General features: G+C 43.5%; 1 protein-coding gene, 1 non-coding gene and 1 pseudogene across 3 annotated transcripts; 2 read left to right on the top strand and 1 right to left on the bottom strand.

Annotated features, from left to right (window-relative positions):
* Positions 1–3,199: 3,199 nt before the first annotated feature.
* Positions 3,200–3,686, bottom strand: LOC128123969 (low molecular weight phosphotyrosine protein phosphatase-like; annotated as a pseudogene).
* Positions 3,687–77,362: 73,676 nt separating this feature from the next.
* Positions 77,363–249,735, top strand: Atp10a (ATPase phospholipid transporting 10A (putative)). 2 transcript variants are annotated; one of them, XM_052762947.1, is made up of 21 exons: positions 77,363–77,980; positions 164,326–164,530; positions 195,402–195,487; positions 205,514–205,620; positions 206,007–206,138; positions 207,268–207,398; positions 209,000–209,252; positions 212,610–212,827; positions 214,773–214,967; positions 217,964–218,561; positions 223,824–223,927; positions 224,491–224,617; positions 228,212–228,396; positions 234,089–234,413; positions 236,570–236,646; positions 239,808–239,933; positions 244,311–244,397; positions 247,409–247,489; positions 247,577–247,681; positions 248,098–248,285; positions 248,416–249,735. In XM_052762947.1, the coding sequence occupies exons 1-21, from the start codon at positions 77,517–77,519 to the stop codon at positions 249,032–249,034; spliced, it is 4,413 nt and encodes a 1,470-aa protein (XP_052618907.1). In that variant the 5' UTR covers positions 77,363–77,516; the 3' UTR covers positions 249,035–249,735. The 2 variants fall into 2 exon arrangements, with proteins under 2 accessions (XP_052618907.1, XP_052618906.1); XM_052762946.1 differs by having other exon boundaries at positions 244,197–244,397.
* Positions 138,736–138,840, top strand: LOC128095776 (U6 spliceosomal RNA). The gene has a single exon (XR_008213380.1). It is a non-coding gene; the product is annotated as a U6 spliceosomal RNA (small nuclear RNA).
* Positions 249,736–288,358: the final 38,623 nt, after the last annotated feature.

Raw genomic sequence — 288,358 nt, 5'->3', positions numbered from 1 at the left:
TTCTCAGCCCTAATGACCCCCATCCTACCATCTACTTCAGTCTGGTCAAACCCTCAGTGGGTGCTGCCCAGGCAGCTGCTGGCCCCAGGTGGTACTTAGAGGGTTCAGAGTAATAACATTCAAGGTTTACTCACCACCAACAAAAAAGTTTGAACCATTTTACCATCTTTTTTGACATGAATTGGAATATTACAGTCCAGGAAGTGCAAGCCAAGCAGCAAGCCACACTCCTCTGAAGCAACTTGGACAGAAACGTAATGCAAAACATCTGGGATTTAGTGGAGCTGCTCAAAGTTGATGCTGTAATTACAGAGAAATCACGAAGTCTGTAACTCCAGGGAGGACCAGCCCATGGGGATGCAGCCTCTCCTCCACTGGATTTGCTTAAAGAGCTTATGAGGTGCAGGTTCAACCCTCCCAGCAGGTTTGAGGTATATACACTAGGTCTGGGAGAAACTCCTGTAGAGTCCCAGTGAGCTCAGCCTTGGGAAGCCTTGTGGGCACTCTGCCCATTTCTTTCCAAAATGCAACTCAGATTTCCAAGTGTTCCAGATATCCACCACTGGTTCTATGAGATTCTCTAGCCAGATGCTTTTCTTCCAGCTGTGCCCTTGACCCCACTCTTTCCCATAGCTTGGCAGGCTATAGTTTTGGGAATATGAAGCTCAAATTGCAGATACCTCACCCTGGAAGGAAGTGAGAGTGTACAGCAATGTACAAATGTTCAAACAGTCCAAAGGCAGAGTTTCCCAAGTGTCCATGGGTGGCTGAGTCTAGATGATGGCCACAATGTAGCAAAATTCGGCTGGGCATTAGCAGATGTCATACAGAATCAACACACAGTGGGAATATTTGGAAAAACAACATCTGTGCCGACTACATACTGACCCTTTCTCTTGATATTATTTTCTAAATACAGTGTAGTAACTGTTTACATAGCATTTCTGTAATATTAAGTGTTAGACTTCATCTAGGAATGATTAAAGGCATATAGACATAAACACACAGTTTACACATAAACACTATTCCATTTAAAATGCAGACTTGAGCATCCTAAGCTCATTGTTCCCAAGGTCCTGGACCATTCCCTGAAGATACTGAGAAAGAGCTATGTACCTATAGTGTGGACTATTATTCCTTCTGAAGGAAGGAAGAGCATGACGTGGCAGTGCACTTCTGCAACCTCAGCAATCAGCAGGCTGAGACAGGAGGATCACAAGTTCAAGGCCATCCTGATCTACATAGTAAGACAGAACATATCTAAAAAGGCAAACTGCTATGTCTACTCTTGGTTGTCAACTAAAATTAACTAAAACCCAAGTGGCTGCATATGCCTATGAGGGATTTTTTTCTTAATTAAATCATTTGAAGTAAGAAGGCCCACTTTTAATGTGGATCTTTTGTGATGGAAAGATCCACCTTTAATCTGAGCCACATCTTCTGCTGGTAGCCTATATAAAGGACATAGAAGAAGGAAGCTTGCTCTCTTTGCCTGATTGTCCTTGCTCTCACTGGCAAGTTCATCCTGTCACTGGGATTCGAGATTCTGATGTATACTGGAGACCAGCTAAGGCATCCAGCCTCATGCACTGAGCAACTACTGAGCTCTTGTTCTTTCTGTTGATGATAGACAGTCATTTTGAACTAGCTGGACCACACTCTGTAGACTAGTCTGTTCCTCTAGAGAACCCTGACTAATAAAAAACTGAACAAAAAGTCATATACCCTTAGGAGGTGAGGTGTAGCCTGGAAGCAAGACTTCACTTCCCAGGTCTGAAGGCTTCATCCGACCCGGCCTGAACACACATGGATTCCCCACTTGAGAAGGGATTCAACCCCAGATCTCAGGGCCTTCATCCTATGCAAGGGAAAGTACCCGGGCCTAATCCTTAGAGTTCGGCTCTGAATGTTATCACACTACTTCCTGAGGAGGGTCTCTCAGCCTCAGTAGTTCTGTGCAGTAGCAGCTCTGATGCCGTCCCTCATCTTTGAAGAAAATCCTCCCTGTCCTGGCGAATGCCACCACCCACCATGCAGTGCATGGCTCAAATGCGAAGCCAGGCCTCTATTGTTTACTTTGTCAAGAAAGATGCTGCTAGAGCATAATCAGTGGGTGGTAATGTCAGAAGGAACTGAGGAGAAAGCAGATCTTAGGGTAGCTCATCCTGGGGACTGAGAAGTACCGAAGTACCGGGAGACCTTGGTAACAGCTGGGACGGATCCACAGCTGTGCAACTCCTCCAGGTCCCGCCCTTCCTGACCACACCCACACTGGAGCTCCATTCTCCTAGGACAAGAATGTTAGGAACCTTCTAGTCCCAATACTCTCCCAGAGAAAACAAAGAAGTGTGCTTAGCTTCCTTAGTACTACGAGAGGGAAGGCCACATAGGGGAGTGGCATAGGCTGTGCTCAGAATAATTCCTATGATAGTGGCTCTGGTTATATGTAAAAAAATCTTTTTCCAGATTTCTATTCCAGTTGTATTTGTTAAGTTCCCAGTTTAACTCACATTCTTTTTTGACATATAGACATATGAATTGGGGGTCACTTTTCTGAAAATGCACTAAAATTTAAGCACACTTTTTTAAAGAGGCAAAGTGGCTCAAATAGAAACAAAGCTCAAAAACACTAGACAAAAACCAAGTGAGAGTAAAAATGCTCATTTTATCAATCTGTTGCTCTCCTCTGCACCAGGATGGCCTGCTGGAATTTCGGGCCTGCGTTATCATATCCAGCTTCTCCTCTCTTTAAATATTAAATGCCCTCAGTGTGTCTGAGTTTAAACTCTTCCACTGTTAAATGGAAGGTTGATATGGATGGAGTTATTGTCATAGGAGTCTAGGATAGAAAGGTACAAGGCAAGCAAATGACATCACTGGATACTGGCCACACACATACTCTAGTTAGACCAGACTACCGGGCTGGCTGGACTCAGAGACTGACCTGACTTGTCGTTCATTCTTACGTATTGAGTTCTATTTTGTTCCATATTTTCTTGTTCCACTATTTTGTAATTAGGACAAGGTGAGAGGTTCAATTAGTCTAAGAATGCTTAGCCACACCTCAACCTGTCTTACTCCACTATTTTTATCCTTCTGAACATAAACCTAATTCCCACCTACAGTTATTTTAAAGATATACAGTAGTAAATCAGCTGAAAAGACATGTGGGGTATGGGGCTAAGGACTGCCACCACCCTTAGCCATGGCTCTGGTGAGTGAGTTGCTCAGTGGTGGTGGGCAGGACCATCTCATGAGCCTTGCAGTATCCAAGACATTTCGGGTACACCAGTTCAAAGTCAGAATCATTGCCATAATAGGGATCTTCAATAATGAGTTGTTTCTGTGGATCATAGCTCCCAAGTAGTTCAATTTTAGCTTTGCAGATTTTAACTTGATTTTTTTTTCTATTCAAATCTCTCAGATTGCTTTCATCCATACATGGTACATAATCGAATGTGGCAAAGTCTTCTCTTGTAATCTGCCGAGGAAAAATCCCATGTTTCCTCATTCAGCTCTGCCCACGATAGTCAGGGGGGTTCCCCACTTCATAGGTAGATGTTTATCCTCCAATTATCTGAAACATTTTTATCAGTTACCAATTCTGAAAACTGCTTCTACAATGGCTGACCGGCAAATGTTACTGAGACACATGAACAATATGACTTGGACCCAACCTCTACCATCTTTCAGTACAAACCCTGGTGCCCAAAGATGGCATCTACATCTAAAATTTTAATGGTGTCTCTGATTTTCAACATGACAATGTTTGGGAGTAAATACAACAAAAGTAATTAGGCTTGGGATTTTGAAGTAGAGTAGTGTATCACACACATAAACACACCACACATTCTCTCTCTCTCTCTCTCTCTCTCTCTCTCTCTCTCTCTCTCTCTCTCTCTCTCTCTCTCTGCCCCTACCCAAAGAGGGAAAAAAATCCTGAATACCGAAATAGTCTGCCACAGAAGGAAAGCACCATGCCATGTGTGGACAAGACATCTCTGCAGGAAGCAGGGTGGAAGAAGACAGGGTCCCAGCCCTCAGCCCCCCACCCCCTGCTCTGAGATGAGGCCCTTGAGGCTCCGGAGAAGAAGCAAGAGAGTTCTCCCTTAGCCCTTTCCATCCCTTAAATAACAAATTTCTTCTCCATTTCCATCACCCTCCCAGTCTGTCAGGACAGGCTCTCTCTAAACCAGTCACAGTAGAGGCTTGCTTAGCTGGTTGAGGCCTTGAGTACCATGCTCAGCACACACACACACACACACACACACACTCAAGTTTCTTGCAAATGCCATTGTTATTCAGGGGCTATAACATTTTGCAGTGGTATGTGAAAAAAAAACAGCAGAACCATGGATGGCCCAGCTCTGGTCCTCCTTCTGACCGGCTCTAAGGCCCTGCCAGATGAGGACATTGCTACAGTCATTCAAGTGCAAACTGCTCCCTCCCAAAGCCAGTTAGCTCAGACCCCTCTAGGACAACCCTTCTCAAGGCTCCCCAGTGGAAACCATGGCAACCATGAGTGACTCAATAACACCAATGAAGCCAGCAGCACATCTGGATCCTAAAGATGAGGCAGTCTTTCCGATTCCACTGGTGGTAGGGGTGGAGGGTAGTGGGGCTGCTATTGTTTCATTCAAATCATTTAGGTATACTGCAATACCAGTAAATTTATTGTCTTTTCCATCGACAGGAATCAGATGTGATGAATATAATAATTCACTTGTCCTAGAGCCACTAGAAAAATGGCTTGGGCTTCTGATGAGCAGAGAGGAAAACAATAGAAACTATTTCAGAAGTCTCGTTGTTAGTAGGACAGGAGTTTAAAGTGAGAAGCTAGAACATCAGGCAAGTGTTTCAGGTTTTACAGTAAGTATGTATCCCATGTATATAAATGTGCGCATGTGTGTGAGTATGCCTGTGTGTGTGTGTGTGCCTGTGTGTGAGTGTGCCTGTGTGTGTACCTGTGCATGAGTGTGAGTGAGTGTGCCTGTGTGTGAATATGTATGCCTAGACTGGTGTGTGAATGTGCCTTTGTATGAGTGTGCATGTGTGTGTACCTGTGCATGAGTGTGAGTGAGTATGCCTGTGTGTGAATATGTATGCCTAGACTGGTGTGTGAGTGTGCCTGTGTATGAGTGTGCATGTGTGTGTACCTGTGCATGTGTGTGAGTGTGCCTACGTGTGTGTACCTGTGCATGAGTGTGAGTGTGCCTGTGTGTGAATGTGTATACCTAGGCCTGTGTATGAGTGTGCATGTGTGTGACTGTGCATGTGTATGTACCTGTGCATGTGTGTGAATGTGCCTATGTATGTGTACCTGTGCATGAGTGTCAGTGTGCCTGTGTGTATGAGTGTGCCCTGTGTGAGTGTGTATACCTGTGCATGTGTGTGAGTATTCATGTGTGTGAGAGTATACATGTGCGTGTACATGAGTGTGTGAGTATGTGCACATTAATGGGCACCCTCCAGATGTGAAAAGCAGAACTATGCACATATGTGGGGAGCAGTCTATCCATTGGAGACCACCTGGGTTGTTCTTTCAATATCTTTAATTTTAAAACACATAAAAGGAAGGGAAACACTATTAACTTAATGATGTTTTATGACATTTTACATTTTTTATTAATCTGGAGAAGATTTGTGGACACTTGGGAAATCTTCTGTGAGGAAGAAAGGTCTTTACTATTGAAAACACTGTTGTGCTGACCCGAAGGCCCTCTCAGACTGGGCAGTGATGCCCCTGCTGAATGCTGCCAGCTCTGAGGACTGGGTGGCTGCAAGCCTCAGAACCCATTTTACTGGCTTTTCTATATCCAAGCCATTTCAAATAGAAATTCGTGGCCTTAAATAAAAATGAAGGATGAAAGACCAAGACCCTTTGGGAAATTAAAACTCTTTAAAAAGACAAAGGCTGAACACTTTATTGTTGAATTGCTAAGTGTTCTTAATCTCCAGGCAAACTTGACACAATATTCTCAATCTCTGTAAAATCCAGTGTTTGCCACTAAAATATAGTGCCAGTAAACTCACCTGAGTAAATACACATATCCTGATTCTGGCATTATTATAAAAACCACAAGGGGATCAGGAGATGGTGGGTTTTGATTTGTTTTGTTTTTGCATTAATAATTAAAGTCTAACCCTGTCTAACAGTATAGTTTATTTTTAAATTTCTATATGCTGGCTCCACCATATCAATATCAGTCACACACACACACACACACACACACACACACACACACACACACACTCATGCTCACACACACACTTCACGCATGCACCCTTCGAACGTATGTCCAATGCACACTCTCTTAGACCAGAGAGTGAGAGAAAGGTCTCCAGGACAGCTTCTCACTGTAGCACAGGGCATTGCATTATTCTTTCTGGAGGATGTCAAGTCATTTATTTTTATGATAACAAAACTGTTCATGGGAAATTCACAGGTATCAAGGGAAACCTTGCCATGAGGCATGTAAATTACACATTCAGGATGCCAGTGGCATTCTGTAGGAGCTGTGACAACTGGCTGGCCTCCTCCAGAATGCCTGGAGCTAGGACATAACTCTCAAGCCTCTTCCAAATCCAACAGCTCAGAGAACACTTCTTTGGCAGAAAATGTGTTGCTATAAGAAATATATGATTGCAACGGAAGGTAGGGTGCACACCTATAGTCTCAGGAGTCAAGAGGCTCATGAGCCGGAGGCCATCCTGGGCTGTATAAAAACCAGAGTCTGTAGCAAAATGAACAAATGGAAATAAGAAATTCATTTAAAAAAAATCTTTGTCTACTCTACCAGATATTCTATGTGACATTTAATTCATTTCTACATTCACATCAGAACTCTCTCAGAATCAAAGACTGGGAGTCCAGGGTGAGGAAACGTTCACAGGCCGAGTGCAAGTATTCAGACTGCTCCCATGAGGGCCTCGTTCCCTCTCTATGTGATTCTGAGACTGGGGTGCCAACACATTGCCGCTCATGCCCATGGTGCCTGGGATTCTCTGAAATCTTCTGAGCTCCAGTCTGCCCCCCTCCACCTCCTCCTTCTAAAACGGCCCGAGCTTTTTATGACAGTCTATTAGATTTAGGCAGATCATGTTCAGTTCTTATACTACCTTTCTACCAAATACAAAATTGGAATCCAGGTATGGCGAGGCATGCCTGTAATCACAACACTCAAGAAGCTGAAACAGGGGGATTTCAAATTCTAAACCAGCCTGAGTGATGCAACAAGACTGTTTCAGAGGCAGGGAGTATGCATTATGAGCAATTTCCCAACACAGTCAAGCAAAGTGTTCTGGTCCTGCTGCCATCTTGGCAGTAGCTGCTAGGGGATGGTTTCAGCTTAGAAAGGCGTGCTTTCCTCTTTTAGCGGTGACCCTTCTCAGGGAACATAGTAAAATGGAGCTAAATGGTTTTTTTTTTATTTTAAAAAAGTCACACTTTTATTTAAGGCTTAGGAAAGGAATCTAGGTGAAAAGCAAGACAGTGTCAGATTAAGCCATTTTAATTGCATGACCGACACCGACACACACCCACCGCCAAACCAGGTGGCTTCAGACAGGGTTCTGTCGTCAGTGCTGTGGGCTGCTCACCACTAGATGGAGCCATTGCCTACAGTGCGCACCCGGCCTCTGCACTTTTTGCCTTGGGGAAGAGCAAAGAAAAATCCCAGTTTACTTTAACATATAGCATCTTCTACTCAACATTAACAAGATCACAAATGCCTCTGAGCCGTGTCCTTCTTTGTCAGAGGCTTTCTCCTGAAATCAGGATCCTCTTCAGCCTTCCACAGGCTTGGAGGATGGTGGTGATTTAGTCTCCATCTTAAGGTAACACAGGCACCACCACACATGCAGAAGCCTGCATCTACTGCCGTTTGAAAGAAAAGGCTCAATCTGAAATTGTTCTGGAGAGAAGCAGGATTGAAATCAACAATGAGCTTGAGAGAAGTGCACTGCCCCTGAGGAACACATTTAGCTACAGGAGGAAGATCTCACGGTCTGGAGCCTGGGGAGTAGGTGGCTAGGGTGTAGGTGCCTTAGGCTGTCTGGAGGTGTGTCCTCCTTAGGCAATGATAATACTTTACCCTCTTCAAATGAGACAGTGACTTGAGGCATCTTCTACCCTGTAAAATAACAATGCTGGCTCTGTTTCCTGCAGTGAGCTTTATTTGCAATAAAGCTGGGACCTGGGGAGCAGTTGAGCAGGAACTGTGAGTAGGGATGAGTGCAGAGGGACAAAGAATAAATCACCCAGCTAGCATCACTGCAGAGGCAACCAAGATGCACGTCAGTGGAGGTGTCCGGCTGCACTGGTGCCTGTGATTTCTCACGTGTCTATTACTATGAAATGACTCAGAGAAATATTGACGTTACAGCTTTATTAGTGGATGCTGCAGATTGAGCCTAGGGCCTTATATATGCCAAGCACATATATTCTTCCACTCTACCACTGAACTGCAACCCCCAGTCCCAGCAGTGGCGGCTTTAAAGAGAATCTCAGAACACCTGAACTACTATGGGATAGTTCTTCCCTAGTGACGTGCCAAAGGGTAAAAGTGAGGGGGAAAGGTAAAGGAGGCTACCTTCTCTGAGACTCCCCAGTCACGTCAATTCTAGGATTTACGCGTCTACAGAGACAGCCCACAGACAGGGCCAGGGAGCCCATGAGCACTGGTCCACATCTATTTTCAAGCACTAGGATTTGCCACAGCTTGACAGTGAGAAATCTGGTACTTCATATATGTGACACCCCTGCTGTTGGCAGGGACAAATCCCTCTTTCAGATCAAGAAAGAAGAGGGTTCTATAACAGACCTTGAACACGTTCCTCTCGGGGGAGCAAAGCATGTGTCAGCTTGGCAGCCCATGTGGCAAAAGCACAGCCGCACCCTTCTGGAGACTAGAGACAGAAAGGCGACTGTGGGGGCCTCCTTCTCCTCCTTCCCTCTCTCCACAGCACTCAGGCACCACTGTGATCCAATGGGCAAGGCAAGTGTTATTTTAAGAACTAAAATTTCCCAGAACCCTGCAACACTCCAAGAACGTTCAAAGAAAGCTATTTTTGTCCTTCGAAGGTTAGGCTAATATTTAATCCTTCTCCTTGAACTGTCTAATTTATTGCAAAGATAAGCCCTTCTCCAGGTTCCCAAGAGAAAACTGCATCCACAGTGTGAAGCTTTTACTCTCTAGTGACAAGCAAGGACAGTGCTAAGGTGAGTCTTAGGAGCCTCCGAGGGACGATTTGGACCACACGTTTGCAGAAGGCCTAAGTCACTGCAGAGATGAGACTAGATCACTTCTTTGTGAATTTTCTCTCTGTCCCTAGATTTCAAGGCCACTAAGAAAGTTTCACATGAGTTATAGAAAGCAAGATATCACCTTTCTATGGGTCACATCCAAATTATGAAGTAAAAAAGGCAAAAGAGAATTCATTTGTATTTCTTTTATAAGATAACTGTGCACTTTTTCTGTTGCCTAGTGCAAATTTGCTTAATTACAGGAGATTTTTAATTTTTTAAATTAATCTTAAATACATGTCAACATTTTTTTTCTCCCAATCTAACCTTGGGCTACTGTAACTGGAGACTACCTGTCTTTCCAACGTGGCCCACACTGTCTCCCACTCTGGTCCCCTGTGTGAATGCTCACTTTGTACAAATGACATAGTGGAGAGAGGCGGATGCCCACATCGAGATTGTAGGACATACAGAGGCTGAAGGAAAGGGAATGGAAAAAGAGATTCCAAACACATGCGACTGTGACAGAACAGGGGTGACCATACATAGAGAAAACAGGCTCAAAATCAAAACCCTCACAGTGGACAAGACTTTATCTCAGGAAAGTCATTTCACCAAAAAAGCTATCCACACACCTGATGTCAAAGCACTTGAACATGCACGGTGATCATGGATAGATCTGGTAGATCTGTTGATAACCTAACATCAATAGTAAGAGGCTTCGGTGTCCAGTTTTCAAAAATGGACAGAGTATCCAGACAGAAAGTCAATAATGATAGACTTGATCCATGTTATAAACCAAATGGATCTGACAGACCTATATAGACATCCAGCAGCAGAATGCTCATCCCTCCTGAGTGCGTGCAGCACAGTCTCCAAGCAGATCAAATGCCAGGTTGAAAAACAAGTCATCAAATCCAACAAAACAAAAAGAAACTAATATCAAATTCCTCCTCTAACTATAATGAACAACTATAGAAATTAACACCGAAAGAAAATTGGACAATTAACAAATCAACAGGACAGAAACAACCCACCTTTGAAAAACCACTAGGCCTAAGAAGAAATCAAGACAGAAATTAGAAAATACCTTGAAATAAAGAAAAATAAAATGTACCAAATTCTACATACAGGTTCAGCAAAAGCAGCCCCAAGAGGGGCGTTTAAAGCAAGAAATATCTGAGTTAAAAAGCAATCTAAGACCAATAACCTGACTTCATACCTCAGGGAAATGAAGGAGGAGGAAGAAGAGAAGGAGATGGAGAAGGGGGGGAGGAAGGGGAAGGGGGGAGAAGAAAACACCTAGCTACGATGACAGAAGGGAGGAAATAGAAGAACAGAAATAAATGTAACAAAGAATAGAAACTTTACTTCAGGATTAACAAAATGTACAAGTTTTATTTTTAACTTAAAATTAATTAGCATACAAAATTTTAGATTATTTTAGATTATGTAAGAGCATCCCTGAACAGTATGTCCTAGTGCATCTACATCTTCCTCCTCCTCCATCAGCTGCAGCCCTGGCCACCCCCATGGTCTCCCTGAACCTCTTCCATTGTTTCAGTGCAACCACAGATTTCACTGAAAGGCTTCAGAGGAGGTAGCTCTAAAGATCTAGGTGGTTACCAATGTGGCTGCCATGATTGAGAAATTCCTGAGGTTAGTCTGATGATTCAAGGCTCTCTCCCCCAAAAGTGAAGTCCCATACCCACAACCCAAGATGGACGAATAGGACTGTCAGACAGGATTTCTGCACGCTCTTGTCAGCCATGGAGAAAAGGTCAACTAAGATCCAGGAAACAAACAACACAGGTCGCTTTACCAACTCAGTGTTCCTTTATGGTGATTTTGGTGAAGCCTAGAAGCACAGGTGCCACCAGGTATCTGGCTTCTGTTTCTTATGCAGCTGTTGATTTTTTTCCCCAAGCATCAACTCAGACAGCAAATCCAGTGAATGCCTTGGCTACAACATCAATCCCCATTTCTTGTGCGTTGTGCTACACTTGGACCACTTTGGATGGGTTTATGGCATCTGTATACCCACACTGGGTAAATTGCAGAAAAATGTAAAGTGTGTGGAGTGGGGGGTGTGAGGAGGGTGATCTTCTGAATCAGTTTTGTTGGATTTGTGGATCACACCTTCAGTTCATTTAGCAAAATAAAAATCTAACATTTGACCCATTTCAAACATAACATGGAAAGCCCCCAAAGAAACGTAGGATATAGCTATGCTCAGAAAGAACCTAACAGAAAGCTGACCATAAACTATGTCCCAAATTATCTGAAAGTGTCTCCTGGAAAGAAATGCAGGTGTGTGCTGTGATGCTCCCAAACCTGAAGCAGAAAAGTTACAAGTGGCATGACATGGCGCAGACTGGCACTCTCAGTGACAGCCTGTGACCTGAAACTAAGGAACACAGAGGAATAACAAAGAGGTCAAGAGGCAGGTCAGGCCAGCCAGGACACCTTTTGGTATATTTCATGATGGTCAGGTAGCCAGACATAACAGAGGGTCAGTCAGGAAGAGGGCAAGATGGCGGAAGAGGAAATGGGGACACGGGTATCAAGCAGGGGCCACTAACAGAGTTTGACTAAGTTTTGATAGTTTATCCTCCTGTGTGAGCTTGCCTGTTTCTGCTGATCATGTTCAATATCCACCCAAACTCAGGTCTCTGTGCAGCTCAGTGCCTACAACTTCCAAAGAAAGTGATGGTTAAAGTATTTAACAAGAACAGTTGTACGTAAAGCTACTTATCCCATTATAGTTTTGAATTAAAAATATGTTGTCACTTTTTGAGTAGAAAATAAAATGAAAGAACGTAAAAAAATATATATAGGTGAAGGAACCAAGTGGGCATTTCTCCAAAGAAGGCATCTAAACAGCTACTAGGTTATCGGAAGGGTGTTCAGCATCACTGGAAACTGGGGAAGTGTGAATCAAACCAGGATAAGATGGCTGTTGCTGGAACAAAGAGGAAGAAACAAGAGTTGGTACAGATGTGGAAAGAATGAGTCCTACGTCACTTGTAGGGATCAAAACTAGTCCCTATGAGAAACAATGGCAAGGCTCCTCCAAAAATTGAAAACCAAACAACTTATGTGGTCCAGCTAACTTCTGGTATACATACAGAATTAAAACCAGCCTGTCACCTGCACCACTGTTCACAATAGTGAAGACACGGAACAACCCATGGATGAGTAAAGAAATAACATGTGCATGAAATATTGCTCTGCTCTAAGGAAGGTGGTTCTTCCCTGTGTGGAAACACAGGTGAACATCAAAGGCATGATGATAAATAAAATAAGCCCTGCACCAAAAAGAAATGTTTCATGGTACCCCACCCGTGGCAGTCAGGTGTTCATTGGTGTGCAGATTCTGGGTTCCAACTGCTTTTGGATGAACGTGTCTTCCGGAAAATCTAGCTCATGCAGCTTTCAGCACAGGCAGATTCTCAGCAGAATCACTGTAGCCATGCCAACCACAGGAATGAAACAGATGCTCTCTCTGTCACTGGGCATGAGTCAGGGCACTCTGTAAATTTTCTTTGTCACATGTAAAGGGCATCAGTAAATCAGTATACATAGCAGATATCCAAGATTCTAAAAGCAGGCATCACCATGCCTTGGGAAAGAAGATGGAAGTGAGCCACACCCATGTGTGGGTGTGCGAACTTCATGGATACTGCAGGACCTAGAGCACTGTAAATGTCAGTAAATTTCAGGAGAAAATAGTTGAAGAGAACCTAACGGCTAGCTTCATTACAGTGGAAGAACTCTCAGAAAAACCAATTGTCACCAACAGATAACACTGGGGATTCAGCGTCATAATATATGACTCCAAGAGTCCATGCAGTATGTTAGTGGAACACCCCTGCCTTCGAAGATATCTGTCCAAAGGAATAGTGGCCATCTAAGGCAGAGGAAAGAACATCAGCTAATCAGTCAGCATCATCATTTCCAGTTTTACTTTATCAGATTGAGTGTGGAGACCCACAGAGGTTTCCTAATGAAAACTTACGCAGGGTCTGAGAATCTGAGCTTGCTTTCCCCAGCAGGGCTGCCTAAGGGGATTATTTGACCACGGGCGTGGTTACCAGGTGTTTGGAAGGGTCTATACTTGGCTGTATAGTATACTTTGATCTTGCAAGGGGGAGGTCTTTTGCCCTGCCCCTTGGCATTATTATAAAAAACCTTTTGAGTAAATGGAAGGGGTTGTTGGGTAGTGATCCAGTCCCTCCTGAAGGTATCCTGTATTTCTGTCTTTTTTCTCATCAACTAGGTCTCTCTTTCTAATATTTTCTTATCCCTCTCTCCTCCTCATAAGAACCCTTCAAAAAGATAGAAGCTCGCCTCCCACAACTGAGTATGCTTCTTTTCCTCCCTTAACTAGAATGTTGACTCTTCATCCAATTATGAAGGAATTGACTCCCTCCTGAGAACATTTAGATAACCATTTTAATATTTGGTATACTACCTCCTAAAATTTTTCTACATATACCAGCAGATTCCTACATTCAAGCCTAATACAAAGAACACTACGAGCCTCTCATCAACACATAAACTCCAGAATTAATTTTGAGTGTTTCCTAAACAATGATGTGTACAGAATGCATCCATAAATGTGTGACTGTGAGGAGCAGCCACTTCAGATCCTCAACTCCATGTTGATGAGTAAGAATGGCAGCTCTTACAACACAACATCATGGTTCATTTTCTTCCCTCTTTTATGAAATAATAAGGACATAAAGTAATAAAAAAATTCACATGATTGCTCAAACATTATGGGAGATGTCACAATTAATCCTGTGCCCAACCAGTAAGTAGTGCTACTGTGAAGGTCCTCAAAACTGTATTCAGCTGATGTCTATAGTGTTCAGTTGGCATGTCGAAGGTAGACCGAGAACAGAGGTCAAAGGAGAATCCAGGGGTTGGGGTTGCTTTGTTTCTCCCTTCTTGTTGTTGGCATTTCGTGGAGTGAAACGGATGGCAAACAGGAGTATAACATCATTCTAGGAATTTACCTCGATAGACACAACTGCTCTCTTCTCATTAATGCTTTGGGAGATTCTATTATGAGTAAAAGGTCCTGACAGTACTCTCCATAAAGGAAAAAAAAATCACTTTTCTCTAGGCAAAAGAGCTTAGACATAGAATCTGACCTAAAAGGATTAGCATCTGGATGACTGCTGAGCCTTTTTGCCAAAGTGCTCTTCCTAAATGTGGACCTTTCATGATGGGCAGCCACACAGTTAGAATACAAAGCCATCATCTCATCTCTCCTACAGTCTCTGCTGACCCCATTGTGTCTTTTTCCCTCTCTTACTCATTCATATTTTTTATTGCAGAACTAAAAGTTGTTTGTATTTATTAAGAGATCTATTTTGGGCCAGGGAGATGGTTCAGCAGGTAAAAGGACCTACTGCAAAGCTAACAACCCAAGTTAGATTCCCAGGACTTACCTAATAGAAGGAGAAAACCAACTCCCACTCCTGATCTCCACTCCTGTGGTTTGGCATGTGCAGGCAACACAGTAAATAAGTAAATATAGGAACATAAAAGAGATTATATTTCTCTTTTTTTTTCTGTTTTCCTCATTTTGTACCATCAACATTACAAATATTCAGCATTATCTCAGTGCTTTTTATGGATTTAATGTATGACATGTAGCATTCTCCCACCCTACCCCTAAGTACCCCACCAGGTGAGAAACCTGCTTAGAAGACAGTTGAGGTTCTGGTTCCTCATGGAGTCACATTTAATGACTAAGTAGGTAGGGATCTTGGCAGTCAGGTCCTGGAGAGCAGAAAGACAGAGCTGCAGGGCTCAGCACTGGAACAGGAGGCAACCACATCGTAAGTGTTGTAATGAGAAACCAGGGAAAATAAAGAGGAGTGACCTTCTCTTGAAAGGTAAACGGCGCTGTTTGAAGCACTGGTGGTGGCGCTGGTTACTGCGTGGAAAAGTCACAGTCACAACAGAACCCAGGGGTACTTTTTAGAGCTTTATTAGGAGGGAAAGGGGGAAGGGAAAGAGGGGAGCCGGGCCTGGGGAGAGGGAGCATAGCAGAGAACAGAGAGGAAACAGAGAGAGAACACAGAGAGAGGATGGGGGTCCACGTCTGACTTTTTAAGGTGGGTATACAGTCGCCAACGCCCGTATTCTAAGACACAAGACCCCGAGCTGCGCATGTGCCAGAATGAGGACAGGATCCTAACATCCCTGAAATGAGGAGGTTTCCAAAGTTCAGTTTGTCCCAGAACCACCAGATGCTTCTTAGAACAGCAGCCCAGGTCTAATTCCTGAATTTCTAACCAGGTGGAGGTGAGCTGACCACTGCTTTGGTAGTTAACACCCCAGACATTTGAGCTTCTCATTCCCTCTTGTCAGGAGCCTTTAAATGACCCCTGCGCAGGCAGCCTTCAAGTGCCTGCTCTGTGGCAGTGTCATGCTTATACTAGGCAAGCACCGTATCACTAACCTGCACCTGAGTCTAAGATGTCTTTGCATCTTTGAATGCTCTATGTTCCTCATGTTTCTGCCGAAGGCTCCAGAAAGACAATCATAGCAAGGTCTTTCAAAATACGGTCCTTCAAGAGCTGACTAAACATGGAGAACCTGCCTTACTGTGCTGATACTGTTGGCCCTGTCTCTAAGAGCCAGGATGGATGCATGTGCTGGGCTCATGGTAGTGGAAGTAATGGAACCTTTTATCAAGACCCATCCTACAAATTGTCAGAGACCAAAGCCGGGCAGTGGTGGCACACACCTTTAATCCTAGCACTTGGGAGGCAGAGGCAGGCGGATCTCTGTGAGTTCGAGGCCAGCCTGGTCTACCAAGTGAGTTCCAGGAAAGGCACAAAGCTACACAGAGAAACTCTGTCTCAAAAAACCAAAAAAAAGAAAAAAAAGAAAGAAAAAGAAAAAAAAAACTGTCAGAGACCAATGAACAAAAGTCTCAGACTGCAAGGAATTTCTTTCCTTTCTTCCTCTGAATTCATCAATAGAGATGTCATTAGGCAGAAAGCTTTCTCCAGTCAGCAGGAGTATGAGCACTGATGGGCAGATTCTTCGTGGTAGGCATACTCTGATAGGAACATCTTACGTGTTTCCTTTCAGATCTGACATATCACTTACTAAGAAAACAGGCCATGGAGTAATATCATGGAATCTTTATTCCAACCACACTTTCACCACTTGTATATGGCTTGATAAACTTTATTTATTTATTTACTTTTATTAGTACAAAATAAAAAGTGAGCTGGGGTTGTAGTGCATAGCAGAGTTCTTGCTCAGCAGCAGAAGGCCGAGGAAAGCAGAACAATAAAAGTAAAAAAAAAAGAATGAAATAAAAATAGTACTTTGAATATAAGACAAATGAAATTTTGGCCATAATTCTTTTTAATAATCTATTCTTTTTCTGATGTTCTAAAAAAAAAAAAAAAAGTAGTTCTTGGGTGGTGAGATGGCTCAGAGGGTAAAGGCAGCTTCATCCAAGACTGACTTCCTGAGTTTCATCCCTGAGACTGGTAAAATCAGAAAATGTAATAATACAAGTTTCTCTCTGACTTCTACATGAGCACTAAGCTCCTGTGTCCAGATCCATACACACAAACAAATAAGTAGATAGATAGATAGATAGATAGATAGATAAATAGATAGATAGATGATAGATAAAATTCAATTAAAACATGTATTTAATTATTCCTTAAGCCAAACCCTGAAGTTCAGTGTATGCTTGTCTGCCACATAGAAAAGGGACAGCACATCTTTTCTCTACTTCATTCATATTCACAGATGTGAGCACAGGTGCAAACAGAGAGCAATTCATTAATGTAAATGAATTGGTGTGGAGCAATGTTACCCTGTCAAAATGGTTGATAGAATTATATTTGTTAACATTATTTTAACTATTGTAGGGAGTCTTTGTTGATGTTATTTTTTTTAAGATTAGCAGCAAGGTATGATGCTACATGCCTGTAATCTCAGGATTCAGGAGGCTAAGGCAGGAGGGTATAACCATGAGTTTGAAGGGAGTCTGGCCTATATAACAAGACCTTGTCTAAAACAAACAAACAAAAGAGTCTATGGTTTTGCAATTTAAGCAATTTTCAAAATACGTGTGAATAAAAATCATGTCTACTTTTTTCCAAAAGAAAAAAACTAAGATGCTGCAGATAGTTTGACTTTTAGGTCAGTGTGGCAGAGATTTTTCCATAGATAGAGTTGTCTAAATCTGTAACATCAAAATTTTTGCCAACAGACTGCAAGTATGTGATAATGTGTTTTATCGATGAAACAGAGAGTCCCACGGTAGCATAAGCTTGCAGCTACTTCAAGAAGCTGAGTTGGGAGGAGTACTTAAATCCAGAAAGACCAACCTGGGCAGCATAGTGAGGACCTTATGTAAATAAATAAATAAATAAATAAATAAAAGGGGGGAGGCTGGAGAGAGGGCTCAGTGGTTAAGAGCACTGACTGCTCTTCCAGAGGACCCGGGTTCAATTCCCAGCACCTACATGGTAGCTCACAGCTATCTACAACTCCAGTACCAGGGGCCCCGACACCCATGGCAGAACATCAATGCACATTTTAAAAAAATGGGGGTAAGGACTGATCTCAACCCAGTAGAAAAAGCAGTTTATAATCACACACTAATAAAGGTTTTTTCCTTCTTGTTTTGAATCAGTGTCTCATTATGCAGCTCAGGTAGCCTGGAACTCATGGTCCTGCCTCAGCCTCCACAGTGCTGGGATTTTATGTGTTCATGACCACACCCAGTTCTTAGCAAAGTTACTTTTGATATTAATGATTCAGGTTTTTTTTTTTTTCAACCCCTTTGGTGCCTAAGGTTGAAGAAGAAACAGGAATAGTAACTGGGGGAAGCCTCGGTGCAAGAGTATGCTTGGTGGAGATCCAAGAGCACCCTGGTCGAACACAGCTGTGTCTTTGCTATTGATGATGTAGGTCACAACGGGGAAGTTGTCGATGACTGACAGTACAAAACACATCCTGCCAGTGCCCTCAGGATCCCTAACTTGCCGGAGAGGCTCTGCGGACTTCTTCCTGGTGGCTGAAAAGGCTGGACAGGCTCCATCTGCACGTTTCTGTGGATTTTTCTGATGCACCCGGCATTTGTCCTCAGACTCTCCTGTGTCTTACTGGTTCTTTCGCTGATGAGTTAAGTGACATAGTTAGCATACGCTTGCTTTACAACTGTATGAGAATTGCGACGTCGCCTTTTCCCCTTAATTTTGTCTTTTAATATTATTCATGATGAAATTTCTTTTTTGCATTCCTCTCAGAGATTGAAAAAAAAATAAATGACTTAAGTGAAACTCCATGGCAGCCCAATTTTGACTTTTAACAAAATTGAATCAAGCCAGTGATCAGACTGAAAACAATTTGTCAGGATGGATTATTTATGATTCGGGTTCTAGAACCCCTCCTCAAACACCCAAAGACCTGAATACTGTTATGCTAGCTAGAATCAACCCATTTACCTTAAGATGTTGAGCTCTGCTTCTATCTAGCGTCAGTCTGCGTCCATCACGGGCATATGAGTCACTTTGAAAACAGGCCCACTAACTCCGTAAATGCTGAACTGTCAATACTGTTCTAACAATTGTTTCAAAATGATTCTGTGCCTTTGGGTCAGTTGATATGCATTTTGTGGCAGAAATCTAGGATGACTAGTAATCAATAAAAAACATAAGTAAATATCTATTTTATTAGGGAAAAACTGTGTGGGAAAGTGAAAAAGAGTTAAACACATAAGGGGGGGAAAATATTCTAATTTACACCTGTTAAAATTTTTGTCTACCTTTTCTCTTTTGTTTCATATCTCTCTAATTTTAAGGGTGATGGTGCATTTTCAATGACTAGATGGTTACTATTAGAATATAAAAGGGCCAGCAGGATGGCATAGAGGATTGATGACTAAGGTGTTTGTTTTGACTTTATTGTTTGGTTAAAAGTAACATACTGCATGAAGCCCCAAGTTCCATCTCTAGTGTCAAAAAATAAAAATTAAAATGATTAAAATGACTATATGTACACTGTATATGTTTAATGTCAATGTTAATACTGTAACAAAAATGTAGCCTTTTCAAACAGAGAAACAGGACACGACAGACAGATGAAAGACATCTTCACAACCTGTGAACAGATGAGTGGTTCCCAGTGAACACTGAAATATGTGTGAAAAAACAGTTTCAGAGGCTACTACCCTGACCACAGATATGTAATTTGTGTGAGGTTGTTCTGTTGAAATGGAAATGTTTTCCTGTCAAAGAGAGAGAGGAGGGATTCTATGAGCAAGGGACATCAAGATCATGATGGGGAAACATACAGAGACGGCCAGGCCAAACTAGTGGAAACTCATGAATTGTGGACCAGTAGCTTTGGAGCCTCCATGGGACTGGACTAGACACCCTGGATAAGTGAGACAGTTGTTTAGCTTGAACTGTCTAGGGGGTTCTCTGGCATTGGGATCAGGATCCATCCACGGTGTATGAGCGGGCTTTTTGGAACCCAGTGCCTATGGTGGGACATCATGTGCAGCCTTGGTGCAGGGGGAGGGGCTTGGATCTGCCTCAGCTGAATGTGCCAGACTCTGCTGACTCCCCATGGGAGACCTTGCCTTGGAAGTGGTGGGAATGAGGAGTGTGTTTGGGGGGAAGGCTGGGGAGCAGGAGGAGGGAGGAGAAAAGGACCTGTGGTTGGTATGTAAAGTGAATAGAAATTTTCTTAATAAAAAACTTCTGTATGTATAAAAAAAAAGAAATGGAAATGGTTTTGCATAATTCCATTTCATGACCTTTCTCTGTGCAATTACCTTTACTTTCTTGGTACTTGGTTAGTCCTTCCTTGTTCCATTATATTGTATGCAGTTCCTAATAACTCACTGACAACATATTTAAAAAATCAATACCCTGGTGCCTCCCACTACTCTGTTTTCTAGAAATATCAGCATATGTTGTTACCACCCCAAGAGCACACCTTTCTGGTCTGGACTCTCTCCACCAGTATTTAAAAGTTTCCACTCTCACTCTCTGTGTGAATCAGATTGCTGTTTCTGTAACAAAAAACCTGGGGCAACTAACTTATGAAGATGAAAGGCTTATGTACCTCAAGGTCTGGAGTTCCAAGCTGATAGAGGCAGACCCCTTTGCTTTCAGCTTTGGGCAATGGCACAGAAGCACAGGCAGGAAGCACAGGGTCTCATAATCCCCTCCAAAGACACACTCACAGTGACCTAAGAACCTCTCACTAGGCTTTACCCTTTAATAGTGGCACCACCTTGCCATAGCACTACCAAAGAGACGAAGCCATATAGGGGGACATTTGCCATGCAAACTGCAGCACCTCTTAGAAAATTTTAAAGTTCACACTTAGCACATCTGAAGTAGTTGCAATAGACTTTCCAACATATGTTGACAACAAGCCAAATACCACCCATGTTTTAAAATGGTCAGAGGAACCCTTCCTTGAATTAACTTTGTTCTACCCCTTCAACTATATTTTCATTTCCTTCCCCAACAGAATTTAATTAAAATAATAACTTTTTTGTGTGCACTATTGAGTTTTCTGAGGTTTGTTGGGGGGGATGCTGTTTTTTTCTTTTCTTCAAATAGGGCCTCATTCTAAGCTCTTGGACTTCCTACTTCAGCCTTGCAAGTGTGCAGGTTATACAGCATACATCACCATATCTGGCTTTATATTATATTTAGTTCTGTCGCAGAAAACCTGATAGTGTGTGATAGCATGTGTCTACAATCCTAGCACTTCAGAGCTTGAGGCAGGGGGTCACAACTCAGGCAGACCTGACTCAAAAAAAAAAAAAAAAAAAAAAAAAAAAAGCAAATGAGCAAAATATATAGAAACCTTTTTTTAATGAAATTATTTATTTATTTTACAGCCCAGCCATGATTTCCCCTCCCTCTTCTCCTCCCAGTCCTTCCCCATCATCTCATCTCTGTTCCCACGCCCCCCAATCCACTCCTTCTCCTTTTTTGTTTGGGAAATGGCAAGTCTCTCATAAGTATCAACAAAACATGGTATATCAAGTTGCAGTAAGACTAAGCACCTCTCCATGTATTAAGGCTGGTCAAGGAGACCCAGTATGAGGAGTAGGGTCCCTGTAAAAGTCAGTAAAAGAATCAGAGACAGCCCCTGTTCCCATTGTTAAGAGTCCCACAAAAGGACCAAGCTACACAACTGTAACATATATGCAGAATGCCTAGGTCAGTCCCATGCAGGTTCCTTGATTGTCTGTTTAGTCTCTGTGAGCCCCTATGAGCATAGGTTAGTTGATTCTGTGAGTTTTCTTTTGGTGTCCTTGACCTCCCTGGCTCCTACAAGCCTTTCTCCCCCTCTTCTACAGGATTCCCTGAGCTCTGCCTAATGTTTGACTGCATCTGTTTCCATTAGATGCTGGATGATGCCTCTCTGATGACAATTGAGCTAGGTACCAATCTGGTCACAGGAGATGGCCAGTTCAAGCTATGCATCTGCTACTGCTAGGAGTCTTAGCTGGGGTCATCCTTGTAGATTCCTGGGAGATTCCCTTGTACCAGGTTTTTACCTAACCCTGAAATGCCCACCCCCTTTCCAGTAGTCTCTTTCAGCACTCCTCCCTCCATCCACCCACCCCAACATGATTACTCATATTCCCATCCCCATCCATCCTAAATGGATGAAGTCCACTCTTGTATTTCTCCTTCCCAGGGATCTCCAAGAGTTCCCCCATGAACCCTCCTTGTGACCTAGTCTCTCTGGATCTGTGGATTGTAACATAGCTATTCTTTATTTTAAAGGTAGTATCCACTTATGGGTGAATACATACCATGTTTGTCCTTATTGTTCTGGTAGACCTCACTAGTTCCATCCATTTGCCTGTAAATTTCCTGGTGTCCTTGTTTTTAACAGCCGAGTAACTCCATGTGTAAATACACCACGTTTTCTTTATCCATTCCTCAGCTGAGGGACATCTAGGTTGTTTCCAGGCTTTGTTTATTACAAATAAAGCTGTTGTGAACATAGTTGAGCAAGCATCCTTGTGGTATGATTGAGCATCCTTTGAGCATAACTCCAAAAGTAGTATAGCTGGGTCTTGTGGTAGATTGATTCCCAGTTTTTTGAGAAACCATCACACTGACTTCCAAAATGACTGTATAATTTTCCGCTTCCACTAGCAATGGAGGTGTGTTTCCCTTGCTCCACATCCTCTCCAGCATGAGCTGTCACTTGTGTTTTTGATCTTAGCCATTCTGACAGGTATAAGATAGAATCTGAGAGTCATTTTGATTTGCATTTCCCTGATGGCTAAGGACGTTGAATGTCTCCTTAAGTGTTTCTTGGCCATTTGAGATTCTTCTGTTGAGAATTCTCTGTTTAGGTCTGTACCCCATTTTCTAATTGGTTTAATTGGTTTTTTGATATCTAGTTTTTTGAGTTCTTTATATATTTTGGAAATCAACCCTCTGTCAGATGTGGGGTTGGTGAAGATCTTTTCCCAATCTGTAGACTATCCTTTTGTCCTATTGATGGTGTCCTTTGCCTTATAGAAACTTTTCAATTTCATGAGGACCCATTTATTAATTGTTGATCTTAGTGCTTGTGCTATTGGTGGTCTGTTCAAGAAGTTGTTTCCTGTGCCAAGGTGTTCAAAATTATTTCCCACTTTCTCTTCTATCAGGTTCAGCACATACAAATTTATCTTGAGGTCTTTAATCCACTTGGACTTGAGTTTTGTGCAGGGTGATAGACATGGATCTATTTGCATTCTTTTACATGCTAACAGCCAGTTAGACTAGCACCATTTATTGAAGATGCTTTCTTTTTTCCATTGTATAATTTTGGCTTCTTTGTCAAAAAACAAATGTCCATGGGTGTGTAGATTCACATCAGGATCTTCTATTCAATTCCATTGATCCATCTGTCTGTTTTTATGCCAATATCATGTAGTTTTTATTACTATAGCTCTGTAGTAGAGCTTGAAGTCAGGGATAGTAGTACATCTGGAAGTTCTTTTATTATACAGGATTGTTTTAACTATCCTGGAATTTTGTTTTTCTATATGAAGCTGAGTATTGCTCTTTTAAGGTCTATAAGAAATTATGTTGGGATTTTGATGGGGATTGAATTGAATCTGTAGATTGTTTTTGGTAAGATGGCCATTTTTACTGTGTTAATCTTACCTATCCATAAGCATGAGAGATATTCCATCTTCTGATATCTTCTTCAATTTCTTTCTTCAAAGACTTAAAGTTCTTATTATACAGGTCTTTCACTTGCTTGGTTAGAGTTACACCAAGATATTTTATATTATTTGAGACTATTATAAAGAGTGTTATTTCTCTGGATTATTTCTCAGTCCATTTATCATTTGTATGTAAGAAGGCCACTAATTATTTTTAGTTAATCTTGTATCCAGCCACTTGACTAAAGGTGTAGGAGTTCCCTGGTAGAGTTTTTGGGTTTGCTAATGCATACTATCATATCATCTGCAAATAATGATACTTTGACTTCTTCCTTTCCAATTTATATCCGTTTGATTTCCTTTTGTTGTCTTATTACTCTAGCTAGAACTTCAAGTACTATATTGAATAGGTCTAAAGAGAGTGAACAACCTTGTCTTATTTTAGTGAAAATTATTTGAGTTTCTCTCCATTTAATTTGGTGTTAGTAATTGACTTGCTGTACATTGCTTTTATTATGTTTAGGTATATCCCTTGTATCCCTAATCTCTCCAATACTTTTATCATGAAGGGGTATTAGATTTTGTCAACGGCTTCTTCAGTGTCTAATGAGATGATAATGTGTTTTTTTTCTTTCAATTTGAAACCTAAATTTTTAATCTTCTTACAAGTCTCTAAGTGTTAAATGATTTTGCCCAAATACTAGTAACACTCAATTCATTACAGCAACATACCACAGTGTAGCTTTTGACAAATAATTTAAAATGCTATGGAAATGCAGGTTGTTTTCTTTTATTTTAGAAATATTCCTTCTAATGAAATGAATGCCACCTAGACTTTTTCTACATTATGTATCCATAGATGTCCCGGCCAGTGGGATCTTCAGCAGAGACGCTAGAAGGGGGAATGGCTAATGAAAGGGACAAGAGACACAAAGAATTGACAGCAAGACAGTATTCTGATCAAGCTGCAAAATTTTATTTTTCTCAGGTGGGTTTTATAGTAAGCAGACAAGGAAACTTTCTTTGGGAACAAATCAGGGGACTGTTGAGTTGTCAAGCAACCCAACCAAGCAACCCAACCACAAAACATTGTTACTAATGGTCACTGCAGCAGAAAGATAAGGAAATGTTAAGTTATTTTCTAATAACTCAGGACTTGTCCAGGCATGTCAAAAGTTTCTGGTTAGTGGCTCAATACTGGACAACAGAAACTTAACTCAGGCAGGCAATATGGCATGGCTCTTAAAATTGTCCTTGGCACATAGAAGAGCATTCTGTCACATCAGCATAAAACAAAACTCTGGTTTTTGTTTGTTTGTCTGTTTTTACGTGTTAGGATGGAGTAAAGTTCACATAAATAAACAGGGTGTGTGGGGTTCATGAGAAGCATTGTTCTTCTAAGCAGTGTGCTGCCCCGCACTGGAGCCACAATGCAAGGATGAAGACCTATCTTGAATGATGTGACCTTGTCTTCCACACTAAGTAGACATTTTGTTTGTGTTCTCACAAACAAAGCTTGCCTGGAGATCAGAGTGGGGAGCTAGTCACTAGTGGCCAGGCAGGGGTGGTATACACCTTTAATCCCAACACTTGGGAGGAGGAAACAGGAAGTGATGTGGCTGAGTGGAAAGAGGAAGTGATAAGGTGGGGTGGAGACAGGAGTTTGGCCTTTTTAGTCTGAGGATTCCTGGAGGTAAGAAGTTTTTCTAATGGCTGGCTGCTCTGCTTCTCTGATCTTTCAGCATTCATCCCTTTATCTGACTCCGGGTTTTTATTGTTAAGACCAATTAGAATTTGTACTGCATAGACCCTCTAGCATACAGGAAGCAGAGCCCCAGAACATGTGCCTGAACCCACAACCCAGCCCTCAGCTATCAGCTTTCTCAACATTTTACTCATGCTATGAGCATTGTTTGGTCTGCTGAAGCATAGAGGCCTTTGCTCTGAGCAGATGCACCTTTGCTTTGGTTAGGGAAAGTGCTCTTGGGGGAGAACTGGGTGCTGGAAGGGGTAAGAACCACACTTCACCAGAGCCTGCCTTGGTGGAAGGCAAGGAGGAACTAGAACACAGTTCCCTTAAAACTGCCTCTGCCTGGGGCCAGCTACAGATGGCTTCCCAGCACAAATCCATGAATACCCCATAGCCTTCCTTCTGCTGAAGCCTGGGGGTAAAGGATCCCTGAGAGGCTTCTGGGCTTATGTGTCTTACCCCAAAGCCCAACAACTGGATGTGGTACAGGGAACTGGAGAGTGAGTCAACCGTGGGGAGCCCTAGAGCGGGGACACGGAATCTGTTCCATGGTGCCAGAATTGCACAGACTAGTGCATGCATCATGCACCTTTCTCTCTCTCTCTCTCTCTCTCTCTCTCTCTCTCTCTCTCTCTCTCTCTCTCTCTAAGATTTCTGGTAAGAAGCACTTTTACTGTCAAGAATGACTCTAATAAATGAAGATAATGCCATTAGGTGAAGCCACTTCATCCTCATTCTAGAAGGCCAGGGTCCAGTTCTTTAGTTAGAGCTGTAGCCTGAAGCCCAAAGGTCCCAAGGATGGCTGAGCAGAATGAAGTGTGTATCATGCTTCATAGGGCTCTTGCTCATGGGACAGTGTCAGCACTGAAAGCAAGTTAGAGGAGGGTGGTGTTCTCTGTGGATGTAAAGGTAGACAGGCTGAGAGCAAGACTTTGTTTTGTACTTCACTCCCTCTGTGTCACCCTTTTCCCTACATGCTGCAATCTTGGGCTCTGTGCTAACAAGGCCTATGAGACACAGAACTCACAGGATGTACTGGTAGGATTGAAAGGACCAAGCAGATGCCATAACAGGCTGCTCAGTCTTCTCTCAGAGATCAGGCCTCAATTTCAGTTTCCTGAGACTTGAGCAAGCAGTTTCTGGGAGGGCCATGAACAAAAGACTGCTCAAAGTTTAGCCAGATGTTTACTTTCTGGGGCCCCTCACCAACTTAGAGTTATGTGCAGTACGTGCTTGACCAGCCAGCCCCCATGGTGGCTCAAGGACAAAGCCTGGGACTTGTGCTGGACTGCCCCCAAAGTAATAAATTGTAACCACCAACCAGTAAATTCAAAGGTTACATACCCTCACCCAATTAAAAGAGAACAGAGATAAAGATAAACCAATCTGAGTTGCACCCGTGCAAAACTCCCCCAACCCCCCTGAAGGGCTTGTGGATTTTGCCTTTAAAAAGCTAGCCACACAAAGAAAAAGCAAGTTCCTCCTGGCCTCACGACTACAAGTGAGTGCTTTGGATCGAGCTTCCCTGTCCGCAGCTTGTAAACAAACAGAAATAAACCATGCTAACTGCATTCTGAACCTAAGGTCTGTGGTGGTTTGTCTTTGGGGTCCCAATCTGGGCATAACAGGATCTGTGGCCTTGGCCCAGCTCTCTTGACCAATCTCCATGCAGGTGTCTCTGAGCCTTATCCCTGAAGAGATCTGACCTGTCCAGACTGCCCCAGAGACTGGCGTGTAGCTCAGGGGTGAGCTGCTTGCTGAACATGCCCGAGACTTTTGATTCAATCTCCAATTCCAAAGGGCAAAAAAGGAAGGAAGCAAAGGAAGGAAGGGAGAGAGGGAGGGAGGGAGGAAAGAAGGAAGGAAGGGAGAGAAGGAGGAAGGAAGGGAGGAAGGAAAGACGGGCCAGTCTTCAACAATATTAATGTGGTCATGGCTTCTAATAGCTCATCCTCATTTTTTTTTTTTTTTTTATCTGTTTCTGCTCTGCAGCACAGGGTAACCTTAAAGCTTCCGTTCTTTGGCCTCAGCCCCCCCACCCCCACCCCCCGAGCACTGGATTTCTAAGTGTGTCCATCACCACAATCAACCTTCTTGATCATCCTTAAAATGACTGCTTGAGGAAAGTCCAAGTTACCAAATGAGTTGTTTGTCCAGCTGGAACCTGAGGATGGGGCCCTGACTCCCCACCTTTGGAGGAAGGCAGGAGCCTAGCTTCACTAAGATCCAGTTAGCAAAGGCAGTTGGGCCATGGGCCACTGATCACTCCCCTGGCTTTATTGAGCCTCCACCCACCTCTCTTCCTTCTCCCCCATTCTCCCTGATAACAGTAATTACTTCTTCGAGTATCAGCTCATGTCAGTCCCCTTCCCCACTCCTGTAGTTATTATTGATTCAATTCTGTCCTGGACACTCGGCACTTCTTTATTGGATTCTGGAGGGCCTGCTGTTCTCCTTCAGCATGCTTCTCAGTGGCTGCAGTCTCGTCTGCTGTCTGGGGCTTGTGAACAGCATGTTTTCTCTGTTAAGTGTGTTCTCCTAAGGGTAGTCTCCTCTGACAGACCCTGGCCTATGGTAGATAACAGAGGGGTCCACCTGCCAAGTGTGCCCAAGTCCCTGCCTCAGCCAAAGATCAGTCTTATCCCCCTGATTCAGTCTCCTATCCATGTGACTTTAGATATCTGTCCATCTTCTCCTGATTTTTTTTATGTTTTCTCTAAACATGTAGACTTGTAGTGGTATTTGCTCTGCCCATGACCTTGGGCTATATGACCCAAAGAAGGCAGAGCTTCCTGCCATTGTACAGTGACCTCTTATAAGGAAAAGGAGAGGGGTCACAAGGTCCATTCTTCCATTTATTTATTTGTTTGTTTGTTTATTTATTTTTTATCCTGGCGTGATCAGACTTGGGAAAAACTGGGAATTGAACCTGTCTCTTCTGGAACACCAGTCAGTGCACTTAACCACCAAGCCACCTCTCTCCTGACCGCTGAGATACCTCTTTCCTCCTAGCCATCTCTCCAGACCCCCCTCTCCTCCTTTTAAGAGCTCACGTACAATGGCAGGAAGCACCACCTCCTTTGGGCCATACAGCCCAAGGTCATGGACCAAGCAAATACCACTACAATGTAGACATATTCTTACATGATCATGCCATTCCATTTATCCATTTCTTCATGTCTAGGGTTATCACTAGATTAAATAATTTATTTCTAACAGTGTCTATGAGTCCCTGTTGACCCTACCTTCAAACTTAATGTTGGTTCTCACACAAGATATCCACAGTTCACTCTGCTCAGAGCCTAAGCTCTGTGAGATCAGCTGGGAAGGAAGGGTCCAGGAATATAGAAATATAAAATTATAAGTTTAAGAGATAAAAATGACAGTCATTAGCTCTAAAGGTTAACTGCTAACAATGACTCTCTGCTTTACAGCCAGATCCTCTGTCAACAGCCAGGAGTTAACTTTTAATCCCCTTGCCCCTTATAGCCAACAACTGCCTGGACCAAAGTTAAATTTTAATAGTTGTTTCTACACGTGACTCCTAGCATGCACGCACCCCATCCCTGATAGTATAAAAGGGGGCCAGTACTCACCTCTATTGCCACAGCCCCAGAATTCCAACATTAGTTGTGGTTTCAGCTAGCTGAAAAGCTTTTATACCCTGCGGTGTTTGGGGGTTTTGTTTGTTTGTTTGTTTTTGTTTTTGTTTTTGTTTTTTTCTGGAATAAAGTTTGTTTCAGGTTTAATAGACTTTGGTAGTCTGTCCCCCATTATTGCCAGACCCCAGACCCAACATGAATATCTAGAGACTAGACCCAATGTGCTCAAGTGAACCTTTGATACAGAGTAATTAACACCCTGGTTTAGACCATGTGGCCCTTTAATAAGCATATGACTGCTCCCTTCCCAAGTCAGTAGGAAGATGTCTGGTGATTTGTGGTGTCTCTTATAGACACACCTGACAGTCTGGCCACACAGGATAATCTCCCTTGTGATGGATTAGAAGTAAACTGGTTGGGAATCTCTACTGAATTTGCAAAGCTCTGGTATGCCACCATATACAACCTAGGCATGGTAACATACCAAATCCTCACAAGTTTAGCCCACACTCAAAGAAAAGCAACTATTTAGAGCATGAATATTAAGAATGGGGACTTTGGAACTGCTGGAGCATGTGAACCTACATATCAGAATCTCATGACACAGGACAACAACAGCGTATCCCACTGAAGGCCCATTATAGGTAGCAAAGCAGAAACCAGAGGCCTCAAGCCAGACCAAGGCCTCATGGTAATGGACACTTGCAAGTAAAGATGAACAGACTAAAGGGTAAACTGTGTCTCAACAGGCCACACTACAGCTTCCATGACAAGATTCTTCCTCTTTTTTTTTTTTTTTTTTTTTTTATGTTTTTGTTTGATTTGGTTTTGGTTTGGTGTTTCTTTAAATCTGGTTTTGCTTTGCTTTGGTAGGGAGACTGCAAGGGCAGAGGGTGGATGTGAGGAGACAGGAAGAAAAGTGGGAACGGAATGCATGATGTGAAAATCCACAAAGAATCAATAAAAGTAAAAAAAAAAAAAAAAAAGAAGGGGACTTTGAACAAGAACTCAGAATTCTTTCCACCACATATCCCATTGTTTTATTCTGAGCCAAATCTGATACAAGAATGTTTTATTCCATATCAAACCTACAGAAGAGTAAACTTGGCTCCCACTTGTAAGCAAGGACAGCCAAGAGAGTGTTCCCCACCATGGGATAACAGGGCTGTGCTGTCAACACAACTAACAAGGGACAGAGAGAAGCAAGTCAGACTCTTCCCTTACCCAATGTAGTCCCATTGTCATTCTTAGACTAACCTCTGACCCACTGAAAGCTTTATGGATTCTGAGTATATGTGGCTTGCTAGTGAGGGCTAGAGTTTGTCCAGGCAGATGGGCAGGTTGCTCAATACCTTGCCACCAACCATGTCACATGGATCCTCCTACACATGGAGCTCTGCAGTGGCTCAATGCCAGGCTCCCAGCCACTGGGGCAAAAGGAAGGAGGAACTTGTGAAACAAAGGAGACAATGAGAACATTCCTCAATTCAGAGGAATGTTCCTCTTGGATCATGGAGAATAAAAGAGAAAGCTGAACAGGGTTTAGGAGCTAGCATGTGGCTCAGTGGTAAGGTGCTTCCTTAGCATGCACAAGGCCAAAACTCAGCACCACAAAATGTTGACTCCTAACTTTCACTGTTAATAAGAATCTGTAAGTGTAATGCTATGTTTGGCTGAATAATCTTATTTGGTGTATCCCTGCCAACATCAGCATGGCATGCAACTTTTTCCTACTTTTATTGGTAAGGTGATATATAAATACCACTCCTAAGGGCCTACAATAGAAAATCAAACTTCTTTAAACCCGGTTGTGAAAATCATTGGCTGTATAGCCTAAAGATTCAGGTATTCTGGAGTTCCCATTTTTTATAGTGAGGGTATTAATGTTGTTGTTTGCTTTTTGATTTTTTTTGTAAAATTTTTTCATGCAATATATTTAGATTATGTTTTCCCCTCCCTCAATTCCTTCCAGATTGCCCCTTTCTCAAACCCACACAACTTTGTTTTTTTCTCTCCCTTTAAAAATAAAGAAACAAAAAACAATACAATACAATAAACACACACTCATAAAACCCAAAAACAAAAACCAAAATAAGCAAGCAAGAAACCAATTGCATTGAATCTGTAGATTGCTTCTGGTAGGATGGCCATTTTCACTGTATTGCTCCTACTGATCCAGGAGCATGGAAGTCTAATTTCTGGCGTCTTCTTCATTTTCTTTCTGCAGTGTCTTCAATATTTTATTGTTGAAGTCTTTCACTTGCTTGGGTAGAGTTATCCCAAGCTATTTTTTTTTAGACAAGTGTGAAAGGTACTGGTTTCTTTCTCAATCCATTTGTCATTTATATGTAGCAAGGCTATTGACTTTTGTGTGTTAATTTTGTACTCAGTTACTTTGCACAAAGTGTTTATCAGCTGTGAAAGTTTCCTGCTGGGATTTTAGGATGTTTTATGTATAAACTCATATCATCTGCAAATTGTGATACTTTGACTTCCTCCTTTCCTATTAGTATCCCCTTGATTTCCTTCAGCTGTCTTATTGTTCTAGCTAAGACTTCAAGTACTATATTAAATACGTATGGAGAGAGTGGGCAACATTGTCTTATTCCTGATTCTGTTGGAAATACTTGGAGGTTTTCTTCCCTTAAGTTGATGTTGGATGTGGGTTTGCTGTAAATTGTCTTTATTATGTTGAAGTAGCATCCCTTGTGTCCTTAATCTCTCCAGGACTTTTATCGTGAAGAGGTTTAGGATTTTGTCAAAGGCTTTTTTATTCTTCATCTAATGAGATGATCATGTGGTTTTTGTCATTCAGTCTGTTTACATGGTGGATTACATTTATCAGTGTACTTTAATGTTGAACCATCATCGGCATCTCTGAGATGAAGAATCCTTGATCATGGTATATGATATATTTTGTGTCCTTAGATTTGGTTTGCAAGTAATTTTTTCATATTTTTGCATTTATGTTCAAAAGGGATATTGGCCTATAATTTTTTTTATCTGTCTTTGTGTGGTTTTTTATATCAGGGTAATTGTGGTCTTGTAAAAGAAACTAGGAAATGTTCCTAGTTTGAGAAATATTGACATTAATTCTTCTTTGAAAGTCTGGTAGAATTCTACACTGAATCCATCTGGCCCAGGGTGGGAGAGTTATAATTATAGCTTCTTTAACTAGGGTTTATGGGTCTATTTAAATTGCCTATTTGATCTTGATTTAACTTTGGTGGCTTGTATACATCAATGCATTCACTTCTTTTAGGTTTTCTAGTTTGGTAGAGTACAGAATTAAAATAAGTCCTTATGAATGTCCTCGGTGTCTATTGTTATGTCCTCCTTTTCATCTCTACTTTTATTAATTTGGATCTTCTTTCTGTGTCTTTTAGTTAATTGACTAAGGGTTTGTCATTCATAATAATTTCTTCAAAGAACCAGCTCTTTTCTTTCATTGATTCTTTGTATTGTTTTGTTGTTGTTTCTATGTCATTGATTTGAACCCCTCACTTTGATTATTTCTTGCCATCTACTCTGTTGGGGTATTATTTCTTTTTGTTTCTCTAGATGTTTTAGGTGTATATATCCTGATGTTACTAATATGAGATCTCTCCAATTTTTTTTTATGTAAGCACTTAGTGCTATGAACTTGTATTTTAGAACCTCTTTCATTGTATCCCACAGCTTTGGGTATGCTGTGTTTTCATTTTCATTCAACTCTAAAAAATTTTTAATTTCCTTCTTGATTTCAATCTTGACCCATTTTTTAATCAAAAGTGAGTTGTTCAATTTTCATGTTTGTGTGCTTTCTGTTGTTGTTGACATCCAGCTTTAATAGATGGCTGTCAAATATGTTGTCACTGGGGGTCCCTGGTAGAGAGTGTTTCTGAGGATTGACAGCTGAGAAGGGACGGTTAAAAGGTTGAGGGTTGCAGGCGAATCTCTGTGAGTTCGAGGCCAGCCTGGTCTACAAAGTGAGTTCCAGGAAATGCACAAAGCTACACAGAGAAACCCTGTCTCGGAAAAAAAAAAAAAAAAAAGGTTGAGGGTTGGTGGGAAAGAGCTGAGCTGGGTCGTCCTGTGATGGTGAGTCTAAACTGTCAACTTGGCATAGCCTAGAAGCACCTGGGCATGTATCTCCCTTGAATGATTGCCTACATCAGATTGGCTGTTAACATGCCTGTGAGGGATGTTTCTTAATTGGGCTCATTGAGGTGAGACAACCCATCCTGAATATAGGTGACATCATCTCCTAAGCAGAACGTGAATGGTGTAAGAGTGGGACAAATGAGCTGGGTAATAAACATGCACTCATTCATCTCTGTTGTTGTGAAGTAACTAGCTGCTCTGACTTCCTGCCACCATGACTTCCCTGCTGTGTATGATGCACTGAAACCTGGAATTGTGAGCTAAAATAAGTCCTTTCTCCCCAAAGTTTCTTTTGGTAAGGGTATTTTACCACACCAACAGAAATGAAATTTAAACACTTTTAAGTCTTTACACCAACCCCCAGAAGACGTCACCAGCTTCACCTTTCAGATTTGTAGCTATTGCCGACTTCCTATCCTGCTTTATCTTCAGCAAATATTTCATTGACCCTGTTTCTTCAAAACACATTCAAGTCCTCTGAATCTTCTTTCACACACATACATCCCTTGTCATTTTTATCGCCTGTGTGTATGATACATACACTCAATAGTCATATCCAATTAAGTTTGCTAGTACTGTCTTCTGGATTCTCCTTCCTGGGTCAGTGTAGGCAGCTTGATCTTTCCCCCATGTCCGTAGTTTTACTCACTTGCTGGGCTTCTGGGCTTTTCTTTGCAGGGATGGATACAGAGGGGTTAAGGACAAGCAATAGTTGAATAAGTTGTTTCTCACTGGCAAGGAAGCCACACACAAACAATAGAGCACATCAAACAGGTAAGTGAGTTACTAGTGCCTTGTTCTCAGTGTGGTGAACTCTGTCCTCACCGAAAGCTCCGACAAAATGGGCATTAAAGCTTCAGCTGAGAACCTGATGCAGGCCTTTTCTGTAGTCAAAGGACAGACAAGAGCTCAACCTCTTCAGTGTGCTCACGCAGCTCATCATCAGATCTCCCACAGGACCTGCTCTTTGCACACCTTAAGCTTGTTTTCTGTGTCTTCCAAGGGAGAATCCTCCTTGCCTTCTGATAGTCAGATAACATATCTTTCCTCCTGTGTTATATCTCTCAAGAGTTCCTCATGTCCTTGGTCCACTAATGGTGCCACGCCTATGTTCCAGTCTTGGAGGTTTACATCTTTTCTGTCACTTGAATGCAAAGAAGAAAGAGTTTTATGCGCTACCACCGTCACCACCACTGTGGTCTATCCCCTACATGTTCCGCTGAGACCAGAGTTTGGGTGTTGACCAAAAGCAGGGTCCCCTCAGACCTTCAATAGTGAGATGCTGTACCACCCCAGAGATGTGGGCCCCAGCCTGCTGCTTCTCAGGATGACCATTACTTACGCTAAAATGCAAATCCAGATACTGTGATTCAAGAAACTTAAAATGGAACCTGGAACTAACCAGGACATGTGGCTATGGATCACATGACCCTGACCATTGAATGGCTGAGCTGCATGCTCTAGAGCCAACTGCTTAGGATGGGCCCTCTTCCGTCGTGTCTTGGCTGTGTGGCACCAAGGAATTTTTTTCCAAGTTGTCAAACAGTAGAAAGAGAATGAAGTGGTTTCTATCACATTGGTTTGAAGAGATCATTAAGGGTAAAATGTGGAAAACAGTATGGCATGTAGGAAGAAGGAAACAGATACCAGCTATTAAATTACCTCTCACACAATTGCCAGTACACCAGGTTCTCTGTGCTTGTGTGGTTTTTCTGAGATGGTTAAAACAGAGCCACTCAGGCCACACAGTACATGTTGTGCCCTCTCCATGATGTTTTAATGAGATGGTGGAGTCAGGGGAACATCACTTTATTCATAATGGGGCTGGCTCTTTGCCACTTGAATTCCCCTGGTGGCTTTGTAGGTGTGTTGACTCCTCCGTAAACTTCAATGTTTGCAGCAGGCAGAAGGTCTATCTCCTATGGACAGTTTGTGGTTCCTAAACCATTATTCCTAGGAAAACCAAATACCAAATGTTAGAATTGTGTCACACCCACCCTGAAAATTAGAGAAGGGTGACTGTTTAGTTGTATGTCTTGCCAGGTGGCCATGTCAGAGGATCAGTCCACCAGGAAACAAAACCCTAATGGGTGCATCTCGGATAGCCAAGGCCCCGAGAGCCTGAACCCCAGAATATTTCTTGCTACTGCTGTGTTTGTTGCTGCCATTTTTCCGTGATATCTGGCATGGTATGAATGGGCATGGGGAGATCCCCACTACCCTGAATGCACTATGATTATCTCTTGGAAATATCCCATTCTACTGGACATTTTTACCTGCGGATTCTTATGAAGATGATTTCCTCCTAAGCTATACTCCTTAACTGAAGCAATGGTTTTATACAATAATAGTGTTAGTTTAAATAATATTTTGATGATTGAGGGTTTTTAATAAATACGGTAAGGAATTCTGGTAGAGGTTAGTTTAGTGGAAAGTTAACATAGGTAAAGGTAGGATAAAATGTTGCCCCTGCCTCTGATAAAGCAGAGGCTGCAGAGGATAAAAAAGTAAAACAAGGAAGTGTCACACAGCTAGAACATATGAGTTTCCATTGAAGAGCTGGATATACTGTGGCTTAAGTTAATGATTAAGAAAAACAGTTGAGTTCCAGTAACCCAGCTAGCTTAAATTCTTTTAATCTTAATGTTGGGAGATGTGTTCACAGGTTTTGTAGTGCATCATAGCTGAAACAAAGCTTTGAAAATAACTTAAGGTTAGACTAACATGTTTTTGTCAAACAGCTTTGAGGTGAAAAACCCAAGAAGACAACTTAAAGTTTTAGAAAGGCACATAGCTGAGTGAGGGACTCATTAAGGTCAGGGAACAAAGTAAAATCAGCCCGCTTATTATTATCTGATGTGCCTTTCTTGCTAGGATGAGATGATAATTAATTCCTTGTGCCTATTTCTGCCCTCAGTTTCCTGTTATAAAAAAACTATTGATGAGTAGGTATGCACCCTGAGGATTTAAAGTAGAGCTGACTGATTGTTTTTCATATATAAAAGTTTAGATATGTGATTCTTATAAGATTTCTTATAAGATTACATTTTGAGATAAATAATAAAATGATTGGTCCCGTCTTTGTAACCGCAAAATGCAGCCTGCCCGTAAAAGAACTGACTGAGAAAAATACCTTGCTTGCTCACACTCTATCAATCTATAACAAGTTGCTTGGATATGAATGTATGTGGGTTCTTGGGACAACTTGTTTTTCACCTGTAAAATGTAAAATGTTTAATCATGTAAAAGATATGGAAAACATGCTGGTTTTTTTTTTCTTATATTCATTGTAATCATTCACTTGAAAAATAGAATGTAACTACTTCGTAATTTTTTTATTGTTTGAAAGATTTTGTTGGGGTATATAAACTGTAAGGGAAAAAGCAAAGTTAGTTAGAAGGAAAACATCAAGGATGAGAGAAGCAAAACACCAGGAAAGATGTAGAGGAAAAAATAAGGAACAGAAGATTAAAAAAGAAGGTAGAAGGAAATCAATGAAAGAGTGTGTCTTTTCCCTTATTCCCTCAGATAAAAGTCTTAGTTCACCAACTCCGTTGGGTCCCCAGCAAGCCCTGCGCTGCTAGAGACTGGTCCTTACAGCTGCCATAGTGTCTCAAGGAATGCCTGAGTGTACTCAATGGTACTGTGGTTGGAGTTCCTCACCCCACTAACATCTCTGTATCGTTCTTTTTTTTTTAGTGCTTTAACATGCTGATATGCTAGAGAAACCTCACTTCAGTTCAGTATGGAATAATTCTTGCTATATATCTGTTGGTAGGAAGTGGTAATAGATACTTTCCATTTTCTATAAGAAAAGAATATATAAAAGTCACACTTCCTACAACTACACCTGGAGCATGTACCTCCTCATGGGCAGAGGTAGAGAACAACTCCAAAGGCTTTAGAGGAACCTCTGACTTATGGAGCAACTACACCCACGAGAGAACAGAGATGACAGCCCAGAGCTGAGGTGAATGCCAAAATGAGCAACATATTGTTCCCCACTTTGAAAAGACAGGCAACATCACTGAGGGGCAAAGCAGGTGATTAAGATGGAGTGGAGCGTCACCCTTTCAGATCCAACATGCATGTGGATGGCTCTAGAAGAAAGCTGATTTGAAATATTAGAGGGGATGGGTCAGAGGTCATCTTGATAAGTTTCAAAGGAAAAGAACGACCTTGCTTTAAATTGTTGGTGCACAGTGCTTCAAAAGAAACAGGGGGCGTGGTGTTCAAAATAGGTCCTTTGTTCTTTGATCCTGCACTAGATCTGGAAGATGAAAACCTCATCATAACAAAATGGATGTCAATTTAAATAATGTCTGGTCTGGATAACAAGATCTCATCAAAGAAAGAAGAGATGGAGAAAGAAATGACGCTTCCAAAGAGCAAAGTGATTTGAATAACCAAGGAAATCATTTCCTTCTGGCACAAATGTAAAAGGTACAATGATAAAAACAATAATTACATGAGACAATTTGTTCCCAATTCATGTTTGCTGTTATCTCATTCCATATTCTGGGAAAAATTGAGTTTCCCATTTCTCTTTTTAGTGCCTCATGACCTCCAACCCATGAGTCTGTACAGAGTAAATGAGGTCTCTGGGTGTCTATCTAGAGTGCAGAGCCAGGGATATTTACAGAATTCAGTGACATTTGTGGTGCACAATGCCGTCTGGGGTGGGCTCCAGTTTTACAGGCTAAGAGTGCTCTAGCTAGACTTCTGTAGCCCATAGAACACTCTTCTCCCATCTGTGGACAGGTCAGATTGTGGCTCTTACTTGGCAGGGAGACCGGCAAAACATCGTGTCTGGAAAGGTGTGACTTTGGCTCAGATGCTGGAAGTTTTTCTAAAAAAAATTCGCTTCTCAGTGTTCTCTTACACAGAGAGGTTCTCTCTCTCTGTCCACACCGCAGGCTATTGATCTGAAATGAACTTCCTCCTGCTACTCCTTGCTTCACCTCCCACATGCTGGACTCAGCCTTCAGCTGTTACTAACGCACACACACGCCCTTGGCATCACTCACAAGAGCTTGTATGTAGTGTTTATCAGATATAATAAGAATAACAGTCCTTTGAACTAGAAATATTTGAACACTACATGCCAGAAGTCCTAGCTAACACAATGAGACAATAAACGGAATGAGAATATATTTGGATTGGTAAGGAGGAACAAAGCTTTGCATACAACGTGCAAAGGAGTGACCACAAAGTGCACCCTGCCTCCGTCCTGATCTCTGAGGAGAGGGCCTCTGACTGAGCATGGCAGTAGCAGCACGACCTGCAGACATTCTCTAGTGGCTGAGGTGATTCCCCTGTCCCAGGGCACTGGGAGCTTCCATCAGGAAAGGCTGCTGGATTTTGCTCTTTCTGTCATATTGTTATCATCAGGTAATTTTTTTCTTAATTGGTCGATGTGATGGATTACATTGACTTTCAATTATTAGAAACATCCGAAGAATCCTTCTTGGTTGTAGCATTTAAATATTTCTGACTCTCAAGCAGTAAAATTTGAAAGAACTGACAGGAATCCTCAGACACTTCAGAGATTACAATCACTGATCACTGATTGGGTAAAGGTTTTGGGACACAAGTAACCAAGAATGCTCCTTTATGGTCATTCTCCTTCCTTTGCAGTATTTGGACGAACATGCCCCTTCTCTTTGCTTTCCAGTTGTGCAGTTCCATCTTTCTGTGTCCCTCAGCAGCTCTCTAGCCATGTTGCATAAGCCAGAGCAAGCTTGAGAGTCAGAAGGCACAATAAAGGAGCAGGTCACCCCTGCTCTGCAAACCCACTCTTGTGGAAAGCAGTGTACCAGCCAACAGAAAAGTTAGGCAGCATTCACTGGACAGCACTAGTCTGGGCAGCAGTTACTGGTAAAGTGATGGTTTACTATGATTTTAAGTAAAAAATATACACAGGTAATTCTCAACTAACAGTGGGACTTTGTCCTGATAAAAACATGAATTGAAAATAATTGAAGTCAAAAATGTATATAAGGAGTCAGGGATGTAACTGTTGAAGAACTCTTGTCAACTTGTGAGGACATAAATTGATGCCCAGCAACACACACTCATATATGCACACATACACATGTACACATGTACACACACACACACATATACACCCATAAACACACACACACACACACACACACACACACACACACACACACACACACACACACTGGGCATGTAATACACTCAGCCTGCCAAACACTCTAGCTCAAATAAGAAAGCACTACAGAGTGGCAGCTGTTTCCCTAGGGATGCCTGGTGGCTGCAGATGCCCAGCATCACAAGAAAGGATCAGGCCTCACATCATCTGCCTGTGAAGACATCAAAATTCAAAGCATGAGGTATGGCTGCTATTGAATGCACTGCCATAAAACCAAAATATCACCAGTTGAGCCATCATAAGTCAGGGGACATATGTGCTTTTATGATCAATGAGTAGAAAAATCTGAAGATTGAGTCCAATAAAATCTCATAGCTTGAAGCATTGTATTTTCTTCTAGGAGGACAAGGAAATAAGGACTTTTTTTTTTCTTTAGTTGTGCAGAAATGAAAACTGGATTCCTTTAGGCAGGCAGAACTGAAAGATTTCAAGTATAAAAGATGATGTTACCATAAAAAAAAAAAAACACCACCTTCTACGACAAAATTTCTTTCCTTTCCTGTCTTTATTTTTGAAAAGTACTTTTTGATACAAGGTCTTTCTATATAACCCTGGCTGGCCAAAAATTCGAGGTAATCCTCCTGCCTCAGACTTTTGAATGTTGGGCCAAGAAATAAAGCAGCTCACAAATCCTGGAAGAGTCAGAGTTCTGTTCTCTGTATTGGTCTGTTGTTGTAAAGAATCAAATCACATTCACTGATTTAACATCTTTGTAAAGAGATTTGGCTGGGGCACCCTCTCCATCACCGCACTCCATTCACGGACTTCCCAAGTCGTCCTCCAGAGACTAGCCTGGTGAATACCCCATACCATTTGATACTCATTTTTCCACAACCTGTCAGATCTAGCCTGGGTGCCACAGCCAATGCCTTGGCTTAGTTTGGCTACCTGTTCCTGGGCAGAAGCCCGCCTCTAAGCTTCACAGGGTTCCATATCCCAGGTGGACCTAATTCCAATACCTCCTCCTGTGCCATAGCCAATCTCTAGGCTTCTGACAGGAAATACTCTACCTACAACCACCCACAGATCCCTCCTGAAGTGCCTCATCACCCCACTACATACTCAGAATTCCCACATCCTCCTTCCTCCAGGTTCTAGCCTGAGTCCCACATCCTACACTCCAGCTTAGCCTGACCAACCCTGACTGGGCTACCGGCAAGCTCTAGGCTGCCACCAGGATATGCCCTACCTGCAACCACCCATAGGTCTCTTTTGGACCACCTCTGACTTAATATCTTTGAGAAGAAATTCAGGTGGGGTGCCCCATCACTACTCCATTCTGTGCACAGACTTCCTGTGTTCTCCTCCATGCCTTTCCACAAATTACCTGATTTAAGCTGGGTCCCAGAGCCAGTGCACTAGCTTAGACTGGCCTGCACTGCAGAGGAACTCTAAGCTTGGACCAGGATCCCCTGTACCTATCCGCCAAACAGCAGGACTCTCATATGTCATATCCCACCTTTCCACTTATGCTCCCGGCTCAGAACAGGAAATACAACTTGTACACCAGTCCAGGCCCCTCTGTCCACCTGACTTCATCCCACCCAAGCCATTTCCATCCTCTACATCCATCCTGCCCCCACATCTTCTCTTTTTCCTTGACCTGCTCTATCCATAACAGACTTAGAATTAACAAAGGCAGTCCACATGCACAAGTCTCATTACAAGAGTAACAACAATATGAAATATAATGTCAGAATCTTCTCCCCTAACTCATCAGTCCTGTGGAAATGTTCACCGATGAGAATTACCTAGATGAACTCTGGAACACAGAATTAAAACAAAATCATAAACTGCAGCAAAGAATTCAAGGAGTTTAAGAAGACATAAAGAAATAGCTGAGTGAATTCAAGGAGGAAGAGTTGAAGGAGAATAAATCTGAGAAAGGCCCAAGAAAACACAAAGATAAGGCTGATGGAAATGATGAAGACCATCCAAAACTTGAGAATGGAATTTAACTGGTAGACAGAAACATTAAAGAGGACTCAAGCTGAGATGAAGATGGGATTGAAAAGCCCACTAGAAAACTATCCTCACTAGAAACCTGGAAGGAGAGCCTTACAAATAGAGTGAATCAAGCAGAAGAGGAAGCATCAGTTCTCAAAGATAAAACAGAGGATCTGGACCAAATAAGCAAGGAATATGAATAAACAAACAGAGAAGAGAAACACCTAGGAAGTGTGGGATACCATGAAGAAACAAATCTTTCTGATTGTAGGAATAGTTGGCAGAGAAGAATCCTAAGTCAGTCTGGCATAGACGAGATCTTCAACAAGAGCCCCAACCTAGGAAAGACATACCTATACAGATACAAGAACTTCCCAACACCAAATGAGCAAGACTAGAAAAGAAAATCCCCATGGCATATAATAACTAAAACACTAAGTGTACATAACAAAGAGAGTGCATTGAAAGCTGCAAGAGAAAAACCACAAGCCACATTGCTGTGGAATGTTCTGTATGGCAAATGTGTTGCTAATTAGTTAATAAATAAAACACTGATTGGCCATTGGCTAGGCAGGAAGTGTAGGCGGGACAAGGAGGAGAATAAAGCTGGGAAGTGGAAGGCTGAGTCAGAGAGACGCTGCCAGCCGCCACGATGAGAAACAGAATGTGAAGATACCGGTAAGCCACGAGCCATGTGGCAAGGTATAGATTAATGGAAATGGATTAATTTAAGCTGTAAGAACAGTTAGCAAGAAGCCTGCCACGGCCATACAGTTTGTAACCAGTATAAGTCTCTGTGTTTACTTGGTTGGGTCTGAGTGGCTGTGGGACTGGCGGGTGACAGAGATTTGTCCTGACTGTGGGCCAGGCAGGAAAACTCCAACTACAAATGGCGTCCAACGTGGGGCAAGAGTTTCCACCTAAAACCTGAGAAAAGATTCTAAAACGGAGCTAAAAACAGTTCCTAATTGTCTCTCTCAAATGAGCGGCAGCTGCTGGTTTGAGCTACTGGTGGGTTCCTAGTGTTCGTGCTCGACCTGCCTATGGCGGGAATGAGGCCTTTGCAAGTGGCACTTTGAGCTGCATGGTGGATTTAGCCTTTGCTGGTGCAGAGCAAAAGGGGAGGTTTCTGGGCTACACGCTGCTTGGCTAAAAGCATAGGACCCCCGATAGCTCCCAGAGCTGGCGGTAAACCATGGCCATGTTGGGAAGCTGAGGTGGGTGGAGCCAGCAGCCATAGCTGCTGCAGTTTAAGGCAATAGATTCACAATAAGACAGATTCAGATGTAATAGTTTACAATGTGTGTAAAAGATACGTAGGCTTGAAAGAGACAAAAAAGATGATATATAGAGTTATAGAAACAAATACATAGTTTTAAAAAATAAAGTCTTTAAAGAGACAGTAAAGGTAGTATAAAAAATAAGCCACGTAAAAATGGATATTACACAGAGAATCTGCATTGTGTTGTCTTTGGGACTTTTAACTGCAGAAAAACATTTGATTGTAAAAGCTGTTGAGTTATGCCAAAATGTATATTTTAAAGGTACCTTGACTTCAAAATTTGGATATAAGGATATGTTACTTTGGAAAGGAGACTCTGCTTTTGTTTCCACAGAAAGCCAGAGGCTATGGATTTGTTCCAGATTAAGATACATCAGGTTTGACCAGCCAAGACCCCCTGAAAGGTCTCCGATGACACCATGGCCCAGATGATCCAACATCCAGAACGGTTTGAAGGCATCTGGCTCAGACGATACAGCCTCATGGACTATTCCATAATCCTAAAATTTTCTTTGTATCCCCATAAGATACAGCGCCCCCCTCCAGCAGGAAGTAGTAAGAGAAGCTACGCCCAAATTCCCAAATTGTATGTAATTTTACTTTAAGGTTAAAACCTTCCTTTTGAAAAAAAAAGGGGGAAGTGCTGTGGAATGTTCTGTATGGCAAATGTGTTGCTAATTAGTTAATAAATAAAACACTGATTGGCCATTGGCTAGGCAGGAAGTGTAGGCGGGACAAGGAGGAGAATAAAGCTGGGAAGTGGAAGGCTGAGTCAGAGAGACGCTGCCAGCCGCCACGATGAGAAACAGAATGTGAAGATACCGGTAAGCCACGAGCCATGTGGCAAGGTATAGATTAATGGAAATGGATTAATTTAAGCTGTAAGAACAGTTAGCAAGAAGCCTGCCACGGCCATACAGTTTGTAACCAGTATAAGTCTCTGTGTTTACTTGGTCGGGTCTGAGTGGCTGTGGGACTGGCGGGTGACAGAGATTTGTCCTGACTGTGGGCCAGGCAGGAAAACTCCAACTACACCACATATCAAGGGAAACTCACAAATAGCAGCTGATTTCTTAGTGGAAACTAAAAGCCAGAAAAGCCTGGAGCAATTCATTCTAAGTCCAAAAGATTATGACAGCTCACCTAAAGTAATATAATATACTCAGTAAACTATCTGCCATGAATGAAGGCAAAACAAAAGCTTTCCATGACATCAACAGCTTTAAAAAATTATATCCAACAAACCAAAGCTAAGGAAAACATAGGACGCATTATTCCAAGCTGAAGAGAAGAATGAGCATAGCAGAGAGACTGTGGAAAGAATTATGAAGGCATACATACCACTGAGAACACCCACCACCAAAAATCAACAACACAATGACCCAAACTAACACACATATTTCAATAATAACTCAAATAATAATTTGAGAATGGCCTCAATTCTCTAATAAAAAGACACAGACTGACTGAATGGATCATTAAACAAAAATCCATCTATCTATTGTCTACAAGAAACCCATCTTAGTTTTAAAGATAGGCAGCACCTTATAGTAAAAGGATGGATAAAAGTACTCTAATCACAAGGGACCAGGAAGCAAGGAAGCAAGCAGGCATCACTATCCTAACATTTGATGAAACAGACTTTAAACTAACACTAATCAGAAGAAATAAAGAAGGACACTTCATTCTAACCAAGGAAACAGTTAACGAAGAGGACACTACTGTCTTAATCATATATGCACTAAATACTGGGGTGGCCAATTTCATAAAAAATTTACTACTAAATTTTAAGACACAGATTAACATTAATCCATTAATAGTAGGTGATTTCAATACCCCACTTATTATAATAGACAAAAAAATAAACAGAATGTATATAATATCAGAATTAATTGACATCATAAATCAAATAGACTTAATATATATGTACAGATTATTCTATCCAAATACCACAGAAAACGCATTCTACTCAGTGGTACATGGAAGCTTTTCTAAAATAAACCACACCTTGGGACACAAAACAAACCTTTATAAATTCAAAAAGATTGAAATCACTCCTTGTATCTTATCTGACTATAATGCAATAAAAGTGAAAACTGACATCATAAAACCCTTATAAATATGCAAACTCATGGATATTAAACAACTTATTACAAAATGATGAATGTGTCAAAGAAGAAACTAAGAAAGAAATAAAAATCTTCCTGGAATTAAAGGAAAATGAAAACACAACACAACAAAACCTGCTGGATACATTGCAAGCAGTCCTATGAGGGGAAATTATAGCTCTAGGAGCCTGCATTAAAAAATCAGCAGTAGCACAAATAGATGGCTTAATAACACTACCCAAAAAGTTGGGAAACAAGAATAATCCAAATCCGAACCCAGCTGATGGCAAGAAATAATAAAAATTAGACCAAAAAATCAATGAAATAGAAACAAAGAAGACAAAGCAAAGAATCAACAAATCTAAGTGTTGTTTCTTCAAGAAGATAAACAAAATTGACAGATCCTCAAACCAAAACTATAATGGTTTCTGGTCGACAGTAGATAGATGGACTTTGTTTCTGGATCCATTCAGTCAGGCTGTGTCTTTTTTTTTTTTTTTTTTTTTTTTTTTTGGTTTTTCGAGACAGGGTTTCTCTGTGTAGCTTTGCTCCTTTCCTGGAACTCGCTTTGGAGACCAGGCTGGCCTCGAACTCACAGAGATCCGCCTGGCTCTGCCTCCCGAGTGCTGGGATTAAAGGCGTGCGCCACCACCGCCCGGCGTGGGCTGTGTCTTTTTATTAGATAATTGAGGCCATTCTCAAATTATTGAGTTATTACTGAAATGTGTGTGTTAGTTTAGGTCATTGTGTTGTTGATTTTGGTGTCATTGTTTGCTTTCTCAGTGGTATATGTATGCCTTCATAATTCTTCCCACAGTCTCTTTGAGGCATATCCTCAACTAACCAAAAGAAAGAGAGGACCCAAATGAACATAATCATAAAACAACAGGGAAACATCGCAACAGGCATCAAATAAATTCAGAATATTATTTGGGAATATTTCTAAAACCTGGACTCCATTAAGCTGGAAAAACTGAAAGAACTAGATGATTTTGTAGATTCAATAAAACCATCAAAATTAATCTAAGAAGAAATCAACAACCTAAACAGAACCAAAACAAATGATGATATTGAAACAATAATAAAAGGTCTTCCATCTAAAAATAAAAAGATAAAAATTCCACGATCAGGTGAATTCACAACAGAATTTCACCATACATTCCAAGAAGATCTACAGCCAGTTCTTCTTATACTATTCAAAGCAATATAAACAGATGAAGCACTCCCACACTCCTTATCTGAGTCAGTAGCATTCTAATACCTAAACCCAATAAAGACAACAACAACAAAAAGAAAAGTACAGACCAAAAACCCTCATGAATATAGTCTCAAAAATGCTTTAAAAATTGCAAACAGAATACATCAAAAAGATTATACACTATGACTAAGTTTGCTTTATCACTAAAATGCAGGGATAGTGTATCATATGTAAGCCAATAAATATAATATACAGCATAGATGAACTTAAAGACAAATATCACATGGTCATCTCAATAGATGCAGAAAAGCCTTTGACGAAATCCAGCATACCTTCATGATAAAAGTCCTAGAGAATGTAAGGGTAGAGTGAACATACCTCAACACAACAAAGGCTGTATACAAGAAACCCAAAACCAACATCATCCTAAATGGAGAAAGTCTTGTAGCAACCCCACTAAACTCAGGAACTAGACAGGGATGTCCACTATCCCCAATCCTTCTCAACATTGTTCTAGAAGTGCTAACTGTAGTAATAAGGCAAGAGAAGGAAATTAAACGGATACAAATAGGGAAGGAAATAAAGTTATCCCTATTCATAGATGATATGGTATTATGCATTAGAGAGCTCTAAAATTCTACCAGAAAAGTTTTATAAGTGATGAAAAAGCTCAACAGTGTGTCAGAATGCAGAATCAACTTGCATACATCAATATTTTTTCTATACATCACTAACAAACTTTCAGAGAAGAAGACCACAGCACATTCCCATTCACAATAGACTCAAAGAAAATTTTAAATTCTGGTAATAAGCCTACAAAAGGAAGTGAAGGACCTCTACAATGTAAATTGTAAACTTCTGAAGAAAGAGATAAAGTAAGACACTAGATGGATTGATCTAATTAACATTGTGAAATGACCATTCTATAGAGAGCTATTTACAGATTCAGTACAACCCTGATCAAAATCCCCACCTCATTCTTTGTAGAAACAGAAATCGAAAAAACTATCCTAAGTTTTATATGGCACCACAAAACACTCTGGAAGGCCAAACAATGCTGAGCAAAAAGAATAGTGCTGAAAGGATTCCCATTCCAGAGCTTAAGATATATTAATTCCAGCACTCGGGAGGCAGAGCCAGGCGGATCTCTGTGAGTTCAAGTTCAAGGCCAACCTGGGCTACCAAGTGAGTTCCAGGAAAGGCGCAAAGCTACACAGAGAAACCCTGTGTCGAAAATATATATATTTCAGGCCTCTGTCTTTTGATAGATTACGGTGTCTTCCTTGTGTTATGAACATCTATAGCAGTGTTCTCTTAGGCTTGGCTCTCTGCTGGGTTCTGACCACTAGTAAAGGAGCCAGTGAAACATCAAGTTAGATCACATCTGCTCTCTGTACTTATGAAATCTGGACACCTGATTCCATACAACCATCTTGCAGAATGAGACCTGAGTACCCAAACTGGTCATACTGGTCATATAAAAAAATAGTAAGAAAGACCCTTGAGAAAATAGCCAATGTACCAGAGAGATGTCTCAGCAATTAAGGGCACAGGATACTCTTCCAGTGGACCAGGATTTCATTCCTAGTAACCTCATGGTGGTCCACAACCTCTGGCACTCCTGTTCAAGAGTATCCAATGTCCTTTTCTGGCCTTCATACATGGTGGACAAACATACATGCAGGCAACACATCCATACACATAAAACAAAAATAAATCTCAAAACAAAATTAAAGAAGAAAAATTAGCTGAAATACCCATTCCTTGACATCAATATTTTTATGAGGGGCTCAAGAGATGGCACAGTGGTTCAAAGCATTTACTATCCAATTACAAGTACCAGAGTTAAGATCCCAACACCATATGACAAGGTAGATATACAGCTCACTCTAGTGTCAGCTCCAAGGCAGGCAGAAATAGAGGGATCACCACAGCTCAGCTTGCTGGCTTCTTACCTCACTGAGTCCACATGAGCCTCAAGTTTAAATTCAAAGAGAGCCCCTGCCTCAAATGAATAGGCCGAGAGTGATAGAGGAGAATACTCATCACCTTCCTATGCTCCATGCGAATGCGTGTGTACATGCACACACTCACACAAGCAGACATAGATGCACACACAAGAACAAATCTTTTAAAATATATCAAGAACACAAACTACAATTTTTTTCTTAATCAGAGCAATATGGCATTTGAGCTAGTGTGGCAGGCACCTCCAAAATCCCAGCACTCAGGAAGTTAGGCAGAAAAATGTAGTTTTAGACTCTATCTCGAAACAACAATCATGGAAAATGTGATGTTAACAGCAGAAAAGACTACAGACCTATGAAGCATAGACTATATTCTGAAATATAACAAGTTACATATGTTGTGTGTGATAAAGATGTTAGGATCCTGCCCTCACTCCTCCGGGTCTGGTGTCAAAAGATGCTTCTCAAGTAGATGTTGGCATAGGTAGCTGTTTAGGAGAAAACTGAATGTAGAGCTCAGCTATATGGGAAAAATGTTTTCCCAGTAGCTGTTGGGGTTACTCAGAATGTGCTGCAGATATCAAAATTAACAATAGGCTCCTGTATGCTGGGCGGTGATGGCACATGCCTTTAATCCCAGCACTCGAGAGGCAGAGCCAGATGGATATCTGTGAGTTTGAGGCCAGCCTGGTCTACAGAGTGAGATCTAGAACAGGCACCAAAACTACACAAAGAAACCCTGTCTCGAACCCCCCCCCCCAAAAAAAAAGTAAGCTCCTGTATGAAAACAGTTTATTTGCACAGAGCCAAGCCCACCCAATCGTATATGTGACGTTATCTCCAGGTAATTTATAATATCTGCCATGGTATGGATCCCATGTGAGTGTTTCTTGCACCTCCTCATTTAGGAAATGACAGGGGAAAGTTCACACCTACTTAGCACTGAGGAAATGGTTTACACATATTTTCAATCTGTGACTGATTGGATCTGCAGAGATAAAATTGGCTGATACAAAGAACTGTGGGTTATAACCATAATAGAATTTTAAACATGAAAGACTGAAAGTAGCTCGCTTCTAAAAGAAAAATAATTAAATCTCCTTATCTTCCCAGCATAAGAAAAATTCCTTAAATTGGAATGAAATTTAACCTTTCTAAGGAGACTCAAAAATTGAAATTAGAAGCTCTAAAAGCAAATACTAACAGTAGAAAAATAATTAATGAGTATATGTGAGTATGTAAATAACTTCACAGGGAAAAATACACACATGGTTTTTAGTCATAGGAAAAGATTGTTCCATCTCACATAAATATTGACACGCAAATTCGTGAAGCGTTCCATATTTTTAATAAAATTTAAAAAAAGGAAACATAAATCAATACAATACTGATACAGCATTTCACATCTGCCCGGATGGCAAAAGGAAAAACTATTGATGAGAAGCCACACTGAGCCTAAGGAGCAGACACCCGCAGTACCGGCTCAGAGAACAATTTGACAAGACCAAGCAAAACCACACTGTTTACTCATGATCCTAAAATCACACTTCCAAGAATCTAGCTTAAAGATATACTTGTAAAAATATGAAAATATGTAGGTGGGGTGTTTATTCACTGCAGCAAAAGACCAAAAATAACCCACATGAAAACCGGCAGGAAACTGGTGGAACGCACCATGTGCACCCTGAACCGGTAAGAGCCGAAGGGAATCTGGGAGTGGTTGCTATTCTCCTGACTGTGTTTATTTAAAAAGTGTCGTAATAAAATGCTAAGTACTGCATATACTTCCTCCCCAGGGAGATCAACCTTAGGGAAAATTAGGTTCTTATTCATTGACACAAAGATCTGAGAGTTGCTTGAGCCCTTCTCCCCAGCTTGGGACAGCCCTCTCTGTTTAGAAAGAGTGTTTCTAAGTCTGAAAGTCATTGCGGTAAGACTTCTGCCTGGCCACTTTACAGAGAAATATTTTGTTGCCATCGCAATGCTTTCCCATTTTTCAAATGTCTGATTCTGGCCGCCCTTCAGACTTGGGTTGGCTGCATCCACCAGAGCTGGTGCGGTCCCTGGCTGCCTGCAGCTACTGCAGAGAAATGCCTGTGCTCTGATCTGAGTTCTCTCTCTTTTCGGGATTGCAGAACCCCAGGGTCGTTTGTTTGTTTGTTTGTTTGTTTGTTTGTTTGTTTGCTTGTTTGTTTGTCTGTCTGTCTGTTTGTGTTCCCCCTGCCCTGAACCTCTAGCTAGCACTGCTTGAGGAAAGTAAAGGCATCCCAAAAGCTGCTGGGTTTCTTTATTCAGCCCAAATATAGCTCCATCCCCCAGCACTGGAAAATAGTCATACAAATAAATGAATGAAAGCGTTTATTCACAGTATTATTCATGTGAGTGTGTACACTAACTGTGGTACATTCATGGAATGGAATATTATTCAGTTCTAAAAAGCAATGAGATATGAGAACATGAAAAGACATGGGGAAACTCAAATGTATGTCAGTGAGCAGAATAAGTCACTGTATCCTACATAATTTTAACAACATGGCATTCTGGAAAAGATAAAGCTGTGGAGACAAGAAAAAAACAGGGGCTGGGATGTGGCTTAGTCATAAGGCATTTGTCCAGCATCATATGAGATCCTGAACTCTATGCCTAACATCAGGGAAAAAAATGAAAAAAGAAAAGAGGAGAGATAGATAGAAGGAAGTAGGAAAGGGAAGGAGGGAAAAAGCTCAGTGAATGCCATGAGTTAATGGAAAGGAGGGTGAATTGGAGGATAGGGGGTCTAGGCAGAGAAAGATTGTTTGATACTGTAAGGATAAGTACTGCTCATCATTCACTAGTTTAAATCCATGGACTGCACATCAAGATTGGAACCTAAGCACACAGACTGTAAGTGATATGATAATGTGACAACATAGGCTCATTAGCTCTGACAAATTAGCTCTGATTGGGGTAGGGTGATGCACACAAGGGCAGAGCTTAAATAGGAGCATTGTACCTTCCTTTCAATTTTGATACGAATATAAACTTGCTCTAAAACGTTTTTTAAAAGAAGATTGCTCTGATAAGCAATAGTAGAGAAATTGAAAGTTATTAATAAATGGGAGGTTGAGTTCCATAAAAATTGTGTGTTATTTTTTCACCTCACAATCTCCAGGTCCTGCAAAGACTTTCTTGGCTCATGGCCTAGCCCACCACAACTAATAACAAATGCTTTGTTCTAGACCAGTACCTCCCCATTGTGCTTCCATTCACCTCCCGACCCCTGGTCTTAGGGTTCAAACCCAGAGCCTTTCATAGGCAGCCAAGTGCTCTACCGCTGACTATGTCTCCAGGCCTCACTTTACACTGTTTCCTTCTCAAACCCAAGAGAAGCAAAATGTGGCAGCACTTCCAGTATGCTGCAGGAATTTCTCTTCTACTCACAAATAAAATTGGCACTGTTTGATTCTGTCTGTACTGCTCCACATTAAAGATATGAAATCAGCCTCTCACAACATAATAAAATCTGCTTTCCTTCTACCCAAGAGTAGCATTCCCCACATTCAGATCTATATATAGGACAGCAGACTTCCTTATTGATCATTTTTCTGCTTTCTTCATTGATCCAAATTCCCCAGAGGTTGGCTGCCTCTAGGGATCAAGCTTCAGGTCTTCCTCATGCACCATCCTCTAAACCTCAATTCTGCACTAACTGGAAAATCTAGAAGAAATAAATGAATTTCTCTACATGAATATAACATGAGAAAATTAAACCAAGATTAACTAAATAATTTAAACATATCAGTAATCAGCAACAAGATTAAAACAGTAATTAAAAAGTCTCCCAATAATAAAAGCCCAGGACTGATGGATTCACTGCAGCATTTTACTAGCAGTTCAAAGAAGAACTAGCACCAATACTATTCAAAAGTAGAGAAGAAAAAGAGAAAGGTTTCTAAACTACTTTTATGAATTCAGTGTTACTCTGACACCAAAACCAGATAAGATACCACAAATAAAATGAATTACAAACTGATCTGTCCGATAAACACAGACACAAAACGTATCAGTTAGATGCAAACCTAGCTCAAGATCACATCAAAGAGATCACTCATCATGACCAAGTTAGTTTTATTCAAAGATGCTGTGGGATGGTCTGTATGTCAAATGTGTTGCTGATTGGTCAATAAATAAATCACTGATTGGCCATTGGCTAGGCAGGAAGTATAGGCGGGACAAGGAGGAGAATAGAGCTGGGAAGTGGAAGGCTGAGGAGGAGACACTGCCAGCCGCCATCAGGACAAGGAAGATGTAAAGTACCGGAAAGCCACAAGCCACGTGGCAAGGTATAGATTAATAGAAATGGATTAATTTAAGCTGTAAGAACAGTTAGCAAGAAGCCTGCCACGGCCATACAGTTTGTAACCAAAATAAGTCTCTGTGTTTACTTGATCGGGTTTGAGCGGCTTGGGACTGGCGGGTGAGAGAGATTTGCCCTGACTGTGGGCCAGGCAGAAAAACTCTAGCAACAAATGGCGTCCAACGTGGTGGCAGGAGTTTCCACCTAAAAACTGAGAAAAACGATTCTAAAACGGAGCTAAAAACAGCTTCCTAATTGTCTGTCTCAAATGAGCGGCAGCTGCCGGTTTGAGCTACTGACGGGTTCCTAGCCTGCGCGCTCGACCTGCCGAATGGCAGGAATGAGGCCTCTGCAAGTGGCACATTAAGCTACATTGTGGATTTAGCCTTTGCTAGTACAAAACAAAAAAAGAGGTTTCTGGGCTACATGCTGCTTGGATAAAAGCATAGACCCACTGGCGGTAAGCATACCGCCGCCATGTTGGGAAGCTGAGGTGGGCGGAGCCAGCAGCCACAGCAGCTGCAGCTTAAAGCAATAGATTCACAATAAGACAGATTCAGATGTAATAGTTTAAAATGTGTGTAAAATATACGTAGGCTTGAAAGAGAAAAAAAAGGTGATATATACAGTATAGAAACAAATACATGGTTTTAAAAAATAAAGTCTTTAAAGAGACAGTAAAATTAATATAAAAAATAAGCCACGTAGAGATGACTATTACACAGAGAGTCTGGATTGTGTTGTCTTTGGGATTCTTAACTACAGAGAGATGTTTGATTGTAAAGGAAGCTGAGTTAAACCAGTACGTATATTTTAAAGATACTTTGACTTCAAAATTTGGATGTAAGGATATGTTGCTTTGGAAAAGAGTCTCTTTTGTTTCCACAGAAAGCAAGAGGCTATGGATTTGTTCCAGAGTAAGATACATCAGGTTTGACCAGCCAAGACCCCCTGAAAGGTCTCCGATGACACCATGGCCCAGATGATCCAACATCCAGAACCATTTCAAGACAACTGGCTCAGATGATACAGCCTCACGGACTACTCCATGATCCTGAAATTTTCTTTGTTTCCCCAGAAGATACAGCACCCCCCTCCAGCAGGAAGTAGTAAGAGAAGCTACGCCCAAATTCCCAAATATACCAAGCTGACTTTGGAGATGTGTAAAGGTTAAAACCTTCCTTTTTAAGAAAAGAAAAGGGGAGGTGCTGTGGGATGGTCTGTATGTCAAATGTGTTGCTGATTGGTCAATAAATAAATCACTGATTGGCCATTGGCTAGGCAGGAAGTATAGGCGGGACAAGGAGGAGAATAGAGCTGGGAAGTGGAAGGCTGAGGAGGAGACACTGCCAGCCGCCATCAGGACAAGGAAGATGTAAAGTACCGGAAAGCCACAAGCCACGTGGCAAGGTATAGATTAATAGAAATGGATTAATTTAAGCTGTAAGAACAGTTAGCAAGAAGCCTGCCACGGCCATACAGTTTGTAACCAAAATAAGTCTCTGTGTTTACTTGATCGGGTTTGAGCGGCTTGGGACTGGCGGGTGAGAGAGATTTGCCCTGACTGTGGGCCAGGCAGAAAAACTCTAGCAACACAAAGATGCAGGAATGGTTCAACATGTATAATTCATCACATAAATGGACTCAAAGACAGGAATTACATCATTATCTAAACAGATACAGAAAAAGCCTTTGACCAAAGTTCCATACCCCTTCATGATAAAAGTCACAGAGAGACCAGGGACAGAGGAATCTACGTCAACAGAATAAAGGCTATATAAGACAAACAAACAGCCAGTATCATGATAGAAGAAAAACTCAAAACATCCCCAATAAAACGAGGATCAAGATGAAGATGCCCACAGTCTCTACTCATATTCAATAAAGTACTTGAAGTCCTAGCCTGAGCAAAGAGACAAAAGAAGCAAATAAAAGGCACACACATAGGAAAGGAAGCTGAAGTGACCCTATTGCACATTATATGGTCTATCTATAAAAGACATTAAGAATCCCAACAGAAAATTCTCCAAGTTGATAAATACTTTCAGCAAAATGGCAAAGAACAAAATGAACACACAAAAGTCAGTAGCTTTTCTACACACCTATTACAAACACACTGAACAATCAGGGAAACATGTCAATCCACAATAGCCAAATGAAGAAATAAAATATTTGGGAATAAACCTACCCAAGGAAATGAAAGATTTCTACAGCAAAAACTTGACAACATTGGAGAAAGAAATAGAAGAAGACACTAGAAGATGGAAAGATCACTCATATGCATGGATCAGAAGACTTAATCTAAAATTTCAGTGCAGCCCCAATCAAAATTTCAGGACCGTTATTCACTGGCATAGAAAAAGACAATCTCAAATGTATATGGAGGTACAGAAGTCCAAAGATAGCCAAAGCAATCCTTAACAAAAAGAATACTGTGTGAGATATCACTATATACTGATTTCAAATTGTGCTACAGAGATGGTAAAAAAAGTAACATGATAGTGGCATAAAAGAGATACATAGATCAATGGAATCTAATAGAGCACCTAGACATAAGTCCATACTCCTCCAGCCACCTGATATTTGAAAAAATGTTCAAAATATACTTTACAAAAAATGATTCTAGGAAACCTGGGTTGCACCACACAGAAAAATGAAAGTGATCTTTATCTCCCAACCTGCACAAAACTCGGCCCTAAATGAATCAAGTATGCAATGTACGACCTCATGCCCTGAAACATCTAGAGAAAAAGTAGGAGTACTCTTCACTACATAAGCACCTTCTGAATAAGGGTCTGGTAGTGCAGGAAATAAGGCCAACAACTGATAAGGAGAGTTTCATGAAACTGAAATGCTTCTTCACAGCAGAGGAAATCATCCATCAAGTGAAAAGCAGCCTAACGAATGGGAGAAAATCTCTGCCGGTTATCCATTCAACAGAGAATTGGTGGTTAAAATATCCAAAGAACTAAAACCGTGAAACATTGAGAAAACAAAAGACCCAATTTTAAAAGGTCCTATGGATATAGTTTGTTTTGTTTTGGCATGAAGAACATGGTGACCAAAAGCAACTTGGGGAGGAAAGGATTTACTTCTGCTGATAGATTAGAATCTATCATCAAGGGAAGGAATTCAAGACAGGAACTTGGAAGCAGGAACTGAAGCAGACAGAGACCACAGAGAAACAGAGAATCCTTCTTTACTGGTTTGTTCCTTATGGCTTGTTTCTTTATACAATCCAAGACCACCTGTCCAGGGATAACACCACCCACAATGGGCTGGATACTCCCACATCTATCATTAATCAAGAAAATGTCCACACAGTCATACTCACAGGCAGTCTGATAGAAGCAATCTCTCACTTGGGATTCCTTTGGGATTCCTTCTTCCCAAATGACTGTGGCTTGTGTCAAGTTGACAAAAACAACAACAGCAGCAACAGCAAAAGAAACAACAAGAACTTAACCGACACATGAATTGAACAGAAAATTCTCAAAAGAAGAAATAGGTAGGAAACACTTTTTAAAAAAGTGCTCAACATCCTTAACCTGCAAGGGGAAATGCAGATTAAAACTGCTTTAAGATTCCATCTTACCCCTGTCGTAGTGGCCATCACCAGGGATACAAATGACAACAAATTTGGGCATGGATGTGGAGAATGAGGAACCAATATACACTGTTGGTGGAAGTGTAAACCAGTGAAGTCACTTTAGAAATCAGTCTGGAGATTTTGTAAAGCAATCAAACCACTAAATGTAGAAATAGAACTACCATATGACCCAGCTAGAGCACTCCTGGGCACATACTCAGTGGATTCTGTATCCTACCACAGAGATACTTACACATCCACAATTACTACTGCTTTATTCACAAAAACTAAGAAACAAAATCAACCTAGATGTCCATTAACTGATAAATACACAAGAAAATGTGTTACATACACAATATAGAAGTTATTTGGCTGGGAAGAAAAAGGAAATCATGAAATTTGTAGGTAAATCGATGAAATGGGAAAAAATGAATGATATAACCCAGGCCTTCAAACAAATTCCATGTGCCCTCTTTTACATGTGAATCTTTGCTTTGAATCTTTGGGTTTTTTGTGTTTAACTTGGAGCATATATGGAGACTAGAAAGAGGTTACTGGAGGGTATGCATTTGGGGGGCGGAGATAGTAGAATATAGCTAAAAAGAAAGTAGAGAGGGAATCCTAGGGGCAGGAAGCTTTAAAGCAGGGAGAATGGGAATGAAGGACATGAAGGAGGGAGGTTAACTAAATTGAAGGGTTATGAAAAAGCCATATGGAAACCTACTGTCTTACAATCCAATTAAAATATATAGAACTGGAGGGAATAGTAGAACACATGTGTTATGAAGGAATAGGAGCAGAAATCTGTGTGTTAAAGGTTTAAGCAGAGATAGGGGTGAGAGGTGGGGATGAAGGCAGGGTAGGGAATGGTTTGACTAAAACTAAGGATGTATGTATGAACAAGTCAATCCAGATCCACCAGTTGTATGCTAATTACAAAATTGTTTTGTTCTTTTTAAAACTAGTTTAAAGGAGGTGCCTTGCATGGGTAGACAATAGACAATGATGAAAATGGTGGGTTTTGTTTGTTTGTTTGTTTTATTTTTTATTTTTTGGTTTTTCAAGACAGGGTTTCTCTGTATAGTTTTGGTGCCTTTCCTGGATCTCCGTTCTGTAGACCAGGCTGGCCTCAAACTCACAGAGATCCACCTGCCTATGCTTCCCTAGTGCTGGGAATTAAAGTTGTGAGCCACCACCGCCCAGCTGAAAATGGGTTATTAAATGAAAATCTCAGTGCCAGAACCTATGAATTCCTGTCAAGGATGCTACAAAGGTCTCCAAAATAATATAAGGTACTGCCATTGCTTTTGGTTGCATACCCTAACTAAAATTAGATGGGTGGATAGTAAATATGTTGTTTGAATATGGGGAGAACAGCTTACTCCATGCACTGATACAGACACATCCCATCACTGTACAGACACACTCCATGCACTACAAAGACACACCTCAGGCACTATACAGGCACCCTCCATGTACTAATATAGGCACACTCTATGGACTGATACAGGCACCCTCCATGAACTAATACAGGCACACTCTATGCACTGATACAGGCACACTCCATTCACGATAGTACATTTTGAATGGGCTCTGTATCTTTAAGTTACATTCTATTTCCTTTGAAAGATTGATAAAACAATTCTAAGAATTTTTTCTGTATATTTCCATAATCTTGTACAAAAATTTATATGTACAATGTTTGTGGTCACATTATTTATAATAGAGCAACTTATCTGTTGCTCAATATGGACATTGTCACGACAGTTTGGGGAGCTAAATTTATTGACATACATGACTAATCTTGCTGTTCAGAAGGCTAAGGAAAGATGATTGGTGTTTCATAGGTACCCTACACATTTTAATGACACTGCCTCAAAATAAAATATAAAATTTGGGGAATGTAGCTCAGTGTTGAGTACTAATCTCCCTAGTGTGCACAGAGCCCTGGGTTCAAGCCCCAACACCATAAAAAAAATAAATGTTCTATACTGAGGAAGGAAGGGGGCAGGGAAAAAGGGAGGAAGAAAGGGAGGAAGGAAAGAAATGCTCTTTATTTAAGAAAAGCAAAAACAAACTATAGTGAACTGAAGTTTAAAATTGTCAGGAAGTAGTAATACCAACCTACCACAGTGATTAACTGGGGAATTAGAATAGTCTCCATTAGGAAGCTTTAAACATAGACTGGAAGAAAATTAGAAAGAAAATCTGGTTAATGGCATTTTTAAAACGTCCCTAACTTGTGGAGGTAGCGTGACCCTGCCGTCCTCATTCCTCACGAGGATCACCTCAGTCCAGAAGTTAGAGGCCTTCCTGGGCAACAAACTTTGTCTCAAAATGAAAAGCCAAAAGGCATCTAAAAATTCTGTCACAGTGCATCTAGGAAGATGTTTACCAGGAGCTCATAATGGCAGAGCTGATGTATGAGAACAGCAGCCAAACTATCATTCAGGATGACCTAGGTTCCATCTCCAGCTGCCCTCTGAGAGGTCGAGGGGGAAGAGTCATCTGGGAGAATGTCCATGGTAATAAAAATGACAGGCTAAGCTAACAAGGCACAATATTATATCTAAGAAATTATCAGATATATCACGATAAACACCCCTGGTTCAAGAGTCTTCTCGGAATATTCCAGTGCCCTTTTCTCTATACCACAGAAACTTCTACAAACCAGGCCTGGGACACAATCTTGATATTGGGCAAGACTGGGTAGGAAGGAAGAGGCCCGGTCCAGAGGAGGGAGCATGGGGAACTGCGCTAGTGACACTGAACTTTCTCCTTAAGGGCTTGAGATTGTTCTTTAATACAAATTCTATGTCTCTCCCTCTGTGCTTTCTGCGTCCCTCTGTGCCCTTCTGTGTCCCCTCCATGCTCTCTGTATCTCCCCATGGCCTTTGTATTTATTCTAGGCCCCGTGTCCTTTCACATCCTCTGTGTCCCTCCATGTTCTCTATGTCTCTTCTATACCCTCAGAATTTTTGGCCTCACAGCCACTGATGTAGTGAAATACCTTGTTCATGTCAATGGAACCTTCTATCACATACAGCCTCTTCTGACCCTTCTGCTGTTTCCACATCCACCTGGCAAGTTCTGACTTAACAGCTTGTGAGTACTGAAACGCAGCTGGGGTCTTTGCATCTCAAACGACATTTCATTTCATTTTCTCCTGATAACTACACTTGGAACCCAGGGTTTGACGCATGAACTTTACTACCAAACCTTTGCTACTCTCAGGCCTTAAAACTAACTTTGGAAACTTCATGGCAGAGACAGCCAGATGAGCGAGACTGCTGGGAAATTCATTATTTGGGTGGAGTGGGGGAAAGCCATTTCTCCCACTCCACCCAAGGCTGGACAAACATGTCAAATGACAGGAGAGAGGAGGTAAACTGCAGTGCTAGACATGGGCACTGAGAGGCTGGACCAGGAGGGAAGGAGAGAGCAACTCCCGTATGTTCTCCGTATCACACATGTCTGCTCTGCTTCTTCCTACATACATTCCCCTCCCCTCATCTTTTTTTCCTTTAATAGAGATTGGGATGTCTCAAGCCAGGTATGATGGCATACATGTGTAATTCCAGCACTTGGGAGGTAGAAAAAAGAGGATCAAGAATTCAAGGCCATTAGGTACATAGAAAATTTGGGATCAGCTTGGATTAACCGAAACCCTATCAAAGAAAACCAAGAAGAGAATGTGTATATGTGTGTGTGTGTGTGTGTGTATTATATATGTATGTGTATTATATGTGTATATCTGTATGTATATGTATAGTTTGAGTATATTTGTGTGTGAATATATAGAGAGAGGGGACAGAGGTTGGGTTGTCTCTATGTTGGGCAGACAGGCCCTATACTTCTGGACTCAAGCAGTCCTCCTGTTTCTGCCTCCAGTATTTTTCACTGCTACAACCTACCTTCCTCAGTCCTCAGTATTTTTCTTTCTAAGTCTGTACACACACATGCTCCCAGCTTCCCGTTCCCCTTTGCTGTATCACTCATGCCTCTGGTGTTCACGGGCAGATGCTCTGGGAAAGTGAAAGCACCCCACCTGTGCTTCCCAGAAGGACTTTAGATCCAAACAGGGTGTAGGAGCCACAAAGACCCCACATACAATAACACCAGGTGACAGCCATGTCTTTGCAGATGAATAGCTCCTGGAGGGTGCCCAAAGAGAATGAGCAGAGGAAGAATGCTTCCTCCAGGAGCAGAAGGGGAGCCACAAAATGAGGAGAGTGGGTGCCAGGAGGCAGTGGGCTCCTTGTACAAGAAAGAGACAACACATGGGGTCAGAAAAAGATGGGGGCTTGTGAAGCATGTTTAGTTTACAGAGCCCAGAAAAGGTTATGAGGAGTTCACAGAGGACTTTGAACAGAGGAGGAACTTTGTCTAATACACGCATTCTGAAAGATCACCCTCTGGGCTGAGAGCAGGGTTCAGTGGTAGAGAGAGTATCCGCCTAAGTAGGTCTGAATTCTGCCACTACAGGAAATTGAAATAAAATGTCATAAGTGATAAATAAGTCACCCTTGCTACTGTGTAGGCAACAGAACACAGTGAGGATGTGTAAGGGGGGCACTGACAGCAGAAACAGGAAGACTGTTTTAAAGTCTCAGGAAAAGCCAGGCATGGTGGCACACATCGTCAATCTTAAGACTCAGGAGGCTGAGACAGGAGGATGCGAGGAGTTCAAGCAAGTCTGAACCACATAGTGAGTTCCAGGTCAGCCTGAGGCCTATGAGACCTTGTCAAAAACACCAACACACACTGCAGGAGGAAGACAGTAGCTACGTGGGCTGGGGTGAAGCAGTGTTTTTGGAGCCTGCATCCTGGTGTAGGCTGAAAGAGAAGACGAGCAGCTAGTCTTCGGTCTCTGTGAACTTGTCTCTGTTTCATTTCCTCTAGTTTTTTCCCTGGACCTTCTCCGTTTTTGTTGTTTTTAGCTTAACAGACTGCAGTGAGGATTTGAACTAATTTTTATGTATTTATTCAACTTATCAAAGAGGGTTTATGTATTCGTAGTGTTAAAGGGCCTCTTAAACATAACTTATTCAGAATTTGCAAGAAGGTGAGCTGGCTGATGCTCGGAGGTTTCTTTCCCTGAATGGCCAGGAGCCACATTGCTTCTCAGTGTCTCACTTCAACAGGCAGATATTAAAGAGATCTCATAGCTGCATTTTTTTTTTTCCAAGAGGGTTTCTCCGTGTAGTTTTGGTGCCTGTTCTGGATCTTGCTCTGTAGACCAGGCTGGCCTCGAACTCACAGAGATTCACCTGGCTCTGCCTCCCAAGTGCTGGGATTAAAGGCATGCGCCATCGTCGCCTGATTGATAGCTGCATTTTAAAGAAATATGCAGCCAGGCGGTGGCCATGCATGCCTTTAATCCCAGTACTCAGGAGGCAGAGACAGGTGGATCTCAGCCTGGTCTACAGAATGAGATCCAGAATAGACTCCAAAAGATACACCGAGAAACCCTGTCTCGAAAAACTAAAAACCAAAACCAAAACCAAAACAAAAATGTGCAGAAGCTGATTATTTACAGGTGTGGCATGAAATTTGTCATATTCAAGGCCAGTCTAGGCTACTCAGAACCTGTATCAAAATGAATGAATTTTTTAAAAAGGTCCAGAAGGCAATTTGAAGAGACACTCACTGGCAGTAACTGAACAACTGGAGCAATATGTGTTAATTACCACAGGCTACATGACAGTGAAGAGATTGTGTCAGTGAGAACACTCTGAACAAAACCAAAATTTTAAAACTGATGACCGTGGGAAGATGAGGATGCAGCCTAGTGTTCTGCAGACCAGTGAGCAAAGAGAAATAATACAGCGTTACAAAATGATAATTTTTTAAAAGCCCATGAAAAGTAGATTTAGTTCAGTGTGCTGACAGTGGGGATAGTTGTCCAGATGACCCACAGGATCCAGAGGGGGAATGCTTACAGACCTGCAGACAAGAGAATCAGCCAATGTGCCACCCATTGCAACAGCAATGACTTAAAGTCATGCATCATGGCCAGTGTCTTCCAGCAAGGAGTTCCTAGAGAGGCCTGCTGTCCTGTCTCCCTCTGGCATGGCTGTGTCAGAGCTGGGCCAGGTGGCTAGATGGGCATGTGTGGGGCGGGTGGAGCAGACCTGCTGAGCCAACTTAGATGAGGTACAGAGGATGGTAAAAAAAAAAAAAAGGGCAGGGGGCGGAGTGAACGGGAAGGAGCATGCTTTCTCCGTGTCATTTGGTTTCTCAGGGTGTTCATTTAATGAACCTAGAACAAGCCAGCCATTTCCACGTAGTCTGTAATTAAAAGAAACAATAACATGTTATTTCAAAAAGAACTGTGTAAGAAATTTACTTCATTAAGCCAATTAGACCATCTCCTCCCTGGGAAGGCCCCATGAAGAGACTTATGTAGATGTGGAAGGTGTGAAATCTATTAAGGCAATATTAAGTAGATTGATAAGAAGAAAATCTTCAAACTAGACTTTCACATTTACCCTCCACGCCTGCTGACTTCAAGCTCCCCCACCATCACAAAAGCATCCTTGGTAAAAAATAAATAATAAAAAAATAAATAAATAAATAAAGCAAAGGACAAGAGGCTGGGCCAAGAAAGCCCAGCCAGCACTTGGGATTCCATCTTAGGACACAAAACTTGCCCATAACAGTTAGAATGCATGAATAGCATCACCATGACCAGAGTTCCAACAGTTTAATTGGCCTTGGTCCTCATATTAGGTCTCTGCTCCTTGCCATCATATCTCCGAATCACATCATCCAATTTATTCCTAAAGTGCAGGACATTGAGGAATTTTCAGGAGAGTAATCACATGAAGAATGAACAGTTAAGGATTATCCTAAGTAAATGTTTTCATGTTGAGAAACAGAGTATTATCATGCCCAGAAACACCCGCTGTCCACTCATGCCCTCCTTCCAGAGGTTAGCAAGTCACAACGAGAAAAACGATAGCACACACTCTGTCCAGTGAAAGTACTTCCAGACCTCACAAATCAGCACCATGTCCACTCCACAGACGGCCACTATTCTTTTCCTAACCTAGAACTGAAAGAAAACAGAATCAAACATCCTGGATTTTTCACCCTGGGTTTCAACCTAACATTCTGAGATTTACCCATGTTTGTGAGTATATCTTTTAAAACTGTTAAATAGTATAAACATAGAAACATGCATAGACACACACACACACACACACACACACACACACACACACACACACACACACACACGTTCTGTGTTGGCTGCAGTGTGAGACCAGAGGAAGAACAGACAGACACTGGCTTCCCTGACACATTTGTTTTCCCATTCACTGGGTTCCCATTCACACTGAAAGTGCACTGCTGTCTGGATTCTAGGCATGATGTGAAAAGCTGCAGTTAACAAGCCTATTCTTATCAGTTTTACTTTTTGAGATAACAGTCTTACTATGTAGCCCAGGCTTGCCTGGAATTCACTATGTAGCACAGACTAGCCTCAAACTCATGACCACCATCCACTCTCAATGTCCTCAGTGCTGGGATTATAGGCATGTATTCCCATGGGGTCACTCACATATTGCCTTGGTACTGTGTTTCCCAAGTCCTGAGGTTTTAGGCTTGTGATACCAAACCTGACTAACTTGTATGTATATTAAATCATCTTTGTTTTGTCATTAAATTGGTTTTTACTTATGTATGATATTATTCTTATTCTTATGACAATGATGACGATGACACCAAGACAGGGACTCAATATAACTCTGGCTGACGATGACCTCGAACTCTTGATATTTCTGCCTCTACCTCCCAGGAGCTGGGATTAAAAGTGAGTGTCACCACTTGCCTATCTTCATTTTTGAGAGGTATTTTATACTGGCTATAGAATTATTGATTGACTTTGTTTGTTTTTTGAGACAGAGTTTCTCTGTGTAGTGTGGTGATATTTTATTTGTATTAAAATGTTATTTGTATGTTAATAAATAAAGTTGCCCGGGGGTCAGAGCTATTAGCAAGCCATAGGAAAGCAGGGCAGTGGTGGCGTACGCTTGTAATCCCAGCACTTGGTAGGTAGAGCTAGGTAAGTCTCTGTGTGTTCAGGGATACAGCCAGTATTGGATACACATGCCTTTAATCTCAATACCAATCATAGAAAACCTGGAGGTCTATACAGACAGGCCGTGATGAGGCAGGCCGTCATGTGGTTGGGTTTACAACCAATGAGAAGGCAGAACAGGAACTCTATATAAAGACTTTAACACAGGGGTAGCTCTGGTTCGGAGAGGTAGGACCACTGCAGGAGGAAGGGTAAGGTTTTAGCTCTTAGCTCTGACCTCTTGGCTTTCTTCTTTGCATTGGTTCTGTGTTTCTTATTTAATAAGAAGGTTGGTTACATCTACAGTGTAGCCCTGGCAGTCCCGAAACTTGCTCTGTAGACCAGGCTGGCCTCCAGCTCAGAGATCTGCCTGCCTCTGCCTCCCAAGTGCTGGGATTAAAGGCACCACTAATCACCCAGTGATTGACAAGGGGTATTTCTATCACCACTTTAAACATATCACTCCTTTCTCTTCTAGAAACTGCTCTCCCCTTTTTTTTTCAGTGAAAAGTAGCTAGATCTCTAGCCTTTGCCCCCATTCAGTGGGTCTGTTTTTCCTGTCTGCTTTCTAGGGTTTTTTTCCTTATTTTTTGACTTTCAGTAGTTGAACTTAAATGAGTCTATCTGTGTTTTCTTTTATCCATCCTGCCCAGAGTTTTCTGAGTTTCTTGAGAGTTTAGGGAAGCTTATGCTTTTACCATATGCTCCTGATTCCCTTCTAAGGCATGCATTTGTACCCTCCTGCTCACTCTACCCCCTCACACACATACATTAGACCATGGAATATTGTCTTACAAATGTTTTTCTCTCTGATATTCGGATTGAGTAATTTACATGCATACACACACATATACATATTTTGTATACATTTTTTGGCTTGCTTGTTTTTTGTGCTTTTATTTTTTTATTTTTTCTGATGGGAACAGGACACAGGGCCTCTATACATCCTATGCAAATGCTCTCCTGCTCAGTTATGTACCCAGTCCTGATAATATATATTCATCTCTTTGTTTACTGATAGTCTCTCATCATTTTTAATCTCCTGTTCAACCCACCCAAGTAACATTTTCATTTACTGCATAATTCTCTTCAGCTTTAAAAATCTCCATTTGCATTTTTTCATAGTTTCTATTTTCTTGCAGATATACTTTATTTTAAATTCACTGAGACCGTAGTTTTCTTTACATTTTAATATGTTTATAGTAGTTACTTAAAAATCCCCTGTCCTCTACATTTTAAACTTGAGTCATATAGGTTGACAACTTCCCCCTCCTATTCCTTCTCCTTCTCCTCTTTCTTCTTTTTCTCCTCTTTTCTTTGCTCTTTCTCTCCCTCTTCTGCTACCACACCTGGTTACAGAGGTTGGGTTCCAGTGTTTTGTCGTGTTTGGTTATGTCTTAACAGTACTTACCAGACTTTGTAGTGTCATATGATACTTTACTTGACATTGGTACGCAGAATCATCTTCTCTCTTTCTTTGAGACCTGTGTTTCACTCTGCAAGCACAGTTACTAAACTGTGGTTAGGACTGACTTGTTTTAGACTGACCGGACTACAATATTGTGGGTCTAGAATAGCCCCTCCTCTGATGGAGCTAGCTCTGCTTTTTGTCCATGCCCTACTTGGGATCTCTTTAGATTACTCAGGATGCTCAACCAGGGATTGAAGCTGCAACAGGTGAGTAGGAGGTACTGCATCTGTGGCACTCAGACCATTTCCAAGTCCCTGGAGTTTGTGTTTCCAGAGCAGCTTCGCAGCACCACATCTTGCACAGTGTCCACCTACGTGTGCTTGCTTACTTTGTAGCCAAAGACTTAGGGAGATGCTATGCAGAATTCTGAAGCTCCTTTGTGCAAGTTCTCTGTGTTTTCAGATTTTCCTGAAAGAGAGAATTTCAGAATACAGCTGCTTAAACAACTCTGAACTTCAAGCAATGCCTCTCTTAGAAGCAACCATGCTCCAAACGACCTGCTTCCAGTACCTCCAGCTACAGTTTGAAACAGCCTTCGGGTAGCAAACTGAGGCAGTCTGTTCTTGCTCCATCCATCCCTCCTCTGCCCAGAGTCTGAAGGTAATTCCTGTATATCTTTTCCCCTTGTTCATAATTATCTATGATAATGAGGCTGGCTAATCTGAAGAGAAGGCTTTCTCTGTCCTCACTGCAAAGACTTTCCTCCCCTAATTCGTACATCACTAAAAAGCAAATTTTCTATCTGTTTTGTATATCAAACAAGTCATTATTTATCCAAATGTGAATTCAGTGACTCTATAAGATAACATTGGATTGATGGGAGGGGCTACTAAGGACCAATCCCAGGACCTTGTACAGAGTAAGCACACACTCTACCAATGAGCTATATCCTCAGTCCATGTTCCTTCTTCCTCCTTTACTCTTATCCTTCTACACCCTGATCATAGCAAGCATTTACTCAACAAACCATTTAATTAACCTGCTGCTTCTTATTAGCTAAGTTTGTGCCCCTGAAGTCCTCCCTCTTAGTATCTCAGAATGTGACCTTATTTGGAAGTAGGTGTCTTGAAGATGAGTTTGGGTTACTTTTGCCGTGATAAAACACCATTCCCAAAAACAATTTGGGGAGGAAAGGCTTTATTTCAGCTTACAACTCCATCACTGAGGGAAGTCAGGACAGGCACTCACAGCATGATCAGAAGGCAAGAACTGAAGCAGAGGCCATGGAGAAGGGATGTTTACCAGCTTACACCTCATGGCTTGCTCAGTCTGCCTTTTTATACACCTCAGGACCACCTGCCCAGGGGTGGCATGACCTAACATGGGATGGTCCCACCACATAAACTATTAATCAAGAAAATGCCCCCCAGACCAACCTAGTGGAAGCATTTTCTCAGTGGAGGTTCTGTCTTCCAAAATGATTCTACCTTGTGTCAAGTTGACAAAAAACACCAGCCTGAACCCTGAAGAGATCCTGAATAGAAAGAATAACGTGGGAAGGATCATCATATCGGATTTCAAGTTATTCTACAGAGCAATACTAAACTGGCACAAAAGCAGACAACTATATCAAAGGGACAGGATAGAGGACCTGCATATAAATTTATAAAGCTATAGCCACCTAATCCTCAGTAAATGGTGCAAAGAAAACTGGATATTCATATGCAGAAGGATGAAACCAGATCCTTATCTTAAAAAAATCAGCTCTGCCATGCCAAGCAAGATGGACCCACTGGCGCAAGGGGGTAGGTAACTAGCTATTTTCTGATTGGATGTCTGTTACACGGGAGGGATTCAAGTCTGGTACTCGTCATAATGAAATGCCATAGTGAAACTCATTATTATGTATAAAGATGTGCTAATGCAAACACTAAAAAAATCAACTCTGAATGGACCAAAGATCTTAATGGAAGACCAGGAACTAAAACTGATAGAGGAAAAGCAGGGGAAATACTTTAAGAGATAAGCATAGGCAATGACTTTCTAAATAGGCCTCCTGGCATTTAAGAAACAAGGTCAATGATAGACAAAACTGTACCTCATAAAATTAAAAAGTCTTGGCCGGGCGGTGGTGGCGCATGCCTTTAATCCCAGCACTCGGGAGGCAGAGCCAGGCGGATCTCTGTGAGTTCGAGGCCAGCCTGGGCTACCAAGTGAGTCCCAGGAAAGGCGCAAAGCTGCACAGAGAAACCCTGTCTCGAAAAACCAAAAAAAAAAAAAAAAAAAAAAGAAATTAAAAAGTCTCTGTAGGGGAAAAGAAATAGTTAATGTCCAGTGGAGCGACAGTGTTCAGAGTGGGTTAAAAAAATCCTTGCTAGCTGTATATCTCACATCTAGATTATGCAAATCACTTGTTGTCTGGGGACCCTGCAAGTCCCCACTGGCAGGGAAACAATCCACTCGAGGTGAAGAATGAAACTCAAGTCAGCACCAATTTTGTAGGCGCTGTGTCAAAACTCCCAGAGTCTGACCGCAGGGTTTAGTCTTCTTACACATTTAAGCAGAGTAAACTTCAGAAAGAGGTTTCCATGTGACGATGATCACAACACAGCTTTAGGCATAGCTACATAGAAACTCCCCAGCAAAGTAGCAAAGCACGGATGACCTTTACAATGAGTTCTACTGACTGATAAGTAGTGCTCGGGGCAAGGTCTGAGGAGGAAGGATTTGTAATTAGCATAAGGATAGATTCTATCCATGGAGTATACAAAATACATTGGACCTCTTTCATAAAGAACGGATCCACTCACTGAGAGACAAAACTGGGGATTAGGGCCTAAACAATGCTCAGGATATTGAGGGATTCAGGAGGGCTGGCTTCACAGAGTAGTAAAAAGATCACTAGGTTGTTAGACAACATCCACTCCAGCCTTCCAGGTGACCAGGAGTCAGTCACTTCCTTCCTTTGAAGAAAAGAGGCCTGCTGTTTAACAAGCTGGGTTCCTCCCAGGCTTTCTGTGAGCTCTGACTTCTACAGTTTTAAAAGCTAAACAAGAAATCAAATAACCCAATAAATAAATGAGTTAATGAAATGAGCAGAAATGTCTCAACAGATGAAATAAAAATGGCCTATAAACATATGAACAATTTTCAACCCAACTAGCCAACAGAGAAATGCAAATCAAAACTATATCAAAATGCCTTCTCACCCCAGTCAGAATGACAGCCATTAAGGTAAAAAAAAAAAAAAGAAAAAATGTAACCAATACTGGCAAGGATGTGGACACAAGGGAACATTTACTCACTTGTGGGAATGTAAATTAGTCTGGTCACCATGGAAACCAGTATGGAGGTTTTTCAACAAACTATAGATAGATCTACCCTACAACGAAGCTATACCACTCTTAGGTATTTTCTTAAAGTTTCAAGTCAGGATCAGAGAGATTATGTGTCCATCAGTGTTTACTAGTGTTTGCTACTATTCACAATAACTGTGCTATGAAACCAAACAACAGAGAAATGGGTAAAGAAAAAATGGCTTATAAGAGAAGCTTTCAGCCATAAAGAAGGAAGACATTATGTCATTTGCAGCAAAATGGGTGCAACTGGAGACCATTACGTTAAGTGAATCATGCCAGTCTCAGAAAGACAAACATTCAGTGCTTTCTCTTGTTTGTGATTCTTACATGTTGTATAGATACATAAAATAAAGTCTGTATGTAGGAAAGTCAAAGTGAAGCTTCTAGGGAAAGAAAGGGAAGTTAGGAGGGGGCAGGGTGTCAGTAGCAAGCAATATATGCTTTATGAAAACACCTTTGTACCATGCAAGTGAGCATGAACAATGGTAAATTTTAAAATTACAAACTGAGATGGCATACATGTTCTTGATGCTTTTCATTTTAAAGAAAGTTGAATGTGGAAGAGGATTCTTGTAATCTACCGACATGGGATGCACAGGCAGAAACTGTCCTGAGTTGTTCCAGGTCAACCCTTTCTTATAAAAGGGGAGAGGGGAAGAGCAATGGCTCCCCAGTTAAGTGTTTGCTGCTCACAAAGAGGACAACGGAATTCAGTTCCCAGAAACTGTATCAGGCAGTTCACAGCTGCCAGTAACTCCAGCTCTAGGGGATCTGATTCTCTCTTCTAGTTTCCAAGGCTATTTCCACACATGTATACATATCCATACACAGACACACAGAAACACATAGACACACACACTGTCACACACAGAGACAGACATACACACACGTAACACACACATAAATAAAAAATAAAAATTTAAAAACTCACATTTCAATAACAAATACATCTGAAATGCAGAGTAATGATTTATTTACTTTCCTCTTGAAATGGTCAGTTTCCTAATGTCATAACCTATTATTTTTTTCCTTTTTAAAATTTATTCTTTAAGATCCAGAGATGTTCCTCAGGGAGATATGCTGTGGGATGGTCTGTATGTCAAATGTGTTGCTGATTGGTCAATAAATAAATCACTGATTGGCCCGTGGCCAGGCAGGAAGTATAGGCGGGACAAGGAGGAGAATAGAGCTGGGAAGTGGAAGGCTGAGGAGAGAGACACTGCCAGCCGCCATGATGAGAAACAGCATGTAAAGATGACGGTAAGCCATGAGCCATGTGGCAAGGTATAGATTAATGGAAATGGATTAATTTAAGATGTAAGAACAGTTAGCAAGAAGCCTGCCACGGCCATACAGTTTATAACCAATATAAGTCTCTGTGTTTACTTGATCGGGTTTGAGCAGCTTGGGACTGGCGGGTGAGAGAGATTTGTCCTGACTGTGGGCCAGGCAGGAAAACTCTAGCTACAGAGATATTCTTTCCTCTTTTACTTGGAACCACATTTAATGTAACTTCATTAAATGTAACTTTACACAATATTTATAAAATATATATATTTAAGTGATAACTAATGAAATCTATCAGCTTTATTTAGATGTCACCATTCACCCATATGTTTGTGTTTTGTAAATTTGTCATATACAGATTCCTGGAACGGCACCCCAGTTCTTACAATTAAATACAGAACAGCTCTATCACAAGGATGCTTTAAAGTAAGTATCTTTGTATAACCGCAGATGGGTCCATCCTACCCATCTCCGTAATCACTGGCAATCAGCATGTTACTCTAATCTTTATTCTTTGTTGTCTCAAGAATGAAATATTAATGAGATTACACAACGGGTTGCCTCTCGAGATGGGTTTTCTTCACTCAGTATCCTTCTCTTGAGACCCATCCAAGCTGTGTGCATCAATAGCTTGATTTTATAGCTGGCTAGTTAATTCCATGGCGTGCATACACTAGGATTTGCTGTCCATTAGCCCGCTGGAGGTATTTGATCTCTTCCTAGTTTCTGACTACCATGAATAGAACTATTATGCTTTATGTGTGTAAGTTTTCACTAATCTAGGATAAGTGCCCAAGAGTGCAGTGGTTCTATTCTACAGTAAGCACACTTTATAGGTCATGAGAAATGATCACATATGAATAAAAATATTCTTCTTAGTATTGCTAGCAATATCTGTGATCTCTATAACAGTAATGCCCTGCATGTAGGCTTTTGAGAATTGTTGTCATCTGATGCTGGGTTTCAAGATTCTTTCATGTTGCCGGGCGGTGGTGGCGCACGCCTTTAATCTCAGCACTTGGGAGGCAGAGGCAGGCGGATCTTTGTGAGTTCGAGGCCAGCCTGGTCTACAGAGCGAGATCCAGGAAAGGCACAAAGCTACACAGAGAAACCCTGTCTTGAAAAACCAAAAAAATAAAATAAAATAAAAAGATTCTTTCATGTTGTTGCCTGTAGTCCTAGTTAATTTTAGCTGTGCAGGTTTTTTTCTTTATTTTGTGAATACATTAACCACATCATTTTTATGAATAAAATGCACCACTTATGAATGTTTTATTTATGTGTAAAGTTCCTTTGTACATTTTCTTAGGAATGAGGATAATGAATTTTGAGAATTCAATTTTCAAATGAACTATATCAAATAGTAGCCAGGTAGTTCCAGCAATTTACACTCCCAGCAGCATTGTTTAAGAGTCCTTCTAACTCATATTCTCTCAAGCATTCAGTATCAGTTAGGTTCTTAGTTTTTGTCAATGAACTATAACGTTACTTTCCTGTTTCTAAATAATTGTTGCTCATTTACCCTTATTTGTCCTTTGTCTGCAGAGCTTTGCTTCCCTGGCTCCCTAGTTTGTGGATGAAGCATCATCATCTCAACCTCCAGAGTCCCGTTCTGGTTCCCTTCAGTCTTTTTTAATATCCTGATGTATTCTACTGGTTTTGTTTCTCTGGGGATTTTGGAAGGTTTTTCCATGTAATTGAGACCCGGTTTCTAACCCTATTCTCTTTTCTCTTCTTTTCTTTCTTTCTTCATTCCTTTCTTTTTTACTTGTTTTGAGTGGTTTTTGTTTGTTTGTTTTTCGAGACAGGGTTTCTCTGTGTAGTTTTGCGCCTTTCCTGGAACTCGCTTTGTAGACCAGGCTGGCCTTGAACTCACAGAGATCCGCCTGCCTCTGCCTCTCGAGTGCTGGGATTGTTTTGAGTGTGTAAAGATAGAGTCTCACAGTATAAGTCTTGAACTTGCTACAAATTGCCAATTAGCCCAAGCTGGCCTTGAACTGCTTGCTGGTTCTTCTATGTCCATTTAGTGCGGGGATTTCAGGCATGTACCACCATGCCTTCTCCTGCCCTCCAACTTGAAGTCCTGCTGCTGCCTCTCAAGTGCAGAGCTTATGGGTGTGTGACCTCTGTTCCTCACAGAAACGGTTCCTGAGGAACAGCAGTTGAAGGATGAGCTTCTCGAACTGTTTGGGGAGTTTCTACATTCACTCCCTAATCTATCAGAGGCAAAGATAGTAAGGCAGTGTTTCTCAAACTGTGGGTCTCAGTCCCTTTTTGAGGGGAGGCGGGGCTGAGTGACCCTTTCACAGGGTTTGCCTAAGACCATTGGAAAACACAAACATATTCACATTATGATTCATAACAGTAGCAAAATTACAGTTACGAAGTAACAACAAAAATAATTTTATGGTTGGGGTTTCCAAACATGAGAACTGTATTAAAGGGTCACAGGGTTACAAAGGTTGAGAACCACCATGCTAAGGACTCCATCACCAATTAATTATACAATAAGCATTGCTAGTTCATGTCATGAACTGTTTGCAGAGATAGAAAAACTATCTGCCCTGATACCAACTACTTATAAGAGGCAAGGAACTTAGTGACCCAGACACTTCCAAACATTTCTACTGCTCCTCATTTGTTCCTTTTCTTGTCAGCGTTGCTGACAAGGAGGAAAATCCCGCTTGCACGAATTTCTTCTATGCTGTCAGGTGTTCTTGAGAACCTGGTGATTTGACTGCAGTACAGGGTCATACTCACGACAGATAACAGAGCAGAAGTGACTAAACCTGGCAGGCAGCTCAAGACAATCACCCAAGACGTCTTTAAGAAACACGGCATTTGTGCCAGCAGGCTAGTGTGACAAATTGCTCTAGTAGTGAGCCTCAAAAGGTAATAGGGCAACAGTCGAAGCTCATTGGGTAACACTAATATGAAGCTGGTTTGGAGAGAAGCTACCTGTAATTCTCCAGCTTGGATACTGGCGATGCCTTTTCAGGATGCTGCAACTCAGTGGCCTCGTTATTTTCCCAGCTGCCCCAGAATAGCACAGGCCTACTTTCTCAAATTTTGAGCTTTCTCAAGGGACCGATTGGGAAAAAACAAAAAAACAAACCTGTGTGTATAAAAAGATCTCTGCTAACTTAACTCTATAATACATGGTCATCTTTCCCTATCTGTGGGATACTAGTTTTAGGATCTGTCCACCTTTATGCAGATACCAAAGCCACAGATACTCAAATCCCTCATATTCGAAATTGTCTAGTAGTTACTTAGAATCTATGCACACTCCCATATGCTAAATCATCCTTAGATTTTTTTCTAATACCCAATATAGTTGAAATGCTGTATAAATAGCTAGACTATATTGTTCAGAGAATAATAGCAAAGAAAAATACCTGTACATGTTCAATGCAAATGCACTTTCCCCCAAATAATTTCTAGCTGTGATTAGTTGAATCCTTGAATGTAAAAATCTGTTGACAGGGACAGGCTGGTATACTTCCAAACCAAATTGAAATTTATTGCCTTTCCCTGATCCCACTGTGCTTATATTCCATCCTATATCTATTAAAAGGAAAAATCAGGTCCTCTTGTCCCATCCTTCTGTCTTGGGGAATCCATGGCTCCTGTATGACTGCAGCAAATACAGAGATGGCTGCAGTTCTGTTACAACGGAAGCCTTGAATGCTGACAGCTCTGCCCTCTCTTACTCTTTCTTGGCTAACTGTCCTCCTTGACTTTGCCCTTCCTGTCCACTTCTGTTCCTGTGGCCTTGCCCTGTGGGAATGTGACAACCAGCCCTAACCCGATGGCACTGTGTTATTGCCTGGTCAGAAGTAAACTGCTCTATCCCAGTCATTAGGGACACTTCCCCCAGAGTGCTCAGCCTTGTGTAACCATTTATACATAATTCCCCGTGTGATGGCTAAAGAAACTTAATGTGGTACCTCAAGAGCCATTGGCCCTTGCCCTGGTGAGATCCTAGCAGTCTGCAGGAGAGAGAAGAATAGGATAATGGCCATCCTGCTGTGAGCTACTTAACCCTTTGTGTTTTGCTTTTGTAAACTCTCTTATTGCTGCAGGGCTGGGATGAAGTGACCTTTCCTGGCTATGTAACAGGAAAGAGAAACAATGGGGGAGTAAAACAATTGTCCTGCCTGGCTGTGGATTCCATAGATAATTGTAATGTGCACCTTTGATATCCACCTTTAGAAACTCTTCCTTTAACCCCCTTCCACACAGCATGTTTGGCCGTAAGGATGCCGTCCTTCTGCTAGCGGTAAAAATAAATTCATTTAGTCTAATTTGAATTGATTCTAAGTCTTTGGTCTTTCCCAGTGGATTCGAACACCACAATAGCCCCAACCTGCCACATCAGTGGATGGCAGCTCCATTTTCAGCTGTTTGGTCATATGCAGGTCTTTCCTTTATGTCCTAACTAATAGTAAATCCTCTGGCTCTAAGCAGCCCCCTTTCCCCTCTACATAACCACTTGCCTAAGCCACTGTCCCCTCTGTGCACTGCAGTGGCATCTTATATACACTGCCTCCCTTGCTTCTACTCTGGCCCTCGAGTCATACAGCAAACGGAAAATTTGAAAACCTAAGTCCAATTCCATGATTCCTCAGAGCTCAACACCTACACCAGGACCCCCTTGGCATTCAGTATAAAAGTCAAAACCTCATGTTTCTGCTCCCTCACTTAGCTCTAAACATGCAGGTCTCTATGCTGAACCTAGACTCTTGTGGCCCCCTAAACTTGATGTCTGCATGGCTCGTAGCCTCCTGACTTACATCTGCAGAGGTAGTAGCTGCACACTCACCTGCCCTGTGCTCTGTGCCCCAGCATGTCCATGTCATTTTTGCAGGGATCACTACACTGGGATACGGTCATGTCCCGGGAGTACTCTCACTGACTCTAGCACAGGCTGAGTGTTGGGGAAGGACAGCAGGCTTCTGAATGAATGACAGGTAGAGCCCTACCTGTTTAGAGCTTACTTCCAGAGCTGTTCTGCTTTGGGGCTTTTGTGGAGACCGGTCATCCTCTTCTGCTGGCTCTTCCACACATTTTGCCTCATCCAGGTTTAATCCCCTGTTGACCCCCCCCCCCCTCACCTCTTCTTTCCCCCTACAGGGTTCCACCTATGACTCTTGGGAGGTTCTCAGGATTTCCTGTTGATTGCCTTCTCTTTCTACTAGGATGTCAGTGGCTACAAGTGTGTTTGTTGACCTGGACAGATTTTCTTTTCCCTTCTGCCGCCTACAACAATGCAGGGAGACAATGCCAGTGTTGAAAAGAGGCTTGCCGAACAAGATGGTTCCAGTGATCTGCCCAGGCCCCAGCAGCCTGGTGTCATTAAAAGTTCAGCCATATGGGTGCAAGCACAGGCTGTATCACAGCCTTGCCCATGTTTAGGCAGGCTGGAATCTAAGCATTAGTCTAGTGGGCTACACCTAAACTCAAAAGTCCTACAAAACCCATGATCCTGTGTGTGTGTGTGTGTGTGTGTGTGTGTGTGTGTGTGTGTAGAACTTATGAGAGATGAGATGAGCTAAGCCCAACTGGAAATACTGAACTTGGATTGGTGAAGAGCATGGGAGAGAAGATTCCAGACTGGTGGGGCAGTATGACTCACAGAATCTTGGAACGTTAGCATGGAATGTAGACAGGAGGGACACGGTCTGTTCTGAGAAGGGTAAGGAGACCTCTCACCCTGGGGTGGGCAGGGACTAGAAGGGACAGAGTCAAACCAGCTGGTGCCAGTTCCCCCAGGGCCTCAAGGGACCTTTGTCTGAAGAGTTAGCATTTGACTTTGAAAGCAACAGGGGATTCCTAGGAGTTCCAGGGTAAGGACATGGGATGAAGAGCTCAAGTAACTGCTTTGACAGTGTGAATTGGGTGAAGCAAGGTCTTTGGGAAGTGGTAAACCATCCTGAAGGCTTTGGGGGCAGTTCTGGAATACCTGTAGAGACAAGAGACAGCCAAGGAATGGGGGCAACAGGCAGGCCTTGAAATACCACTGAGTTAGATGATGATGTTGAAAACAAAGTCATAGGATTAAGGACTGGAAACCAGATAAAGGTGTCTGCTCACTCATTTGCTGCTAATCCTTAGCTTAGAATGCTACTGGTCTACTGTAAGAGGTCTTTTTGGGAAATGCAGACACTTTAGCCCAATGTTTTTCTGATCTTTTCTTTTCACCCTTAAAGTTGAACCTCTTACCGGAAGTGGGGGTGGGAGTATTTGATGGCAGGGATTTTTTTGGGGGGGGGTATCTGTTGCTTTATTTTCCTTATGCTGGATTCTAGTGAATAGTGTAGGTTATGGTAAGGATGAGACCCTCCTACAGCTGAGGAGGATGTAAATCAGGGAGCACAAAGTGGGGATCTTCCAAAGAGAGGGATAGGAGAAGATCTGAGTAAAGCCAGGGCAGTGAAGGGTCAGCAGATATTCAGAGGAAGCACCCAAGGCCAGCAAATGCTGAGGTAGATGATACAATGGATCAATGCAGGGAGAGAAAGGAGGGGCTAGCCTGTCACAGGAAGAGGTTAAGGGCCTCAAAACTGGACACTGAGTGCCCCAAAGTTATTTTTCATTTAGTCCCCCAGCCATGCCCCTCCCCCTCCCTCCAGACCACAGTTATCCGTATTTCTCATCTCCGTATCTGCAAAGAGCCACATAGAGTGCAAGCTGTAGCTCCTTACTTCACGTTTAGGGTACTTCCCAACTCCTCTCAAAGTCAACTCCAATCTCCCAGTATTCACATATACAAACTCCTCTCCTCCATCAGTAGGAAAGGAGTCCTTTGCTCACATTTTCTCAGCTGCCCACCAGCCTCCCTCACTGCTCAGTCTCTTTCTAATTCTCTAGATCAAAGCACACACCTCAGAGTTGCCCTAGGGGATCTCAGACCTTGTCCACCAGGCAGGGAAACAATGACTCAAATGACTCTCTTCCTCTGTACATTATAATCTTCCCGTCTTCGAAGAAAAAAAGAAAATGATCCTTATTTGGGGAGTAAAGAAAGCTGATGGTGTTTCTAGAAAAAGAAAATGTTTGATTCACCAAAAAATTATATCCGAAAGTAGGTGCGGGCTGGATAGTAGGGTAGGGAATTTTGTAAAAGGGCAGAAATAGTGACTTCATGGAGAGCTTTTAGGCGCCAATGCTCTCTTCAAAATAGAATTTGAAAACTGGAAAATTGGTATGCCTGGGACTCCTCTGGAGTTTAACTCCAAGTCCCAGACTCGAGGAGGTGCCTAAACCAGCTCTCCAGACACAATTTCCTGGTCCAGAATCAAGTCTCCCTGCTCCAAGGCAGAGCGCGCGAGGAGGGGATGGGGCATCGTGTCTCTCAATCCAGAAGTCTCCCTCTCCTCTCAGCCTCAGAGTGCGTTAGCAAAACCTCTGGGAGTGAACTGATGCTTCAAGGGAAACGAAAGTAAAGCTTTCTAAAGTTTCCAGCGCGGGCTCTTTTTGTTTCCCGCTATCCGCCCAATCTGAATCTGGGCGCTGAGCTAGGGCGGGGCGCAGGAGCCACCTCGGCGGAAACCGCCCCAGGCCGCCCGGGTGGCGGGAGGGGACTGCGGGGGCCAGAGTGCCGGGCCCGCCCGCTCCCTCCCGCCCGGCTGGGACTGCAGACCTCGAAGCCTGGACGGGGCGCGCGGGCTGGGCGGGGCGCGCGGGCTGGGCGGGGCGCGGCACGCTGACCGTGGTCTCTGTGCGTCCCGCAGGAGGGGAGCCCGCGCCGCCGCGCCCGGGCGGCGGGCGATGATCACCTAGGAGGCTGGCGCGAGCGGCAGAGGAGCCGGGCGCGGCGACACGCGGCCATGGAGCGGGAGCCCGCGGCGGCCGAGGAGCACGCACCCCCGAGACGGCGGCGGCGTTCTCGACGAAGGCGCTGGGAGGACAGGACGCGCACGGTGCGCTCCAACTTGCTGCCGCCCCTGGGCACAGAGGACCCGGCGACTGGAGCCCCCAAGGGGGGGCGGCTGCTAATACGCGGCTGCACCCAGCACCTGGCCGACAACCGCCTCAAGACCACCAAGTACACGCTGCTGTCCTTCTTGCCCAAGAACCTCTTCGAGCAGTTCCACCGCCTGGCCAACGTGTACTTCGTCTTCATCGCTCTGCTCAACTTTGTGCCAGCGGTGAACGCCTTCCAGCCGGGCCTGGCACTGGCGCCTGTTCTCTTCATCCTGGCGGTCACAGCCATCAAGGACCTGTGGGAGGACTATAGCCGCCACCGCTCGGACCACGAAATCAACCACCTGGGCTGCCTTGTCTTCAGCAGGTGAGCCTCACCGGTCCGCTTGGGGTCAAGCGCCTCCGGGGCAATTGGTGCTGTGTGTAATGTGCACGAGGCCAGGGTGGCCCCAAGGAGCAGCCAGGGAGCCCTGTGAAGTCCTTCAATCTCAAAAGGTGCCTCAGCGCCCTAGATGCAGGGGGCCACGTGGTGGGCCCTGTCCCAAACTGGCACTCCAACTTAGTTTCTAAGCCAGAACAAACCCATGGTTGGCGTCTGGCAGTACCTGGGCAGCCTCATCCCCAAGTGTTCCTACTTTATGCCTAGACGTGATCGTCTGAAGTTCTGGCCACCATGGCATTTAACACACAGGAATAATAGCTCGGTCTTAGATAAGAGTTGTCTTGGGAAGAAAAGTTCTGATACACCCGGCACAGAGCAGACTGAAGGGCAAGGGCACAAACAACAGTCCATCCACTTATGTGAACTGTGATCCGGCCACAAACTGGGTACTTAGTCTCCCGGCTCCCTGAAATTGCCCCTCCGGCTCCCCTCCCTCCTCTCTCTTTTCCTTTCTTGTCTACCACCTCTCCTTTTCCCCAGTGTTTCTGAGATAGGTCTCCATGTAGCTTCGCCTTTTACTGAACTGGTGATGATCTTCCTACCTCAGTGCTGGGCTTAACAGCCATTGAGCCACCACATTGGTCAGTCTTCTTTCCCTGGAACTCTGTAGACCAGGCTGGCCTCTAACTCAGAGAGCCCCATGCCTCTGCCTCCTCAGGGCTGGGATTAAAAGCATGTGCCACCACCACCAGGCTGTGGCCAGTGATCTTAATAAGAATTTTGTTTCCAGATGAAAAGAGGCCTTGGGGAACTGAGATGCTTCCAGGCTGGTGACAGAGAGTTACCTTCCAACGGAAGTCTCCCACTTTTCTGCTCTCAGAACCCTAAGGCTGGGATGGAAGCCAGGGTTTCCTGGTGATCCTTCACCCTTTATCCCCCACCTGGAAGTCCACATAGAGTTAGATCTTCTTGGATCATTCTGCTCAGCAGCTGGGCAACCCTGAGGAACGTGAGGTCATAGCCTCCTTCTAAAGCTTAGTTCATCATTTTCCTCTGGGTCACCTTGTTGGACATGACCTCCTAGTTGGTTGACATTCTCTATGCTCTGCTTCTACCATGCCTGAAGGCACCCAAAGAAGCCCCTGCCTTTCAGTAGCAAATTGTGCCCCACACATATGGGTGATATTGTTGAACCTGTCTTTTGGGATAACTTAGAAGACAGAGAATCAGCTGGGCAGTGGTGGCGCACGCCTTTAATCCCAGCACTAGGGAGGCAGAGGCAGGCGGATCTCTGTGAGTTCAAGACCAGCCTGGTCTCCAAAGCGACTTCCAGGAAAGGTGCAAAGCTACGCAGAGAAACCCGGTGGAGAGGGGGGGGAGAAGAAGACAGGGAATCTTTTTCTTTACACTTGAGTTTTGATTTTTGGTTTTGATAAGGTTCTTGCTGTGTTTCCTAGGCTGACTTGAATCTTTTGACTGCCTGGGCAGTGGTTGCCGTTCAGAGAAGTTAAGTAACTTGCAGCTACTGCAGAGTGGTGCTGGGTGCAAACAGGTTTCTCATATTTCTATGCTTGTGCTTCTCAAACTCTTTATAAGAACCACTGGGGAGTTTGTTAAAGTATCAGATATCAAATGTGTTAGACTCAGCAGGTCTGGGAAGAGGCCCAGGAATGAGTGTGAAATAGCAAAAAGGTGACTCTTACATGATGGCCCACATTTGAGTAACACCCCTGGAGAGGTGCTCGTTGGCCAGTTACCAGACATGGTTTCGTGGGTGGCAAGGGCTGTGGAATTTCCTGAGTCCTGCTCACCAGAAGCTTTAGCAAGGGAGTGTGGAATCCTTTATACAAAAGCCCTCAGTGTCTCCAGCGCCAGGCAACCATGTGTCTGTCCTCTGCGCATATGAGTTGGGGCTCTAGCAAGTCTCTGAGTCTGTGAACATGGACTTCCCACTTCCACCCAGCCTTTATCATGCCAGTAGCTTCCTTTTTAGAACTTAAGCTTTAGGAAGTAGTTTATCTTTAGTTGACAAAGTGCTGCCCATTTGTCATTTGGACCTCGAAAGCAGCCCTGTCTGATGGACGGGGGGAAAAAAACTGAGGCAGGGATTTGACACTGCGAAACACATCCACCTTCGTTTTAGGGTTCCAGTTTGTTCCTGAGTGTCTAGTATAGCCTCCAGAGAGGCCTATGATGTTCCCAGTACTCCCTGTCTCTCTAAGTTAAATTCTTGAATAGTTTCCCTTGGAATGAATAACCCTTCCACAGGGAAGGCCTCTGGGTAGTTAGTGGGTTTGAGAAAGATGATGGTTGTGTGTGGGGGTCTCACCCCATCTCTCACCTCCCTCTCTGACCTTGTCATCATCCCAGTGCAGCCATTGCCAGCGTTTTTTTTTGTTTTTTTTTTTTTTTTTTTTTTTTTAATCAATTCCCAACTATGAGGAGGGCAGTTAACCTTATGCCTCACTTGCTACCTTGTTATGGGAAGACAGGTCAAATTCTTCCATTCTCAGAAGCCTGGGATTGGTGTTATCAGGCCCTTGGGGTGAAAGGAGGCTGAAGCTGGGTTCCATCCAGGGCTGCTGTTAAGCCCCCAAGAAAGGCCCAAGGCTGGGCTCCTGGCCCTGGTTTATAGAGTGGTTGCCAGGAGACACCTCTTAGAGAAGGCAGATAAGAGTTTGGGGTTGCTCAGCACTCAGGAGGCAGAGGCAGGCAGATTGCTGTTGAGTTCAAGGCCAGCCTGGTCTACAAGGCTGGTTCTAGGACAGCTAAGGCTACACAAAGGAATCCTGTCTCAAAACACACACACACACACACACACACACACACACACACACACACACACACACACACACACACACAGAGTTTAGGGTTGCCATGTAAGGACCAAAGGGATGTGACCAGAGAGGTGCAGTGAGGGTGGGTACTGCAGGTCAGGCATGGTGGAGATGGGGTACATATGCTGGCCAGGACATAGAGAGGTCAGGAATGAGTTATAAGGCATATGGGGTGAGGATGGACATGGGCTTTGGCTCGTGGGTCACTGCACTGGGAGAGGCCAGGAAGTGACCTGTCAGGTCAGTCTGGCTAGAGCCTTTGTGAGCATAGAAAATCACAGGTTACTGTGAAATGTGGCAGTCTGGCCTGTCTTGTGCCTATTCCAGGTGCCGTTGCTTCAGTTACAGCACAAAGGGAGGTATTTATTCAATCAGAGTAGCTTTGCTTGTTTGTTTGTTTGTTTGAGATGGACAGTCTCAGTCTGGTGCCTAGACTGGCCATGACTTCTGGCCTCAAGTCACCAAGTAGCTGAGTTCAAAGCATGAGGGACCCTGTCCTCAAAGATGAATTAATGACATGTGACTCTTTATATGGCCTTTTTGGGGTTTGCTTCCCAGTCACAGGCTCTTGAGTTCTGTGCTCTGAGGATCCTCTGTGGCGCTTGTCGTGAGTGCAGCTTCCCAGGCAAAGCATTTGAAGCAGCCATTATCTGCCTATGATCCGAATACCTTTTATCCTCCAGTGGACTGCAGACTCTATTTAGGAAGCTCCCCTGAGCCACACTCAGTAGCTGGAGAAATATCTGTCTCTAGGCCAGGGGTTGAGAGTCCTGAGCTGGATAGCACCATCGTTAAGAGTGTGTTCTGGTAGGAGTCCAGGACAAGGGTCCCAGCACTGTACAGCTGATGGTAACCTACAGTAGGAAGTGTACAGTGGGGGTTATGTGGGTACCAGTAACCAGGCATGAAGCAGTCCCTTATGTGAAGTGAGGAGTCATTTGCCCCAAACCCTCACACGTTCTCCTGGGTACTTTAAATCAACTCCAGGTGATTTGATACCTATTATTGGAAATACTGTTCTTTTGTATTGTTTAGGCAACAAGGACAAGAAAGGGATACACAGACATACTTTACTTTTAGTTCAGTGTTGGTTGAGGCCTTGGGTGTAGAATCTGCCGGTATGGGGGGCCTGGGTGTGTCGAAGTGAGATGTGGTAAGCCGCAGAAGGACGTACCCTTTCACTATTGTCTGGAAGGTGCTCAGTGTTAGTTTATTAAAAAGGGGCAGATGAAGAGAGAGACCACAGTCAGAAAGAGAGAGAGGCTTTGTCTGACCTTAGGTAGGACCATGCTTATTCACAGAGAATGGGGCATCTTGTCACCCATGTGTGCAGATGGCCAAAGTGCCTACAGGGGAAGATGGGAGGTGCCTCTTTCTTATGGGGCAGAAATAACTTCTGTAGTCTGAAAGGGAAGCTGGGAAGTGTAGTCCTTCAGCAGGAAATGATCATTCCTATGAGAGGATATAAAAAATGCAGGACAGGGGTGTTATAGCTGTTTTCTGATGAGGAGGGTCTTTGTTGGAGTGAGTAGTTCTGGGTCTATTAAGAGGGTGCCCTCTGGTCATGTTGTTGTGGGAGAGTCTTAGCTTGATCAGCTGTAATAGATCAGGTGATTGCGGTCCTGCATTCCTGATGAGACTTGGGAAATAATTATTAGAGGGCTATAGGCGGATGATTTGCTTACAGAGTAAAACAGATTCCCCAGGAAGGAGGGATAGGGAGGAACAGAGGTGGGAGAAAGTGGGCATAGAGTTGATTCAGGGTAACGGTGACTCGTCCCATGGCCAGGATCGTTGCACCGAAGTTAGCTAACAGAAGTAGCAGGGAGCTCTAGAGCACCAGGGAAGGGACCAGGACTAAACAGAGGACTAATATAAAGAATTGTATCTGGCCCAGGGTAATAGGGATGAAGGTCTCTTTTAGGCAGAGTTTCTCCACAGCATCTGAAAGGTCTTTCTGCAGATGTATCAGGAATAAATGGAGTTGCTGTAGGGTGAGAGCTACTGGGAGAGCTAACATGAAACATTTTGTTTGGTATAGTCACCCTATATAGTTCAGTAAGTAAAATATTTAAAAGGCAGGGTAAAAACTAGGTATGAGGATAAGAAGGAAGAAAACCTAGGGGGAGGAGCCAGTGTAGGAGGGAACCAGAGGAATTTTTTTTGGTCTGTGTCTCTAGGCCCCATTTCAAACCAGTTAAGATTTGTTGGCCTGGCAGCAGCATTGTTCGAGGAGGGCATAGATCCCATTCTTGGCAGCAGTCGGATCTAGTCCTTTTTAATTTTGGAGCGCTGAAGGCAGCAGTCACCAAGTCGAGCTGGTGCAGAAGGATGTTAAGATGGTCGGAGCTGGTGAGACAGAGAGGCCAACTGATGCAAAGGAAGTTTTGGTCCAGCTGCTTCAGCAGCAATGTCCATAGTGGCAAGAAGAGGGATGACTTGGATGGACCATACCTCACTAGGCCCCTTTTAGACATCATTCAAATTGCTTTTAGGGCCTTGAGGGCATCGATCTCTTGGGAACTGCTTCAAGGCTGACAGAAGGGCAATGAAGGGAGCAGCGGTGAGGAGGGGAGCAGCGGTGAGGAGGGGGGCAGCAGTAAGAAGGAGAGGAGCAGCGGTGAGGAGGGGAGCAGCGGTAAGGTGGGGAGCAGCGGTGAGGAGGGGAGCAGCGGTGAGGAGGGGAGCAGCGGTGAGGTGGGGAGCAGCGATAAGGAGGGGGGCAGGGGGCAGCGGTGAGGAGGAGGGGAGCCACCCCAGGGGTAATGATAAGACTCAACAGTTGTAGATACAGAACGTAAGTCAGGAGGTAATCACTGTACATCTTCCAGGAGAATACGAGGAAAACATGTACTTCAAAATTAACATAAGTTAATTCAGTTGTACATGGACCACCTGGACCAGAGCTCTGTAGAAGGATAAGGTAACTGTCCTTAGCTGTTTGTTTACACCAGACTCCTGTGTAAGGAACAAGCACCTGGAATCTTTGTAAAAGAAGTCAGCTAAAGTCAGCATCCAAGGAGTGAATCTGAACAGAAAGTGTCTAAGTTGTAGTCCTTGCTTTCACATATGATGAACTTTGTATATTTGCTTTAAATATTATCAAATAGTAACAATACCAGCTATTATTTAGTGAACAAAACCAGAAACAATTTGATAAGCTAATTTTTTTTTTTAAATTTGGGACTGTTACCTTAAATGACCATATCTAGTATTTGAAAACATGACAGTACATATAATACTAACATCAAATTGTTATACCTATATCCCAAAGCTATATAGTAAATATAGTTTATGTGTCAGGCTATGTAAAGAGACAATTTCGTTCTAAGTTATATTCCCCCAAAAGAAATGATTGTCAATGTCCAGTTTAAAAGTATTCTCCCAGAGATAGTGACTACCTTTCTTCCTCAAGTCTCTTTTCTAGAATACCCTAAGTTTCTACCTAAGTCAATAACTGCCATGTCAAAAGTAAATGATTTATTTTACAGTGTTTTCTAAAATTAACCCTACTAACAGAATCTTTTAAAAATCTCTACATTCCCATTCCATACACTCAGCCAACAGATGACAGATGAGAGCAGTCAGTCATGTCAAATCAGTAATAAATAATTTACACTGTAGACTGAATTAACAGGGAAGGCCAAAGCCAACTCTTTTGTTCATGTGTCCATGTGACCCTTAGGTCACCACTTACTGACAGCAGTAAGCATATTTCTTAACTTCATTCTATTGCAAAAGAGACATAATTTGTAAAGCAAAAATAACAAAATTAAAGGAGCTTTAACAAGTATTGGCTTTTGGAATTTTTTTTAGAAAACATCTACAAGCATCACTGCCAAAGCCTGTGCACTCCTTGAATCATTTATTACTCTACAGATAAAACCAACTCTCAAAGACACTACTTGGATACTCTGAAAACCTTTCCAGAGCTGTGAGTGTGATGACCAAGTATCTGGCATCCTCCTTTAATGAGGGAACATGGATGGTTAGGGTGTAGTCCCTGAAATTAGCCTCAGCTAACAGGAAGAATCGAACGCCAGGGTAAATGGCATTACAAGTTGGTTGAACTGTCACGCAGGTCCCATACCGGTCAGGTGGTGGCTTAGGCACGACCCCTGTTCACAGCATCCTCATATGTCAGTTTGGGAGACACTGAGGGCGGAGTAATTGCTATTTGCCTGTCTGTAGTTTGAGAATTTAGGATGTGGGTGTAGATTCTAAGGTCCTTCATTGGACAAGAGAATCCATCCATCTGTCATATGAGACATGAGTAATTCATCTTTAGATAAGGAGGAGGTTTTGTTTTTTATTTTTTTCCTGGCTTGGCCTACATGGCCGGAGCTTGTCAGATCTACAAAACTAGAGCTGGTCAGGCCTATGCAGCCAGAGGCAGAAGCAGCAGACTTCTGGCAGGTCTTATTTCCCATGCATCCTTGTCCTGTAATGAGGCTATCAAGCAATGTACTCTGGTGGGATGGGGCTCCTTCTAAGATAACTTGTGCTGCATACAAGAGAACTGCATGAACCCACCCGAGAGTTTTCTGCCATGCAAGTGCATTGTAAATTTAACTCACTTTACTCAAGTATTTAATCTTTTATAAAGACTTTTTAAAATAGATATGATTTTGAATATTATTTTACACTAAACAAACTTTAAATTTACTTTAAATTTGTTTTGACTTCGTTGTTTCAGACTTGACTTTGACAATGTATACGGAATACTAAACGATGGGAGATAACAGAATACTATATAATGGGAATAAAAATTGGTCTCTCTCCTAGCTCATCTATCCTCCCAGAGTTAGGAACGATAATTTCCTGCTTAAGGACTACATTGCCCAGCTTCCCTTGATAAGGGACCACCTTCCATCTTTTCCATAGGCATTTTGACTGTCTGCACATGGGGGTGAAAAGATGTTCCCACATTGTGAATAAACATGGTCCTATCTAAGGTCAGACCAAGCCTCTCTTTCTTTTGTACTTCCATCCTCTTCAGCTGCCTTTTGAAATCAACCTGACACTCTGGAGACAGTGTTCTCATCCCTTCAGCTGTGGGCAACCAATATCGATAGGCCAACCTGGGGCAGACTGTATAGTAGATGGGCGTCACTGCACAGGGAACCCTGGTGCTGGGGCCCCATGTCTTCCTCATAACCTACCTGAATTAGGACATCCCTACACCCTACCTGAATTAACATTCATTCTCCTGTTACAGGGGATTAAACCAAGTCTCACAAATTCTAAGGGTTTGTTCCACAACTGAGATACACTTGTGTTTGATTTTGTCTTCAGTCTGCTGACTCTTCTGGGCTCCCTTTGTGGATCTGAGAATAGACTTGGGATGTCTTCCTATCATCAGTTGGGAAAACAGTTTGGAATTCTATCTATCTGTCTGTCTGTCTGTCTGTCTGCATCCATCCATCCATCCATCCATCCATCATCTATGTATCTATGTGTCTATCTATCTACTATCTATCTATCTATCTATCTATCTATCTATCTATCTATCTATCTATCTATCTATCTATCATCTATCTGTCTGTCTGTCTGTCTGTCTGTCTATTCATCCATCCCCCTATCTATCTAGGAATCGCTCTGCTCCAGTTCCTTTATTCTCTGTTGCTCCAGGGATCCAGGGTTACCTCTAACCTGTGCTCCCCCGTCTTCATGGTTTGTTCTTTCAGGAGAATTGAGAAGGCATACTCTCCTAACCAAAGCCTCTGATTCTTTTTCTTTCCTCCCGTGATGCCATGCCCTGTGTCTTGCCTTCCTGCTGCTCTTCTGCCTTTGTGTGCCTGCCTTTTCCTTTCCAGATGAGCCTGCCTCTTCCCCTCCAGAGCTTTGAGTCCCTGGGCCACAGTCCCCACCCCCCACCCCCAAGCATACCTGCCTGAATTTACATTTTAAAAAGGAGACCATAGTGTGTAGTTTGGGGGCGGTTTGAGGTAGAACTGGGATTGTATTCTTCTGACAGAGAGGAAGTAGCTTTGTCTTCATGGGCCTCCTTAAAGCCCGGATTCTCTTACCTTTTTTATGGTAATTGACTCCTAAGGAGTGGCGAAGCTGTTTACAGTGTTATCCAGGGGAATAGTGTCAACAGGGGAACAAGGGGTGTGGATCCAAAGCCTCTGTGGCCTCTGAAGCTGCTGTGGATATGGCCTAAGTTTGGTCTGTGTTCCCACCTACCCTTCTCAGTTTTCAGAGACGGGGTCTTTCTGTGTAGAGCAGTGTGGTCTCACAAGCATAATCCTCTGACCTCAGGTATGTAACACCATCCACTTATTTTGAAGCAACTCTCAGTCATTATGATATTTCAGCTGTAAATGCTTTTTTAAAAAAAAGTCTGACTGCTGTAAAAATGAAACTACAAATACCATTATCCTTAAAATTGTTATTATCATCTTTAAAATTGTTATTATTTAAGTTATCAAGTTGCCCTGTCTGTGTTGGAATATCCACAGGTCTTAGAAGTGGTTTCATTTTTTCAATTTGTATGTTTGAATCTGATCCATATGAAGTCTATTGATTGCAATTAGCTGATACATTTTTAAGTCTCTTTCAGTATGTAGATTTCTCTTATAGCCCCACCCCCATTCGTTTCTCTTGTTTTGACCTCAGGGTTTATTTTCAGCCGTTGGGCTATTTGTGTTTGTGCTGTAGGGCCTGTGGCTCGCACACTGCTGATGACACCTGTGGTTTACTTAGCATGTTTCTATCATAACATCTATGAAGTGGCAGGGTTGTTCTGGACACTTCCGCAGAGCTCCATCAGGCTCAGGTTTAAATTTGCTTTGGCCAAAACCACGTTCATAGGTGGTGTCTGCACTTCATTTAGAGACACATGCTGTTTGCCTGTTGCTGTGTGACAGGACGATGTGTGGGACCATGCCTGCACCTCCCGAGTTGCTGGAGGGTGGAAATGGTGGTCATGTGATTCTCACTTCCAGGGAGACCTTACTTTCTTTAACTGTACAGCTCAAATAGAAAAAAAGAGAGAGAGAAGTGCTTGGTGTTGTCCCTCTGTTCTCTTCCAATGAGAATCAATTTGCTTGTTAAAGTTTATTAACGTTACATTGAAATAATTTTAGACTCATAGGCAAGTTATAAAAATAGTGTAGAATTCTTGTATACCCTCATCTTACTCCTCCTCCTTCTTACTACCCTCCCTGTCTGTGTCCAGTCGGTGCCCCCCCCCCCCCCCCCCCCCCCCCGCCATGTGGTGCTGAGTATTGAACCCAGGGTTTACTGGGTTTGCTGGGCACCAGATTTGGCCTTACATGTATTAGGCAGGTCCTGTACCACTGAGTTAGAACTCTAGCTGTGGTTTTTATACAAACACACACACACACACACACACACACACACACACACACACACACACACACGCACACACACACACAAACACTCAACACACACATTCACTCAGAGGATTAAGCTTAAGGCCCTTTGCACACAGAGCTTTTGCTCCACTATTGAGCTACACTCCCAGCCCCCAAAGCCCTTTTTCAATATTCATAGTGGGAATATAAGGGAACTTCTGCAACATGATAAACAGCATATATAAAACCTGTGTCATACACACATTCACACACACATATACACACACACACACATATACACACAAGTACGGCACCGGAATGGGGGTGGTGGGTGTTGGATTTTTCTGTTTCTGTTGAGAAGATCATGCAGGCTTGTCATTTATTCAATTAATATGATTTGTAGGTCAAATTGCAAAAATATTTGCATACAAATGACCATGTATATTAATACACTGTCATTCTCCCTGTGCCCAAAATGTTTAAGACACAATTAGACAGTCCAGTCCTCTGCCCATCTGTATTAAGAATAGTTCATTTTAGCTGGGTGTTGGTGGTGCACACCTTTAATCCCAGCACTTGGGAGGCAGAGGCAGGCAGATCTCTCTGAGTCCAAGGCCAGCCTGGTCTACAGAGTGAGTTCCAGGATAGCCAAGGCTACATAGAGAAACCCTGTTTCCAAAAAACAAAAGGAACCAACCAAGCAACCAACCAAACAGAAACAATAACAACAAAAAAGAATAGTTCATTTTATGAAGTCCATGATGGAAGAACCCTGTCTTTGCACAGCTCTGAGGCTTGGTGGGCTGCCTGTAATTTCTCAGCTGAGGGTCCACCTGAGACTTCAAGCTGACTGTGGTTGCACAGTGTGTGCTTCATGGTGTGAACCGTTCTGAGGATCACACTTTTGCAATACAGACATTCCCAAGCATTTTCTTTATCCACAGGGATAAAGCGCTAATGTCTCAGTCTTCTTCAGCATGATTCATTAGGAATAAAACACATCCTGAGCCATCAATAACCACACATTTGACGTTCTTGCTTACAGGTCTGGGCACAGTGGCTTCCACCTTCTGGCTGCTCATCTGGAACCCCAGGCCAGACACACACTAGAGTCTCCAATTTCCAGTAGCTGTGGGTGTCCTGGGACCTCTGCCCCAGCACTGCTTCTCTGCCTGGTGGCCTTTTCAACCCTGACATCCTAGGGAGATGTCACCTCCCTCTGCACTTGGGCTTTTCTTCATGGGGATTTTTTTTTTTTTTTTTGGTTTTTCGAGACAGGGTTTCTCTGTGTAGTTTTGGTGCCAGTCCTGGATCTCGCTCTGTAGACCAGGCTGGCCTCGAACTCACAGAGATTAGCCTGCCTCTGCCTCCCGAGTGCTGGGATTAAAGGCGTATGCCACCACCGCTGGGCCTTCATGGGAATTTTAAAACTGCTAATTCAATCTTTTCTCAGACCATTCAGACTTTGTATTTCTCTCTGGAGGTTTGTTCATTGCGCCTAACTCTTATTTGTGTAGACTTGTTCATAATATTTCCTTTTCCCCGATAGTTTGAAAGTGATGTGTCTTCTCTTAGGAATTTTAGGTTTGTTAAATTTTGTTTTAGAATGTAAAATAGTGGTTCCTTTGTGACCTTTTAGAGACATATAGGATTAAACTTTGCCCTTACTTGTTCCCTGCCTCATGTCCTCCCCGTCCTTTTGCTGGTCTCTCTCCTTTCCCCAAATAGTCCCCGCTGCCATTCATGCCTTGCATGGATTCCATAACCCGCTTGTTCCCCCATCACCCTCGCCTGCAGGTCTATCCTTTCCACCATTCCAGTTTCCTTCTTCTTTACAGCTAAAGAATACTTAACTTCCCGCCTTTTCTTTCTCCATTCATCTATTGGTGAACATCTAGGCTCCCATGTTTTATTTTTTGTGAATAGAGCAGCAATAACATGGATGTGCTGGTTTCTGTCTGCTGACTTAGGATTCTTTGGATGTATATGTAACATGAATTGTAAAGATACTTATTAATAAAAACAAACCCAAGGCCAGTTATTGGGGTGAATGCTGGAAGATCAGAGAAGCAGAACAAGCCACAGCCACCTCACCTTGCCAATTCCTCTGCTGATCCTGTTTCCTCAGACTGGAAGCCTCTGTGTCCTTATCCAAATGGATCTCAGCTGAACTGCTTCTTGAAAGTCTTGAAGCTTAACTTGCCTAGTTCCTGTTTTTCACTCCTTATATACATTTCTGCTTTCTGCCATCACTTCCTGGGATTAAAGGCTCTTGTTACCATGCCTGGCTGTTTCCAGTGTGGCCTTGAACTCACAGATATCCAGGCAGATCTCTGCCTCTGGAATGCTAGGATTAAAGGCGTGTGGGCCACCGTTTTCTGGCCTCTATTTCTAGTGGCTGTTCTGTTCTCTGATCCCAGATAAGTTTATGAGGGTGCACAATATTTTGGGGAACACAGTATCACTACATGTACTACCCACCTAAGAGTGGGTAGCTGGATAGTGCAGGAGCTGTATTTGTCAGCCTTTTGTGGGACCTGCCTGTTGGTGTCCGTGATGGCTGCATAGTTAACATCCCCCCAGCAGCATGTAAAGTTCCTTTTATCCCACATGCTCGGCAGCATTTGAAGTCATCCCTTTTGTTGATAGCTGACATTCTGACCTGGTGAGATCGACTCTCACAGCAGCTTTAATGTGTTATCTCCCTGCTTACTAAAGACATGGAGCGCTTTTCAAATATCTATTGATCTTTTGTATGTCTTTCTTTGAGATATGATTATTCAGTTCACTAGCCCTTTCCTGAATGGACAATTTGGGGAAGGAAGGGATATTAGTACTTAATTTTTTAAAATTCTTTATAGATTCTTAGTATGTATTAGTCACTTTTCTGTTGCTGTGATAAAACACCGGAACTAAGATAATGTTTATTTTAGCTTGTGGTTCCAGAGCAAAGAGAGACCATCATGGCGTAGGGTAGAGGCATGGCAGCAAGCAGAAGGTATGGTGGCAGGAACTGGAATCTGGGAGATCACATCTTTAACTGTAAGAATGAGCAAGGACAGCCAACTGGAAGTGGGTTACACTATAAACTCAGAGCTTACCTCTTGTGAAGTACTTCCTTCCAGCAATGCCAGACCTCCCTAACAAGCAAGACAAGGCACTTTTTTTACCCCCCAGACAGGGTTTCTCTGTGTAGCTTTGCGCCTTTCCTGGAACTCACTCTGTAGCCCAGGCTGGCCTTAAACTCACAGAGATCCACTTGTCTCTGCCTCCCAAGTGCTGGGATTAAAGGCGTGCGCCACCACCGCCCGGTGACAAGGCACTTTTTACATCATGTTTTGGTTTTATTTTATTAAATGAGAATTCCATGCAAGCATATAATGTGCTTAAATCAAATCCCTACCCCATTTCCTCTCCTCCAACTCCTTCCCTATTTCCTACCATTACTCCCATAGGATCCACTTACTGCTACCAGTGTAGTGCCGTTTGCTAGACTCTGGGCAGCCTCTCAGGGGACGGATCCCTGAAGAAAATTGATTCTGCCTCTCCCAACAGCCATCACTTGCCAACAGCTCCTCATCTAAGGGTGCGACTCCTTGCCTCTTTCCATGCTGGGAGTTTTGTCTGGCTTAATCTTGTTGTGTGCTGCCACAACTGTTGTCAATTAGAATGCATAATTGCCCTGTGTGAATGGAAAACAGAATTTCCATATAGTCATCCACTGCCTTTGGCAGTTACAGTCATTCTGTCCTCCTCAGTGAGATGATCACCGAGCCTTGAGAGGAGCAGTATGTTGTACATACGTCTCGTTTGCTGCTGAGCACTCTGCAATCTCTTTTTCTCTGTATTTTGACCATTTGGGGCCTCTGTGTGAATCACCATCTCTTGAAGCAAGAAGTTTCTCTGATGACTGTTGAGAGATGCACTAATATATTGATATAACAAGTCATTAGCAGTCTGTTTAAGACTATGTCTCTTTAGCAGAGTAATAGCATTAGGTTCTCTCTTAAGGTCTATGATATGCCTGGCCTCAGATTCTTGGTCCCATTAGTAGTGGCAGGCATAAGTTCCGCCTTGTGGAGCGGGCCTTAAATCCAATTATAAAGTTGTTGGTCAGTTTCATAATATTCATGCCGCTGTTGCACCAGAGAGCATGTCTTGCCAGATTGGTCATTATTATACTTACAGGTAGGTAAGTGAGCCTAATACTGTCTAGCACTATGAAAGCTAGCCTGTAGGCATGAAGCTTCCAGTTCAGTACCAGCCTGATTTCTCCACATTCTATGGCTTTGAATGTGTGGTGTTTTCACAGTAGGGTCTTACCATCAACTCCAAAAGAAGTAACCCATTCCTGACATTTGGCTTTTTATTTGCTAGCCCATGGTGTCTCAGAGCGTGAACCCCCCAAATAATAGGGTAACTTCACTTTAAACCCTTTTAAAATGTGTGTTTCTCTCTCTGTGTGTGTATGTCTGTATGCAAATATATATTTGGAAGATTCTTATACTAGTAGGTTTCCATTTGGGTTTTTTAAGTCTTCAGTGTTAAGTTTTCTGGCCCCATCTTTCCTCCACACTGCCCTCCCATCCTCCATCCTACTCAACCCTGTCTACTCTATTATTCCCCATTGCCATGCCAGCTGCCTTCTATCAACCCTCTCTTTAAAGCTCCCTACCTACCATTTCTTACTGGTTTCCTGACTTCCATGGGTACTCCTAATTTAAACACACATATCCAAAGGTTCAAAGCTAGCATACATATACGAGAGAGAACATACAATATCAGTCTTTCTGGATCAGGGGTACCTCATTCAGAATCATTATTTCCAGTTCCATCCATTCATCTCTGAATTTCATAACATCATTTTTCTTAACAACTAAATAATATTAAATTGTGTCTATATACTACACTTTGATTATCATTCATCAGTTGATGAACATCTAGGCTGTTTCCATTCCCTGGCTACTGTGAACAGAGAAGCCATGAACATGGTGGATGAGGAGAATAGTAGAATATAGAGTCTTGGCAGTATATAGCTGAATCATAAGGAAGACCTACTTCTAGCTTTCAGAAAACTCCACATTGATTTCCGTAATCACTGGAGCAGTTTGGACTCTTCACCAACAATGCCTGCTCTAGGATGCAGTCAGCCGCTCTTCTTGGAACTATTTCATTTAAACAGAATTCATAGATTTAAAATAGTTGGTGTGAGTTAAATATATATTTATTCATTCAGTCATTTGTTGATTTATTTATGTACTTATGTTTTAAGTTAAGCCCAGGGCTTTGTACCTGGTAGGCAAGCACCCTGCTACCTAGCTATACGCCTTCCCCGCCTTATAGGTATTTTTGTAGCTGATATTCTTGAGTCAATAGAAAACATTTGAGTTGACTTCAGAGTTCTTTTGGTATAATCCCCAGTCATTTCTTTTGGTCCTTATTTCAGACTCATCTTACATATTTCCTACTTCATGACTGGATTAATAGATGGCCCTGTTATTTCTAATGCTTTTGTGGCTGAAGTTCCCATAGCCTAGCTTGATCCCATCATTCATTATGGTGACCACCACCTCTGCAGATTCTGCTTTTCCTGATGAGAATGGTTAGGTGTTCTAGAAGGGCAACACTATCAGGTGTGTGGCCAGTATTTAGTAATCACAGTGACTTCCTAGTTCCTGGGACTTGCGGCTCATTAGCCATGACTGCTGAATGTGCTACTCTTGTTGTTCTTGTGACAGTCCCACCCTCAAAGACCATTCGGGCAGATGTTGAAAAGTATTTGTAGAAGAACGTGTGGAGACAAAGCTTACTCACACATCTGGATTTCTTGGCTAGGGGAGATTGAGATGGTAGAACCTGCAGATTCTTGCCCTTCCCAGTTTGGTGGCCAGCTTCTTCCTGTTGAGTTCGGGAACAGGGGAGCCCAGAAGACTTATTTGTCTATTTGTCCAAGACCTCCTTGCTATATATAGCAGAGTGGAATAACTTACAGGAAGAAATGCAGATGCTATTTTTAGTTCTACATTTTTAGAACACCATAGCCTTCTGTGTTTACTTGTTTTGCATTTTGCTGAAGTACAGTTCTTATACATTGCCCCCCAAAAATCCTCTGGCCACTCTTCCACTGGAGATAATATATTTTGGAATACTTTAAAGGTCAAATTGGTTTTTCATGGTAACGAGGAGTTATTTTACTTCTTTTAAGTTCACCAGTAATAATTAAAATCTCTATGAAGCAGAACCCTTACCCAAAGGTAGGTGCTGGGCAGCTGCTGCTTAACACAGCCACTCTCCTCATTTAAACCTGAGGAGTGATACTGTCTCATCATAGTGCAGATAGAAGTCCCTCCAGGTACTGTGAGGAATAAGGGCTTGAACACGGAAAGGGTAGAGAAAGGGTAGAGAAGATCACCTGACAGGTAGTTGGGCGTTTGAAGAGGCCAGTGTATCTCATTATAGCGACACTGCAATTTCCTTATCACTAAGACCTTTACACCACAGTGTGACCGGTCTTCAACTCTTCAACACGATGTAGATGTTCTTCCATCCAAGACGAAGCTATCATCATTAGCTTATGTAGCTTTATCATGAGTGCAGTACAGAGTGTGGATAGCACACGGTGCCAAGATGACCCTGGGGACTGCATGCAATCCCAGGATGACCGTGGGGACGGCACACAAAACCTTTTCAAAAAAATAAAATTAAGGCATTATTTGGATTAACAAGTTAACGGTGTTGTGCATAGGATAACTTAGTAAATACACCTTTTTTTGTTGTTGGTTCTTGCTTTTTTTTTTTTTTTTTTTTTTTTAACAATCTCACTTTTATAGTCCTGGAGGATTCAGAACTCACTATGTAGTCCAGGCTGGCCTGGAACTCATAGTAGTCTGTCTGCCTCAGCCTAATTGCTTTTGTTTTAAAAACATGACGTGATTTTAATTTACTGACCCACTAATTTGAGATGGTCTTTTTAAACATTTATTTACGTGTGTGTGTGTGTGTGTGTGTGTGTGTGTGTGTGTGTGTGTGTGAGAGAGAGAGAGAGAGAGAGAGAGAGAGAGGAGAGGACAGCTTGCCTGTTGGTTTTCTCCTACCTCTTTCTATCATGTGAAATCTGTGGACTCTGGCACTGAATTCAGGTTGCCAGGCTCAGTGGCTGCTGCCTGTATCAGCTGAGACATCTTCTGGCTCTGAAAAATAATATTTTTTTTCCTATGAACAATTACAAAATTCAAAACCCTAAAATAGGTCTCTGGTTTCCTAAAGGATTATAAATCAGGACCAGCCTTGCAGGGAGAGAGCTTCCTCACAAAGATGCTTTGGGAAGCCTCAGAGAAGACATGCCTACTCTGGGGACCTGCAGCCTTTTCTGTAGTAAGGAGATGCCGGCAGCTCAGAGACTGGCCTTATTTGTACTTCAGTATTAGGCTTGAAGCATGTGTGAACTGGAGGGCTTTCCTAGAAAGTCCTTGGGGTAAGAACAGTTTTGGAAGGGCGAGCTGAGTGCCCAAGCCCCACAGGGAAACTCCCCAGCCCGCTTTTCTTCCCTGAGCAGTATTCCTCAGGGAGAAATCACAGCCTGTAAAGGAATTCAGCACTAGAGGAGTTAATGAGATGGCGGGAATCCCACAGTGTCACATTTTGAATGGAGTCATTTGTAAGGTTTTAAACATAACACTTGTTTGTTTGTTTTGTCTTTTTTTGAGACAAGGTCTCGCTCTGTCGACTTGGCTGTCCTGGAACTCCCCTGCACTTTTGTTTGCTTGGAACAGGGTCTCACCATGTTGTGCTGGCGGCCTCTTGATTCTTTTTCTCCACCTCCTGGGCGGGTTTACAGATGTGTGTGACGAGGTCCAGTTATTCCTATTTGTTTGTTTGTTTGTTGGTTTTCCTCCTTGCTGTACAGGGGACTAAACCCAGGGCCTGGTCCATACCCTGCACGTGCTCTAGCAGCTGAGCTCCATGCCCGCCCTGATTTCACTACTGTCAGCCATTTTGTGTTTGTGTGCCTCTAATGACTGTCAGGAACAGCACATTCAGGAGTTACATTTCGGTTCCTGGTCAGAGTCTTTGTCACATGGCCTGATGGACCTTGGTGGCAAACTGTGTGTCTCACTGATGCTGAGAGGTGAGCTTGACCGTTGTATCCCGGCTCTCCTTCCACATGCCTCTCCCATGACTGTCCACATTAAGCAAGCTGGCCAGCTGGCCAAGTGAGCCACAGTGACTCAGGAGGGAGGGGGACAGAAGCCTTCTGGTCGGCTTCAGCCCAGACCCCAGCATTTGTTCTGCAGCCCAGTTCTCCAAACTCCTGAGTACATGGAAGAACAGTTTGGAGACTTCTAACTATTGCCAAGTCAGAAGGCGTGGCCGCATCCTTCTCTGGACTTTTCTCTCCATGGCGCAGTCAGAGATTGTACCAGACACTGCTAGGGTCTTTTCCTGTTGGAAAAAAAAAAAAAAATCAATGTCGCTTCACTGACAAACTCCCAGACCTATACCTCAGTCGTCTACAACACACAGTGGCTCAAAAAAAAAAAAAAAAAAATCTACTGACTCAGGTAATTAAAAACAGTCTGAGGGAGAGAGTACAGGAAGAGAGTGGTCTATGCAGAGGAGTCTGCTGCTCCCAGGGGCCTCCCTGGGATGTACCCTGAACAAACTTGGTATTTTGCACAGAGGGGACCTTTTCTCCAAATGTCTTATGCAGATAATACACAGAGGAAACATTTCAGGATGTGGGTTTGGGCAAAGATCTTTTGGTAATGGCTCCCAAAGCGGGGCAACAAAAGTAAAAATGGACAAATAGGGTTGTATGAAGTTCGAAAGCTTCTACACAGCAGAATAGCAGTGGACGGAGTGAAAAGGCCATGCATAGAACGGGAGAAAACCACTGCATAATCGTTCTCCACTGAACAGTCTTCAAGATTACATATGAGGCATTCATTTAGTAAACAATAGTGCTTTTATTAAACTGTGATTGTATTGCATATATCTTGTCCCTCAGATCTGTTTTGAAGAAACATAAGTAATAACATTTCGTATTATAATGATTATTGCTCTCATTTTATTTACTTTTTTTCCATGACAGTGTGAGGTTTTTGTTTTTTTGGTTCTTTTGGCTTATATTTCTCATTATTACTCTCACTGAACAATTTTTTACTTATAATTTGTTTTATGGGGGAGTATACTGGGAATTGAACTCAGAGTCTCAAATGTGTGTTAGGTAAACACTCTGCCTAGACCTATAATCTATCTACCTCCCTCCCTCCCTCCCTCCCTCTCTTCCTTCCTTCTCTCCCTCCATCACCTCCCTCCCTCCTTCCCTCTCTCCTTCCTTTCTTTCTCCTTTCCTTATTTCCCCCTCTCCCTTTTCAACCATTGCTTTTGCATAGAAAAGTCTGATTCATGCTAGGGATCTGATCACTTCAGTTTGTAATTGGTTGGTGTGTGCGCGCGCCAGCAAGTTTCTCCTATACAGGCTGTGTGTAGTTGGTGATGTGTGCTGAGGGCCAGCATGCTCCCCCTCTACAGCATGCAGTTGGAGGTATGTGCTCAGGGCCAGGAAGTTGCTCTTTTTATTTTTGGTTTTTTGAGACAGGGTTTCTCTGTGTAGCTTTGCGCCTTTCCTGGAACTCCCTCTGTAGTCCAGGCTGGCCTCGAACTCACAGAGATCCGCCTGACTCTGCCTCCCGAGTGCTGGGATTAAAGGCCACCACCGCCCGGCAGGAAGTTGCTCTTGTACAGGCTGTAATTGGTGTGTGCTGGGCCCTGTAGAGATGGGTGTTTCCTTACACAGGAGGAGAGAACCCTGGCTGTGTTTACACTCACCACTTAAACTGTCAACCCCCCTGTTTTCTATTTTCCCTATCCAGCTTCCACTTCTGGTGATTTCTCAGTGAAGTGCCTGCTCCTGCACAGCAGCAAATGCTTCCTAATGCACCAAGGGAGTTAGAGAAAAGAGCTCTGAGTGGAAGCACATGTCTGTAATACCCAGCTCTATTCCCAGCTCCTGCCTGCAGTGACATCTTAAATCAGCTCCTTTGTACCGGCCCCGCATTAACCATGTCTTTCTTTTCGCCACTGATGCTGTGACATCTGGGACATTGCTGGCCTTGATAGGACTGCCCCTCCCAGGGCTCACGAGTTACTAGAGAGCAAACAGCTCTTTTGAGAACATGCTTTAGGGATGCAGACATAGGATCTGAGTTCATCCCTGGCCACCTTTGTCAGGCTCTCTTTACTACCCCAGGTCAGGCACTACAAAATTAGATATGGGCCACATGCCTGGAGCCTGCTGGCATACAGGCTACCCCTAGACTCATTTGTCCTGCCTCTCTTGTCTGTTTACAGGGAAGTGACAACAGTGCCTCCCTCTCTGACCACCATGGTATGGGGGAGTGGGCCTCCTCCTCTTCAGAGTCAACCTGAGTTAAAAACTGTTTAACCTCACGGTTGATTGATTGATTGATTTCGCAGTGCTGGAAATCAAATCCAGAGACTTTCTTATGCTAGGCAAGTGCTTTACCTCCTGTGTTCTCAGTGGCAGTTGCCTCCTTTCTGTCGAATCACCACACTTGAAAAATAAAGAATGTATGTGTTAAAAGTGATTCTGGGGCCTGGCGGTGGTAGCACGCGCCTTTAATCCCAGCACTTGGGAGGCAGAGGAGACGGATCTCTGTGAGTTGGAGGCCAACCTGGGCTACAGAGTGAGTTCCAGGAAAGGCACAAAGCTACACAGAGAAACCCTGTATAAAAAAAAAAAAAAAAAAAAAAAAAAAGATTCTGGGCTAGAGAGATGGCTCAACAAGTACTTGACCAGCTGACCAGCGAGTGTGAGGACTAGAGTTCACATCCTTAGAATGCACCTGTAAAAGATGCCTGTAATCCCAGGATGTCGGAGGGGGAGACAGAGTCTCAGGAGCAAGCTGGCTAGCTGCTCAAACTGAGCCCTGAATTAAGTGAGAAACTCTGCTTCAATGTATAAGGAAGAGATCAGCTGAAATCTCAACCTTGATCCTCTACATACTCAAATAACATGCATTTATGCCACACAGGCATGCAAACACACAAAAACAAAATAACAACAACAACCAAATGATCATTCTTTCTTTTAAAGTTTTACGTGTGTGTGTGTGTGTGTGTGTGTGTGTGTGTGTGTGTGTGTGTGTTGTTCGTGCTCGCGCACTGTGGTGCATGTATGGAGGTCAGTGGAGGAAGAACCTTTCTTAAAGCAGGAAGTTCAGCTACGATGAGGTCCGATGGATAAGTGCTCACTCTGGAGGAGGAGCTTGCTCCTCAGTAAATCCCTCCAGGAGGTACCCTCTCAGACCCTCCTGCCCCGAGGCCTGTCTAGTAGTTGATTCCAGAGCCAATCAAATTGATAGCCAAGATTAAGCATCACACCCTCTCATCCTATAGCACATAATGTACACACACAGGACTTGTCATTGTCACCGAGAGTCTGAGTCCTTTGAGCATGCTCATTATTGTGCTTTCCTTTAAAAGTTAATTCACTACAGAAAATACATAAACCGCATTTACTGTTTTATTATTTTTAGTGGAAGTATATTCACATTGCTGTGTGACATCACCACTGTCCATCTCCAGAACATTTTCCAACTGAAACCCTGTACCCATTAAATGCTGGCAGCTCATTTCCACCTCTCCTGGTCCCTGGTAACTACTTTATATCTACTTTATATCTTTGTGAATATTGTGTAGGTGAAATCATACAGTGTCTGTGTTTTTGTTACTGGATTATTTCATTTATTTAGCATAATGTCTGTGTTGTACATGTGTTAGCATTTGATTCCTTAAGGCCAAATAGTATTTCATTTTATGGATATACCACATTGTTTGTCTACTTAGCTATGAGTTGAGTGAAGTTGCTACTGACTTTTGACTGTTGTTATCAGTGCTGCTGTGTACATGGCTATGCAAGCACCTCCTTGATTATCTATGCTTTTCATGCATGCAGACATTTTGCTTGGATTTGGTTTTTGATGCTGTTTTCAGGGGTCGTATCTAAGATGGTTTGAGCAAGGAGCTTGTCAATACCAAGGGGACAGAGACACAGCTTCACACTGCCACCCTTATTGGTCTGAAGTGTCTTCTAATCTTTTAGGGACCTTGACTCAGGCCAAACTGGGGCATATGGCTTTCATGCTGGAAGGAGTTTAAGGATTAACCAATTATGATGAGACAGAATTGGAAATTTTACATCAGTATGTGCTTAAGCACAAGGATTAAGAGGAAGAGAGACACTTGGAAGAAGTGAGGCACACTCAGGTTTGGGGTATGTGCTTACTAAGGGAGAACAGGTGGGGAGATCTAGCCAGTTGTGAGTACAAGCTTCTGCAAGAAGAGGAAGCCATAATAGTCTTTCCATTGGTGACTCTCAGGTTGTGTCTCAAAGGGTTGTTAAAAAACCCTTTTTCCCTCTGTCACACACACACACACACACACACACACACACACACACACACACACACACAGAGAGAGAGAGAGAGAGAGAGAGAGAGAGAGAGAGAGAGAGAGAGAGAGAATCTTAGAACCAGGCGGCTAAGGTACTCTTTCCTCCAAGATGCCAGTAGGAGGGATGAGCATACTCAGAGGGAATGACAATGCTCAGTGTCACAGCTTATGCATGCATTACTTTGTATGGATAAACAGAGGAGGTGGAGATGCGTGGGGTGAGGGCTTTTAGAGGAATGTTGGAAGCAGCTGTGTAACTAGGAGTCTGGAGGGATCACAGGCTTTAGGAATGTGCTATTCCTGGGATGCAGGATGCATATGGCAGATCAATGCACAGAGAGGCATACCCACCTGGTGTCCCAAGAGCCTCCATCTGTCTACATGGAGCTAATTGTGAGCCACCATGTGACTGCTGGGAATTGAACTCAGGACCTCTGGAAGAGCAGCCAGTGCTCTTAACCTCTGAGCCATCTCTCCAGCCCCATAATTCATTAAAAAAAATTTTATTTTTAATTTTGTGTGTGTGTATGTGTGAAAACTAGTGCCCACAGAGGTTAGCTGTTTAGGATACCCCTGGAGCTGGAACTGCAGGTGATTGTGAGCCACCCTTAGGCCCAAGGTGGACTTTGTTGTCTTCTTTTCTCACTCTCCTCCTTGCTTCTTGAGACAGAGTCGGTCATTAAACCTAGAGTTCTCTGATTGGCCAGAGTGGCTGGCCAGCAATCCCTAAGGATCCAGCAGTGTGGTGGTTTAAATGAGAATGGTCCACTGTAGGATCAAATGTTTGACTCCTTGGTCCTCAGTTGATGAGACTGTTTGGGAATGATTAGCAGCTGTGGCCTTCTTGGAGTCACTGGAGGAGAGGTTTGAAGTTTCAAAAGCCCAGGCCATTCTCAATTAGCTCTGTCTGCCTTGTGCTTGTGTCTCAAGATGTGATCTCTCAGCTACTACCTGCTGCAGTGCTCCTCACTGTGATGGTCATGGACTCGAACCCTCTAAAACCGTAAGCCCCAAACAAACTCTTCTGTAAGTTGCCTTGGTCATAGTGGTTGATCACACCAACAGAAGAGAGTAACTGAGACAACCAGTCTTCTGCCCCGCCATGCTGAGGTGACAGGTACATATCATCATGGTTCCATGGGTGCTGGGGATCTGAACCCAGGTTCTCCTGCTCTCATAGCAAGTGCTGAGCCGTTTCTCCAGGCCAAGTCTCCACCCCTCTTAAGTTGCAGTCTTGAACGGAGGAGTTTCCTCCAGTCTCTGAATCTTAACATCTGTGGAGCGGCAGTCCTTGGAAGCTTCCACAGCACACCCCAGTGTGGCTGGGGTGGTGATACTTGGAATACAACTGACTCACCCCAGACTGAGGTAGATAGCCGAGGGCTGGACCTGTTATTGCTGTCAGTTCACCACAGAAAAATATGAAAACAGAGACTTTTGGTGCTAGAACAAGATGGTATCAATTCACTTTAACCCGCCCCTCCCTGTAAATACAACTTGACCTTGGAAGTAATTCAACAGTCTACAATAAAAAGCCAAGGGATGTCAGGGCTGCTGTAGGACCTGGGGACAACTGTCCAGGCTTCTGTTCTCACTCCAGGTGTATCCAACCTGGGCACAGGAGGTCAGACAGAACCACTTGCTGGTGTAGACAAAAGCTTTCACAGTACATCTTACAGAAGGATCCAGTGGTGGCCCCATGGAGATACAGGGCACTTCATGTCACATTCCACAGCCAGGGCACCAGCTGGGTAGGATCACACCCTTGACCTTCCTTGTCCCACCCTTGTCTTCTTCAGGGAACTGTCTCACGTCTTGGCTGTTTTCAAATTGTATTCTTCGTTTTGTTAATGTTGAATTTTGAGTAGCTGTCACTATCTTCTTGTGTTTTACTGTTTTTAATTTTTTTTTTTTTTTTGGTTTTTCGAGACAGGGTTTCTCTGTGTAGCTTTGCGCCTTTCCTGGAACTCACTTGGTAGCCTAGGCTGGCCTCGAACTCACAGCAATCTGCCTGGCTCTGCCTCCCGAGTGCTGGGATTAAAGGTGTGTGCTACCACCGCCCGGCTGTTTTTAAATTTTTAAACTACATTTTTAGAGAGAGAGAGTGAGAGTGAGAGTGTGTGTGTGTGTGTGTGTGTGTGTGTGTGTGTGTGTGTGTGTGTGTGTGTATGAATGAATGTTCTTGCTCCTGCATACTCTACAGAGGTCAAAGGACAACTTGTTCATTCCTGTGGATTCCAGGGTTCAAAATCAGCTTTCGGGCAGCTCCATAACCCCTGAGCCATCCCACAGACTCCAGTATGTTACCTTTATGAACAAGTCAAATCACTAGAGTCTTGAGAAATGTGCTAATGCGCACATTCAACACTGCTTATTATCCCTGTGTTGATTTAGGAATGGCACAGCCCTGTGCTTTGGATACTGGAGTTGTAACTACAAATAAGGGAGGGCGATATGAACCACCGCTGGCACCACGTAAACATGTTACACACTTACTAGGAGACACAGAACTCGAGAAATACTACCGTGTTATGGGATATTGCTGAAATGTAAAGCTTATGGATAGACAGACCTACACTTGCAGATGGATGTGTACACTGCACACAGGGCAGGGTGAGGAAGTTCTCAGTGTGGGATGTTTCTGAAACAATGCTGATAACAAGGGTGAGAAAGGCTGCTTTAGTTGGGGCAGTAGCACTCTGTAGTAATTCCCGTCCTTCGCTTGTTTGTTCAGGGAAACAGTTCAAGGACGTTCCACAGACAGTACTATTATCAAGATCCACAATTCTTAGAGAGGTGCCTCTTCCCCAAACCACCAAGGGCCTTTACTGCAAAGTGACTTTAAAGATGCAAGACATCAAGTTAACAGCCATAATAACGCTGTGAACTTGCCAGATCTTGGAACTTGCCTGATTAGTACTTGAATGAGAGGAATTCAAAACTTTTTCTGAAGTTGAATAATAGCAGGCGTTCAATTAATTAAAAAAAAAAAATCCATCCTGAACTGGAGATGAAACTGGGAGAACTAAGCCAAGCCCTGTGGTTGTAATTTGGACACTATACAGCCAGGTGAGGAGAGGCCTCTTGGATTTTTACACTAATATGTGGCTAGGTGGTCATATAAGAGCGTGGCTTTTAGGTGTATGACTGTCACCATCACTTGGCTGGATAAGGACCCCTTTCCATGTCACAGTCCAGCACCTATACCCCATTGACCTGAGGAAACTGATGGCTAGGCAGATGACTAATGTTCCAGTGTCTTCTTCCTGGGTTTGTAGGCAGGGTGATGAGCAGTATATTCCCCAAGCCTCTTGGATTCTTTCATAGAGTAATGCGTACTTTGATTTTTGAGTATGTGAGTTGTGAATTGCAAAAAAGTCCAACTGTAGTTGAATCTCCTTAGTCCAAAAATCCCAAAGCATAACCCCAAACCCCTTTCCCCCTGAGATGCTGACGATGCAGGAGGCTAGTCTCAATCCTGAGCTCAAATGCTTTTCCTCTCAACCACACCAGTGCTGTGATTGCAAGCATGGGCTCTGGGTCCAGTTGTTGGAAATGCCGGGAATAGACAATTTTTTGGTTTTTCAAGACAGGGTTTCTCTGTGTAACTTTTGGAGCCTGTCCTGGAACTTGCTCTGTAGACCAGGCTGGCCTCGAACTCACGGAGATCTTCCTGCCTCTGTCTCCTGAGTGCTGAGATTAAAGGCGTGTGCCACTACCACCTGGCGGGCGTAGACAATTTACAGTTGACCTCATTTGACAGACTCATGGTCAAAGTGAAGGTGACTAAAATATTGAATAAAATAACCTCCAGGTTGTGTGTTTTTGGGGAATTAGAAATACATTTGGAGTTAAGACTTGGGTGCTATGCAGGTTAGTTTTGTTTGTAAACTTGAAACAACCCAGAATCACCCCAAAAGAGCAACTTCATTTTTTGAAGATATACCTCAATTCTATTGGTCTGTTGCCATCCATGTCCATGACAGGCTGATGTGGGAGGGCCTGGCCCACTGTTGGTAGCACCATCCCTTGGGCCTAGGTTGTGTATGAAAGCTAGCTGAGGGGATGGAGAGGTGGCTCAGCGGTTAAGAGCACTGGCTATTGGTTGTAGTATTAAGGCAACTCCATGTAGTTAAAAGGGAGGTTTATTTTGTGGGGTAACTTACAAGTAAAGGGATAGGTTACAGGGTCTGGGAAAGGTGTAGTGCAGTCCAGCGGTGTCCTCTGGAGAACTCTGCTCCGTCTACCTCCAGCGTCCAGGTTCCAGGAACCAAGAGAGCCGGCACATCCAGATCTCGGGTCTTAAGGGCTCCTGTCCTGGCCCTGCCTGGTAGGCGTGACAGTTACCGAAGCCTCAATGGGTGTAGTACTTCCAGGTCAAAGCTGGAACAGCTACCCACTGCATCTGGCTGCTCTTCCATAGGTCCCTGGTTCCATTCCCAGCATCTATATGGCAGCTCACAACTGTAACTCTAGTTCTAGGGCATCTGTTGCCTTCTTCTGGATTCTGCAGGCACTGCATGCATATTCTGCACAGACTTACTTCCAGGTAAAATACCCATACACAGAAAGTAAACTAAAGAAATAGACTTTCTAAAAAAGAAAGAAAACTCGCTGGGTATGAGCCAGTAAGCAAGCCAGGAGGCAGCTTCCTCCACGGTTTCTGCTTCAGTTTCTGCCCTGATTTTCCTCAGTGACAAATTGACATGGAAGTATAAGCTAAATGAACCCTTTCCTCCTCATGTTGCTTTTGGTCAGAGTGTTTACCACACCCATAGAAATCAAACTAGGATGGGTGGCATTCCCAAGATACGGCACAATAGTGTAGTGGCTACACACACATAAATATTCCCAAATCGGAACCTTTTAAATGTGAGCCACTTCTGGTTCCAAGCATTCTGGGTAAAGGATACTGCCTGTATCACAGTTTCTGTTAGGTGAATCAGGTCCAGTGAGTTAACCTCTGGAAAACCTGTGTGAATGGGTACACGTGTAAAGTGCTTTTTCTTGTGGTTAGCTGCTTCTGTCAAACAAGGTAGACTCCTGGTAGCTCTAGATGAGGAGGACAGTAGGTCTGCACTCTTACATGTACAAATCATAGTGATGCCTGCCTCTGTGGCCTTTGGTATCCTTTCCTTGGCTTTCTCTTTCTGTGGTTACCTACTGCAGGTTCTTAGTACCCTTTTCTTATTTCCCTGGACCACCTTTCTGCTATTTCTGTATATTTGCGTTTGGATTATTTTTTAAATTCTACTTAGGAGTGAAATTATATGGTATTTGTCTTCCTGTGTCTGGCTTAATTCACAGGCTCATCTATTTTGTAAGAAATATCAGGATTTCCTTCTTTTTTTGATAGTAGATACATATCTATAGGATACCATGTGATGTTTTGACATAACATTTTCTATCTTTTGAAAGGCTGAGTAGTAGTTCACTATGCACAGAAGCCACACTTTCTCTCTTACCAATTGATGTTCACTTAGGTTCTTTGCATATTTTGGCTACCGTGGATGGTGCTGCGTTGAAATGGGGGAGATCAGAATGTATAATAGACAACATGTGGGGTTATAGTCAATATTTTAATAATATTGAATTGTATTCCGGAAATTTGTTAAAAGATTATATTTGGGGGAACAAAGCATAACAGTAACAAAATGGGAATGCTGGATATGTTAATCTGCCTGTTGCTAGTGAAATCTTCTTACTGTGTAGATGCATTATGTTGGGTACTTTAGATATATATTTTGAGGTATTGGTGATTGAACCCTGGGCCTTACACATGCTAAGGCAAGTTCTCTATCATTGAGGCACACTTCCAACCCCCTTTTTACTTTATTCCAATATAGTTTCTCTGAGTTGCTCAGCTTGGCCTTGAATTTACAATCTTCCTCTTTGAGTCTGCTCAGTACCTGGAATTGTAGACATCCACCACTGTACCTGATGTATTATAATAATAATATTTAAGGGAATAAAAGGAAGCTCCATGTTCCTTGCTTCACGGGCTTATATAAAGGCTAGTCCCTGGCCTTTGTCATTGAGAATCTTAGAGACTGAGAGGGTGACAAATGTATGCGTTGATCACCTTACCAGACAGGTGGGCCCTGCTCTCCTCTGATTCTAAGTTTGCAGCATTACCTCTGTTCCAGGGTTGCTGAGGAGAATAGCACCCATGAGCCAGTGCTTGGAAAGTGCTAGGACAATCCTGATATTGAGATGGCATTATGTTCATATCTGCTCAGTAGATAGGCATAGATAAGACTGTGAGAACAGGAGGCCAGTAATTTTGGCTACTCTGCTGAGGAAGATGTCCTGGGGAAGGGGGTGGTCTGTGCTGGGCCTTGGAGAATTTTCAGTGCCTGAATAGGTAGGCGGGTCATGGTTGCAGTCCATCCACATGTGATGGCCTGACGTCTTTGTTCCCACAATTGGTGCCTTAATTATGCCTTATTTTGATGCTGGTCCTGTTTCTTGTGTGTTCAGGAGCTTTGTATTTGCCAGCTGAGACCCATTAAGTACAAAATGGTCCAGACAACCAAAAGGAAGTTCAAAAGGGAAGAGAACTGACAAAGAGAAAGGGTACACTAAGAGGTCACAAGGAGATCTACCTGGGACAGAGAGACCAGGAGTAGGACGGGAAATGGGAAGGGTGTTAAAGTGGAGTACGGAAGCCCCCTTCTATTTGCAGGCACGTGTTCCAAGGCTCATTGCTGATACGTGAAGTACAGGTAGTACACAACGCTGTGTGTCCTGCCTTTCTCCTGTACACATATAGCTATGATAAGCTTTCACCATTTCATGTAACGGAACATGCCACAGCTTGTCAGTCAGAGCTTTCAAGAGGACACAAGCGCTGTGATGTCACAAGCATATGATCTGATGACTGACCCAACCTCTAAGTGACTAACATGGGTCAGCTCTGTAGAATGGACATGTGGAGTGGGGCAATTGTTAGATATCATTTTACTCAGAATGGCGTCTGATTTGAAATTTGGGAATTATTACTATAATTTTTATTAATTTTTTTTGGGCTGCAGTTGATGGGTAATAAGACAGGAGCAGATGAGATTTAATTTCTGCATGTACTTGCTAATGCTTACCCGACTTCCTGACTATAGGTATCCTATGAGATATGAATTAATTCTTTATTGTGACTGGTTTTTGCCACGTTTCCTCAATGCTGATGATATTGAGCACCCCATTTTTTACAAGTCTGGCTGCTGCTGACTTGTATACTTTGGAGGAATACCTATTCATTTCCCCCTTTTAATTTACTTAGTTGTAATTTTATTTTAGTAAATATAAATCCCAGTTTAGATTTGACTTGAAGAAATGCTTTCCTGGACTAATGGTGTAGCTCAGTTGGTAGAGTGCCAGCCTAACATGCTGCTAGCCTGGGTTCAATCCCCAGTACTGAAGAAACGAGGCATAGTGGCACAGGCTTGGAATCCAGCACTTGGGAATTGAAGTCAGGAAAACCAAAAGTTCAAGGTCCTCCTTGTCTACATAACAAGTCAAAGTCAACTTAGGATACTAAGATGGAGTCTCAAAAAAATAAAGAAAATAAAACCTTTCATATTGCATGAACTGTCTTTTTTTTTTTTTCCTTTCTTGGAATCTCATGAATTGCTGTGTAGCCTAGGCTGCCCACTTTCAGCCTCCAGAATGCTGGGATTCCAGACAACACACCTTCATGTCTGGCAGATAGTGTACAATTTTAAAATATTTTTATTAATTGATTTTTTAGTGAATGAAGATGATGTGCAGCTTGACATTTTGTAGTAGGTATACATTGTGTGATAGTTAACATCACATAATTGGTAACTTTTTTTTACATTGAAATTGCTAATAATAGAGTTTAAGTGTTTGCTCTACCCTAAAATAATCTGAATTAGCCAGTCAACAGCATATATATTTTTTCTCAACTTCAAGGGAAGATGAAAGTTTGGCAGATGTGGTCTTTTGTCAAATGACTGATTCTGTCCAGTTCGTTTCTAGTACTGTGCTTCCCTGGCTGGTTGCTGAGTGATATCACTGCAGCATCTCAGTGGTCCCATCTTTTGCTCATTTGCTTTTCTCCCTTAGGTACGTGGGTAACGTCACTTGTGAAGGATCTGCAGCTTCAAACTTTGTTGTGCTGTGCCTCAGCAAGGTGTGATCCAGGGCTTCTGCTGGAGTGAGGCCTGTGGTCTGGGTAGGGAAGAGTAGCACAGAGATTCTCATCTACTGAAGAATGTGAGTCCTAGGGATGCCTTACAGCCACAGAAATTGTCTCTGTTCTGGAGGCTGCAGGTCTGCAAGCCATTGTTGGAAGGACCCTGCTCCCAGAAGGCATTCAGAAGAAACTGTCTCTGTCTATTGGATGTATCACTATAGTTTAAGTTTCTCTCATACATGGCTGTTTTCTTTCTATGGGAATCCCTGTGTCTACATTATTCTTCTCATTGGATTAAGGCTGACCTTAATCCATTATGACCTCATCTTAGAAGCGCACATCTGCAGAGGCCTTGTTTCCAAATAAGGTCACATTCTGATGTTCCAGATGAACATCAGTTATTGAGGGGCCATAATCAGCACAGCACAGTCACCATAGACTGTTATTGACACTTGAGAATCTCTACCGTGGGTCTTTTCTTTCTTTTCCTTCCTTCCTTCCTTCCTTCCTTCCTTCCTTCCTTCCTTCCTTCCTTCCTTCCTTCCTTCCTTCCTTCCTTCCTTCCTCTCCTCCCTCTCCTCCTTTGTCTTTCAGTGTTCTTCTTTGGTAGCAGATAATGAATTATTAACGGCAGGTGCTTGGATGGTTATTTAGAAATACATGGCATTGCTATTTTCTATACATATACAAGGATTTGTGAGTGCAGGCTAGCTGGACCCAACCACTGGCACATCCTGAGAGTTCCAGAAACTCAGAAAAATGTTGGGTGGTGGTGACGCACACCTTTAATCCCATCACTCAGGAGGCAGAGCCAGGTGGATCTCTGTGAATTTGAGGCCAGCCTGGTCTACAGAGCCAGATCCAGGACAGGCACCAAAACTACATAGAGAAACCCTGTTTCAGGGGCAAAAAAAAAAAAACAACCACTCAGAAACTCAGAAATGGTATATTCATTCAGTAGAGTTTATAAAGACTATCCTTGAAGTATTTTGAGGATCTTGCACAGCACGTATGAGTCATTTAAACTTGATGGAAAACTTTCATATCTGCACACAGCATGCTGTTTTGGATTGCTCCAATGTGGCCCCTCCCATTAGAAGTTGCTTTCCCTGAACATATTTATTGAGTAGATTAACTGTGCATGGATAAAGTCATCATTTAGTTCTGGGCAAGTATAAACACACAGAACCCATTACAGTTATAGTAATTGTCCAACAATGTCCAACTGCAGTGTGGAGAAAGAACCTTGTAAGGGAGGAGTCCCTCAAAGTCCTGAATGCCCCAAACCACACACAGCTTTGGAATTAGAGAGGGCGTGTGCAGATGATCCAGATGGCTAGACACAGTGGAGGGGCTGCTGAGCCCAGTGTACAGTCAGCTGAATGTATGCTGTGGAAGGCGGGGTGGGTGTTTGGTGTTTGGTATGCATTTCTTTGCAGATTCCTTCCTCATCACAAATATAACTTTGGTTTTGAATAATGTAGATGAAGTACAATCTGGTTCAACTCTAGGCTGTATTCTGGAAAGTACTGAGAGCTTCCTCAGAGCACTATTAGCTCATCTAACTGCGTCTCTGGTTTTATTGATTGTTCTAGGATATGAATATTCTTATGTTTGAAGTATTGATTCTTGAGGTCTCATTAGATAACATACTTACTTAAAGCTATTTGTGTCTGTTAAAAGGGTGTGATGGCAAAAATGGAAAGGAGTAAGCCAAGCTGAGGTGCCATTCCTTCACGGCACAGCGCAGATGTAGGAAAATGGTTGTAAGGTTAGAACTGGGACGAAAGACTCCAGGATCAAGTGAGAGAAGAAAGGGAGGAGGGATCCTGTAGGCTGCTTCCTAGAGATGATGTGAGAGAAGAAAGGAAAGAATCCTGTAGGTCGCTTCTTAGAGATGATGTCACAGGGAGGAAAACACGAGAGTGTGAACAAGCATTCCTGGAAAGAAGAAGTTGTGTCTGCAGAGCTGATTGATTAGAACTGCAGTGATGTGGAAGGGTTGGAATGTTGCAGGTCCAGCAAGTGACACCTCATCATGAGCTGTTCTTAACCCCCTCCCCCCAAAGATGTTCTTTACTTACCTCCATGTTGGACCTAACCCTTCTGTGACTAACAGATACAAATCTTTTGTAATGCATAAACAGATCCCTAGTTTCTACCAAACAAAGGGTAAAGAATGCTGTCAGGTACCATCTAAGGGTTTTTCTCTGCTTTGCTATAACCCACCCACCCAATATACCCACCAAATTATTTAAAATGTATCTTGATTTATGGCTGTCTTTGTTCCAAAAAACTTGTTTCTATATAAACTTCATTAAACTGCTTCCATGCTGGAACACGAAATTTGGAATGATCCAAATCTGTGTTCCCTGGCCATGGTTACTCATATTTGGCTCCAGAATAAACTATCTCTTATTCCCTTTGAGGTGAGAGTTGTGTTTTTATATAGACTGGAGGGGTCCTTCAGGGCAGTTCTTAGAGGAATCCCAAGGGCCAGTTCTGAAATCTCTAAGATTTTCAACTCAGTATGGTTTTCTTTAGAATTATAAATAATTATTACCCAAGCCAGGTTCTGACACTGGAAATGACGTAGTGCTGGGTAGTATTTTGTTTGTTTGTTTGTTTTCGAGACAGGGTTTCTCTGTAGCTTTGGAGCCTGTCCTGGAACTCACTTTGTAGACCAGGCTGACCTTGAACTCACAGAGATCTGCCTGCCCCTGCCTCCTGAATGCTGGGATTCAAGGTGTGAGCCACCACCGCCCACTCTCTAGCAAACCATGTCGTTTTGGAAGGTTTGTGACACTAAAGGGACAGCCAGAACTTTCCCTGAGCACCTCGTCGGACAACTAGGTGTACTGTATGTGAGGCGCAGGAGAGGAGGACAGGAGGGCCTCAGGCTGCACACACACTCTTGCTGAGGTCCCCCGTCTGTCTGCCTCAAGCCTCATCTCTGTTGACCCAGCTGTGCTTCTGGCTTTTCCAGTCCTGCCCAAGCAGCCTTTCACCTTCCACTTTCCTGGACTCCGGTACCACTGTCTTGTTCCTAACTGTGGTAAGGCCTCTTGTTGGCCTCTAATCTGTTCTCACTGCTCCTACCACCACAATGGAGGCCAACACACACGGCCCTTCAGCCAGGGTGAGGGCTGGAAACAGAAAACTCATCCCAGTACTCCTAGGAAGCTGCCAGGCCCATCTCATCTCCCTGGAATGAGACCCAAGCTTTTGTTTGGTCTACAGGACTCTGAACTGGACTGCCTGCTGCCTCGCTCCTTGCTGCTCACCCCACCACACTGAGTCCTCTTTATTGTGCATGGTACTCTGATCCCAGCTCCATTTTAGAGCCCCGTGTGGCTATTCTTGCTGGAACCTTCCCCCAGCTCTTGCTTGGCTCCCACTGCGTTTCCATATATCCCAATGTCTTGTCCTCAGAGGGACCTTCCTTTCTTACATAATCTCTGCCTTACTCTGTTTTATTTATCTTTATAGCACATACCACTACCCTGCCCTTTTACAGATTTGTGCACTTGGCTGGTTCCCAAATCTCTCTCAGTATAAGAATGTAAACTCACAGGAGCAAGAACTTTGTTTTGTGTGTGACTGCATGCCTGGTTGCTATAATAGAGAAACACCTGCCACATAAAAGATGGTGTGTTTGTGTGTGTGTGTGTGTGTGTGTGTGTGTATATTTGAAAAACTAATAATAGTGTGCTCAGTATTTATTCGTTCCTATATTTAATAATTAAAAAAATTGTGTATGTACAAGGTGTGTGTGTGTGTGTGCGTGTGTGTGTGTGTGTGTGTGTGTGTGTGTGTGTGGTGTATGCATGCTATATATCGTGTGAAGAGCAGAGGATAGCTTTAGGGAGTTAGTTCTCTCAATTAACCATTTGGGTCCCAGGGATCCAACTTAGGTCATTAGGCTTAGCTGCAGGTGTCTATACCCCCTGGGCCATCTTGCTGGCCTCCATATTTGTTTTTTGATGGGTTTCCTGTTTCGGTTCATATTTAAGCTCTAGCTGATGCTATGTGCCTAATGAAAGTTTACGGGTACTGAGTGCGCAGTCCTGCTAGTCACTGATCTGTCTGTGAACACTGGTAGAGGTGTCATCATCGTTAGTGGCATTACTCCGTTGCCATGAGGACCTATGAACCAGCATCTCTCCTTCCCATCAACAGATTTGATCCGATGTCATAATTTTTCTCTTCCGTGGAAAGGCACATTTCACCGTGTCTTCTTGTAGTACAACAAGCAAAACTGGAAAGGCAAGAATGCACTAGGCTCCATCTTTCCCTTTCCTATGCCTGTTTCTTCAGGCACATTGGAGTTGCCGTACCCTCCCCTCCATCCTCTTTTACAGGGATCACCAGAATGGTCTGTGTTGATCATAGCTTTGCAGTCGGGGTTGCTTGCTACAACCAGGCATAGGAAGATCTACTTTCCTTATTATTTGTTTTTTGAGATAGAGTCTGGACATGCAGCTGAAGTTGATCCTGAATTCACAATGCTCCTGCCTCAGCCCTTTAAGTACTGGGATCATAGATATTCTACCACATCCTATAAGCCCTACCTTTTGACTAAACAATTCCATTACCAATCTATCTTTGGAAAATAATTTTTAATGTAATCAAATATTCAAGTATCAAAATAGCTCATTTTTAAAGCAGCAGAAAATAGATGCTATGGAGCATTCATTTGTTGGGATGTCTTCTCATTATTAAATTACATTTAAATACTTTTTAATTACAAGGAGATGGCTTAAGATTGAATATGATAATACAAGTGATATTAAATACAGGATATTAATTTCTCTAGGCACTGCTTTTGGCTGCATCCTGTTCATTCTGGGTATCACATTTTGCGTTCATCTTAACGTATCCAAATTTCTTTTGTTGGTTCCCCTCTGATTCATTGGTTATTTAGTAATGCCTATATATTAATGCTTTCCGCAAAGTTGCTATTGCTCTTGCTGTCTTTTATAAATCCATTGCAATAAAGAAGGCACAGGTGTGGCATTTGCCTGTTAAACTTAATGAGGCTGCTTTAATGCTCAGCATGTACTGTGGCCTGCAGTGCTGTGTGTGCACTTGCGTGAAATGCGAATCCGCTGCTGTTGGGAGGAGCAGTCTACAGCCGTATCAGGCTGATTGGTTTATAATACTGGTCACTCTGTTTCCTTGTTGAGTTCCTGCCGATTGGTCATTTTTAAAATTGAAAGTGGAGGCATGAGAACTTCAGTTATTGTTGAAGTACTCCCCTGTTGATTTTGCCATTTGTTTCATGTCTTGGAGTCTCTTTGGTGCATTTGGTCTGTAATTACCATGACCTCCTAATAGAGTGGCTCCTTTATCATTACAGAGAGGCCTTTGTCTCCACTATCAGTTTTCAATTTCACATAGCCGGTGTGGCTAACTTTGTGCATGTTGTATATATTTTCAATCATGTGCCTTTAATTTATTTGATTTTGAAATATAATCTGTTTTTTATACTGAACATATAGATGCATGATTTTTTTTGTTTTTTGTTTTTTGTTTTTTTCAAGACAGGGTTTCTCTGTATAGCTTAGCTTTGGAGCCTGTCCTGGAACTCTCTGTAGACCAGGCTGGCCTCGAACTCACAGAGATCCGCCTGCCTCTGCCTCCCGAGTGCTGGGATTAAAGGTGTGCGCCACCACCGCCTGGTGCATGATGTTTTTGAACAACCTACTCTCTGCTTTTTATCAGAGTTTGATCCATTTATACTAAATGTGTGTATTAAAAATGTGGAATTTAGGTGTGCTGCCATTTAAGCCTTTGGCTTCCATTTTGCCATGTATTTCTGCTCATTTATTTCCCTTTTCCTGCCTCATTTCGCTAAACACATGATTCCTAGAATACCATTTTAACCCCTTGTTATTTATTTTTTGAGTAATTTTCTTAGTGATGACTTAGAGAATTATAACCTCCATCTTCATGTGTAGCAATCTAGTTGAGATTGGTGCTGTTTGGATTGCAGTTCTGTGAAAGGCTTTGCTCCTGGAAGCTCTGCGTGCCGGTCCTCCGATTTGTCTGTCTTGTCATACACATCTTTACACCTCTAAGCCTGCTGGCATGGACTTCTAAGTATTGCTTCATGCTGTTCTTAAGAGCTACATTTCTAGTCTTCTGTTTATGTAGCAAACAGTTCCTGGTGGTCAGTAGCTCTTTATGTTCATGTTACTGTCCTGTAAGCTTTCATTTTATTCTGAGAACCTTCTTTCCTACTGCTTGAAGCAAAGGTCTACCAGTGGTGATTTCTCAATTTTTCTTTTATCCTTCAGTAGTTGTATCTGGATATAGACTTAGTATCTGACAGTGCTTCTTTCAGTACTTTGAAAATGCCACTCAGTTCCCTTTTGTCTTCCATTATTTCTGATCAGAAATCTGTTGTTACGCTTCTTGGTGCCCCTTGAAGAGGAAGATAGATTTCTCATGCTTTTAAAAGATTCTGGTACTTAAAGAGCACGGCACTGAGGTGTGATGTACATCAATTCAGATGTTTTATTTTTTACTTTCTCTTAGGTTTTCCACTGAGCTGTGAGAATTGCACATTTTCATTCATTCAGACCTGTGTTCCTTCCAGAACTCTAAAGTGTTCGTGCATCTGTATGCACGATGGTATCACATATACTTTCAGGGTTCTGTAGATGGATGGATTGCTTTCTGCATCCTCAGCCGATGGAATCTGCTGCTTTTCAACTCTAGAACTTCCCCTTGGTTCCTTTCTATATTTTTGTCTCTTCACTGATACATTCTATTTCAGGAGATGTGACTCTCATGCTTCTTTTTAGCTCCTTAGACCTTTAGTTCTTTAAACATAATTGTTTTGCCTGGTAAATCCAGCTCTGAGCTTGCCCATAGACTGTTTTTCCTATATGAGTTATACTTTCTTGTTTATTTTCATATCTTATTATTGTTTTATTTTCCTTCCTTTTTTTGTCGGGGGAAAGACAGGGTCTCGTTATCTAGCCCAGCCTAATAGTGAATCCAGGCTTCTCAACCTCTGGAATTGTGGGAATTACAACAGTAGGCCACAATACCTGGTTTCATGATTTTTCTTTGTGGAAAATAACATTTAGGGCCAGTCGGTGTGATGTATGCTTTTAATGCCAGCATACTCGAAAGCAGAGGCAGGTGAGTTTGAGGCCAACCTGGTTTACATAATAAGTTCCAGGCCAGTCAGTGCTACACAGTACATCTGTCTCTCTCTCAAAAAAAAAAAAAAAAAAAAAAAAAAAAAGAAGGAAAGAAAGAACATTTAAATAAAGTGATATTTTGATTCTGGATACAGATTCTGGAAAGAGAACTCTTCTCTTTCCTGGGGGTTTGCTGTTCCTTTGTTGTCAGTCTATTGACTTTTCTGAACAAGTGGTAAGGATTCTGTATTCTCTCTCCTGTTACCCAGCCACTGTGCTTAGTTAGCACAGTGGTCCTAAAGTAACTGCCCTCCGAAAGACAAACGAGAAAAAACAGTTGAGATTTAAGAAAGGGGGACAGCTGAGGAGTTTTTCACTTACATGGTTTAGTGAGCCTTTCTCTTTGAAAGCAGGAAGTGCTGGCTTTGGAGCCTGTGTGCACATACAAATCAATTTGCTTTGCTGCAAGGCTTTGGTTATTGGTGGGTGCCAACAAACTGCAGTCCTTGTTTTTATCCATGAACTTTCGTTGGAATGTGCCTTTGCCTCTTCCTTCTGCAGAGACAGTGATGAACAGGTGCACTAGAAAGGCTTGAGCTCCTTACAGAAAAGTCTGTTAATCCCTCATACACAACGGAGTGAGTTGGTGTTTAAATTACTTTTGTTTATGTGGGTTTTTTTTTTTTTTTTCTGATACAGGGTCTTGTGTAGCCCAGGCTGGCTTCAGAACCTCTCTGCATCCCTTGAATTGGTGATCATCCTGCCTCATCCCTGCCTTAGCCTCTGAGAATGGGAATTACAGATGTGCACAGTCACTCCCACTGTTTGTTCTGTAGAGGAATGAATGGGAAATGTGTTAACTTAATTTGCATATTGTTACATTCAAGAATGAATTCATCAGAACATTTTTGATATGGAAATGTTTTGTTTTCCTTATGGAAATTAAGATCAACAGAAGCTGAATTAATTTGAGTAATGTTTTCTATGCTCTGCATATATTACATTTTTTTTTTTGAAAGCTCATGTGTGGAAACAAGTTGGTTTAGCAATATAAATTTTAACGTTTGAACTACAATATGGTAGATTTCGAATCTTAAAGCAGGAGGAATGCCTAGTTAGAGACCTCAATCCCACGGAAAGGTGCCAGTTTATAGGGGGCATGAAGAGGCTCAAACTTTCTGTCATCAATTATGTGAACTTAAGCAGGCAACTCTACCTTCTGACCTTCATTTTCTCTTTTATTAGATTGGTATAATACAACTCTTGTGAAAAAATAGGAATCAGGGCCTGTGGAGATAACCTGATCATTAAAAGCACTTGCTACAGGCTGGGAGAGATGGCTCAGAGGTTAAGTACACTGGCTGCTCTTCCAGAGGTCCTGAGTTTTAATTCCCAGCAACCCACATGGTAGCTCACAACCACCTGTAATGAGATCTGGCTCCCTCTTCTGGCAGAACATTGTATACATAAAATACCCAAATCTTTTTTTTTTTTTTTTTTTTTAAAGGACTTGTTGCTGTCTTAGAAGATGGGCGTTTGGTTCCTACACTAAGTACCCTTGTGGAGTGGTTCACAAGTGCCTGTAACTCCAGCTCCAGGGGAATCACGCTCCTTCTTCTGGTCTCTCAGGACACCTGCACATACACTTATGTACCCACGGACACATACATACACATAAATAAAAATGAATCTTATTTTAAAAAAATGTGAATTAAATGAGGTCATGTATGTGACTATCCCTCATAAACTGTAAGAGTTTAAAAATTTCTTGTTACTCTTATTACTAATAATACTTTTATGTATGTAAAGAAGATGCAAAGGGAATTCTTTCTGTTGCCAGTGCCTATACTATTTTACTTTTTAAATTGGATTATTAACATGTATTAATAGTGATATTAATGAGGTTCCTGCATGCACACATCCTGCCCTCCCCTTCCAATTTCTAACAATCCACCCTCCATCTTTCTTTTAGTCTCCCCACAGGAGAGAAGGTGGGTACTGCTCCTTGCTTTGTGTCTGGCTTATTTCATTGAGACTAATGTCCCCTGTCCTGTCCGCTGTGCTATAGGTAACAGGCTTTCATTCTTTATGGCTGAGTGAAATTTCACTGTGTGTACATACTCTCCACTTTCCTTATTCATTCATCTGCCACGGACAGCTTGGTTAGTTCTGTATCTTGGCACTTGTGAGTAGTATTGGAGTGAACATGGGAAGGCAGGTGTCTCTTTGATATGCAGATTTCATTTCTTTTGGACATATGCCCAGAAATGGGATTGTGGGATCATATGGCAAATCTATTTTGAGTGGTTTTATTGGGGAGGGGCACCCATACTTTTCTCCATTGTGGTTACGCTAATGTACATTCTCAACAACAGTATATAAGAGATCTTTCTCACCTCCTCCCCAGCATTTATTTATGTACTTGTTTATTTTAATAATAGCCATTTTGACTGGACTCAGATGACATCACTTTCTGGTTTGATTTGCATTTACTGGGTGGCTAATAATATTGAACATTTTTTCATCTCCGTTGGCTATTTGTACTTCAGGGAAGTTCAGATCACTTGCCTATATTTTTGGTTAGATTACTTGTTTTGCTAAATTCTTTGAGCTCCTTTAGAATCCTGGATATTAACCCTTTGTCAAGTGGGAGTTGGTAGGACTCTGCCCATCCTGTCGGTGTCTTTTCGGCCTCTCCTCCCTCGCCTGTGTAGGAGTATTTCAGTCTGATGGAATCTCATTTGCCAGTTTTTTTTACTGTTGTTTACTGTGCTCTAGGATCCTACCCAAAAAATGTGAGCCTACATCAAGGTGTTGAATTCTTTCACCCTATTTTTTTTTTTTATAAAGAATTTTAGGTTTTGCATTTAGGTCTTTGAAGACATTCATATACATATAAATGTATTAATGAATACTATTAACTCAAAATCAATACAGGATTTCTGAACTAGGCCCTATTTTTAAGGTTTTGGAATTTAAAAACTGTGCTCTAATATGTTAAAAATATTATTTCCATAAATAGCTGGTTTACGTCTTTACGTTTGCACATTGCAGAAACATCAGGAATGCCCATGGAGGCTCAATAGTTCATAACTTCATGGATGTGGAGTTTGTGACCATAGATGGAAAGTTAAGTGCAGGAAAAGGATTTCATAGGAACCTAACTTGTTTTTACTTAACTTGAAGTAGCAATTCAGTTTGATTAGCATTGATTTACCACAGTCAAACATCTATCAGCCTGTAATCTCAGGGGCTGGGAGCTGTAGGGCAGCCTAGGCTAGAGTGAGCCGATATCAGAATTACCAGAACAAACACAATGTATTCAGCGGTGAGCTGGTGATATACCATAGAAAGCTTAAAGGGTGTGTGTGGAAGGCAGCAAGAGTGAAGAGAAAAAAATGTCAGTGAGAGCGTGAGAGAGCACTGTGCTTCGCATTTGATGGGAGGCAGACCTGGGATTTGTTTCCAGGGCTGCTTTAGGTGACCATTGTCATTGTCCATTGGGTATGAAACTTCACCCCTGGGTTCCTCTAGAAGTTGGAATATTGTATACCGCTCACAGCCTTATTGTGTGATAGACAAAGATCATTCTGGCACTCTGATCCTTAGGTCAGCAAGGACAGGGCAGAACACAGGTCATGTAAATAAAATTCACACAGTCTCCCACAGTTATAATACAGGTTAAAGTTATAATGTATTACTGAAGTCAGTACAGGTTATTATTGATGGTGACTTGTTTTGGCAGCCGTTCCCAGCTGAAGACTTAGCATCACACAATATGAATTATAGTGTATGATTATTCCATGAAATAATCCCTGCCGTTGACTCCACCCCTGTCTTGGTGTGGATATAGTTTTGTATCCCTCTCAATTCACTATGAGTGTATTTCCTATGTTATAAAATATTCTGCAGAAATGTGATTTTTTTTCCTCCTGAGACAAGAGTTTCTTTGTATAACCCTGGATGTTCTGTCACTTGCTCTGTAGACCAGGCTGGCCTTGAACTCAGAGATCTGCCTGCCTCTGCCTCCCCAGTGCTAAGATTAAAGGTGTGTGCCATTACAGTGAGCTAGAAATGTAATTTTTAAAAAAAGACTACAAAGTTTTTGTTTACAAGACTTTCACCATTACTTCACTACTGGCTAAGTGTAGTCATGGTGGCCATACTTCGATGACAGATTTGTGTAATGTGTGTGTGTGTGCGCGCGCGTGTGCATGTGTATGCGTGCGTGCCTGTGTATGTGTCCATGTGTTCCAATGTGGGTATGTTTGTGTGTGCATATGTATGTGCCTGTGCATGTGAGTGTGTGTGCCTGTGCACTATGGCACATGTGGAGGCATATGGCACATGTCTGAAGACAACTTCCAGGAAGTCAGCCCTCTTCTGCCTTGCTGAGGTAGGGTCTCTTGTTTTTGCTGCTGCCTTGCATCCTGAAAGCTTCTAAATTTGATCATCTGTCTCTGACCCTCACCATAGTAGTGCTGGGATTACAGGTACATGCCACTGTACCCAGATTTTTATGTGGGTTCCAGGGATCAAGTCTGGCTTGTCAGGCTTGCATGGCTAGTGCTGAGCCATCTACCTGGCCTTAAAAGCTTCATGCTTTCTTGTTTAGTCCAAGCAAAGCTTGCTCCCTTCAATATTCAATGTCTGATATAGAAGGCCCCTCCACCTCGGGACCTTTCACTAGCCTCTGAATCAAGTCTTTGCCTCCAAGACAAACAAGGTATTGTCTTATATTTGGCTGTGTCTCCAGGCAGGGAGAGTGAACACTGCTCCTTTAAGGTTATTAGTCCATATTTTGTTTTGCTTTTTTTCTTTTAAAACACAACTGTATGTTTGTCTTCTTAAAAACTTCATGAATTAAACATTTTGGAAGGTGGTAATGATCAAACCTAAAGCCTTGTGCATGCTGGGCAAGCACTAAGCCACACCTCCAGTTCTGGGTTTTCAAACATGTTCCTTTTTGTTGTTGTTGTGTTTTAATATGTAAGTGGTGTAAATGTGTGGACAAAATACATCCAAGTTTCCCACTTCATCATTACCACCACTAAGTATATTTTTGACACATAAATATGAAAAATTGATTATGCTCAAGCCTTCTATTCCTTCCCTTTTTTTACCTAGAAAAACAAAAACTTGAAATATTCTTTGAAACTCTGAGGGATCCTTTTGTAGTTTGCTTTCTGTTGCTGTGATAAAAACACTCTGACCAAAGACAGCTTAGCAGAGGAAAGGGCTTATCTGGCTCAGACTTCCAGGAACTCTGGCCCTCATTAGCTTCTTCTCAGCTTTCTTTATGGCCGGGGACCACCTGCCTAGGGGCAGTACTGCCTGCAGCATTCCGCCCCTCCTACATCAATTAGCAATCAGGAAAATACTGCACAGATGTGCCCATGGGCCAGTATTATCCTGGCAATCCCCAGACTAAGGTTCTCTGAGATAACTTTGGGCTGTGTCAAACTGACAGACACTCACTAGGAGAGATCCTATATCCATCCCCCTGATCCTTACAGGAGAGTGAACACAGGACACGTGAACTCATGCATTCGAGGGACGGACGTTCTCTGTATTCCTAGCACTACCCACTTCTTTCTGTCTCATTATTTCATGTCTTAATTTCCCACCTTTTTTTGATGGTACTAGTAATTGAACCTAGGACTTTGAACATGCTAAGCAAGGACTCTACCAATGAGGTACACGCCAACTCTGAACATCCCTCTCTCCCGTTCTGAAATAGAGAAATAGGGTCTGTAGTCTAGACTAACCTAGGCTAGTCTGGATTTCTCTGATCCTCAAGCTTCAACCTCTTGAGTGCTGGGATTGCAGACATGAGCCATTGGCCTGGGTCTCATCACACACACACCATTTAAAGTTATATTTCCCCTTTCATGTAATGAATTATTCCAGGAAGCATTTATTAAACTTTCTCTGCTGCATCAGTTAAAAATTCTTACCTTCTATTGTCTTAATCACTGCACATAAGTTTGTAAAGCTTTTTTTAAAACGCTAGCTACTGATGTTGTCACACCCAACTTGAAAATACATTTATAAACTTTGTAACGCATGATGGTAAAAATTTTATCACTGAGATTGGGTCTATCTATTTTGAAGTATTGATTTTCCCACATAAAATAGCTACTGTCAAGTTTCCCTCCAGGTCTGATTTGATTCTCTCACAGGAGGAGAACTGCCATCAACCTGGTAGAGGGAAGTGAGTGTTTCCACTCAGGCCGTCCTCAGGTTTTGTATTCTCCCACCCATTTAAGCCATTCCGAAAGCACCTCCATTTTCTTCTTGTGGTCTTACGATTGTACCTTGTGAATTTCCTCACACTTATTTTCCTGTTCAGGCCATAAGCATGCTAGGTGAACACATTTCTTTATCTGCAACAGAGTTGTGTTATGTAGCACGGGTTATGGTCATTTTCTCAGTGTGGATACTGCACATAAATCTTACTTTGATTGGTGTTATTTTGTTGTGAATGGATCACAGTCCTTGGACCCCATCAGAACCCTCTCCTGAAGTTTTGAGCTACTTGTGCTGATGCATAAGAAGTTAGTCTGTGAATCAGGCTGTTTTTTTTTTTTTTTTTTTTTTTTTAAATTATGATCATGGTTCTACTTGGTATACTTTAAAATTTTGCCTCTATAATTTGGTTTATTCCTTAACTGTCTTCTATTTTTAACTTTTTAACATTAATTATGGCTTTTTATTAATATTTTCTCCTATATAAGACTAGGGCTGGAGAGATGGCTCAGCGGTTAAGAGCACTGACTGCTCTTCCAGAGATCTTGAGTTCAATTCCCAGCAACCACATGGTGGCTCACAACCATCTGTAATGAGATCTGGCGCCCTCTTCTGACCTCCAGGCAAACATGCTGTATACATAATAAATAAATCTTTAAAAAAAAAAAAAAAAAGAAAAAAAAAGACTAATAATATATTTCTCAAGTTTAGAAATTGGTTTGAGTTTGCTGTAGCCCCATCTCTCATAGAGATTATTTTATGTATATTTTTTACAAAGTTAGGTTAAGTTGGGCGTTTAGAATTATCCTTAGAGGCACTGGGGATGTGGCCTAGCTGCTAAAATACTTGCCTAGTTTGAACAAAGCCATAAGCTAATCCCAACTTACCATAAACCAGGAATGACAGCACATGCCTGTAATATCAGCACTTGGGAGGCAGAGGCAGAAGATCCAGTAGCTCCAGGTCATCATGGGCTGGCTACGCAAAGACCTCACCTTCAACCTAGGATGTATGTGACCTTATGTAATGTTGTTCTCTTAAAGATGGCTTTTATGGCCAGGCGGTGGTGGCGCACGCCTTTAATCCCAGCACTCGGGAAGCAGAGCCAGGCGGATCTCTGTGAGTTCGAGGCCAGCCTGGGCTAACAAGTGAGTCCCAGGAAAGGCGCAAAGCTACACAGAGAAACCCTGTCTCGAAAAACCAAAAAAAAAAAAAGATGGCTTTTATGAAATTAAAGAGCCAGTTGGTGGTGTAATGTATGGGTTATTTGTTCTTCAAGGCAGCTGTTAGGTCTGGGATCTAGAGTGTTCCTCATGGGCCCGTGTTTTGAAAGCTTGTTCCCCAGTGGGTGCCACTGTTTTGGGATGTTGTGGAGATTTTAGGAGGTGGGGCCTGGCTGGTAGAAATAGGCCACTAATGGAAGCCTTTGTAAGATAATAGTCCTGCCTCTGACTTCCTCGGTGCTCAGGGATATGAGGAACTTCTATGCTTCTGCCGAGTCTTAACTTTCCCACCATGATAGACTGAAGTCTTCCCAAAACCGTGAGCCAAAATTAATCATTTCTCCTTTAAAATGTTTGAGATTAGATCACAATAACATAGCAGTAAATAATACAATGTGTGTGGTGTGTAGTGTTTGTATGCATACATGTGCTCAGGGACATGTGTCTCCCAGGTCTTTAAATAGATATTTGGTTAACTAGAACAATGAAATTACTTTCTAGTGGGAAAGAGAAGTGAATACAACTTTGTGTGTGCTATCTGTAGGAATGTACTGTACAAGTAGAATGTCAGCTCACAGTCATCACCACAGCACAAGATAACCTTGAGATTTGTGGGCACATTCAGTTTTAACGAGAGTCTTATCTCAGAGATGAGAAGTCTGACCATAGGAAAGCTAAAAAACTGTGTACCGGTTGTAAAGGTTGAGCTGATTGTGAACGTCATTGTCTTCTTAAATCTAGTGGTGGCTGCTATCCTGCAGCTATGAAGTGGGCAGGCAGGCAGTTCAGAGAAAGGAAGTGTAAGCAGCTGTGTGCATCTGGCCAGCTGTTGTCTGTTCTCACATGTAGGTTACTGTAATCAGTCCATAGATGCCTTTGTTGTTGTTGTTTTTTTATTTGGTTTTTCAAGACAGGGTTTCTCTGTGTAGTTTTGGTGCCTGTGGTGGATCTCGCTCTGTAGACCAGGCTGGCCTTGAACTCACAGAGATCCACCTGGCTCTGCCTCCCTAGTGCTGGGATCAAAGGCGTGCGCAACCACTGCCCGGTCCATAGATACTTTTGTAACATGAAGTAGGCTAGGTGAAATTTTATTTCCATCCATTGGTAGTGTATTTTTTTCTCTTTTTCCATTCAGAAAGCTAGTATATTCTTTGAGCAATCTTCCTAATGGTGGAATTTGATTTTTCCAATTTATTTTAATTGATTATGGATCAGTTTATGAGACAGGTCCTCATGTAACACAGGCTGGTCTCTAACTTGCTATGTAGCCAGTGATGACCTTGAACTCTTGACCAGTGTGCCTTCACTTCCCCATTGCTGGGATTGTAGGATTATAGTACCATGCCTGGCTTTTAAATTTGTTACAGACTGCTGTACAAACACTTGTGGTATCATGTAATGTTTCAGTACACATGCACATTGGATAATGTTGACTTAGTTTCCAGTTGTGTGCAGACTTGCATGGTTAAAGAAAAGAGTAGAGGGGGCTGGAGAGATGGCTCAGAGGTTAAGAGCAGTGGCTGTTCTTTCAGAGGTCCTGAGTTCAATTCCCAGCAACCACATGGTGGCTCACAACCAGCTGTAATGAAATGTGGTCTGAAGGTACACATGCAGGAAGAACACTGTATACATAATAAATAAATAAATCTTTTTTAAAAAAGAAAAGAGTAGAGGAAAAATCAGATTATAGGGAGTGCATTGTGTAGATGAAGTAAATTATAAATTTCAGGCAGATTTTTTTTAAAATCAAATTCTGTTATCAAATTCTAGCAATGGCACATACTTTGAGTATTCTGAAACATGAACAGCAGGAGGAATTCAACATTCATTCTTCTACCAGGCCTTTGGGGTTCGCTCGCCCCCAGTGAGACGTCTTCAAGTGTGGCAATCTTAGGTATGTTGAGATTGAATATAGGACACAGCTTTGAAATCATTGAGGGTTTTGGGTTCTTGTTCAATGGTAAAGGACCTGCCAAGCACATAGGTTTTGGGTTCAATTATCAACACAGCAAAAATAATTAAAAGAATTAACATAGTTTTAAAAAGTAAGACACCCATTGTTGTCTCACCTGTTAATTTCTTGTGAGACCATTTGTACTATCTTAAATTGTTGTTGGTTGTTTTTGCTCTTTTTGCTCTTTGGGGGGCCCACCACACAGCTCCCAAATACACACACACACACACACACACACACACACACACACACACACACACACACACACAGACATAGAGGCTTATTCTTAATTATGAATAATGTAATGCCCGGCCTTAGCTTGGCTATTTCTAGCCAGCTTTTCTTAAATTATCCGGTCTGTCTTTTGCCTTTGGGCCTTTATCTTTCTCTATTTCTGTGTACCTTTCATTATTTCTTTCTCTGTTGCTGGTTGTGTAGCTGGGTAGCTGGCCCCTGGAGTCCTCCTTCTCTGGCTATTTATTCCTTCCTTCCTCCATCTCTTTTCTTTCTTCTCCCAGATTTCTCCTATATATTCTTTCTGCCTGCCAGCCCCACCTATCCTTTCTCCTGCCTTGCATTGGCTATTCAGTTCTTGATTATACCATCGGGTGTTTTAGACAGGCACAGTAACACAGCTTCACAGAGTTAAACAAATACAGCATAAACAAAAGTAACATACCTTAAAATAATATTCTACAATGTTAGATCTGTGACCTGTTGATACTAAGGAACTAGAAAATCAACTGTGACCATGGTTAGTCTTTACTTTTTCAAAGTGTACTAGCAGACTTGCAGCATTTTGAGAAAATGTTAAATAAATTTTTACTGTTTTAAAAAAATACACAGGTTTTGAATGCTCTGTTTTTGTTATTCTCTCTATCGTTAACAGAAATTTGATTTTTTGCTTCCTGTGTAACCTGCTTTATTCGCTAGGAAATATGCGAAGGGAACATCAAAGCCTGCGGCTTTGTTTAGGTTTTCATACTTTTCCACTTTTATTTTAAAAGCAAAGTTAGAAAGCAGTATGAGTTTTATTTCATTCACAATTTTCATTGCTCTGCAAATTCTCACCAACTACAGATATTTCAAACCCTCAAATTTAAATATACCGCTAGTAAAAGAAACCAGTAGATGTTGCTTGAGTCATTTTTCTGATTTTCCTATAAATAAAATTTTAAAGGTAGTCCAGGTTGTCTGCCATGAACTTATTTTTTAACAGCATCATTTTTTCCCTTTTCTGAAAACTTTTCCACAATACATGATTCTAAATTAAGTCTTGGATTCTCCTCCTGGAAAGGTAAAATTTCCATATATGTTCACTCAAGTTGGAACTAATACAAGCCAAAACAAAAGGTATTACTCCATTTAAAGCAGAAGTATATCAGCCTAAGCCAGCCAGCCAGTTCCTATTTCCCCTAAAATGGCTAGGAAATGAAAGAAGTCTGCTGTTTAACATGTCTGACAATTTTTATTTTCTTGGGAAAAGCCATTTTTTCATATATGCACTTTACTCACTTAAAATAAACTCAACAATGTTCCTTTTTTTTCTTTTTTCAAAATACATTCAAGTTTGCTTTTAGCATGTATTCCTGTAATAACCAGTAGAAATAATCCAATGTTTGGGGCATGATCTTTGTCTTTGATGAAGCTGATATACTTAAATTCAAGTCCCTGGGGCATACCAGACAAGCACTCTAGAACTGAGCCACACCCTCAATCCAAAATGTTCTCTCTTACTGACTGGTTATGGAAAGTTTTGAACTGGTGGGAGGTTCTGAGGGAAATAAGGACCCAGGAGGGGATGGGACCTTGAGAGTCCAGCTGGTAGTACAGGAGCCCTGGCTCCTTGGTGGAAACACTGTATGTTTACAAAAGCCAGTTTACCCTGGGAGATGGGCCTATGTAGTGGCAGTAATGGCTCAGTTTCCCAACAAATTAGACAACTGGATATGGAGATTTTCGCAAGTGTCTTTTTGATAACCATTTTTAGATGATTTTGTCCTGTGTCGACAGCTTGTCATTGTGCTCCAGAGCCCCATGGGATAGACGCTCTATGGGTTCGTGGGTCAGAACCTCAGACGAGTTAGTGCCACATTGACCCTTGTGTAGAATGAGAAAGCTGTGTACTTACACAGAGAGAAATTAGCCTGGAACATGTAGATACCCTGCCTGTGGTAAAAACTCTTGCACAGTCACCTGATCCGATCTGATCTGAGGTTGGAAGTCATAATAATTGTCTAGGGCACTGCTAGTCTCCCTAAGTCAGTCCCCTAAAACTAGCCAGACTCTGTGGTGGGCATCTACCTCTGGCCTTGATGTTTGTACTGGAGAATTGGGTTTTATGGCATCAAACCTCTGTGTACCCTGTGGATAGGTAAGGGAGTGCTAGAGGGTAAAGAGAGTGGAGGACATTCTGTCCAATTAAGCAGAACGGAACCATATGGAACTCAGTTGTAGCATCATTTTCTTTAAAAGGACATTCTGGTCCCTGGAGAGAACTTCCTTACAAACTCATTGTTCACAAGCCAGATGCATATTTCCAGTTTCAAAGGCACATTGTGTACATGCAAAAGAAATACAAATAGTCATGCATACTGTCATTTGTTTTCAACATTGGTCCCAGACTAAGACAGACTTCATAGTACTGTGTGATATGGCAGACTCTGTCCTTATCTCCTCAGCTGGAAAATGAAAAGGAATTTTTTCACCTGTAGACACAAAATAAGTTCGCAAACTAGAAAGAATAGTGCTGAAGGCGGTGTGCAGTAGCCTGTTTGAACTAACTGGCTCCTGTCAAGCCAGATTTACAACTTGGAAATCCCCAGGGATCACAAGGAAATGGATACTTCACAGAGTCCCACTTTACCACAGATAGCCGTGGTGAAGGACAAATGGGTTTGTTGATCATCGGCCATTGTCAGGGAAACTAGGTAGATGGCACCCTCTCCAGCCTGGTACTCTCTGTTCCCTGGCACCTGCAGATTCTCTCAGAGGTCTTTTAATCCTGCTTGAAAGGATTAACTTTACTATTTTCCTTCTTGCAGGTTTGCCCTTAATAAGTTATTTCCCTTTTTGTAAGTCTAGAAATGTCTTTGTCTCTCTCTTGTTTTTAAAATACATTTTCCTTAGGTGAATTATAGAATTGGTCTTTTTTTTCATTAAAATTTTTTTCATTCTGTTTTTTTGCTTCATGGTTTCTCATGACGTTTGGTCATCGCCTTTATCTCTACTTCCTTGTACGTCATTATTTGCTTGTTTGTTTACAATTTAGTTGTCAATTTTTGGCAGTTTTGTGAGCCTGGTCTAGTCCTCTGCTCCCTCCCTCCTCCTACCTGGGACTCATTGGACATTCTGAATTTGCGGATGTAAGTTTTTCATCTTACTTGGGAAAATTTGAAACTGATTTTATTTAGCCCCACCCTGGTTTCTATTTACAGCTGCATTGCCCCACAGTTTACTGATGCTCTTTTCTCAGTCTGTTTCATATGGGATCTCATGTTGCTTCTTCAGGTTCAGGAACTCTCTCTTTCTCACAGGTTATATAATCTGTTAATCTCATTCATCTTTATCGTTCTCAAATCTACACATTTGGTCTAAAAGTTGTTGTTGTTTTTAAGTCCATTCCCTCCATGTCTCTACATGCTCAAATCTTTCCTCTGACTTTTTGGACATGTGGACACACCAGCTGTTTTGTTAGTTCATTCTTACCATCTGTGTCATTTGGGGGTCTTTCTCTCACGTGATTCTTACTCTCTTTATAGAATGTGCATTTTCCTGCTTCTTTGCATGCCTGACTTTTTTTTTTTTTTTTTTTTTTAAAGAGTCTCCCATGGTGGATTGTACCTTACAGAATTGTGGCCATATATGTTCCTATACAGGGTCCTGAGTGGTTTTAGATGGGATTGTGTGCATTCAAGGTGGTATGGCTGTAGACTTCCAAGTGGTTTTAGGATCAGTTCATTTGCTCAGTTTGGTGTAGCTAGAGTTTTCCAGTCCTGCCTGGCCCACGGTCAGGACAAATCTCTCTCACCCGCCAGTCCCACAGCCGCTCAGACCCAACCGAGTAAACACACAGAGACTTACATTGCTTACAAACTGTATGACCATATCAGGCTTCTTGTTATCTAATTCTTATATCTTAAATTAACCCATTTCTATTAAATCTATAAGTTGCCACATGGCTTGTGGCTTACCGGTATCTTTTACATGTTGCTTGTCATGGCAGCGGCTGGCAGTGTCTCCAACTCAGCCTTCTACTTCCCAGAATTCTCTTCTCTGCTTGTCCTGCCTATACTTCCTGCCTGGCTACTGACCAATCAGCATTTTATTTATAGAGAGCAATATCCACAGCAGTTTGGTTCTGTGGAGACCTTTTCACTTATCCTAGGTGGGATCCAAGTATCCCTTTCCCAAAGGCTTACTTTTCCCCACTGCTGAGATAATATCCACCTGAGCACCTGTTAACCTGGGAACTGAGAGGTTTTTCTCCTCTGGCTGCTTGAGAACGAGGCCTGTTTTTGCGGTGCTGAACTCGGGCAGTGGTCTCTAACTCCTGCTCTTCTCTCTGGCTGTGGCTGCTCCTCTCTTCCTTCCCCCGTGTTTCCTCATAAAGACGTGGCCAACGCTCCAGCAGGACCCTCAGAAGACTCCCAGACTGTACTTTCTGAGGCTCCACCCTGCAAATTCTGGCTCCCTTGCTCTCTCTGAACCAGCAGCTCTGTAGTTTCCACACTGGGGATCAGGGCACTGTCAGGCCCCTTGTCTAATGCTACATACAGCATGGAAACTGTAAGCAATGAATCCGGCCCAACATTGCTGTGCCCTTGCCCTTACCGTAGGATCATTGTCTATGTTTCTACAGTTCAGTGTCTGAAACTCATTAAAATGTGTCACTTGTTTGATGTAGGTAGGTAGATCCCGAGTTTTAATGTCATCTTAGTCAGAAGTAGAGCTATTGTCACTGTTGAAAAAGAATTCATGCTGAGTTGGGGATGTCACTCACTTTTTAGAGTTCTTGCAGCATGTTTGAACCCCTAGCTTTAATCCCTAGATTAAGTAAAACCTACATTGGTGCACATACCAGTAATCCTATCACTCTGAAGTAGAAGTAGGAGGATCAGAAGTTCAAGGTCATCCTCAGCTAGTAATGAGTTGGAGGAGATCCCGTCATGGAAAAAAAGTGGAGAGAATTATGCTTTGTTTTTTTCCAAAATAAAAAAAAAATCAAGTTCAGAGATTAATAATGTGTTTGGCTGCCAAGAGAAAATAATACTAAGTAGTGTGTTCCTCTATGTTGAAAGAAAAATAAAGACAACCACTGAAGTAAACTAAATAAATAAATGAATGAATCTTACTTTGATTTAGAGTGGAACAAATTGAGTATTTTTTTCCTCTGTTCTTGAATCAGGTTGATTGTAGATAATTAGGACTTTGATACCATCAGCAAAACATTCTTACAGGCTCAGGAACAAATGTAAAGTATTCCAGGGAAAGGCTTGTGGGTGTGCTCAGGGCACCCTGGCTATTTTCCCTCACTTTGAATAAAAAGAGAAATGTATTTATTTTTATAGTAATATTTCCTTCAAGTGATTGTACAGCAGTAGAACACAGCGCTGCCCATTACAAAGTAGAAGCAAACAGTTTTGTTCCAGGTACAAAGCGTGATATCAAACTACAGAAGTTCTCTGTGGCAGGCGAGAAGCTGAGTGCTGGTTCCTGTTTCCTGCTTTGTTGTTTTTGAGTGTGATTGATACCCCGGTCTTCGCCAGAGAATACTCAGAAACTAAGAAAGCAGCTTTAAAAAAGACACTAGCATGAAACATGATTTTGGTTTTAACTCCTAGCTTTCACTTGTGTAGAGAGCCAAGCCCAGGCCATAGTTTCCAGCCTTGCTCTTATGAAACATTCACTCTGCCTCCTAATTGCATTGCTATAATACTAATATATGCATGTTTAAAAATATTTTACTAATTATTTGATTATTTCATAGGATGTGTTTGATCAGATTCACCCCAACTCCTGCCTGTTTCTTTTTCCTGAGCCACCCTTTATGCACCCCTCATTTTTGCATGCTCTCTTTTAAAAAAGTAAATTAATATCCCACTGATTACAATTGGTGCTGTCCATATATATACTTATGGATGTGGGACCATCCACTGAGATTGCTAAATAAATAAATAAATAAATACATAAATCTGACTCTCATTCCCCTAGATGCCATCAAATGTCCGTAACTCCTCCATTAGGGGCTGAAGCTCCTGGAACCTTGTTTTGTTTCATGCTAGAATATTGACCGGCTTGATCTTATGAAGGTCTTGTGTAGGTTAACTGCAGCTGCTGTAAATTAATGAGGGTAATGGTTTTGTCATATGCAGAAGACACTTTTTCATTCTGGTCCTCCTCAGCCCCTTGCCCTTACAATTTTTTTTTTGCCTCCTCCTTCGTGATGGTCTTTGAGTCATTGAGCTGAGGGTGTGATAGAGATGCACCGTTTGTGGCTGACACTTACTCTTTTCTCTTTGACTAGGGTATTTCTGGGCTAACCACTGTTGACTGCATCGATAAACTTCTCTGATGCAGTTTGAGAGCTGCACTAGTCTGTGGACAGAGAGATAGGACTTTAGCGAACAGTTTAATATTAGGACCATTTAGCTAAATTCTAGTAGAGGAGGGTTCATCCCTGGACCCGTGAGCTCCAAAATTATGTGTTATTGGCCAGACTTGCAGTACCAGGTATGTGTTCCCCCCCTGTAGAGTAGGCTCTAAATTCAATCAGGAAGTGATTTGTTACTCCAATAACATTTGTTCCACTATTATACCCACAGACACTGCTTGCCATGCTGGGGTGAGACTGTGGGTGATCCCCGCCCACAGCATAGCACCTTCCTAATTATGTTCTGATTCATTTCAGAGGGGAACAAGTGCTAAAGGAGGCTATGAGAATAAGTGCTGAGTGAGACTCTAGCATCCGTGTGAGGCTGTGTGTCCACTGGGGCTACAGCACTCAGCCTGCCTACAACTTCCAGTAGCAGGCCTGTGTTTCCTCTGGCACTGGGGCATTCCGCGCTGTCTCATTGCTTATGTAGTCATTGAAAGCAGGCCAGGTCCAGCCAGGCATGGCAGGTGGGGTGTGGAAACCCTGGGAGGTCAGGTGGGTTAGAGTGTTCTGTGTGTGTTGGGTTGTCAGGTCCAACCACCACAGGTCACGGATGGTATCTTCCCCATGGTCTCACGAGTGCCTTTTTATTTCCTTTCTTGTAAGTTTTCACATTGCTTTCCACTTATAGCTCTGCCACAAATGCTTTAAATATAGCAGAAGTCCCAGGCCAGCAAGGGCTTCATAGTGAGACTGTCTGTAAATAAAGAAATAAGTAAAAATAATAGAGTGTACACCATCTCCAAGGGATGCTTATTTTCTGCTGGGCCAGAGAGAGCCAATGTGTAAAGCCAGAGGAGTTCCTGAAGTGTGGCGTCTCCACAGTGATAGAGGTACTGGAGGTCTCCCAGCATGCCTCACAATGCTCCTTTATGTTTTTTTCTCATCATTACCTCAGGTTTCTTTCTTAGTTCCGTCTTCTCCTTTCTTCTTCCAACTGTGTCTTTTGCTTTGAGGAATTCTCTATTTTTGGTGGCAAGTTCTGGTCTGTAAGCAAAGAGTGTTCCCATCTCAGAGGTTCCCTTACATTTTACAGGCAGTGATAATTTTTAGAATGTCTCTTTCTACCTAGGAGAATGTTCTGGGTTTGGACAGAGTAGCCTCCTTAAGCTGGTCTACTCACACCTGTTTCCCTTTGGCTTCTGTTTGCCATATTCCTATTGTAAAGGTAACTTCTAAGTATTTTATGGGCTTTAATAAATACTGTGACATAAAGTCTTCCTAAGGCATCCTCCAGGCAGGATGGCAGATTATGTGCTTTGCTGGTGGTACCATTCCAGACGCCATTAAAAGGTACAGCTTGGGGCTCAGTGAGTAAAGGTGCTTGCCATCATAACTGATGAACAGAATTTGATCCCTGGGGCACAGTGGGAAGGAGAGAATTTACTCCTGCAATGTGTACTCTGACCTCCACATGCACATTGTAGCACATCCATGCCCTTCTCCCCATATAAATAAATAAAATGTAATAAAACCATTTTTTAAAGGCACAGCTTACTGGGCTTGTGAATGTGGCCCAAGTGACATGCCAGGCCTGTACGAGGCCTGGGGTTCCTTTCCCAGCCCTGCCATGAATAAATAAGTAAATATGGGCAACTTAGTTACAATACGGTATGGCTAGCTGACATTGTGACTGGGTCAGATGAGCATTGCACCATCTGCATAGTGAGGCGGTGGGTAGCAGGGAAGATGTAGGATGCCGTCTGCTTAGCATTCATGGAATTCACTGTTTCTTCACACTCTCACCTCCCTGACTTCCACGGTCACCACTGGACTTCCAGAGATTCGGAATCAGGTCATGCCTAGCCTTGTTCATGTGCTCTGAACTGCTTTCTCTGTGTTCTGTGCGGTATAAACACATCCAATTGATTCTGTGGCTATTGTAGGCAGCTATGAGGAAAACACGGTTGGACACAGGATCTGAGTTTGGTTTGGCCACTGTTTGCTTTAGCCAGCTTCCACCAATGTATATTTTTAGCATTTGCAGAGCAGCCAGTGTACCCAGGACCCTATGGGCCATCACTATGTTTTGAAAAACAAGTACACAAGAATTATTTCTTAGAACATCTCAGATTTAAAGAAATGATGTAAGAGGCAGGTATAACCATCAGACCACGCCCTGGACCTCAGACTGTGTTCAGTGTACGTGCTGAGCATTGCGGGCACCTCAGGTTCCCTTGGAAGTTCGAAGCTCCCATGAGCCGGGGGGACTCCTCCTGCGGAACCCACCCTCAGCAACTCCATTGTTTCTTATAACAGCTGTATATGGAGTGACCAGGATCTAGGTCCTTGGGTCTTCTGGCAGCAGATCATAGAAGAAGGTGTGGAAGATCTTTGAGGATTCCGTCCTTTTCTGTCACCGTCTCCTCCCTCACAGTGCTGTGGATGGACCACAGAGAGTGACAGAGGAACTCTCAGCCATCTTCTCTCATCTGATGACGCGACTTCTATATTTGTATATCCTAAGAATTGAACTCAGGGCCTAGCAGATGCTAAGCACTAATTCTACTATTTTGTTACAGTCCCTGCAGATAATACTGACTTTTTGAAGACACGTTTTCAAAATAAATGGCACCCTTGCTGTTGTTATTAAAAAAGGGGAATAAAAAGCCTCAGGATTAATTTTTCTGCTCCATACTTTGCCTGCCGTGTCCCGATGCAGCTAAAGTGCTTGTCTTCTCTCGCGTGGGTGATTTGTCACAGCTTCCCATGGTGGCGGAGCCCACTTCCTCTTTGGGTGACGAGCCTGATCTTATCACCGGGCTGGCTGCAGTGTAGAGGTGAAACTAAGAAAGGCCACAGGAAAGAGGGCCACCTGCTTCTTTCCCGTATCTCATTGGGCCTCTGAGTGGGAACTTTGGGGCAGGAAGCCTGCCTTCTTCAGTTGCATGGTGTGGTTCCAGATGAGAAGCTTACAGATGGAATGTGGGGCGGAGGCCCCTCCCGACCAGCCTTCCTTGCTGGAAAGCCTGTTCACAGGCACAAGCTGTACATATAGAATGTGAAGGACTTCGGAGTTTTCCCCAGAAGAAAACGAAAATGAGTAAAAACGAAGCATTTAAAGCACAAATATCATTCTTGTATTCCTTTAAATGAACTTTATTGCACACACAGAAAAGAAAAACTTGATTCTTGTCTAAATTTTCCACATGTTCCTTCTTGAAAGCGCACAGCAACTTTCTGGTGAAGTGCATGGATTTCTTCGGTTAATCTTTGACACTTCTTGTGAGTTTCTTCTTCGGTTTTAAAAGGAAATGCATTCCTGAGGAAAATAAGAATGAAAAGTATGCTTTGCATCTCCTCCCACACCAAGTCTCCCTGAAGCTTTTACCCCTAGACACATGCTCTCTTTTGTGCCCATCTCTCCAGCTCTTCTCCACCTGGTACGTTTTAGGCCCTTCATCGCCCTACACATGGCTAACTTTTCTAACTTCTCTCCATCCCCACCATCCAACATGCAGCATGGAAGCCTCTGCAGAACACAGGGGACACTTGCAGCCACCAAGTGCCCTCTTCCCATGGTCGCCTAGCTTTAGTTTGGGCCTTACGGTTTCTTGTTTTCTATTAGGGTTTTACTGCCCACTCAAGATCTTCACTTCTTCATAGTTAATTTGGGGCCCTTTTCAAAACCTGAGAGATTATGTCGTGACTGGAGTACTGAGGTCAAGCTTAACCCTCCACATTCAGGAAGTTTCTTTGAATTTCCCCCAAAGTTGCACAATATTTGTCATATAATTGGAGTAAAGATTCAGGCTGGTCACCGAGTGGGTGAAAACAGTGATGTAATAACACATGAGTCGAGAGCCAGTGGTCACTTATGTGGACTCAACCGGAGGAGAGCTGTGGATGTGTTGAAGCAATCCTTTCTTGCTCTTTAAACTATCGGCCACTCCACTACGCCTTGCAGGGTAGCAAAGCCACTGAACCTGACAGAAGCAAATGCCACATGGAGAATGAGCCTCAGGACTGGATGGCACTTTTGATGTGCAGGGAGGTGGCATGTTGCGGTCATTTGCATAATTAAGAGCTGTACTTATTGTGCGTGGGGACAGAGTTAAATCGGAGGGAGCATGTCCTCAGTCTCCTGATGTGTTTGGCATATGTGACAGTAAGATGATATGCTTTACATACTTTTCCTTTAAAAAATTAATAATGTTCCACCATGGAACAGTGCCTTCTGTACACTGTAAGGGGCTGTTTGTAACAATTGGGGAAACTGCTTCAGCAAATAGGAACTGGGCCTGCCATCATGGCCTCTAGTTCCCAGCCTCCAGTCTAGAGAGATTGTGGAGGTTATAGGTTTGCTCTCCTTCTGTCTTTTACTTTTCTATTTTTTTTTTTTTCTGAACTGGTAGTCCAGGTGGGCTTGGAACTTGCCATGTAGCTCATGCTTGTCTTAAAACTCAAAACCTACCTTCCTCAGCTCATGAGTACTGGGATTATAGATATGATCTGTCACATTCTGAATGTGTCCTCTCTTCTCTCTGTTTTTCTAAGTAAAGGTAGGTCCTTGTTTGAATGAAACAAACTGTGAAGTGTTCAATAATCTCCAGGTTTAAATGCATTTGAGACAGAAATTTGTCTGGCCTTCATTTGTAAAACTTAAGTATTTTTCTTTTAAGACAGCGGTTTCCTAGTATCTGCAGGGTTTCATTCAAGGACCTTGGTCCAAACCCCAGGTACCCAAATCCACAGATGCTGAAATTGTTTCTGTGTATATTAAAATATTTATAGGAGACTTATAACAAGAGCTAATGCAATATGTCATAACACCAGGTAAAAACTTGGTCTGCGAAAACGCACTAACTCAATGCCTTCCAGTAGGCATCAGCCATGTCTTCTCAAGTGTACAGTATAGATTTACCTAAATTGTGCTTATGGTTCATTTTAGGCACAATAATGGCTCCCACGATGTGCAATCCAGGTCTTTAGGAGCTGTGAGTGTCCTGGTTTGCATGGCAGAGAGAAGGAAGATATTAATGTGATAGCTATGTGTAAGAAGATGGTTTTCGATGTCCTGGTTAGGCCAGTGTAGTAGCAGTGGTCCTTAAAGCACAGAAGAGGGAAGCAGCTCAAGGAGAGACCTGACACTGGTGAATGTTAGGGAGCAGAGGTGTCCTACAGAAAAGGGGAGAGACACAGAAACTCTGCCTGAGCACCCAGAACCCTGTTGGGATCTTGAATTCACTCATCTGTTGCGATTCTGGCTTATAGAGCTATAGGTCATTTGTATGGTTTTGACTACTAAGTTTGTGGAAATCTGGTACGGCAGCAAAGAAGGCCAATGGTAAATCTTGAAGAGCTCCTTCCCGGGATTCAAGCAGCAGATCAAGGGTGCACAGCCCAGCAGCACGCTCCCTGTAGCATGGAGCAGCCCCAAGAGCCCTAGAAGATGGGGCCATGCCATTTTCAGAGTGTGCTTCGTAGTTTCTGTACTGTTTTCCAAGAAGGAACGTATCCAGATGGAGAGGTCCCAAACAATTCTGGCCCAAGCAACGTTTTGCTAACTTAACACAGGAAAATAGTTTTACCAAGCCTTCCAAGTGAACAAGAGCAGTTTTGTGTTTTCTGTTGAACCTTGTGGACCATATGACCTAGTCATGTGGAGCACATGTCCTCTTTGTTCGTAAGAGTTCTGATGAGACCCTTGCCTTTGGAGTACCAGCAAGTGTCCAGCCTTCTGCCCAGTGCTGGCAACCAGCTATTTAGTGACCTGGATTGATTTTGTGCCATCCATTAGGTAAGCAAAATTGGGTTCAGAAGTAAGTATGGGGCTTTTATCTGGTGAGCTATGACTCCCCTCTTGGCCTATTGTGTGAAGTGCAGACAGAACAGACCAGCCTAGTTGAAGATGCAGTAACCTCAGGGAGCTGCAGAGAACAGAAAGGTGTGTTTTCCCCAGAAGCAGTTGTTCCCAACCAGATTGGACAAGTATCACTATGGGTAAATTTATGTCTGATAAATAGAAGCTCAGATGTTGGCATTGCTGCCTGGGAGTTGAACAGGAGTGGGCCTGTTCAGAGTGGGATTGTGCACCTCAGATGCTCACAAACTTCTGCATGCTCCACAACATACACCAAGCCATATTATCTGTGATGCAGACATGGAACTATCTTCATTACCTGTTTTGCATTTGAGGATGCTTAGTCCAAGACCTAGTGGGCTGTGCAGCTCATGCCTTCCCACGCCAGGCTTTAACCATAACTTCTATGTACTGTGACTCTGGTTTCTGCTTTACAGTCTTTACTTGGGGCATGGGTTGCTGTCAAATGAATGCCCCGCTCGTTAGAGGCATGCATTTAAATTCCATAATGTACTGGGCACAGTGTGGATTAATGCATACTTTTATGAAGACCCTGCATGTAGTCCTATCTCCCTGGGGGCACCTAACTGTTCTCTCTTTTAAGGTTAGTTATTTAAATTGGGACAAGTTTCCTTCCACCCAGTGCAGACTCAAGTCCATGGTCACTATGAATAGATCTCCCTAGGCGGGCAGGACCAGTAACTCACTTTCCCATTACTTATTCAAGTCGGTTCAGGAATACTCTCATTTGTTAGCACACTTTCCCATGACCTTAGGTCCCACTGCCATCCAGTGTGTGTGTGTGTGTGTGTGTGTGTGTGTGTGTGTGTGTGTAGAATCGCACACACTGTCGGTGGCAATGTAGATTAGACTCTAGAGAACAGCATGGCTATTCCTCAAAGGCTTACAACCGTGCTCTCTCTGGTATAACATATTCCAAAATTAGAACAATGCAGGGAAGAATAGGATGACCTAAGTGCAAGGATGATACACCTTTTTAAGAATGTATACATATTATGTCTCATCTTAACTTAAAAAGTAAATACGAATAAAATAAGACAAAATAGAATTATAATATGACCCAGTCATCTCACTTTGGGGTGTATGTTCAAAACATGGAAATCAGTGTAGGCAAGAGACATCTGCAATACCCTGTTAGGGCACCATTGACAAGAACCAAGGTATGGAATCTGTCAGCAGCACATGAGTGGGTGAAGAAATATGCTAGATATACGTAATGTAATATTATTTTACTTTAAAAGGTCCTGTTCTTTGCAGCAACAAGCAAGGATGGGCCCAGAGGAGAATGTGCTAAGTGAAATAAGTAAGACACAGAAGGAAAATTCCCTACTCGTACAATCTCATGTACATGGAATCCAAAACAATGGGGCTCATAGCAGCAGAGAGTTGTGTGAAAATTAATAGAAGCTGAGGGCTGAGGGAGAGATAGTGGACAAAACTGGTAGAAAGAATCCGTTATTACTATTATGGTGACGGATATGTCAATTAGCTTGATCCTTTTGTTCCACATGGCACACATATATCACATCATTGCATACTCTATAATTAAATTAATAAGTTGGAGAAGTGGTGATAGAGGGGAGGACAGAGAGAGAGGGGAGAGAGATAAAGGAAGAGTTGTCTGGGTGTTAAGTTGCTGGAGGTCTGGGTAAGCACAGAAAGAGTTCATGTGTCCAGGACTTCAAAAGTCTGTGAAGTTTATAGGAGCCCAAGACTCCATAGAAACTGCAGTGATGATCTGGTCTGTAAAATTTCAGTGTTTTCTCGTCAGGGTTCTTTTTACATATACTTACAATTTTTTTTTTTATTAAAAACTTTCACTCAGTAATGTAATTGTTGCGCCTTTGAGTGCCTTTGCATTTTTTTCCCCCTGTAATGGTCTGGTCTTCCCTACTCAGGCCCCAGGGAGCTCAATGTCTTACTGACAAGAATTTTTTTTTTTAAATCTCTACAAAATATTAGAGGTGATTTATTTAGTAAGTGTCCCAATTTAAAGATTTCTCAATGCAAATCTTTATGGAAACATTACATTAAACTGTAAATGGGTAGGATGCCTTGTCAGGTAAACCTGTCAAACTGGCTGGATTCTCAGCAGCATGGCTGAGCATCATCAGTCCTTGAGCATGAAGAAGTGTTGCTGATCTTTCTGTGGTTGACTTGTGTGTTGGGAGAGGGTCAGAAAGTGAGGAACTAGGGCTCAGAACTCAGAGTTTGTTTGTGAACCTGCCTTTCCAGTTGTTCTGGATCAAACCCACTCACATTGCTGCTCCTGAGCCATGTCTCTTCGGGACTTTTATTTCCTTACAGAGCCTGTTGAAGTCACTTAGTTGAATGTTTTGTTTTGTTCTTGTTTTAAACAAAAGTTTTCTAAACTTCTGTGGTTCATCTCAAGTTGCTGGCTACCTAAGACTTGCTCAGCTCTCCCTCTGTAAAGGATGGGAACATTTTTCTTTGGGTGAAGCCGGCTGAAGGTGAGGCAACTTGCTGGTCCAAATGTAGCTTCCAGGTGGGATTGTTCTTTCTGGCTTGTAGATCTAAGGGGACATGCCAGATCTAAGGGAGGGGATTTGGCAGGCTGTCAGGATGTCCTGGGGGCTGGACTGGGCCCCCACACTGCTGAGCGTGTTCTCTGGCCATAGGAACCTGGAAGCTCTTGAGCCAGATTGTAATCTAGCACTTCACAGGCAGAAAAGGCTCCTTTTTCTGCTGGTGATTTGAAGCTCCCCTTTGTTTTGATGTGCCCTGGTCATTCTGTCTGTAGACTGTCCAGACAGGCTGTGGAAGGCCATCTGATACCCCCACCCTCCATACCTTTTGATACTCAAGTGTCTTCCTGTGACATGTCACTCATATGGGCCTTTTTTTCTACAGCAGATGACCTATACAGCTATCTTGAAGGGTCTTGGGAGACCCTCCAGACTTCTGGCCAGAGGTAGAGCGCTGGCAGTGCCTGCTGCACTTCTCTCCACAGGAGGACACGGGCTTGATCTGGGTGTGGCCCTTACTGGGACTTGAGCCTTGAAGCAGGAAGGACACATTGTTCCAGGTACTTCCAGCGTACAGTTTGCCCCAGAGAGACTGGAATTTTTTTTATTGGCTTTGGGGTTCAGTTCTTCCACTAGGCAGGACTGTTGTGGCCAAACGCACCCGCTGTGGGTGCCATAGACAAGTTCTGTCATTAGGTTATGTGTTGTCTGTCAGTGACAAGAGGGAGGCAGCCCACTAGGGGCCTTCCCTTGCCCTGTTAAGAACCCCAAATTTGTGGTCCAACAGACTTTCTAGGGGACAGAGGTCAAGCACATCATAGTAAAGTCTCATATTTATTCTCCATAGAAACCTGTTGTGGCAGAGGGTGATCTTTCTGGACAGCAGACTTTCAGTTTGATAAAAGTCACTGGAGAGTGTGACCTAGACATGGAACTAATGCCCAGCATGAAATGTGAGGCCTGGCTATGCTGTATAGTACAGAAGGGGTTTCTTTAGGCCCCTGTTTTCCACCACAAGACAGGAGCTACTTGTTACAGGTGCCAAGTACTTGTGGGCAGGAAGCCTCTTGGGGTCATCTGCCCTAGGCACCGTACCTTGGTAGAGCCTAAAGTCCCACTTCCAGTTGTCAAATGCTGATGAGTCAGGTGCTAGACCAGACTGAAGACATCTCAATTCTGTAAAAGAGTCTTTAAAATAGTAATTTAAAATAAAAATAATAGCACAAACTTGAAAAGTGGGAGAGAAGTGAAAGAGGGACTTGAGTTGAGGATAACAGAATCTTTGAAAGTTGTGTGTGGAAGGGTCCAGAGCCTGGATCCCAACAGGGATGCTTAGGGCTCCTCTCCAGGGCTGGTTAGGACTCCTCCTCCAGGGCTGGTTAGGACTCCTCTCCAGGGCTGGTTAGGGCTCCTCTCCAGGGCTGGTTAGGACTCCTCTTCAGGGCTGGTTAGGACTCCTCTCCAGGGCTGGTTAGGACTCCTCTCCAGGGCTGGTTAGGGCTCCTCTCCAGGGCTGGTTAGGACTCCTCTTCAGGGCTGGTTAGGACTCCTCCAGGGCTGGTTAGGACTCCTCCTCCAGGGCTGGTTAGGACTCCTCCTCCAGGGCTGGTTAGGACTCCTCTCCAGGGCTGGTTAGGACTCCTCTCCAGGGCTGGTTAGGGCTCCTCTTCAGGGCTGGTTAGGACTCCTCCAGGGCTGGTTAGGACTCCTCCTCCAGGGCTGGTTAGGACTCCTCCTCCAGGGCTGGTTAGGACTCCTCCTCCAGGGCTGGTTAGGACTCCTCCTCCAGGGCTGGTTAGGACTCCTCTCCAGGGCTGGTTAGGGCTCCTCCTCCAGGGCTGGTTAGGACTCCTCTCCAGGGCTGGTTAGGACTCCTCCTCCAGGGCTGGTTAGGACTCCTCTCCAGGGCTGGTTAGGACTCCTCTCCAGGGCTGGTTAGGACTCCTCCTCCAGGGCTGGTTAGGGCTCCTCTTCAGGGCTGGTTAGGGCTCCTCTCCAGAGCTGGTTAGGGCTCCTCTCCAGGGCTGGTTAGGACTCCTCCTCCAGGGCTGGTCTAGTGGTACAAGGAGTCCAGAGACTTGTATTTTCTGAATCTTTTTCTGAAAACAAAACAACAACAAAAAACCCTCCAATGTTCTATAATGCACACGAATCTAGAGGACATGTGTGAGGTAATCTAACTATAGACAAACACTGCTTATATAGACTGGCTGAAGATCTATTCTCTGAAATTCTTAGGACCAAAATTTTTCATATTTTTTCCCAGACTTGGATGTTTACATATATGTAATGAATTGCCTTGGGCTAGAACACAAGTTTAAGCAGGGATGTCATTATCATTTGTCTCTCTTGTATGCACCGTGTACACAGCACAAAGGTAATTTCATGCAATGTTCTCAGCATACTTTCATTTTGACTGCACCATGTCACAGGAGACCTGGTAAGAACAGTTCTCTTGTAGCATCTGCTGGACACCCAACCCCTTTTTTATGTTCTGATTAAGGTAACTAGTATCAATGTAGAACATAAAAAACCTGCACAGGGATAGGCACAATGGGGTGGCCAGGGACTGGAGGTAGCAGGGAGAATAACTATCCTTAGGGCTGTCTAGGGTAAAGGTGCTTGCCTCCAAGACTGAGGACTATAGTTCAATTCTAGGGAGAACCCACATGGTAGAGAGATCTGACTTCACACACACACATACACACACACACACACACACACACACACACACACACACACACAAAATAAATAAATGTATAATAAACAAATAATAAAAGTGATTGCAGATTTGAGACTATCTAGCTGCTGGTCAAGGTATGCAAGGTTTCAAACAGACTGCATGAATAAAGTTTGGTTATCTGTTGCACAGCATGGTGGGTAACTACAGTTAATATCTATTTCAAGATTGCTGAGTAGATTTTAAATGTCCCCCCCAATAGAGACACGAAGATGTGTGGTAGTGGATATGTTAAATAGCTTGATCTGATCATTGCACTGTGTATATAAAAATGTCACATGATTAATGTTATTCATCATTTAAAAATCTGAAACATAAACAGCTAAAGAATGTTTCTCAAGCTGTAGGTAGAGGGAAAACTGTCCAGTAGGAACTCAGATTCCTGCTGACACTGCCTTCTTCAGCTCCAAATTGTCCCTCTGCCTGGCTAGTCAGTGCCAGGGGAAGCAGGTAGGTTTGGGTTAGAGCATACCTGTCCAGTATGCTTGTGGCTATAGCCATCTGTTAATGCCCTTCTGACTGTGAGGGTCACTTGTAGATGGATCCCTTAGTACAGGCCATGTCCCCCAGTGCCCATGGGGTGACTCCTTCCTAGTGACTCATCTGCAAGGCATTTGTGCATATATAAAAGCATCACAGGCCCCCTGTGGAGCCTTCCAGGTTCCACACATAGCGTACACACAGAGTCACGGCGAGATCTATGACTTAACACTGAGGGACAGATGCTGAGCCCATGTGGATGAGCTCTGAAGCACTATTGTCACGTGCCCAGGTCTCCCCAGGGCACATTATCAACCAGAGCTCTGGAATGAAGGACTAGAATAATAGCTGAAAAATATTTCCAGCTAAAAATTCTAGCGGTAGTACCTATCCCAGCACATTGTGGGAACGAAGCTCCTGGCAGTAAGAGAGGAGAGTAACACGGTGCTAAAACTGGATTTAGAAATCTAGCTCAGTGGCCATTCATGGTGATAAAAAACAGCCAGAAATCCCAGAACACCAAGGCAATTCCTACTCCTGTTTACAAGTCTTCAATTCTAAGTCACTGGGGAGAATTGAGAGGGGAATCTGTCTGCACAGCAGTCTGCAGTGAAGGCCCCAAAAGTCGGCATGATTATATTTTCAAATAGACTGAGAGAGAGTAAGGAGAGGTTGAGTATGGGCCCCAAACTGAGGTCAGATAGAAGGAATAGGTCTGTGTTGTACTCTACCTAAGGGAATATAGCTAGTAAGAGTGCATTACAGATTTCCAAGGAGCTGAGAGAGGGGCTTTTGAACATATTCACCATAAAGAAATGATTGTTTTTGAGGTTACAGATAAGCTATTTTTCCCAATTGGATCGTTACAAATGCATACATAAATTAGAATATTACATTGTGGCTCGTAAATTGGAGCCATACTATAAGCCATTCAAAATATTAAAATTAATAAAAAAAAAACTGAGCTGAAGGTGACTGGCAAGGCCATGTGGCCCCCTCTGTGGAAATGTGATAGTCATTTAACAAGCATTGTCCTGTGGAGTCCCAGGTACCAGGCAAGGCTCTGTTGTGTAGGTCCCATGTGTTTTGACATAGTAGGAGGCTCCTGGCTGAGTCATTCGCTCAGAAGAGCCCAGGAGGAGGCATAGCTTGTCTTTTTGTTTTGGGGGACAGGGTTGTGCTATGTAGCCCAGACTGACTTTGAACTCATGATCTGTCAGCCTTGTCTCCTGAGTGCTACAATTACAGGTGGGTACCCTCACACCTGACTTGTCTTTGCATTTCTGAGTGGTGACCTAAAACACTGATACCTAACCACTGCTAACCCACCTGCTGTCTCCAAGGAAGGGGAAATGTAGTTTTCCAAAGTTAAAGGCAAGAAGAGCAGCTTAGCCCCATGCATTTCTCAGCATCCTTTTGAGCCAGGTAACCTAAAATTAGAAGATGGGAGTTAATTTATTTGGGGGCTTTCAATTGACTCCTAGCTGGGTGCTGAATTAGTCTCCTTTGACTTTCAGTGTCTTTGTCTTTGGAAGGACAACACCACTTTCGAGGGGATACAGTGAGGATGAAGTAGGAACCATAAATCTGCAGTAGCCGTTTTGGGGTTCCCAGCTCATGGCCCCCAGTTTTAGAAGGTGGACACCAGCAGAGAGAGAACACAAAGTTTGTTGTGAATTCCAGTACCATTGCTTATTCTCTGCATATAATTGATGGGCTCAATTTCTCTAGGTTGCTGTCACTTCCCTTACTTACTGAGGAAAGCTGGGAGGTGACCTCAAGCTTAAATCACAGGGGTGTCTTGTCACCCCACAAGTGGTATCAGAAGGAATTGCATCCTAGTAGCCCGTTCCAAGTCATATGTAACAACGCTTCTGCTCCAGTGCCTGCACCCACCAACATGCTCTGTGTTTATTTATGGTCCCAGAGTGATCGTAATTGTGTAGCTTGCCTTGATTTAGCACATTTTCAGTAAATATATTACCAGGAGATAGTGCTGTGGTGGCATTTTTAGAAAGCCTTTTTTGTTAAAAGAGGTTGTGTTTATGATGTCTAATTCTGCATTGTGGTGAGAAGGTAGAACCTAGGCTGGTGTTCTTTGGGGTGGGTTGAAAGGGGTGTTTTCTGTTGAGAGACAGCAGGAAGCCTCAGAAAAGCACCTCCATCACTGATCCAGGCTGCTCCCCTTTGTGTGTGAGAAAGCCCATTTTCCCTCTGGCTGGCAGACTTCTCCTAAGGCAGAGGAGAGGAAGGGTCCCTGTTATGAAGTCCTGTAACATAAAGTTCTGGTTTGGAGGAAGCAGGGTCTCTGGGGAAAATGGTGGTGTAAACTAACCATTCTCCCCCTTCCACTGCACACCTGGGTCCCATGTGTCCAAGCATCTGGGGCAGACCTTGCCTTCGTGCAGGTGTGTGGGCAGCACCAGTCAGATTTATTGGTTGTAGACACTCGGGACAAACACACGTGGGGGAGCCCTGGTTTCACCCCTGAGAAGTAGAGCCTGCAGAGGTTAGGGGATCCTCACTGGGACAGATACCAGGAAGGGTGGATAACCCACTCTGTACCTGGATTGATTCCACTACTTGTCGTGGCAGAGTCTGCCCGAAAAACCTAGAGGAAGCTCTAGCTGTGTGTTCTTGGGAAGCCACTTCATCTTGCTTTGGGAAAGAACCTGGCATCGTGTTAGAACGCAGCCAGAGCCTGGACATGATAAGCAAGAACAATAACTGTTGACACATGGCTCCTGGCAGCTTCAGGAGAGTGTGGAGTCAGACAATGGAACTCACATCTAGAGAAGCCAAAGCTCCTGAGAATGTTTACAAAAATGCAGGGAGCACTTAGAAGGGGAAGCGGTGAAAGTGCTTTGGACAGAAAGGAACAAAAACAGTACTAAAGGAATAAATGCAACAGTTACAGTGCTGGACCCATGTAAGGAGAGGAAGAGGCCTTGAGTGAGCTCAGTCCTGAGTGAGTGTGCATTGTTGACACGGGCACAGCCATGTCCAGGACTTGAGAGCCTCAGACCCATGGAGAAAAAATGGCAACACCTTCTCCCTGTGGGTGAGGCTCAGAGGGCAATGGCAAAGCCTTCCTATCTGGCCCAAGTGTGGATGTTGTAGTGCATGCAGAAAATGCCCACCATAGCTTTCTCCTCCTGGGATGTTTATGGCCTGCACAACGCTTCTCCCCAGAGACTGCTTTTACTGAGACTAGCTAAACCTGCCTCCTTGAGCCCCCTGTATGTAGTAACCCTGCTTCCTTGTTTTTCTGTATGTAATAACCCTGCCTCCTTGATCTACCTGTATGTAATAATCCTGCTTCCATGTTTTTCTATATGTAATAACTCTGCCTTCTTGTTCTGCTGTGTGCAATAACCCAGCCTCCCTTGTTCAACTCTATAAGAAACACACCAAGTTTCCAGCGAGCTATGGTTTCTCCAGCAGAGAACACAGACCATCCAATCCCAGCTTTTCTTTTTCAATCTCTTCACTCTCTCACTGCCCCAGTCTGGTCCAAGCCTCTGGAAGCAGCACAAGGACTCAGCAGACATCTATAAAGAAAAACTACATTTGTTTTCTTACAGTATTAAGAATCCAGCCCAGGAAGTTGTGCATCCTGAGGAGATTACAACCCCATTCCAAACTATATTCAGCCACATCCCATTCAACGACAAAGTGTATTTTAAGGAGTGAAGAAGTTTAAGACCATGTAGCATTTTCCTTGGCCCTGAATTGGAATCCACAGAGATGGCTTGTCGCCCCAGAAATGGCATCAGAAGGAACTGTATCCTAGTAGCACATTTCAGTTGACCTGTGACAACCCTTTTATTGGATCCAGTGTCTGTACCCAGCAAGATATGATAGTGTTTCTTTATGGACCCTGAGTGATCATGATTTAGGACATTTGTAATAAATACATTACCAGGAAATATTGCTGTGGTGACATTTTTAGAAAGCGTTTATTGTTGTTGTTGAAGAGAGGTTGCATTTATGATGTCTAATTCTTGATTGTGGGGAGAAGGTAGCACGTAGATTGTGGTTGGTGGATTGGAAGTGGGTGCTTTCGGTGAGGAACAGCATCAAGCCTGCACATATGCTATGTGGTTCCAGCTGGAGGGTTGTATTACTAAACATTTATTATTAAATATTAATTATTTATTAAAATATAAAATAATAAAATAAAATTATTATTTATTATAAAATATTAATTATATATTAAAACACAAAGAACATTTTTTTCACCAGATATTGGAACCACTGTGACTCACAAATATTCCAAAGCAAGCAACATAGAAGCTTATCCATCACATGCTCCGACTCTCAAGGGCACAACCCTGGGGCTTCTCTTACCCAGAGAGGTAGCGGTGGGGGGGGGGAAGGGCACCTCAGTCAGTTTGCAGGAAAGTTCTTCCCAATTCCCAGGGTAGTGGTGGAGCTGATCAGATAGCCTGTTTGGACAAACAAGTGTGGTGTTGACATGAAAACACAGAGAAACTACTAGAACACTGTAGACAGACAAGCCCACATCATTCTATACAGAGCAGAGGGACATTTCCATTCACTAGGGGAAAGGATGGCTTCATAACTAGCATTAAACCGACTGATTGGCCAGGAGAAATGTGTTGGGCATTGTGGTTTCAGTGTGAAATGTCCTCCATAGGTTTGAGTGTTGGAACACCTGGTCCTCAGCTGATGGTGCCGCTTTGGAACCTTTACTAGGTGGACCCTCATTGGAGAAAGTGAGCTGCTGTGGGGCAGGCCCTGAAGGTTCTTAGTTCAGCCCCACATTCTGTCTGCCCTCCCTCTGCACCCAGACTGTGGATACAACGTGCCCCGTCACCTTACACATCTCAGGCCCCAGCTGCCTGTCTTTCCCCACCATCATGACCACACCCCTTTTCAAACCATGGGTCAGAGGAAAAACAAAAACCAAAACCTTTCTTCCTTTAGTTACTTCCTGTCAGGTATTTGGTCACGACAAGAGGAAAAGTAATGAGACTGTTGTTCACGTTGTAACATAAAAGTATCAGATGGTTTGAACATTTAAATGTGTTTAAGGAAAATACTCTGTACTCACCTCACAATAAAGGAAACTAGGAACCACCATGAACAAACAGTCCACTTGGCAGCAGATGCTTCCAGAGTTGGACCCAGAGACATCAGCTGTATTTAATGATTTACCAATGTAAGACTATGAGTCATGCCACAAGTGCAAATTACAAGAGAAGAGTGTGGGGTGTGCAGGGAGAGAGGCAGGGGAGAGATCATAGTTTGATAGAAAAATATCCACAAGGGAAAAAACAGAGAAAGATGTCTAGTTCATATGTAAATGCCCCCACAGGTCAGCTGGTCAAAAAGAGAAGAAAGCAAAAAAGAGGTAAAGAGAAAGTGTGTGGGTGAACTCACAGGACACGTAGATTTGGGCATCCAAGCGAGGTCCTGGCCCAGTCCCTGTGGGTACCAAGGAATGAGTGTGTGTTTTTAGAATTTCTGTCTTCCTCAAGAACAACCACATTAGACACAACTGTCCAAAAAGTGTTTTAAAACTCAGAGTTTGTAGGCAATCTTGATTTAGGTGTCATTTCTCTTTCCTGGGCTGGCATATTTCCTAGGAAGTAGTCATTCAACCTGGGTGTTCAATTGTAGCTAGAAGATTTCCTGTGTTCCAGCCTGCTGGTTGGTCAGGACAAATCTCTCTCACCCGCCACGCCAGTCCCGCAGCCGCTTGGACCCAAATAAACACACACACACACACACACACACACACACACACACACACACACACACGGAGGTTTATATTATTTACGAACTGTATGGCCATTAGCTCAAGCTTATTACTGACTAGCTCTTACACTTAAATTAACCCATAATTCTTATTTATGTTTAGTCACGTGGCTTGGTACCTTTTTCAGTTCTGCCTTCACATCTTGCTTCCTCTGTGTCTGGCTGGACACTCCTCTGTGGTTTGGAACAATCACAGTCTGATAAATGTCTGTCTCTCAGAACCATGAATGTTCTTCCCTAGAAGAGAAAATCTTCACAGCAATTTCTCCCCACCATTTGTCTTGCCAAACTTTTCCAAACTGACCTTTGCCGATGCTTTCTTGTAACACGATGGTCCTGGCAATTCTTCTCTGAACCAGCAGCAGTAAACCCGTTGTCTCCCTCAGCAGCATCACCGCAGTCACTAACATGATGAGAAGAAGCAGCTTGTAGCTCAGAGCAGAAGCCACCACCTCCACGGTCCTGCTGCCACTGTTTGTAGATCGGCCCCGGCCGCAGCTTCTCCTCAGCAAGCCTCCTAGGCTGGTCTCAAACTGAGATCCTCCTGCCTCCATATCCTTCAGTAAATCCAACCACACAACCGGCCAAATGTAGCTCGGGCCTGAGTTGGGCTATGCAAGGCCACAGGCAAGCGGCTTTTTCGTGAATTCGTACCACGATCGTTGGGTGCCAGATGTAGATGAATTTCTAAACATTCTTATTAATAAAACAAACCCAGTGCCAGGTATTGGGGTGAATGCTGGAAGATCAGAGAAGCAGAACAAGCCATAGCCACCTCACCTCTCCAATTCCTCAACTGATCCTGTTTCCTCAGACTGGAAGCCTCTGAATCCTCATCTGAATGAATCTCAGCTGAACTGCTGCTCAAAAGCCTAAAAGCTTAACAAGACTCTAGTTCCTGTTTTTCACTCCTTATATACCTTTCTGCTTCCTGCCATAATTTCCTGGGATTAAAGGCATGTGTCACCATGCCTGGCTATTTCCAGTGTGGCTTTGAACTCCCAGAGATCCAGATGGATCTCTGCCTCCAGAATGCTAGGATTAAAGGTGTGTGTGCCACCATTTTCTGGCCTCTATGTCTATCTAGTGGCTGTTCTGTTCTCTGACCATAGATAAATTTATTAAGGTGCACAATATATTGGGGGACACAATATCACCACATTTCTTTTTTTTTGTCTAAAATTAAAAAAAGCTTATAACTAATACAAGAAAAACTATATCCAATAAGTATATACAATATAAGAATTACATTAACAATGTCTAGTCCATTAGCATTTGACAGATTCAGACAAAAACTCCATTATATATATTAACATAGCGACAGTGAGGTGGTAAGCTAAGGCTAGTCGTGGCTATTAACTCTTTCTCTGATCTCTTCGGCTATTACCCCTGTATTTGGCTCTGTGTTTCCTATTTAATAGGATTGTTTAGAAATTCATCTATATTCAGTGTCACATTGGAGTGCCCAACTGTGTTCTTTACGCAATTCTGACTGCCCTCTTCTTGGACTGGGAGACTTGGCCTCCTAGCTTGCTCCCCAAGAAGCCAAGGACTCTCACGTCTGCTCAAGCTTTGCTGTGACATTGCATAGAGCTTTCTGCCTTCCCCTGGAGTAGCCAGTATTTCCCATTATTTTGTTTTATTTTGTTCTTTGAGTCATGGTCTTGCCCTGTAGATTAAGCTGGGCTCAGACTCAGTAGTCTCCTGCCTCAGTTTCTCCATTGACTGTAGATGTGTGCTTCCATGCTCAGCTTTTCCATTCATCTTGGTGTATTGCTTTTATAACACATGCAATAGAAAATAATTTAGGAAATGTGGTTTTCTTCTCTATTTTTATTTATTTATCTTTAATTGGCATGTAAAAGTTGTATCTATTTGTGGGGTACCATCTGATGTTTTGATAATGAATATATTGTGTTCATAGAGATTATATGGGTCTCCTTATTAACTTATCACTTCTTTGTGGTGAAAAGTTCAGTTCATTCTCCTAGCATTCTTTTTTTTTTTTTTTTTTTTTTGGTTTTTCGAGACAGGGTTTCTCTGTGTAGCTTTGCGCCTTTCCTGGATCTCGCTCTGTAGACCAGGCTGGCCTTGAACTCACAGAGATCCGCCTGCCTCTGCCTCCCGAGTGCTGAGATTAAAGGCGTGCGCCACCACCGCCCGGCTCTCCTAGCATTCTTGAAGTATGCGTCACTGTTATCCAGAGCCATGCAGCTATGCAGTGGAAGATGGAATTTATTTCTCTTGTCTAACTGTAGCTTAGCACGTATCTACCAAACTCTCCCTCCTCCAACCTCCCCACCGACTTGGGTCCACTGCTCTCCTCTCTGCCTCTCTGAGCTCCCTACCTTTCTCACCTGGTGGTGGCCAATTTTTCCTCCTCTCCACCTCTGTGAGATCAACTTTTAAAGATTCCATGGGAGATCAGAAAGTACTTTTCATGCTGACGGTTTAAACGATGGTATTTTTAGCAGTTTTGGAAGGCTCTGTTCTAAAGAGCTACCCCAAGCATTGTCTTTGACTGCCTCTGAGCTCATGTTGGATTCTGAATCAGTTAGTGCCTGGTGCTGAAAGAGCAGATGTTTGAGCTGTGGTAGAAGGAAGAGCCATCCTGGGTGTTACACAACACATTTGGCTCAGGTTTTTGCTTTGGCATTTGCCCATTCTGTTTCAGTGATGAGTTCTCACCTACATGATTTTTAAAATATGTTGCTCCTGTAAATATTTACTTAATAATTCATTTTCCAGAATGTTTGTGTTGGGTGGTTCAGTGCAAGACCTCTCACCCAGGGCTGATTCTGATGCCCAGGGGACATTTGGCGAGTTCTACAGTTGGCTTCTCTAGTTAGAGGGAAGGGTGCTGGCATCTCTTAAATGCTTGGGTGCTACTCAGTGTCCTGGGATGTGCAGACAGACAACTTTCTGCAGTCAATTACTATCTGGCTCCCAGCTACTGGGGAGGTCAAGGCAGGACCATAGCAAGTTCAAAGCTAGCCTGGGTAATTTAGTGAAACTCTGTTACAAAATAAAAAGCAGAAAGACAGGCTACATCTCAGCAGTAGACTACCAGTCGAGGATGTGTGAGTCCTGAGGGAGTCAGGGCCGGGGTGTGTGGGGTGTGTGGGTGAAGGTGGGTGAGGGTGGGGTAGGGTGGGAGCAGAACTACCTGGCTCAGAACATCAGCAGTGCTGGAGCTATGGAGCCCTTTAAAGCTGTTATCTCTTATTCTGGGCTTCCTATTTCCCCGTCTGTTGAGGAATGAGAATATATAGCATTTAGGCAATTTTAATAGTGTAAATTTCTGTTTCTTTCTGACTCTATCTCTTTATTTCTGCTTCTTTGTTTCTTGGTTTTTCTCTCTTAAACACAGGTCTACATGCACATAGACACACTTGTTTATTTGCCCGTCATCTGAAAATAAATCCCATGAAAGGATTTTCTACTCCAAACACAGGAGGCCTGTTCACTAGTTACTGCATGAGGCTCTGTAAACCAAGAGAGCACAGACAAGGTTGAAACAGAGCAAAGACAATTTTATTTGGGAGCAGATTAAGGTTGCAAATTGGGAGCACAATTTCAAGGAGACCAAACCAGCATCCACTTAGAGGTGTCGTGGGTATGGGCTTCATCGGGTCTGCAGGCAGAGCTGCATGCTGATGGGGTGGTTGTACCTTCTGTAGATCTATGAGAACTCAGCATCCAGGATGGACTGCACTTGGCCGCCATTCTCACACCCTGTACTGCATTGTCAGGCTCTGGAAGATTGCTCCCTGTGATCTGAATTCCATTTCTGACATATCTGATGTCTTCTGTCAGTAAATCTCTATGACAGTAATGGCTTTTTGTAAGTATTTATCCCCACACGCATTCTTCAGTCATTTGGCTTTCTTTCTTTTTTTTTTTTTAACTTTTACGTGTGTGTGTGTGTGTGTGTGTGTGTGTGTGTGTGTGTGTGTGTGTCAAAGACTTGTTTTGTTTGCTTAAAAAGGACTATGCAATGCCCTGTCAGTGAGCTGAAGGACCAATCTGTTTCAGGGTGCTTGGGAGGCCTCAGGGCAGCTGGTTTGCCTGGTGAGCTCAGTTCTGTGGGCTTTCCCTTTTCTTAAGTGCATCTTCTGTGGGTCTTACGAGATCCCCCCTCTTTTTTAACTTCTAAATTTGCATGTGTGTGATACACTTTGGAGACTGTAAAATGCATCTGCCTGCTTATAAAACAGGACACATCCAGGTATGTGTGGCCAACTGCATTTTTGTTGGTTTAATGAATGTAACCACTTTAATGGTAATGCCCAACTTAACCCTGGATGTCTTAGCAGGAAATACAAGCTGACAGAGACCAGAACCCTAGGTGATGTCTATAAGTTATCCCTGCTTTTACATGGATTGTGATGAAAGAGAATAAAGAAAAGACACTAGTCATGTAGTCATATGATTATGTTGAAATTGTACTTGTGTGCTTTATTTCACTGAACCTTGTGAGCAACTGTAGTGTCTTTCTCATAAACAGTGTGCTAGCTAACTTTTGTTTTAATTCCATACTAGAAGTCAAATGTAAGATGTAACTCATGGCTCATTTGTGGTGTTTCTGACTTTATTAGCTAAAATGAAACTCTTACTTCAAAGGCAGTATTGGGGAAAAGTCACACACAAAGCAGCCTGCAAGGTGAAGCCCAGCATGACTATGGCCTATTTAGTTTCCCGGTGGTGCCAAGAGAGAGTAAAGTGTGCTGGGTGGGAGTAAAGAGTTCTGGGGAGCCTGGTGTGAGGGGGCAGGCTTGCTGGGAGACTGAACTAGCTCAGGAAGCTGAGGCATTCAGAACCTAGGGCCTGGCTTGGCATTAGTCACCAGCTCAGAGGAGAATGTGTGTACACCTGGGCTTTGTGACCTTAAGTAATAGCATGGGGCAGATGGGAGGCATCGTTAGCAATAATTGATCACTCCAAAGTCAGAGGCTTAGTAGGTTTATAAATATATCCCACAAAAGGATTGTGTGAGACTATGTAAAGTGGCTTCATGCCACACAGGACACGAACCTGTCTGTGGCTTCTTCCTGCAGTGAGATGTGATTTGTCTTAGGAGGGAACAGTGCTCAGAGCTGCCACTCAGCCTAAAGCCAGGAAAAAACCCAGCTTTCCACCTCAGTGAGAATAACACCAGAGGGAAGTGCCCAGAATCAGAGGCCACAGCAGAGCACCATCCTTCTGTAACCACGGCTCAGATGGTTCTGGACACATGTGGTCCCAGGAATCACGGCTAATCTCTCAGTCTGCTCAGGCCTATTTAGGGCACATGTGCCAGTTCATAGCACAAGCTATAATTTGGTGTCTTTTAACCTTGGACGAGGTCCCTCTGATTGTTTACAAATTTTGGCAGAAGGACTAGAGGCTGCTGTTCTGTGCCTCCCGAACACTGCAGTGTCTGCTGCAGCTGCCTTTGTTTCTTTAGCATGCATAACAAAATGTATTCTCAGACCACACCAGTCTCTGGTGGCACAATTTCAAAGGGACAGGAGACTTAGCGGTTCTTGCTTAGCATTTTCCAAAGTCTTTGTGAGATGTCCCTTTTTTAGGCCACCAGATCAGATGTGCTTTCAAGGTCAAACCTCCTTTGCCATTGTGGATCCCAATGTAACATGGGCTTTTAATATTGGACTGCTCAGTCTCTTTAGGATCCATTTCTCTAACCGAAAGTGGGAATTTACTGGTAAGACCAAGAGAGGGCTTCCCAAGATGCAGGCTGGAGAGTACACTGTGTGGTGACTTCCTCATGGTGTGGAGGGAGCTGTGTTCGCCTTTTGCTTGTAATTCCTGCCAGTACTGAGATAATGGAGTCTCAACGCCAAGAGAAACTACTATATAAACCATCTAGACCAGCTGGTGCTGGCTGTAGACCACAAATAAAAGCATTGGTTGCTCTGGAGTACCCATGACCCTTGCACAGAGGGCTGTTTCTGAGGAACAGTTGTGTCTTTCCAGAGACTAAACAGGCTGAGGCATTTGAGTGCTGAGTAAGTCTCTGGGGAGATGAATGCATGCCAGGAATGTTTACAAAGATGACCCTCTGTGTCCATGGGTGAGCCGCTGGGAGTTACAGTTTCCAAAAGCGAGAGGATGTGGCAATTCCATGTACACATTCCAAAACTGTTTTCCATCTGTGTTCCCTCAGCAGGGTTTGCAGGCAGAAAGCACAGCACTAGAGTCCCTTGCTTTTAGTGGCCACCAAGCATGGGTGGGTACCATAGAACCCTATGCTCACCTTCCAAATGTGGTCTTATCCCTCACCCGTTGGGCTTCATTTGATAGTGTAGTGCCTCCCAGCTGCCCACAACCCTGGCCTCAGTGTGAACTTGCCTTTGGCCTTTCATTGCTCTGGTCTGGGGCTGTCTGTCCTCTCAGCACTCCCCAACCCTGTGCTCAAGGCTCACCTCTGCCTGTCTTCCCCTGGCATCCTGACAGTCTTCACGTACACGCCCGGATATTTGTAACCCCATGCAGTATTTATGGGCATTCTCGGAAGTGTGGACAGCATCCCATTGCAAAAGCTCAGGGCTCTTTGTGCTGAGAGCAGCATCACAAAACTTGAATGACTGTCATGTTATGAATGCAGACAGAAGTGAGTGTGCTTTTTATTCTTACATCTTCCCATGTAGCCTAGAAAGACACTTAGAGATGAAGCCATTATATCCGTAAATGCAGAGACCAGGTTAAATACAGGGATAGTGACAAGTCAAATAATTATGACTATTAGTTTACACACAACAGCAATAGGCCACCAAGGTATTAATTGGTTGTGAGAGACACCAGAGTCTGTCTCTCCCCTCCCCACCCCCTAAAAAACCCAACCAAACTAAAAACCAAAACCAAAACCAAAACTTTATCCTTTGCTCAGAGAGCAAAGTATGAGCCAATAGCCTAAATGTAAATCTCCCGTTGAGAGCAATCTATTGAAGTAGAAGGATAGTCGGGTAGTGTCTCATTTTCTGTATTAGTTACTTCTCTCGTTTCGGTAATGGACACCCGATGGGAACACTATGAGGGAGAAGGAGTTTATTTTGGCGCCCAGTTTGAGAGTATAGTCTACCATGGCAGCAAAAGCACAGCATCAGGAGCAGGGCAGCTGGTCACATTGTGTCCACAGTCAGGAAGCACGGACAGGTGAATGCTGGGGCCGCTTTCTGCCTTTCTCCTCTTACTCAGGCTGTGACTGCAGTCCATGGCTACCCACTCCACCATGGTATGGTGCCAGCCACACTCAAGGAGGGTCTTCCCACCCCAGTTAAACATCTCTGTAGTGGCCCCACAGACATCCAGGGCTGTGTCTCCTAGGTAATTCTAAATCCAGTCATGTTGACGATGGAGATGAGCCATCTCTCTTTTTTTCTTATAGTTTCCTCTGTGTTCCCTTCTAGAAGTAGAACTTCTCTACTTTAGAGAGATGAATAAATGCTCAGTAGAGATCCCTCTCACCATGAAGACACTGGAGAGCCATGAGAATCACACACTGGATGGAAATCCTGATGTATACATTTCTAATCAATACTTAAACCTGTAATTTATAAAGAACTACAAAGCAGTAATAGGAATTTTCTGGCCTAAAGTAAAAGTGCTTTGTAGCTGGATAGAGCAATTACTATAAATTCTGTACTAAATAGTCTTAAAAGCATGATTTCTATGAATAAAGTAGTTTTAACCAAGCTTAAACCAATGATCAAAATGATGAATTAGGAGACCGTGTTCTATTTTTCCTTTAATGAAATTGGTCATCCTAATTCTTACACCGTTTTCCTTCACTCCAGAGTGTCTCAAGTTAGACAAGTAATGTTCAGATGAGAAGAGTAAGGTAGCATGTGCCGGATTATAAAGGGTTAACAAATGTTCTCCAGAAGAAAACTGCAGAAGCCTCAGATTCCCTCATATCTGTTTAACACCCTCTCTTTCCAGCTGAGCAAACAGAGGCTGGGAAGTGTCGTTGCAGGGACACAGGTGATTTGTGTGTGGCTTGCTGGCCAGCCAGGCTGCTACCCTATTCTTAGGGTTGCTGTGCATTTGCCTGTGACCTTAGGCCTGGCTCTTTTGAGCATAAGACACTCTTTTACTATTTTCTTCTTTGTTTCCTATTTTTTTCTTTCTTTTTTTTTTTTTTTTTTTTTTTTGGTTTTTCGAGACAGTGTTTCTCTGTGTAGTTTTTGCGCCTTTCCTGAAACTCACGTTGTAGACCAGGCTGGCCTCGAACTCACAGAGATCCACCTGCCTCTGCCTCCTGAGTGCTGGGATTAAAGGCATGCGCCACCACCGCCCGGCTTGTTTCCTATTTTTATTCCTATTTCTCTTATTTAGTTTTTCCTTAGAATTTCATACATGAGTACTACATTTACTTCATTTCCACCCCTCCCTCTCTTCCTCCAACTCCTCCTGTGCCCCCTCAAATGCATGACCTCCTCTTCATTATTGTCACATCTATACATGCACACAAACACAAAACAAAAACAAAACACTGAACAACAAAACCCCTACTGAGTCCATTCAGCCTTGTTCCTATGTGCATGTGTGTAGGGATGACCACTTGGGATTGAATAACCTATCAGGGAGCTCACCACTGAAGAAAATTGATTCTCTTTCAGCTGTCACTGATTGCTTGTTGCTCTTCATCTTCGGGTGAGGTCTCATAAGATTTCTCTTCATTGGCATGTCCAGTGGTGTTGTCATCATGCAGGTCCTGTTTAGGCATTCATATTGTTGAGATGTAATGGGTGCAACTCCCTTGTCATGCCTAGAAGACCCTGTTTTGCAGCAGGTGTCTTGGCCCTCTGGCTTACAGTCTTCCCCCCCTCTCTTTTCCACTTTCCCGTGAACCTTATGTGTAAGGATTGCATTGCAGATATATCATCTGGGGCTGAACACCCCACAGTCACTTATTCTCTGCAATTTGATGAGTTGCTGTCTCTGTAATAGTCTCCATTTGTTGCAAAAAGAAGCTTCTTGGATTAGGAGTGATTTATCCATGGATACAAGAGGAAGTATTTAGAATAGCTAGAAATTGTATTGGATTAGAAAAGTGTCAAGGGTTATCATCTAGTGTCTATGGCCTCTCCAGCTACTGGTAGTTGATGAGTCTCAAGACCCAGACACACACATTTTCTCTTCCTAAGTGCTCTCTGAACTCTTCTTGGGTTGATGGTCTCAGGCTAGTTCCTTCATGAATTCTGAGTTGAGAACTCAGCTAAGGGAAGAGCTGGTTATCATCCTCTAGAGTGACCATGATTTATGATGTGTGACTGTATCCCAGCTCACACTCCAAGGGTGTGTACTGTCAAAGCCTTTTGTTTGTATGTCATTTCACCCTCTGGTGGACCACACTCCCTTTTCATGAGGTAGATCTTTCTCAGGCGTAGATATTGTAGAACAAAGTGCTGGGGAGATTTCTTGTTTACTGCTTGGTTTATATAGACTATGGGGTTGCCAGGGAGAGAAGATGGGAGAAGAAAGAGGAAGCAAATAGAGAAGAAAGAGGAGGGGGGACTAGAGGGCCCTGGCCTTTGGTGGAGGAATTAGAGATGATGTGTTGTTTTTTATGACTGTGTAATAAATGTCACACATATAAGCTGCTAAACACTACACAAACATGATATCACACTTTCTACGGCCTGCAGGGATTAGCTGGATCCTCTGCTCTGAGTCTTGCCAGGCAGAAAGTATTAACTGTCTTCACATAGAAGGTTCCAAGGCTTCTGTGTTTAGGAGAAGGTATTCTTGTCTACCTCTTCCCATGGAGTAGGTCTGGGCTATAATTTGAATGATCCCACAAAAACTTACAAGGAAATTTAATCCTCATTGTTAGTGACAAAGAAGTGGAACACCGAATTCTCCTACAGATGAAGGAACTACTGGGTTATCTCAAGATCATCTCTGTCACAAAAGCCAGTTTGGATCCCCCTCCCATGATACTCTGTGCTGCCTTGTATGTCTGCAGATTTCCTACTTGTTTTTCACCAGATACTGCCTGTTGGCCTTGAACTTCCTACTTTCCACAACTATGAGCTGAATAAGCCTTTGGGGTTTATATATATCATCCAGTCTGTGGTATTCACTCATAACAACAACAAAAAAAACTGATTAAGACAGTCTAAGGTATCCGATTGTCATGCTGGCTGATGGGTGAGAGCTTCATCCGCAGGTCCTGGCCATTGGCCCCTGCTTGTCCTTCATATACATCCTTGTCTCTGATACCAGGCATGGATTCACAATACTCATGTCTAGGTCCACCTCCCATTGGAAGTTGTCCCATGGGTCAACTTACAGCACAAGGATTGATCACCTGGCTTCCATGGGTATATCTGACTCCAACCCATTCACAGAAGCCATGCATGATCCTGTGTACCAGTGTTACCAGTCTTAGGGTCATCTTGTAATCTACTGCCACATAGGGGTAGAATCTGTCCTTAAAAAGAATTCAATATGTTATACTTTTTTTAAAAAAGTATCACTTCTAAAATTACTATGAGCTCATCTGCTATGTTGAGGACTATGGTTGCTGTAAACCCTCTCTATTTAGCTTTCTTCTTTTATTTTTTTGTGGGTTAGGATCAAACCCAGGACTTCATGCATGCTTGACACATTCTTTACCACTGAGCTACGTCACCAGTCCAGCTCTGTAGCTGTAGAAAGTGCAATCCATGCATCTCAGGTGATCCTGGTTCCTGGAAAGAGTGGCTTTCTGTGGGTGGGCTAGACTGAAGTCATCTGCAGACATGGAGTACTATGGCCCCAGGATGTATGCTGTGGAGGAAACTGGTTGAACATGTAACCACTTGAGCACTGAGCAGAAGTGTGAGGAAAGTGGAGGTAGACCTAAGTAGGTCACCTGGCCACAGCCTCAAGAAGAGTGCTTCTAAGAGTTCCCTGGGCATCAGATGGATTTATTTCTGCCTTCTCTGCAGTACTTTTCCTGTGCCCTAGTGTGGCGCCGTTGAGCACAAGCATGTGGGTAAATCACACACTGTGTTGTCCCCACCAATCTGCTTCTTCTGCTCACCCTTTTTGGCAATTGAGCCTGTGAACTGTTCCTAACAAGAGACATAAGACTCAAGGTCGTAGTCATGCAATGCTGAACTGTGGGAGTGCTTTCCCACACAGGCATCATCAGGCCCTCTTGTTCTTGTGGGACCATCGTGGTTCTCCACACATAATTACACAACTTGGGCTAGTCACACCATGTGGTATCTTTTTGCACACAGAGTTACACAACTTGGGCTAGTCACACCATGTGGTATCTTTTTGCACACATAGTTACACAACTTGGGCTAGTCACACCATGTGGTATCTTGATGCATTCAAGAGACACAGTGACCATGGGTGTGTGAATCTGCTGCCAGAGGAACCAGCTTTACTGTAAACATTATTTATAACCAATGTGTGCTCTAAAATTATCACAAAGAGGTCGGAGGTTTAGCTCAGTAGTAGAGCAGCTGTGGGCTTGGTTTCCCAGCACTAGGGTAAGAAGATAAAAACACATAACATGCAGTGGAGAAAGTACACAGGCCAGTGATGTCATCACCTACCATCTAATATCGTATCCTGTATATGGTTGTCTGTGGTGTGCTAAATGCAGCTTGCAGCACAGCGGCTTTGTTTGTGGCAGCATCACTGCAGACCTGAAGTTTTGCATTACACCCTGGTGCTACAACAGCTATCATGTCGTTATGTGATGGTGTCTGTTTAGCTCACTGTTGCAGAGGGCTGGCATTGAGCTGACCTTGTTGAAATAGTTCTGTGCTGTGTTGATCTATGTGGGCTGCCAAAGCCAAGTATTCACAGCTGAGTCCTTAGGAGGCATATATCCTTGATCTGCAGACATGGAGTACTATGGCCCCGGGATGTATGCTGTGGAGGAAACTGGTTGAACATGTAACCACTTGAGCACTGAGCAGAAGTGTGAGGAAAGTGGAGGTAGACCTAAGTAGGTCACCTGGCCACAGCCTCAAGAAGAGTGCTTCTAAGAGATCCAGTGTTCTCATATTGTCTTGTGTGGATGTATCTGCTCCCTCTTCCCTTGTTCTAAGGACACAACTTAGACTAGAATAGTACCTCACCACACCCTCTTTACTCAGTTCCGTCTAGATAGAAACACCCTATCTCCAAATGTAGTCGGAGGTAGTAGGGGTTAGGACTTCAACACACAAATTCAGTGGAACACAGTTCAGTCCATAATACTAGGAAAGACTGATAAGAAATATGCAGCATCTCTTATTCTTCCCATAAATGGAGGTTTGTATGCTTAAGTATGTAGACATTTACATGAAAAGAATACAACTTAAATTTTATGAGGGATGCTTGGTCTAAGACATCAATATGATGTCTTGTGTACTGTACTGTTCATTTACCAATGATTTCCAACATTGAGTTTCTCAGGGTCTGCTCAAGACAAGAATTCCTGCACCTGCAGGGCTTTTTCCTTGGAGCCTTATTCTTTTAGGCATCTTGAAGAGGGGCTGCTGTTCTTGCTTACAGCCTGTCCTGTGCCTCATTGAAGACTGGCCTTAGGCTTCTTCATGGTGCCCCTGTCAGCTAGTTCTGTTGGGGAACCTCCTTCAGATGCACGTGCCCTTCTCTTCTTCTGTTCTAAATAAAAGTGATCTCTAATGGGAGGCCAAGCTAAGCTTTCTGAGTTTTGATACTGTGTACAAACTCATCAAAGATGGTGCTGCTGAGCTTCTCTGCCTCCTGTCATCACTGTCCTGGAATGGGTCCCAAGACCATCCCATCTGAGAGTCCCATTGGATCAAAGCCTTGCCCGTGGACCAGAGAATATCTACTGCGATGGAGAATGTTTTTCAAAGGGACTGGCTCTTTAAATTGCTTTGCACTTTCTGTAGAAACCCAGGAATGATGTTGATGAAGAAGAGAAATTAAAGGCAGATGCTTCTAATGATATAAGCTCAGGGTCTGACCTTTGGAAAATCATTGTAAATACGCTTAACATATTAAATCTGTTTGATAACAGAAGGTCATATTTCTCCAAGTTTGGAAGCAGTCAGACTGGTAATTAGCAAGCAAGATAGGTGATAGAGTGTCACTTCTGTGCCTTCTCTCAGAGCTACCCACCTCTGGGGGTTGGGAGGGGAATCTTAGAGTTACCAGTGGGCCATATAGTTCCCTGGGCTAAAACATAATAGGTCTACATGATCATTACAGTGGATCTAGATGGGATCCCCTTTTGCTGTGTGGGGTGTATGGCCAACTACATGGGCTTGAATGCCACAGCCCACAGGGTACTCTCCAGTGCTTCTGTCTTTCTCTTAGCATTTATATTCAATGACAGAGGCTGCATTTAGGTCTTGTTTTATGACCGCCAGTGCTGTGCTTTGTACATATTTGGTTTGGTGGATCTTGAATTAGTAAAACACAAGAAAATAGAGGCTTCAAATGGAAGAAGTCTCAGGAGGGTGGTGTGTACCCACAGTTCCAGTTACTTGAGTTTCTGAAGTAGGGTCCTTTGAGCTGAGAAGTTTAGGGCCAGCTTGTGCAAAACAGCCTCTGTATCAAAAGACAGAGACACAGACAAACAGACAGACAGACAGATGAGAGGACAGAAAGGAAAGTGAACCAGGGAAGAAGCTGAAGGTGGTACTGGTAGCAGGCAGCCCTTGAAATTTGTGGGGATTTCCTCCAATCCAGTGTAGAATCTAAGACAGTTGAAAATATCCAGTCAGTGCTCCACACTCTATTCTTAATGTCCAAATGGCTCAAACCGCCTTCAAGAAACTGTTAAAAGCAACCTTTGTGTTGCATTAGTGGGTTTGTTTTTCCAGTGGCCATGTGAATGACCTAACCGGCAGGTTCCGAAGGCTGCTGAGGTTGGGGACCGTAGCTTGTGTCTTGGGCTTCTTCGTGATGAGGTGGGGAGGATGAATCTGGTCTCATATCCATTTTGCAGACCCAACAATGAAATGTGGCATTGCTTAGCAGTCATTCCCGGGCCCTGCAGGAGCTCGAGTGCCAGCACTTGTCACCCACCACCCATGGCAGTATTCTAGTTTCACCAGGTTTAAAGTTTTTAAATTATGTTCTTTTTATTTCAGGCAAATAAACACAAAGATTAGCATTTTAATTAAGTTACACTTTTGAAATAAAAAAATTGTGATGCACAACAAAACCTGCCATTGTAAGTATTTTAAGTATGTAATTTGGTAGCAATTTTGATACTTTTGATACAATTAATGATACTGTATAGTTCAACCATCATTACTATTTCCTAAACTTTGCCATCACCAGGTAGAAACCGTATCCGTGAAGACATTTGTTTTGTTTTTCCTCCTCTATTCTTCCATAACTTGAATCTCTTCCTCTGTACATGGACCTACTCTTGGTCCTTCTTGAGTGGAGGCATTGCATAGTCTGTCTGTGAATCTTCACTTAGCACATCTTCAAGGTTCACCTGCGTTCTAGCTTTCTTTCTTAAGGACTGGGTAATATTCCACTGTGTGTGTACTGTATTTGTCCACCTGTCTATCTGTGGGAGGAGGGGTTGATTCCACTGTTGTAGCTGATGACATACATAATGAACATAGATGATCTGTTTGAATCCTTACTTTCTGTTCTTTGGGAGCACAGGTCTGGGAGTGGTCATTTTAACCACTTTCAAGTGATGAAGCCATTGGCATTTATGGTATCCACAGTGTTGAGTGCCTACACTATTGTCTAGCTCCTGAACATTTTGTGGGCCCAGAAACAGCCCCCTTGCTCATTAAGCAGTCAGTTTTCATCTTCCCACTTCCAGCCACAGTTGCCTTGAGTACATATTCTGTTCCTATAGTTCTATCTATTCTGGCCATTTCAAATAGAGTTATATGCATATATAGCCTTAATCTTGTTTTTGAAAATAACTTTTTATTGTGATAAAGTAGAAATAACTTTTAATTGACACTTAGATACTCATCAGCCAAATTCAGCCTGATTGGATCTTGGCAACCATGTTAATCAAAATCTCTTACCAGGGAAGAAAAGAAGTATGTGATTCGATACTGGAAACAAATCAGAGTGGGTGACTTCGTTCGTCTTCACTGCAATGAGATCATACCTGCGGACATTCTGCTGCTGTCCTCCAGTGACCCTGATGGGTTGTGCCACATCGAGACTGCTAACCTGGATGGAGAGACCAACCTGAAGCGACGGCAAGTGGTCCGTGGCTTCTCGGAGCTTGTAAGTGATCTGCATTCCCAGAGCACCCTGGTGTCTGTCTCCCCTGCAAGCCTCCGTCTTTGGGCTGGGCCACTTTGCCTAGTAGACAGAAACTGAGGGTCTGACAGCTCCTCTGTGCCTACGCCCATATGGATGGGGCTCTTTCTGACTGTGATTTCTGTTGTACACTTAATAAGTTTCTCAGAATGCTATTTAGTCTTTGAAGAATTGTGAGTGAACATTCTGAAACAGTCAACCTTTACTGAGTCATTTTGCTAGGTCACCACATAGCAGCATAGCAGAGTCACAGTCTGTTCCCAGTAGGTTGGGAACATTATCTCCTCAAGTGACTTTCTCAGTTCAGCCTCAGGGCTTCCAGAGTTGAGTTTTGTCTCAGATGTGTGAACCAACAACGAAGAGTAGGGTTGAGTGAAGAGTAGGTAGAGAGGTTTTACCCATAAACAGGCTAGGAAATGCAGAGTCCTCAAGGAGCTTTCCCACAGGTCTTCTTAAAAACAAAAAACAAATAAGTTTCCTCTTCTACATCTGCCCCGGCCAGCGGGGTATCAACGGGGGCGACCCACCTGTGGGAGAGAATGAGAGGGACGGGGGAGACACGAGAGAAGACAGCAAGACAGTGTGTTCTGATCAAGCTGCAAATTTTATTCTCCTCAGCAAGGCTTATATAGCATGAGAGGGGCCGGAAGGACGGAAGGAGTGCACGACGTGCCGTACGTGCAGGTGAAGGGGGACGTGCAGGTGAGGGGCTACGTGCAAGTCGTGAGGCTGCTAGGTGGTAAGGTCACTGGTCAGGGCCCATTGTTCTGTTGCTATGCTACCTGACCTGCCTGACCTGTTCTTTATCTTCAGGGGCATCCGGTTTAGGGTAGGGGCTTGTTCTCTGGCTTAGCTAGTACTTTTCCATGGTCCATGTTTGGTCTCTGACATACGTCTGTGTTCTACATCTACATTCAGTGCTAACACCAGGTGAAATAATGAAACACAGTCCCCAGACATCAGGAAATGTCTAAAAGGAAGTGGGGAAGCCTCCTCCTGACCCTACCTACTCTATCCTGCATTGCTTGTCTGAGTCATTCCTTCAGGTCTGGACATTTCATGTACAGAGGATGCTTTGAAAAGTGACCCAAGGAAGTGAGTCCCTGCATTTGAGGGAGGATGTCATTGGGGATTTCTTCTGCCACTTTGGGTCATCCCACCACTTACCAATAGAGTTCTTTGGGGCCTAGGATCAGGGCCATGGGGCTGGCTTTAGCTTTGACTTGGTTATATAGTCAATGGATCCACATGAAGGTCCTGATCAGGATCACTGAGGGGCGAGGAGCCCTGCCTCCTACTCTTGCCATGTCCTGCAACTCACATCACTCACCGTCACAGGCGGAGATGCCTCTTCACACTCCCAGAAGGCCACAAAGGGAGATGGTAAGACCTGTGGCTGGAGGTTTTGAGGTAGCTGCCTCCACGGATGCCCTTTGTGACAAGCCTTTGCCTTACTGTCTTGCCCTTTCTTATTTCCACTGCAATTTCCTCATTTATCTTCGACCAGGAAAAAACAAACACAGAACACAAAACAACAACAACAAAAAAACCACCTGATTTTTCTACCAAATATATTTTGTGGAACAATAAACTTAAACATTACTTGTATGTAGGGGTGCATGCTTATAATCCAAGCGGCTCTAGAAACCGAGGCAGAAGGTGGAAAGCTCAAAGCCCAGGTGGGCTATGTAAAGAGACATTGCTAAAAACAAAACAACAGCAGCAACAACAACAACAGCAACAAAACTGGAACAAAGAACGTAATACAGACGTACAAACACAGGCAAAGTACTACATATGTGTGTATATTTACATATATGTGTACATTTGTTTGTTTAAAATGGAGCACTCTCATCCCAGGCCAGGAAAGCAGCAGGGCTTGTTTGTTAGGGGCTCCATGCAATTCCTGACCTTGCCTGATGATTATGCCTTCCTGAATTTGGTAGTTGTGTGGGTCCATGTGCAGGACAGTCTTGGCAGTAAGTCGGCCTTAAAGCTAGGTTTCCCCACCTGGCCCACTGTGTCCCAGAACATGACACCTCTGCCTTCCTTCCAAGAGACAAGGAGGTGGGTGGGGGAACTAACATTGCAACATTGACAGCTGCAAGAGACACGAGTTCCCTTCCAATTTTCACAGTCTCACCAGGAGGCAAGAAGAGGCGGGGTGGGATACAAAGACCAATGTTGAAGTACAGCAATGTGTAGAGGATGAGGCAGACCTAAGTGAGCATGTGTGAGTATCTGAGGTTGAGGGAAAGATGATGCTATGCAGAGTCATGGGTAGAGTGTTCATGTTTGGCAGGGTGGGAGGGATCGTCACAAGACTGACTCCTTAGTTAACTCCCAAGAATTTATTCATTTCGTATTGTTTACTCTTCAACTTCTGAACTCACCTAACCCCCCTTCTCAAACAGCCACTGTGACACTTCATAGCTTCATCATACTTTGTGTAGACAAGTCAGGTGTAAGTGGGATGCTTAAGATTCAAAGATGGTGTGATGGATAATCTCGTTAATTTGATGGGATTTAGATTCACTATAGAAACCAATCTCTGGGGGATGTTTGTGAGGGATTATGTGGTTCATTGAGGTGGGAGACTCACCTTAACTGTGGCCAATACCGTCCCATGGCCTGGGATTCTGGACTGAATAAGGAGGAGAACGCAAACTGAGCACAGGTGTCCATCATGCTCCACTTCCTGACTGTGTATACAGCACGACCAGCTGCCTCATATGTGTGCTGTTGTGAGTTCCGTGACTGTCATGGTAGACTGTATCTGTAGAAGTGCAGAAATAAAACCCCCAAGCTGCTTTCTGTCAGTCAGGTGATTTGTCTCAGCAGGAAAACTAACAAATACAAATGGCTGTTCTCTATCACCCTCTAGGGCAGTGGTTCTCAACTTGTGGGTTGGGACCCTTTTGGCAAACCTCTATCTCCAAAACTTTTGTCGCAAAACTACAGTTATGAAGTAGCAACAAAAATAATTTTGTGGTTGGGGGTCACCACAACATGAGGAACTGTACTAAAGGGTCACAGCGTTAGGAAGGTTGAGAACCGTTGTTCTCAGACCTGAGGAAGCAAATAGAATTGAGTCATAATTTAGTGAAATTGGATCAGACTAACAACTAAATAACTCTGACTTTTTAGTAACAGCTTCTTTGATAACAATGAAGTTCTTCAAGATGTATGCACATTTTGATTGTCATATTGATGTATTTTTGCACTTTCAGAATTACTGCTTATATAGTATACTAATGAAATTTATGTATTTATTTCCCATATGGAAAGTAAAAAGCCATAAGTCTTTGGCTTTTAAATGCCCAATAGCTGACAAACCAAGCCTCTCATGGCAGCATTACAATGTAAATTCTCATTTAAGTGTCTTTTTTTTTCCTGTTAAGTTTTAGAAAGATGAAGAATGGACCATGGTCTGGATCCTGATTCATGTAAGCTTCAAAGCAATATTTTACCAGCTTTATAGATGGTCAAGTGCAGGAAGCAGACTGCAGGAAAACTTAGAAGGGATTTTATATTTGTATTTCTTTAAGAATAACAGATGACGGGGGATGACTATGTCATCAGTCCAGTCAGGAGATAAATCATACCACGATGACATCAGAGAAAGTCTCTCAAGGATTTTCATGTGTTCTTGTGGTGCTAGTAATGGAGCACAGGGTGCCCACTCACTGGGCAGATATTCTGCCTTGGACCTGCACCTCCAGTACAGATGTGAAGCAACCTTAATGTGAGATTAGGTAGTAAAGATTGAGCCGTAGCTGCTGTAAGTCTGAGATAGACACAGTCTTCTGCTCAGGAGACGGCCATAGCTTATGGGAGGGGGCTGTAATTTTGGAAGTTGCTGTACGTCTACCACAGAGGATCACTGAGAGCTGCCAAGCTTGGGAATTTGCTGGATACCAGGGTAGTCCCTGATCCTTGGCCACTGGGGATGCTATACTCGACAGCCCTGGCAGCTGCAGTGGGCTGTAATGAAGATGGGTAGATACCTTCGAGACAGTTGCCCCAAGGAGCCCTAGCCTTTGAGTATGAGAGGCTAGGTGAGGTTGTAGGGAGAAGCAGCCTAACCTGGGACAAAGCCTACTAAGTTTTTGCTTTTCATTACCCTGAACTCACTCACTCACTCACTCGCAGGCAGTCCTTTACTCCTCCACCTTCCACCAGCGCCCTCTACTGACAAAATAGAAGTTAGCACCTCTCCGACACATTCTCATACATCTTGGATAAAGTGTTCATGTGTTTAGATACGAGCGGTTCATGCCCTGTCAGGCCTAGTAATTTAACAAAACGGGACTAACCCATGCCCACCAGCTGATGCTCCTGTTAGAGTCTAAGGTTGGAAAGTGCCCATCCTCAGCTGTCAAGGGATGCTTCCAAAAAGAGGGACTTGAACCTAATCTGAAGGCAAGAGTGAAGGTTAAGATACTAGTTCTTTGGTGCAGTCACACAGACCTACACACTCCCTGAGTGGTGGAAATGTGTTTATTTAATGGAGAGTATTGGATAAAACTGTACATGGTTGAAGGGATATAAGACAGGCAGGAGGTGATGGGCATGTCCCACTCAGACCTCAGATAAAGATCCAGACTGGGTGGGTGGCTGCACTATCAAGCCTCTGTGAAAGGAAACTTAGAGTCTTTGACTTAAAAAGAAAGGTTTGCTTTAAAGCTTGGGGTTGAATAATAGCAACCAAGAATTCAGGAAGGAATCCCAGTGCTAAACATTGCATTCAGAGTTGTGAGTCACATTTATTCTGCTCTTTTAGGTGCCAGACCTTAACATGCCTTTGCAGTTGAGGTACAGTAAACATTATTTAAAAAATTTACATATTTTAAAAAGAATCCTATGAAACAATGATTATCTCACCATGTTTCCAGCACAAACTAGATAAGGCAAAGGCAGATGTTCTGCCTGCCTGCCATCTTCCAACCTGCTAGTCTCGCTGGAGCTGGAGCAAGGGGGTTCTGTCTGAACTGTCAGGGAGAGGTCAAAAGCATCCAGATTTTACCTATGTTCACAATAAACATTCACAGACCTGCAGGTGTGGCCTTGAAGCTGTGTCCGCCCTACCATGGCTCAGGGAAGAAGTTCTAACTCACCTGTAATATTTGCATGGACAGCTCTGTAGAACCAGGCATTTTCTAAGCATCTCAACTGATATACAACGCTCCCCTTTGCAAATTTTGATTCCTTCACCAGATATTTATTAAGCATCTGTTAGTCATCAAAGCTGCATTAATCAAAACTGGGAGCTTTTTCTTCTCCTGGTGCTCATATCATCTCTGTAAATAAGTGAACTGTGTGGAAGGTTGAAGTGGGAAGTGGTAGGTGTAAATAACAAAACAGAAGTAGGGTCACGAAACACCAGGTGGGTGCTGGAGTTGAGGGGAGGCCAGTATTCCCCAAGGCAGTCCAGAGGCTGAGTTTCTGTTGGAGAAGGGCCCTCCATGTGTGGTTTCTTTGTCAGTTGATTTACTGAAGGAATGTGTTCTGATGGTTCTTGAGTGGATCTGTCCCTGTTGACACTTAGCTGCTACTCATGAATGGGTGTGAGTGCATATGTTTTTGTGTGTGTCTGTACACAAGAATATGTGTACATAGGGATGTACAAATATGAGTGCATAGTACAAGTAATATCTTGCTTCGTTGGTATACAATTTTGCATTATTTGGTATTTTATTTCAATTAATTTTTTAGAGACAAGATCTGGCTGTGTAGCTCAGATAGACTTCAAGCTTGTCTTCTTTCTGCTTTAGCTTTTTGTAGTGCTGGGATTACAAGCACGCACCAGCACACCTGACTTGTGATACTTTTAAGTTTACAGAATTGAATTTCTGTAATTTTCTGTACTGATAACATTGTGTTCCAGAAGCAGCAGATTTCTCAGATAATGTTCTGAGGAACGGTGCCTCCAGTCTTGTCATTGACATGGCTGTGAGTACAGGCCTCAGGTCAACGTGCCCAGATTGTTCATCCACTACAGAGTGGACTAAAGAACACTCTGTTCCTTGTTGAAGGGCCTTGTCTCCTGGTTGTTTTGTGAGCAGAGTGCCCAATGGGCTGCAGCTTCCCGGTGTCCACAGAACCCAGCAGAGAGCAGCTCACTGTTTTTTAGCGATAGCCATTCTGTTTCTGAGTTCTCCAAGCCCGCCTCTGCATTTCACCGTGTTTAGTTTGCGAGCGGCCTCCAAAAGGAATGCTGTGTTTCAGCTGTCATTAGTGATAGCCATTCTGTTTCGGAGTTCTCCAAGCCTGCCTCTGTGTTTCACTGTGTTTAGTTTGCATGTGGCCTCCAGAAGGAACGCTGTGTGTCAGCTCTCATATTGGTGACGGTGCATCCTGGAGTCTCACCCATCCAAAGGTAGAGGAGATGGAAGCGATGAGAGGCAAGGGCACATTTATCTTTCCTGATGATGGGAATGTAAACCAGACCTTACAAGCTATGAGACTGACTTCAGAAAACACTGTCACTGACTAGAGTGTGGACAGAACCATGATTTCTAAGATCAAAATTGGATTTAATAGTGAGAATTTAATAAGTTCTGAACCTTTCACTTTATGTATGCTAATGAGTGACTCATGTGCTGAAAAGTGACTTAAGACCCCCTTGAGAGACTTAACTGAGCTGAGAATGGGACAAAACCAAGCTTCTCTAGCTTGTTATATCCAGTAAAACAATTTCAGTCCCTCAGTGTACATGTCAGAATGCCTTACCCCCCACTGGGCCTCACCTAAAAAAGGCCAAGAGAGGTGGGTGTCACTGACTGTGATGGGAACTGTCCTCCCCCAGGCTCCAAAGATCAGTTACTTAGGGACATCAAGGCAAAGGCCCATCAGTCAGGAACTGGCCCAGAGCCATTTAAAGATACTCGGTCTCTGTCTCTCTCTCTTTCTCTCTGTCTCTGTCCCTCTGTTTGTCTCTCTGTCCCTCAGTCCCTCCATTCCTCCACTCCCCCCTCCCACTGTCTTTGCTAGTGGGTACTTAGCGTGCATGAAGCCCTGAGATCAACAGCCAATAATCCAATGAGCCTCCCACCCCAAAGATTCAACTAGGCAAACATGTCTAATTGAAACTTGGTCTTTGAGTTGAAAGAACAAATAATTCTTATTCACCTAGATTGACTGACTTTCATCAGTGGCACCTGTCATGGGTGGAAAGTAAGCCTTTCATTTGCGTAGTAAGAAGGGCTAACTTAGGTCAACTTCAAAGCATTACAGATCTAGGTTTGTTTTGGACAAAACCTCAAATAGTTGGTTGGTTTGCTCATCCGGCCTTTATCAAGCATGAGAAGCCTTGACCACCAGGCAGGAAATTCTCCAGGGCAGACGCTGAAGCCTGTCTGTGCCTTGGCTCATGGAGACCCTGTGGACTGTGGACTATTGTCATTTCACTTGGAAAGGCTGGGAAGGGGTTATGCAGGGTCAGGTTCTGAGGCTAAAGTCAGACTGTCTGTCCCAGCATCAAAATCAGAAGGTCCTCCACTTTTTGGGGGTGGGGAGAGAATCTGGAGTTCAATGCCATCCTCAGTTACACAGTGAATCTGAGGCTAGCCTGGGCTCCTTTACTTTCCCTGGAACAAATGTTTCAGATAACCAGCTGATGAGACAAACTGGCCTATTTTGATTCATAGCTCGGCAGGGGGCCATGCATCTGGGGGGTTCAGTGGATGTGGTAGGAGCACAGACTGAACAAAATCACTCACCTGTGGCCAGGAAGGAAAGAGGAGAGGAAGGGGTTGGTAGTCCTACTGTTCCCCTGTGACCTAACTCCTTCCCATTGGCCCGGAGTCTTAGAGATGCTATCAGGTCCCAATGGCACAATGCAGGAGACCAAGCTGGTCCCATTTAGGGGTACTTACTGTCTACACTGTGGCATCTTCATGTGAAGTGACAGGACGCCTTCACCCTCTAGCAGTGTCAGCTGTACTACCCTCACCCACTGTGTGCTGCATCCTTCTTCAATAGAAGAATATAGATTTAGGGGATCCTGCAGAAGAGGAGGAGCGGGGATTGTGGGAGCCAGAGGGGTCAAGGACACCACAGGAAAGCTCATAGAGCCAACTAGCCTGAGCTCATGGTGACTTGCAGAGACTGATCAGATAGCCCAGGGAGACTGCATGGGACTGACCTAAGCTCTCTGCATATATGTTGCAGCTTGGTCTTCTTGTGGGACTCCTGGTGGTGGGAATAGGGGCTGTCCCCGACCCTTTTACAGGCTTTTGGGACCCTACCCTTTATGCTGGGTCACCTTGCCCAGCTTTGATGCATGAGGAGGTGGTTAGTCTTGCTGCAGCTTGATATGCCATGTTTTGTTGATACTCATGGGAGACCTGCCCTTTCCTGAGCAGAAATGCAGGAGGAGTTGATTGGAGGGTGGGAACAGAGGAGGGTGCGGTGGGAATGGGAGGAGAGGAGGTGGGGGAGCTGGGGCTGGGATGTAAAAATAATTAAATAAATAATTAAATAAATAAATGTATTAAAAATAAAATTATAAAAAAGAAGATAGAAAATACATTTTTCATTTAATATATTGTGATTATGGTTCCCCCTCCTCCTATTCCTCTCCGTTCCTTCCCACCTCCCCTCTCACCCAGACCCACACCCTTTCTGTCTCTTTGTAGAAAAAAAAACAGGAATCTACAGAACAATACTAAAATACAATAAGCTAAAACAAAACCAAGCAAATTTGGATAGGACAAAACAAACAGAAGAAAAAGATCCAAAGGAAAAGAACCACATACAGACGTAGAGACACATGTTTGTACACACAGGAATCCCATACAAACACAAAACGGGAAGCCATAATCTATAAAGGCAAATATATAGATATGTAAGGTGTCGATGATCCTCTGGACGCACACCTCAGCTTCCAGACCTCGGGGCCCAGCACTGCTCAGTCATCTGCTCATTTTCAGTTTCAGTCTGGAGGAGCCCAGGAGTAAAGACACCTGCCGACATCTGCCAGCTGCAAGCTCTAAGAGCTGTCCCAGCTGTAGCCATGGGTGGAGTGGCTGAAATCGCCCACACGTAATTGCTTAGACAACTAAAAGCAAGAGTTACACATTCTGGAACTCAAACCCGAATTTCTTTTTCACAGCTTTGGAGACCGGAAGTCAGGGGTCAAAATCCATACTTGGTAGGATTGGCTCATGCTTGTGGGTAGCCACTTCCTTACTGTGTCTTCATGGGGTCTTTCCTCTGTGACCTCATCTCCTCTCTATATAAGGACAACAGTCACAGTGGGTCTGGGCCCATTCTAACACTTCATTTTAACTCATTCACATTGTCAAAACCTTATTCCATATCATGGTTATAGGTTCTGCATAGGAATTTGAAAGAGGCGGAACTCAACTGTCACAGTGCATTTTGAGAGAGAACTTTACTCTTTGTCATTTACACTGGTCATTCCTGTAAACTCTCAGAGCTAGTTCCAGTTTGCTCTGCTCTCAGAGGAGCAAAGTTCTTTTTCTTGATGAGTTTCTGGCTGGAAATTTCAGTAGTAGTAGAGGAGAATCTTGGCACAATAATAGATGGCTGCAGCCTCCCAGGAAGCTGATTGTCAGTGTACAGTGCTATTTCCAAAATCCATGACAGGGCATCAGAAGGAACCAGGATTTTACTGTAGGGCAACTTTCAGAACTTCTGATGTGTGTGTGTGTGTGTGTGTGTGTGTGTGTGTGTGTGTGTGTGTGTGTGTGTACGTGTACATATATATGTGTGTGTATACATGTATATATGTGTGTGTATATACATACATATATATGTATATACACACATACATGTGTGTCAGATGTATAAGTAAAGCTATTAGTAGCCAGGACAGATACTCTTTTTAATCACATATTTTCTGTAGAAATGATGAGAGAAAGCCTTTCAAACCCTGGCTAAAATCTGCTATTCATTGTAGAATTCCCTTGAAGGAAGACTAATTTCCATCGGAAGAGATACCTTGTGTTTTCCTAGTTGATGTTTGTTTTATGTCATAAAAAGAGCCAGGCCTTGGTTTGCTTTGTTCCCACAGTTAATGAAAAAATAGCAAACAAAGATCTGCTGAGAGTCAGTAGAATCCTGACCTGGTATTGGAGGTAGGCCAGGTGCTGCTGGGCTCAAGGAGTGGGCACATCTGTGTCTTAGACCCCATTGCCCAGTTATAAGCCTGTGTTTATAAGCCCACATTTGTGAAATAAGAGCATTAGGAAACATGAGCATTGTTTTAAACAAAGGAAACAATTTTCCTCTGATTATACTATTCACCCAGTGTCCACATTTAACTGTGTCATGAGCAGCTGGGAAGGGTTTAGTGCTTACATTACACTGGGCTGTTTCTTGACTGACAGCATTCTATTAATGGCCTGGTCACTTCACAGTCAGGCTAGCTCCCGCATGGAGAGTCTCACTTGACCCTCTTGAGCTCAGGGTCATCTTGCCTGTAATAGTGGCCACTGTTTGCTGGTACACACCAGCTCCTGCTAGTGAGATCAGAACTTGTCTGCCCCAGGGAGCTCCTTGATTATGTGTAGGAGCCCTCTAGCTCTTTATAAGTCAACAGGAAGAGACCTCCCATGCACTGCTCTGAGGTGGGTTATGTCCTGGGTTCTAAAGTGTCCATTCTTGAGGCTGTTTGGGGTTGCTTCCTTGTCTTACAGGCAAGGGACTAGGTTTACAGAGGTTAAGTGGCACTCATTAGTCATATAGCAAGCCCAGGCTTAGTCACATAGTAAACTTGGAGGCTTCAAAGACTTTTCACCACATGTGCTTTCTGCTTGCTCTCTGTGTCGTTTCTTTATACATACATATTTGCCGTCTCTGTCCTGCACTTTGAACACAGAGAGCCTGGCCTGGCTCCTCAGCTGCCATCTCAAGAGTGCTACATCATGCCACGCAGCCTCAGCCTCTGCAGTCAGTCCATGCTTTGCAGCAGCTGCTGCCAGACTGTCATGTTCAGATAATAGCTCTGACCTTGGAACTCTGGCTCAAGAGCTTCAGTGGAAAGAGCTCTCTGGTGAAGTAGAAGAATGACTCTCTAGACCAGAACAGGTGGAAGGTGATTTGATTACTATGCGCAAATCTGACTGCAATACGCCGCAGAGCAGAACAGCCTGTCTAAGGGAGCTGTGCATGCCAAGAATCCAGGAAGAGCCAAGTGTCTATGCATATACATATCTTTACACACAAACACAACACGTACAGGGCTCACGTAGGGGCCACTGATTTGTAGGAGGAGTTTCACTAGGTTATTTCTAAAATATTTTCTATGGTCAATGCATTGTGACTTGGTGCCTCACTAAATGACGGTTCTGGTCCCCAACCTGACTGTGCTCCAGTGGTTTGGCAGAGGCAGTGTGAGCCTTTTGCAGTTGATCACACATAGTGAGCTCCAGGGTTGCAGAGTAATGAGGCCTGGGTTCCAGGAGTCTGCTTCCCTGATGGATGTGGGGAGTGGGCCTCTGTTTATCCTCCTGTTAAGATAAACAGAGTTATCTGATAAACAGGGTTACCCCATGGGAGCCATAAGGGAACCAACCCCCTGAAGTTGAAGGGTGTTGGATGGTTGAGGTGCACCATGTGACCTGTTCACAGCACACTACATATTCAGGAATGGTGGATGTAGGTGTCCGTTGGGCAGACCAGGATGGTAAATAGCTGCCTCTCAGACAAGGCCCACAGAGCACCTGGGCCTCACAGTGAGCCATGATATGCGGTGGGGCTCTTAGGGCTGTAATGTGCTATGTCACCAGTAGAGATGTGGCCATGGTGTGGATGATGACCCCTGCTGTGTGTTTCACTTCCCACCTTTCATCTCCAGCTAGCCTGAGGAGTGGACAGAACAGAGGAGGGTGGTGGCAAGTAGAAGCCTCTGGAAGCAGGCCAGAGTATCCACAGGTAGCTCCAAGAGGCTTCTTCACTCTCTCAGATTCATGGAACACTTTGGAGTGTCAGGCCCTGTAATTGAAACTGGAAAAACAGAAACCAAAGGGCAAACCCTTTTTTTTTCTTGAGGTATGAAACCTGAGTTGTCAGGCAGAACTGATTCTGACCAAAGCCTGCTTATGTTGCTGAGACCAGAAGAGCAGGAAACAAAGGACTTTGGGCTCCTGGCCTCCCCATATACCACAGGGTTTCCTTCTGGGCAGAGGGAATGTCTGTGCCTTCAGCGCTTGGCACTGGGCACTCGACTCCCCCTTTCAGAGCTGTCAGAAGAAAACCCCTTGTTCTCAGGACAGAGGAGCTGGGCCAGTGGACTGGAGCTGCTGCAGCCCCAGTCTTTACGATGTGCATGTAAGGCTACATCTTCTGTGGCTCCTGGCTGTCTGTCTTTCCGCCTCTTCCTTTGGGCTCACTGGAAGAGCATGGTGTTGGCAGAGCTTAAGGAGGGGCCTCGCTGAATGGCACTTGAAGACAGGTGGGCTGGTTTAGCCATCAGAGTAAACTGTGAGATTTGTCTCCATGCACCAGCTATGTTTTAATCTCTCTGGGCCTCTGTTTTAATACCTGCAAAATGGGGGTGTCATGGTTTTGCCTCCAACCCTTAACATGGTACCTGCGGGCATTGAGCACTTGTGTCATGGAAAGGCTTTTTACAAAGGACCTGCCCACTGACTGCTGCAAGGAGAGCGAATCTGCACGCGCAGATGAAGTGACACAGAAGTAAAGAAGAATCCACCCTGTCAGCAAACATCACTGTGTGGGGCAGGTTGTGGTGCTTGTGACAAAGGGACTCAGTTCAAGGAGCAAAAGCCGAATCCCGAAAATCCAGGCAATGAGGGAGACCCGGCCAGGGCTGTGGATCCCGCTCAGCAGGACTCCTGAGCAGGGGATGGTTGAATCGCACTGGACCCACCGTTGCTTAGGAAGAATCCAAGCGCGTCCTGGCTCTTGTGCATAGGGCGGGACAGAATCTTTGCAGCGAGGGTCATGTTGACAGAAGTGGGTTCCACCTGGACATAAAGGTGCATGTCTATTGTCCTGTTTGCCAGACACTAGTGAAACAGCAGCCCCTCTGTCCTTGCCTTCCTGCTCTTCCCATTATTCACTTAGACATTTTTGTTAAAATACACACACACACCCCTAAATCATCTTTTACAAAAATGTGCTTTGGAAAAGCTTTGTATAAATACGTTTTAAAAGCTGTCTTTCTATACAAGCGTCTTTAGGGGTGATTTATTCATGTTTCTTATTAATTGATGCATGTAGGAAGAGCTCATTGCTGTCTGACTATATTCTATGAAGTCAGAGGAGCCTGTTTGCTGGGGTGAATCATCTCACAGCTGATGGTGCAGAATCAGTGTTTGCTGTGTCGCTCTGTCCTGGTCACTAGCCCGGAGCCAACATTCCATCCAGTTTCCTTCGGGAGGACTGGCACACACAGCGGCGGTGTTTGACTTGGGCATCCACTCAAGTGCACTCAATGCGCTTAACCCTCACGTGCATGTCGCTGGTGTCCAGTGGTGTTTTTCTTGGAGACACTCTGCGAAGTTAAAGGGGGGAAGGAGTTCTGAAACTCTAGCTGAGGGCCCTAGTAGAAGGACCATTCTGCCTCAGATGCCTTCAGAGGGCCACCGGGGTCCCACTAGTCCTCCCACGCTGACCCCAAATGGCTCAGGAGTGAAAAGGGGCAGGATGGCGCACTGACGAGGGGGAATTGGAGCTAGGCAGCAAGCCTCGTGGGTGGCTACAACATGGCTCTGAGATTGTGGCCAAGTCAGTTCCAGTCATCCTGATCCAGGACTTTTGGCATGAACGGACAAGGTCTCCCGAGGCCCCTCCCGCCCTCCTCTACTGTATTGTGTGAAAAAAGGCAGTGGATGGTGCGAGGTCGGAAGAAACAGAATGAGTGCAGCTGTGCCCCACTTGCCACAACCTTCCAACCTCTGCGATCACTATGTGCTACATATATATGAATATTATATTCATATAATATATATTTATATATATAAAATGAGTATAATGTCTACTTGTGAGAGAGACACAGCCAAAGGCATGTTCCTTTCCTCACCCCACATTCACAGATCCAACTTCCTCAGGAAAGGAGAGACTCAGACTCCAGAAGGTGAAGGTTTCAGTTGAACCTAGGCCATATTGTTACAATACAACGAACGTATCCAGTCCTTCTGTAGGAAGGCACTAGAATTCTCTGGGATAGGAGATGATCCTCTTTTCCTACTGCTGTGATAAAATACTCGGGCAAAAGAAACTTAAGGGAGAAATTTATTCAGCTCATAGTTCCAAGTCAATCCATCCCGACAGGGAAGTCGTATTAGGTCTCCAGTCAGAAGAAATCAATGTGTGCGTGCATGCTAGTGCTCAGTTCACATTCTCCATTCTTTAATGACCCTGGATCTACTGCCTTGGGAACGGTGCCAGTCACAGTGGGCAGGTCTCCTGACTTCAGTTAATAAGATAATTCCACACAGACACGGTCAGAGCCCCATCTCTGTCTAGTGGACAGTTTACCCTAACTCAGCTACCTTGGGTCTGGATGGGGCTCCTGGTGCTACTGCAATGCTGTTAAGTGGCTGCGGGAGGGTGACTGAGCATGTTTTCAGGAGAAAGCGCCAGGTCCACTCTCACCCCATAGAAAATGCATGGAAACATTGGGAGCAGTGAGAGCCTAGACTGTGTGGAGTTGATTCTGATCCCCTTGTAACAAAGAGCTTTTCTTTCATTTGCTCATTTTAATCCTCACAAGGCTTAGGAATTTGGCAAGAATGAGTGTGGCTAGCCAGGTGAGCTCTGTTTTAATCATCTTGTGCAGGAAAAGCCACTGTCACCTGCTTGTCTCAAGTGCTGATCTTAGCAGTGTGTGTTCTGTTGGCTCTGGCTGAAAGATGCAGACCAGTGGCTGAAGACACCAGCCCAGACAGTGAGCCCTCTTCCTGCACTTCCCAAATGGGGCACTGAAGGGCATGAAAAAGATAAGGAAGCAGAATGATGAAATGGGTGGGGGGGCAGGTGGTGAGGGGTGGGAGTGGTGGGGGGTGTTATCTTCCTGCTTGTCTCAAAGTGGGTCCAGTTACATGTTCTCTGTGGCCCAGTTGCCTTGTCTGTACAACATGCTTCCTGTGCTGTCCTCAGGATCAGAGGCAGATTATGGTACAATTTGCTGTAGTTGATTATCTCTCCAGAATGTTCTGCTGAAAAACCTGCCCAGTTTGATATATTGATGCTGTTTGGAGGTGGGGCCTCTAGGAAGTAATCAGAACTAGAGGAGGTCATAAGGTGGAAGCCCCCATGTGACATTAGGGGCTTTATAAAAAGAGGGAGTTTCAGTTCCAAGTTCTTATCTTTAAAGCTGTTTTATTGAGGTGAGGTTGATACATAGCAGACTGCCTGTAGTGAAAGTCTTGGCACATAATGTCCCGTAGCATATTATGAAGTAGTAAGAAGGTTCTCATCAGATATGGGTGCTGTGATGTAGGACTTTCCAGTCTCTTACCCAGTGTGTGGTGTTTTGTTATAGCAATAGACAGGGGCATTGCTTTTGCTCAGTAAAAAAGCAGTACGGTTATTAATAGTTAGTCGCCAGCTAGGTGTTATGTATTATGGATGTTTCTAAGGACAGAACGGGAACTAAACAGACAAAGACTGGAAGATGGGGAGTTTACATGGCTTGGGAGGAAGAATGAGTCAATGAAAGCAGACTAAAGGAGGAAATGGGACTTTGATTAGATAGCTCAGGAATAAGGAAAGATGGAGTGTTCCAGACGTGGGTCCTGGAAGTGAAGTGTGTTGTCCCCAAACCCTAACCTAGCCATCTGCTGTCACCTGGAATAAGTCAGCTTTACCAGTTGCTAATATTCTGAACCTAACAATCAGATGTTATATTTATTAACTAGAATAAAAAAAGATACCTAGTTCCACTGAAAATAATTTAGTTCAAAATTATATACACATGCAGTTTAGACTTTGGAGAAGTAAACCAGGACTCTAAGCAGATAATTTTTCTCCACTGTGCACTATGTAGAATTGAAAAGAAACTGTGTTCTTATAAACACAATCTCTCTAAGATGAAGCTAGCCTCCATCAGTCAGATGGCAGCATCACTCCTCTTAGCCAGCCCTTTTAGTTTTCTGTTAAGAATTTCTCACTAAAATAAAAGGAAAACTAGTGTATCACTAGGTAACACACACACCCACTCACACAGACATACACACACATACCACTAGTTTCAAGTTCTTATCTTTAAACCTGTTTTACTGTGGTAAGGTTGACACATAGCAGACTACCCAGAGTGAAAGTGTGCCGGTGCATGAATGAGCCTCTGCAAAAGTGGGAAACCCCACAGCAGCCAGACACTCATCACCCTAAAGTGAGGTGAAACACTCTCCTCTCCTTCTCGAGTCCCCAAACCATTAGTCTTCTTTCAGTTACGTGAGATTGTTAGGGGTATTCGAGAGAGTTATAAAATAAATGCACTTTGTAAACTTTGGGCCTGGCTTTTTTTTCCACTCAGTGCTTATGTACTTGGCATGGAGAAATGGTCTGTCAGTGTTTGTGCTTGAATTGTGGTGGCACAGATAATGTCTGATTTGTGACATTGTCATTTTACAGTTTAATGATGAAAATTTGTACAGTTTAATGATGAAAATTTCCTTCAAGGTATGGTGCAGTGTTACCACATTTTTTTCCCCTAAAACGTATTGTATTGGTAAGTCTTAAACAGGAACTGTCTGTCTCGCCATCCTCTATCCCCTGGTAATCTATACCTTTACCTGGGATAAACAGTGATAGGAAAGAGGGTTCTCTTAGCTTTTTCAGTCTCCCTTGTTTCACTTAGGACAGTATTCTTCAAGCAGCTTTCCTGTCATAGCAGGTCAGAATCTTTATCCTTTTATGGTTTAGTGACATTCTGTTACATGAATATACGTATTTTGTTTCCTGTATCCTCTTGATGGTTGCCTATTCTTTTTTTGTTTGTTTTTTGGAGACAGGGTTTTTCTGCATAGCCCTGGCTTCCCTGGAACTCGCCCTGTAGACCAGGCTGGCCTCGAACTCAGAGACCCGCTTGCCTTTGCCTCTGCTGGGATTAAAGGAGTATGTCACCACCACCTAGCCCTTTGGCTCTTCTTAATGGTGCTACAATGATTGCTGGTGTACAGACATCTTTTTGAGTTCCTCTTTTCAATAACTTTTGGTTTATTAGGAGTGGAAGAGCTAAGTCACCTGTGATTCTATGTTTAGTTTTTAACAACTCCCTGTTTACTCTCATTTGTGATGCCCAGAAGCTCCAGTTTCTCTACGTCCTTGCTGACACTGACAACTCTTGTGGTAGCTGTTCTCATAGATGAGAGATTTCACCAGTGATTTTTATTTTCCCAATGCTGGATACAACCAGTTGATTTTTGTCTATTTGCTCATTCCAATTCTTTACTTGGTTTGCTTTTTTTTTTTTTTTTTTTTAAAGCAGGCTTTTATTATGCAGCTTGCAATAGTCTGTAAGTGACGATGTTACCAGACTGGTCTTGAGTTTACAGCTATCTTCCTGCCTTCTCAGTGCTAGAGTTAAAGGTATGAGCATTCAGATTCTCACTGACATTTTTTTTGGTTTTGGTTTTATTTGTCTATTCTCACATTAAATTCTCACCAGACATATGACTATAGTCTTCGGAAGGCTACCCCCAGATGTTGTCCTGAACAATTCTCTTCATTCTAATGACAACATCTCTTCAAGTACCAGTGTTCTTATTTACAAAGTTCTTTTGCCCATTTGTTGTTTGTGCATTTGCTGTTATATTTTAAAGACCATCATAACATGCTTCAGGAATATTTAACATCCATTCTACTAATAGTTCTATGGTTTTAACTCACATTTAGGTCACTGATCCATATTGAATTATCTTTTATGTGTATGTGATGTAAGGCCCCAAATGCGTTGTTTTTGTGTGTAGTATAGGTGTGTGTTCATGCTGATGTGTATTCCTGTGTGCACTAGAGGTAAATACTGTGTATCTCCTAAATCACTCTGCATCTTATTATTTTTTTTTTTTTGAGACAAGGTCATCTCCCCAGTTCTTTGATTTCTTTTGTTTGAGATAGGGTGTCACTGTGTGGCACTGGCTGGTCCAGAACTCATTGCATATCTGGATGGCATTGAATTTATAGTGATCTATGCCTCTGCCTCCTGAGTGTGGGGGTAAATATTCTTTCACATGTAGAAACTCAGTTGACCTGGCAGCATTTTGTGGAACACTCTTTTTTTCCCATTTACAGACCTGATACCGATCTCAAATAACATTTGACTATGAGGTCATGCTAGTTGGTTTGGTTTGCTGGTCTATATTCTGGCCTTGTGGCAATACCACAGTGCTTTGATTATTATGGTTCTTTGGAGTAAATTTTGAAATCAACTCCTCCCTTCTCTCTGAGAATCATTTTGGCTGTTTGTGATCCCTGCAATTCTACATAAATGTGAGGATAGGCTTTTGTTTCTGGAAAAAACAAAACAAAAAACCTGCTGACATCATAACATGTTGCACTGTATCTGCAGATCTATTTGAGTAGTGCCTTAGTTACTTTTCCTGTTGTGGGGGAAAAATGCCCCAATAGAAGCATTAAGGGAGTGGGGTTTTATTTTGGCTTACAGTTCAAAAGGACAGTCCAGCATGGCAGGGAAGTCCCAGCAGCAGGAGCCTGAGGTAGCTGGTCACGTTGCATCTATAGTCAGAAGGAGATTGGTGGGTTCCAGCGCTCACATGCTTGCTCTTTTTATCAGTCCAGGAATCCAGCCTTTGGAATGGTGTGCCCACAGCTAGGGTGGGTCTTCTCACCTCCATTATTTGTGTTTTCACACAAGTGACTTCTGTCTTTTCTTCCACTGATATTTGTGGTCTTCAGTATTCAACCATTTCACTCCCTTGACTCAATTTATTCTCAGTTATGTCACTCTTTTAATGTTATTTTAAATGGGATACCTTGTCTTCATTTCCAGATTGTTTGTTTCTGGTGCATAGAAAGTTCTAAGCAGTCTAGCTGAGTGCATTTAATGGCAAGTGTAACATCCACGAGAAAACCATCTTCTGTCGGGAGGGGGATCTTGAAACTTATGGCACAGACTCCTGCTAGTCCGGTTAGTGACAGGAAGCAGGCTGACCCTTAAGTCTGAGATGACGAACGTCAGACAACATGTAGATGCTTCTCAGCTTCTGATGGTGTTATGTTCTAATAAGTACATCGCATAATACACCTAATACAGAGAACATCATAGCTTACCCTGGCCTATCTCAATTGTACTCAGAATATCACCTTGACTTTGATTGGGCAAACTGAGGCTTATTTTTAAATACATTGTTGAATGTATTGTTCTGAAAGTGAAAAGCATAACTGCTGTGTGGGTATGTTTTCACATGTTACAGCTGAAAATCTGAAGTTGAATTTTCAAAGGGAAACTGAACTTTGTACAGTGGCATTGAGATTGAATTGGGATCCTGGTGAATTAACAATCCCTTTTGTTCTTATTCTGATAACAGATGTCATGAATTGGTGTTGAATCCTATCCTTCAATTTTTATATTTTCTGCTTCAACTGAGATGATAAGGATTTCTTTCCCGTGTCAATGAAGCTACATTGATTTAGCTAATGCTAAGATGACACTGATCTCCTGGAATGTGCCTCCTTCCTAGTATAATATATATATTATATGTATAATATATAATATAATATACATTAGGAAATAGATATAGAAAATAATATACCTGTTATTTATATCTTTGCATCTGAGCTGGGCTCAGCATGTTTACATTTTATAAAGGATTTTTTTTTAATAATTAAAAAGGCATGTGTGGTGGTTTGAAAGAAAATGGCCCCCAAAGGGAGTGGCAATAGTAGGAGATATGGCCTTGTTGGAGTAGGTGTGGTCTTGTTGGAGGAAGTTAGTCACTGTGTAGGTGGGCTTTGAGGTCTCATATATGCTCAAGCCATACCCAGTGAAATAGACCACTTCCTGCACGTGATGTAGAACTCTCAGCTCCAGCACCATGTCCGCCTGCATCATGATGATAATGGACTGAATCTCTTAACTGTAAGCCACCACAATTAAATGTTTTCCTTTGTAAGAGTTGCCATGGTCATGGTGTCTCTTCACATCAGTAGAAACCCTGAGACAGCATGTCACTTTCAATTTATATAGTGTGCAAGCAGGTGTTAGCGTCATGAAGTGTTCTCATTGGAAGGAGTATGGTCCCTCCTTCACATTCTGTGGTGACTCCACTGGTGAAGCCATCTGAGTCCGAACTGTTGTTTGTGGACTGGTTTACACTGCCCTTTGGTTTCCTTTGTGTGAAACGGGTATTGAGGATGTATGATTTTCCTTACTTCGTGTAAATCTAGAACTTTATTGTCCTAACAGAGCGAGCTGTTGCCATCTCAGATACATACTTTGTATTATATGTGGAAATGTCTTTTGATTCTGAATAGTATCTGATATTGGTACAGTTACATTAGCTTTCTCTATGCTACCCTGTACCAGTTATTTTTCATTTATTTATTTACTTATTATTCTTTATTTATGCCTTTCACCTTTTTTAAAAATTTTGTATCTGTGTGCATTTGATTTTTTTTTTTAAATAAAAATCATACTATTGGGTTTTCAAAACAAATTTCAGTCTGACAATCTTGGTGTTTCCATGAAAAGATTTTAATTTCCCTAGTTTAAAACTTATTATTGATTTTTTTTTTAAAAAACTAAAACATAATTTATATTTGTGGGGTGCCCTCAGAAGGCCAGAAGAGGGTGTTAGATCCCCTGAAACTCTTTGTGGTTGCAAATCTGCCGAGTAGGTGCTGGGAGTTGAACCTGGGTCTCCCATGAGAGCAGCCAGCTGTCTTACCTGTTGAACTGCCTCTCCAGTCCTTTATTACCGATAGGTTGTGGTTTTGTTTGTTTATTTCTTTCTTTTACATGTGGAGTGGAGGGAGCAACTTCTGTGTGTCCTGCCTGATGTATTTTCCCTTCCTTTGACTGAGCGCTTTATCATTCTTTCTTCAGATGCTACTTACATGCTCTCACTACAGCTTATAGTCGTCCTCCTTGCCCAGCATCAGCGTGGATTTATTTCTGTACTCTACCAGACAGAGCAAGAGTGCTCTAATTCCTCTTATCTCCCTGTTCTCTCTGAGCCCGCACATTCATGCCTTGTGGTCGTATCTGTCTGTAAGCCCCCAAGCCACCATCGCTAGTCCACTCAAGACACCCTCATGACCCACAGTTCCCGTTTTCTGTTGGATTCACTTTCAGTGTCTTAGCTCTCTCACGGAGATGGATTTTCCTTTCCTCTGAACACCTTTGTTTAGTATTTTTGGTCATGAACCGCAGTAGCAATTTTTCTCAGATCTGTTGTACGTTTATGTAATATTATTATTACTACGTGTGAATGATGTGAGGAGGCGTGTGTCACAGCCCATGTGTGGAAATCGGAGGATGACGTTTGGAGCTGTTTTCTCCTTCCACCTCTCCGGCGGCTCCAGGGATCGAGCTTGGGTTCCCAGGCCTGTGCTGCAAGTGACTTGGTCCACTGAGCCAGGTTCCCAGCCCTGTTTCCTTTTCTAGTTATTTGGTTTCTTTTCCTTGGTTCTCAGGATTTTGTTGTTTTATTACTATTTTGAGATGGAGTCTCAAAGTGCTGTTCCTCGTTTCAATGGCTCCTCCCATTTTCAGCCGTGTATCCTGGAGGCACAGGCATGAGCTGCAGACTTGACCCGCATTTTGCTGTCGTATGCCCGGGAACAGTCTCCGTCCATTTATCTTTATTCAATGTTGCATCTCCTGTGCCTGATAATCGTCATGCTTCATCCTTGGTGTTTTAAATTGGAACTTGGGAACTCTCAAACTGCTTGGCCACATTTTAGCTTCTGGCACTTCTGAAATTTCAATTTATCGTATTGAATTTGATGGAGGAGCTAGCATTGATAAAGATGGAGGAGCTAGCATTGACAATAATGAACATAGCAAATGAGCTTATTTGAAAGTGTCATGTTCCTGTTTCTATCCCAGTTTTCACTGATTGTGTGTGTGTGTGTGTGTGTGTGTGTGTGTGTGTGTTGGTTTACCTACTTTTCTGTACTCTTATCTTTGATTATGTATCTGAGTTGTACTTGGAAGTTTGATTTCTACAATAATTTGAGGACTTGGACAGCATGCATATATGTACATATGTGAGCATGTTTATTTATTTACCTGGGAAGGGACTCTGCTCTTTCCAGGTGCTCTAACTATGTATGTGGAATCACCATAATCTGATTTTAGGTTTGAGATTTCTTTTTTTTTTTTTGAAAGATTTTATTTATTTATTATGTATACAGTGCTCTGTCTGCATGTATGCCTGCAGGCCAGAAGAGGGCGCCAGATCTCATTACAGATGGTTGTGAGCCACCATGTGGTTGCTGGGAATTGAACTCAGGACCTCCGGAAGAACAGCTAGCGCTCTTAACCCCTCAGCCATCTCTCCTGCCCCGGTTTGAGATTTTTTTTTCTAGCCTCCCAGTTGACTCTCAGGTGGGTAGCAATTTGCACTAAGTTAACTCAGTGCTGTGAGGTACCTGTTGTACAGCCTCCATACTGGGAATCTTCCTTTCAGTTCCCTCATTCTCTGGGGGTGTAGTTCTTCATGGCCTCATGAAAACCATGGCTATTCATCAGGTCCTTCTCTTTATAGGTCGAGGCAAAATAGGAGTTATTTTAATCTCTGAACCTTTTAATATTTCAAGTTGATGACAGGGAAAATAGAGGTTGCAAATGAGATTAAATGATGAACTTCCTCCAGGATGCAGAGATGGTCCCAGATTATCCCTGTGAACACAGTGTAGCCACACAAGTGAAAGGAGCACGTTATCAAAGTCACAGCACATGAGAAAGGTTCAAGCTTCTCAGTGTTGATTTGAAAATGCATGGAGGCCAGAAACCAGGGATGGTGGCTTCTTAAAGCTGGGAAAATCTAGAATGGATTCTCTGCTGAAACCTCCTCTGCCTTAGAGTCTGTACCTTGACTTCAGCCTGCAGAGCATCAAGGTACTAGACTTGTGTTGTTTTCTGGGGTCCAGTCTGTGGTTATTTGTTACATTGACAGAAAAAGTGAGTACAAGCCCCCTAGGCTATAGCATTTGCTCTGCTAGTCATACTCAAGGTTTTATCCTCTACTTTCAGAATGTGTAAACCTCTAAGATGAGGAGCCTTGGAAAGCCCAGACCTCAGCTCTTGAGTCTGCCTTTTGTGGGTCCTGGCTTGATGCCTGTTTGCCTTTTGTTAAAGTTGGTCTTTGGGATATGCGACTTTCGCACTCTGTCCCAGCATGTCCTTGTGTGGAGCGGGAGCTCTGCTCTCCACGGCCCAGGCCTGCAGTGCTAATCTGCCTTGAATTTGATGGAGGAGCTAGTCTGGTTGTGGTTTAGAATGTCACGTTCCAGCTGCCATTTAGTCATGCAGTCATTCTCCAGGTGAGAAAAAGAATGCCTTAGCTGGCCTTCGCTTTGTTTTCCTCATGCTAATTTTCCTCAGAAAGCATGCAAGAGGAGTGCCCTCCTATTGCTTTCTTATGAGTAAACCCGAGGCCTGAGTTGCTTTCTACTTCAAGGTATCTGTCACTCTGTCTCTGTGCTGGAAATCTTCCCTTCAGTTCACTTATTCTCTTGGGTACAGTTCTTCACGGTCTCATTCAAAAGAAAACAAAACAAAAACCATAGGTGTTTATCAGGTCCATCCCAGCAGGATGGCCTTTTCTCTCAGCAGGCTGTGTGCTCAGTGGTCTCTAAGACACCCAGCTCCCAGCGAGGGCTCATGTCATCCCTCCCACTATCAGCGACCGAAAAGGCACAAAGTAGTTGGTGGCTGTGAGACAGACACCAAAGTAGAGCCTGGACTTGTGCCCTGGCTGTGCAGATTAGCTCAGCAGCGCCACTGCTGCAGCATGCATCCTATGGTGGAATAAGTACAGATTCTTTCAAGCTAGCTATCTTAAAGAATAGCCCTTATTTCAGTGCCCTGTGAAGCAGCATTCATTACCTGCTTTCTAAAAGCACAATCAGTCTTCGATGCACTTAAACATATTTGATAAAAGGTAATGTGGGGTTTGGCTGATGACTGGCCCACTAAAGCAGCATGAAGTATTTGTGGCCAAGAGGAAAAGAAAGACTTTGATTTTGAGAATTCAGGCTCAAGCACAGCACTCGGAGCCTTTTGCATTTTGCCACCATCTAAATGAAGCTTCTAGGGTTCTGGGCTGTGAACCAGACGGGAGGCAAGCGAACAAAGGATGAAAAGGTGGGAGGAGAGGGGAGGGAAAGGCTCTTACACACTCAGAGCCGAATTAGGGAGGGAAAATCTGGCTTTCTACTCTCAAAGAAATGGCCCTTTAGTCGCTAATGCTTGGGTTTATGCCAAGAAAATTTGCAGTTAGAAGAGAAATGTGCAACAACCCAGACTGCCTTCCCCAATACCTGCCAGAGAAGTGTTGGGCTTCTTGGACGGCACCTATGCTCTGGATATGTGTGAAGTCGTTCCTGAAGAAGGACCATGGGTGTCCTGAGCTGTGCTCATAGTCTCTGCTTTGTTACCCTGGAAATAATGATAACAGAAAATGGTGAGACGCGCATGGAACTAACATATAGCGGGTTACCTGCCAGCTTTGTTAGACTGCTGTGCCAGCCTACTTATGTATGAGTGTATTCAAGGACCTTACATAGCACGATTCCAACAACTGTTGTTGTACATTAAATTTAAATGGGTCCTGTTTAATATTTGTATCTGGGCATAAACTGTTAGTGTAAACACTTAATCTGTGGGTTGGAGAATGATCACTGACTTTTTTCCTTATATATTTGAAGTAGTCTACGCCCAGCAAAATTTATGCTATTTGAACATGTATTTATTTAACAAACGGGCTTGAACCCCCACTGCGTGCCAGAGGTACCACAGTGACCTGGACTGATGACTTCATTAACAAGTTGAAGATTTTGACTTGTCAAAACAATGCTGGCATAGAAGTTCACTCACTCATCTGTATTGGACCACTGGCCTCCTGTGAATTCCCACAACACTGCCAGGCTTGTGTGGAGCACAGATTGGATTCCAAGTGCAGAACTAGAGTGGGGGTAATTACTCCATCAGTTTGGGTTAAAATGCTCGCCTAAATTAGTTCTGTAGTTTTCACACACTGTCAAGAGATACAGAACGAGATTAGAGGCTGCGGAGAAATCATCTTACATTTTTGTGAGATGAAACATGCTTGGTCTTGTAAAAGAAAAGACTGTTATTTGGAACTATGGGGAAGCTCTCATAGCCTCTTAGCACTCATACCTTCTCCAGCGCCAGGTGAAGCCTGTCTGCTGTTTGCAAACAGCAGTCAACAGGCATTCTAGCTCGCTGAACCCCCTGAGCCCCACACAGAACTTTAGAATAACGCAGAAGCGTATGGTACATGAGTTCTTTCTAGAATAAGCAGGCATTACCTCTTGACCATGTCTGAGCATCAGCTTCTGTGCTGGCTCACAGGGTACAGAGTTCCTGTTCTCGGGGAACCTGCAGTCTAGTGAAGGAGACACAGGTCTTCTCAGCCTTTCCCAGTGAAGCAGGAGGCTGATGGTGTCTCCGTCTCTCTCCATGTGTGTATGTCTGGGGTGGGGAGTGTTGTGCAAGCTCCAAACAGTGGCACTTGCCTGCTGTCTTCAGGATGCTATTAGGGGCTTCTTAAAAGACAGCATCCTGAGTGCCAGAGCAGCTAGCCATTTAGTAGAGGGAGGGCAAAGAAAGCCACACAGGCAGACTTGAACCTCAGCAGGGCTATCCTTATCCCCGAGGCAGGAGCGAGGGCCTGGTAGATGGTCAGGACAATGACTCTGGCAGAGCCTCGCCACTGTGTTGGAAGGTAGTTTGGTGTCTGTAAGATAGTAGACAAATTCTGTATTCAGCCTAGCCTGGCCCAAGCCTGTGGCAAGTGGTATAACCTAATAATACAGGAAGTCGGGCAGAGGCACTACACCAGGAGAGAACATTTGGGACTGATGTCCTGAGGTGGCATTAAGACTGGTGGTGGAGGGAGAACCCAGAGTTCCTTTAGGCTAGGAGTATGTGACAGATGACACAGAGGGCATTTTTAGGATAGGGCCCAGATGCAGCAGGTGGAAGGCTTTTCCACGTGCCAATGCAGAGATAGGCATGGCTCTGGCTAGCTCAAAAGTAGTGCTGCTCACAGCATGTCCTCTTATCAGGCCCTGAAGGGCCAATGTCATGAAAAAACCATGACAGGAGGCCTCACTCTGGGAGCTAGGCAGGATTCCTATAGGCAGCACAGTAGCAGAAGCCCACAGCGTGCAGCTGTGTGGTCCACTTACCTCATCAGCTGAAACAGTAGACTGGCCCATTAGACTTCCATGAACTGGAAATGTCTTTTCAGATGCTACTGCTACTGTTGTAAGATGCAGGAAATTTGCTTTGCTTTAATTGAATGATTACGAGTAATTTGATTAATGCAAGTGTGAAATGCCTTCTTACTTTGGTGTCTGTGGGGAATTAGTTCCAAGGTTCCCCAGCCCAACCTTGAGGTTAAAAAATTCTGCAGGTGCTCAGGTCCCTTGTGAGAATTAGCACACGTTTGCATAGTGCATATATAGCTCCTGCTGAATACTTTAAATCATCTCTAGGTAACTTATAAGTCTTAATAAAGTGTAAGCATTATATAAGTGGTTATGCTGTATTGATTAAGGAACAGTGGCAGAAAGGGACTATCCAAATGTAGTTTTTTTCTGTATATTTTCAGTCCTGTCTTGGCTGTGGTTGGTTGACTGTGTGTGAATGGAGGCCTGAGGGATACACCCACCCCCTCCCACTCCCGCCATTTCCACTGCAAGGCTGGTAACAGATTCACATCTGTAAGGAGTAGAATTCATTCAACTAATTCCTGGAGTAATGCCCACAGTGATGTGCCTCCTTGTGTGGATGAGAGGGGCCAAGGCATCTGTACAGACACCTGTTCCACCTGAGGGGAGGTGGATGGAGTATTGGGAGGACACCCTGCTTTGGGGCTTTGGGTGTCACCTCTTTTGGTGTCTTTGCTCCCAAGGCTCATGCAGTTTGCAGAACTGCAAGTTAAAGAGAAGAGCTGGCAGGCTTTCAGCTGTATCACCATGCTGCCTCTTCCTTTCCAAATAATAAGGTCCACCTATGTTTTCTGATGTATTGAAACTTCAGAGCTAGCTGAAGAACAACAGACACTTGGAGCATTACACAGCCAGTGAGATACGTAGCAACTGCTATGCAATGAGGGGAGCTCTCCCTGTAGTCAGCTGCACTTAATCCCAGAATATTGACCAACTGCTGAAGGCTGCAGCTTCGGTCCGAGGCTGGTCTGCACATGTGAGCATCAATCACTCTTGTAGATATTACTGCTTCTGTAATAGCAAGGCACTATCACAAGTAGCATCCTTCCTTTAGGGAAATGTTATAGAATCTACTGCACAGCTTCTGGTGTATCAGATGTGGCATGGTCTCATGGTATGGCAGCATCAGTGTTCCATGAGTATCCATCTCTGGCAAAGTTGGGTGTCTCAGAAGCCAAGGTAGCTTCAGTTACTGCAAGGCCTCTATGACCTTTGTCATCACACTTAAGGATCACAAATTCTAAGTAGTGTAAAAAACTGTGGGGGATGGAGAGATGGCTTAGCAGTTTAGAACATGCACTGCTCTTATAGAAGATCCAAGTCCAGTTCTCAACACCCACATCAGGCTGTAACTCTTAACTCCAAGAGATCTGAAGCTCTCTTCTGGCATGGGAAGGTATCTGTACTCCTGAGTACACACCCACACAGACACATAATTAAAAGTAAAATATACTTAAAAAGAATTCTTCCCCAGCAGAGTTCTGAAAGAGTGATGCCCATAGCACAATACCTGACATTTGTGTGTTATCAAACACTTGTTGCTGGGCTGATCATCATGACCTTGATGTTAGATGATGGGACTTTCAAAATTAATTTTTCCTGACTGTGAGTGTAGCTCTGGACAGAGCAGGTACTTAGTGTAATCAAGGCTTTAGGCTCACTCCCTAGAACCAAATTGAAAGCAAACAAAACTAATTAAAAACTAAAAGCAAAAGATGTAGATCCAGACAAAAATACCTACATACGCATCTGCTGGCTGGATAGGCATGTAGGGTCTCAGAGGCTGGACAATTGCCTAGATTCTCTCATAGGCTAGATAGGCATGCTAGGGTCTCACAGAGGCCGGGCAGGTGCTCTAGGGTCTCACAGAGGCGGGGCAGGTGCTTTAGGGTTTCACAGAGGCTGGGCAGGTGCTCTAGGGTCTCACAGAGGCGGGGCAGGTCCTCTAGGGTCTCACAGAAGCCAGGCAGGTGCTCTAGGTCTCACAGAGGCTGGGCAGGTGCTTTAGGGTTTTACAGAGGCCAGGCAGGTGCTCTAGGGTCTCACAGAGGCTGGGCGGGTGCTCTAGGGTCTCACAGAGGCTGGGCAGGTGCTCTAGGGTCTCACAGAGGCGTGGCAGGTCCTCTAGGGTCTCACAGAGGCCAGGCAGGTGCTCTAGGTCTCACAGAGGCTGGGCAGGTGCTCTAGGGTCTCACAGAGGCTGGGCAGATGCCCTGCCACTGAGCTCAATCTCCAGGGTGAAACACATTTTAAATGAGAAACTGGAAGTGGCCTTAGTGTGGTTTGGTGAGGCTGCCACAGACTGTGGATTGAACCAACAAACACTTATTTTCTCATAGTTCTGGAAACTTAAAGTCTGAGTTGAAACTATCAGCTGCTTTCTGTCTTCTGAGACCTCTCTCTTGGCCATATTCTCCCTGTAGACCCATGGCTACCCTCCCCACCCTCACCACATGTGCCTATATCATACCTGCTTCTCATTATAAGGACAACAGTTGTGTTGGATTAGCCCTATCCTCATGACCTCATTTTAGCTTAATTAGTTCTCTAAAGGTACTGTCTCTAAACACAAGCACATTCTTTATTCTTGGAGGTTATGACCCCAACATAGGCATTCTGTGCAATAGAGAAGTACAGTTCAGCCTGTAACAGACTCTAAAGGTTTCTCCAGTTCTAAAATTCTTCCTCAGTTCCAGATGAAGTCAGACATCTGTGCCCTGGGCATGCCTGTTTCCCAAGGCATGCAGCTGGGGCAGAACATTACAGATGCAGTGATGAAGCCCAAGGGATGGAATAGCCTACTGTTTCCAAGCTGTGCATATTATATTTTTTCTTGGTGAGAATGAATAATAAACAGAGATGGGATATTTTAAGTCATACCTTCCTTGGATGCCAGAAATCATCCTGGCATTTTGCAGAGGCCACTTCCTTCCTGGCCATCTTGTATGCTGTATCTGCCACTGTTTGCTATGGAAAAGGCAGTCCACTGGTGAGATAATTCACACAGCTTTAAAGAAACACTGGACACTGAAGCAGAGCCCCACTGCTATTTCGGTCAAGGAGAGAGACTTATGGTAACTAAGAGACTTTAAGGAAAGCCTTTGTAAATGGCATTCCAATGACTGAAGGCAGAGCTCAGTGTCAGAACACCCTTGGAGCACATGCGAGGCCAGAGGTTCCAGCCCCAGCATTGCAAAATGAATAAAAATTTAAGTATTTCGAAATCAGCTATTGTAATAGTATTGCCAGGTGAGTCCTCCTTACTGTACACAAGACATACTGGGAAACTGTAAGGTGTGACTTCTGAGTGGTTACCTCTATGGCTATATTGTGTGCAGGGAGATACATTGTTGTGATAGAATACAAGTTACCTGGACTGATGCCAACAGTGTCTATACCCTGTGATGTCTCAGCCTGCTTTTCCCGTGATGTATGAGAGCAAAAGCAGCTCAATGGTTTATTGTTTTGTGACACTTGACAGAGAAAATCCAATAAACCTGACCAGAAGGCTGATTTTAAAAAAAAGAAAGAAAGAAAAGGAAAACAAAAAAGAAATTCCTTGGTTTCACTGGGCTCTTTAAAGCTTTTTTACTCCATTTTTCTCCTTTATTGGCTTGTCCCTTCCTCTCCTTCTGACCTCTTGAAAGGAGCTAGGCATCGTTACATCCATCTAAATATCTCCTTTACAGTGAACTGTCATTTCTTTCTGAGCAGAATCATAATGCAGTTGCTGAACTATGGGCCCATACTTGGCTATTGAAATTCTTTCCAGCATAGGTTAATGAAGACTCTTTAAAGAACATCAGGGAAATGGGATTTTAGCATAAATTCCTATTTTCAAAGAGGAATTGCATCTTTAAATTGCTATGGAGATGTAGAAAGGAGCTTATGTGTGTCAAGAAACCCCACTCATCCCTTTTCCTTAGCTGGTGCCTCCTTTGCTTTTATCTCAGTCTTTAATTTAGCATTAGAACTAACTAATCATTTCATCTCACTAATCACAACAAGTCTGCTAGTTAAAACAATTAGTTATTGTTCATTATAAAATAAGAGAGCACACATTAAGTACTGGAATATGGCATTCTGCAGAGACTCATAGCCAGAATCTATGATGGTTGCCCTACCATGAGTGCAAGACAGACGGACAAGAGCCTTTAGACTTGAATGACCAGAGCCTAGGTTTCTCTAATGCAAAAGAGTTGCATTTCTCAAGCTGTTGGTCGTTATCCCTTTGGGGATCAAATGACCCTTTTCACAGGGGTCACCTAAGACCATTGGAAAACAGAGATATTGACATTAAGAATCCTAACAGTAGCAAAGTTGCAATTATGAAGTAGCACCAAACATAATTTTATGGTTGAAGCATCACCGTAACATGAGGAACTGTATTAAAGGGTCCCAGTATTAGAAAGGTTAAGAACCATGCTCTAATGTGTGTGTGCTATTATTTTAGGTCTCTGAATTCAATCCTTTGACGTTCACCAGTGTAATCGAGTGTGAGAAGCCAAACAATGACCTGAGTCGGTTTCGTGGCTGCATGTGAGTATCTTGTATTTTGAGAGTTTTTTTATTTTTCTTTTGTTAAAACACAAGCACACACAGAAACACAAATTCATAACATGCTCTTGGATATTCTTTGCCACATACATTGTTTTTTGGCTGATCTTGGAATTAGTTTGTAAGATCAGTGGGAACTTGTCAAAAGCACTGGATTATTAAGGAGTGACTGATTTTTCCCTCTGAGAGATTGTGAAGCATGACAAGGGACAAGAGGCTTATGGCTGTTATACATGGCCTCAGAACAATGGAAGTCAGAGGCCAGAGGCCAGGCAGAAAGAGCTTGGATAGAATGTATTCCATCTTGTTCATTCAGTCATTGAACACACTTGCTGTGTGCTGGTCCTAGCCAGTTCACTGACTATAAAGCATTAAGTTATTGCCTTCATGTTTATTTCTTCTAATTAGGATAAAAGAGATTGGTGTGTGCAGTAGCTCAGCTGCCTTCTTTGTTCCTAAGCAGAAAGACCAAAGGTAGATAAATGGCCTACGAGTTGTGATACTTGGTGAAGCTGGGTCATTGGTATGTGGAGCACATGAGGTCACGATGCCATTCTGTCTGCTTTTATGTTTGTTTGGAAATGTTCATGATAATAGCAAGATTGTTAGTGTGGGGAAAGCAATGAGTGAGAGCAGCATGTGCATGGAATTGCTGAACTGCATGGTGGAGCTGTGAGAAATGGTTTCATGCAGAAGGAAGCAGGTGATAAGGATCAAACGACACTAGGTTCAGGCTACCATGGCACGCCAGTGGACCCTTTCTGTGAGAGCAGAACTCACAGACTTAGCTTTTTGAGCATCCATGTGATGGCACTGTCCAGTGCAGAGCAGTTTCTCCTCATAAATGGACTCCTGAAAATGGGCATTATCTCTAAGATTGCTGTGCAAGTCCCTGACTTGCTGATAGTATCCAGCACTACAGCCTATGCCCAACCCAGACACACAGGGGCACTGGAGTGTAGTAGCAAAAGCTTTACAGTAAAACATGAAGTGCATTTGTGACCTGGAGATGAAGCAGCTACTCGCTGGACTTGCCCTGATGATAAGAACTTGGAAGTCGTTAGATCACCTCTTTAAAAAAAAATGAGGTTAAACTCCTAAAGGGAAGTGTTAGTGCTCAACTACCACGCACCCAGTCTGCTGTGGGTTTTCTGGTCTTCATTGACTTCTAGCCCATCTTCTTCTTCTTCTGGTCTCCTTAACCAGCTGCTAGTAGTTCTATGAATTCCCAGGCCAAGTCAGCTGCAAGAGCAGGTACCAGGTGGTTAAGGAGTCTTGACATTCAGTGATGCTAAAGGAGATGAAAGCAATCTCTAGGGAACATGTTCTTTGTGCTTCCTTTCCATGGGGTAATTTCTTTTTTTTTTCTTATGTGTTCTTGAATTTGGTTTGTATTTTATTGAGTATTTTTGCATCAATGTTCATGAGGGAAATTTATCTATAATTCTCTTTCTTTCTTGAGTCTTTGTGTGGGTTGGTTTTCAGGATGACTGTAGCCTCATAAAATGAATTTGGCAATGTTCCTTCTGTTTCTATTTTGTGGAATAATTTGAATATTGATATTCATTCTTTTTTTTTAAAGTCTGATAGAATTTTAGCTAAACCCCTCTGGCCCAGGGCATGTTTTGGTTCTAAAAATTTAATGACTTTATGTTTTTATTTAATGTTTTTATTTCCCTATATAAATTATCTGATTGTGATTTAACTTCGGTAAATGGTATCCATCAAGAAAATTGTCCATTTCTTTTAGATTTTATAGAGTATAGGTTTTTGAAGTAAGACCTAATTATTCTCTGACAGTCCTCAGTGTCTGTTATTATGTCCTTCTTTTCATTTCTGATTTTGTTAATTTGGAAATTATCTCTCTGCCTTCCATGGGGTAATTTCATGTTGCCAACTCAATAAAGAACGAATAGAGGTTAGATCCTTTCCCAAAGGCTTTTGCCCTTTTGCCCTGTTCCCTTTGCCTCCTGCTGAGTCCTGAAGGAGGCATCTGAGTGATACAGTACTCACACGCACAGATACATTCATTGCCTGCTATAGGGCTAGGTTCATGTTAAAGAAGACTGAATCCTTCATCAGCTACTTTCCATCCCTTTCCTGAGTCCTTTCAGGAAATAAACTACCTTTTGAGTCCTCATAGCAGTGAAGTTGACAGGTTCCAGAGATCATACTTTCTAGATAACCCTGGGTCCCGGGTGTAGTGGGCATAATCTTAGGACAGCCCTCAGGTCATTGTGGGAAGCTCATTTAATGCAAAGAAGGTTTTCAGAATGGTTAGTGCCTGCTAAATATTGACGACTGTCATTCTGGCAACTGCTGTTAATATCATTACCACAGGGCAACAGGTGAGACGGGTCAGGAGATCGGAGATGGACCCTAGGAGAGAGATTAGTTCACAAAGTGGCTAGAACTGTCTGTCTTTGTCGTGTGTCTCAGAAAGAACTATAGGTGACAGGAAGGTGGGTTTGAGTTTTTCTGAGTTGGAGGCAATGGCACATGCGTAAAGCAGAATGACTGATTGATAGGAGAATGTGGGTCAGAATTGTGTTATCCCGTTCTTGGTTACTCTACTGTAATGAAATAACTGAGGCTGGGTGCTTATAAAGATGCTTATGTAAGTAATAGTTTTGAAGGTTGAAAGTACAACATGGTTCACACTCTGAGGAGGAACCCCAGCTACATGTCTCCATGGTAGATGGACTCTCGTGGGGCAAAATGGACCCCTCCACCAGTGATCACTTTGGGTGGTTCTTTGGAGGTGGGCTGTAGGCAGCAGCATCCTAGAATTTTTCCTGCAACTCTGAGATACTACAGAGTGAGAAGCTCTACCTTAGCCAGTCAGACTGAAGCTGCTCTTGGGAATAATAAAAAGGAGGGTATGGATACAGGTAAGGGGATATCACCAGGTTGAGGGGTGTACCTTCCACAGGAGCAGGCCTGATTGTGCTGAATTCCTGATCCTTCCCCAGAGAAGGGAAGCCTGAGCCTATCTTGGTCCTAATCCTTGTATCAGTGGCTACCTCACAAAGTACATTAGCTTCAGGACCGGTTCCTTGATCCAGGACTCAGGTGTTCCTGTTATCTTTCCAGGGTGGCCTCACTTCAGCATCTATGAGACTGAAGCTACTATCCAGGGAGCCATGGGTTACCTCCAATCCCATTGCCATACATACCTGCAGATTTTGCCCTTTTATGGACCAGCTAATCTAAACTCGGATCTATAGCCATTATCACTCAGAAAATGTTTCTCAGGGTTTTAGCTCCCGAACCCTTGTCAGAGCTGGTAGTTGTAGGAACATTATCCTGCGTTTCTGAGCTCTGATCTAATTCTGTAGGTAGTGTGACTGCTCCTTCAGCCTCAGGTTGACTTGAGAAGCAAGTTAAAGAACCACATGGTTTAGAAGCCATTGTGTAGAGAGGGTGGTATTTGCCTCAGTGTGTGATTCCATTGATCGGAAATACAGGACTATCTGTAGTGACAGAACGGGAATCAGAGATTATCAGGGCTCGGGGAAAGCAGTATAGCCTAGAGAGGGGAATGACTGGCCATGGTACAGGTTTTTTTTTTTGTGGGTGGAGGAAACATTTTTGAATTAGTTGCTGGTGATTTGACAGCTCTGAATATTAAAGACAGAGCTTTGTACTTTAAATGAATGGATGTTGCAGTACATGAAGTACTTTGCAAGTTAAGCATTAGAGGCTTCATAATTCAAGTGCACTTCACTGCACTGTGTTCTTTAAATCTGTCCTTACAGTTAAGCTCTAATGAGATCCTCAGAAGCTGAAAATATCAGCATTCTCCACCATTTTCAGCTATTTCCAATGTTCTCTCACTAGCGTAGGTCTAAGCCTTGCCTATCCCTATGAACAGAGAGAAAGCTGGCTCTGGTAGCCTCTGTTTAGCTATGTCAGTCAACTTCACAGTATGTGGCTTTTATCTGTCTATCTATCTATCTATCTATCTATCTATCTATCTATCTATCTATCTATCTATCTATCTATCTATCCATCCATCCATCCATCCATCCATCCATCCATCCATCCATCCATCCATCCATCCGCCGGCTCGCCCGCCCGCCCGCCCGCCCGCCCGCCCGCCCGCCCGTCCGTCCATCCATCCATCTTTCTATCTATCTATCTATCTGTCTGTCTGTCTGTCTGTCCGTCCGTCCGTCTATCTATCTATCCATCTATCTATCTATCCATCTGTATGTGTGTGGGTCCCACAGAGCCCAAATGTGTCAGGTCCCTTGGAGCAGGAATTACAGGTAGTTTTGAGCAGCCTTGACATGTGCGCTGAGGAACAAACTCAGGTTCCCTAGAAAAGTAGTAAGCAGGCTTGACCACTGAACCACCTCCTCAGTCCCACATGTCTTTGAGACCATATTGTCATGTTTCCATAAAAGATAAAGACAGGGTGTCTGGTTAGTTGTCTGATATAAAATTCATTTCACATTGTAAAGCCAGTTGCTTACTCCTCCATTCAAATCTTTCAGTATCTGCTTCTATATTTGGGTGCTTTGGTGCTGGATGCATTTATAATTGCTATATCTTCTTATTATGTTGCTTTAAAAATATAATAGAGTTTTTGTTTGTTTTTTGTGTGTCTTGGGCAGTTTTTTGCCTCAAGCCTATTTGTCCCCTGCAAGTGTAGCTAGCTACTCTGCTCTCTCAGTTACCATTCTTGCCCCCAAGTAAGCATCCACAGAGCTGTCCTGCCTGCATGTCATAGAGATGGATATAATATCACAGCATCTGGCTGGCTGCTGGATGCCCCTGGGAAGTGCAGCCTGCTTACTAGGGTAGCCACCTCACCCTCATGGATGAGCAGTGCAGGGACTGTTGTTTCCTCATGTCTTAGTTACTGTTCTATTGCTGTAAGAGACAGCATGACCAAGGCAGCTTGTAAGAAATCATTTCACTGGGACTTGATTACAGTCTTAGAAGGTTGTCCATTTTCATCCTGGTGGGGGAGTATGGTGGCATGCAGGCCGGCAGTCACTGGGGCAGTAGCTAAGAGCTCACATCCTGATCCTCAGGCAAGAGGAAGAAAGAGAGTGAGAGCACATACTTCTTCCAACCAGGTCCTGGCTCCTAAACCTTCCTGAACAGTCCACCAACTGAGACTAAGCATTCAAATATATGAGCCTACAGAAGCCATTCTCATTCAAACCACCACACGCCGCTATGAGATAGAGCAGCAGGGTCATTCCTAACTATTGAAATGTTTCAGTTCCTTATCCTCCCCCAGCTAGTGTTGAGAGTGAGATTTGTGTGAAATATGTCCAAGAGCTTCAGTGGCAATGAGGAAACTTTAAGGTGAACTGCAATCATATTAACTAGACTCATCAATGTTTGGGGTGCTTTCATTTACCTTAATGGGCATAATCATCCCTTCAGAAAATGGAACATTGGCACAAAGCAGTTTGGTAATTTTCACATGTATTTGAGTTAGACAAACAAAAACCTGAACAATGTACTATATCAAAGGAAAGTCTGCCTGTGGTTCAGCAATTACAGACATTATCTATCATTTACCTGTCATTATATCCTTCTTGCCAGTGCTAGTCATTGTGCTTGTAGGTGCAGATGGAGTTCTCAGACTTATGGAAGTAAGAGTATAGATCTGCACAAGGATGGAGGGGCCTAGGAGCCTGTAAGGCATGGTATAGATACTGGATCAAAGCAGTTGTGATTTATGGAAGTAAGAGTACAGTTATCTGCACAGGGATCTGTCAGGCATGGTATAGATACTGAATCAAAAGCAGTTATGTTATCACTGTGACAAGGCCCATGAACTCAAGGGCAGGAATAGCCACTAGGTAGAATTCTGTTTGATCAAGGGACAAAGGCAATCAGTGCTCCCTGACCAAGAAGGTGCAGGAAGTTGACTCCCTACCCTCTGTTGCTTCCATCTACTCCTCTGGCATAGATAGATAGTCCCTCCTAATAGATCCAACCAAAAGCCAATATTGGGGCAGCAGTCAGAATTTACCAAGTACTGAGGGGGACAACAGGGTACAAAATGTAATAAAACATGAGGATCCTGGCTTGGGGCCTAGAAGCTTAGCAGAGAGGATGTACATGGAGGCTGTAAAACTGAACCCACCCTGTAAAGGAGACCTCCTCTATGCTAAAACCAACATAAGGAGGGAAGGACATTTCTGTGGTGTGGTGCCCAGAGCAGAAAGCCTGCAAAGGAAGTACATAGCCTGCAAAGCTTACTCCCAGAGGAGCACAGTGCTCATGCATACACATAGGTGTGTACATGTCCTGAGATGAGGATGACAAGGCCAGCAAGGCTGGCCTGTAGGCTCCTGCAGAGAAATTTGCAAAACCTGAATCAGGGCAGCGCTTTACACATGGTGGAAAAAATGCTTTGAGTTACAAAATTTATAGTATTTTGTAATAAGTTATAATATTGAGGTCTGATCACTGAGATGATACAAAAGCAAGACAGGAGTTCAAATCACACATTTGTGGACAGGTTGTTATAGAGCCACAACAGGCCAGAATAGATTGAGGGCCCTGGTGTCTGAGTGCTATAGATTAGCTACCCTGGGGAAGCAGTTGACTTGAAGTCTATGCAAGCTGCTGCTCCTTGCACTGCAGGGCTCAGTGGGCATTACCTAAGCATCAAAGCCTTGTCCCATTGTGTCTGTGCAGCTGGATGGCTTTCTACCTCTATACCTGGCCCATGTCTGCATGTATGTGGTAGCCAGTACTCACCTTTCCTCATACACTACACTCAGATGAATGTTCCCAACAGCAAATGAGTTAGAGAGAGTTAGAGTTGGATAGAAAAAGGCTGAATCAGACATTTATCTGCTGAGCACTGCTGTTTCTCAGGGTCACTAGATCTTATCACTCAGCTCTTCATAAAGTTTTGCTTCCAGAGTTTTCATTTAGAAGAGCATATTTAGACAAGTCATGAAACCCTAGGACTAGAACTAGAAGAGTGCATTCAAGTAGCCTAGATTAAACATTAAAAGATGCGCTTGATTGCCAAGGACGAGTACTACGGAAGGACAGGATTGAAGACAGAGGTTTATCTGTTCAGTCTGGAGCCTGGAAGGCTGAGGCCAAGGTGTTGGTGGGCTGATATCTTTCAATCTTTCTCTGTTTGGCTTGTGGCTGGTCAGCTTGTCCCCGTGTCTTCCCGTTGCCATCCCTCTGTGTGTGTGTGTGTGTGTCCTAATCTATTCTTAGAAGGTCACCAGTTAGATTGTGTAGGAGACCATCTTTTTTTTTTTTTTTTTTTTTTTTTTTTTGGTTTTTCGAGACAGGGTTTCTCTGTGTAGCTTTGCGCCTTTTCCTGGAACTCACTTGGTAGCCCAGGCTGGCCTCGAACTCACAGAGATCCGCCTGGCTCTGCCTCCCGAGTGCTGGGATTAAAGGCATGCGCCACCAACGCCTGGCTTTAGAAGACCATCTTAATGACCTCATTTAACCTAATTTCTTTCTTTCTTTCTTTTTTTTTTTTTTTTTGTTTATTTGAGACAGGGTTTCTCTGTGCAGCTTTGCGCCTTTCCTGGAACTCACTTGGTAGCCCAGGCTGGCCTCGAACTCACAGAGATCCACCTGGCTCTGCCTCCCGAGTGCTGGGATTAAAGGCGTGCGCCACCACCGCCTGGCCTAATTTCTTTCTTAAAGACCCTGTCATATCTTGAGGTCCTGGAGATTGAGACTTCAACACATGGATGCTAGGGACCATGGTTGGGCTTATAACCAAGAAGCAGGTGCCGATGGCAACTTGGTGGGCTCTCCTTCTCTTGAGCATCCTTGTAACTGAGTCACATGCCTGTGTCTGTTCTACTGTTGATGAGAGCATGCAGCCTCCGAAGTTCAGGGCAGCCCAGCAGCTACTGAGTACTGGGCCCGCTGGGTAAGTCTCTTCTCCAGTCTTCCTTCCACCTTTGATATGGGAGTGTGTCTGTGCTCCCACATCGACTGCCTGTTCATGCAGCTATGGTCCTTACATAGGCCGGTACAACCTCTAGTGATAAGTTCTCTTCCCAGTTAGTTTGATTTGAAGACCTAAGTCTAGGAGTCAGGAGTATTGCTCACAAGTTGCACTTGCCTAGCATTTTGAAGACTCGGCTTTAATCCCCAGTACAACACACACAGAGATATACACACAGAAAGTGAGAGAGAGAGAGAGATAGGCAGAGACAGAGAGAGTGAAGGACAGTCCTTAGATTCTCAGTACCATGGAAGTTATTATAGAAGTCTTCACTGTGAATACCATCAATATTTAAGTCCCTTATATAAAAAAAATGACATAATGTTTGCATATTAACTATAGTAACTCTAAGTGATGTGACTTATAAGAACAGTTCAGCGTAAATAGTTGTATATTGTATTTTACAGGAGATAACAAGAAAAACAAATCTATCTGTTCACTACAGACACTTTGTCACCCCCAGTGTCACCCACCTATAAGCTGGCTGAATCTGCAGGTGCAAAGCTCACAGATGTGGAGGGCTGGAGGAAGTTGCATGTCATATCAAAGAAGGTTAAATCTGAAATACTGTTCTTGTTTTTGCTGAGTTCATCTTGTTCCTAGAAAGCATGACGGGTGATTATTCTTCACAGCTGCCCAGAGAAGTCTTTTCCATGTCCACCTGTCCCTAGAGAAACAGCCACATGAGAGATGCAGCATGGGAATTCTCTCCCTGGGACAGTAATGGGGCAGGGTTTCGTATATAGCTGCCCAATCTCTTGATGTTTAGCTTCAGTCTTGAGCCTCTGTGTTGGGTTTGCTGGTGTGAGCCGTCAGCACAGGGATGATTGGATAGTCCCTTGAGTGTCCCTTTCTACAAGCTCTGCAGAAAAACTGGCACTGTGGTGATTTATGTTAATTACCATAAATTTAAATGCAGCGAGCATTTTAGTCTTGATTTTGTTTAGAGTCTCTTCTTCAATGGAAAATGTATTTATGTCTGCAGCTCATGTGTGTCTCTCTGTAAGAGCACTGCCAAGCAGAAGCATTTGGAGTGAGGGTAGGGACAAGGATGCCTGTGGTGGGTATGGGAAGATGGCAGGTGGCCTGTATATTGGGCTTCTGAGTCTGTCCCAGCATAGTGCTAGTGTAAATTCAGTTGGCCAGCACTGGTCATTGGGCCAAGAGGACACGTTTTAAAGTAAATGGCTTAAACTTGGACATTACTTCTGGATCAATACAGCACTGAAACAATTTGTACCACTCACAGGTTTAAACATACCTCAAATTGAATATATTAATATCTTAATAACTTTATAAAAATAGATGTAAAATGACACCAAAATTAGGGTTGAAGAGGTGGCTCAGTGGATAAGGGAACTTGTAAACATGAGGACCTGAGTTCAAATCTCTAGTACCCATGGAAAAATCAGGTGTGACCACACATAGCTGTGACACTAGTGCTGGAGGCAGAAGCTGAGAACAGAAATAGTATGAGAGCTGCATTTGCTGAAAGACAAGCTCTAGGTTCAGTGACGGACCCTGTCTCAAGGAAATAAGACTGAGTGGTAGAGCAGGATACCTGATGTCCTCCTCTGGCCTCTGTGTTGGTACCTATATACACATGTTGGCATATACGCATATATCACAAGCACAGACACAGACACACATGGATACACACACAATGTTGTCAAAATTCATGCCATCCTTTCTCAAGGCCTTTGTGTTTTGTGATAACACAAGGCACTGAACAGAGTTAGCATTTCTGGCAGAGTAGATGTGAGAGCAATCACCCAGCAAGACTATCCTTATCAGCTTACCTCTGCAGTCAATCCCCAGTTAGTCCCATGCAAAGTAGATAAAAAGCAGCATGCTGGGGCTTCTTCTGTGTGCCCAGTTGCTAATCGAGCAGCTTCCTCTCAGCTGCTGTGGAGACCCACAAGGACAAGAACCCATGCTGGAGCCTTCTGGACCCTTCCCTGTCCAGCAGCCATGTTTCCCTGGGTCCTTCTGGAAGTGCTTGTGCAGCCATGTGACATGCAATGATCCATGTTCCTCCACAGCATCCACAGCAATGGGGAGAAGGCTGGACTGCATAAGGAAAACCTGCTGCTTCGAGGGTGCACCATCAGGAACACAGAAGCGGTGGCTGGCATTGTCATCTACGCAGGTAGGCACAGGCTAAACCTTAGACTGTGTACCACCGCACTGTGCTGGATGCTCCCCAACATTTCTTCCTAACTTCTACCTGATCCCGAGAGTTGTCTATACCCATTGTAGAAAATTGGGAAATTTAGGAAAACAGAAAAGTGTAAAAACAGGGATTGTTATAACAGTACCTCAACCCAATAGAGTTTTTAGTGGTTTTTTTTGTTTGTTTTAGCATATTTCTTTCCATTCATTTCACAGTTGTTATAATGGCCTATTCATTCTGCATCCTATTTTGACCAAAGTTCTTAGAGAGCTGTAATCCAGCACAATTGCTTGGTGGGATCCAGTCATTGACCCCTGTCTTTAAGAGACTGGTACTCCATACCCCTCCATCCTCCTCTCCAGGACATGAAACCAAAGCCCTGCTGAACAATAGTGGGCCCCGCTACAAGCGCAGCCAGCTTGAGAGGCAGATGAACTGTGATGTCCTCTGGTGTGTCCTTCTCCTCGTTTGTATGTCTCTATTTTCAGCGGTTGGTAAGTCTCCTAAGATGAGTCCCCAGTGAAGTAGGCTGCTGAAAAGTCTACAGGCAACCTGGGGGAGGCTATCCTGACTCCACTAGACCTAACACCTTAAAGGTCAAATACATCCTTTTCACTGACTTGGATTCCAGGAGTGTCTGCATCAGCATCAGTGTGGCCACATTGAAGTGAAGGAGCTTGGCAGAGTAATGCTCCTTTCCAAATGAAAGACTGCTTGGATGGGAGGATGAATCCATCATAGCAGAAGTAATGAATCCAGTGATGAGTCAGCAATAGTGATGAACCAAGCTAACAACAGCCGAGGCACACATATACCAATGTGGCTGTACAAAAAGAGGAAACAACTATTTGTGTTCTAAAAAGGGGTCAAAAAGTTTACATAAGCCTTGCAAGAATGTGTTTTGAGGCTCCATCACTTGACTTCCACCTTGTCCCCGCTCAGCTGCCAGCATGTACCAGACAGGTATAACATGGTCTTGAAACATGATCTCAGGAGATTAAAGACAGAGCCACAGGGAACACCAAAAGGTGTCTGTAACCAGATAGGTGTGGGACTTCGTTCAGGAAGAAACATACGTAACCCTTGACTTCTTAGACTCTGTTACCCTAGAAAGCTCCATCTCCAAGAAGGAACCGTGTTGGCAGTATTGAGGTCCTACTGCTTTTTTACCAAGCAGCTCATGACTCTGTTTTTTTGTGGCACCCAAATGGTGAAATCCTTCTCCCAACACACAGGCAGTTTCTATATCATGACCAGTGTGGTGCCCTTTAGCATCATCAACAGGAAACCTTGAGGTGTGGTTGGTGGCTTGCTAAATTGTTCAGGATGGCCTAGAATGTTTGATCCTCCTACCATAGCTTCCCAAGTGATGTGATTACAGGTGTGTGGTACCACACACAGTTTAAGACACTCTCAGTGTGAGCAAAACATGAAGCGTGCACTCCTCCCAGCCTATGTACCCGCGGGTCCAAGAATACTATGCGCTATGCTTTCTTCTACGGCAAAGAAAGCTGGTAAACCAAACATGCCATGTACAGTGACAGTCTTAAATTTGTCTTAATTTTCCCAAGCAGCACTTTCTTTCCTGTCAGATGAATGATGCCTCTCTTTGAACACGCACAGGACATGGATTGTGGGTACGGCGCTATCAAGAGAAAAAAGCACTGTTTGATGTTCCTGAGTCTGATGGCAGCTCCCTATCCCCAGCCACAGCTGCAGTTTACTCATTTTTGACAATGATAATAGTTCTGCAGGTAACAGTACTAAGTATTATGTGGTAATTACTTTACTTTCCTCTCGGGAACTCAAAAGTCTTGATAAGAATTTCCTGTAGACTTTGCATCTTGAAGAATCACAAATACATGTTACCTTTTATTCTCTATTTGTAGGTTATTTCTTTGGTGATTTTTCAAGTTGATGCTCTCCTTTGCTTTTCTTAAAGTGATGCTTGAGCATTGAGTTTTTGCTAATGTTTCCTTGTTTTATTATTGGTATTATTATCATTATCATTAATATTAGCCTGTGATGGAAGAAAGGACCTCACACATGCTAGGGAAAGTGTCTAACCATTGGACTATACCCTTAGTTCTGTTTACTGTTTTAAAAAAGAAATTTTATCTGGGAGTAATTTTTAGATTTACAGAAAAATTTCAGACACCAATGGAGAACATCCACATGTATCCCTCACCAGTGTCCCAGACACAAGTGTGTTATATTGATGTTGTACTCCATAAAAACTAGGAAACCAACATGAACACTTTGCTATGAGCCAAACCCCAAGCTACTTCATTCACAGCATCTCTGCAGATGAGACTCTCTCCCAGGATTGATCACGATGCTGCTGCATGTATCAGCATTGGTTTTCAGTAGCAGTAGTGTGCATTCATGCACCTCCCTGTCTGCAACTGAGAGGCAGCACCCAGGAAGGTCTGTTAAAGAGTAAGGATAACCCCAGAGCTCTAAGGGGCAGTGAGGGTCACTGCTAACCCCTCTCAGAACAGAGTAACCAGAGGATATGTTGAGCCTTGCCTGAGAAATCCCTGCCTCTTATCACAAGTGCTTCCTACAGTGGGAAAACGGTCTCATTTAACATTCCAGAGTAGTCTTTTTTGTAAATGCAAATTTTGTTCTAGCCTTGAGTTAGGATAATATTTGATGTCTTATTAGCATAATTAATTTACCAAGAGACCCCAGTTAGTCATAATATAATATTCTGGGCTCATAAATGTTAGTTCAGTGCTGTGATTCTACAAATAAACATTCATTTCCAGAAGGTTGGTCTTGCTTGAATGATCAAACCATAACTGGGTATTTTTCTCAAGCCATCTTCCCTTTGTTCTCTATTGCACGAGATCACAAAAATTGTCCTGCAACGTAAAACCAGCCACTGAAACAACTGTTTTCATTTCATGGCTGCCCCCTAGACGGGACACATCCCTGGGTGATAGATAGCTCCTGTCACCAGGGCCCAGGGGACACCTGAGGGAGAGTGCTGCTATGGTTAGAGGTCACTTTGCTCATGAGTACTCTGACTGTGCCTGTTTTCTTCTCTTCTCTCTTCCTTTCCTAGCCCCTCTCAAGCACAACTTAGTCTCCAGGCCATCGTTGTCCTTCCAGACATAGGAGTGGATTTCCGCTCTGCAATTGCACCAGCCTAGGCTATTCTAGTTTAAGCTCTTTGCCAGTACTCTAATCCTTTTCCAATAGTGACTTTAAGCCAACCTATTTAAGCTCTTAAAGGTACAGTACAGCTCCTGCTTCCTTGGTCATTTGTCCTTTGATTTGAGTCAATTGGATTAACTCCACTGCTCCCTGATTCTCCTAGTCATTCATTCTGTGTGCCTTTGTCTTCTAGGTTTTGATCCCGATTTCCTTATATGTTTCCATTGAAATTGTTAAGGTGTGCCAAGTATACTTCATTAACCAAGATATAGAACTGTATGATGAAGAGACAGATTCGCAGCTGCAATGCCGAGCTCTGAACATCACGGAAGACTTAGGGCAGATACAATACATCTTCTCAGACAAGACTGGCACTTTAACTGAGAATAAGATGGTTTTTCGAAGATGCACTGTATCTGGCGTAGAATATTCTCATGATGCCAATGGTGAGTGTGAGGACAGAGGCCTCCAGTCTAGGCTGGATAAGAAAGCTGCCCTCTCCGATGCTGCATGGGCAGGAAGGAGGAGAAACCGTCCACAAGTTACAGGACTTGCTGGCTTTCAAGGAAGGATAAATCCTTGGCGATCACTTGGGAGCCTGGTGCTATTTATAGAGTGAGCTGACATTGCCCTGCTCGATGCTGTGTCTGGAATGATACACATCTGTTTTGGCTCATTTTTCTGTCAGGCAAGCGCAGCAGCCAGGCAGAGTACCCTTGAAGTGCTAGTTTCTGCAGTGGCTTTACTTTGTCCCACAGAGGGACAGAGAGATTTTTCTGTGGTCACTCAGCTATCTTCCAGCTATCAGCTGAGAATTCTCAGATGGGCATTATGTACTTTACGCTGCATTCTTAGCCTTGGAACACAATGTCCATTGCAGCCTGAGAGAAATGAGTCTCTTCACTTCTGGTTACTCAGGCAGCCCCGCCTCTTGTCTCTCCTTTCCTTATCCTTTGCTGCCTCCTTCTTTGCTAAAGGAAGGCTCAGGGAAAGCCGTCAGCTTTCTAAGCCCCTTGACCAGAGAAAAAACATGATAAGGATACTTGCAAAACAGCCATATTTCTAGAGTAATAGCAGCGTTAAAGCCCCCTTGCTTTGCAAACAGAATTCCCTTCTTTCCGATAAGAATAACAAAGAAACACACACTGCCAAAGAGAATGAAGGGTGAAAGGAGGAGTCAGTGAATGACCACATCTGTAGTTGCTGAGCTATCTCTCCAGCACCTAAGAATTACCTTGATGGCCAGTGTCTTCTTCTGCATACAGTATAACAGAAGGCTTAGGAATCTGCCTGCTCTTTAACATTTTATTTGCACCCCAAATAAAGTGCTACTGGTGTTTTCCATGCCTTTACCTATCTGCCCTATCTATTTTCCTAACCCCATTCCCCTGTCACTCTACCTCACACTCTAACCCTCTTGCCTACCCATCCCCTTCCCAACTGCTCAGCTTTGTGACTGGAGTCTTCTCCCAGGCATTGTATTTACAGTAGCTTGAAAGCTGGAACTCAGTTTCAGATAGACAAGAGCAGGTTTGAGATCTCTTGCACAGCAGTGCCTTGAATCGATGCTGATGTTTCCTCTTGGTGAGGTGATGGATATATTAATTAGCTTCATGTGCATGTATAGTACATGTTATTCATATATGAGAACAAAACATCTATACCCTGTAGATATGTACAGTTCTGATTTGTCAATCAAAGATAATATTAATAGCACAATGAACAAAATAAAGTTGGGATCGGAGACTCCATAGGAAAGAATCATAGAAGTCACCTCCAGAGGACACAGTAAAGCATGTGAGGAATGAAACAGTCTTCATGTATCTTCATGACATGAAGTGCAGAAGTGCCAGCACTGGATACATATCATCTTCAGTTGGTTCAGCCCATGGGTTGACACTCACTGTGAATACAAATCTGAACAGTGGGCCCCAGCTCACATTGCCAGAGCCAGCCACAGAGACTACGGCATATTCTCCTCTCGCTTCATGGCCTGATAACCTATAGCTAGCTGGCTGCAGGCCTAGGTCTGGGCTTCTCTGAGGCTTCTAAAGTCACAAACAGCCTCAGTCCACAGTACAATAGCAGTGGCTCCTGCCTGGCTCCACAGCCTCAGAGGGAAGGAGGAGGCCTGAGGGTTACAGGTTGTCCCTCTCCAAGCTGGAGCCAACTCAATACACAGTGCCAGGAAGTGGGCACAATTACATGCCCAGATTTTGCTCCTCCCTGCCATCCAGCTAGCACACTGGGACTTACGTCACCAGAAAACAGATGGGATATTGGCATCCTGCTGTGGAGAAGTATTTAGCCTGATGATAGTGGGCAGGTGACTTCTTCCTTATCCCTGTTTTTCTCATCGCTGAAGGAAGGCCTGATGATTAATAGAAAAGAATTGCTCATACGGCTGACTGTAGGGGACCCGCCCCCACCTTTTTCCTCAGGGGTAAGAGATTTAGATAGAAATATAGAGGGGAGAGAGAGAGATAGAAACACAGAATAGTCTTGGGAGGGCCTGGATCCTAATCCACCAGCTCCTTCTGATTCTTCTAAAGGGCTTTTTAAAGGAATGGCAAGGGGTGGAGAAAAAGACCTCCCATTAGTACAGCCAAGTGCAGACCCTTCCAAACACCTGGTAAATATGCTCATAGTCAATCCATCCCCTTTATGCAGCCCTGCTGGGTAAAGCAAGCTCAGATCTCACTAGGAAACCTCTTTGGGCTCCCACAGCTGACTAATCCCATGGGCACACTCTTCTTTGGGCATGTCTCAGAAGTCCACTGATATTAGGCTGCCCTAATGCTTCTGCTGAGTGCTGTGGTGGCACTTGAACTTCTGGTTAAATACTTGGTTTGAAGGAGTAATCCTGAAGAGGTTCCTTGTTGCTCACCCATGACTCAGACTGGCAAACCTGGGAAGATTTGTTGAGAGCCACTGGCAAGAAACCGTGGCGTGAGCTCCTCTTCATGCCATTTTTTCAAGCACCCATGTGTATTGTGGGGTTCCTAACTTGGCAGTGGCTCCCAGTGACTGAAGCTTAGGACCATAGTCAAGATCCTTGTGGACAGAGCCTTATTGGCTGGGTCCAGTCCTAGCTACATGTAGCCATCTGTGCAGTCTCAAGAGAGTGCACCTTGCTGATCAGTAGCACTTCACAGTCCAGTGGTACATGTAGAGAGCTCCCTCACCCACATGGCCATGTGCAAGACATCTACAGTGGTGCATAGCCTCCATTTCACATGGAGAATGCCCCGGCCACCCCAGGGCAGGGAATCTTTCAGGAACCCTGTTGTGTTGGCAGACCTGCAGTCTGCCCTGCCTTTTACCAGACCAAAACATATCTAAGCTATATTGGAAGTGAAGACCGGTTGGGAGTCCAAGTCTGGTTGAGTATGGCAGTGTAGCCACTGTGCCAGGCTTCGGAACCCCTTGGACCTGGGTGCCACCTTCGTCTTCCTTCTCCAGTGTTGTAGAACCTTAATAAATTCCTTAAATTTTCTGACATGGGACTTGGTATTCTTACCTGTGAAAGATTCTGACTGTCATTAAAAACTACAATAAAGCCAAAAAGTTCCACTGTCTTCGGGTGTGCCCACTCAGTAAGTTCGTGGAGAGTGCAGGTAAGTAGGGATGTGGCAGGAACTTTCTAAAGCCCCTCGTCAGTGAAACAGTCACTAAGTACATACCTTACCATTAGAGAGTGAGGATGGGGTGTCCCCTGGGACAGAGGATTGTAGAACCTCCAACACCCTGAATTGATGAAGTCTGCCCCCATGATGTCTTACACTGTGTTCCTGTCCCCATAGCCCAGCGACTGGCCAGGTACCAAGAGGTGGACTCAGAAGAGGAGGAAGTGGTGCCCAAGGTGGGCACAGTAACCCACCGTGGCAGCACTGGGAGCCATCAGAGCATCCGAATGAATCACAAGAGCCAAAGTATCAAATCCCACCGACGCTCGGGCAGTCGGGTTGAGGCCAAGAGAGCCAGCATGCGGTCTAAGCACACTGCCTTCAGCAGCCCCATCGTGAGTGCAGGCCGTGTGTGGCCCTCCCGGAGGGATGGCAGCCTGTCATCCTGCATTTTTCCCACTGTCCGTTGTCTCTGATAATCAAAATTCTTTCTTTTTAATCACACAAATAAGCTCAGGCTTGGCTGTGCTCCACGAGCAGAAGCTCTCTGGCCAACCCCTCTCTCTACCATTGTGTCTTTCTTGAAACACTTATTCTGCCTCTTTGCCATGGCGTCTGCTGCTGGATGGTTGCCAAGTGAGCCACCTAAAGAGGGTGACAAAGAGGAAGCCTAGCCAAATGAAATGAACAAAACATCAGAACAAGATGACATGTGTGAAAAGGCAGAGCCGATTACCTGCCCCATAAAGTTTTAATTAGATGAGCACAAAGCAGATTTCTCTCTTGTCTTGTCAGTAGTGAATGTGTTTATGGACCACTGTCCTTAGGCAGAGAAATTTCTAGAAGTGAGTAACAGGCTCTGACAAGATCCTTTGACTTCTGCAATGTTTTAAGAACAGAGAGAAAATCATTTGTGCTCACTTTGGATTGTCTCATTCTTTTAACACTTTCTAGACCCATATAGAAGCTACCATTTAAGTACAGGTATCTCGAGTTGTGGCTGTTAATCTTTGGGTTCATACCTGTCACGAGGAAAGAAAGGAAGGCCCTGGGAGGGGAGAGGAAGACTTCATTGGCACATGTTTTCCTTCCAGCATTCTGCAGTATATATCAAGAGCACATGCATATGCAAGCTTTCTGAACTAGCAGTCTAGTCCCTCAGTCAACAGTTACTATAACAAGTCTACCAATATGTTACTCATACCCAGCAGAATGATGAAAGTTAAATATCTAGGGAGAAAGGGTACGCAGATAATTACAGTATGTCCATCCACTGTAGCTAGAGTTCTCCTGCCTGGCCCACAGTCAGGACAAATCTCTCTCACCTGCCAGTCCCACAGCCGCTCAGACCCGACCAAGTAAACACAGAGACTTATATTGGTTACAAACTGTATGGCCGTGGCAGGCTTCTTGCTAACTGTTCTTACAGCTTAAATTAATCCATTTCTATTAATCTATACCTTGCCACATGGCTCGTGGCTTACCGGCATCTTCACATGCTGTTTCTCATCGTGGCGGCTGGCAGTGTCTCTCTGACTCAGCCTTCCACTTCCCAGCTTTATTCTCCTCCTTGTCCCGCCTACACTTCCTGCCCAGCCAATGGCCAATCAGTGTTTTATTTATTGACTAATCAGCAACACATTTGCCATACAGAACATCCCACAGCCTATCCACTTTGAGGATTTTTTCCCCTCAAGATAGGGTTTCTCCATGCAGTTTTGGTGCCTGTTCTGGATCTTGCTCTGTAGACCAGGCTGGGCTCGAACTCCCAGAGATGCAGAGATCCGCCTGGCTCTGCCTCCCAAGTGCTGGGATTAAAGGCGTGTGTGCCACCGCCACCCAGCTTTTGAGGATGGTTTTTAAAATGTGTTCTCGTATAATCTTAAGCTGTAGAAACGTTCATATGATGGGCTTTGAGAGAAAACTGTCAATTTTCATATAAAACATATTGATTATGTAAAATATTTTAATTAGTTAAATGTAAAGAGGTGATATCTCAAAGACATGTAGAAACACGATTTTCAAAAGGTAGATGTTATCTTGTGGGGCACTGAGATAAACAGACTGCTTGAGTTTTTCTAGATTAATAGTATATCTCATTTTTAATCTCCTAAGAAGTATATTCACATATAATAATAATATATCCATTTATTTCACTATGTAAGTATTTTATACAATTGAAGTTACATACAATGTACAATTGCAAAATGACATGTCTATAATGCAATAAAATTCTATTCATACCTTATACTAAATTCAAGTGTACTTAAACAGTTAAGTACCAAAGCACTTAGCAGGTTCCTGGGTCGAACTCACTGTACAGCTCTATTTTCTTCCCAGGAGAAAGACATTACTCCTGACCCCAAGCTGTTGGAGAAGGTGAGTGAGTGTGACAGGAGCCTCGCCGTTTCAAGGCACCAGGAGCACCCTCTGGCCCACCTCTCACCCGAGCTCTCTGATGTTTTTGACTTCTTCATCGCACTAACCATCTGCAACACAGTAGTTGTCACGTCTCCAGATCAGCCACGACAAAAGGCAAGTTCTGCAATATCCACGAGACCCCAAGGGTCCTTGACGCTCTCTGAGGCCTGCATTGTGACTCTTGGCTGAAGGTAGTAAGCATGGTTCACCTTCCCGCAGGAAGCTGCTCATGGGGGTGGTGCCTCAGGCTTACTGGGATTCAACAGGGACAAAGTGGCCAGCAAGCTGCAGTAGGTGCAAGGACAGAGCCCAGAATGGAAGGGTGTACACAGAGGCCATGCGTAGACACATGACTTCGAGAAGCCCCACTTCCCCTGGTTCTTTGGAACCTGCTGGCCTTGGGCAGGGTCAGAAGGATGGTTACCCAGTGACTTACCCAGAGAGCCTCAGGCTTCCAGAATCATATAAAAGGGATGATAAAGATGGCTAGGGGACAGATTCTGGGACAAGATTTATGAACTTTCAATCCTCACTCGAAGCCTTAGACATGTTATTCTCATCACTGTGCTTGGATATGTCATCTGGGCCATAGAGCAGTGGTGAGGATTTATGGGAAGGTCTCAGAGTCAAGTTTGGGTACACAGAAGAAATAAGGTGATAGTAATAAATACATTTATCATTGTTCCCCAAGGTGAAGGGAATGAGAGTGATTCCGTCAGAGATTATTTAGGGTTTTGGAATCAGCAGTACCCAAGTTGCGGTTTGCTTTGGTCTAACATTAAGATTCTTTTTGGGGAGAGGTTTATATGAATAGGGCTCCTATGTAACACAAGTGTTCCTCCGAGAATTGTCCTCATGAGTCAGGCTGCCTAATGGATGCCTGTGAGCCTCGTTGTTCGTAGCAAGAAATGGATGGAAATGTTGTTCATGGCTGAGTGTGTGCCTTAGACCTTTCCTCCACTAGCCTTCTGACTCAGCTCTTCCAGCAGCTTCTACTGGTGTGTTAATGTGGGGTGAGCAAGATGTGAACCAATGCTCCTACTCTGGCAGTATATCAGAAAGCATTTGCTACTTAGCTATGCTCTTAATTCTCACTGCTTCAATCTGGTGAGGCCCCAAAGGGACCTGAAAGATCTCAAATGGGCAGTTCCGTACAGTCCAGACCACAAGTGTGTACTGCCTGCCAGCTCTGAGCAGAAGCTTATTCCTACTGTGGTACAAGCTTCCTAAGCATCCCTCACCTGGCCTTGTGAACTTTTATCACAAAGCAATAAAGCCCTCTGCCATGTACATCCCTGGAGGGCTGAGTGTTTCCTAGGTTACCCTCTGCCTAAGAGATAAAAGCAATATAGCAGTTGTTAAATAAGCAAGAGACTCCGAGGTAACTAAGGTGTGTTTTGAAAGTTGTCACATGTGCTGTCAGTTCCACAGAGGGAACAGAATATTTAATCACCCACCTTTGGACTGAAAACGAACATGTTTCTAGATACATTTCTGTTCCTGCATCTGGGGTGGGGGCAGGAAATGGCACCGTCAGGTGCCTTTGGAGTTACCAAGTGCTGCACGGTGAAGCCTATCCCCCATTCAGACATATAGTATATTTAGTCATTCTAATGGACATGGAGTGTGGTTCCAAGGAAGAAAGTAGGCTTAGCATGTGTGAGGTCCTGGACTCAGTTCCCAGAACCAAAAGAATCAAATAAAAACAGAGACACTATAGGACAGAAGGAAAAATGCTCTTGTCATAATTTAGGCCAGTGTCTCACTTTTCCTAATGCCTGGTTTAGCTGGAAATTATTATGGCAATTCACAGCTTTGGTCCTCAAGGATCAGTTACAGAGGTTTTTTTTTGTTTTTTTGTTTTTTGTTGTTGTTGTTTTTGGTTTTTCGAGACAGGGTTTCTCTGTGTAGCTTTGCGCCTTTCCTGGATCTTGCTCTGTAGACCAGGCTGGCCTCGAACTCACAAAGATCCACCTGGCTCTACCTCCCAAGTGCTGGGATTAAAGGCGTGCGCCACCACCGCCCGTCCATAGAGTTTTAAGAATCCTTACAATTTAGTTTTGGGTTGTTTCAACATTAGCTTTTTTCCCCCATCTTGTTTTCCTTGTCTTTTCTCCTTCTTCTTTCTTTGAGAATTTCTTACAATGAATTTTTATTATGGTAATCCCTTCCTCCAGCTCCTTCCATAGCCACTCCACTTCCCTACCCACTCAATTTTTGGATGTCTTTCCCCTACCCCATTTTAAAACTGATTAAGTACAATTTGTGCTGCCCATATACTGATGGGGGTAGAGCCATCACTGGAGCCTGGTCAACTTAGCAGGGGCCACACCTTTAAAAGTGACTTTCCCCCCACTCTCTGGGAAGCTGTCAATTGCAGCTCCTTAACTAGGGGTAGGACTTCATGCAGCCTCCCTTCATGATGGAATTTGGTCTGACTGGAGCGCCTGTGTATTTCAGTTTTCTGTTGTTTCAACATTTGCTCTTTAAATAAAGTGTGGCTTCATTGCTCCGTTGTGAACCTTTTGAATCTTTAACAATATTATGTGCACGACTCCTTTTTCTTTTCTTATTCTTGTTAAGACTTTTTAGTGATTTGGATCATGAATCAGTCTATTATTTGCTGAGAAAGATTCTTTTGGGTTTAGACGTATGACTTGTGTATAAACATTTTTTTTTTTTTTGGTTTTTCGAGACAGGGTTTCTCTGTGTAGCTTTGCGCCTTTCCTGGAACTCACTTGGTAGTCCAGGCTGGCCTCGAACTCACAGAGATCCACCTGGCTCTGCCTCCCGAGTGCTGGGATTAAAGGCGTGAGCCACCACCGCCCGGCGTGTATAAACATTTTTATGGATACAAGTCAGAAGAATAATCTCTTAAGTAGCCAAGACTGTGAATTTGTGGTTCTCCTGCCTTAGCCTCCTGAATACTGGGATTACAGGTTGGGCCCATCATGCTAGTCCTGGAGTGGCTTTCTAATTGGAGCATGGGTGGAGGAGACAGACCCAGTTTTATGCCAGGCATCAGTGAGCCACTTGCTCCTCTGAGGCTCTTATGAAGAGTGAGGGATCAGTGGGATTTTTCTCACTTGACTGGACTGCTTGCCCTACAGGTGAGGGTGAGGTTTGAGCTGAAGTCCCCAGTGAAGACCATAGAAGATTTCCTTCGGAGGTTCACACCCAGCCGCCTGGCTTCCGGCTGCAGCAGTATCGGGAGCCTGACCACCAGTAAGTCCAGCCACAAAACTGGATCTGGTTTCCTGCCCAGCCTGTCTCAGGACAACATGATCCTCAGGCTGGAGGAGAAGCTAGACCAAGTGGCACCAGCCATTGCCAGCAATGGCTATAGCAGCCAGGCGGCCCAGGCAGAAGGTTGGACCCCAGAATGCACTCCAGAGAAGTGCCCTGGGGAGCAGGCGAAGCAGCAGGAACGGGAGCTGCGCTATGAGGCCGAGAGCCCGGATGAGGCTGCACTGGTGTATGCAGCCAGAGCCTACAGCTGCACGCTGGTGGACCGACTTCACGACCAGGTGTCCGTGGAGCTGCCTCACCTAGGCAGGCTGACCTTCGAGCTGCTGCACACGCTTGGATTCGACTCCACCCGCAAAAGGATGTCAGTGGTGATCCGACACCCGCTGACTGACGAGATCAACGTCTACACCAAGGGGGCCGATTCAGTGGTCATGGACCTTTTGCTGCCATGCTCCTCAGGTAAACCAGTCTCCTCCTCTCCCACAGAACCCCAGAGTCAGGAAGGGCATTTTGAGAAATCCACCCAGTTGAGTAAAGGAAGTTTCATTAATCTTTTCTGGAGTTCAGGCCCTTTGAGAGAATCCCAGGGTTCTAAGTACCAAGGTTTTACACTGGTATGCATTTAGGGGGCTTTTGCACTTTGACCCAGCCCTCTTATGCCCTCTAGCATAGTAGAGTTGGAGATCACTTGGGAAGCATCACACTTTAAATATAAGCAAAGAAGACCGGGACACTTTAGATGAGAAGTTCTGGAAGTTTCCTTCCTACTGTAGATCTGGGGCAGCTTTGAGTTCTAGGCCACAGTGGTTAGCCTATTATAAGGTGTAAGAGTAGACTGTGGTCACACGAAATGGGCCTGCCAGCCTCTTTCCTCCACTCTCAGTGGGTCAAGCAGCCTCTTGTCAGTCTCTCTCCATTGCTTATGAGTTAAAATGTGGTTTTAAAATCACAGTGCAACTGCCCATCAAAAGAGGTTGCAACTGTGTCCAGCTAGAAGTGCCCCTGACCTTCAGAAGGAAAGCAAAAGCCACATTGTAAAGCCAACTTGGTTTTCCCCCTGCCAGCACACCAGTGAGGACCAAGGAGTGAGATCACCTCTGGGAGTCAGGAGGAAGGTGGGGGCTGAATGCTGCTTGTGGTCCAAGGGTTCGAGCCCAGGCTCGGCTGCTTTACCCCTGTAGTCTTCCTGACTGTCATAGCTTGCAATCAGCTTGAGTACTACCTGCCGTGAGACTCTGTTTAAAGAGTTCTTGATGCCCTTAACAGCAAACTTGGGGCAGAATGCTATTAGTGAAGTGGCTTTTCTATTCCCAGATAAACTTCATTCTTATTCTTGACTCTGATTTACATCTACATGAAAGAAAGCACAGAGAAGGCAGTTATCTGAGCAGATTTCCTTCTACTCCCATGATCACCTCTGCCCTTTTTATAATGGCAGTAATTAAAGGCAGGGTGATGGACTACCAGGCTTCAGCCTCTAACACAAGTAAAGTGTCATATCACAAGGAAAAGGGACTGTATGGAGAAAGGCTTGTGGTGGGAGTGGGAGGGGGATTAGAGAGGCAGGGGGACAGTGATCGGGATGCACTTTATATATGCATGGATTTGTCAAAGACTGAACTCATTGGCGTGTGGGGTGGGGAAAAAGTCAGCCAAAGCAGCCTGTCCTGTCCTAGATGGAGGGCAGTAAGCCCTGCCAAGCTGTTCAAGGAAACATACTCCATGGAGGAGGCCACAGCCATGCCACATGTATGCTCTGGGCCAGTACGTGCGTATTTTAAGATGTTTAAGAACATCTCAACTGTATAGACAGACCATGAAGAAACTCTGAATACTAGCTCTTGTAACACCGCCTGTTAGTCAACTTTATATCACTACAACAAAACACTTGAGAAAATCAGTCTATAAAGAGAAGGGTTATTTCAGCTCACAGTTTAGAGGTTTCAGTACATGGTTGATCTTCTCACTCTTAAGGTAGTGATGAGGGTGTCATTGTAGGCTCAACTTAGTTGAACAAACCTCTTATCTCATGGCTGGGAAGCAAAAGTGGAAGGGGGTGCAGTCCAGATCCTACTGACCTCTTTGAAAGCATATCCCTGGTGATCTAGTGACCTTCCATCAAGCTTCGGTCTGTGGACAACATCCACCCTGCTCCAAAATAGTGGGACCACGCCTTTAACACATGGCCCTTTGGAGCATTCAAACTGCGTCACCATTGTTTCGCTTTAAAAAGACATTTTAATGCCCACCAATACTAAAGATATCTCAGAAAGAGATGTCATTAAATAAACACTGTGGACTGCTTGCTGTCTTATTCCTCCTTTTCTCCTAATACGCCACAGGGAAAGGAGCATTTTCTGGGGCACTGTCAGGACATTCATTAGTGGGTGAGGAGGGAACAGGCAGAGGACCAGGGATGGTGGCTGCTAAGTGTGCCCAAGGATTTTCTTATGCAGCATTGCAAGGCAGGAGAATATTTACCCTTTACAAGACCTATCCAGAACCAACTTTAAGGTCAAGGTTGGGGAGCCTACACTCTCCTTTGGGGAGACTTAACAGCCCTTTCCACTCAGTCATGTAGCCCTAACACAGGGTTGGGTACACCCGCATGCCTTGTTTCTGTCTGCTCCCTATTGTGGGCCTCAGGAAGAAACTTGCCATCTCTGGTTAGCTGCAGATATGAAGAGCAGAGCTCAAATCTCTTTACCTCCTGGAAGGCCCGGGTAACGACAATTATATCTCATATTCTCAAGTGGCGCATAGCAAGTAGGGCAAATAAAAATAATTTGTTAGTGTGCATTTGCACCTTCCTCTGGGAAATATTGCAGTTGGTTTGGATGGGAAAGATGTATAAGTGTAATGGGCAAGTTAAGACTGAGACAGTGTAGACACCGGGAAAAGCAGCTGGAGCATAGTACTGGGTAGGGGGGGCACTGTGAACTCACCCACCTGGACATGTGGCCATGAAAAAGTGAGGCAGGTGTGGAGAAGAGCAGACTGGGTATAAATGGCTAGGTGCAATCAGGAGGCAACACGTAGTGGCCAGGCCACTCCACCTGCGCCCAGATGGTGGTATTAGGAGGGTACGCAGGTCTCATAGCTAGATGTAACCCACCCACTTTCTTCAAAGAGCTCGCAGTACTTTACCAAAAGCATCATGAGCTGGCTGAGCAATAGTGAATATGACAGAGTGGGAGGGGCTGGGTGGCATTATCAGCACATAGCCAAGTCTTTGTCTTGCCTGCCATGGTGGGAAGTTGTGTAGTGTTGGTTACAAAGCACCACCTTACCCCTGTCTTCACAGACCTCTGTTCAAACACCAGGTCCAGACGTCCTGGCTCTGTGACCATGGATGAGTCATTCACTTTCTGTATGTCAAAGCCTAGCTCACAGGAAGCTCTGTACACACTGGCTCAGTGCCTGGTATAACATGGACTGGCAGCATAAGCGGGACCCCCTTCCCACTCTTCTGTCTGCTCCCTTCAAAATTCTCTTGCCTGTGGTTTGGGAGAGTCACCACTTTGTATAGTCTGCTCTGCCCTTTTCCTGAGATTAAGGATGACTACGGGTTCATTGTAGCCCACTGCCCAGCAAGGGTTAACATGCTGCTACCCAGTACATAGGCAATTGATTTTTTTGTTGTTGTTGTTTTCATGAATGAGTAGAGAATCACCTTCCCCCTGTTTCCTGCCTTAATAAAGTTCAATTCCTTGTTAGGAAAATATAATTTCCAAAGTATAAAAGAAATAACACTGAGCACTTTGTAAAAACACACATTGAGATCAAGAAGAGAAACTGAATACTCCCCTTGGGAGCCTCTTAGTGTTGTAAGCATCAGCAGCATTTTCCCAATGTCTGGCTAGTTGCAGCTCTCTTAGCCCTTCTGTGTCTGGAAGTTGGTGAACATGCATACCATCTTTCCACAATGGCCAGAGCTGTCACTCTGGTACTATGTCTGCTTCTCCAGGGCCCGCCCTGGTGCAGTCTCAGCATCCTTCTGTACGGAGCCCTCAGTGAAGGTACTGGCAGCCTGGCTTCCACTTCTGGGTGCACTAGCTCCATTACCTAGGGAGCTGAACACCAGACGCAGAATCCTTTCCATTAGTAGGTAGGTAACAAAGGACATAGATTGCTATAGAATATCAGAAAGAAGAGGCTTTTGCATGACTGTGACCTCACATGCATTGAGAATGTTATGACTTTAGCCTGAGTCAGCACCCTCCCAGCCTTGGTCCCAGATAGGGGCAAAATCATGGGGGATGCACACCCTGTTCCACACTGCAATCTCCTTAGACTCCCCAGATCCTTGGTGATGGTCATTGTGCAGCTTGAGTTTTTCCCAACATCTTGTATCTTCCACCAGACCGCAGATCAATTCCAGCATTCATAGAAACAAGTCCTCCAAGCCCCAGCACTATGTCTTTTCTCTGGCTTCCCTGCCTTGGTGCTGTAGGTATCTCTCACAGGAAGCTGCTTGACAGTGTAGAAAAGACTTCTAAAGAGTCTTGTGTCCTGTGTCTTGGGTGAGGGCAGGCCAGTGAGCAGTTTTTGCTGGGTAGGGCAGGTGCTCTTTTCTACCAGGCCCTGTGCAGATAGTCCTTCTATATCTCAGTGTCCATCCACCCCAGAAATGGATGCCTATGGCCAACCCTATCTCCATCTATTCCAAATCTTGAATGACCTAACCTACTTAAATTCAAGTAGTTGGCTCAGGGGGAGGGTGTTTGTTTGTTTGTTTGTTTTTCAACAACTGTGGTTGATCAGAGTCACTGCCCTACTTGCCTCTTTTACTGATCCATCCACCTCCTCCTCTCCAGAGACAGTAGAAGAGCTTGGTGGTTTGTATTTTAATTTCAAAGTTAAAACAGTGACCAGAGACCCAGGAAGCTTTCAAGAGTGATGACATATCAGTATAAGGCAGTCAGACCTAAGGCTTTGTCTTTGAACTTATCTTTCAGTAAATTTAAATACTAAAATAATCCAGGACAACTCTTCATATTCATTAATGACCATAAGAAGCCACCTTTAAATAATTGGCCTGCCAAAACATTTTAATGCCATAAGGGTAGTGTTTGTGTTCTGCTTCATACATGAGGATAAGATTTTTTTCTTACCCCAATTGTCAGCCTCCTGTATGCTTTGTCAACCTCTTGAATTGCTGGCCAGGTCCAGCTTGTCATGAGGTGAACTTGAGTAGTAGACAAGTCTTCCTGGGTCTAGATGTCTCATGGCTCAGGATTGCCAGAGTAAGACAATACAATATATAGAATGTTCAGTTACACTTAAATTTCTAATATAGAGCGTGTGTGTGTGTGTGTGTGTGTGTGTGTGTGTGTGTTTAGTAAAAGTATGACTTATCTACCATTTGGACATCTTTTACCAACAGTGGGGGATGTTGTGAAGAGAGAAATGAGACTTTGTCTGAGTTCAGTTTTTCATAAATAAGTGTGTATACACTGCCTCTATTAAGCAGACTGTACTAAAACATGCCAAGTCATTTTTGATGAAGTTTTGTTCTCCTGTGCTTCTCAAACAAGGGATTTTAGAAACAAGCCCAGACTTGTGTTTTGGTGAGTTATTTTATTACAGTAACAGCTGGCTGGCTTTTAGTTCTATGACATTTGCACACCATTTGTAATCAGTATGACAGGCAACAGGAAGACCCTCATTGGGGCACTCAGCTGGGTCACTCTTACTGGTTCTGCTTGTACTCTGACCTAGATGATGCCAGAGGAAGGCACCAGAAAAGGATCCGGAGTAAAACACAGAATTACCTCAACCTTTATGCAGTGGAAGGCCTGCGTACTCTGTGCATTGCTAAGAGGGTGAGTGAGGGCCCCTTCAGGAGGGTGAGCAAGGGATCCCTTCAGGAGGGTGAGTGAGATGCATGTTCATGAGGGTGAGTGAGATGCATGTTCATGAGGGTGAGTGAGGGTCCCTTCAGGAGGGTGAGCAAGGGATCCCTTCAGGAGGGTGAGTGAGATGCATGTTCAGGAGGGTGAGTGAGGGTCCCTTCAGGAGGATGAGCAAGGGATCCCTTCAGGAGGGTGAGTGAGATGCATGTTCAGGAGGGTGAGTGAGATGCATGTTCATGAGGGTGAGTGAGGGTCCCTTCAGGAGGGTGAGCAAGGGATCCCTTCAGGAGGGTGAGTGAGATGCATGTTCAGGAGGGTGAGTGAGGGTCCCTTCAGGAGGGTGAGCAAGGGATCCCTTCAGGAGGGTGAGTGAGGGGCCCTTTAGGAGGGTGAGTGACAAGCTGCTTCAGGAGGGTGAGTGAGGGCCCCTTCAGGAGGGTGAGTGAGGGGCATCTTCATGAGGGCACACATTGGCAACTGCCCCTCCCATGCACGGCACCCAGTGCAGCACTCAGCAGTGTGTGTCTCCGTAGGTTCTGAGCAAAGAAGAGTACGCTTGCTGGTTGCAGAGCCACATAGAAGCAGAGGCATCTGTGGAAGGCCGTGAAGAGCTCCTCTTCCAGTCTGCAGTGCGCCTGGAGACGAACTTGCACCTGCTGGGTAATTAGCTTTCCAGATGCCTGTTGTACAGAGCAGTGCTGTTTGCAGGGGTCCTGGAGTGACTAGTGACATGACTGCTTCTCTTGCTCTAGACTGTGTTGAGCTTGTCTGGGGAACCACCTGGCTTTTAGCTAGCTTGTTCCCAGGTCGGAAGGAACATTTTCTGCAGGCTTTGTCCATGGGGCTCATATTGCCAGACACTCCAGGTTCGCTGTCTTCATGTCTCCTTTAAACCTCACTTTCCAACAAAAATGGCTATAAGGAGCAAGCCTTTTGACAATAGACCGTTGGAAAGATTTCAAACCCCTGGCAATCTACATGAACATGCATGGAAATGCTGAGTTTTGCATCTTATAAATTATTTCAGATTCATTTGGGATGAAAAGAAAATGGCTCATATTTCCTTCTTCATCCCTATTTACATCTAATAAAATCTAATTAGTTATTAGGAAGACATTAAGGTACTTATTACTTGGGTACCTATTTTAATATTTAATTTTTCAATATTTTAAGATTTCATATTAAAATAGTGAATACATTCAGCTGGGTATCCCATGGCTGTATATGTGATGTGTGCTCACAAGGAAACTAGCTGTGTAGTGTACGTACACCTCATTTTGTGAAATATTGGTCAGAATCCGCTGGGATTGCATAAAGCTCCAGAGAGTTCATCTTTTCTTATTTAACAAAGGATGCATTCCCTTGTCTTCATTTTCTGGCCAGAGGGATTAGGAAATCTATATTCCTATTGATACATATCTCTTATAATAGTTACTGTTAATATTTAATAGCATAATGTGCTCTAGACAGAATACCACTACATACTTTGTCCACAGTGTCTGACAGACCATACCCTACTCAGAAAGCCATTGGATTGGAACCCAGAGACTTAGTGAATGCTATCTCTAATAAATTAAATGAAGCCCCTCGAACAGTTTCTGCCTATTTTAAGCCACTGATTTGATTACTGAATTGGAACTGCTCTCATAAAGATACCCCTGTTTCCAGAAAGTCAACAACAGCCAGATAAGATGGTGCACGCCTGTAATTCCAGGATGGAGGAGGTACAGGCAGTAGAATATGAGTTTGAGACCATCCTGGGCTACACAGGGTCGGGGGGCAGTCTCAAAAAAAGGAAAAACAATAAAACAACATAAACCCAGAAAGGGCTTCTCTGGAATGTTCTTTATTGATGGCTAGAGTGGTAAGAGAGGGGGTGTTGAGCTTATTCTTCTGGACCACCTGTCCATCTTCTTTGATCCCAGGCACTCCCCCTTCATGGTTGAGGTGGTGAGTGGTGAGATGGTATTTCTCCTGGACAGTGCTAACTTCTCAGATGGAGTGAAGTTTGCTGCCTGGTCCACCCTTGTGGTAGGGGCTGGACCCACTCTAAAGCACTGCAGATGGTATCTCTTCCCTTTCCGAGTCATGAAAGCACAGCTCTGAGCAGCTTCACTGCCCGTCCCCACCATCCTCCTCAGTGTGGAGTCCTGGCTTGGTTATCAAATCCAGGTTCTGCCGCTTACTAGCCATGGAAGCTTGGACACGTTACTCAGTCTTTGTCTCCAAGGGCTCTTATCTGCTCTGTGGGGAAGGTGGCTGTAAGGGTGGGAGGAGGAGGTGGTGGGAAGCAGGGAGTATGGTTTGGGCTCTTGCACTCAGCCACTGGCATGCTGATGAATCTACACCTGAGATGGCCTGACTGGTCTTTTTTTCTACAAATTGTCTCTAGAAGAGGGGCCTCCGCCACTTCCCAGTCTTTGAGCCATGTCTCTGTTAACATACCTCAAGTCAGAACAGCCTTTGTAGACCTTAGTCTCACACTCATGGTGAGATAACTCACCTTTTGGTCTTTTGCGTGAACTTACAGCAATAGGCAAAATCCAACAGTCATTACCCACTTTCCACCTCCGAGCACCTAGAAAATTGATAGTTTAAGTGATGGAGCCCAAGTTTGAAAATGGTACCACTTAGCACAGCTTCACCAAGGGGCAAGGAGTTCAGGAAGTTTCCCGAGACCTCACTGAGCAGTTTATATCTTTAATATTCTAACCCAAATTCCTCTTTCTAAATCTTTTTATTTAGGTGGTTATGTTAAACAACCTAAGAGAACCACAAATAACATTTTAGCAGGAAGGGTCACCTTCATACTGGGTTCTTAAACTGGGCAAGAAACAAAATTCAGCTGTATCATTCTGCTCATTTACCCCAGAATTCTTGCTGGTTCCTCTAAATGTCATCTGAAACCACTCATTTCTTTCCCCTTCTATCAAAAACCACTTGACACGTGGTTATTGTAACATGGGTACGTGGTAGAGTTCAGAACTGAACTGGCATTTCCATGCATCATGGTCTTCAGGGACCCTCCTCCTGCCCCTTTGTGGCCTCATCTAAACATAATCTCCTCTCAAAGACCCCACCTCCTAACACTGTCACACTGGGAGTTAGGGCTTCCATCTGTTAATCTGAAAGCATTGGTGGCAGCTGGGGACACAGACCTGCAGTCCATTAGCAGTGCCCCAGCACCAGGAGCTTGAAGTAGGAATGGCAAGGAGCCTCGGCCAGGGCTGGAGCCCAGGAAGTCATGGCTCACTTTTAGAGATAGGAAAGCAGAAAGCATCTCACCAGTGTCCTCAGATGAGAAATGAAGGCAGACTTGGGCACATTTTAGCACTGAATACAGGTTGATTATTCTTCACCCAAAATTCTTAGGATAGGAAGTGTTTGGGTGTTTAGGATAGGAAGTGTTTTGAGAGTTTGTGCTTTCTTGTACATGCACAATGATAAATTTGGGGACTATGACCTTGCATTTTGTATACCTTCCACCTTATGCATAGCCTGAAGGCAATTGCAGACCCTTCAGACCCTTGTGTTTTGACTGTTATCTATCACATGAGATCATGTTAGATCTAAAAGTTTCCTGGAGCGTTTCAGATTTCATCTTTTTATGGTTAGAGATGTTCAGCTTGTTGTATATTTTCAATGAAGTCAGTAAGAGGAACTTGCCTCTTAAATTCTTTGTTTGTGGATAAGACATTCGTGATGATGTTGCTTAGAAAATGAATGAGTCTTTCTCTTCACCGTTGGTTTGGATAACAAATGGTTGACATGGTTAAGTGCAAACATTGAATTTCATGCGTGGAAACTTTCTGGATGATAGGAGATGGGTAACTACTAAGACTTTTCTTTTAATCCCTTGGGCATATAATGATTTCCTCCCTCCATAGTCTCTGTTTTCAGAGTATATGAAAAGTTAGCTGCTTGTTAGTCAGAAAGATTTCAAGGTATGCTTTGGTGAGTGTACATAACAGTGTTTGGTGACTCGCACTTGTTCCTCCTACGTATTCTTGACTGAGTCATGGCAATAGCTATGGTAAGCATCCAGCACAGTCCTGGAATAGTGGATCATTTTAGCTTGCTTCCAGAGGGACTTTTTGCCACTTAGTGTCATCTGGCAAGTGAGCCCCAAGAAAGTCTTAGGGACTTGGTAGTGCCGCATCTATCTTTGGTGTATTTGGTACATGGCATTTGTATGCCATCAGGAATTGTGAAGAGGGACTAGGGACTCACTGGAGCTGTCATACATTTAACCAGGTGCCACTGGAATAGAAGACCGCCTTCAGGATGGAGTTCCTGAAACCATCGCTAAATTACGACAAGCTGGCCTGCAGATTTGGGTCCTCACAGGTGACAAACAAGAAACAGCCATTAACATTGCATATGCCTGCAAACTGCTGGACCATGAAGAGCATGTCATCACACTGAATGCTGAGTCTCAGGTATGTAGATTCCAGAGAGACTGTGCCCTGTTCAAGGATGGCCTCATGTCCTGTAGGCTCCCATGACAGAACTCTGTTGGAAGGCCACTGAGGCTTCCACCTCTGGCAGCCACAGTGAGGAACATGTTTACCCACTGCATTCCCTTTTAGCATGTGTAATATTTCTGAGACTTGGGACATTCTTATCATCGTCTTGTGAGATGTAGACTTTTCTGGGATTTCTTTTGTTTTTAATATTTTATATTTTGAGATTGTAATGTAATTACATCTTTTTTTTCTTCCTTTTCCTCCCTCCAAACCCTCCCCTTTATCCCCCTCCTTGCCCTCTTTCAAATTCATGGCCTCTTTTTTCATTAATCGTTGTCACATACACATTTCTCCTGCTCTTAGCATTCCTTAGTTGTCTGTAGTTAGTTTTGTAGGATGAGGTCTTCTGGGCTTTCTCCCATCTGTGTTAACTTGCCTTTTATTGTTCTTTTGAGCTCATGTTTAGGCAGTCCTGTTGATAAAACTTCATGGATGTAGCTCCTGATATTTCCAGGAGAAACAATCTCACAGCAAACTCCCTGTTCCTCCTGTTCTTATGAGTGGTTGGCCCCCCTTTCCCTGTGCTCCCCAAACCTTCTGTCCTATAATTGTATTGTAAATGTATCCATTGATTGGCCGTGGTTTTCTGTAATGGTCTCTGGCTGTTGCAAAGAGAAGTCTCCTCCATGAAGGATGAGGACTACACTTATCAGGCTAGACCCTAGAAAAAGATGTCTTCTGGGTGGAGAGGTTGGATGTGGAATTTCTTAATACCAAAGGAATGTACATCTGGGTTTTATTAGTGCAAAGTTCAACTTCTTTTTTCATATCACTGGATTCTTTTTCATGAGGTCTTATGTGTCTAGGATGTGGAGCCAAGGTAGTGATCTATTTAGCATGAACTCCTCTGGTTTCATCAACTGCCTCTGGGCCCTTCTTTTGTTCACTCACATTTGTTTGGTTAAATCTACAAGTATGCAAAGGGTGTCTACTCCCAGCACCTCCCTGATCTAGGATCTGGTTCCTCCCATGAGCTCCACTTGAAATCTCTTCAGGCTACCCACAAACTTCTTGGTGAAGCCCAAGACTCCCTCTGTGTATATCCCCTCCTCAGGCTTCTTTAGGAGCTAAAGGCAATGATAACTTCTATGGGTTGCTGTGGGATAATGATTTTGTACACTGGTTTAATCAAACTCTGATTGGCCAGTGGCCAGGCAGGAAGTATAGGTGGGATAAGGAGACAAGGAGAATTCTGGGAAGAGGAAGGCTGAGTCAGGAGATGCCAGCCCACTGTCCAGGGAGCAGCATGTAATGGCACACAGGTAAAGCCATGGAAAACGTGGCTACATATAGATTAATAGAAATGGGCTGTGTTTAAGTGCAAGAGCTAGTCAGTAGTAAGCCTGAGCTATTGGCCAAGCAGTTTTAATTAATATAAGCCTCTGTGTGTTTACTTGGGTGTAAATGGCTAGGACCCGGTGGGTCACAGGAAAACTAAGATTTTCTGTGTCCCATCTGGTCTCTGTGTCCCACTCTGTGCCATTACATGCTGCTCCCTGGATGGAGGGCTGGTGCCTCCTGACTCAGCCTTCCTCTTCCCAGAATTTTCCTTGTCTGCTTATCCTTCCTATACTTCCTGCCTGGGTTGGCCAATCAGTGTTTTATTACACCAGTGTACAAAAGCATTATCCCAGAGCAATGGGTAATCATGGACTCCTTCTAAGTTCCACAGCCAGATCATTAGCTTTCCAGACCTCAGGACCCTGTCCCTGAGAGCCACATGTTCTCCTTGCTGTCTTGATGTTTGTCAGATTTCAGTGACACTTCCTCGCTTATTTATGACATTGGTGTTTTGTGTCTGTTCCTTGATTGCTTTTGATGCCAGCCTATCAGTTATACTGACTCTTCAAGAACAAGGTTTGGGCTGCTTTGATTTCTTTTCCTTGTTGGTTTATTTTCAGTTTTATTGATGATGATCTGGGTTGCCTTCTTCCTCCTCTTCATCTTCATCTTGCTTTATTTCCCTGTTCCCAAACATTTTTTTTCTTTTCTAATATAAGCAAAACATCTGTACCTCACAATTTTGAAATGTGTTTTCAGCTCTATACAGCTCAAGATATTTTTATAAATATTTCTTATGTTTACCTTCAAGTCTGTGGAATATTTCAAAGTGCTTTGTTTCATTTCCAACTATTTGGAGGTTGTCTTATCACCTTTCTGTTACTGATTCCTAGTTTGATTCCATTTTGGTTAAATAATATTTCTGGTTAAATAATATTTCAATTCATCAAACTTTGTTAGCTTTTCAGTAACCAAAGGAATGGTCTATATTGAGACTGCATTGTGTTGGGGCAGCTGCTCTCTTCTCTACAGTCAATGCCCTTCAGTTGATAAATGGGATGGTTCAGTTTTTGTGTCTTAAGGGTCAGGAGACAGGACTTCCTCCTCAGTCTCCTTGGCTCACCTCTTCCCTTGTGTCTGAAGCCATTGCTGTAGGGCAGGTCCACTGACAACAAACACTGTCTCTTTACTCAGGAAATGGCTTAACTGCATTTCCTTCTGGACCCATATCTTCACTGAATTTGGAAGACTGAAATGGCAATGATTTCCTTCCAGTACTCTAAGCGTATTCCACTTCCTTCCAGATACGTGGTTTCTAATGAAATTGGTGCAGCCCTTGTACCCCTGCTGTCTAATAACCAGTGACTGTTTTTGTGTGGCTGCTCCTGGGATTATTTTCTTTGCCGTTTGTCTTAAGCAGTTTGATCACGATATGTTTGTGTTTGTTTCAAGCTAACTGACTTCTATCTGTTATTGTCTCTTTACTACTAAGCCTGTATAGTGATGATTTTAGAAAATAAACTCCATATATAGAATGGTTTTATATTTACAAAAATGTTTGGAAAAGTCATTGGAGCATTCCCATATCATACCCAATTTCTCCCGATTAGCATCTTATAGGAGCATAGAGTATTTGCTATACCCACAAACTAACATTAACACATGCTCTAACAAAAACTCTTGCTATATAGATTGTCTTACCTGGCACCTGCCATCCTGTTTCAGGATTTCATGTTACATCTGTTTGTCAAAGCTCTCTTGAATGTTCCTGACTGTGACAGCTTCGCAGACTGTCTTTGTCTTTTGTGTCCTTGGAATTTTGAAGAGAACTGATAAAATTGTTTATAGACTATTTTGATCTTTAGGTTCTCCTGATATCGCTGTTATAATGAGAATGAAGCCATGAATGTTGTGTGGAGGGCATGAGGTATCATCATTTCATCACATTGTATAATCATGCCATCCTGTTGTTGATGACCTGGTGTTTGCCACTTGTGTTCATTTTACAAGGTCTACAGCTCCCCGTCCCCCTTTTCCTTTATTGAACTCTTTGGAGATAAGTCCCTGTGAACTCACACTTCAGGAGTGGGGTGCTGCAGTCCACCTGGAGGACAAAGGTTCTACATAAAGTATTTAGAATTGCATTCAAATTTCTACATAATCTTTCTGTATATGGCTTACAATCTTCCCCCCAAAACTGTTTTGCTACTGGTTTCCAGAATGCTAATGCTTGCTTGAAGCTTTTCTATGCTGGCTGCTTTAATGTCCCTGTTAGACTAGTCCAGTGTCAAAGGCACCTTCTGTCCATTGTGCTTGTCCACAGGAGCTGGGATGTCCTGATTCTTCTGGCACTGTGAGCTTTTGGCATGTGCATTATGGGTATTCTGTTATGACTCTCACCGTTTTTAAAGTTCTTCTGGAGTATGGAGTGTTAGAAGCAAGCTATCTGCCATGTTGGATTTGGAGCTCAGGCTCTGCTCAGCCTCTGGATGTGTGGTTTACTCACCCTTGGTCTGCTTCCAGTGCCAGCTTTGAATACACGTATTTCTCTTTGGAAGTCAGTGTAGAGCAGGGGTGGTGGCTGTGCCAGAGTATCATTCTCAGTGTTGCTGTCCCCTCAGGATTATGCCCATGTGTTCACATCATATAGTGAACCCCTAAATTCATAAATAGTATTTTTGAGCCAGCTAAGGCATCTTTCTTTTACCATCTTTCTAGTCCTTTCTAGTTTCTCAAGAGTCCCCTTTTCTGTCCTCTGGTGAGAAGGCCAAGGTGTATGTTACTCCTTTCTACTTCCCGTTTTCCTCCTCCTCCACCTGCATGTGGAGCCCAGGAATGGTAGGGCAGAGAAGAAAGGCAGTCATTATACTGCCATCTTGACACCACAGTGCCTGAGACAAGAGGCAGGTTCCACTCCTTCCCAATCTTCATCCCTAGATGGCCCTGTTCGCTGCCAGCATAGCCGAACCCATGTGATGGGGACTAGAAGACAGGAAAATAAAACAAACAAACAAACAAACAAAAAAAGCAGAGGTTCCCCGTGTCTTATCTGAGTATTGAGAATGCCCTTCCTCCCTCCTGCAGCCAGAGCCCAGGGTTTCTTCCTGAGCTGCTGGTCTCTGGCATCCACTTTCAGTTCTTGGAGACCTTGGGCCATGCCAGAGGCTTCCAGGGTGAAAACAGAACATTTGTCACCCTTTGGGGTCCTTATGATAATCTCCTTTCCCTATCCGAATGCTAGTTTTCTTTCAGAGTTCACAAATAGCTGCTCTGTGCCCCTGGCCAGATACAATATCTGCACCAGGGGAGAGACTGGATGGGGTGAGCCTGCTTCGTCTCACCAGGAACTCCCTGTGTGAGTCAGTGCTTTGTAGTAGGACCAGGTACCTCATGGGGTTTCTCCATCCACGTTCTTCTTAAGTCTTCCCCAGTTACCAGCATGTCCTCCTCCAGGAGAGGTTTCTATCTCCAGTCACAAGTCTGGATGTTCCCATCTGTGACTGGCAGTGGTCATATCCAGGGGCTTGCCTTGCCTTCCAGTCTTCCTAAGAGCAGTGGCAATCTCTTTTCAGATTTATTAGTTTTCTGAATGTGACAGACCAATAAGTATTGATTGGCCACAGCTGGTTGTCCACAGTATACTGCAAGGAACCAGGCTCTAGTGGGTTGTCTGTATGCAGAAGGACAGGAGCCTTTCAAACTTCTCTATGTGTGTTTGTTCTTGGGAATGAGCTCCCTCTTTGGTCTCTGATTCCTGCCCCCGAAGCCTATTACTATCCAGGTTTTCCTTCTCTCTGAAACTCAGATCCAGTTTGGGAAGGGCATGGATAATGAAAAATCACAGTAATTGGACCTTTTTTTCTTTCCCAAGTGGAAATGGAGAATTTAGACAGAACACTGAAATTATATTTATTGACTGAACCATAAAAAGCTGTGAAAGAGACTTGTGCACCACCATTGATGGATCAGTATGAGGCAGGAAGGCTTAGGTAAAGGCCCTAGAGAACTGTAGAGACACACAGGTTGAACCTTTAGCCGAACCCTGTAAGACAGAGCAGTAATGCACCCACATCCATGAAGGTGAACATGCTCCATATCAACTTCAGCACAGTTGCATAGGTAATAAAGTATAATCCAGTGGAAGCTGAGTTCTTTCTCTCCTATGCAGGAAGCCATCCTCTCCAGCTGAACTTCCTTCTCTGGAAGTCTAAAGAGCCATTCATGACAGCCACATGCCTTAGAAGGACATCAGCTTGGGGCATTGAGGCAGATAACCAGGGTCAGTAACATTACTCTACTGAAATACGTTGCTTGTCAATTTCAGGAAGCATGTGCAGCCCTCCTGGACCAATGCCTCCAGTATGTGCAGCCCAGAATCTCCCAAAGCACCCCTGAGAATACTGAAAGCAATGTGAGCGTGGGGTTCTCTTTCAACCCAGCCTCCACATCCACTGGCTCCAGCCCCAGTCAAAGCCTTGTGATTGATGGGAGAAGTCTGGCCTATGCCCTTGACAAAAGCCTGGAGGACAAATTTCTCTTCCTTGCCAAGCAGTGTCGCTCTGTCCTCTGCTGCCGGTCAACTCCTTTGCAGAAGAGCATGGTGGTTAAGTTGGTCAGAAGCAAGCTCAAGGCCATGACGCTGGCCATAGGCAAGTATCTAGGCCAATACTACATGGCCTGACCCTACAGCTGTCTTCTTCAACTTCTCCCTCTCTATGTGGCCTGAATTTCTGATCCTCTTCCATCTAACGCTGTGAAATAAGAGAAGCCTTATTCACCCGTTTCCACTTACAATATTCTACCCAAAGGGGAGCATTCCAGACATAAAACATACATCAAAGAGCCACAAGATAAGGTAGCAGACATAGGTACTCTTGCAAGATCAGCAACTGCTAATGTTAGAGGACAAGCTGGAATGTAGGCCAATGCTTAGGAGACAGGACATTAGATACCTACCTGTCCCACACAGTTCAGCCACAGTGATGGTCTTATGTTAGCACATGTTGACATAGCAGAGGCCTTTTTCAAGGGCTTAAGGGCTTTGAGTTGTCACATTCCTCTTGGGGTCAAGGTTGTATAATGTTCTAGGGACCCGGGCTGCACCAACCAGAAAACTCAGTGACTCTTCTCAGCTGAATTTGTTGACTGTTTTGAGACAAGCATCTCATTCAATAAATCCATTTCAAGACAGCACAACTTTGCATCATTTAAAGACAGTATCTAACCTTATTTTTCTTGCAGGCACCCTTGGCTGGGAAACCTTCTAGGTTCCCCTCCAATGACAGGGTAGTGGTCACTTAACACATTCTTAAGGAATCATCTCTTCCTATGTCTGAACTGGCTATAGTTTCCAGCATCAGTTCAGCCACTTCCTGGTGAGGGCCAGGAAGGCAGTAACTCTCATAACACCAATTATAAATATAACCCACTCCTAGGAAGTAATTGGCTCAGGGATAAAGTATCTTTACCAATTAGTCAGTCACCTATAATGACAGTATCATTTGCAGAAAGTCTGGGGTATTGCCCACTATCACCACGGGTACTTCATCTGCTAGGAGAAGTCAGCATTAAGTGTGAGACCTTGGTAGCCAAAGTCTGCACACCCTAAGAGTTATGAAGATCCACAGATGGACGAGGACACATGCTTAGGAGAGATGATCAGAGTGTTCACCATGGCTCCCCTGGCCCAGGCTGAGGGAAGATACCATCTCCTTCAGGGAAGGAGAAGCTAATCTCCCTTAGAATGTCATGTTGTTTCTTGGACCATATGTTCTAGTCTAAGGAACCCAGCAATTTAGACTTAGAGAGCACCATTGTGCATGATAATTCATTTTGAATAGGGGCATTATGGGACGCTAGAGAGATTCCAATTGTTTCACAAAATTTTAACTCAACAAATACTAATTGATCATCCATTGAGTTTAGCCCAATAAAGAACAATAAAATCACCTGAGGCCACACCTGGGAGCCCAAGTACTGAGAAAGTTGAGACAAAAAGATTGCAAATTTAAGGTCAGCCTTAGGGATACAGAGTAAGTTCAAGGCCATCACAACAAACTCAGACCCTGTTTCAAAATAAAAAGTAAAAAGAGGGCTGGGGGTATAGGTCAGTGGCAGAATATTTGTGTGGCGTTCAAAAACCCTAGGTTTGATTTCTAATAGTGGGGGAAGGCAGAAATAAAAGGGACAACGTACAACCACATTGTGAGTCACTCTGACTTTTGTATATCTACACCTGTTGTTTTTACAGCTTGGCATGTCTGCTATGTCTTGAGCTATTCTAAGCCTAATTCCAAGAATGGCTGCTATTGTCTCAAATTATAATGGCTATGTCAGTGTTTTGACATCCCAAAGATGTCAAGGTCTCTGACTTTTTAACGTTCACCAGTCAACAGCTTGATGGTACAATGGACGTTTTCTTTGCTATGCCTCAAAGAGCCAAAAAGCACATATTGGTTAATTCACTGAGGTAATCAATGTGCACAAAATGCTGAGCAGAACTTAACCTGTTTGATTTCGTAAGAAAATTGCTAAGGTGACTGTGAGTTGGAGAGGTCCCGGTGTCCAGCTGGAGGGGTTGAATAACTGCAATAGTGATGAGGATGTATTGTGCTGTCACATTAAGGGCCTTTTCTAAGCATATCTTGATAGTATAGAACCCAGTGAATAAGATGGTGGCTCAGTGCTGGGACAGCTTGATGTGACTGGCAGTTCCATGTTGTACTGTGCCTGATTCTGCTCTACGTGTCCCTGTGATTCTATGCATCTCAAAATCAATGATTCTTCCTGCCTGTGTTGTTTTCAGGTGATGGGGCCAATGATGTCAGCATGATCCAGGTGGCAGATGTAGGCGTGGGGATCTCAGGCCAGGAAGGCATGCAGGTAAAAGACCAATTGGGCTGTCCTATAGGACCAAATGGCCCTCATTGGCCTCTTATTCCATCATAGCACAAGTTATCCCAGCCTGTCTCCGGCCTTTAATGAAGCTGAAGGATTTGCCTTCAGTATGGGCCAGTGCTCACCTTCTGCTAAGCCAGTAGTAGAAGCTAAAGTGGAATGTCATTCTGTTAATGAAGCCACGTGCAATAAATGAATGAAGCCACACGTAATAAACGTCTTTGCCTCTGTCAACACAAGTATATTTGGGGAAACCCTGACTCCAAGAGGCAAGGTGAGTCATTGCCCCCCTGGCCCATCCCAGGAGGCATTTCTGTTTACTATTACTCAACAGTAACTGTACTCTGTAAAAGGTGCCTCGTGACACTGTTGGGACCTGAAATCACTCCGAAGATGGAATGTAGCCATCCTGACTCCCATGGAAGTTCCGTCTGTGCTTTGCATTTGTCTCTGTGTCAGCTCTGAATGTTCCAGAAATTGAAAACACTGGTTAATTTAAAATATGCTGCTTCTAGATATAGTATTACAACTTCTAACACTTGAGCAAGTTTGAGTCACATTTTTTTAAACTTTGGTAAAGCTTTTAGGGAACAGTTTATTCAGTGAGTGTTTAAAATCATAATGCTAATTACCATTTATTCACTGGTTGGATCACTCATTCAATCAAAAACTATTTGTGGAAAACTCACTATATGTTTGGCTGTGCAGAGAATATTCATTTTCTGGCTTGGTATTAAACTGCAGTCGGATAGTAGGGCCCCTACTGGAAGTATAGTACAGTTGCCCTTCAGTATCCAGGGAGAGCTGCTTCAACACCAACAGCCACAGATGTGTAAGTCTCCCACATAACCTGGTATATTTGCATAAATCCTACACACACCCATCTATACACTTTATATAATCACTAGATGATTTCTTGTACCCAATGCAATGGAAACACTATGTAAATAGTAGTTGTGCTGTGTTGTTTGGAGAGAATAATTTCTATATTTTCAATATAGTTTTTAACTGAATATTTGACATCCAGAGTTGTTTGAGTCTGCAGATTCTATTCCCACAAATACAAAAGGTTGACTTATATGCCTAATGGAACATCCAGTTCTGAACCAAATGCGTTATATGCTTTTTGATTCTTCAGTCATTTATCCCATTATTCATTCTTTCGAAAATCAATGAGACTGCACTATTGCCTGGCGTAGACTTAGAAACAGACACCATTAGACATAGTCAAAGGACAGTCATTGAACAGGAGCGAAGGACACAGCTCAGGAGTGGGGTGCTTACCTAGCACACACAGTGTGATCTCAAGTGCTGAAAAACAGATTAGTAGGCCACAGTGTAGACTTTGGGGCTGTCTTTGGAAATACCTTCAAATGCTGAGAATTCCTGAGGAGCTCACCTGGCTCTCCAGCCTTCTGCCTTTCCTACCCACCCCAAATCCAGTGCAGACACAGGGCCTGTTCCTACATAGAAATAGCCTCGGCCAATGCTTTCCGCTTCCCCAGCTGTCCTGTTAGAGACGGGGTGGTAGAAACTCTGTTCACTTTGTACCTGCCTCTGTCAGAGCTTGGCTCCAGGGACTGTTCCACAATATGGTAGACCAGAGGAGTCCACAGAACCTGAGTGTCTCAAGCACAGAAGCTCTGTTGTTCCTTCCAGCTCCTGGCCTGAGGTGGCTGTCACACAGTGGCCGGACTGGTGACCTCCTGCCTATCCTGACAGACCCATAGGGACTCAGTCCAGATTTCTCACATCTGTGCTTTACAAGAAGAGATCAGGATAGCATCCTCTCGTTTTCCAGAGTAACATACAAGCAACAGGGTCATCAGAAGAGGTCTGGCCATCTTGCATAATACATTCTCCATTACGTGTAACTTGAAGTACATACAAAAATATTCAGACACATCCTACCTAGAACTGTGCTTGCTCAACACCACCTGCCTTATGGTCCCAGCTGTTTCCATCACTGCTCACGTGACTCTAGTCACAAGTCTTATGGATGGAAGATTGTGTACCTGCCTCAAGCCTAAGAGCAGTTGTAGCAGCTGAGTCTCCCCCCAGGTGCTCACCATCAACGTCTGTAATACAAAGGCAAAGGTTGCCATGTGGTGGTGGTGGTGGTGATGGTGATGGTGCAGCACACCTTAATCCCAGCACTCGGGAGCCAGAGGTAGGCAGATTTCTGTGAGTTTGAAGCCATCCTGGGCTACAGAGTGAGTTCCAGGAAAGGCACAAAGCTACACAGAGAAACCCTGTCTCCAAAAAAAAAAAAAAAAAAAAAAAGGCAAAGGTGTCTTTGCATATGAGGTTGACAAGTACTGTCTAGTTAGCTTTTTCTTAAGGGAAATAGCAAAAACTGACAATGCTGAAAAATCTCTAATGAATTTTTCCTTCCATTCATTCAACAAATGTTGCCTGAGCTTCTCCATATGTGTGGTGCTGTGGGAGCATTGTGAAAAGACAGAGAGAGAAGTCATTTTCTCTTTTCTTCTTTTCCATTTCATGAGTGAGCTGGGATGAAGTCTGCAGGAGGGGAAGGGAAGGGCTGAGCGTGGGCCCGCACATAGCTACCATGTCTACCCGTCAGTTCAGCATCTGCAGATCCCAGCAGCTGAGAGGATGATATCAGGGAATGAAGTGCACAAGGGCCAGACATGTAGAGATCTTTTCCTTGTCATTCCTTAAAAACCGCAGTGTTTAACTTTCTGGGAGAGCAATCCAAAACACAACTCCCAATCCGATAAACATCAGCGGGTCATCGTTAGCTCATCTTTGAGATCTGGGTACAGTATAGAAATAAGTACCACTGGGGCCGGAGAAAGGTGAGGGAAATTCCATGCATCTCTAGGTTTTGAGGCTCGATAGGAAACAATATTAAGAGAAAAATTGAAGGCCTTTTAAAACTCATTAATCATATATCTAGTATTTGAGGCCTTAAACGGTTCTAGAAAGTGGCATCCCTGAAAACCAGTGCTTATTGAGTGGTTTTTCTTTTTAACTGAAGGAGTTAATAAGACGAAGCCACACTTAGCACTGTGTTTGAAGCTGGATTTTTTTTTCCTCCCGTGTTTGCTTTGCCTTGCCTTTGTTCTTCTCTGCCAAGTGGTCTGGCATCAGCAGTGATGCGAATATCTTTCCTTTTCAAGGCTGTGATGGCAAGTGACTTCGCAGTGCCAAGATTCCGGTACCTGGAGAGACTGTTAATCGTGCACGGACACTGGTGCTACTCCAGACTGGCCAACATGGTGCTGTATTTCTTCTACAAAAACACAGTAGGTATTTGGCACGGGTCTTTAGAATTTTTCAGTTAAAAGGCTTACAATAAGTGCTTTTGCACTGTATCAACTGCAGACTCACAGTCGAGAAAGAGGGACATAGAAGGCCTCTGTGACAACCCTACCCCACCCCCACACCCCAAAGGCTTACAGTTTGTCAGACTGATGCCTGCATAAGGCCAGAAGACCACCAGGGTCTCCTGCCCACTTTTGGGTTTGTATGAATGTCTGTGATAGTATCCTGGTCTTGTGCCCTATAATGTCTGAAAACTAACTCATGGGAAATGAAAACAGCTGCATCTTTAAGGACTAAAGGTCTTATAAACAGCAGGCAACACAAGAAAGTTCATGTATGACTTTATAAAGTAGCATAATGACAAGGCCAACAATTTGCAATGGGTCCAATAGACAGTAAGTTGCTAAGACTGTGTCGCTATCTGACCTCTGATTCTGTTCTTAAGTTCTCAACCTACATCCTTGTGTTTCTTAGGAGTGTTCTTAAGGTGTTCCTTAGGACTAGGGTGTCCACAGTGGGACACTGATTTCTCTGCTGTAGGCAAGGAAGGTTAAAACAGAAGTGTGTTCAGTGGCCTTGCAATCAGAAAATCACTTGATCTTGCTATATAGTTCAGACATTGAATGTTGAACTATCAGAGACACACTCACAACAGCTCTTGTACAAATCCCCAAGTGAGGCCTTGAACCTGGTAAGAAAGGGCCTTTTACACTCTCTTAGGCTTAGGGCAGATACACACTCTTCCAGCTAGCTTAATTGGTAGCTCCGTTTAAGTGAAGATTCCTAGGCCAGATGCACTGTGAACATTTGTGTCTCTTCAGGGGCTTTGAATACAGGGCCCTTCCTGATCTCTCCCATATAGTCCTCATGTTTAATCTTAGTTCTTTCATGCTCCACAGGCCTGAGGAATGGCCCACAGGATCATCACAAAACTGACTCATTTGTAAGATTTCTAGACACTCTCCTGAGGGGCTGCTGGTTTTGGCTCTGCCTCTGGCAGCTTGAGGCTGAGTGAACCAACAAGGAGACAAACTAAACTCTTGGGATAAATGACCTTCTAAGCTTGTCCCATAAATCTCACTGTCTAGATACCAGAACTCCAGGGTCAAGAAGATCTTGTGATCTACTGAAAAAGATTCAAATAAATTAAAAGGTTTTTTTTTTTTAATTCCATATGAAAACCTTCATGCTAACTCTAAGCTGAAGTCAGTACAGCTTTTTCTTGTGTTCTTAATGGTTCATTCTGGAGGCTGACACATACTTTCCCATTCCTAACTTCTCCCACCCACCCACTCACTTGCCTCATTTCTAAAATGTCTTCTAACAAATGAATACAGATGCTTGCAACCAATCAGGAAATGGCTAATTGAGTAGATTTGGAAATCAATTCAGATTAAGCTCCACCTGGGACCACATCCAAAAACATTGTTCTGTTTCTGCCTTTGTGGGTTCTTTTCTCCTTTCTTTATACCCCAGTATTGAATTGCCAGAATGGCGAGGCCTCAGATACCCAAAACCTAGAGGCTCCCACCTTCTCTCCCCAGGAGTGAATGGCCCCTTTGGAGTAGGTTAGACTGGAGTAAAGCCTCATTTCTTTCAGTCCTTAGTACTCAACTTAGAGTAGGGTTATGTTGTATTGATAACAATCCATCACAAGTTGAAGTATCACAAATGAAAAATATGTTTAGTACATTTAGGTCAACTAATATCATATAGCGTAGTTCAGAGTACACTGGAGCATTGTTGCCTTGTGACCAGCTAACTGGGAGCTTCGGCTCAAAGCCACTGTCTAGCGTTTCCTGAGAATAAAGCCCAGGAAAAGATCCAAATCAAAATTCAAAGTTTTGCAGAAGGCATATTGTTTTCACACCATCATCATAAACTTGAAAAATCCTAAACTGAGGCATCATAAGTTGAGGACCATGTCTGTTTGACTTCTATGGGTTATAATTTTTTTTTCATCCCCCAAAACAGAACTATGAATTAAGCTAGCTCAACTCTGTAATTCCCAGTTCAAGGCTGTCAAACTGAGAAGGTAGTGAGAGTAACATACTCCAAGCTTTCTAACATTTTAGAGGTAAACAGAGGCTAACACGGCAGCCTGCCATGTTAATCCTGTCCTTGTTGGAGAGCACAGGAGGAGAAAGAGCTGCCTGCCTGGTTTTCCTCATGTAAGATGCAGGGTTTTGTTAAGAGCATTCATCCACGTGAGCAGTTCAAGGGTAATCACTCCCCACAGGAGAGAGTCATTAATTTTAAGAATAAATTGGCCTTTCCAATAAAGAGCAGAGAAGAACAGTTTCTATAGTAACAGAGGCTTGGGAAGAAAGCTCTTTGGTACTATGAGGGGGGCTCTCAATTATCTAAGGATTTTTCTTCCTGTTCTTTTGACTCCATTTGCTCTACTATGACTCAGAAGGCTGAGCCCACGATGGTGGGTGAGCAAGAGTGAGCTGTGGGAGGAAGGCAGGGGAGCAAATCAATGAAGTCTGTCAGTGGCTGGTGTGGAGGGGGACATCGCATATTAGGAAGCTTAAGTCATAGATAAAAGCAGTACTTGGGGGATTTAGTCATAGCTTCCACCCACATGGACGAGCATTTTTTTCTGATCCTCAGAAGCCATTTCCAAGGCACGAAACCAAGGCTTAGAGAGGTAAAGTTAAGAGTCAGAGGCATAAGGCAACTCATTCAAGGGCCATGGAGAGCTCCATGAACCCAGAGGCAGTCCTCACTGTGCCCAGTGGAACATTCCTCCTCCACTTTACCACATCTCCTTTGGAGACTGGCTCCTGACACCTTAGGCCAAGATCCATTCGTGTTAGATTTATTACTCATCCTCTGACCACTTTCATATCTCAAACCTTAGTTTTCTGTAAATGTTAAGAGCAGCTTGAGCTTGAGTCTCAAAGGAAAGGAGGCCATTAAACTAGGAAGGGTATGCCTCTGAGAATAGCCACAGGATTCCAGGGATCTCACGAATTCTTTAAAGACACCTGGTCCTTTCATTCTCAACACCCTCCCTGGGAAGCTCTCACAGGTATGGCCGTGGCATAGACAGGGACACTGACGTAGAGAGGGTGACATGATCTATGCCAAATCACACAGTGAGTGTGAAAACACATTGTGTGCTAGTTTTGTATCACTCTAATGAAGTAACTGAAATAAGTAAGTTATAAGGGGAAAGTTTTTGTTTGGGGTTTTTGGTTTTGTTTTGTTTGTTTGTTTAGATCATGACGTCAGATGTTTTAGCCCATAGACTTGCTTTCCGTTTCCTTTGGGTCTATGAGGAGGCAGCACAACATGATTGGAACAAAGCTACTTACCACATGGTTCGCAGAGAGCCAGAGAGAATTGGGTTACCAATATTCTGTTTAAGGACATGCCCTTCCTGATGTAACTTCCTCTCACTAGGCCCCGCCTCTTTCAGCTTCCACTACCTCCAAATAGCTCTATCAGCTGTGAAACAAGCCTTAACTCAGGGGCCTCTGGGAGGCATTCAAGAGCTGAACCACAGTGTTTTATATCCGTCATCAGACTACTGTATTTCCCATGTAAATGTGCTCCAGCCACTGAAACTCTCAGCAGCTGAAAGCGGAAAGACATCTTGGCTGACTCCCACCATCATCGAGCAGGGGGTTGATGCTCTCTGTTTCTTACTTGCTTGCCTTTGCTCTTGTGCTCACGTGTGTCTTCCTCTTATGGAAAGTGTTGATGAGTTTCCACTGTTCCTTTCCAAAAATAAGGCAGAGGTGGGAGGACCATAACAAGGTTAGCCAGGGCTACATAGTTAAGCCTTGTCCCCTCACCCCATCCCCTAAAAAAGAGAGAAAGAAAGAAAATGGGGGGCATGGACTTACAGATGTATCCTAGAGTGGGTATTTGGGAAGACGGAAAAAAGGAAGGCCCCAGGGAAGAAGCCACAGGCCTTAAGATGTAAGCCATCATGAGCCCCACCTTGATCGTTTCACATTGACCATCTCCAACTCTTCTGGAACAAAATTTCATCCCTCCTTGGGATGCTCCTGGGAATTCCAAATTCCTGCTGCTGGTCTCTTGAGAACAGGGGACTGTGGTCGAAGAGGATTGTGAGCAGGCCAACAACAAGGATGGAGGCTTTCGGGAGAAATCACTGCCTAGCTACTTAATTACAGAAAATCTCTGCGGGGATATTGAGTCCTTCAGATGAGTCTCTGCAGGGACAGCTAAAAAATAACCTGTTCTTATGCCTCCTTTCTCTGTTGCAGATGTTTGTGGGCCTCTTGTTTTGGTTCCAGTTTTACTGTGGCTTTTCTGCATCTGCCATGATTGACCAGTGGTATCTGATTTTCTTTAATCTGCTCTTCTCATCGCTTCCCCAGCTCGTGACTGGGGTGCTGGATAAAGACATTCCAGCTGACATGCTGCTGAGAGAGCCCCAGCTTTACAAGAGTGGCCAGAACATGGAGGTAAGCACCTGTGATCTCTGCCTCCATCTCTTGGCCTCCACCCCCTCGCCTTTCACCTTCCAGAAAGTAAAATTCTCCCCAAATCCCTATTAGAAAATTGTCGAAATTGTAGAATGCATGCTGTATGTTAGACTCTGTAAGACATTGTGTTAGCTTTGCATTGCTATAATAAAATACCCGAGACAATTAACTTGAAAGAGGAAAAGCTTTTTTGCACACATGGTTATGGCAGTTGCAGTCTAGGATTGGGCTTCTGATAGGAGTGCCTGATTGTCATGGCAATGGTGAGAACCATATACTGGAGCAAACTGCTCATGTCCCAAACTAGGAAGCAAAGAGGAAGTAACCAGGACCTCACCATCACCTCAGAAGCACACCCCTATGACAGGGACCTCCTACTAAGCTCCACTTCCTAAAGGTTCCATCACCTCTCTCAAGTACCACTCCTGGAACCAAGCTTCAGTACACAAGCCTTTGGGGGGACAATGAATGCCTTTGCATTCATAAAGTATGTTGAATGAAAACCTTCTCTACCTCAGCTATTTCCAGGTTTCCAAGAAAAGTCTACATCAAATCTGACTTGGTCACAGGTGATAATCAGTTTCCCTAAAGCAAACAAAAGCAAAGAAAAACAAAGTGTCACTTACTTTCACCACAAATTAAGACAACACACTCAAAGGGAAACCACTGAATGAGCAGACAGATGTAAATGTATGCTTACATCAGCAATCCACATGTTTGTAAACTGAAGGCCAGCTGTCCTGCCAGTCCTTGCAGTAAACCATGTATGCTTCTCTTTGGCCAGTTCAGTTGTTACATGTGCAGAAAGAATGCAGCATCCTATCTCTTCCACATTATGTCTAACTCAGAATGTATTTGCTTCAAGTTACCTTCCTATAGCTGCTCTGCTGATGCTGAATTCTCAGAGGAGCAGGCTTCACAGCTCAGGAGACAGGTCATTAGGAGACAATTGGTTTTCTGGCTAGTACCTGTGGTCTTGACAGGGTTCTCACCCTAGCCAGCTTACTGTCCTTAGCCAGCCATGAGACAAGACACTGTAAGCTTGTCACATGGAATGAGGTAACCAATGAGAATGTCACCAGTGCTTTCCTTAAGTGGTGGTAAATGTCTTCCTGAATCCTGTGTGTATCTTGCAAGCCATTGAAGACTTACTAAGGTGCTGCTGAAGGGATGATGGGGTCCTCGTTGCTTCTTCTTTAAATACAGATTTCTGTTATCCAGATACTGAAGCATTCATTTGTCTGTATCAAGGCCATTTTTGCTGTTGGTATAGAGTTCTCATAGTGTGCTTGGCATTGATATAGCAAAATACCTAAGTTGGTGTTAGTTACTTCTCTGTTGTTGCAATAAAGCACCATGATCAAGGAAGCTTGTAAGAGAGTGTACTGGGGGCTTAATGTTTCAGAGGGTGAGTCCATAGCCACCATGGTGGGGAACATGGTGACAGGCAGGCATACCTCCTCCATGGCCAAACCTCCCAATCCTTCCCAAATAGTTTCACCAACTGGGAACCAAGCATTCAAATACATGAACCTATGAGGACCCTTCCCACTCAAACCACTAAAGTTGGGCTATTTAGATATAAGTAGTTGTCTGGAGGTCCAAGGTTGAAGAGCTGCATCTGGTGATGGTTTTGATGTTGATGGAGCTTGAAAGCATGGCATGGCCTGGCAGTCATAAGGATGTGTCTCTTCTAGTCTCTTTCATGTAAGTCAGTCATGGGGGCTCCTATGGTTTATCTTAACTATCTTCCAAAGGCCCAGCAAGTTTCCACTCTCTCAACATTTTACAGTGAGGATTAAGCATTAGTGAATCAACCCTCGGGGACACACTGAAACCATATCAAAACCGAAGTAATAATTTCTTTGTTGGAGAGATGGCTTGGTGGTTAAGAGCACTTACTGTTCTAGGCGATGCATACACATCCTGCACATATGCAGACAAAAACACTCATATACATAAAAGAAAAATAGGTAAATCTAAAATTCCACTAGGAAACATCCATCATCTAACTTTAAAAGCTAAGGCTCATTGTTAAGAGTCTTTATAAAGGACTCATCATAAAACCTTTTCAAAATGGAAGACTAGGAAGGCCCAGGCCAGGGGGTCCAGATTAGGGGGCAGGGCAGATCAGGGGGTAGGCCCAAGATTTCAGCTGTTCTTTCCTGAGGAAAAGTTCCTTTGTAAAGCTTAGTGAGCAGTGTCATCATGTCCTACCCCGCCCCCCTGCACACCACGACCAGGGAATTTCATGAGTACTGACTGTATTGACATCATTTCTACCCTTTTTCTCCACTCAGCTCCTCCCATCCTTCCTCCGGACTCCCTCTCAAATTCATGACCTCTGCTAACATATACCTATAGGGCTCATGTTCTGGGGTTCAAAGGCTCCCAGTGATTCAGCTGCCTACAGCTATGAGCCTGCCTGGTTTGATTTCTCATCCACTATGTTGGAGCCTTGCTCTCCTCAGGTCCTGAAACAGTACATTTTCCTCTAGTGCTTGACCTAAGTATTTAAGGTATCACATGCTCAAGAATATGTAGCAAGCTTTCTTGTCAGACTATCTTTGGATCGCCAGCCCCCGGACAATGACACAGAGACTTATGAATTATGAAAGCTTGGCTTCTAGCTTAGGCTTGTTTCCAGCTAGCTCTTATAACTTAATTTAACCATATTTTTTAATCTATGTTTTGCCACGAGGCTCAGTAACCTCTTCTCAGTACAGCACATCCGACTTGCTCCACGTCTGCTGGTAAAATCCAAGCGTCTAGATTCCTCTTCCTCCTCCTTCTCTCCCTAGAAGCCCCACCTATTCTCTCTTCCCCAGCTATGGGCTGCTTAGCTATTTGTTAACCCAATCAGAAGGTGCCTTGGCAAAGACAAGTGTCTTTGTACACTTCACAGTGTACAAAAAGATTATCCCACAGCAAGAACGCCTTGGAGGGGACAAGCCCTTCTCTGTAAATCCTTTCTCGTTTCTGTGTCCCAGGAATACCGGCCACAAGCATTCTGGCTAAACATGGTGGACGCCGCCTTCCAGAGCCTGGTGTGCTTTTACATTCCTTACCTGGTAAGTGGAACCCAGCGCGGGTTTGTTCCTCAGCTGCCTCTAGGCACCTACAGACCACAGAACTTTGCCCTTGTGCTTGTCTTTCAGGCCTACTATGACTCCGATGTGGATGTATTTACCTGGGGGACCCCTGTCACAGCAATAGCACTGTTCACCTTCCTGCTGCACCTGGGTATTGAAACCAAAACCTGGGTGAGAGCCACGGGCAAAGTCACACTCCAAAAGGGACCCATGTTGCGGGCCACAAACTTCCCAGCGGGTGTTTTACACATGCAGGAGGCTGCAAAGCTGCCCTAGCTGTGTGATAAGAGGGAAAATGATGCCTACTTTCCTGGGAAAAGGGACAACCCACCACCCACCATCCTGAACAGTACTTATCTACCGGTCTTCTCGGTCTCCTTCACTGCTATGCCCCTGCCTTGCCCGCTCCTCTTCCCTTTACAGTCCTGTCCCAGCCTGTTCTCCTAAGACCAACCAGCCACTGACAACAAGAGTCTTCACTAAGACCTGGAAGGCACACCCCTAACCCTTCCCCATAAACCCATGTTGTTGTCATGGTTGACACTCTTGAAGTGAAGTAAAAGCCCTTTCTCTCTGGTTGCTTTCAGACCTGGCTCAACTGGTTAGCCTGTGGCTTCAGTACCTTTTTGTTTTTCTCCGTGGCTCTGATCTACAACACGTCCTGTGCAACATGCTATCCTCCATCTAACCCTTACTGGACTATGCAGACATTACTGGGTGACCCTCTGTTTTACTTGACTTGTCTCCTCGCGCCTGTTGCTGCACTACTGCCCAGGTGAGTATCAGTTGGTGCCTCCCGCTGACCAGCAAATGCAGCATACACGCTGTGCATGGGCCTGCCTGAGCCTCCTAAAGCTCAGTCTTGGCCCTTTAGAATCTGATTCTTTTTCATGTGTTCTTTCTAGACTGTTTTTCAAAGCCCTCCAGGGGAGCCTTTTCCCTACCCAGCTCCAGCTGGGGCGCCAGTCAGCCAAGAGATCTCCCAGCAAATTCAGTGCTCCCAAAGAGAATTCTGCTCCGGGACAACCACCTGGAGACTCAGAAACTGAGCTTTCAGAAAGGAAGACCATGGCACCTTTTGAGTCCCTTCCCAGGGATTGTGCCTGTCAAGCTCCCCAGCTCACACAGCAGCTGGCCTGCTCCCCAGAGGCCAGCGGGGAGCCCAGTGCAGTGGATACGAACATGCCCTTAAGAGAGAACACCTTGCTGGAAGGACTGGGCACTCAGGCTTCAGGGCCCACCATGCCTGGGGAGGCTGTCTCAGAAGAGTGTCCTGGGGACTCCAAGAAGAAACCCACCAGTGCTAGCCAGACAGCCTCCTTATCGTCACTGTTCAATCTGCCCAGCTTTGGCTCACTCAGCTGGATCTCTTCCCTGTCGCTGGCCAGTGGGCTGGGAAGTGTCTTGCAATTGTCCAGAAGTAGTTTACAGATGGATAAGCAGGATGGTGAATTCCTGTCCAGTCCCCCACAGACAGATCAGGACCTGCACAGCTTACAGGGACAAGTCACAGGCTACTTCTAGTATCACCTCCAAAGGGTCACAGCCAATTGCGGTGACAAAGAAATCCTTGAAATAGCCTTTTTATTCTGTAACAGATGTTAATGTTATTTATGTTTATTATTTGCACAGAAGAGTTCTAGGAAGATATATTTTTTAAATGTTTCCAAGACAAATATAGGAAACCTGAGGTACCAAAAAAGAAAGTTTATTTTTTAAAGTTCTAAGTAGAGTATACTGATGAAAAAATAAGAGCATTTATCTTTATCTGTCTATCTGTATATAAAGTTTAAAGAAGAGTGACACTTGGAAAGTGTGTCTAGATTTATTTTTTCATCTCATTTTGTAAGGAAAAGCAATGTGCTTTGTTTCCTCAGCACATGTGGCCCTGGCTTTCTGCAAGCAGGCATAAACATGTGACTAGTCCAGTGACCCCTAGGGTGACTCTGATGGGGATGGACACAGGACCAGGAGGAAAGAAGGCCGAGGGGAGGGGAGGGGAAGGTGTGTGACCTTTGAGGCAAATTCCTCCATTGGCTTCCAATGCTACCAACAGCAAAAGGAAAGTGAAAACTCAAGAAAAACTCATGTGAAGTTCCTGCCAACAACTCAGTTCCGTACAGGCATTTCATAAAGTTCACTTCATAGGTCTGACAGCTCCAATGTCATGTGTGTTTCTTGCTAAAATCCCCACAAGCAATAAATAACCTCCACTTTGCAAAGAGTGTGTCTGGTAGCCACTGTTGTGTGAAGATGCTGGCGTATGACCTAAGTGGGTGTGTTCTGAACACTGTGTGGTCACTTCTTTAGGCAAGTCCTTTAGACACTGAAGACAATGGTACTGTGATGTCTAGGCCAGGATCACAGAGTGACATTTTACCCTTGGCTCCTTGCTTCAGGCCATGGGCAACAGCCAGACTCTACTAACCAAAATCTTAGACATTTTGAGTAATTATCTTCAGGCTTTTGTCTGATGAGCTATCATACGTCCTCATCCAAAAGGGAAAAGGGGGAGAGAAGCAATTAAAACTCTTAATGACAAACTCTACTATTTCAATGACAGTGTTAACTCATCCTCCTTGTAGTGCCCACCCCGTCCCACACTTGGGATAGGAAGTAAGCAGGGTGTGTCTTGGGCTCCTCCAGTGGGTATCTGTCTCTTCAGATTGCAATCCAGAGTAGCAGAGGATAAAGACGTGGGGGAGAATGCCCACTGAATATGGTTCTTGTCAAGTATCAGAATGTCCCTCATGCCTCAGAATGGAAGCTCACTGTACCAGTTCCAGAAGACATGGGGCTTTAGGGACCTTGCTCTCAACAACTCTGATCAAGGATGCTATAGTCTTTAGATGTCCTCACAGAATTCTAGTTGGAAGCTTCCATCTCTACATAGATGCACTGAGAGGTGGGGACTTTGGGGGGATATGTCCAGGACACAAGGGCTCGATCTTGAATGGATTAACACTGAGAAAAAGGGGCTTTCAAGACTACATTTGTTCTCTTGTCCTTCAAGCAACCACTATGGTGATGATGCATCAAGATAGCTCTCACCAGATACAGGCACCTTAACATTGGACTCCTAGCACTGGTAACTGCAAAGGAACACATTTCTGTTCTTTATAAATTAGCCAGACTCAGGTATTCTGTTCTCAAAACATAAAACCAACCAAGGCATAGGATTTGTCACCTCATCTCTTCCCTTAGTTTTGGGGTTCAGTCTTGTAAGATTGCCTCTGTTCTTGGTGCTGCATTTCCTCCAGTCAGGTAAGACTATAGTCCCACATCCAAAGGAGAGACTTCTATTAACATTCTAAGCAGCCCTAGTATCAATAACCTCCCATATAAAGGTTGCACAGCAGTTCCCAAACCAGTTACTGGTAAACTGTGTGGGAGGTATCCTTTCTACAGTGCTGTGTCCCTAGACACAGCCTGACTTGCTCTGATTAGGATGATGAGAGGATGAAGTCATACACAGAGAGAGAGAGAGAGAGAGAGAGAGAGAGAGAGAGAGAGAGAGAGAGAGAGAGAGAGGGAGGGAGGGAGGGAGGGAGGGAGAGAGGGAGGGAGGGAGACAGGCAGGCGCGCACGCACACACACACACACACACACACACACACACACACACACACACACACACACACAAGCTGGGGTCAAGTGGGCTAGGCTCTGATGGAGAAGTGTCATCTCCCAGAAGTGCAGTATGTTTATCATATAGAGTTGAACAGAGGCAGTGTCACTGCATACAGAGAAACAAGGAGGCCGGGTTTATGGCATACAGCTGGATCAAGGAGACAGATTTAGGTAATCTTAGTAGTAACAGTCTCTGTAGGGGAGCAGTCTGTATGCTGTAAATGTCCAGGGAGCAGGAAGCTGTGGTAGACCTTTTCGGCATACACTACCAACGTTCAAGAGAGAAGGGCCTGATGCTAGGGTCCTTGATGTTTCTGTATCCATGTCAGTAACGTGCATTCACTCAGGACTTCGTTCACTTGGGGCTTCCCCTGCCCCCGACACTAGGGCTCCTTGATGGAGCTGGGAGGGATACCTGGGGGTTGTGAGATGGGGGAGGCAGGAGTGCGAGGCAGCTTTGGTTCTGGCAATACAGGATCAAAGGCAACAGCTGTCCTCACCGTGTCCCCGTTGTGCTGCCTCCCCATGCCTGGTGCCACCTTTTCTGCTCTTGGGAGCCACACATCTGAAAAGTGTTAAGTTGGTAAGATGTGTTGTTAGCAGAAGACCACAAGAACACAAGCATATATATCTGAGTGCCTGCGACTTCAAAATGACCCAGTGTCCAGACAGCCTGCACTCACAGCCTTGCTTCTTTCCAAGAGAAATCTTCCTCTGAGGATAGGGTTTCTTGACAAGTAGAAGGATCTGGGCATTAGCTTCAGAAACTTGCATAGCCAAGCCACGTTAGAGAAACAAATACTGCAAAAGGTGTGGCAGTTAGCTGCTTATGGGCCGAGGAATGCTCATGACATTTACCGTAATCTGTTCCAGCCAACCACATTTATCTCATAGTAACATAGTATGGGGTGAAAGTCAGCTAAATCCTGACAAAAGGTGAAAATTTGAATATTTCAAAAACAGTGTCTAGTGGCAGGTGAGAGACTAAAATCAGCATTATTCATACATGACTGGGTGAGAGACCTGGAAATTCAAGTGAACAAAAAGAGACTTTTGCTAATCTAAGGAGGAAGTATATCCGCTCACTGTACAGGAGCATGGCTGCTCTTGAGGACTTGCCCACTTTGGATGTCCGAGTAACTGAATCAGCAAATGACCACCACACAGCGTGGCTACTTGCTTCCAAATTGAAACCAACTAATTTGAACTCGGAGGGCAGCTACTATGTCGTTTTGCCTTTTATGTCTGGCACGGCACAGAATCTAACATCTTGAATGCATTCAGCAAATATTGGGTGAGTAGAAGAGTCAACCTATTAATAAAAATGAGAGACATTCCAATTAAAATCGCAGTCAAGAAAAATTACTTGTTATAACTCATTGCTTGTTTAATAGTGTCCAGATTTTCTGGCTGATGCAATATATGAATTTTTAAATGAACTACTGGAATGGCAGAAACTATTTGCCAACAAGCTGGATGGATTGAGCACTCATATATTTTAATGAGAACACCCTACCTGGGGAGAAGCTTGAATCCACCCTTTCTCTTTGACCCAACAGTCCCACTTTGGGGGACTAATTTTTTTACATATGTACATGTGTGTATGAAACGCATGTGTGTGTATGCATGTTCACACATCTATAGCACATGTGCATGCAGCTGCACAGACATAGCTGTGGAAGTGTATCTGTAGGTTCAAGGCTGACATGGGGTATCTCTATTGTTCTCAACCTTGTGTGTTGCCGCAGAATCTCTCACTGAACCTTTAACTTTCCACCTGGACTAGTCTAGCTATCCAGCTCTGAGGATCCCCCATCCCCACATGTGTGTACTGCCAGGGTCTACACTCCCACAGGACTTTTATGTGAGTTCTGAGGATCTGAACTCGAATCCTTGTGCTTGCACAAGTGCTGTACCTGATGCACCATCTCCCAACCCAACCTTGGGGACTAAATCTGAAGAAAATATCCAGTCGTGTTCGTTTAAGATGTTCCTGATAATTAGTGGTACAAACTTGGAAACCTTTTGGATTGTCAGTGAAATAATTTCAGGAAATATCAGCGATATCACAGGTCCAAAACATGGAACCCATGAGAGAAGTGGTGTGAAAGGTCTCCTGCCCGCCATGCTAGACCAAGCACTGCATGACTAATGCCCAGTACAAAGCTGGCACTTGCTCTGCATGACATACTTTCTAAATCAAGAAGCAGATGGCAGTGCATTGGAGTCTTGCTGCAGTGGGTGTGTGACCCTTAAAATATGGTTATGAGGCTTTGCGGCAGGGATATGTGACCCTTAAATCTTCAGTGTGAGGCTGTGTGGCAGTGGGCATATGGCTCTTAGAACCTGAGTATGAGACCATTAGAGCTGAGGGATGTACACTTAAAACTGATGTGTGTGTGTGTGTGTGTGTGTGTGTGTTGTTCCACAGAGGAATCTAGTAAAATTAAATGAGTAGCAAGAAAAATAAAGTCACGAATGTGGGGAAGGAACTAGTGGTATAGGAAGGCGGTATAAGGGGAGGGAGGCACACTAAGAGAGCACGGATAACAGTAATCAGAATATACTTAATACATGTGTGATAGTATCAAAGAATAAGGTCAATACATTTAAAGTTTAAATCATTGGGGTATGGTGTTGCATGTCTATGATCCCAGCTATTCGGGACACTGAGGCAGGAGGATTTTAAGCTGAGACCAACTTGAGCTATATAGAGACACCCTATCTCAGAAAAAAAGAGGGAGACAAAAGAAAAAATTGGAGACCACTCAATAATGACTACTCTTTATTTGACATGTTTGTGGGCCTGCTCACCAAATTAATGGACTCTGGTGGGTTTCTACCTCCATAAGCATAGGGTTTTAGAGCTGCATCCTTGAAAACAGTATAATGTTTCCACGGAAGAGATGTGAGTGTCACAAAACTGGATCTATGTTCAGTTACAGATCCAAATGGTAACCCCAACCTGTCAACTCTTCTTTGGAACCCTTTTTCCAGTTGAAAAAGTAGTCCAAGTCAGCAACGTAAAATGTTACTTTATTTTATTATTCTAGCACAGACCATCCTATATAGAAAAATAAAGAATGGTGAAAAGTTGAGGGTCTGGGTGTAAAGAATATGATGGTAGAGGATTTGCCTGGCATTCGTGAGACCCTGGGTTCCATCCCGACACCACAAATAATAATAAAATTTGAGCTTCCATTCTAGATAATGTGCCACCCAGATCCAGCCCTTGCTGCTCAGGTTGCTTTCCCAGCACATTTCAGGCCACAATTGAGTTTACATAGGTATACCAAGGCCTTGCTCTTGGCCTCCTTTCTGAACAGCACAGGAAACCTGGTAGGAATGACTGAGCTTTTCATCATGGCATCATCATGTTTCTCCACCCAACCCTGCTTTTTCCATGCTCTCTCCAGTTGTTCCAAGGGTATTCCAGTAAACCTTCTATACTTGAACCTGTTTCCATCAACTTGCTGGGGTTCTTAACCCAACACAGTGTTGAATCAAGAAATAATTCTTCAGGAAAAAAACAAGGTATGGCTCCTTATAATTAATTATCATTACACGCATATAAGAATAGTTATATGAAATATAGTTGAGCCAGTGTAATGATGGACATTTGGAATCTTGATACTCAGCAAACTGAGGCAGGAAGATCACAACTTTAGATTAGTGCTTCTCAACCTTCTAAATGATGCAACCCTTCAATACAGTTCCTCATGTTATGATGATCTCCATCCATAAAATTATTTTCATTGCTCCTTCATAATTGTAATTTTGTTACTGTTATGAATTGTAATGTAAGTATCTGTGTTTTCTGATGGCAACACCTGTGAGAAAGTCATTCACCATAAAGGGGTCATGATACAAAGGGGTCACAACCCACAGGTTGAGAACCCTTGGCCTAGATAAATAAAACATATGCTTGAAATTATAATATGAATCTTACTGTAGGGCTGGAAAGATTGCTCAGTGGCTAAGCGTACTGTCTGCTCTTCCAGAGTACCTGGGTTTAATTCCCAGCGTCACATGGCAGCTCACAACTGTAAGTCCATAGCCAGGGATCTGGTGCTCTCTTCTGACCTTCTTGGGTACCAGACATGCACATAGTGCACATACATAAATGGAGGGAAAACACACATACTGTAAAATGAATATTTAAAGTAAAATAAAGTCTGATTGTGCCACATCTGTCCATCTTAAGATCTCTCAGTATCATTTTGTGTTGAAATTGGTCCCCAGTATCCTGAATATATCGCTTAAAGCAAACCAATCTTCTCTTCATGGTTTTTGAAAGCAGACGGTACTTGAGCGATGAGTCCCCAGTGGCCACTCTGTTTTCAAGGCCTGCAGCACTCCATCATCACAGGTCACACCTCCCGAGGCTTTAAGCTCCCAGCCTGTCTCAGCTCCATGCTCTAGCCTGCCTCCGCTCAAGGTGCTTTTTCTCCCTCGTACCCAGCACTGTAGTCTGATTTTCAGGCTGAGCTGCGTCGCTTCCCTCATTGTCCCGAACCATGAATAATTGCCTAATGAATCATTGCTAATCCAGATGAGCTGGGCTGTCCACACCATGCCTTTCTCCCCCTGCCTAGGACAGGCTGCAGTTCTCATCATGCAGTTCCTTCTTCCCTACATTGTAAGTGGAAGCATGCTAGGGTTTGAATTCTGATTGTCTGCCAAAGCAGGTCCAAAGGTGGGGCTACTCTGGGTGAGGTGGTGCCTAGTGGGAGGACCTTAGACCATTGAGACATGCCCTAGAAGGAGACTGTAGGAACACAGGCTCTAGTTTCTTTTGCTTCCTGTTTCATGAGGGGAGCTCCACCATGTGCTTCCCACCTTAGCTATCCAGTACCCTCAACCAAGGATTCAAGCAGCGGGTCCTCTGATCTTAGCTTTCACTTGTACTTTCCCAAGCAGGTGCAGTTTTCTGTCATTACCACTGGAGACATCAGGTCCAGGCTCCCTAGCAGATCTCTAAGGGGTTTCCAGGCCTTTGCCTTAGACCCTGGTCACCTTGCTGGTTCTTTCATTCTGAGGCTTCTAATGTTCTAGCCTGAACCATAGACAGCCTCTGTGAGTTTTTAACCCTGTGACTGTCAACCAGACTTAAAAATGCCCTTCAATAAATACATGTACTCTGCATAGTCTCTGATTTCATATTGAAACATCCTCAGTACCATGATTACATTTTCCTAAGTAAAAAATCAGGCTCTAACACTCACCAAATGACAGAATATTTGGAATGAGACTTCAAGACAAAGTTGTGAATGTAGAGTCAACTGAAAATTAAAATTAAAAATAATTATTGTACAAAAGTATAGCTTTTAAAAAAGTCAACTGAAAATCTAAACCTCAGTTAACTTATATAGATCTCCTTATAAAGACTGGATGAAAAGGGAGCAGCCAAGGAGCAGCAGACAGCTGCACAGAACAGAAATAACAGGCTGCACGTGGTGGGGTTTGCCTCTAATCCCAGATCTTAGGAAGCTGAGACAGGACCATGATTTTGAGGACAGCCTCGGCTACATGGTGACACTGTATCTTGAAAAGAAAACAAATTGAGAGGAGGGGAAAGAGGGAAGGGAAGGAATGGCAAGACAGTTTCTTTTTTAAAAATTTTTTAAATATATTTTTATTTTACGTGCATTAGTGTTTTTGCCTGCATGTACGTCTGTGTGAGGGTTTCAGGTCCCCTGGGACTGGAGTTACAGACAGTTGTGAGCTGCTATGTGGGTGCTGGGAATTGAACCCTCGTCCTTTGGAAGAACAGCCAGTGCTCTTAACCTCTGTGCCATCTCTCCAGCAAGACATTTTCTTAAACCAGTTAAGTCAACAATACATGGAAATCAGTGGATGAGAAATTTTAATAGAAATAATTTCCAAATGAATTTCTAAAAGACAAATGCACAGTCCCATGAAGAATGAAGGTACAGGTAAATAAAGTATTGGAAAATGATTTGAAAGCAGTAATGTGCAGGAAGTGACATCAGTGCTGGACGATGCAGAAATGTACCTTACATGGTAAAGGGGTCAGTCTCTCGGCGGGAGGGGGGGGGACTTTGTATAATAGTCCTGAATGACATATCCCAAAAAACAGAGTTTCTGTTATTAAATATGTGAAACTAGAACCCCTAGAGGAAAGAAACATAATCACAAACAGAGCCAGATCCTCTCTCAGCAATTCACAGAACAGGTAGAAAGTGAGGAGAGTAAACGTGGGCTTTGGAGGACAAAGAACTTGCTTCTGCACTCAACGCTGCAAAATACAGACCCTAGTTGAAGTGTGTGTGGCATCGTGTGGCCACGGCCATAGCTAGAGAGTAGCTAGCCTTTGGAAGCAAGATCAGGTGGTCCAAGCCAGGCCAAGGGAGGTAGACTAGGCAGTGTGCAGAAGGAAGCGGAGAGAGAGACCCTCCAGAGAAGAGCAATCAGAGATCTGGGGTCTCGGGCTCTCACTGGCTGGGAGGTGGACTTGCCTGCACCATGACTTTATGAAAGGACTCATAGACTCCCTGGGCCTCGAGTCTAATTAGCCTTTCTCATAGTGTTCCTGCCCCACTCAGTACTGCATCATGGTTTCTCCTTTGACCTGCTTTTCTTTTCTCTGCTAAATAATGTCCTTAACCCATGCCCATTCCCTGACAGGTATACCAGCTACTTCAGCATGCACCCTGCCATTGCAGCAAAGCACCTAGAGCAGACATGTCACACTCAAGGGCCTGCGCATTTGTGGATGAGGACTCGGCACCACCAGCTTAGTTTCCTTTTGACTTTGATGAATTGCTGGCCTGCGGTGGTTGTGAGCAGACAGTAAGGAAGACAGTCACCCCTGCTGGCCTTCCTCCAGCCCATCATTTGATCTTATTCTGAAGGGAGATCTCTGATGAGGTCCCTCTGCTCTGCACGGTGTGGACCTCTCTGGTGCATAGTCAATAATTACACATGTTTAGACCACTGCAGAGGATCTGCCTGCCACAGTTCTTTTCCATATCAATTTAGCGAGGTCTAACATGGCAGCTGCTGTTTTTCACTAAATGAATCCCTTCTTGTGTTTATACTTAAAGGCATGAAAACTCTTTCGAACAGTTTGCACTTGCTTTCTACCTGACTCAGGGTCAGTGTTTGAGATAATGAAAGTGACAGGTACAATTATATTGCTGTTGCCTTTTTCTGGCCTCCATTAATAGAAGCATAGCTGCAAGGCTTCTTCGCTGGTAAGTTGATGGGATGACTCAGACACCAGATGGATAAAACCCTCCTCAACCAAGCCCAATCCCAACCAGTACACAGCATGCCTCCAGCTTTGTGGAAGAAAACAGTGAATTACCTGAGCTGTGTGCACATGGCCACACATAGTGGATCCTGTGAGTTTAGTCAGTATTTCCATCTGAGGCAAATTTAGACTACATGTAGATGTAACTGAAGTTTTCTCCAGTCCTGCCTGGCCCACGGTCAGGACAAATCTCTCTCACCTGCCAGTCCCACAGCCGCTCAGACCCAACCGAGTAAACACACAGAGACTTATATTGCTTACAAACTGTATGGCCGTGGCAGGCTTCTTGTTATCTAGTTCTTATATCTTAAATTAACCCATTTCTATTAATCTATAACTTGCCACGTGGCTGGTGGCTTACCAGTACTTTACATCCTGCTCCTCATCATGGCAGCTGGCAGCATCTCCTCTCTGCCTTCCTGTTCCCCCAATTCTCCTCTCTGCTAGTCCTGCCTATACTTCCTGCCTGGCTACTGACCAATCAGTATTTTACTTATCAATCAATCATCCACAGCACATAGGTTTGCTTTGCAACCAGGATTTTCAGTTTCTTTTGTTCTTGGTTAAACCAGCACACAATCCCCCAAGTCTTCGTTGAATTGAAGTGCTTTCTGGTTCTCATCTTCCTCCACCCTTTGTAGCCCAGGTAAAGGAGAAGGAAGCAGCTCTGCTTAGAAACAGCTATACTCTTAATGTCTCTGTCATCTTTCAGCAAGGCCATCTTCTCAAACAACCCCAGAAAATTAGTGTTTTGTTTTGTTGTTTTTGCTTTTTAACCACAGGAATCAGTATTTCTAGGCTCATGGTTTGATTTAGAAGGAGCTTTCTTTTAGTTTTACATATTTTGTATTTCTGCTTTTCTAAGGTAAAGGACAAAAAAATGAATAGGCAATATACACTAGTCTGACTTCTCCATCAAATAATATATATATATGCAATGAAATGAAATGTAAGGCTGTGTTAGGCATAGTGCTACTATGCCTTTAGAATAGAACCATGGATCTTTAAAAGACTTGGCCAGGCCCCAATGGTGTGGTTGTAGAAGAACTGGCTCTGCCCCTCACCTGAAAGAGGAGATTTCAGCAGCTGGGACTGACCAAATCAGCTACCTCCCAGACCCACATCCAGGGCTTTGTATTGGCCCACCCCAACATCTACCCCATCTATGACCTGTCAAAGTGTGTGGTCCTTCAGAACCATAGCTTCAGGATCTCCATGTCTCAAGGTAACAGCAGAATATCCAGGGGGAGTTTTGGTGAGCATCCAGTATTGATGGTGTACTAGAAGCCAGAGGCCTTGAACCAGACCAACAACTCATTGCAATGAACATTTGCAAGTAAAGCTGAATGGACAAAAGGGTATACTGTGTGACACACTGCAGCTCCCAATGCCAGTAAGACAAATGAATAGGTAGGTGTTGGAAGGTGGAAATGGTGGAGGAGCAAAGTGTTTCGTTTGTTTGTTTTGTTTTAATTGATACGTTTTAAATTTTCTTTTGGGGTGATGCTACGGGGGTGAGGGGAGGATATAGAGGGACTGGGAAGGGAGTGGGATTGGGGTGCATGATATGAAATTCCCAAAGAATCAATAAAAAATTATGTTAATTAAAAAAAAGACCTGGCCAAGACACCATGAATAAAACAAAGGCGGAGATGCTGTCTACCTCAGCTGTCTGATTGGAGTGATTCAGCTATTTGTCATAGGATAGACACCTGAGGGCTCTACACAAATCATCTGGGTACTTTGTCTTAGTACATGTAAGCACTAAGTTTGGTAAGTACTTGGTTTACACTTGTAAACCCAAGCTTAGGACCTGGGATAAAGAACTAGTGCTCTTGTCTTCTAGGTGTAGGTGGCCACAGTGACTACTATGGACAAGTTTTCAGAGTCCTAACCCCAAGTTAGGGAGAACATTTGGACCAAGGCACAGGTTTGACTCATTATCCAGCAACCAGAGGAAACATAATGTGATCCTTTCTTTTCCCATAATGCACCTAGCATATCATGAGACTAGATGCCCCATGGCCAGGTACACCGAGTCAACAGCTTTGACAGAGTTTCTCAGGCTAGGGGATGGATATCAAGTCATCCCCTTCTTTTCATAAGTCTAATGAAAGTGATTGTCTAGGAAATAGGCAACTTCTTCTTTTTCCAGCAAAATCTTGAAGTGAAAGATGATAATGATGATGGCCAGGCCTGTCTCCCTCAGGACCTTCCAGTGTAGAGAACTTCAGGACTGCTAACTCTCATGAAGTTGGAAGGCATCCCAGCCAGGCTTCTGGGGAAGGGCTGAGACTCCCAGTAGAAAATGTATTTCACACTAGAGAGAAGCATTCATGCCTACCTCCCTTATTCAAATATGGGGAAAAGACATCTCAGTGTTTTACTCTTTGTGAGATTTCTGATTATGGCAGCCTTACCAAAGATGGCAAGGAATGTTTTTCAAATTCTTCCCTTGTTATAGTCACAGAGGGCAGAGCAAGCCCTTCAAACGCAGTTGTGGTCTCACATCTCTGCTCGTTGTGAAGCCATACTCACTTGTACTTAGAAGGCTGAAGGTGTCCTCCAGCCGCTGAGCCCACTTCCTTGTTCTCGGTCCCCCTTGCATGAACTGAGCTCCAAGGGGACACCCATGTAGTTTAGAAGTGAAGAGAGCGTGGTGTGCTCAATAAAGACACTTCTGCCAGGAATGCTTGCCTTTCTTGTTGCCATTAACAGCACCTCATTGGCTATTTCACAAGAGAGGAAGCTGGACCCAGCAGATACCCAGGAAGCCCTATCTAGCCTGGTTTTTGTTTATAATTTTCCACACAGAAGTTGCTGCAAAAATATGTGGCAGAGCTGGCTCTGCCCCTCATCCACAATGCCTGTAGGAAAGCTGGGTGTGCTGGGAAATCAGCCTGCAGGGTCTTTCCCTCCTCATTCATGGCTCAACTCACACAAAGCACGTTCCACTGGCAGATGGTCTGAGAATTTATCTCCCTATAAAATTAGCACGGCAAGAAATGTGTCTGCCCTGACTCAGAAGCTCAGAATAACCCAGGTGGCCATAAATCTCTGTCCTGCGTTATGGCTCACAGGAGTGGGAAACACATCAGACTTGAACTTCTGAGAGGAAAGTCCTGCTATTTTTAGCCCGTGCCTTCTCTCCGAGAAAACAACGTTCTTCCAGCTTGCAGGCTCTGGGAGCCTGGCCCTGAGCCCTTCAACTAGCCTCCCTCAAAACTCTCCCAGGCCAGAACTTGTACCCATGTGCATGCTTTATGTCCTCCGTCACCACTACCTCCTCATGGCAGAGCTTGTTCATTTTTTACTTGTGTGCCGTCTTCCTCTTACCCCTCCCCTTTTCCCACCGAGAGAACCGTATTCTTCATGGTTAATTAAGGGTGGTTTTCACGACTGTCATAACTCATTTTCATCTTTGATATTTAATAACAGTGTCATCCCATAGCCCAGAACAGATATAGTCCTTGCAATCTATTTAAAAATAGATAGATAGATAGATAGATAGATAGATAGATAGATAGATAGATAGAGAAACATACAAATTCTACCGGCTTCCTTGTGTGCTGGGTTTTCTAAGCACACATTATTAAATTGTGCATTTTAAAGTAGCTTTTATAAAAGAAGGTTCCTTATGGTTTATATCCTGCAATTTTTGAATTTTTAAAAGATTATCCCAAGGTCCCTCTCTCTGGGTTTTTTTCTTATTGAATTACGCCCTGGAAGCAAACCGTGACATTTTATTGCTGAGGATGACACACATTGCTTTGTTGTTTCTAAGGAAATCTAATATTACAATGTGAAATTCCACTGTGTGAACAAAGGGACTGGATTTTTGGCTACCCCTAAAAAAAATACAGCTGTCTAGCTATCCCAGGAGTATCTGTGCTCTCAAGCACTGTCGGCTGGGGGACCTGTGTTCACAAAGCAGCATGTCTTTGGGGGCTCTGGGGAAGAGTCACTGTCTGTCCCCCAAATCTTCCCCTGATAAACATTCATGGGGCTGCCCTGTGATCCTCACAAGCACATTGCAGCTTTTGTGGACAGGCGATGGAGTTAAGCACGCACCCGAGCATTTGGTCTTGTCTAGTGCGCACATTAAAATAAGGCAAAGCCTCCCAGCTGCTTTGATTTCCCCACTGCTGTGCTCAGAGCCCCCGGAACACCGCTCCCGACACTGGATGAAAAATCGTGCCTCTGCCAGCCATGAAGTGTGAGGCTCTGAGCTATTTTTGGCTTGGTTTTCTCAGAGGGCTGGCCACGTGGGGCTGGTGTCTGAAGCTTCCCTGCGGGTATGTGGAGGAAGCGGTACAGATCCACCCCTCCCCCTCCAGTACCTTCCCTCCTCTCTGCTCTGGCTAAGAATCCTCCAGAGAAGAGGACCCCAGCCTGAGGCACCAGAGAGGTCTCTTTGAATAAGGATATCATTTCTGAGATAATTTCCCCATATTTTCTTGAATATATGGATATATATCACGTTTGTTTTAATTACCATTAAAAATTGTCTTATATTATTAGCTTACTCAGCATAGCAGAGTGAAAAAGTGTTGTGGATGGAGTGTCCCAGAGATGAGGTGCATACGGACCTCTGGAGTGTTTTTCTCAACCCTAACCAGTTATGGTTTGAATATGAAATGACCCCAACCGGTTCATGGATTTGAACACTCCGTCTCCTAATGGGAGTGCTATTTGGAGAGGTTGTGAAACCTTTAGGATGTGGGACGACTGGAGAAGGGAGGTGCTTATGGGTTATATCCCAGCTCATTCTGGTCCAAACTCTAATCCTTAATCTGCTGAAATTCAAGGAGTCCCAGTGACACTCTCCATCCTCTTTGAACTCTACCATGTCCTTCCTGACATGATGGATGCTACTACCTGGGAAACCATGATGAACTAACAACCTAGCATCAATCTTTCTCCTGGCCAGCACTTCTGGCCATAGTAATAAGAAAAATGTAGTAAATCATTCCATCACCCCAACACACGCACACGTGCACACACCTAGCATGGGGAGGTTAATTTACAGCTTTAACTAAATGATTTAAAATGAACAATGTAGTGGGTAGCCATTCCAGCTTTGATCTGGAAGTTCCAACCCCCATTGAGACTTCGGCAACTGTCACGTCTACAAGGCGGGGCCAAGGGAGGCGCCTGGGGACCCGAGATCTGGATCGGCGGGCACGCGCGCTGTTTCGGGACCCTGGATAGTGGAGGTGGACCGAGCAGAGCTCCAGAGAACACCGCTGGACTGTGATACACCTTTCCCAGACTCCGCGACCTACCTATCCCTTAATTTGCAAGTTACGCCATTAAATAAATCTCCTTTTAACTACGTGGAGTGGCCTTAATAATTTCACCAATATCTGGCGCTCACGTGGGGCAGATTCCAAAGGCCTGGGTGGCTCCCACCCTCAGCCTCCTCCCCGGCTACAAGCTTTGTGTTTGAGGCAGTTTGGTTATTCATGTAGGTGAGAATGGGGTATGACAAGCCAACTACATTCCTAGGTATGACGATTTTATGCCTGTCTACATCTCAGTCCTACTTCCTCCATGGTCTAATTATTGTTCACCATAAGCATTCATCCCACTACATGGTTGTACTGATGGACTCTCCTTGTCCCTCACAGTAGCTGGCTGAGAATGTGCAAACTTTATCCATTTTGCAAATGGGTAACACTAAAAGCTGTCAAATGTAGTGAATGTGCTCAACCCAAACGGTCAGTGTATAATTTGAACCCACTCAGGCTTGTCTCTGAGTCTCCACCACCATACAGTGCTGGAGAGCCTTAGGAGTTACCATGTGCCAGTTGCAAATATTAATCTTATTTGAATATAGACATATGAACTATCATTCTCAAATGTGAAAACAGAAACTTAAAATACATAAACTATTTCTCATGGGACGCATTGCTTCTTTAACTTTTTCTTGTTTTTTGAGATTATAATATAATTACATCATTTCTCCCTTCCCTTTCCTCCCTCCAAACCCTCCCATATACGCCAGCTAGCTCTCTTTCAAATTCATGGCCTTCTTTTTCATTAATTGTTGTTGTTTGGTGGTGGTGGTGGTAGTGGTGTGTGCTTGTCTTCCTAAATACACAAATACAATCTGCTCAGTCTGTATGTTACTTGTATGTCTATTTTCAGGTCTAGATAACCAATTGGTGCCTTTCCCTGGGGAAAACTATTTCAAGTCCTGCTCTCAGCATTCATTCACATTACTTCTAAATCAAGGTTCCTACAGCATCTACTGTTTAAATAGCTTCATTCACTCACTTCTAGTTTGACCCAAAAAAGGAACAGGAAGAGATGTGCCACTTTGGAAGGTTGGGGCCCCAGGGGAGAGTGATTTTCTTGCAGGACTCCAGAAAGTTCACACAGAGATCTCTGCACAGCTGTAAACCTCCCTAAGGTGAGTAGGCACAGCACATGTGGAGGACATTTTATGGAATCGTTTCTATAAATTTTCCTAGGATAATTGCAATATGCTCCTGTATCTAGTCTATCAACGTAGAAGTTGAACAAGTTGACTTTTTTCTTTTTCCCAAATATCCTGTCTAAACATCCCTTCAGGGCTGCTTAGTCTCTAGCCTTGTTCTCATTCTCATACAGCTTCACCTTGTACTCACCACAGCTGCTAAGACAGCTCCTGGCTCTGAGTAGGGAGGTCTACGGGACCTCAGGAAAGCCAAGGGGTTTAGAACTTCCCAGAGGTGTTCCAAGACTTCGTGTCCTCTGTTGATTAGGCTCCAGGGCCTGCTGCCTTACTGCTTAAGTCAGGCCTGTGAAACTGGGGTTTCTGGCTCCCTGGGACAGCAGCCTCTGGCCGAGTTCAAGGTACACACCAGAGCCAACTGCAGGGTCACTTGGGAGAAGCAATCAGTGCTTGCAGGTTGGATGCCACTGCTGGAGTTCCTTCTTTGATGATCATTCCTTCCTAGACTCACCTTCTTTTTAAAGTTATTATTACTGTTATCATTATCATCAGTTGTTGTATTTGTATGCTGTGTCGGGAGTGAAGCACACGTTCCCTGCATGCACATGGAGGTCTAAGAGCAACTGTGTGTGGTCTCTTCTCATCTTCTACCTTTACATGGGCTCTGGGGATTGAAGTCAGGTCTCCAGATTTGCACAACTGGTGCTTTTACTCGCTGAATTGTCTTGCTGTTCCTTAGATTCATGTTTCTGAGCATATGAAATAAAATACATCATATGACACTGGAAACCAAGAATGCTGTAATAGTAAAACAGCTTCTTAAAGACAAATAAAATTGCTATACAGCAATAAATGTGTCTCATTAAAAAGCTAAATAATCTAGCTCTTGATTTATTAACTGTTGCAATTTTGTACAGATAATATGTCATAATAATTACAACCACCATAATATGATTGGACATGATTGACTGCCAGTGGGACAGAGTACCCAGAATTTGGAGTTCCCAGACAAAATGTTGGATGACCAGTTACATTTAAATTTCAAAGGAACAATGAATAATTTTGGTATAAATTTATTCCAAATATTATGGGACATGCTTATAGCAAAACACTATTCATTTTTATATGATTCAAATTGAACTAGGCATTCTCTGAATCTATCAGTATTGTTAATACTGCAGTAGCTTAATATCCACATCTATAATGAAAGAAACACTAAATATATGTTAGAGATTAGTGAGGAGGAAAGTGTCTATCCAATGATGGATATTGCTTCTCTATGTTGGTCAGAAAATCATCACTCTCCAGTTATGTGTAAATGGCAGTTCTCAGCTTACAGGGCATACAATTTTATGTATAGAAGATATTTCATGGGCTTAAAACCCTATTTATCTACCAGGTAAGCCTCAGCAGGGGCTTGTTAGTATTCTAGGCTGCTGAGGCCCACTGGACCTCTGACCAATGTGACCAGTCCAGTCTTCTCATCCTAGTTGGCAGTCACAGAAAAAGCTTTCCCTGTCATCTCTGGATCTGTTTCATTTGTGCTACCAAACACATTCTATAAAGCTAAAATTATCTCTACTAGGTTGTAAACCCATGGAGACTGGGATTAGGCCATCCTGCTCACTGCTGTATTACTGCTGAACATTTCCCTGCACATGAATGTGTGGTAATTGGTGAATGGACAAATAAGGTAACAAGAATCACACTCTACATATTCCTGGCTGTGGCTGTGCTCCTCATTTGTGGGTAAACATACCCAGAGAAATAAAACAGAGCATTTGCAAATCACAGCGAGAAATTAATTTTGTGAATTGCAAACTTCAGAGCCATGGGCAAGCTTCTTGGGAAGGAGGGATGTGTTCCTAGTGTTAATTCTAGAAGGAATATTTTGGGTATTTTAGCAGAGTAAGTGGGAAAAAGGAATACAGCCTGATGACTCTATAAGTCTCGCTGTCTGTTAAAATCTGTTTTAAGCTCATTTCCATGTACAAAATATTTCTTACAGATTCATTTTCTCATTTCTTCTAAAATTCCTACTAAAATTTAAAGAAGTTTCCATAATGCTTCATATAACATCCTCCCTTAATTTGGAAGACAAGAAATCTACACCCCAGGACAAGACCTGAAACTTCAGTCCCTCTGGGATGGAGAAGGCTGAGCTAGGAGATGTCTTACCTTTCCAGCAGTTACCGGCCAGACTTTCTTTTTGTTTCTTTAAACTCGCAATGAGTAGAATAACTTCAAGTAATATAATAATCATCTGAGCCTCATACAGGGAACGTGGATGACTGAACATGGTAGGAAATTAGCCCCCAGGAAGCATCCAAGCCCCCTATTGAATGTAAAGTGAGTAGGACATCTGGATGTGGCCACATGTGTGGCCTATGGCTAGTGTGAAATCACATTCCCATTACATCCTAAGCAAACAGGTCACACGTCTGAATCACACTCAGCCACTTTCCTCCTCTACTGCTTCTGGCTCTGATCTCATCCAAACCTGGCCGAAATACTATTGACTCAGCCTCAAAGTGTGAATAGATTCTACTGCTTTTCCCAGTGGCTAACTCCTTCATTGCCTGTCCTAGGACTGCACTCCATGAGCATGCCAGTTCTCCTTGACCCTCCACAGATAGCAGGCCTGCTTGCATTAGGAAGCTGCTTCTATGTGGAGGCTAGCTAGGCCTTCTAGTCTTTGGGCCCCTCCTTCTGGAGTTCATGGCACCCCCTACAACTCATCCATCATTCCACCTGCCACTGATCAACTTTAGAGAGGCCATCCTTCAATAAACTCTATAATTAATCTTCAAACAGGCTCATTGGTGCTTGTTTCTATCACGTGACAGAAAGGAAGGGATCTGTGTACTGTTCACTTCGGCACTGCCAGTGCCAAAAGCAGTACCTAGCTCACCCAGAAAACTAATAACCACCACCTTGAAGTGAATATGTGAATAAATGAATGCAAGCCAGACTCACCCATACTGTTTCAGGTTATTTCAAGGACCTTTAAATACCAAACTAGTCAAGGAGCCAAGTAGAGGATGACACCAAGGTCAGGGTGTCTGTTCAAACCACATGCATTCTCTTGTTTTCTCTCTCTCACACACAAAAAAGAAATGTCTCTAGGTTTCTGGGAAAGTCACTGTCTAGTGAGAAGTTGACAAGTTAGTGGAAGTATTTTCCTTCAAGCCAGGGCTACATGGCCCTCTATTTTCATAAGAGTCTCAACTCCACGGTTAGATTCTTCCGTGTGTCCCTTCTGTGTGGTGTGGGGCCAGGGACGTGAGCTTCTGTGAAGTGACTGAAGGGTATAGGGCTTAGCATCTAGCCAAGGCCAGCTCAAGTTCAACAATTTGGGGAAGCCAGAAATCCTTTGTCACATGAATGGGCCACATCTTAATTAAGATCCCATTTGGGCTAGGGATACAGTGACAGAATGCCCACAGAGAAAGTGTCTGGGTTTGACCCCTAGCACCACAGAAAACAAAAAGATTCCGCTTCTGAAACTAGTTTTTTTTTTTTTTTTTTTTTTGCAACAGGGTTGCTGAAGATGAGCTGCCGGTCAGTTTCCTGTTTGTTCAAGGATCATTTCTGGGCCTTGAATCTGATGTAGGATAGCCAAAGATTTGCTGATGGAATGAGATATCCTGACATATACACAGAAATATCTCTGTTAACACAAAGAACAGCTCTCAAGCAGGCAGTACAGAGAATATTGTGTCACTTTGGGATCTACAGGGAAAAGGCCCTTGTGTGGAGGTGACAGAGGAGTGCATTTTCAGAGCTTGAGGCATCGGGGCACACTTTACCCAGAGTCAAGCTACTGCCAGAGTGGAAGATGATACACTGAGCAGAGTCTGCTCTCTGTTGCTCTTAGGAGCTCTGTCAGAGGCATGCGTGGGATCTCGGTGTATAAAAAGGAAATTGACAGAACGTCAGCCTAAGGCACTCTGTGAAACAGCAGAGGATCTTTCGTCTTAGTTTTCCTTCCTGTTGCTATGATCAAACACCCTGACAACAGCAACTTAAAGGAGAAATGATTTACTTGCCTCACACCTTCAGCTTAAAATCCATCATCATGAGGAAGTCAAAGCTGCAGAAACTTAAAGTTAGCTTGTCACATTACATTTCCAGTCCAGCGCAGAGAACGGGGATTCATCCGTGCATGCTTGCACTCTACCTAGTTTGTCTACTCCGGTACAGGTAAGGATCCCTTTTCTAGACTAGTGCTGCGCATAGTGGGTAGGGCTTTACACCATGATTAATGAAATAAATATAACGCCCCCTTCCCGCCACAGACATGTCCACAGGTCAACTTGATTTAGATAGTTCCTTATGTAGACTTTCTTCCTAGGTGACTCTACATTGTGTCAAGTTGACAACTGAAACTAGCCATCATAAATATGTTCTCCCTATCTCACCAAAAAAGCAAAAGGGTTGCGTGAACATTTTTCCACAAAGCTGAAAAAAAGAAAAAAAAAAACCAAAAAAAAGGAAGTTCAAGAAAATCTCACCACACATTTATAATTTTATGTGGCCTGCCTCCCTCATCCCCGCATGAGACATCACACTTAACCATGTTCCATAGCTGATGCTGTCTCATCACTATCAGGGGGCCATATCAGTTCACTGCATTATGAGGACGCCTCGATCCCCACACTGAGCCTATCCCATCCCTATAGCTTGAGGACACATCCTGTCACAGTGGAGTAAGGTGGTTGGCTCCTGCCCAACCCTGCAGAGGTACACAGCACCAGTAAGTTCGTTCTCCAGCTCCCCTTTCCCCTGGCCTACTGGCCTTTGCAGGACCAGGTGCACTCTGCTTGCTGACAGCTGAGCTGCTGTGTAGAGTACCTGCACTCATCTGGCCACACATCTGGAAAGCAGAGTGGTTGTTACTGTTAGGTTGGTCTATTCAAAAGGAAAGTAAGATGTCACAAACTAGGCAGAGATGGGGTAGGCTTGCGGGGAGCAGGGTTAAGGCACAGGTCAGGCTGTGCAGGGTGAGGGCACGTCCTCAAAGGTGCTGAAATAGTTTTTAGGACAGATATAAATGACAAGATCAACATGTTTTTTTGACTCAAGGAAAGCAAAACCACTCCCCCTTCACTCGGGTGAACAAGGTGCATCATTATATGCACATATGGTGTTCACTCATGGAGCCTGTGTTTAAGAGCAAAAGGTCAGCAAGGCAGTTGGCAGGGAGCTGTGGAAAAAGGAACAAATAGTTTACCCTTTGCTGGGAACCTGTGAAAAGTGCACATGTTTGTAGCATGAATCTAAAAAGTCCTTATTAATAAAATCAAACCCGAGGCAGGTATTGGGGTGAATGCTGGATAGTCAGAGAGACAGACAAGCCACACCTAACCTCACCTGGCCAACTTCTCAGCTGATCTTGTTTCCTCAGACTGGAAGCCTCTGTGTCCTCATATCTGAATGGCTCTCAGCTGAACTGTGCTGCTAGAAGCCTGAAAGCTTAACCAGCCAAATGCTTCTAGTTTCTGGTCCTCACGCCTTATATACTTTTCTGCTTTCTACCACTACTCCCTGGGATTAAAGGCTTGCTTTCTGGGATTAAAGGCGTGTGTCACCATGCCTGGCCATTTCCAATGTGGCCTTGAACTCACAGAGATCCAGAGAGATTTCTACCTCTGGAATGCTAGGATTAAAGGTGTGAGTGCCACCATTTTCTAGCCTTTGTATCTAGTGGCTGTTCTGTCTCTGACCCCAGATAAGTTTATTAGGGTGTACAATATTTTGGGGAACACAATACCACCACACATGTTTTATACCTGAATATACACACTCTGACCAAAAGCTAACAACCACAAGTAAGAGAAAACATGGGATGTTTTAATAGCTGAATAATATTTTATTGTGGAAACATACTACATTTTCATTATTTATTCATAAGTTGATGGACACCTAGGCTGTTTTCATTTCCTGGCTATTGGAAAGAGAGCAGTGATGAACATGGATGAGCAGCTATCTACAGATAAAGACATATAGAGTCCAAGAGTGGTATAGCCGAGTCATGTGGTAGATCTGTACTTATTTAGCTCCTTGAGGAAACTCCACAGTTATTCAAATGTCCTGTAGGTTATTTTCACACATGCAAATAAAAATAAAATGCTGAAAAATAATAAAATATTGAAATCTAGTTGAAGGTAATAAGGTCCTCTAAGAGTGGCTATGAAATCTAGGGCTCAACTCTTTTGGTGGAGTTCACAAGTCAGAGCATATTTGGGGCTTTACATGGGCTATTTGGGTCTTACAATAACAGAGTACCCAGTCTGTAGCTGAAGAGGGTATCTCTACCTGGACACATGGTCCTGAACACACCTGCAGCAAGGACTGGGGGATCCTTCCATCCTCAGTTGGCACACACCTAGTGTCACACCAGCTCACTTCTGCTTCCCACAGCCGGTGTTCAGGTCTCCTGGATCCATTTCTCCTGCAGATTTGTGGGAAAGGTCCTCCAGTGGTCACTGCACCCTCCCTCGTACCCCTGCTTCCTAGGGCTTGTTGTGGTGGATTCTGGGCTGGTTGTACTTTTTCGTGGCATCTCTCTTTGTTCTTGATGTGGCTTCACTCTCTTCCTCCGAACATCAGATGTTTTTCATCACTCTGATTCATTACTTTAATATAATGGCCTGTGGTTCGGGAGAGAGCCAAGCTAAATGTAGTTATTTAATCCACTAAGTAAAATTGGATTTACTTTTCACTTCCGTACTGCCCCTTGTAGACATGTCCTTTGCAAAAAAAAAAATCTCTTTACCTGGACCTTCCTATATGCTCTCTCTGATACTTCAGTTCTTTCTCTCTCTTATATTCTAGTCTCTCTCTTTGTTATTTTCCTTTTCATGATATAAACATGCTTATTTTCAGCTCTAATTTCTCCTCATAAAAGTGATAAATTTCTTCAAGTTCTTACCTCTTTCTCTTCATTAAATTTAGCTTCTCTGATCTTTCTTATGAGACAGACCCTCAGTGTGCAGAGATGATAACAACACATTCCCCAACTCACAGCCCAGTCACATTAGGAAGCAACAGTGGGAGGGGTTATAACAGTGTGTACCGTGTTTAAAGGACCCCAGAAGAGAAGCAGTGTGTTGGTTCTGAGGGGACAAAGGCACAGTTCCACCCAACCAGTCCCAGTCTTCTGAGCTTTCTTGATCTTTTAGGGACCTTAGGCAAACCCAGTATTCATGACTTTGAATCAGGGGGAAAAGTCAGGACAACCCAATATGAATTAGAATCAGGATTTTATTAAAAACAGGAGGAAAGGTGCTCAGGGCAAAAATGCATGTGTGTCCTTCTCAAAAGAACCACAGTTCATTAAACGACATTTTAAACATAGACTTTTAAGCATAAGGATTAAAGACAAAGAGCTGTTTGGAGAAAGATAGATGCACCTGAGTATGAGTATGGGCTTCTCAATGGAACATCTTAGTTAGATGTCTTAGCGTTAGCCGTGCATACCATTTTGTCAACTTTCAAGTTAGATTGAAAACTTGACTCAAAAACTCTTCCTTCTCCTTCTTTCTCTTTTGACATGGGATACTCTAGGGTGGCTTTGGGCATGACTTGGATTAGAATCTGATAAGGCAAAATGATAAGCCACAAGAATTATACAAGGGGTTTCTACTGATATTCTAAACTTTAGATGGAAAAGTCCTTAAGCAAATATTATTAGTAGTTCTGGAATTCCTATTTCTCAGCTGGTGAGAACCTTCAACCAGACTCCTGAGTGAGGGATTATTTCTTTTCCTATATCCTCATAATTTTCCAGGTCTCTCTATCCTGCCTCTGGTGCATAAAATGAGATGAGATGGCTTGGATGGAAGGATAAAGGCAGAGCATTTTTAGAGAGAAATGCTCTTGGTGCTTATTGTTAATAGCAAGAAAACGAAGGGATTTATTAACCAAGAAGTTTGTGAAATGTCCTTTGAAGATGGGTCTTCTACGTTTGGCAACACCTCCACTGCTGAATGCATGTGGACTGTTGTCTCGAATGTTGCCAACAGTCTCTCAGTGGCCTCTTCAATTCTCCTTAAGAACCTCAGTCCCTAGCAGATACCAAGGTTGGCTTAAATCTCCTCTGGGCAGACTCATCTCCTCTGAGTCCGCAGGCTATATGTACTTTTATGGGTAGATAGCTCCGTGTATGAGCGTGTTGTTGCAGCATATATTGTTATATTTATTTACCTCGGTTTGTGGTATATTCTTCTAAAGACAATGAAACACCACAATCAGAGCTCCTCCTTGCCACTTACTGGAACGTGCAGCGTGTCTTCTGGCCAGTGTTGCTAACATGTGTCTGCCTTGAATCCTACAACTGCCTTGGTATCCTCCTAGTCTGGGTCTACCCTCTCCACGTCCCACTTGGTGTCAGTAGCAGACAGCTGAGTCCTAACCTCAGTACCTCACTGTCACACTAACTTGACTCATGGCAAGTCTTGAAGGAAGACTCTTGGCCCCAGCCCCTGAATGTGCAGTGCTGGTGCCTACTGGACTTTGCTAATGTGAGTCTTCATCCTTTTACCACCTCACCTCCTCCCCATCCATAAAAGCCCAAGTTAAGAATTAGAGTTCTCACCCTTAAATACTTCTAGTTTGGGGGCTGGCGAAACAGCACCGTGCATAAGGCATTTTCTATGTAAGCATACTGCCCTGAGTTTGATCTCTGGAATCCAAATGAAGAAGGAGAAGGAGAGCCAGCTGCACCAAATTGTCTCCTGACCTCTACCTTCATTCTGTGCCATGCACACCCACATATATACCGTGTACATGTGCACACACATACATATATGCTAATAAAATAAGAAAACATTAGTTAAGTTATTTCTATAGCTTTTATTACCAAGGTTGTATAGTTTGTCACTCAATCCAGTTCTACCTGTCATAGATTAACTGATTTCTATGTGAAGACAATGGAAACTCCTTTGGCTCAGGACACTGCCTTTGTTGAGTGATGGAGTTACTAAGTAGATAATGTTGAAGCTCATCATGGCGCTGGACTGTACACAGCATTGAATCAAATGGCCAATCACCACGGTGAGTCAAGGACTCATGATGCAGGTGAGAGCATATTGGAGTATTTGCTGGATCTGGTTGTTGAATAATGCTCCTGTTCCACAACACTGATTATTGCAAATAGCCCTGGATTTGGCACTGAGTGTGATTGTTCTTGAATGGGCATTGGTGCCTTTTCCAATGAGGTTCAACATTTCAACAAAAGAAAGGAGAGTTGGCCTTTTAAGGATAATATGAATGCTTGTTTACATTAAAAAGGGGTTGAGTAGACTTAATTACTTGGCAGACTGTCACTGTCGTGAGAAACTATGACTCCTTCATGAAAATTCCTCAGCAATGGTGTACGTTTCACATTGTAGTAGTTTGAATGTAATTGGCCCCCAGAAGCCCATTGGGAGTGACATTTTTAGGAGGTGTGGCCTTGTTTGAGTAGGTGTGGCCTTGCTGGAGGAAGTGTGTCACTGTGGGGGTGGGCTTTGTGGTCTCCTTTGCTCAAGTTATGACCAGTATGAACACAGACTCCTTCTGCTGCCTGTGGCTCAAGTTATAGAACTATCAGCTTCTTCTCCAGCACCATGTCTGCCTGCATGCCATTATGAAGATAAAGGACTAAACCTCTGAAACTGTAAGCTGCCACCCAAATTAAATGTTTTCTTTTATAAGAGTTGCAGGGTCATGGTGTCTCTTTACAACAATAGAAACCCTAAGACAGAAGTTGGCACTATGGACTGGGGTATTTCTGGGATAGGCCTGACATTTTTGTTGGGAAGAATTTGGACTCTGGGACTTTGGGTTAGGAAACCAGTGGAATGCTTTAAGCACTGCTTAATAGGCCATACTAGTAGGAGCATGGAAAATTTGAACTGTCGGGGGTCTGGCTCAAGAGGTTTCAGAGGGGAAGAATTTTATTATGTTGCCTAGAAATTGTTCTTGTGATATTTTGGTGAAGAAAGCAGTTGCTTTTTGCCCTTGTCCGAAGAGTCTGTCTGAGGCTAATGTGAAGAGATTTGGATTAATTCTGCTGGCAGAGGAAACCTCAAAACAGCCTAGTATAGACTCTGTCATGTAGGTATTAGTGTTAACTCTGATAAAGATTTATAATGAAAAGAGCAAGCTGAGAAAATAAAATTACAAAATGTACAGATTGAGAAAAGGGACACCAGGAAATGGAATAGAGCTAAATCTTGTAATCAAAGAGGTAAATGAGTTAAAATATAGAATAAAGGGAATGGTGACCTCAGGGCAAGATCCCACCCAGCTAAGTTTCCAACTTATTAAAAGGAATTAAAGAAAAGCTTAGAGCTGGGTGTGGTGGTGCCCACCTTTAATCCTAGCACTCCAGAGGCAGAGGCTGGTAGATTTCTGAGTTTGAGGTCAGTCTGGTCTACAGAACAAGTTCCAGGACAGCCAAGCTTAGGCAGTGAATGAAACCATGGAAAAACAGAAAGCTGGTGAAGATGGAATTGAACACAGGGACCACAGGATGAGTGGTATTGCTCTTCCACATGCTCCCTGCCACCATGTGCCACCTTGTTACAGACCTAAAAACAAGGTCGATGACTATGGTCTGGAGCCCCTGTAACTGTGAGCAGAAATAATCCTTTTCCCTTCATAGGCTGATAATTGTTCAAGTTACTTTGCTTGGGAGACAGGTGGACTGAAGAAGGAAACAATACATATATAGAGAAAAGCTGGGGTCACGTGGGCTGTGCACGCTAATGGAGGTGTGCCAGCAGAAGGCTGGAAACTCAGCATGTTTACTTTATACTTCCGAATTGAGGAGGTGGATTTATTGTATACAGCTGAAGGAGAAGACAGATTTAGGAGGGCTTTAGGGGAGCAGTCTCAGGCTGGAAACATCTAGGACAAGGAAGCTGTGGCCAATACTTTCTATACACACTGTCAGCATCCACATGGGGACCATGAAAAGGAGAAGGTGTTCTGTGGGGTCTGTGGCATTGGGGTCCTTGGTGTGTCTATGCTCATGTCAAACAATACACACTCGCTAAAGACATCATACATTCTCCACATATTACCCCAGTTATGTTGTTTTAGCATAAAACTAGTACACTAGCAGAGTCTAGAAGCTTTCTCTAGACTCGTTCCAGGGACAGAGATCTACTGGGAAATGGAACAAACATGGAACTTTATTTGAAGTCTGAGTAGCCAGAAACTGATTCCAGAGTCCCAGTGCTTGACTAGTGATACACAGATTCTGGAAACATCAGCCGTATAACTTTCCAGATTCTCAAGGGCACCCAATGCCCTCCGGTAATGTTAAAGTAAGAATCTGTCAGATTTCTATTCAGAAAACAACAACAACAATAAAACAATCTATGCAATCCTCCCTAAGGAGCCTGTCCCTCCAGGTGATGGAGAGATGCCCAGTCACAAAGTCACAATAGTCAACAAGCATATATGGGTGCCGAGAGGAGCCTTTTGATGTCCTGACCCAAGTCAGTACCTCCCCTGCCTCCTGTCTTTTCTCAGTGCGTACATAGCTAGATAGGGGCTGGTGTTAGGAAACCCCTGCTTACTTTTATCTAACCCCAAATTAGCATCCCATTAAATATTGCAAGGCCCAGGTGACCCTCTTAGCCAGCATTCCTGTCTGCATGCAGCCCATTTCCTGTCCACTTGCCCACTGGTGCCTCCACTTTGAATGTCAGACATAAACTCAAGAAAAGCGTGCATTGCCTCAGGATAGCAAACCGCATCCTCTGCCTTCACCAAGTGAGCCACTACCTTGATCAGGGACTATCTCCTCAGTTTAGAGTCTTTCTGAAATGAGTTCTGTCCTCAACATGAAAATTCTAAATGTTTACACATTACTTATTCTGGGATTTTAAACCAAAAAGAAAAAAGTGAAGCATGAAAGGGTATTGTTTTGGCAATAAATCTTCAGGACTTGTTCCATTCCAATGATCCTGGACCAGAAAAGCTCAATCATTTTGTAAAAGCCGAGATAAATCTACTGCAGCCTTATAATCTATTTATAAGGGTCTCTGTGCTTTTTTGTTTTCTTCTATTATTATAAAGTCATCTTTAGTCTCAGCCTGTATAATACCAAGAAATGCTCACCTGCCGGCTACTTAGTTCTGGATACTGTGCCTCTGTGGGAGGGATTTTGTGAAAGGAATGCACAGGCAGGCTGAATGCAGCCTTGCCATGGGGTGTAAGATTTAATGGAACTGAAGACAGAGGAAGGATGACATCATCTCACCAAGCTGTCCTTTGTTCCAAGGAAAGAAGGTTAGAGGTCCTCCTATTATCCATCCCCAGTCTCTGCCCTGGTGAGCAGGACTTGCCCATCTCCATTGTTTTCTTTCTCCCTCCTGCCTGCACTGGTGTTTGGATTATAATGTGTTAGTGATTAAGTTCAAGTTACCAATAATGCATTGGTGTAGCATTAAGAAAAGACATAAAAGCATTTCCCCTTGGAGTCATTTAACCAAGAGTGAATCAAGATTTGAATTCTCTACTTCCTGCTCCCCATGTCTTCCATTCTGTCTGTCTGTTATATGAGCCTGAATCTGTGCCTGCCTGAAGGCTGCGTTATGAATCTGTTTGTGCCTGTGTATCTGTGTGTGTCTATCCCTATGTGTGTCTGTCCATTGTATGAACTGTGTGTCTGTCTGTCTGTCTTCTGTCTGTGTGATCGTGTGTGGCTGTCTCTGTCCACAACAAAGGGCTTCACTCTGTCTTTATTGAACAGTATAGAAAGCATCACATGAGGAAAGGATGGACTACTTTACAGAAATCTTTAATAGTTTTACAGGGAATTAAGTCACTGGCTTCAACTGAGCCAGATAACACATATCATTGTTTATCAACCAATATCCACAAATGGATGCTTTCAACCTTGATGGTAGATTTTAGGAAGTTGCTTTCAATTTCTGTATTTGCTGCTTTCAGTAAATGATACACATGCATTTTCTGGGTCAGGGGCATGGAAGAGTACATAACTTAAAGATTGCAGCTATGCATTAGCTTAGGTTGTAAAAGTTGATTATATGGGTAATTCAAGTCAAGTAAGTGTAGCTGGAATTTTCTGGGTCCCACCTGGCCCATGGTCTGGACAAATCTCTCCCATCCTTGGTCCTACAGCTGCTTATAAAATAATTACTCAGAGGCCTATATTAATTACAAACTGTTTGCCTATGGATCAGGTCATTATTAACTAGCTTTTACAACTTAACTCAACCCATTTCTATTAATCTATGTTTTGTCACGTGTTCCATGGCGTTACCTGTGTTCCATTACATCTTGCTTCCCCAGGCGGCTCTCAGTGTGTCCTCTGACTCTGCCTTTCTCCTCCCTGTATCTCTGCTTGGATTTCCCACCTGCCTCTAGGCTGCCTTGACATAGGCCAAAGCAGCTTATTTATTAACCAATGGTAGCAATAAATATTCACAGCATACAGAAAGATCATCCCACAGCAAGTAAGGTTGATTGTACATTGTTCTCTTAAAGCAGGTTAAACAAACAGGCTGAACACATAGTAGGACAGTGATCTTAAGTCTCAAGTGGTCTCAAGTTATATTATTAATTTTGGCTGTGAGGCCCACTAAATGTTCCAGTCTCGTAGAAAGTAAGGGGTCTCTGCAGAATCCTGCTTCACTACACACTCTTTTCCTTCTTCACTCGTCTGTACTGTCAGTCTGATGGTCATAGGGGAGTGGATACTTAGCTTCCACCTTGCGGTTGAGTCAAGGATGCTTCTTCTCAGGGCCCTTGAACATGCATCACAGACTTCTGCTTCCTTTCCTTCCTGCCCACTCCTCCCTTCTCTGTCCTTCCCCTCCTCAGAATCCTAATTTTCTTCTGATGTCTCACAGAAAAGATTGTATTAAATTTTAGTGTGTCTTTTCTCATTATAATAATAATATTTGCTATCATCCTCATCAAAAAATAGTATCTGTGAGGTAGAATGGGTTTCTTACGGACAATTCTTTGCATGGGGAGCCTCACACCAGCTAGAAGACAAAATATTGAGAGCCACACAGTGTCACAGAAAGACAATGACTTAGCTCTTTCTTCTAAACACGGGACACCTAACTGTGGACTACAGATTCTGTGAGGGTAGTCCTAATGTAACCTCAAATTAGTTTTCACACCATGCCTTCTGCAGATGGAAAGGAGGGAAACTGCTTATGGACATCTGCTGTTACTGTTAAACATAAATCCAACTCACCCTGTTGTACCAGTAGCGTTTGCTATTATGTGTGTTTTCTCAGTAGACACCTGAAGGACAACCCCAGCAAACAGGAGTTCATGGAGGTGTGGTTTTGATTTTCTTTTTAACTCATAAAGACTTCTAAATAGCTATGAGTTCTGTGAAAGGGCTGCGTGCTACACAGCATCATTTCCTAAAACAGTGTGTGTTCTGTTGCTGCTGCTGGGAGTAGTTTGAGGGACTACACAGACACTGTATTTTGTTGAAGTGGAGTTTACATTTGGGATAACGTATTATTGGTTGGTTGGTTTAATGAAAAAGCATATTCAAATTAGAAAACAGTTGATGTAAAGAAAAGGTTGGCCAGTTTGGGGGAAATGCTGTTTGCAGGAATGAGGGGCTTCTGTCTAAGTGACCATTGCTGTTAGACAATAGGATATTAATGGAGAGTTGCTAAAATGAATGTGTTGCCAAGCATTCGCACATTTTTGTGTGTGTTTGGTGGGGCATAACCACGTCTGCAGGCTCTTGAAGCTTTGTCAAGGAGACTAATATGGACAATAAGCAAAATACTCATGGTGATTATTTATCACAAAGATCATTGAGCTGAGACAGGACCTGCATCTTAAAGGTGCTCTTTATTTAGGGAGCCAGTGATCTGAGAAAGTATCAGATTAACACCCTCAAAATATTGTCTTACAGCTTATCTCTAGTCAGCAGACTTTATAGGAACCAGGGGGTGGGGGAAAACAAAGGTATTTATTCTCAAGTTTAGTCTTTCCCCTCTGGCCAGGTGATCAGGCACATTTCTGAGACTTTCCTTGTCATCCCTTGCACTCACCTCTCATTCTCTGGCTGTCTGGGCTCACGCACTTCTCAAAATGCTTAGTCTAGTTAGTGTCTGCTGTTATCAACCTTGCACTATTCAGGGGCATCTGGACTGGGACAGAGTTGGTTAAGATGAGGTTGCAGTGCATCAAGAAGCATCCTCCTCCAAGATGGCCGCCCCCTTATAGAAAAGACCATGTGAAGGGCAGTGACTGGCACAAACATAAAATATCTGACTATGGATTAGAATACCATGGGGAGCCACAGATGCACAGGGAGAAAATAGATGAAAAGATGTAGGAGGAAACTGGCCATCTGGAATCCAAGGGGAGAAGCTTAGGGGAAAAAAAAAAAACAGCTTGTCTGACACCTTGATCATCAACTTTTTAAACTTTCTATTACCCAACCATAAATGGCAAACAGTAGGCCCATGTGCCTGAAAGTGCATGCTATACAACACTTGGGTGACAGTCAACTTTTGACGTGGCCTCTGACTTCAGCACTAGAGTCTAGGAGGCACATGTGGCTTCTGATTTTGCAGCCCTAGAGTCTTGGAGACATGTGTGGCCTCTAACATCAGTGAGACTCTCCCAGGCCTTCTCTGATCCTAGTATTAAAGGAATTAACTGTCTTGAAGACAATTACAGATAGACTGTGTTTTTAGGGGTAACGTTGGAAACTAACATTTATTTATTTAGCACAAAAAGGGAAGCCCCTCTTAGGATTTAAAATACTACATGAAAAGGTGGGAGCATTTGGGCTCCATTGAGATGCAGGAAGGCAAAGTTACTCTTTCTTTATTAAAAGACGAGAATTTTATTCTTGGCTCTAGGTAGAGACCTTACATTTTAAGTTACCCAAAACATTATATACTATAGGTGTTTTTTAGAAGTTATTTTATTTGGGCTTTATTATCTATTGGTGGAAGTATTAAGGCAACTCCACATAGTTAAAAGAGAGGTTTATTTTGTGGGGTAACTTACAAGTAAAGGGATAGGTTACAGGGTCTGGGAAAGGTGTAGTGCAGTCCAGCGGTGTTCTCTGGAAAACTCTGCTCCATCTACCTCCAGTGTCCAAGATCCAGGAACCAAGAGAGCCAGCACATCCAGATCTCAGGTCTTAAGGACTCCTGTCTTGGCCCGCCTCATATGCATGACAGTTACTGGCAGTCTCAATGGGGGTAGTACTTCCAGGTCAAAGCTGGAACAGCTACCCACTACAATTACCTGGTGAGGAATTTAATCCCCAGGAAAGTTGTTCTACCTAAAGACATGTTAAGGAGAGGGGAGGACTAATTAAGATTTTAATGAGACAATAACAACAACAAAAATAAGACAGAACAACACTGGAAAGACAGCTCAGATGTTAAGAGCTCTTGGTACATTTCCAGAGGGCTGGGATTTGGTTCTCATCATTCATATGGCAGCTTACAATTGTCTGTAGCTCCAGGGAATCTGATGCTCTCTTCTGGCCTCTGAGGGCACCAGGCATGCATGTGGTATATATACATACATACTGGCAAACCCTCACATGCATAAAAGTAAATAAATCTTTAAGACAACATATTTTTAAAATGTTTTGTGTTGGTTGGGATAGCCCTTGGAAAAAATACAATATTAACCCCGAAATTAGTATCGCCTACTTCATGCTAAAGTTGAACATTTTACTCAAAATTATGTCACTCCCATGAATCAGAAAGAGAACAGCTGCCTGGTCAAGGTATTTTTGTGTGATTCGTTAATAATATGTTTCTAGCTACTATAATTAAACTCTGTTGATTTCCAATAGTTCAGACAAAGAAGGCACTACCATTCACAACAGCACTGGTGGGTAAGGTCTAGCTACTCACTCTCCCCATCTTTAGATTTTTTGATACTCAAAGTAGCTAGACAGAGAATGTTACTCATTATGAAATAAAATGAGGACTTCAGATAAATGTCCTCTTCTGAAATCTCTGGGACAGGCCCATGTGTTGACCACAGAAATGAACTTCACTGAAACTGTGAGCCAACCCATCTGAGACAGCTCCTAGGAGTTTCTGGTACACCCCATGACTCTCCATTGCCTTTCTTCTCCCCTGCAGCTTTGTAACCATAAATAAGTTCCTGAGTCCATAGAGCACCAGGGCCCATATGGTGTTTTCCATGCTTAAGAGTGTCTCCTCTATAAGCTTGATCTGAGGATGCAGCAGTTGTAATCCTCCTCTGTGCAGGCAAAGGAAGGAAAGAAGGAAGAAATTAGATGGTAACTAGTCCACAGTGGGTTAATTGAAAACTAGGACCCTTCAGATCTCTTAACCCCACTTCCACCAATGTTCTAGGAGGCTTTACTTTGATGCTTAGTTACCTAAACAGGAAGGCAGCCCTTATTGTGAGTCTTCAATGCTCCCCTCAGCTATTCTGCTGCTACTTTGGTGCCTCCAAAATTTCCATCAGTCAGCGATTGCATTTCCAGAATTGTTACCCCTTGTGCTTGACTGAAGAGGGGAATCCTTTCCTGGCATTGGTCACAACAATAGGCTGTAGTAACGAACCGGCTGATCCTGAGGAGGTATACAGAGCTCCAGCAAGATCACAAGGCAGAAACACCCACTGCCATACCCTGAGTGACAGGGTAGGCCAAACAAAACAGATTTCTGGTAAAAACTGACTCCAGGATGCCCATGTTAATATGCGTGTATACCTCTGTGTTCCCTTAGCAACCCTGAGCCAAGTTGGGGATTGAGTAGAAGATAATTACACCTTCTCATCCTGCACACAGCACAATCTTTCCAACTCCCATCTCTGGAAGGCTATTGCTGAATGACGTATTTTAACTCTGTGATCTCAGTGCCAGCCTGGCCCCCTAGGCCCTTTGCTATGCTCTTTACCTCCCTCCCAGTGGGCTAAGGGCCACTGACAACGACAATCCTGACAATCCTGCCCCTTCCTCAGGCCTTACTATCTTTTCCTTCTGCACCCAGTGTTATCAATAAGAAGCCTTTTAATTCTCAATTCAAGGTTCACACCAAGTATGAATTGTTAGGATCTCGCACTATTATGTCTCTGGAGGCAGCTTCAAGCACCATCTGGGTATAAAAGGAAATAATTGAACAGCACACAACTTGTGAGGAGATACTACCGTCTCCTGTGAATGCTTTAAATAGTAACTGCCCATGTCACAAAGGACTCACAGAAATTGTGCTCAGAGGTCGACCGTACTTCAACGTGCCTTGTACCTGCACTAGCCGGGGTCCCCGATGCAGGCTCAGCTCTTGTGAGTCTCTGCAAAATGTGCATCATTCCTAAATCACAATATAAAACTATTTCCAGTCATTACTCACTTTGCACTTTTCTGTATTTTCCACCTTTCTTCAGCCTCTCCATTCCTCTTATGGCTTGCCACTTTCCTGCTTTGAATGCCTGCTTTTTTTCCCTCTTTATTCTTTCTTCACAAACCTTGATCACCTTTAGGTCTCAGTTGTAGCTGCCTGCCCCATCAATTACATTAAATTTCTAGTCCCTTTAACAGGTGCTCAGCACAGGTTTCCAGCCTGCTGATGACAGGGTATCAAGTGCTCTGTGACTGACTGAAGATCTTCTCTCACTACTGAGCTGTGCATCTTATCAAGATTCATCTGTAGCCAGTACTCTTAGAATGTGAGCATTCCTGGATCTTTTCCTGGGACAGCCATAGGAAGCTAAGTTCATTGGTATAGTCTCACTAGCTGCCTGGTGATGCCCATTATCCCTTTGTGTACATGGAAGCATCACCTCTGGGTCAGGAGAGGATTTGCCCCTCCACTTTCGTGATCAAGGACTAGAGATTTGCATTGCAAATCAAACTCCTCAAAGATACCTTTGATCTAATTTCTACTCTGAACTTCACACGGAGGTAGAAATAGGATGGGACATTCACAAATACCTGCTTCTATTAATTGTTTATCAAGTCCACTTTACCGACAATAAAGCCAAAGCCCCATGAGTTTAGCTTAATCTTCAGTCATAAAGCATGGGCAATGGCCCAGTTAAGGCTCAATGTCATGCATTTCTGTTTCCAAACTCTTCCCTTCTAAGCTGAACTGGTTTCTTGCCCATGGTCCATTCATCAGGGACAGTAGACATATGATTAAGAAAGATATATATCCAGACTCATTGTCAAGGCTGCAAGCAGAATAGAAGGGGGACATTTGAAGAATGAAAATCTTGGGGCTAGGTTTAATTCCTGGGCACCAGTTGTCACTGGATTGACAAGACAGGAGAGGAAACCAATCTTGCCTAACAGCTGCCTATAGTGTCTGCTGCTGATAGGAGGTCTAGAATGGACAGAAGCCAACACATGAGAGGGCTGGGCTTTCTGAGCAAGCACTTCCAAAGTTTCAGATCAACCTGAAGCCAGCTACAGAGTCTCAGAGAGAGAAATATCTCTCTCATATTAGTAAATAAGTGCTGAAAAGAAACCACAGGAGCTGAGAGTGCATGTACATGTGAGGAAATCATTATGGCCTGAGGTTCCAGGACAGAGAAGTCAGATACTAGCAGGGCTGAGATGCTTACTTGCCTAGCTGGGGTCCACCCTAATGGATTCATGGCTTACACAGCTTATCTAGCTTCTAGACATTTGTCCTAAAGGGTGAGACTTGGCTTGAGCACCAGGCATGAAGTGAAGTCTGGGTAGGTTCTCATTTAGACTGGGCAATTTCTATGTGAGATAGGATTACTTAGAATAGAATCCTCAGGGTAGATCCATATTGTAGTATGCATCAGAATTCCATTCCTCTTTAAAGATAAATAATATCGTTGTCTGTATATAGATGCCATTCTTCCTCTCCATTTTTCCATAGGCAGATATTTGGATTATTTCTACCTTTGATCTATTGTGAACAATGCTGAGATTAATGTGGGTGTGCACTTATCTCTTTGGGGTCCCCATTTCAAGTCCTTTGGGTATATACTCAGAATTGGCATTATTGGAGAATATAGCAATTCTGTTTTGTTTAAGGTCCCTCCATACTGTCTCAAACAGTGGCCATATCACTTTATATTCTCACTGACATTATACTGGCCTCTGATCTCACCAAATCTGCACAAATATTTCATATTTTATAGTGTCCATGAATAAGATACATTTTAAAAATATCTAAATTAGTGAAAGGATGGAAAAGCTCATTTTAAGGCCAAAGAATGTAGACAGTTGGGGTATGGCATGGACATGCAATCCTTTCCTCACTCTAGCTCTGCATGTTCTCTAGACATTCTTGCCTGTGTGTCTATAGATTGGACTTTGGCCCATTCCACAGGATGGAACTCATTCCTGACACTGCTTGGGTGACCAAAAATGAGTGACAGAATAGCCCAGAAGCCTAGGGCAAAACCAAATACTATTGGTCTTAACAATGAAAACAAAAGTAGTGATAAAATGACTACTAATGATGTTCTGCTATACTCACAAACCAGCCACAATTTGAGAAGCTTCCTCCTGCAGCAGATGGGAACAATTACAGAGACCAACAGCCAGACATTACACACAGAGAAAGACCTTGGAGCCCACATGCTGTGGGATAATGGTTTGTACACTGGCTTAATAAAATGCTGATTGGTCAGTAGCCAGGCAGGAAGCATAGGCAGGGCGAGCAGACTAAAGGAATGCTGGGAAGAGGAAGAGCAGAGTCAGGAGTCACCAGCCAGACACAGAGGAAGCAAGATGACAAGGCAGAACTGAGAAAAGGTACCAAGCCATGTGGCTAAATATAAATAAGAATTGTGGGTTAATTTAAGTGTAAGAGCTAGTCAGTAACAAGGCTGAGCTAATGGCCAAGCAGTTATAAATAATATTAAGCCTCTGTGTGATTATTTTATAAAAGGCTGCAGGACTGTGGGTGAGAGATTCGTACTGACTGCCAACCAGCAGGGACACAGGATAACTTCCAAATACATACACAGCTCTAAATGTGATGTCTTTGTCAATTTTCTCAGGGAGTCTCTTGGAAAAGGAGGCAGAAAGAGTATAAGATCCAGAGGAAATAGAGGACACTGGAAGAACAAGTCCCTCTCAATCAACTAACAAAGCTCATAGGAGCTCACAGAGACTGAAGCAGCAAGCACAGGGCCTGCACAGGTCTGCACCAGGTGCTCTTCTTATATATTCTAGCTTTCATTTTCTTATTTTTATGAGACTTCAGAATGTATGACCAAGTGAGTCTCTGATTCTAATGCCTTCTCTTGGCTCTTTTCTTTCTGTTGGTTTGCTTTGTCTAACTTTGATGTGATAGTTTTTGTTTTATCTTAGTATAGTTCATTTTGCTAAAAAAAAATTATGGTATGTTTCATAAAGTTCTTCATTCCCAGCATGCATTGGACATAACCACCCACTGCCCAGAGATAGTGAACCTCTAAGTCCTTTCTATTCATCACACTGGCCTTCCAAATGGAGCAGAGAAACATTTCATCCTCTCTGCTTCATGAAATTGGCTGTGGACTCCCAGATGAACCACTTTTCATTACTGGTGTCCATCTCCATGGCTGCCTAAGTCCCCATGTGCACATATAAATTGCCTTCTAAGCAAGAATGTTTCTAAGGTCTCACAGGCAAGTTAGTGAAGGCAGAAACATGTGCTAAGAATAATCATCCCAAGAGGAATAACGAGCTTGGAGAATGTGCAGAGCACAGCCCCAGTGAGCAGTGGAAGATGTCTCTCTCTGTCCCACATGGTTAGTGGGTCTTGTCGGGCTTTGGGGGATAATTTTCAAATCAAGCTAAAGAGGTTGAGGGAAATGTTTGGAACAGAGTGCCAGCTGCAGTTGCATCTCATTCCCACTCAAGATGATCCTTCTGACTGTTATAAAATCTTCTCATTTTGTATGGGAGAGCAGCTGATATACCCAGCAGAATCTTGGTCACAGACTGCGGCAGACAGGAGCAGGTCAAGAAACTAGGTTGGGAAAATTCTTCTAATATGAAAGAAGAAAGCAAGCTAGGAGAAGGAAAATATAAAACCGTACAGGAAGGCCATTAAATCTAAGAGGAGTGCATCATGATGGTCATGCACAAAACCAGAGTGAAGCAAAAGGCCTGGGATGTGGAGTCAGTATGTTTCAATGAAAGAGGTATAGTGGGAGTTGGGGTTAGGGAAATCCTGAAGGAGAACAGGCAGGGACTACTGAACAATAGACAAGACACTGTGAATATACTTGACTCAATGGAATGGATACTGCAAGGGCAGTGTGAGAGTGTGTGTGTATACACTTGTTTGCATTGTTCATGTTTGTGTATACATGTGTATGTACATATGAGTGTAGACATGAATAGATAATATGAGTACATGATTTTGTATATCAGTATGAATGTGCATCTGATAATAAGTGTATCTGAGTGTGTTTGGGTTTGTGCTTGAATATGTGTGTCAGCATGTGTCTGATTCAGTGCATGAATGTACTCGTGAGGGAGGGAGGGAAGAGTGTACGTAGTGTGCAATGAGAGGTGTGGAGGTTGGCCTGCATTACAAAGTAAGCTGGTTGGTGTCATTTCAGAATAATTTAAGACAGTTCATAGTCCCACCCACCTGTGACACCTATGAACCACAACAATGACTAGTGTAGCACACAATCTAATTGGTATTATAATAAAAAACCTGGGGCCAGATATCAGGGTGAAAGCTAAAAGATCAGAGAAGCAGAGAACCAGCCACTAGTTCTTACCTCTAGGAAATTCTCAGCCTAAAGAGAGTGAGTTCCTGTTTCCTCATGCTTTATATACCTTCCTCTGACCAGACATCACTTCCTGGGATGAAATGCATGTGTGCTTCCAAATACTGGGATTAAAAAAAAAAAAAGGTGTGTGCCACCACTGCCTGACTCTGTTACCAGTGTGGCCTTGAACTCACAGAGATCCAAGTGGATCTCTGCCTTCTGAGTGATAGGATTAAGGATGTGTGTCTCCACTGCCTGACCTCTATGTCTAATCTAGTGGCTGGCTCTGTCCTTTGATCCTCAGGCAAGTTTATTATGGTACACAATATATCACCACAACCAGCATGGCAAGATACCCAAAAAGGTACAAGTGGTACGCATTGGTGGTAACTGACAGCTGTTTAATTGTACTTAAGTCCTACTCAACGGTATGGAAATCATGCCTGATATTAGAAACTTAGCTAATTTCCTGGGCCTAATGAGGTCATGGATCTGAGAAGAGAATCTACTACCGCCACTTTGCTTGACCAGCAAAATTCCTAACCGCATTCTAAATCTTATCCTCATACCCACAGATAAAACTATTATTTGTCATCATAGAAGCCTCTCTTTACAACAAATGGCAACCACTACAGAAAACTACAACCTAATGCAACACAGAGTTTAATGGATTGTGGGGAGCTCATCCCCAATAAATATACCCGCAACACAGCTCCTGCATTTACGGCTCAGGGAACATTGCAGGTTATCATCCTTTTCTAGGACTATAACAGTTTAGGTCACTGTGTTTAATGAA

The sequence above is a fragment of the Peromyscus californicus genome, unplaced genomic scaffold (assembly GCF_007827085.1).
Source record: "Peromyscus californicus insignis strain IS unplaced genomic scaffold, ASM782708v3 Scaffold_4__1_contigs__length_199733344, whole genome shotgun sequence".
Taxonomy (NCBI): Eukaryota; Metazoa; Chordata; class Mammalia; order Rodentia; family Cricetidae; genus Peromyscus; species Peromyscus californicus.
Note: the sequence above shows the minus strand (reverse complement) of the source record. Positions and strands in the feature narration are given on the sequence as shown.

Excerpts from the sequence above, each read along its gene's own strand:
- Atp10a (XM_052762946.1), top strand. The coding sequence starts at position 77,517 with ATGGAGCGGGAGCCCGCGGCGGCCGAGGAGCACGCACCCCCGAGACGG. Across the intron at positions 209,253-212,609 it reads ATATTCTCATGATGCCAATG|CCCAGCGACTGGCCAGGTAC; the intron begins GTGAGTGTGAGG and ends CTGTCCCCATAG. Across the intron at positions 224,618-228,211 it reads GACGAACTTGCACCTGCTGG|GTGCCACTGGAATAGAAGAC; the intron begins GTAATTAGCTTT and ends ACATTTAACCAG.